Source organism: Natator depressus, chromosome 4, assembly GCF_965152275.1.
Source record: "Natator depressus isolate rNatDep1 chromosome 4, rNatDep2.hap1, whole genome shotgun sequence".
NCBI lineage: Eukaryota > Metazoa > Chordata > Testudines > Cheloniidae > Natator > Natator depressus.
In genome coordinates, this window is record NC_134237.1 from 96680381 (window position 1) to 96900246 (window position 219866).

General features: G+C 42.6%; 1 protein-coding gene across 2 annotated transcripts; it reads left to right on the forward strand.

The window, feature by feature from the left end:
• The first annotated feature begins 29840 nt into the window (after window positions 1-29840).
• Window positions 29841-202732, forward strand: PDS5A (PDS5 cohesin associated factor A). 2 transcript variants are annotated; one of them, XM_074951525.1, is made up of 33 exons: window positions 29841-30028; window positions 30805-30975; window positions 98213-98416; window positions 98663-98749; window positions 99669-99766; window positions 100230-100356; window positions 105072-105152; window positions 107645-107785; window positions 114501-114616; window positions 124548-124642; window positions 127614-127759; window positions 133436-133587; window positions 136747-136860; window positions 138486-138567; window positions 139267-139315; window positions 139450-139589; window positions 149716-149831; window positions 150582-150687; window positions 158954-159114; window positions 162348-162471; window positions 163949-164107; window positions 164644-164712; window positions 168821-168957; window positions 171065-171188; window positions 171444-171648; window positions 172178-172292; window positions 183995-184127; window positions 184781-184900; window positions 186112-186174; window positions 188950-189095; window positions 190513-190618; window positions 195064-195419; window positions 200466-200730. In XM_074951525.1, the coding sequence occupies exons 1-33, from the start codon at window positions 30002-30004 to the stop codon at window positions 200713-200715; spliced, it is 4320 nt and encodes a 1439-aa protein (XP_074807626.1). In that variant the 5' UTR covers window positions 29841-30001; the 3' UTR covers window positions 200716-200730. The 2 variants fall into 2 exon arrangements, with proteins under 2 accessions (XP_074807626.1, XP_074807627.1); XM_074951526.1 differs by lacking the exon at window positions 200466-200730 and adding an exon at window positions 201208-202732 and having other exon boundaries at window positions 29842-30028.
• The last annotated feature ends 17134 nt before the right edge of the window (window positions 202733-219866 follow it).

The window sequence follows — 219866 nt, forward strand, 5'->3', positions numbered from 1 at the left end:
ACAAATGGTTGTAGCAAACAATTGGCGAGAAAAAAAGGATGAAGATAACAGTGAATGAACATGTAGTTCCATTTTTTAGCTGTGTAACAACTAGCACGTTTTGATTTTTTTTAACTATTATAACTATTATTATTATAATTATTATAATAACTATTGATATCAATAAATATGCCCAATGTATTTATTTAAAAAAGATTTTTTTTTAAATAAATACATTGGGCATATTTATTGATATCAATAGTTCCTAATGGCCAACTGCCTAGCCATTATCAGTTGGCAATAGAACGGACTTGAACAATACAGTGGCTCTGCAGATTAATTTGGGGAAGGCATTCAATGCACAAAGAGCAGCCCAGAAGTGTCTGTGAGAGAAGTAGACCCGAGTGTGAGATGGAGGCTGGGATCACTGGTAGATTGGAGGGGGAGAGGTGCAGTGCAGTGGGATAGTTAATTAGGAAAGGGATCAAATTATGAAGAGCCTGAAAGGCCCAACAAGGAGTTTGTAATTGATGCAGATGAGAAAGGGGAGGCAGTGGAAGGACTCAGAAAGGCGGGTGATCTTAGCAGCAGTGTTTTGAGTGGATCTGCAGGGAGCCAGATAGGGGGAGATTGCAGTTGTCATGAAGAGTAATAAGGGCCTGAAGGAGAGTTTTGGCTATGTGGACAAAAGAAAAGGCCAGATCTTGGAAATGTTATTGAGGTAGAAGTAGCAAGTCTTAGGGCTGGTCTACATTAAATGGCTAGGTTGACACATGGCAGGTTACATCGACCTAGCGGTGGATGTGTCTTCACTTAAATTTGGCTCCCTCTGATACAAATACCCTGCTCTGCCAACTTAATAACACCACCTCCCTGAGCAGTATAGAGTCAGGGTTGATGTAGTTAAGTCGACACAGTGATAGGGTAGATGCTCTGTTACTTACGTCAAATGTTACTGGCCTCCAGGAGCTGTCCCATAAGCTGTCCCACTGACTGCTCTGGTCACTGTTGTGAACTCCACTGTCAAGGGGTCAGGTAGACAGGAAGCCACCCTTCCCCTTTAAAGCCGTGCAAATTTTTGAAATTCTTTTTTCTGGTTGTTTGGCTTGATGAGAACACCTAGCAGTCTTCACTGTTGAGTGTAACTGCCCAGCTGACCATGCTAGCTACACGCTTCAGATGTGCTCCTGCCTGGAGTTCACAAAAGGTATTGGATCTCTTGAGCTTCTGGGGACAAGAGTCTGTGCAGGCACAGCTCTGATCCAGCCACAGAAACATGGACATCTATGAGCAGATTGCTCTGGGGTGCAGGAAAAGGGCTACAACAGGGACCAGCAGCAGTGCCATGTGAAAGCCAAGGTGCTGTGGCAAGCACACCAGAAGGCTAGAGAGACCAACAATTGATCCGGTGGAGAGCCACAGACCTATACAACTATAATAATGCCAGTGAGCTATTCCCTCCTCATTATCCTGCCTCCCCCCTGAGGACTATGCTCACTATGGCTGGTGCTGTGACTGGCGCCATGCTCTATCAATCCCAAGCAGAAGTGAGAATGTAGTGCTTACAACTTTTGGGGAGCAAGGGGAATGTATTCAGTATCTTAAGTTTCAATTTCCATCATGAATACACTGACAATGGTACTTCTGTGTGTTGTAACAGCAGCTGGTGCCAGTGTGGCCTTTAGGGTCTCCCCCTCTACATCCACAGAATGCCTGAGCCAGATAAGGAGGAGAAACGAGATGACTCAGGATGAGATTTCCATGAGATCGTGCAAGCCAGTGCTGAATCAGAGAACAAGACCAAGGTCTGGAAGATCACCCTTGCAGACAACATGGAGAAGGATAGAGTGGAGAGGAGAAAGGAAAAAGAGAAGGACATGCAGCAAGGGATACCTGAGCTTCTCAGACAGCAAATTGAGATGCTGCAGACTCTGGTAGACCCACAGGTTCAACAATCCCATGCTCGCCTCCTTCTGCAGCCCATAGAGAACTCGTTGGCCAAACCGGACAGTCTCTACGCAAAAGAATAAATGGACACGAATCTGACATCAGGAATCATAACATTCAAAAACCAGTAGGAGAACACTTCAACCTCTCTGGCCACTCAGTAAAAGATTTAAGGGTGGCAATTTTGCAACAGAAAAGCTTCAAAAACAGACTCCAACAAGAAACTGCTGAGCTTGAATTAATATGCAAACTAGATACCATTAACTTGGGTTTGAATAGGGACTGGGAGTGGCTGGGTCATTACACATATTGAATCTATTTCCTTAAGTTAAGTATCCTCACACCTTCTTGTCAACTGTCTAAATGGGCCATCTTGATTATCACTACAAAAGTTTTTTTCTTCTGCTGATAATAGCTCATCTTAACTAATTAGCCTCTCACAGTTTGTATGGTAACTTCCAACTTATCTGTATGTATATACCCATGTATATTACTATATGTTCCATTCTATGCATCTGATGAAATGGGCTGTAGCCCACGAAAGCTTATGCTCTAATAAATTTGTTAGTCTCTGAGGTGCCACAAGTATTCCTGTTCTTTTTGTAGATCCAGGAATGTGGCCTTGTGCATCCAAAAGTTCTGCAGCCGTTGCTCGTCATCCCAAACCTGTATGACAATGCGATCCCACCAGTCAGTGCTTGTTTCTTGGGACCAGAATCGGCATTCTGGCATCTCACGCTGTTCCATGAATTCCAACAACCTTGCATTGTTTCTTTCTATGTCCCACAGCAATCTTGCCTCCAAGGAATCGTCATGTTCCCCACAGCTCTTCTTGCGACTCTGCAAATACTGCTCCCTGTGCTTGCAGCAGTCACGACAGTAGTGCAAGCTCCATGCTTCTGTCAGAGATGGTAGATAGGGAGGAGGGACCCGTGGGTTTGTGTGGATTTTGAAAAGACATCACAAAATATTATCGGGTGCAGATTAAATTTATGGGATGGAGAACACTGCATTATGGGAAATTGACCACGTGCTCCCAGTTACCCCTGCGCAACTTGTTTTGGCCCCAAAAGGCACTACAAAAACTTCCCAAAACACCCTGTGCTGGGTGGTGGTGAGTTGCACAGTGGAATATCTTCCCACGATGCACTGCGCTGTGTATGCGCATTGCTGACACAAGGAGCAAAGTGTGCACATGCAACATAATAACTGTGGTAGTTGTATGCTGATGTAACTTAGCTTGGCATAATTTTATAATATAGACATGGCCTCAGAAATACCCAGACAATGATTCTCACAGCCCGCAGAGAATTTCCTAGCAACCTGTGGCCACTCAACCATCTATGTGCTTCCTTATCAGCTCAGCTGCCTATGCTAAGGAGATAAAACTGGCCCTGGGCTCCACTCCTCCCTGCTTCTCATTAGAAGGTGAGCATCTGGATTTGGGATCAAGATGGATTTTACCCCACTTCCTCCTTCCACTTTGAGCAGCTCTTCAAATAAGCTATCTTCCCCCGCTTTTGAGACATTGGTTCCTTCTGCATATATATTCAACCCTATCTCTATACACTTCCTTTTAATATCCTCTGCGGGAGAGAACTGGAGGGAGGTGGTTTACCATGGCCTTATTTTCTTTTTTCCAACTGAAGAGAAATGAGGAAATCTTAGACTGATTCTTCTTCTTCTGTTGTGAAAGGGAAAAGCAGGAAGGGGCCCACTGTCCCAAACAATGTGGCAATATCTCCCATCCCAATCAGTGTTCATGCTGTGTACTTCATACAATTAAGCAAAAGGGGTGGTCGCACCCAGCCTAAATTTCTCCTCCACTTTTCTTTAAAGAGGAGAGCAAGAGGTAGCCTTTTACAGATTCTCCCTGCACTGAAGCAGAAAGTCAGGATCTAATCTTCCTTCTATCACGGCAAGAAAGAGCTAGAGAAAGTGTCCTTCGCCTCCTCCCAACCCCACCCCCATTCAGGACCAGCTGTTGTTTCCCTCTGCTGGTAGGACTGACTTTTTTGCACGAGAGCTCTGAGGCTCATTGTTATATTTAATGTGAATAAAGACCAGGCAAGTAGGAAAAAAAACAAAAAAGTTGAGTTTTTAAAAAGATATACTACTTATAAGTAAAAAGAAAAGGAGTACTTGTGGCACCTTAGAGACTAACCAATTTATTTGAGCATAAGCTTTCGTGAGCTACAGCTCACTTCATCGATGCAGCCGATGAAGTGAGTTGTAGCTCACGAAAGCTTATGCTCAAATAAATTGGTTAGTCGCTAAGGTGCCACAAGTACTCCTTTTCTTTTTGCGAATACAGACTAACACGGCTGTTACTCTGAAACCTGTACTTATAAGTAGGTTTAAAAAAAATGACTAGAGAAGATTACTCACAGTCACATTGTGTATAACTTGTGAGTATCACAGTCTCTCTGTGCCTGCTATTGGAGAGCAGAGCAACTGAGAGGTAAATAATATGTGCATCCTTAACAGGGACGCTTATATGCCACCAAAATACAAATAATAATATTACAATTTCTGAAAATGCTCTTAAAAACAGAGACAGAATCCTGAACTAGTATGGATTGATTTAAGCAATGGTAATTTGCCTATCACTTTGGTATTTGAGCACATATATATTTTATTTATCTGCTATGTAATATACAAATGAACCATTTCTAATATTTGCACACATTCAATCCACAGGACATGTTGGCAGGGTTCAGTGATGCAATCTCTGTCATGACTCACTAAGAAAACAAAAGAAAATCTTCACCCTGTGAGACCTTAACGCCCAAAAATATGGAGAGGAAAAGCTGATCAGAACTCCATATACACATGGTGCCAAGTGATAGGAGACAGTTCCTTATAAATACATAAAAACTTCCTTATTTTTTCAATTTTGAGCAAGTAGGAAAAAGACAACCTCTTCTCTCAAAGGGTGTGATGTTGGTATTATGTTAATAATACATATGGAAAAATAGGTCATCTAAATTCCAGTTTAGTGACTGCATCTTTACTTTTCAAGGTTGCAAAAAAAAAAAAAAAAAGGAAGTGAAATAAGGTTTTAAGCATGGTTGAGTCTGATATATTGCCTACTGCCTTTATTAAACTCAAGTGCTAGTGTGATGTTGCTGCTGGCACTTTATGCCTGAAACTAAGAGGTTCTTTGCCAGTTGTACATGTTACAGTATTCGACACCATGAAAATGCAAGACTAATTTGGTGCTGGCAGCCTGCCGTCTACAACAGTTCACACTTTAAATAGGAGGGATATTGGCATCTTGATAGTTGAAAAAACCTCCATATGTTTTTTTAAAATTAGCTCAGGCCTTATTTTCTGAGTGTTGGTAAGGCTGTTTCTTAACCTCAATAAAGTAATCATCTTGTATGCATTATAAATGTTTTTCTCATTCTTTTGTCTCTGCTTTTGTCTACAGCTGGTCTGTGTTTAGCTGGAGTCTCCTGAACATATAGGATGTAATCTGTACCGGTTGTCCAAGTGTTTATTTTTCTGGTGTGCAGCAGATACCATATAGAAAATTCAAAACAGAATCTGTTCCTTAATCTAGTCTTTTCAAACTAAAAAAGCTAAAAAATTGTTGCTCCCCTTTAGCTTTTATTATAATTATATTAAAATATTAGTACCATTAAAGTTGAGCCATAAAGTCATTAATGTACAAAATACCACTTTTTCACTATGTTGTATTTTAGTATTGCCATATGCATGGCCCTCTATGGGAGCTCACAGAAATGTGTGACTTCTACTATGTGAAAAATGGCCTCTTGAAGCTCTAGAATTAAAACAGAATAGATTTTTTTATTTGCAAGAATAACCTTAACCATATTCTAGGCCTGAACTTAGATAAAATGGTGTGGTAGTAAGACAGACAAAGCCTAACCTAGGTGTCATTTTTAAAAAGATCTTTATTTTTATTCACAATGACATATTAAATATAGAATGATTAACTAGATTAAATAAACATCTGTGTGGTGGGATGAGAGTCCCCACAATAGCCCTGGAAGAGCAGAATTGGGCCAGGTGGGCCTACTCAGATAATTAGGGTGCAACGAGGGAAGCTTTTGGCTGGAGGCAGCTAATTAGAAACAGGTTCACCTCTGCAGGAAAAGGTAGACCTATAAAGCCAGTCAGCTGCCCACAGACTGGGTAGTAGTCAGTTGCTGGGAAAAGGGAGATATGTTTGTGGGTTGCTGGGAAAGACTGCAGGAAGGTGGATTCTTGGTGCTGGTACACCCAATGAGAGAAGGGGAACCAGGGAGTAGGCAGCAGTCCAGGGAAGGAGCAGAGAGAGAGAGCGCCCGCCTGCCCGCCCAGAACTGCTGAACTGAGGGTCCCTGGACTGGAACCTGGAATAGAGGTTAGACCTACATTCCCCCTACCAGCTATTGAGGGAGTGGCCCCTGGGCAGCAAATGGGAAGGCTACCTATGACTGTTGACGAATTGTACCCCAGAAGGGGGAATGCTAAGTGACCTACCTGAATAGCTAAGTCACAAAGGAGATGCTGAGGGTCCTGGAGCAAGAACAGAGCTGCAGACCAGAGGGAGAGACTGAGTAATGGCATGCAAACCATGCATGGATGTGTTGACCTTGAGAGCTAATTCCCAGAGTCCTTGGGAGGAGGCACTAGACTAGCAGTAAGTGAATATGGGCAGCTGGTCACCCTCAGTGAAGGGGACTGTGAAAGAGTACATAAGGTAGTCACCTCTGATATAAGGGACATGAAGATGAAGCTGCCTGCAGTACAGGCTTTTGTGGCTGAGAAGTTATCCCCTACCAGGATGGATACCGCTCCCACAGAGCAGAACAGGGGTGTGGCCCATATCACATGATGGCTGAAAACTAGTTAAGACTGGGGGAAACCTTGGTATACCTCCAGGACTATCTGATGATGGCTGGTCAACAGGAGCACTTGTGTAGGATCATACAGGCAGGAAGTGGGAGAAGTCATAAGGGCCAGGAATGGGCAAGGTGCTCTGGGACTTAGAGGCCAGAGGCCCAACCCCAAAGGTGCTGTGGGAGCAGGAGGCACTTGAAGAGGGAGTCCCCCTAGAGGGAAGGAAAGAGCCTTACCAGGAGGCAAGGATGGAGATAAGAGCCCAGAGAATCCCACACAATAAGCAATTGGGTCAGAGGAGGACCTGCTTTTGGTGTGGGGAAGAGGGTTATATAAACAGGCATTGCCCCCACAGGGGAAAAAAGTGAGTCAGGAAAAGGGTAAGGGACCAAAGCATGAGGGAAAAGGAGAATCAGAAGCCTGTAAGGAGCCCATAAGAATGGTGGAGAAGCGTGGGGGGAAGGAGGAGAAAGACCTTGATTTAATTACTTTCCTCCCTGAGGGGTCTAACAGTGAGATGAACCACAAAACAATAGTGACTCAGACGCTGGGTGTCAAGGTGCTGGAGGTCTTGGTGGAGATGGTCCAACAGCTGAGAGAGAAGCTCTTTACTTCAGAGCAGGTTTTGCAGGAGGCTTCACAGGACCTGGCATTCCAGTGGGAGGAATGGGACAGACTGCAGCTTGTGGTCAGGGACCTGAAACAAGAAAGGGATTACCTGAGAGCCCAGATGTGGGGTTGGTGATTTAGAGTAGGCAAATATCTGCCCATTCCTGGGTTGCAGTCTTGAGGGGGAGGGTATATGATTGGGTGAGATCCCCCACTAGACCTGGAAGAGCAGAATTGGGCCAGGTGGGCCCAATCAGCTAATTAGGTTGCAAACAGGAGAACTTTTGGGTGGAGGCAGCTAATTAGAGAAGCTCATTGGTGCAGGAACAGGTGGGGCCTATAAAGCCAGCTTCCTGGCTTTAGACTGGGGCTGTGGGGAAGGGCTGCAGTAAGCAAGCAGTCAGTCCCTGAGAAGAGGGATGAGGATTCTTGGCACTAGTACACCCAGAGAGAGAAGGGGATCAGAGTGGTAGGCTGCAATCCAAGGAAGGAGAAGTGAGGATCACCTAAACTGCTGAGCTGAGGGTCCCTGGAGAAAAGGGCAGGCCTGGGTTCCCTTACCAGCTACCAAGCGGGTGGTGTAGACGTGAGGCAGTGAATGGGAAGACTGCCTAGGACTGCTGATAGACTGTACCCTGGAAGGGGAATGCTGAGTAACCTAGCTGGAGGGATGAGTCATGAAGGAGATGCTGTGGGTCCTGGAGTGAGGAGAGCTGCAGACCAGAAGGGGCATTGGAGTGATAGTATATACATTGCGGCAGGGGCATTGGCCTCCAGTGCTAATCCCCAGAGTGACCAGGAGGAGGTGCCAACCCAGTGGTGAGTGGTGCACCCCTTGACAATTTGTGAAATGGGTGTATTAAAATATTAAGAATACCAACATTGCCCAGACAGCTGGTCACAGGCCAAATTTATGACCTGAATGATAATGAATCTAAAGCAAATTACCTTTCCAGAGACACAAGGTAGAATCTTGAAAGCCTCTTGAAAGATCTCACTTCAGTTCATTGGTGTGGACGGTCTTAAAAGTATGCTGAAATGGTCAATCCTAAACAAGACCGAAAAGAGCCCCCTCATGCAGTCCCCATCACACTTTAAATACAGCTCTTGCACAAGACTGACCGCAATCTTTTTTTGATACAGTCTTGGTTTATACTGTAATCCTGGCACTTCTTATGGCTCCTTTCATTCTGCTGCCAACTTTAGACTTCATTTACTGTGGGGGTGGGGAATCTGTTGGCTTGCTCCAGTTTTTAAAATTGGGTTTACTGTAGTACTGGTTTAAGATGTTTTGCTTGGCCGGTTTGGATCCCTTTATCTCTAGTTCATATGCCTTTTTCCAAAGTCTTCTAGTTCCTCAGAAAAATAATTCTCCTCCCTACACTTGAATTGTGTTCCTGAAGCATAGATCCACTTCTCATTTAAAGAGCCAGAATCCTAATATAAATAAATATCTGCAGAAAAAGTTGCATAGGGCTGTTTTATCTTCTCTGTGATACTGTCTTTTCCAGACTTAGGTCAATGCATGGTGCTTTTTAATATTTTCTCCAGAAGCCTTATACCTCAAAAATCTGCTGCAGACTCTCACGTTTGGCTTCCATACTTGCATAGTATTGATCACATTTCTTATCTGTGTCTAGGCTTGCCAAAAAAGACAAATGCAGGAAGGACCCCCACCCCAACTGTCTCAGCCATTGACAGCAATATAATAATGCTCTTAGTGGTTCTTGGATGCTGAGCTGGTTTCATCCTGTGTAATTTCTTTTTTACACCTATACTGACATAGCATATTATCTTGTTGACTGAGTTCTGCTGCAGCATTGAAGTGGGAGGAAGCATTGTTTAATGGTGAAAGTGGAAAACTGACAACTTCCATTGACTTGAATAGGATCAGGACTTCTGAGTTGTATTGCTGGCACTGTGACTGACCCACAGGCAAGCTACTGAACACATCTCTGCCCTAGCTTGCTCATCTGTAAAATATCTACCTTGCAGTGTGGTTTAATAGAGGATCTAAAAATATTTCCAAAAAAAAGTAAATGCAAAATGTGTTAAACTGGGTGACACCTTGTTATGGGGTAAATTAAAACCTTACTGAGATTGAGTCACCCTTCAATTAACTGTAAGGATAAGCCTCCACCTAAGACAAAAGGTGTATATGAACCTGCCCAGGAGTTTTTGCTAAGTATTGGTGGGGTTTTTTTGGAGGGGGGGGAGGTTTTGGGGTCAGTGGTGCTGGCTGAAAAGTATTCTTGGTGCTGTGAGGAAAATAAGTGGTTTCCTATTTGATTCCTTCTGCATTCAGAGACCGAGCACTTTGTACATTCTTTGTAAGTTAGCAAAATACCTGATTACTACTCTCAATTTCTACTCCCAAATTGACCATCCCCAGGTACTCAAACTTTGGCTAGCTGCTCAGGTGAAAAAGCAGCAAATATACATTTGGAATTCTGGATCTTAGGTAGAGACATTCCAGGTGTGAAATTCATGAATTTCTGTTCTTTTCCAAAAGAAGTAGAGTTTTTTCTGCAGGAGGAGAAAGATAATGTTATATGCCAGAAGAAGGCCCCATTGCCACAATTTCCTTTTTCTGAATTTAAAGTAATTGGCAATTTAGACTTGGTGGGGTTTTTTGTTTTTTTTGGTGATGAATCTGATTCAAGTATTCCATGCACTCTGCTATGTGGATTCTGGTAATCTGATGTCACATTTCATGGATGCCAACAAAATAACATAGCTTTAGGATGAATTCATCTTGACCTGTTGAAGTGAAAGAATCAGGAGCGGATAAAAGCAGCAAATCCAATTTAATGTTTCTCCCTCGCACATGAGAAACAGTTTATGCACATTGGCTGATTTTTTTTCATTATCTGTCATGACTTTATGTGGTGGACACCACTATCTTTGGAGGGTCTTAAAGCAGCTGATTATTTTTATTACAAATATTAATATTAGGAGGCAAATTGATTTAAGACCACATTTGTATTGTGGCAATTTGCATCAGTACAATAATTAGAAGCATCTTAGGATTTGGAACCAATGATAGTTTCTCCTCTATCTGTCATTTCCATAACTCATACCACCTGAAAATGCTTTATAAATGGATATACAATATCTGAAGTGATCACTTCACATATCATTCTGCTGTGGCTACCTTTGAAATTAAATGCAGCAGCTGTTTAACAGCATTCAACAATACCACACAATAGTTGAATTAAAAGTATAATCCAATTGAAATTGTAGGGGAAATGTAGGTAAGCATAATGAAATTATCCAAGCTGGAATTTACACTCCTATTCTTGCAAAAAGTTCCATCTAATGACCACAGAAGAACTTAGGTACTCTTTCAGATAAGGCATAAAACTATGCAACAACAAGAACAGGAGTACTTGTGGCACCTTAGAGACTAACAAATTTATTAGACCATAAGCTATACTTACCTACATGCTTCCATCCAGGAAACACCACACAATCCATTGTCTACAGCCAAGCTCTAAGCTGCAACTGCATTTGCTCCAATCCCTCCGACAGACAAACACCTACAAGATCTCTATCAAGCATTCTTAAAACTACAATACTCGCCTGCTGAAGTGAAAAAACAGATTGACAGAGCCAGAAGTCACCTACTACAGGACAGGCCCAACAAAGAAAATAACAGGACGCCACTAGCTGTCACCTTCAGCCCCCAACTAAAACCTCTCCAGCGCATCATCAAAGATTTATAACCTATCCTGAAAAATGATCCCTCACTCTCGCAGATCTTGGGAGACAGACCAGTCCTCGCTTACAGACAGCCCCACAACCTGAAGCAAATACTCACCAGCCACCACACAACAAAAACACTAACCCAGGAATCTATCCTTGCAACAAAGCCCAATGCCAACTCTGTCCCCATATTTATTCAAGTGACACCATCATATGACCTAATCACATTAGCCTCGCCTTTAGGGGCTTGTTCACCTGCACATCTACCAATGTGATATGCCACCATGTGCCAGCAGTGCCCCTCTGCCATGTACATTGGCCAAACCGGACATTCTCTACACAAGAATAAATGGACACAAATCTGACATCAGTTTTTGAATGTTATGATTCCTGGTAGGAGAACACTTCAACCTCTCTGGCCACTCAGTAAAGATTTAAGGGTGGCAATTTTGCAACAGAAAAGCTTCAAAAACAGACTCCAACGAGAGACTGCTGAGCTTGAATTAATATGCAAATTAGATACCATTAACTTGGGTTTGAATAGGGACTGGGAATGGCTGGGTCATTACACATATTGAATCTATTTCCTTAAGTATCCTCACACCTTCTTGTCAACTGTCTAAATGGGCCATCTTGATTATCACTAAGCTTTTTTTCTCCTGCTAATAGCTCATCTTAATTAATTAGCCTCTTACAGTTTGTATGGTAACTTCCAACTTGTGTGTGTATCTTATATGTTCCATTCTATGCATCTGATGAAGTGGGCTGTAGCCCACGAAAGCTTATGCTCTAATAAATGTTAGTCTCTAAGGTGCCACAAGTACTCGGGTTTCAGAGTAGCAGCCGTGTTAGTCTGTATCCGCAAAAACAGATTGAACAACAGTGTGACTAGCACCATGCTGTGGCTTTGGTTAACTGCTGACTCAAAAGTAACATGGAGTGAATCCCTGTCTTGAGCACTTGTCTGCACTAAGGAAAAGTTTGTTTTCTGTTTTTAACCACCTGTTAGCTAATACATGGGGAAAATCCTAGCTGTTGTTGTTTTTCCCATATGCTGAACTCTGTGCTTCCCTTTAATCTTTACATGTGTTAGCAGGTCCTGGTAAAGTACAAACTTGTCCATGCTACAATTTTTATTGTGTTTTAGTAACACCGTTAGCCAACAGATTGTGGGGCGGGGGGAAGAAACTCTATCCCTAGTGTGGAATGCATCCTTTATGGGCAAAAAGGGGTGCTTTTTAATCCTGTCAACTCAGTATGTTAGCTTAACATAACTGAAAAGCCTCACTGAGATGCAGGATAAAACAAATGAAGCTATATTAGCTGCCAGTGTTGTAGCAGTGGTTCTCAACCAGGGGTATGTACCCCTGGTTGTATGCAGAGGTCTTCCAGGGGGTACATCAACTCATCTAGATACTTGTCTAGTTTTACAACAGGCCACATAAAAAGCACTAGTGAAGTCAGTGCAAACTAAAATGTCATAAAGACAATGACTTGTTTATATTGCTCTACACTATACACTGACATGTAAGTACAATATTTATATTCAAATTGATTTACCATATAATATGGTAATGAGAAAGTTAAGCAATTTTTCAGTAATAGTGTCACTTTTTTGTATTTTTGTCTGATTTTTGGTAAGCAAAGTAGTTTTTAACTGAGATGAAACTAGGGCTGCCAACTTTCTAATGGCACAAAACAGAACGCCTGCCCTTTCTCCAAGGTCCCACTCGCTTCATTTTCCCCCCTCCCTCTTCCACATTCACTGGGCTGGGGTAGGTGGGTGGGGTGTGGGAGGGGGGTGAGGACTCTGGCTGGGGATGCAGGCTCTGGGATGGGGCTAGGGTGGGATGAGGAGTTTGGGGTGTAGGAGGGGGCTCAGGGCTAGTGCAGGGTGTAGGGGGCAGGGGGAGAGAGTGCAGGCTCTGGGATGGAGTTTGGGTGTGGGAGGGGACTCTGGGTTGGGGTGTGGGATCCAGGTGGTGGTTACCACAGCTCCCAAGAAGTGGCCACCAGGTCCCTGCAGCCCCTAGGCACATGGGTCACCAGGGAGGCACTGCCTCCTGCCCTCGCACATATAGGCGCCACCACCACAGCTCCCATTGGCCAGGAACTGCCTGCCTTAGCCCCATTGCACCCCTGACCGTGAGCTGCACAAGGTAAGTACCTCCCAGCTGGAGCCCACACCCCTTCCTGTACCCCAACCCTCTGCTCCAGGCTCAGCCTGGAGCCCTCTTCCACACTTCGAATCCCTCAACCCTACCCCCCCAGCCTGCATTTTAACCAGGCATTTCAAGCATAATGTAATTTGATCAAACATGACTGAAAAAGACCTTTTGCTCATGAGGACCTACCCTATTGGCTTGTCTACACTAGAGCTTTTTACCTCAAATCAATTATTTGCAATTAACATGAGGTTGTTACTTTGTTAATTGGTTACCTATTTCTCAAATTGGTATGTCCACACTAATCTTATTCTCTTCAGCAACAATGTGTTCTGTGCACCTCTTGTATCCATGTATCAATTGGGTCAGGCCTAGCTTAGTTTGCAAGATTTTATGGGATCACATCCCAGTGGCTGAAGGCTTAAAAATGCAACTAAACTGACAAATCAGAGCTATGTTTCCTGGTTGAGAATTCACACTAACCAGGATGCAAATATCTATACTGTATTCAAGTACGTGAAAAGCAATCTAGAAAGTGGTTACGTAAAGCAAGGCTCATTGTATTTTCTAAACATTAGAGAAACATTCCAACTGATCATAAAATGCATCCATTAGGAAGTGTTAGCATCTAAAAATACTAATATTCATGTATGCATTAGTATTTACTAACTACACTCAAGCAGTTCCCATTTTAGGAACTAATGTTTAAGGTTGTAGCAGAAAGTCAGGCAGTAGGGGAATGAGGAATAATAAATCAGACACAAATAACTTTAGGGATAATGCTGTTTTCCTTATTCTAAGGAAAGTGTTTTTTCTGCATCTGATTTGATGTCGCAAACAAGCTTAATTTAGTTAAATGAGGAACTGCCTATATGTGTAATGTGGCTGCTGATGAGTGGAGAACTGGGCCTCCCTTTACTCTCCTGTAAAGTTAAACCTCTTTTAAACGACAGGTTTTCCTTTTGGTCTTTATCCCCCCACATCACATCTAGCGTTGCCAGGCATCTGGCTTTTGACCAGAACACCCAGTTGAGAAGGGACCCTGGCGGCTCTGGTCAGCCTTTAAAAGTTGGTGGCACAGCAGGGCTAAAACGGGCTCCCTGCCTGTCCTGATTCTGTGCAGCTCCCAGAAGTGACCAGGGCCCCGTGGCTCCTAGGCAGGGGTAAAAGTAAGTCTAGGGACTTACTAGTACAGGGCTGGGCTGGGGGAGGTCAGAGCCAGCTCCAGCCCATCCTGTACCAGCAAGTGCCGCCTCCTCCCTCCCTGGGGTGGTAGCAGCAGCCAGGGCCTCTGGCAGCAGTTTAAAGGGCCCTGGGTGGTAGCAGCAGCTGGAGCCCTGGGCCCTTTAAATGATCCCTGGAGCCCCGCCACCACTTCCCTGGGCCCTTTAAATCATCCCCGGAGCCCTGGGAAAGCAGCGGCGGGGCTCCGGGGATGATTTAAAGGGTTCAACCGCCACTGCTGCCCCAGCCCCACCACCACTACCCCAGGGCTCCGGCACCAGGGCTATGGCAGCAATTTAAAGGGCTGGGGGCTCCAGCTAGTGCTGGGAGCCGCAGGCCCTTTAAATTGTGCCTGGGGAAGCCGATCCACCCCAGTATGGTGCACTGGCTCTTGCCGGTATGCTGTACCTGCATCTGCACCTAGGAGCAGAGGTGAAAGCAAGCAACTGGGGCAGGGGCAGCATGCAGAGCTTCCAAGTGCCACCCCTGCAGCTCCCATTGGCCAGGAACCACGACTGTGGAAGCTGTGGGGGCAGTGCCTGCAGGTGTGGGCAGTGTGCACTGTGAAGAACTGCCTGGCCATGCCTCCACCTAGGGGCTGAACATGGCAGCTGATTCTGTGAGTAGCACAGAGCCAGTACAGGCAGGGACCCTGCCTTAGTCCTGCTGCACCTCCAACTGGGAGCTGCCTGAGATAAGTGCTGCCTGGCTAGAGACCGCACCCTGAACCCCCTACCCCAGGTTGGAACACCCTCCTTCACTGGAACACCTCCCAGAGCCCCCTCCCACACCCTGAACCCCTCATTTCTGGCCCCATCCCAGAGCCCACACCCCCAGCTGGAGCCCTCACCCCTTCCTGCAACCCAACCTCCTGCCCGAGCCCAGTGAAAGTGAGTGAGGGTGGGGGAGAGCAAGCAATGGAGGGAGGGGGGCTGGAGTGAGTGGGGGTGGGGCCTCAGAAGTGGCAGGGCCTCAGGGAAGGGATGGGGCAAGGGTTTTCAGTTTTGGTCAATTAGAAAGTTGACAACCCTCACTGCATCTGTTTTTAAATGTTCTGTTCCATTGGCTTTCCCCTAGGGTCTGCAGACTAAGATTTCCAAAGGGGTTCCTGCACCTCCATTGAAATTTTTTAGGTGTCTGCAAATGACCAGATCAAACCACTGCTCTAAACCATCTGTCATTAGAACTAGAGCCACGTTCTTTCACGCTTAATATTAATGACCTGATCCACTAAGGAAACATTTTAGAACATTGTGTGCAGCTGAAGACTGTCCTGTAGTTTCAGATATGAACAAGAGAATAATTCATAACAAGACAGCCTTCAACTTCCATTTTATTTGGGACAACATAAAAATTATACTGGAGCTGTAAAATTGACCATTTGAATCCAAGCAGCCTGCACAGGGAGTTCCAGAACTTGATCCAAACTCAACCCAACCCATAAAATTCTGATTCATATCAGAATCCAGATCCAGCCCACCCATAAAATTTGGGATGGAGAGGAGGTGTTGTAATTTTAATCTGGACTCATTTCTAATAAAGAGATCTATTTTTTTTAAAAAAAAAAACAAAAGCTGATAAGCCTTGCATAAAAAATGCCTTAGCATGGTTCAAATAGGCCATTAAACTCTGAATTTTCTGAATTGCTTTACTTCTGGTTAAAAAACAGAACTCAAGTTTTAAGAAACAAATATGTAAGTACAATAATAGTTCCAATTGTCCATGGATGTGTTGTGGTGTTTAGATGCTGCTTGTAATTATTAGAACTGGGAGCACTGGCTGTTGGGAGTCTGAAAGGACAGGAAGGGGGGGGGGAGTTGAGGAGGTGGAGTGAGAGCTACCGAGGGTGCAGCAGCAGCTTGGTAAAGAGGTTTCCACTTTATTTTTAAAGTCCTGTTGCAGTTTTTTAGTACCTTGCCTGGTTGATACAACATGTATCAAGTGGATGGGGTAGAATGCATTAGGATTCTTTAAATATGTGGAATTTTTTTCTGGAATTGCCATTTTTGTTGAACTTTGTCATCATTCCCCAGGAGCAGAGAAATAAACTTACTGCTTGCTATACCTTTTGATCTATAGAAGAGCAGTAATTTTGAAGAGAATGACATTACATTCATGGAAACTAAACAACTTAGACATGTCACACCCTGCCCCCCATCTAGAATTCTTTTCTTAGTACCATTCTCTCTTATATGTCTAGTAATTCTAACATTTAATGGTCTTCAGGACCTTAAGTAGTCCATTGGCTAATGACTTTCTAAACTCAGAAGTAATTACGTGGATGTAAAGTAAAAATCACAAATTTCATTTGCTTTTTTAAAACATTTTAGGGACTACAAAAATAGGATTAAAACCATAATGAGAGCAACAACACTTCTATTTATTCAGGGGGCTTACTTTGTGCATTAGACAGTATTTTTTGGTTTAGGAAGTTTGACTCTTTTTGTAACTTAAAAAAAAAAATTGTCCCTTTTTAACTTTCAAACTCGCAATGCCAAAGCTAAAATGGAAGTCTAGAGCTGAACAGACAAATATGCAGTTTTAAGGCTAAACAAGTCTTGAGATACATTGACACACAAAGCATTTAGCTAGCTCTCACTTTTCAGAAACTGGCTTCTCTGATTCACCTAGAACTTGCCCAAAAAATTTGTTGTGGGCACAAATGCACAATTCTGGGCTATACCCCCTCAATCTTCCTACAATCAGTTCTGGCCCCCCTTCTCACCCTGGAGTTCACCATTCCTCTTTTATTTCAAGGCCACTAACACACAGCTCCAAATACCCCAGCTTGTTTCTGGACCCTAGATAACTGCCATCTATCCCACGTGCTCGTTTCAGGCCCTTCCTGCTGTCCCCCTCCCCCAGTTCAGCACCCCTGATATGGCCCTCTTCATCTCCCCCCCCCCCCATTCATCTCTGTTTGCATACCAGGAGAGAGCTACTTTGGGGAGCACAGTCTGCCCTGAAAACACAGGTTGGGAAGGGCAGGCTAAACTTATATAAAAGGTCAGATTTGCCCACATGGGTGCAGGAAGGGTCAAAGCCTTTATTTCTACAAAGTTAAATTATTTTTTCTTTAATTTGGATGCATGGATGACATCTGTATATTTACTTTTTTTAACATGGTATATAAGGTTGCTTGTCTAGAAGTTTTTAAATACATTAAGTAGCACCTAGCAATATATATCCCTCATCCAGAATATCAACACTTTTCTGTTCTAAATCTTGCTATGTATGTTTGGGTATGTTAGGCTCTCTTATAACACTTCACTGAGATGTTTTATTATGTAGTCTTAGTTTTGGATGCCAGAACAAAAATCTGGGAAGGAGCAAAAAGATAGTGACCTTATTTCATAATGAAATGGTGGGGAAGAATCTACCAATTCTGTGTGTTTTGGGTCTGTCATAGAGATAACATAAGGATTGATTCTGAAAATACAAATCTCATTGAAGTTTATTTTTAAGTATTTAAACATAAGCATATGAATAAGTGTGTGCAGTAGCAGACTTTGTATTTTGTGTGACCCCAAACCTTTTTTGGTTTTGTTTTAATCTTTCAATAAACAAAATACTCTGAGGTCTAGTGGTTCTCAACTACAGATACCTCAAACCTGTTACTTCTGATATGCTGACTTCTGTACTCACTCTAGCAGTGGTCTCCAACCTTTTTATGCCCAAGATCACTTTTTGAATTTAAGGGCAACCCAGGATCTACCCCGCCCCTTTCCCAAAGTCCTGCCCCCACTCACTCCATTCCCCACTCTTTCCGACACATGCTCTCCCCCACCCTCACTCACTTTCACTGGGCTGGGATAGGAGTTTGGGAGGGGGTGTGGGCTCTGGGTTGGGGCTGAGGGCTTCACAGTGTGGGAGGGGGCTCTGGGCTGATCCTGTGGCAGGAGGGGGTAAGGGGTACAAGCTCTGGGAGGGAGTTTGGGTGCAGGAGGGGGCTCTAGACTGGGGCAGAGTGTTGGGGGGGGTGGTCAGGGCAGGGGTTTTGGGTGTAAGAGGGGGTGTGGGTGCTGGCTCTGGGAGGGGGGCCAGGGCTGGAGTTCAGGGGGCTTGGAGTTGGGGTGTAGCCTCCCGCTGGGAGCATTTACCTCCAGTGGCTCCCAGTCGGCGGTGCAACATGGCTGCTACTAAGGTAGGCTCCCTGCCTACCTCAGCCCCATGCCACTCCTGGAAAGGGCCAACATGCCCCTGGTTTGGGGGGGGGGGCAAGCAAGCCAGCACGTGGCTCCATGTGCTGCCCCTCTCTGAAAGCACTGTCCCCCACAGCTTCCAATGGGAGCTGTGGGGGTGGTGCTTACAGGCAGGAGCAGTGTGCGGCGGGAGACCCCCACCTCCCCCAAACCCAGGCTGCTTCTGGGTGTGGCATGGGGCCAGTGCAGGCAGGGAGTCTGTCTTAGCAGCACCCCTGTTGCGCAGCCGGAGATTGCAATTGACCAGGAGATCCTCCAGGATTGACCAGTTGGTGACCACTGCACTGCAGTATATGAAATAAATCAAATGTTAATTATGTGAGTGGCTCTCAACTTGAAGAGAGACATATTCCATTGTATTACATTTTGTTTAATCTTTAGTTCCAGTTTGCACTGAGTCTCCTGTATGATGTCAGGGAACTACTCTGGCACTAACACATCCCCAAATGAAGCTCAAATGTGAGCTAAAAGCTACTATTTACCATATAATATGGGATAAATTTGTCCTTCAAGCTATACCATGGAAAAGTCAAAATATTATTCTACAGATCGAAAGAAACCTGATCCCCTCAAGTTTTCTGTTAAGTGCCTGCCCCTTTGCTCCAGAATAGTTTGGCATTTATTAGGCCTGTCGATTGATTAATTTTTTTAATTTAATCGCATGAGTTAACTGTGATTATATATTTTGGAGACTTTACTTTTGTCATGGCAATGTGTATTTTGTCTCTCTTCCCCTTATCTGAGTGTGACTAGCAACTGCAAAAACAGTGTGGCAGGAAGGATTACCTGGGTCCTCCCAGTCAACTTCACTCTGCCACTTGGTGCTATAGATAAAGCAGAGCATTAGTTCTACCAAGAGAGGTCTTTTGCTGGCCAACCTGATAGGGTTATTATGACTTGTTCACCCCTGCTGACATCTCACTAGGGTCAGGCCTACACTGCTACTACTACTTACATTAGTGTAACTTCTGTTGCTTAGGGGGGTGGCTTATTCACACCCCTGAACAATGTAAGTTATGCCAGAGTAAGTGCCAGTATTCTTCTCCTGCTGACATAGTGGAGGTGAGTTTATTATGCTCACTAGAGAGCTCTCTCCTGTTGGCATAGAGCACCTTCACCAGATGCACTATAGTGGTGCAGCTGTGCCAATGTAGTGCTTCTAGTGTAGGCTAGCCCTGGAACTATTTATCTCTGAATTACTCTTGTGCATGCTTACTAAAAAAAGATCCAAGAGTGATACTTCAGGCTTGTCTGCATTAGTTTTGTCAAGTCAGGTTTCATCAACAAAACAGTGGAGGTGTACACACACAAATGCTCCTTCTGCCAATAAAATAAAACCACCTCTGAGAGGCGGAGAGCTTTCTGCAACAAAAATTGGCATAGTGTCTGGTACTTGGTTTTGTTGCTGTAAATGGCACCCAGGAGGTGTCTCACAATACCCATTCTGACTCTCTGGTCAGCAGTTTAAACTCTGCTACCCTACAGCCTGGTAGACAGGCATCTGCCCCTCCCGCTTTAAAGGAATTTTTGAAATTCCACTTCCTGTTTGCTCTGTGTGGCTCCTCACATCATATCTCCCAGCTGATCATTGCAGCTCCATGCAGCAAATGCTCTTCCGCTTGGAGCAAACTGGAGTTGTTGGATCTACTGGGTCTGTGGGGAGATGAGGCTATGTAATTCCAGCTCCGCTCCAGCCATAGGAACTTCATACCTAAGGTCAGATTTCTCACAGCATCTTGGAGAAGGACCACAAATGGGACTTGTATCAGTGCTGTGCAAAGATAAAGGAGACGAGGCAGGCATGCCAGAACACAAGGGAGGGAAACCATCGCTCTGTTGCTGTGCTGAGGACCTGTTCCTGCTACAAGGAGCTGGATGCCATCCTCAGCAGTGACCCCACCTCCTCTGCCGAGAGAGAGCAGCCAGCAGACTCAACCCCAAGGATAAAGTGGTGGATGAGAAAGGTGAGTTGGAGGATGAGGTGGGACAGGCAACAGGGTCATCCTGTAGCATGGCAAGCCAAGACATCTTAACCCAGGTAGGTTCAAACCAGTCCCAACACCCTGGCTCTGCTGCACATGATGCAGGAAAGGGCAGCTCTGGTAAGTGCTCATCTTGATTTGGTACAGCTTGGTTACATGAGAGAGAGAGCTGTCCTTTGTTTCATAATATGCTAAAAGTGGGTTAAGGGACAGAAATGTACAAGACTAGCAGTGTTTGCATCTGCTTCCCATTCCCCTGTGCAGCTATGCAGTGGGGTGGAACAGTGTTAATTGATCCCAAGATTTCATGGGAATCTTCCAGAGAGATCTCTAGGAAACTTTCCTGGAGGTACTCTCCAATTCTCTGCCGAAGGTTCCTTGGCAGAGCTGCTTTGTTTCTTTCCCCACTGTAGGAAACTTTGCTGTGCCAATCAGCAAAGTGGCACACAGGCAAGAAGCATAGGGACCCAGTCTGAAGCTGCACACATGCAGAAGATAAACCCTTGCATCCTTATTTACCCTCAGAAGTGACATCAGCTCCAATGACCCCTCCCCCACCCCCACCCTCACCCCCCTGTAGAAAATGATGGCAGAATTTACAATAGTGTCCCTAGTTGCTTGCAGTGATCCCCCTTTTAAAAACACACACACACACACTTTTGCCCCATCGTGAACCTTCCCCACTGCCCCTCCAGGCCAAACTCACCAGGGTTTAGGATGCTTGCCAAGGGAGACTGAGAAAGAGGTGTCCAGGGTCAAAATTGGGATATGCATACCATCTATCGCCCCACCAGTTAGTGAATCCCATTGCTGCAAAGCCATCCACTACTTCACACACACTTTGTAGAGTCATAGTCCTTCTTAGCAGGATGTGACTAATAGCCCTGCACACTTGCATGAACACAACCCCCTCAATGGACTTCCTGACTCAAAACTGGCTCACAACTGAGTGGTGGTAGTCTGGAGTTGCCAGCTTCCACACACTTCTCCACTGAGAGGGGAGTGTTCATTTTGGTGTTCTTGTGCTGCAGGGCAGGGCAAGCTCCACATACATTTCTAGGAAGGTGGCTTTGGGCATCCAAAAGTTCTGTAGCCACTGCTCATCATCCCATACCTGCATAACAGTGCAATCCGACCACTCAGTGCTTATTTCCCAAGCTCAATAGCAATGATTCACCATGTACTGCTGCTCCATGAATGCCAAAAGTAATCGTGAAATTATTTCTTTCCATGGCACACAGCAGGGCAGGTGCCACAGATTCCTGTTGGCATTGCAGCTCATTAAATTCTACATGATCAGTGTTCCTAATGCTTACCCAAAGACTGGTGAGCAAAGCTCTTCGTAGGAAAGAGAAACCTGCTCGGAGATTAAGAACCCCCAGTCCTCCAATGCATATGCTTAACTTTACTCACACATAATCTCATTGAATAGAATGGAATTAGTGTAGTGGTTAAAATAAAACTTGTGTAATGTTTACAGGATTGGAGTCTAAAGCACTTCTACTTTTGTTTAAAATTGTGAGATTAAAAATGCTTTTTAAAGGAAAATTAAAGTGTAGTGTAAGCTATTCTAATATCTAACAAAAGAATCACTGAATGTAAACAGTCATATATAATTAAAGGAAATTACTTACAAAAAATAGGATCCTTCAAAGCTATTCAATGAAAGCGGAATGTAGATCAGACTGGACTTCAGTTACACCATGGGTCTGGCTTCACTGACCCAGAAACTGCAGCATCCATTTGACTGAGAAACCAGACATGTTCTAAGTTAATGTGCTATTTCTTTATTTTTAATTGGTTAATATTATATGCTACACCAACCAAAACATGCTAAAAACTAGGGCTATCAAGCAATTAAAAAATTGTGATTAATCACACAATTTGTGTGATTAGTGCTATTAATAGAATAACATTTAAATATTTTTGGATGTTTTCTACATTTTCAAATATGTTTTAAATTACAACAGGGAATAAGAAGTGTACAATACTCTATTTTTGACTACAAATATTTGCATTGTAAAACACAAAAGGAATAGCATTTTTCAATTTACCTAATACAAGTACTGTAATGCAAGCTCTTTATCATGAAAGTTGAACTTACAAATGTAGAATTATGCATTCAAAAATAAAAAATTTAAAACTTTAAAGCCTACAAGTCCACTCAGTCCTACTTCAGCCAATCACTCAGACCAATAAGTTTGGTTACAATTTGTAGGAGATAATGCTACCTGCTTCTTGTCTACAATATCACCTGAAAGTGAGAACAGGCGTTCACATGGCATTGTTATAGCTGGCATTGCAATTATTTGTGCCAGATGTGCTAAAGATTCATGTCCCTTCATGCTTCAACCACCAATCCAGAGGACATGCGTCCGTGCTGATGACAGATTCTTCTCAATAATGATCCAAAGCAGAGTGGACCAACGCATGTTCATTTTCATTATCTGAGTCAGATGCCACCAGCAGATGGTTGGTTTCCTTTTTTGGTGGTTCGGGTTCTGTAGTTTCCACAACTGAGTGTTGCTCTTTAAAGACTTCTGAAAACATGCTCCACACCTCGTCCCACTCAAATTTTGGATGGTACTTCAGATTCTTAAACCTTGGGTTGAGTGCTGTAACTATTTTTAGAAATCTCACATTGGTACTTTCCTTGTGTTTTTGTCAAATCTGACATGTTCTTAAAACAAACGTGCTGGGTCATCATCAGAGACGGCCATAACATGAAATATATGGCAGAATGCAGGTAAAACAGAACAGGAGACATACAATTCTTCCCTAAAGGAGTTCAGTCACAAATTTAATTAAAGCATTTTTTTTAAAGAGCATCGTTGGCATAGAAGCATGCTCTACGGAATGGTGGCCAAAGCATGAAGGGGCATACAAATGTTTAGCATATCTGGCACATAAATACCTTGCAACACCGGCTACAAAAGTGCCATGCAAATGCCTGGTCTCACTGTCAACTTTCAGGTGATGTAAATAAGAAGCAGTCGGCAGTCTCTCCCATAAATGTAAACAAATGTGTTTTGTCTTAGCAATTGGTTGAACAAGAAGTAGAACTTAGTGGCCTTGTAGGCTCTAAAGATTTGTTTTGTTTTTGAGCGCAGTTATGTAGCAAAAAATCTACTTTTGTAAGTTACACTGTCATGATAGAGATTGCACTACAGTACTTGAATGAGGTAAACTGAAAAATACTATTTCTTTATCATTAGTACAGTGCAAATATTTGTAATAAAAAATTGAGCACTGTACACTTTGTATTCTGTTGCAATAGAAATCAATATATTTGAAAAATATAGAAACATCCAAAAATATTTAAATTTCAATTGGTATTCTATTGAACTGTGATTAATTGAAATTTTTTGAGTTAATTGCATGTTAACTGACAGTCCTACTAAAAATATAACTTTCCCTAGCATCTTAAAGTCCCTAATTTCTCCTCTTCTTCCCCCCCCCCCACCCTTTCTCTAGACATGTAAGGCTGAGATACCTCCATGCTGAAATAAATGCGGGTTGGATGAGGCCCTCGGGAAAGAGTTGTAGCCTGGGACCCTGATTCAGATCTCATGCAGGTTTTACACTGCTGTATCTCTATGGATGTCAATGGAGTTACTCCTGGTTTACATTAAAGGACCTTGGGTCACTGACTTCTAAGTCCTGCTCTACATTCTCTCATCATTTTAGCAAATAGTATGCACAAGAGCATACAAATGAAGCCCATGGGGGAAGAAAGGCAAAGAGAAGAGCAGATACACAAAGACAGAAGTTGAGACAAAGGTGGATGGAAAAGGAAGAGAAACAAAGGGCAGAAATAGCCATGGTCCTAAAGGGAAGCATGTTTTCTCCACTAATTGATGCTAAATGAATCAATATTAAAGTTTTTATTTACTACAGAAAGGCCATATTATACCCTTGATCTTGGTACAAACCTCCAATTGAAAACCATGTGAATTCCTGTGGATGGAGCATGTAGTCCTGAATTTATAACCCAGCTCACATTCCATAATTAAAAATGGAGTCCAGCCATCTCCACCAAATGAGTAACACCCTAATCTAGGTACTTATTATATGGCACAAAATCAGTATTATGTCCAAGGCCTGAATCCACAAACAGACTTAGGGTGTTGCAACATCTAACTCTCTAAGTGCTTTGAAAATCACTGGAATCCACAAAGCTTGGGTTAGGTGCTAGGCTCCCTATACATGGGGAGAGAGGTGGCTTAGGATGGGATCCATGAAAGCCAGGACCCTAGGCAGGGAACTGCCTGGGTTAGCCAATGGGAGAAGGCATCAAGAGGGTTGTGTCCTCTGTGCCTAACTCTGTGAGAGGGGCAGGCCTTAAGCCCATACTGCAGGGAGGTGCCTATCTCTGCTTGGGATCCACATCTGGGAATTCTTCTCCTGGAGTTAGGTGCGTAAGCCATTCTTGCAAGAAATGCTGGAAGAGGTGGTGGTACCACTACCTCCCTTAACTTTTAGCCAGAGGTCAGAGTACTCTCAGGATGTGGGAGACATGACTTCAATTCCCACTTTGTCTGATAGGGGGAGGGAAGAATTTGCACAGTAGTCTTCTGTCTCTCCGAAGAGTCCCCTAAGTACTGGGTTATGAGATTCTGATGGGATTTCAATCTCTCCTGTTGAAGCTGTTCCACTTTGGATAATTAGTCATTGGTAGGGTTACCATATGTGTGTATTTTCCCAGACATGTCCAGCTTTTTGGTTCTTAAATCGCCATCCAGGAAGAATTTTTAAATATCTAAGAGGTCCAGGATTTTGCCATTATTATTTTTTCCCAAAGAAGAGTTGAACATTCGAGAAAGAAAGTGAATGCTGATCACTTGAGAGAGTGCCCACTTTTCCCCCCTAGCTCACAGTACTTCCACCGCGAAACGGTTGTTTCACATGGCTAGGAGGGAGGCAGGAGGAGGGGGAATGCAGCACGCTCAGGGGAGGAGGCAGGGCTGGGATTTGGCAAAGGGGTCCAATGGGTCAGGGAGGGGGCAGAGTTGGGGCAGGGATTTTAGGAAAGGGGTTGGAATGGGGTCGGGGAAAGGGTGGAGTTGGGGTGAGACCAGGGGGGGATGTGAGCAAATATCCTCCAACCTGTGGAGTGTCCCTTTTTTTTTTTTTTTGAATGTTCAAATATGGTAACCTTAGTCATTGGAGCAGGGGGATTGGACCTGGGGTCTCACTCCTCCCAGGTGAATGTTCTAACCAGAAGTCTCTAAAGATATTCACTCTTTTTCTGATCCAATAACTATTTAAGTATTCATACAAAGTGGAACTTCAGCTGGAGAGATTGAGACCCCCACCGCACAGTATTCTAAATCTCAGGGGTTAGGGTGCTCTCCTGAGAAGCAGACTCCTGTTCAAACCCTGCCTCATCAGATTGTGTCTTGGATCTGGGCCCAAAAACTTGGTTTCATTCTGCCTTCCATGCCTATAACAATCCCCTACTTAATGTTCATCACCGTGACTCTCTCCTCTTTCCAATTCCAATTTAAAACCAACTCATTCCAGAAATCCATCCTTCTGTAATGTATTTCCCACACCAATAATATCTCCTTTCTCCCCTTTACCTGCACTGTTGACTCTTATCTTTGTTTACGCTCTCTGGACATGATCCACTGAAGAGAAAACGGGAGTTGAGGCCTCACAGAAGGTGCTCAGCATCTTGAAGGATCAGACCCTAAGTTTATAAAATCTTAGGAGGGAATTTGTCTCACTCTGTTTTGTAAAGGGCCAAGTACTCTTCCATACTACATTTTAATTAAAAAAAAGGAATAAAACTAAAACAAAATCCTGAGCTATTTCAGCAAAACTTTTATGGACTTTAATGGGAGTTTCTGTAAGTAAAGACTTGATAAAATCTGAGTAAAGATCTCTGGATTTGGCCTAACAGTAAGGGAGAGGAATCCATTAAAAGCTGAGAATATGAACCTCACTGCTGCTGTAAAAGAAGCCATGTCTAAGTCAGATTCCACTTATGCTGAAATTAGAAGGGTGGCGGTCAAATAGGCTAAAACAACAAACCAGACACCAGTGGCTGCAATTAAACCTTCCAACAGGGTCCTGGACTTCTCACATCCAGAGGCACCACAAATCAGTCATCTGAAGACTTTGTGTTTTCACATTTTGAAAATTCCATGTGTATATTCCGCCAAGTTAATGGTAAGTTTAAGTTGTCATTCATGTACCTAAATGTATTTTTCAGCTATTTTAATTTTATGTATCAGAAAACAGGTTTTTAAATTAAAAAATTAGAAGTTTGTCTCTAAATTGGATGGCAGACATACTGGTGTGCAGCTTATACTCTGATGTTTGTTAGCATCTCCTTTAACTGAATCTGATATCAGAACCTCAATCACTCTGTTCTAGCCCATCAGAATTTTAGATAATGCAGAAGTATGCCCCACGCTATCGTTTTGAGGAGAGGTCGAAGATTGTTCAACTGTCCTGTGGTTAAAGAATTTGAACCTCCCACTGTCCTAGGAACTTGAATGAGCACATTTTTTCTGGGATTTATTAAAAATAACCACTATCAGACAGTATGCAGGATAGTCCACTTTCTAAAGATAGTCTATCTTTTTCTGTACTAGATCTGGGACCTTCAGTGTTCCACTCAAAACTTGAAAGCCTGAGAATAAATATCTCTCTCTCTCTCTCTCTCTCTCCAAATATTACTCCTTATCTGATTCTTGGGTTACAACTTGCTTGCTCTCATTTCACTACACATCTAAAGCCTACTGTAGGATTTGGGGGGCCTTTACATTAAGGTCAAGGGTGCCCAACCTGAGGGCTGGACTATTTGTCAAAGCTAAACCAAACTTTGATAAAATGAAGCAGAGAGTAGTTGGCTGTTTTTCCTTCATACAGATATGCAACCTTTTATTGTATATTTTAGCTTCAGAGACTACATATGTACCAGCATGCAATGCTCCATCTTGTTCTTCAGCAGAAGAGAAGGGCAGCTAGCTTGTATTAATGCCTTTTGTTCACTCTTAATTTAGACAAAACCAAGCTCTAGGAACTCTGGCCTAACTTTTGACCCTTCTCACTATCTCATGTGATCTGTCAAATCAATGTTTCTTGGTAAAGATGGGTCAGTTACTGTGGAAAAACTTATAACCACAGGCACCTGTGACTTCTTGCTTTCCTGCCATGTTGGCTCTGAAGGGATTAAACTGGAACTAGAGGCTTAGCAAAGGAATATCTTAATCACATAACTTTACTCTCAAACACCTGAGTTACAGATCTTTGAAAACAAGTCTTAGGTTGTCCCCTAGTCTGATCTCACTGCTTTTTCCAATTCAGAAATTTGTCAGCAGTTCAGATTAGACAGAGTGTTTCCTGATAGCCCTTCTTACATGGGGTGAGGGTTGTGCCCCTTTAACCCCTGCCTGCGCAGAGCAGCCTGTTCTTAAGTAGACCTCTCTTTCTCTGCCATGTATTCCATAGAGAATCTCCAGCCCTACTCCAGTTTTGCTTGCCTTGCCCCACCCCACATGTAGGACACTGAATAAAAAAAGTCCTTTATTCCATAAGGATTGCAGGGTTGTCTGCTTCTTAGTGATAGGCCTTCAACAAAATGTCAAGAACCTTTGCCTGGAAGGACAGCAGTCTGAGAACTGGGATAGTTTAGACATGTTCAGTACACAGTACAAAATGGAATTCATAATTTGACAAAGACATATCCCATTCTGTCACAGACCTAACCAACTGTGTTCAATTTCTAGGAAACAATAGATGAAAGACTATTAAACAGCTATGATTTTTGCATGTAAGGGCCTTCCTGAGCTCATTCACAACCTCTCATTCTCTCTGTATATTCAAGATCCTCCTGAAACTCTTCATTTGTGGTGTTAGCTGAGAAATTTGCTAGCTGACAATATCATGTTTGACAAATAACTTGGCTACACCATGTATTTTATTTTATACATGTGTAGCTGTTGCTCCCCTTCTCCTATCCAATCTCTGTTACTTCCCTTGTCTATCCTTAGCTTGGAAGTTACTTGGACAGGGTTCTGGCTCCTTCTCTGATTAGAAAGCAATGGGTGCCACTGGAAATAAATAAAACATGCGAAAAATCATTGCACTGATCAGAACTTAACAGTAGCAAGAAAAGTTAAAGTCAAAAGCAAACATGAATGTTCAAAAGCTAGTTGAGACCAGAAGGAAAATGCAGCTCAGCAAAATTAACTGGAGTGCACTTCTTTTTGGGGCAGCTTGCAAGGAGAACAGGATTAACTGGGCCACGCAAAGGGTTAACACACCAGGGAAGTTGCTAACCGGAGCAGGGGCTAGAATCTTGGGAACCAGACAGCTGGAATAGCGGGAAGCCGCTAGGCCCACTCCAGGAAGCCAGGTAGCACCTGCGCACGGACGAAGCTGGCAGTGAGTGGCCCAGCCCAGCGGCTCAGAGCAGAGCTAGAAGGCAAAGGGATTTTCCTGACTCGCGCGGAGGGGGCGCTCCGCTTCAGCAGGATTCCCTCGGGTTTCCTCTTCTGTTCCCAGCTCGACCTGCTGACCCGCCGCGCGGTTACCCCGTAAGCCTCGGGGGCAGCTCCGGCCCGCTGGAGCCGGAATGCCCGAGCAAGGGGTTCCCTCCCGCCCGCCTGTCACACTCGCCTAAGAGCAGCCCAGCCAGCGGGCGCGGGGGAGACACGGACAGGACCCTCGCCACACCCGGTGTGTGCCGGGTGCGTGCCCTCGTCCCGGGGCTCGAGGGGAAGGGGGGCTGGTGCCTGTGGCCCTGACACGCCGACGGTGCTCAAGCTGCTCTGCAGGGGACACGGCGGTGAGCAGCCCCTGGTTACCCCCTCACCCGGCGGGATAGGCCAGCCCCTGCCGCCAGCCGGCTCGGGACCGCTGCTGGTTTTGGCGCCAAGCGGGAGGCGGCGCTGCTGTGGCCGTGCCCGGTACTGCCTACCCCGCCGCCGCCGCCCTGCCGAGCTGGGCACAAGGCGCGAGGGAGACGAGCCGGGGCGCGGGCTCTACTGCCAGGCTGGGGCGGGGGGATCCCGGCTGGGCGGCGCTGCTGGGCCAGGCCCCGGGGGGCGGGGGAGAAGAGTAGCACGGAGCCTCCTCCTGGGCTGTTCTTCCCCGGCCGGACGGAGAGCGGCACTGTGTCCCCGCGGCGCGGCGCACGCTCCGCCTGAGCCGCCCCCTTTCACCCCCGCTCCTGCCGCCGCCGAGCAACCTCCTCCCCCCACCTCTCCCCGGGCAGGAGCCGCCGCCGCACCGCGAAGCAAGGAGGCAGCGGGAGCAGCCAGGGCGCCAGCCGGCCGGCGGTGGTGGAGCAGCAGCAGCACCCACCCGGCACGGAGGCTACTCAATGCTGCACCTTCCGGAGCTGCATGAGGTAAAGGCGGCTCCGGGTCCCGCTTCCCTCCTCCCAGCCCCGCGGCAGCACTGGGGGAGGGGGGCTCTTTGTAGGCTTCGCAGAGCTAGTTGGGTGAGGGGCTCCGGGGCGGGGTGGGGGCGCTGGGGCTGAGGACACCTGAAGTTGAAGGAACAAATGTAAAGTGGAGAGTGGCCTGGTCCCCTCCCGGGGGGGCTGCCCCCCTTTCCGGGGGGAGGTAGGGGCCAGGTGTGGGGCTCAGCACTTAGCTGCGCGGGACTGGCTGGCCGGCAGCGGGGTTTTGTTTGGGATCCCAGCCACCTCCTTCCTTTCCCCCCTCCCTCCAGTTGGTCTCTTTGCCTCCTGATAGTTTTGAGGCCTAACTGCTTAGGCCTCGTCTCCCAGCTCTGGGGCTTCTGTGACGGTCCTAGAGATCCGTTGGGGCCAGGATTTGGCCCACCCCGACCCCCCTTGGGCTATAATGGACTTTAAACTTGGGGCATCCTTTGATCTGGGTTAAAATTTCATTGTAAAATATGAGGCTGCAAACTAATAATGTTGGGCTGGAGAAGCCCCGCACTGAAAGGAGGCGCTGGAAGAGGCTGGAAAGGCAGGAGTTTGGGGGAGAGAGGTGGCTTTGTGAGGGGCGTCAGTGAAGCCCTCCCTGAGGGCTGGGGCTGCAGGATTTTTGCCCTCCTGATATTTAGTGGGGCCTTCTGTGAATTGAGGTTTAGAAATGGAAAAAGAGGGCTGAAAGTCGTCTCTGTTCCGCTGAACTTTTGTTTTCTGACCGATAGAGGCCGGTAGAGGACTGTGGAGAAGGAAAGTTTATAACCAGTGGCACCAGGATGGACTTTCCTGCTACCCAACCAAAACCTCCTGCCGATGGCAAGATCATCTACTATCCTCCCGGAGTAAAGGAGATCACAGACAAAATTACTAACGATGAGGTGGTCAAACGGTTGAAGGTAAGTGTCTCTTCTCCTCACCTCTCAGCATTTGTCCCTTTAAGCACTATCCAAACTAAACAAACATTTTCATCTCTGCCTTGGGAGTTCCAGAGTTTTTTGATGTAGTTGAGATGCATACCACTTACTTCCAGATCCTCCTGGCAAAATTTGTATTATTTCTTTTTCAAAGGTCTGTGATTTACTTTTGTCAGTTTGGTACTATATTGCCATGTCTGCTTTTATATATTCACCTAAAGTGGTGAGGGGTTGAATCATCAGTGTTCTAATTTGTGTGTTTTGTAAACTAATATTTTAATTTGGCATGAAATAAATTAAACTACCCACAAGGGGTTAGAAGTGGAATTGTAAATATTAATTACAGGAAGCTAAAATTGTTTTTAAGTATGACGATTACTGAGAGTTCCAGGGGTTTGAAAGGTTTCAGAGTAGCAGCCGTGTTAGTCTGTGTTCGCAAAAAGAAAAGGAGTACTTGTGGCACCTTAGAGACTAACATTTATTTGAGCATAAGCTTTCGTGAGCTACAGCTCACTTCATCAGATGCATTCAGTGGAAAAAAAGGGGTTTGAAAGATGTCATAGTCCAAGCATAGCATGATGGGAGTTGATTATATTATACACAAGTAATTGTAGTTTAGAAAGCGGGCTATTATTGATTATAAAGTTACTTGTTATTAATTTATAGCACATGATACAAACATAGAAGCTGCATTTCTAGAGTTTCACAACTAGACTTATTCTTCTTTGTGCACCGACTGCTGCTAAATTATATAAAGATTATAACATTTTGTGTTTAGACTATTCAGGGCTTGTCTACACTTGAGGGATAATTCAGATTAAAGTAGCATGTGGATTTAGAGTGAAATAGCTGTTCTGGAATAATTTCATGTGTAGATAAGCCCATAGTGTAAATAAAGTCACACAGTTGTTAAACTTTCATAAGTAAGAGGGATTGTCACAAGTATTTTTCTCTCCTTTTTTGGTTTGTTTTTGTTTTGTGGACTCTGACATTTACAGAAGGCTTTAAATCAATTTTTTTCCAGTGCAGAACATACAAATTTGCCTTGTTAACTTTCGTGCCATGGCATATTATTTTTAAATATATGCTGAAAATAGAGGATAAAGTCAGGTATTGATTAAATATCAGGATCACTCAATTGATAGTATTGTAGTCTTTGGGCCAGAAAATTGAAGATTCAAGTCTTAAACCAGGATTTGGGTCTATGCTCAGAATGGTATACTATGTAGTACTAGGAGGTTTCTGGCTGTCTAATCTGATTATGTGGCTCCCATCACTGTGGTAGCTGGGTGTCTCACAAGTATTGAAAAATAGAACTAACAAATTATTCTTTAATCCTGTAAAAGAAGTAACTTGATTAGTTTTATAGTTGATGTGAAAAAATGTTCCTGTGTATTTAAAAAATGTATTTAAGAAATAAGTTTTGCATTTAATTCTGGAAGTGGCAAGGCCTGTGATTATCTCTTGCATAAGTGAGTTCCATAGTGTAGTTCCATCTCATGTGAAAGCTCTATATCTTGCACTCATGAACCTTACCAAAAGTTAACTTTTTTCGTTGTTCCAATGGAACATAATTATAGTGGTCATGATTGTAGAGGAAATGTCTACGGACTGGCTCTGGCTAACTATCTCCAAAGGGCTTTGAATGTTAGGACAGAGATCTTGAACTGGAGTCTATAGAGAATGGAAAGCTAGTGTAGTGTGTGGAGAACATGGGCAAAGTGTTCATAGGTAAAGTGCCATTTCTAGATAATTGTAATATCAAGTCTGGAAGTTATGAATGTATAGAACACTGTGGCCAAGTCTATGTCTGATATGACATAATTATCTGGCCATGGATGGAAGAGGATGTCTTTCTCCCCCCTCTCCCCTTCTCTGTAAGAAAGCATGCTCTTTTAAAAACAAACATTAACTTTTAAAAACTCCACTAGAAACAAGTTTTTTTGTAGGTTTTGAAAAAGAAACCTTTACAATTGAGGCATAAATTAACCTGACAGTATACCATGAAGCTGAAGTCTCTGTCAGTCTCTGGTGGCTGCCTGTGTGTAAACTAAAGATGCCATGGCTCTCTTTGGAAAAATTAGAATATGACTTTGTGTTTTGGCCATCTTTAGGCCTGTCCACACAGTTTTTGATTCTCTACCCGGTGAAAGGCATGGTCAGCTTAACTGGTTACAAATCCGTAATTTGATTTGTGTCTGCACAGCTTTCTGCCATCAAAACTGTATTTTGTCATCCAGACCTAGTACTTGTAATAATGTGTTTATCATTGCAGCTTGGGGCATTCTGGGAACCTGTCCCATTGTGCGTCATTAGCAGCAGTCTGAGCAAGGATTTTTTTTTTTTTTTTTTTTTTTTAAGTTTTCTTCCCCCACTCCCTCTTTTTGCCTATGCTTATGGGTGGTGAATGAGGCTGATCTGCTGCTTACAGTGTTCAGAATCTGGACAATGTTGTGAGCACTATATCCAGCGAAAAAGAAAGTGATGAGAATTCTAAAATGGCTTGCATCTTCTGGATGATGAAGCGAGGAAGGCCCTCACGGATAGCATAGGCATATGGAATAGAATCAGACTCTTAATGAATTTCATTGACTTCAATGTGTATTGGAGTAGACCCATAAATTGGTACCCTTGTGACATGGATAAAGTTCATTTTGGATGTCTTAACTTCACGGTTATTGGAGAACTAGTTTTAATTACTAGTGCCATGGTTGGAGATGTGTCCATACTGCAGAACTGTGTGCCTAATTGGTTAAACTAAAGTGTGCCACACTAGATAGCTAGCAGGTGGTGGACAGTTAAGATTCATATGTTAACCATGTACTGTGTGGATGCAAACTGTTTTAAACCAGATATGCCTCTAACTGGTTAAAGACACTAAAAAGTTGCCATATGATTGCCATCTTCATCCCGTTCAGCTCTAAGAACAGGTTCCAAAGTTAAGTGAATTATCCCAAATAAAAATGTCAGTTTACCTACACTGTCATTACACGATCGGTATTTAATTCTTTACTTTATAAAGTGCTTTGGGATAACTTAAGCATGGAAGTTGTTTTATAAATTCACATTTGGCTCTGTTGTAGATTAACTTATTAAAATAGCTTTTTAAATTGTCCATAGTTAAATAAGAACATAAGAATGGTCATACTGGGTCAGACCAGTGGTCTGTCTAGTCCAGCATCCTGTCTTTTGGCAGTGGTCAGTGCCAGATTGTTCAGAGGGAATGAATAGAACAGTGCAATTATCAAGTGATCCCCTGCTGTCCAATCCCAGCTTCTCACAGGCAGCGGTTTAAGGACACCTGGAGCATAGGGTTGCATCCCTGACTATCTTGGCTGATAGCCATTGATGGATTGTCCTTCATGAATTTATCTAATTTTTTGAGCCCAGTTATAGTTTTGGCTTTCACAACATCCCCTGGTAATAAATTCACAGGTTGACTGGGTATTGTAGGAAGAAGCACTTACGTGTGCTTGTTTTAAACCTGCTGCCTGTTAATTTCATTGGGTGAACCCTGGTTCTTGTGTTATGTGAAGGGGTATATAACACTTCCTTATTCACTTTCTCCATACCATTCACGATTATAGCCCTCTATCATATCTCTCCTTAGTCTTCATTTTTCTAAATTGAACAGTCCCAGTCTTTTTAATCTCTTCTAACATGGAAGCTGCTGCATATCCCTAGTAATTTTTGTTGCCTGTCTCTGTTCCTTTTCCAATTCTAATGCATCTGTTTTGGGATGGGGTGACCAGAACTGCATGCAGTATTCAAGGTGTGGGCATACCATGGATTTATATAGTAGCATTATGATATTTACTGTTTTATCATCTATCCCTTTTTAATGGTACCTAACATTCTTGGTTCTTTTGACTGCTGTTTCTTATTGAGCAGATGTGTTCAGGGAAGTATCCACTATGGCTCCAAGATTTTTCTTGAGTGGTAACAGCTAATTTAGGTCCCATCATTTTGTACTTTTAGATTTAGGATTATTTTTTCCAGTATGCATTACTTTGCACTTATCTGCCATTTTGTTGTCTAGTCACTCCGTTTTGTGAGATTCCTTTGTAACTCCTCGCAGTCAGCTTTGGACTTAACTATATTAAGCTATTTTGTATCATCTGCAAACTTTTCCACCTCCCTGTTCACCCCCTTTTCCAGATAATTTATGAATTTGTTGAACAGCACCTGTCCCAGTAAAGTAGGGTGACCAGATAGCAAGTGTGAAAAATCGGGACCTGGGGTGGGGGAAAATAGGTGCCTATATAAGAAAAAGCCCCAACTATTGGGACTGTCCCTATAAAATCAGGCCATCTGGTTATCCTATAGTAAAGATCCCTGGGGGACACAACTATTTATCTCTCTCCATTTATTCCTACATTTTGTTTCCTATCTTTTAACCAGTTATGAGAAGACCTTCCCTCTTATGACTGCTTACTTTGCTTAAGGGCCTTTGGTGTCGGATTTTGTCAAAGGCTGTCTGAAAGTCCAAGTATGTTAGGTCAGCTTGTTCGTTTTTTTGTTGATACCCTTAAAGAATTCTAATAGATTGCTGAGGCATGATTTCCCTTTATAAAAGCCGTGTTGACTCTTCCCCAACATATCATGTTCATCTACGTGTCTGATAATTCTGTTCTGTTCTATCATTTCAAACAGTTTGCCTGGTGCTAAAGTTAGGCTTAACGGGGTGTAATTGCCAGGATCATCTCTGGAGCTTTTTCAAAAAGTTGGCATCACATTAGTTATCTGCTGGTCATCTGATACAGAGGCTGATTTAAGCAATAAGTTACATACCAGAGTTGGTGGTTCTGTAATTTCATATTTGAGTTCCTTCAGAACTTTTGGGTGCTTTATTACTGCTTAATTTATCACTTTTGTTCCAAAACCTTCTCTATTGATACCTCAATCTGGAACAGTTTCTCAGATTTGTCACATAAAAAGAATGGCTAAGGTGTGGGGATCTCTCTCATGTCCTTTGCAGTGAAGACTGGTGCAAAAAATTCATTTAGCTTCTGTGGAGCAACCTTGTCTTCCTTGAGTGCTCCTTTAGCACCGTGATCGTCCAGTGGCATCCCACTGATGGTTCATCAGGCTTTCTGCTTCTGTTTTGCTTAAAAAAAATTCTTTGCTGTTAGTTTGTGTGTCTTTTGCTTGTTGCTCTTCAAATTCTTTTTGGCTGCCTAATTATGCTTTTATACGCAACTTGCCAGAGTTTATGCATGTTTTTATTGTCCTTGGTAGGATTTGACTTCCAGTTTTTAAAGGATGCCTCTTTGCCTCTAACCACCTCTTTTACTTGGCTGTTTAGCCATAGTGGCATTTTTTTTGGTCTTCTTCCTCTTTGTTTTTTATTTTGGGTATACATTTAGTTGGAGTCTATATTATGATTTTAAATAGTTTCCATGCAGCTTGCAGGCATTTCACCTTTGTAACTGTTCCTTTTAATTTCTTTTTAACGAGCTTCCTCATTTTTTGTAGTTCCCCTTTTTGAAGTTAAGTGCTATTATGGTATTTTCCCCCCTACAAGGTTGTTAAATGTAATTATGTTATGGTCGCTGTTACCAAGTAGTTCAGCTGTATTACTTCTTGTACCAGATCTGTGCTCCACTTAGGACTAATATTGCTAAATGTCTTTTCAAAGTCCATGCTTGGTTATTCTTGGCAATGTAAACAAAAATCTCTGATATAACTTCATCAGTCACATGGAAAAACTTTAATATAGTTACATATAAATTGATGTAATTACCATCAATATTATTCACTAGTAACTTAATGATAGACTTACTTAAAATGCCATTATTAAGTCACAATTATAACAAATGTTTACATAATGAGCAGTGCAAAACTATCAGAGGTTGTCATGCTGTATGCATCTTCTGTACCACTCCTTACCATTATCTACCTGTTGAATTTTTTTAGTAAAAAGAGAGCATGAAATGTGACCAGCTGAGACAGTTTTGCACCATTCACTATGAAGTTTGGGAAGTTTACGTTTGTGACAAGGCTGGGGGGGAAAGCACTTATAGCACTTTACGATGTTTGTTTTTATATACAGTGATTAGTGTAAACAGCACTGTATATATAGTAGGTGAAATGTACCAAATGTCTAACAGGTCCATGTAACTGTGTGACAGAGATGAGATTAGAATTTTGAGGTTTTTTTCTCTCCCTTGTGATCAGTTAATTAGACATACTACTTTTCTTCACCTAAGGGAGACAGGTGCTAGCAGAGTGTTTTACTGTGATGGTTCCTTGATTTTGGAACTCGCTCTCTTCTCCTTGCCTTCTCTAGGATCTGGCCCATTAGTACCTGGATTAGTTAGCATTTGCAGCATGTTTGGAAGTTACTTTTCTCCAGGAGTTTGGTTAGGGCATGGGCTGAAGGCTGGGGGAGTTTGGTTAGACTTATTTATCCACATATTAGCTGATAGATATTTGTGTCAATGTAGGATGAGCAGTGTCTTTCCCCTTACCTGTTTGCCTGTCTTGTCTAGTTTTATATTATGAGCTCCTTGGAGCAGGGCCTTTGTTCCGTTTTCTCTGTTTGGAATCTGCTATTGGAAATAATTACTTTTAATAATAGAATATATTTTATATTATGTGTGTTAATTTATGGAATTGGTGCTTGGAGCAGAGGAAGAGGCTCTCTAAAGGTCTCCAAACATATGGAAATAGTCATGTTGAGAGTACCTAAAGAATATGAATTGGTGTGTTATCTACGCAGAGAATCTGGTAACTGGCATTGGACATGAATGTGTTTGGAGATTTTTGTGTGTGTTTGCTTTTTGAGAAAAAAGCATCTGTGTTAAATACCTTCATTGATAATTGTAGCCAACTAGTACTTAATAATGCTGTTTTTCCAATAACATATCCGAAGTTCCAGGTCTTATCAGTATTTTCATGACTTAGGGCCCCAATCCTGCAAACACTCACTTCTGTCCTTAACTTTATGCATATGAGTAGTCTTGTTGAGGTTGGTGGGATTACTCAGGTGTGTAAAAACCACATCTTTGCCACGCTCCAGGAGTTTGGGATGCCAGAGAACTTCCTTCGTGTGATCCGAGAGGTGTACAAGGGATGCAACACCACCATTCGCTCGGTCGAAGGGGAGACCGCCAAGATCCCTATCCGGAACGGAGTTAAGCAGGGCTGTCTCCTCAGCCCCATCATCTTTAACCTCGCCATGGAGCTGTTGCTGCAAGCGATCTCCAATGGCACAGATGGCTTCAACCTCCACGTGAGAGGGTGAACGTCCTGGCTTATGCGGACGACCTGGTCCTGACTGCAGACGACCCAGAGAGCCTCCAAGGTTTGCTAGATGCCATCAGTCGAGCTGCCGACTGGATGAGGCTCCACTTCAGTGCAAAGCAGTGTGCAACTCTCCACATCGACGGCAGCAAAAGGGACTCAGTGGAGAAGACGGGGTTCCGGATCCAGGGCGAGCCCGTCATCCCCCTGGCAGAGGGGCAGGCGTACCAACACCTCGGCACGCTGACGGGTTTCCGTGTTCGGGAGACACCTAAGGACACCATGCAGGAGATCTTGCAGGATGCCGTCAAGATTGACCCCTCTCTGCTAGCACCATGGCAGAAGATAAATGCCCTGAATGCCTTCCTGATCCCCTGCATCTCATTCGTCCTAAGGGGATCAGCCGTGGCGAAGGTACCCCTCAACAAGGCAGACAAGATCGTCCGGCAGCTGGTGAAGAAGTGGCTGTTCCTTCCCCAGAGAGCCAGCAACGAGCTGGTCTACATCGCCCACAGGCATGGCGGTGCCAATGTCCCCCGCATGGGCGACCTGTGACATCGCGGTGATCACCCACGCCTTCCGCCTGCTGACGTGTTCCGACGCCATGGTAAAGAACATCGCAGAAAACGCCCTCCATGACCTGACAAAGAAGCGAAGCAGAGCCCCCTCCAACCAAGACATCACCACCTTCCTGAGCGGTTCCCTGGATGGCGAATTCGGACAGGACGGGTGAGACATCGCTTCACTGTGGTCCCGCGCTCGCAATGCCACGCATCGCCTGGGGAAGCACACCGGCTGCCTCTGGGAGTGGTGCAAGGAGCGCCAGGAGCTGGGAGTCCTGGTGCCACAGATCAGGTCTGACAACAACACCATAGTCATCCTGAGCACCAGGGGCATGCTGGAGAGGACCCTGAAGACAGCCATCCACTCACTGTACATGGAAACCCTGAAGCGTAAACCGGACCAGGGTAAAGCCTTCGAACTGACCAGCAAGTGGGACGCCAGCAACCACTTCCTCGCCGGGGGCAGCTTGACCCGTTTCGCCGACTGGCAGTTCATCCACTGTGCCCGCCTCAACTGTGTCCCGCTCAACGGAGCCGTCCGCCACGGGAACCGAGACAAGCGTTGCAGGAAGTGTGGCTACTCCAACGAGACCCTGCCCCACATCCTGTGCAGCTGCAAGCCCCACTCCAGAGCCTGGCAGCTGCGTCACAATGCCATCCAGAACCGTCTGGTGAAAGCCATCGCACCGCGCCTGGGGGAGGTCGCTGTGAACTGCGCCATCCCCGGTACTGACAGCCAGTTGCGACCTGACGTGGTAGTCACCAACGAGGCCCAGAAAAAGATCATCCTCATCGACGTCATGGTCTCCTTTGAGAACAGGACCCCGGCCTTCTGTGAAGCCCGAGCTCGTAAGCTGGAAAAATACGCCCCCCTGGCTGACACCCTTAGAGTGAAGGGCTATAAGGTGCAGATGGATGCCCTGATCATCGGAGCCCTGGGCACCTGGGACCCCTGCAACGAGTGTGTGCTGCGGACCTGTGGGATCGGTTGATGCTATGCACAGCTCATGTGACGTCTCATGGTCTCGGACACCATCTGATGGTCCAGGGACATCTACATCGGACACATCACCGGCCACCAACAGTATCAGGACATGTGACCCGGAACAGCATCGTGCATCAACTATGAGAAAGGGACCGAGAGACTTTTTCCATTGGACCATATGAACTAGAACCATAAACTCACTGAACATTAAATCTCATCAAATGAGGGTAAATCCATCCTCATCATCGTATCCATTCATTATACTCCACACCTGAACAAAGCCATTATATGAACAACATACCCTCATATCTCAATGTCTGTACTTTGACCTGTTAACCTTTTACCCCCAGTCGGGGATATTGCAGATTATGTATTCCTTATGCCATCTGATTCGAAACCGAACGTTGCACCCCTCGATAATCTGTACCTTATTCCCTGATAACCAGAAACTTCTATGCTTAAACTCTGTACCATTTCTTTTATTTTAACATCATCTTAATAAAATTATTAAGCACATTGCAGGATTTGAGGCTTACAGGAAAAGAGTAGCCTGGTTATTATAGAGATCCATAGATAATTATGCTAGCACTTCTGAAACTTCCGTTAATTGTACTTATAGTTGCAGTAAAGTTGCAGGGGCAAACTGAGTTTGCAAATGTTCTTGAGCTATTGTTGGGTACACAAGCCTAGGGCCAAATTCCTATTTTTTATTTTACTCGGTCTAATTCTTTCAGTTAGTTTTATGGTTGTAACAATCAACTTTCTCATTAACTATGACAGACCACTAGTCAGTGTATAAGAAATCATGGTCTGGCTTTCTTTTTATTAAAATAACAAGAGCAAAACAGAATGCTAGTGTGTTTGTTTTGCAAGCTCTCTGACTTTACTAATCCTAAAGCATTCACCTTATGTAGGCTTCCAACTAACCCAAATATTATTGGTCCATTAGAAAATAAAGGAATAAAGTACTTCATTTTTGGCCACGGTAATTTTCTTATTCTAAGTGCAGCAGCTACTAATGGCAAACTCACATCTCCAGCATTACTGTGATAGTTTCCTGGCAATAAGAGGGTAAGTTTATTAAAACAAGAGGGTCCCCAATGATCAAATGTGTGCATCAGCCCTGGTGTAGTTTGCCTAGTTTTATGGTCAGTCTAGTCAATAACCCCTTATAGTACTTTGCCTTAGGCATTATTTAATGGACACTATTCAAGGCCTACTCTGAATAAAGAATTATTAATTTTCTCATGGACTTTCCTATGGTGGTCCCCAGTATGGAATTGGAATGGTTCACAAACACACATGAATTAATCTTCATAACACCCCCCTTCTGAGGAGATGTACTGTCCCTGTTTTACAGATGGGGAACTGAAGCACGGAGAGATTAAGGTCAAAAGTGCTAATTAATTTTGGGTGCCCGATTTGAGATGCCTAGGACTTGTTTTTTTTAAAGTACTAAGCATTGTGTATATCACTTAATATGTTCAAAGTACAGCTCCCATTGACTTCAGTTACAGCTGTGAGTGCTCAGAACTCCTGAAATCAGTCCACAGGGTCTCAAGTTGGGCACCTAGAAAATAAGGAACACACAATTAATGATCATCTGTGAAAAGCTTTTAGTTTAAGTGACTTGACTAACATTACATAGGAATTGTCACAGGGATAGAATCTGGTTCTCCAGGGCAGCATTCAACTGCCTTAACCATGAGACCATTGTTTCTCTTCCTGCCTTATTCACTGCACACCTTCAAAGGGAGAGGAAAGATGGTCCAATGATTAGGTTGCTTGGGAAACCTGGGTTAAATTCTTAAAAACCTTTAGAGGAGCATTGGGCACTTTTGAAGGTCCTCTGCTCAGTGTCCCCTTCTGACTTTTAATCTTTGACCTTCACTCCTATTCCTTTTTTCTCATTCATTGTCCCAAGAAATCATTTGTGGCTTGGGCTTAGTGGTTCTTCCCCTTTGGTTGAATGGTATAGGGAAGGTAAACTGGAAACTTTGGTTGTCTGTCTCATAAGATAAGAACAAGGGGATATTTGATAAAATTAAAACTTGGGAAATTCAGAACTGATACTTTTTCATACAGTGTGTAATTAAACTGTGGAGCTTGCTGCCACAGGAAATCATTAAGGCCAAGGTCTTAACAAGATCTAAAAGGGACAGGACTTTTATATGGAATATCAGTAGTTTTCATAATTATAACAAGTTTTGTGGAAGGGATATTAAACCTTGTGCTTCAGGGCTTAAGCCAACCACCAAACTATTTGAGATCAGGATTAGAGCTAATGTGGTGTTCGTGTGCATCTAGGGGTGAAGATATCCCACATCTGCCTACTCCTGGGTTCTTGAACTTTCGTATGAATCATTTGGACTAGATGGACCTAGGGTATGGTCTAGAATTGCAGTTCTTATGTTCCTAATGCATTTGTTCCAAACTTGTGCATAGGAAACCTTTATACTAGCACATACCAGTTTGTATTTTACTCTGTATAAGATTAAACATTTATTATTTTTTTGTATTGGGATAATGCCTAGAGCAGTGCTCTCCAACCTTTTTACTCCCAAGATCACTTTTTGAATCTAAGGGCAACCCAGGATCTACCCCACCCCTTCCCCAAAGCTCTACCCCCTCACTCCATTCCCCCCCCCCCCCGGTTGCTTGCTCTCCACCCACCCTCACTCACTTTCACCGGGGTAGAGTAGGGGTTTGGGAGGGGGGTGTGGGCTCTGGGATGGGGTCGAGGGGTTCACAGTGTGAGAGGGGGCTCTGGGCTGAACCTAGGGCGGGGGATGAGGGTGCAAGCTTTAGGAGGGAGTTTGGGTGCAGGGTGGGGGCCTCCGGGCTGGGGCAGAGTGTTGGGGTGCAGGGTGGGGGCTCTGGGAGGGAGTTTGTGTGCAGGAGGGGGTACTGGGTGCTGGCTCCAGGAGGCAGTTGGGGTGCAGCGGGGGGGGTTAGGGTCCGGGGGGAGGTTCGGGGTGCTGGCTCCGGGAGGGAGCTCAAGGTTGGGGGTTGGGGTGCGGCCTCCTGCTGGGCAGTTACCTCCAGTGGCTCCTGGTTGGCGGCAGGTGTAGCGAGGCTAAGGCAGGCTTCCTGTCTACTCTGGCCCCACACTGCTCCTGGAAAGGGCCAAGGCACCTCTGTGGCCCCTGGGAGAGGGTGGGGGGCACGTGGCTTTGCGTGCTGCCCCTCTCGGCAAGCACCGCTCCCTCAGCTTTCCCGACCAATGGGAGCTGCGGGGGTGGTGCTTGCAGAAAGGAGGAGCGGTGCTTGCAGGCAGGAGCAGGGCATGGAGGGAGACGCTTGTCTCCCCACCCCCCAGGGCCTCACTGGCCACTTCCAGGAGAAGTGTGGGGCCAAAGTAAGCAAGGAGTTTGCCTTAGCGGCAGCCACACTGCACCACCGGAAATTGCAATTGACTGGGAGATCCTTTAGATAGACCAGTTGATCGTGATTGACTGGTTGGTGACCACTGGCCTACAGGCTTCAGCTGAGATCAGATCCACGTTGTATAAAAGGGTAAAAAACAATCCCCGCCCAGAAGAGTTTACAATCTAAAAAGACAAAACAGATGAATGGTGGGAGAAGAGAAGTGTGGCATTACGCCCTGTATTCTTCATAGTAATATTATTATGATATGAGTATGACATAATCATGATGTATTTTGTATAAGATAAGGCATGTGAGATATCATTGGAAAGGTTATGATTTACTGAATAGGGTTATTCTACTTGTATGCATATATAATTTTTGTATCTGAAGTTAGGAATATTATCTATGCATCTATTACAATTGTGTTTGCATTCCGTCTAGTGGGCATTCCCCACGTGTAATCAGTTTAGATAGCTAGCAGGGAAGGGCCATTAGGAAGAACAATAGGTCTTACAAGTTACTAATCTCCCACTGGGGAGTCTTCCTGGAAAGCTTTCCTGGGGACGTCGCAAACAGCCTCTGAGTCATGGCTGCAGTAGCCCTACAGCAGTGGTCCCAGAGGATGTCCCAGTCAATCGCAATCTCCGGTGGTATAGCGGGGCTGCTGCTAAGGCAGGCTCCATGCCTGCCCCGGCCCCATGCTGCTCCTGTAGAAGCCAGCGGGGCCCTGGGGGTTGGGGAGCAGGGGTCTCCCGTTGTGAGCTCCTCCTTTCTGCAAGCACCGCCCCTGCAGCTCCCATTGGCCAGGAATGGGGAGCTGTGGCGGTGGTGCTTGCAGAGAGGGGAAGTGCATGGCACCACGTGCCCCCTGCCCCCCCCTTCCCAGGGGCTGCAGGGGCTCGTTGGCCCCTTCCAGGAGCAGTGTGGGGCCAGGGTAGGCAGGGAGCATATCTTAGCGGCAGCCATGCTACGCTGCTGACCGGGAGCTGCCGGAGGTAAATGCTGCCCAGTGGGAGGCCGCACCCCAGCCCTGATCCCCCTCCCAGAGCTAGCATCCTGTACCCGGTCTTGCACCCCAACACTGCCCCAGCCCGGAGCCCCCTCCTGCAACCAAACTCCCTCCCAGAGCTTGCACCCCTCACCCCCTCCTGCACCCCTGCCCCGGGCTCAGCTTCCCACACTGCGAACCCCTCAGCCTGAGCCACACCCCCTTCTGAACCCCAACCGCCTACCCCAGCCTGGTGAAAGTGAGTGAGGGTGGGTGAGTGTGAGTGGTGGAGGTGGGGGCTGATTTGAGTGGGGCGGGGCCTCATGGTAGGGCTAGGGTAGATCCTGGGTTGCCCTTAAATTCAAAAGGTGATCTTGGGTGTGAAAAGATTGGAGACCACTACCCTGCAGGGACATGTGACCAAGTTTCCTGGTACTGGACTCCACGATAATACTAGTGGTTTTCCACTGATCGGGCATGGGAATCAAACTGGGAGACAAAGGATTCCTGCTATATGCAAAAACTTTTTAAGGCAGGGGAGTGACCTTATCATGGTTCGTTCTTCACTGACTCCCTGTCAAAGAGAGAAGACTGCTGGAAACACCTGAAAAACAAAAAGACTGATGTAGAGGAGAAGGGCTGAACCCAGGCTAGAGGGTTGTCTAGCCTGTGAAAGGAATATTTGGAGTTTTAAGCTGCAAGCAAGTGCAGTTTGCTTTCAGAAATCTCTGCAATCTGCCTAAAACAACATTTAGGATGAGAGTTTGCTATACATATCCCATTTCTTTAGTATATTAAGCTTAGATTGCATGGTTGTTTTATTTGCTAGGTAATCTGCTTTGATCTGTTTAGTATCCCTTATCACTTAAAATCTATTTTTTGTGGTAATAAACTTGTTTTTGTTTTTGTCTAAAACAGTGTGTGTGTCTGGAAATCACAACTTGGGGCAGAAAGCTGTGTATATTCCTCTCCACATTGAGGGAGAGGGCGAATTTCATGAGCTTACGCTGCACAGTTCTCTGTGCAGCGCAAGACAATGTAATTTTGGGTTTACGCTCCAGAGTGGGGTGTGCACTTGAGTAACTGGGCGGTTCCTTAGCTGAGCCTTCCCATGCAGAGCTGATCTCAGCATCTGTGTGTATTGCTGCAGCTGGGTTTGTGTTGGTAAAGTGCATTCTGAAGCCTGGGGAAGGGCTTGACAGGCTGCATAGCAGTACAGTTTAAAGGGAATCCAAGCTGGTGGGTCATGCGAGCTCAGTGGTACCCCAGTTCCAAATGGCACCCCAGGGTGGGTGGTGGGGGAGAACTCATCACAAGAGGTATTATCCCCATTTTACAAATGGAAAAGTGGGGCACAGAGAAGTTAAGCATCACACAGGAAATCTGTGGCAGAGCAGGCATTGAACCCAGATCTCTTGAGTCTTAGTAGCATGCCTTAATCACAGGACCAATCTCCTTCAAGTCTGGAAGACTTTATCTTGTCAGATTCAAAGTATTTTAAAATAAAAATTTGGGCCTAAGTCCATGATGTAAACACTTAATTCCAAGTGTTAGAACACATGGTGGATTAAAGATCTGGAAAACATAATATACTTAAAACGTCACATGTTCCAAGTGCTATATAAACATTAATCCTCAGAACAGTCCTGTCATATGCTGTGGTGGTGTAGCATATTGGTCCCAGGATATTAGAGAGAGAAGGTGGGTGAGGTAATATCTTTTACTGGGCCAATTTCTGTTGGTGAAAGAGACACTCTTTCGAGCTTACACAGAGCTCTTCTTCAGGTCTGGAAAAAGTACTCGGAGTGTCATAGCTAAATACAAGGTGGAACAGATAGTTTAGCAAGTTCTATCTGGGTATTTGGCGAAAACTTTACAACCTTATCCTCCATGAACCTACCCTAGGGAATTTCTACATGTTTCCCAAGATAAGCAAATTAGGAAACCCAGACAGACCCATCATATTTGGCCATAGCACTCTTACTAAAGGAATTATCAGGGCTTATGGAAACTATCCTCAAATCACTTACCACGCAAAGGGCCAGCTTCCTCCATGACACAACAGATTTCCTCCAGAAACTCCACAACATTAACAACCTCCCTCAGAACACCAGCTTGAATCATTCCATGTAGTTTTATCCCCATAATGCTATGTATGCTTCTCCTTCCACCAGAAAGCAAAATCTAGTTTTTAAATGAGCAGTAGGTACAAAATAGTTAACAGACCATTAGTTCACAATGTGTACTGAAGCCTTCTTGGTATTTAAAGAAACCAAACTTTGGTCCAGACTCTAAATTATGTAAACATTCTTAGTATCTGAAAGTCTTCCAGACTGTAACTATCTTAATTACCATTGTTACCTAAGAATTTAAAACACATGCTTATTGTTAGTGTCACTCAAAACAGTGTATGATTGCTGGCTCTGCAGCTGCAGTTAACTAATGAACACTATTCCTAACGGTATGCTGATGTTAGTCATTGGCTGCTGCAAAGATGTCTAATGTTTGTTTACTGCTGCAAAGATGTCTAATGTTTATTTACTGCTGCAGGTAAACAAAGATAGTGTTGGTCCAAAATGTGTGGCTGTGTAGCCAAAAAGATTGAAAATTCTGTGTCCTTAAATGTGTCACTAAGTTTTAAATACATATTTTATTTGCGTGGGGCAGATGACATGAGTGTGCTTACCTAATACATTTCTTAGAACTGCAATGTTGGGCTGACTTTTGTGGCTATATTGCCAAATTTAAGTTACACCAATTAAAATTTAGCATGACATTTGTTATATTTTAAACAATCTTTGTCTTGATGGTCATTCACTTGGGACCAACTGTCAGTTATATAGTGTTATGTCATATCACCTAACTTTAACTGTATTCTGTCTGCTTCTCTGAATAATTTTCAGACTGACCTTTTACTCAAACTGAGCAGCTGCTCAGTGTTGTCATGTACTACTTGTATGTCACGTATGTTGCAGGGCTGCTACTAGCAGGTCAGGCTTCTGTATTAGATATAGCCTGACTGCAGAGCTTACTTCTCAGAGATACACTCCAGATGTGTTCACTTTAAGATCCTTTAATGCTCTTCCAGGTATGGCAAAGGTTAGTTTTAAATAAGGTATTTTACACACAGCGCCACTTAGTGGCTGAACAGTATAATACAGTTTAGCATTCCATTATATCTCCCCCTGTAAGTTGTACATTCCTACCATTTACAAAATATACACTATCACACTACCTTTTGAAGTTTGGTTTAGACCCGTCTGTTAAGTATGACTTGATCGTACTAGTTTTCTAATTACACAACCCAAACATGTAACAACTTGGTCATCTGGCTGTCCATTAGTTGCAACGAGTGGCTGTGGTCGGTTTAGAATCTGAGTCACCTTGTTCTGTACCCATCATCTCTAGAGTTTGCTTGGTTGATTTGTTCTTTGTGGAAAAAACTGTAGATGTCAACGGTTTCTGTTAAACTCTCCCCTGTTGGTCTCAATCACACAGGATCTTGGTGCCAAATTCCTTTTCTTTACAACAATTGGAGGTATCCATAGTTTTTCTCCATCCAATTTGACACAAACACAATCACCACATTCTAGACCCAGCCGTTCTCTGAGTGATGTCTGTGGTAAAAGTATTCATAGGATCTTCTTGCCTTTTTATACGACTGGGCTACTCTCCATGTCTCAAAAAGAAAAGGAGTACTTGTGGCACCTTAGAGACTAACCAATTTATTTGAGCATAAGCTTTCGTGAGCTACAGCTCACTTCATCGGATGTAATAAATAGACTGGTTAGTCTCTAAGGTGCCACAAGTACTCCTTTTCTTTTTGCGAATACAGACTAACACGGCTGTTACTCTGAAACCTCTCTTCATGTCTGGCCATTTTAGAAATAAATTCTTTTCCAGAGTTGGAACAGTAGTTCTGAGTTGTCCTCCCATTAGGAATTTGCTGGACTATATCCAGTAACTGCTGTTGATCTGTAACTCCGAAGAGCAGGGAATGGATGTTCATGCTGTAGGATTTTCTTGGCTGTCTGTACAGCTCTCTCAGCCTCTCCGTTCGCCTGTGGGATGCTAGTAATATGATCAAAATCATATTTTGTTCGGAATGACTTAAATTCCGCTGCAGTGAATTGTGGTCCATCGTCCGTGAGTAGTGGTTTGGAATACCAAAATTAGCAAAGATACACTTCAGTTTCTTGATTGCAACATATTATGTCATTCGAGTACATTATTTCTGTATACCTGGAAAAATTAGTCCATTATGACCAGGTAATTATGTCCTCTGAATTCACATAAATTTGCAGCTAATCTCTTCCAAGGTCTATCTGGTAGGGAGGGTGTTGGTCTGTTAGTTTTGAAGTGTTCACATGTAGTACTTTATTGTTTATGTCCATGCAGATGCTCAGCCACCATACTGACTGACAGTTCATGGCATTTAGTTAATTCTTGGTGTCCTTCGTGGATGAGGTTTAGGATTTCTCCTCTCATTTTGTTTGGAATTCTGAATGCAGTTGCCTTTTTAATCATGACTCCTTTTGACTTGCTTAATTTTCCACATATCACAAAGTAGTCTCTTGTTACTTCCTTATTGTCCTTTAGATACATTAGTGCCGGCTGGCCCAAGTAACTTAAAACTACTTGAAGTTGCGTGTCTGTCGAGGTTGCTTTTTGTAGCTGATGTAGTCTCTCTTCTGACACTAGTCTTGGGGGGAGGGATAGCTCAGTGATTTGAGCTTTGGCCTGCTAAACCCAGGGTTGTGAGTCCAATCCTTGAGGGGACCATTTGGGATCTGGGGCAAAAATTGGGGATTTGTCCTGCTTTGAGCGGGGGGTTGGACTAGATGACCTCCTGAGGTCCCTTCCAACCGTGGTATTCTATGATATGCCATTATGTCATCTTCGAGCTCACAGGTAGTTGAGTGCTGGACTCTGTGACAGTGTCTGCTACCGCTAGATTTTTTTGAGGAACATATTTAGCAATCGGGTTAAATTGCATTAACCTTAGCAATAGACATTGGCATTCCAGCAGTGTCTGATCCAGGTTTTTTTTTCCATTGATCAGGGTTACAAGAAGTTTATGGTCTGCTATCAGTGTAACCAAATCCAATCCACACAGCTACCTTTAAAATTTCTCAAATGCCCATATGCTTGCCAGGTACTCCTTGCCAGTTGGTGCATATTTTCAGCTTCTGTGAGTGTGCGAAAGCAAAATGCAGCGGGCCTGTACTCAGAGCAGGGGTGGGCAAACTATGTCCTGCGGCCCATGTCTGGGCCGTCGGACCTTTTAATCCGGCCCTTGAGCTCCCGCTGGGCAGTGGGATCGGGGGCTTGCCCTGCTCTGCGCTCCAGCCAGAGAGCAGGGTCCAGGGCTTTCTGCGCAGCTCCCGGAAGTAGAGGTATGTCCCTCCTCCAGTTCCTATGCCTAGGGGCAGCCAGGGCTAGGGGCTTCCGCACGCAGCCCCCACCCCAAGCGCCGCCCCCCACAACTCCCATTGGCCGAGAACCATGGCCAGTGGGAGCTGCGGGGGCAGTGCCTGCAGATGGGGCAGTGTGCAGAGCCGCCTGGCCGCACCTCTATTGAAGAGCTTGATGGGGGGACATGCCGCTGCTTCTGATAAGTGCCACCTGGAGCCTGCACCCCTGAGTCCCCCAAACGCCCCAGCCCTAGTCCTGATCCTCCCTCCAAACCCCTTGGTTGCAGCCTGGAGCACCCGCTTGCAACTCCGTCGGAGCCCTCAAACCCTGGCACCCAACTCACCGTCCCAGCCCTGATTCCCCTCCCACTCTCCAAACCCTTCAGTCCCAGCCTGGAGGACCCTCCTACACCCCAGAGCCCGCACCCCCAGCCAGACCTTCACCCTTCCCCTTGCACCCCAACCCCCTGCCCCAGTCCAGAGCCTCCTCCCACACCCTGAACTCCTCATTTCTGGTCCCACCCCCGAGCCCTCACTCTCTCCACACCCCAACCCCCAATTTCATGAGCATTCATGGCCCACCATACAATTTCTATACCCATATGTGGCCCTAAGGCCAAAAAGTTTGCTCACCCCTGACTCAGAGCCATGTTGTTACAACAGTATATACCATGTAGGCCATAGCTGCTTGTGTCCACACTGACCCTGAGGGTTTGTTCATACCAGAGTACTTGAGAACTAGAGCTGTTAGGATTTTTTTTACCTTTTTAAGGCAATTTCTTGATTTGATCCTATATACAATATGTGCTGGATTTTAATAATTCATTCAGTGGTTTTGTCACTGTAGAGAGGCCATGTATGTATTGTCCAAGGTAGTTTACTATGACCAGTCCATATCTCCGTTCTGATACATTATCAGGTGAGGGGGGTCTGCTGCTGTCTGAACTTACAAGACGGCATGCAGACATGCTCTCAGCCCCCCAAAAACCCACTCTCTTTCCCCCAACATACACACAACACACTCCCTGTCATACTCCACCCCTCCCAGATTGAAAAGCACGTTGCAGCCACTTGCATGCTGGGATAGCTGCCCATAATGCATCGCTCCCAATGCTGCTGCAAGTGCCGCAGATGTGGCCACGCCAGTGCGCTTGAAGCTGTCAGCATGGACAGACTGCAGTGCTTTCCCTACTGCGCTCTACGAAGGCTGGTTTAACTCAAAGTGCTCTACATCTGCAAGTGTAGCCATACCGTAAGAAGTAATGGGATAGGAATCCTGCAAGGTATATGTATGCTGTATGGCTCAGCATTGTCTTAGTTATTTATGCTGGATCTCCTTGCAAATGTCCAATATCACCAAATATTCCATCGAGTTCTTCCATCTTTCTCACTAGGCCTATCATGATTGCAGATAGAAGGTTGTTGGCCTGTGGTCCTTTGGTCACATACACTCTGAATGCCTAGCTTTTGTCTTTACAAGTTGTTTCTGTGATGAGCTGGCCCATGCAGTTCAGAATACCTTCAGGGGCTAGTCAGAGCTGTGTCAGGTGACCTTAGCTCTGGGAGGAGTTGAAGGTGATTGTAAGTCACCTTCACCTTTTGAGATGACAGTGACATCCAGCTCCTGAGTCAATTTGAAAGTCAATAGTCTTCTATGAATATTCAGTTTCACACTCCAGACAGGTTTTTGTCATCAGAAGTGGTAGATCCCAGAAACAATTGCCTTTGTCCTTAATATGAGTCAAGTCACTGACTCTTTTGGTGCAGCAAACCACTGCAGAATGTCCATATTTTGTGCATGTACTGTGCCTCTGGCTGGATATTAGTCATCTCTTGGGATATTACTTTTTCCACATTTTGTGCATGTAGGTTGGAATTTGTCCCTCTTAGCCTGGGATTTATCTCTCGTTGTCTCGGGGGGTTTAGGACTTTGACTTTTAGCACTCAAGTGTCTGTTTACAAATTCTAAGCTAGTTTCAGGCTTTTCAAGTTGCTCCAGACTTTTCTTCTGTTTGACTAGTTCAAACTGCTTTGTATATTTGTATAGCTCTGTCCAGGTTTAAGTCCGGCTTCAATTGTAGCTGCTGTTGAAAGATTTTTCTGTTAACCCAATCACCAGCCTGTCTCATACTTTTATGTTTGGCAGTTCCAAAATCATAGTTTTCAGCCAGTTCATGCAAAGCTTTTATAAAACATTTTCCCCTGGTTCTTGAATTCTCTGGTAAAAACATGCCCTTTCATAAACCACATTTCTCTGAGGTGTAAAGTATGTATCAAACGTAGCCAGAATCCTTTCATAGTCATTTGTGACAGTCTTCACTAAAGTCAAAGGATTTAAAGATATGCTCTGCCTGCTTCCCCATAGCATAAATTAAAGAAGATACCTGAATATCTCTGGTTTCCGGGTGGAGCTTTTTAGCAATTCAGAATCTTGCGAAATACTGGTTCTAGTCATCCATTGTAAAGGTTTGTCAAAACTGAAGTTTTGTGGGACATTGAGGAGTGACATGTTGATAATCCTATAACCTTTGTTGCTTTGTTCACATCTGGCAGTAGTGTACTTCTGACACCCTGTAATCTTGTACATAGTAAGATCCTTTAATATTCTGCCAGGTATGGCTAAGATTAATGTAAATAAGGCATTCTCACACAGCGCCACCTAGTGGCCGATCAGTATAATACAGTTTAATGTTCTGTTACTAGGGCCCTACCAAATTCAGGGTCCATTTTGATCAATTTCACAGCCAGAGGGTTTTTAAATTGGTCAGTTTCACATTTTCAGATGTTTACATCTGAAATTTCATGGTGGTGTAACTGTGAGGGTCCCAACCCAAAAGGTACCCGGATGTGGGTCTGATTTCCCCCCTCAGCCTCCCAGCAGCCCTGCAGGAGAAGAAGTAGTCCTGTACCTCCCCAGCCTGGCGGGGGTTTGCAGCTAGGAGCCCCCCTGCTGGGTGACTCCCAGCAGCAGGGAGAGATCAGACCCACTTCCACAAGCCTCCTTCTGCTGTAGGAACCTCTAAGGCTGCTGCCCAGCACTGGAGCTTCCTGCAGCAGGGAGAGGCACTGGGAGGTGGGTCTTATCTCCCGCCTCCCCCCGAGAGCAGCCCTGCATGGGAAGGACAAGTCCTGTCCCTCCACAACCTGATGGGGAACATGCTTAATTGTCCACATACCCAGTAGCAAGGGGGAGATCAGATTTTATGGGGAAGGACTAACTTCATGGTGCGTGATGCGTTTTTCCCAGCCATATCTATTACAGCTGATTTCAGCTACTTTAAGTGGAGTCTCCTATATTATATTGTGTTTGGGTTGTACTGTAGCATGTGGGGGCAAGATGTGTATGATGTCTGTCCCGTGGGACTCGTGTGTGTGTGTGCATATGGTTTTTTAAAATGTGATTCATGAAGCTGTTCAAGCAGGGGGAAGAGTTTGTAAATTCGTTTTCAATATGTATGAAGGTGTTCTGAAATAGTATTTGATACTTTCTTGTAAACCAATTAGTATAAATAATTTCAGAATCAGTTGATAGTCAAGAGGTTTGAAAAGAGAATGAAAATAGAGAGAAATATCTATGAGAATATTATAAACAAGGATTTGGATGAAAAATATTGAGGCTATTTTTTTTTAAAAAGCTGGCGATAGCACATGAAAAATGGCCACTCTTCCTTTTTTAGTTTGGGTTGGGTATTAGGACTTAATTGCAGTTGGCATTAATCAAATAAACCCTGTTCTTCTGAAAAGAATTTTTAAAACCTAGGTGGCTTAAATGTTTATATAGATATATCATCTATTTAAACCTGCCAAACCAAAAAAACCCACAACAATATGATATTGGTTGGTTTACTAATTATTACACACAACATTATGTTAATAATTACAAGAACTACTTTAACGTCTCAATTTTAAAAATATTGTTGCTTTCTGTTCTAATTGAACTCTTAAGATTACTAAACTGAAAGATTAGAGAAAACATTGCATTTTTAAATTTTACTTTGTAACTATAAGGTAAACTTCCTGTTTAACTAAAAATCTCTTACAAGTAGTTAAAATGTCTCAAAACATGATTACTGAGCATTTCAGTTAAGTGTTTAATCTTTTCTTTGTTTCTGTTGCTCCCCAGAGTTATTGGTGGTTGGTTGGTTGTTTTTTTTTTTTGTACTAGGATTCAGGATCATGATGATACTGTTAACATTAGAGCAGATTTTATCTGTGGGGTAAAGTAAACTAAAGTTGTATTTCTGGGAGGCACTCAGCATTGTATAAAATTGGACTTGCCACTTGCTCATGTGGAGAGAGTATTCTGTCCAGAGCATGCTAGGATGGCTTGGTGAGTGCAGGAAGTGTACAGTTACATGGAGCTCACTCTCTGTTTGTACTTTCATTTGTTTGCAGATTACCTATCCAAAAATTACCTTGCAATGCTTGCTAATTTTGGATGTGATTCTGCAGCCTTTACTTGCGTTGAGTAGTACTCTGTCAACATGAGTGAGGGGTTGCAGACTAGGCTTTGTGTTTGGGCTTTCTTCTGTTCCTTATATGAGTGGGAGGCTTTTGGGAAAATAGATTACTTAAAGAATGCTAATGAACTGATTGAGTTTTCAAGTCTTAGTGTGTTAAATTTTTTTAACTGTTTGTTTATTTAGGAAGTATTAACAGGTTTCCAAATCCTTGCCATGTAAATATCAGGAACAAAAAATAATGATTACAACAGTGAGTTTTTACTTAGAGACATTATACAGGAATATCTTTATCAGAATTCTCTATTTAACATATAAGAATATGAGTATCATTACAACACCTATTATATGTCATTTCTAGAGATTTTATTAAATTGAGTGAAATCTCTGGTTACACATTTATCAGACCAGCTATATCTATCAGAAGTTAACATTTTTCCCTCATAGAAAAGGTTCTACCTCAACACCATGGGAGGGGATTCTGCTCTCCTTACTTGTTGATCCCGAAGAAGAGCAGAGAGTGGAGGATGGAATTCTCAAAGCCATATTCAAATTATGGGAGTTCCTACCAAAGATCTATTTGCAGCAGCTCAGAATGCCAAGTGCCCACAGTATTGCTCCCAGACAGGATTGGGATACCACTCGCTAGGCTATGCTCTCCTCCTAAAATGGGAGGCACCACTGATGTATGCATTTCCCCCGACTCCACTCCTAAACCGAGTCATTCACAAGATCAGGCAGGACAAATCCAGGGTCATTCGCATTGCATGCACATGGCCCAGACAAACGTGGTTCCCATACCTGCGCCAGATGGCAGTGAAACTTCCTCAAACCCTTCCCTTAGTGACTCACCTATCACAGAATGCGTGACACATTCGTCACCCCAACTTCGCAGTACTCCACCTCAAGGCCTGGTTAGTCCATGGCTGACGGGAGTCGAGAAGGACTGTTCTGAGGAAGTGAAAGATATACTACTGAACAGTCAGAGACTAAGCACAAGAAAAACACATATCCATAAGTGGAAACGATTCTGCAGTTGCTGCTAGGACAAACCGATCTTTCCACAGTCAGCCGAGAATCCTCGACTATATACTGGGGCTTAAAAAATTGGGACTATCCACAAGCTCCATCAGAGTACACTTGGCTGCCATCACCTCCTTCCATGACAAGGTGGACCGAGTCAGTATATTTGCCCACCTGACGATTAAACACTTCCTTAAAGGCATAAAAAACACTTATCCCACACTAAGAAACCCTACACCCATGTGGGACCTCAGCTTTGTTCTGCGCGGTCTCGTGGGAAAACCGTTTGAACACTTTGCAACTGCCTCCTTGTTGCACTTATCAGTGAAGGTGGCTTTCCTCTTTGCCATCATGTCCGCAAGATGGGTGGGAGAATTAGGTTCCTTAATGGCACACCCACTTTATGCAATATTCTTTAAGGGTAAAGTAATCCTACAGCCGCACCCTAAATTCATACCCAAGGTCGTCTCCTCTTTTCATTTAAATCAACCCATTTACTTACCTGTATTTTTCCCCGAAATCACATGCTGACGGGAGGGAGGCCTCATTTCACACGCTAGATGTTTGCAGAGCATTAGTTTTCTGCATAGAAAGAACAAAAACATTCAGAAAATCACCTAGACTGTTAGTTTCCATAACAGAATGTTTGAGGGGCCAAAACAGCGACTATCCAAATGGATATCTGGATGTATCCATTTGTGCTACCAAAACAACAATCTGCAACCCTCACCAGGTGTTCTTGCACACACCACTAGAGTGTTAGCAACATCTGTGGCCTGTCACTGACATTTGCAAAGCAGCTTACCTGACCATCAGCCCATACTTTCACTAAACACTATGCTTTAGAACAATAATCAGCAGCAGATGCTCAGTTTGGACTTGCATTGTTTTCCACCATCAATAGACCAACTCCAAAGCCCCTCCTCTCCAGTGAGGGGCACCGTTCAATAATCACCTAAAGTGGAGCACCCACAGGGACACTCCTTGATGAAGAAGAAGAGAAGGTTACTCACCTTGTGTAGTAACTGATGGTTGTCCCTGTGGGAGCTTCACTACCCTCCCTCCTCCCCTCTACTTCGGAGTTTCACGCTGATTGTCTGAGGTAGAGGAGGAACTGGAGGATGGTTGGCTGCACACTGCTAAGTAACCGCTTGGAGTGGCGCGAGATGGCTTATGGCGCATGCGCGGCCTAGCCAGTCACTGATACCACAAATCTCCAATTACAAGCACAGGGTGCCAAGACACCTAAAGTGGTGCACCCACAGGGACAACCATCTCGAAAAACCTCAGTTACTGCACAAGGTGAGTAACCTTCTCAGGAGTCTTGCATTTAGTTCCCTGCGGATTCATTTGGCAGCAATCTGCGCTTTCCATCCTCCAGTGGATAACCGTATGATCTTCATGTATCCTGTCACAACTAGACTTTTGAAGGGGATTGTCAGATCCTTTCCAACAGTGGTGAAATTCACACCTCAATGGGAACTCAATTTTTGTTCTATCATCTCTCATTAAAACTGCCTTTGAGCTGCTGGCCACGTGCTCATGACCCATCTTTCCGTTAAAGTGGTCCTGTCTGATAGCTATAATGTCAGCCAGAAGAGGCAGTGAGCTGGGAGTGCTTATTGTGGGCTCGCCATATGCAAACTTCTGTAAAGAAAAGGTCTTGCTGTGCCCCCCACCCCAGATTCAAATCCAAACTATTTTCTGAATTTTATGAGTATCAGGTAATCCGCTTACCTGTATTTTTTCCAAATTGTGTGCCTTGGAAGAAAAGACTGCATTCTCTGGACATCCAGAGAGCTTTGGCCTTTTATCTGCAATGAACAAAAGATGTTAGACACCTAAACTATTTGTTTCCATAGCAGAGCGCTCAAGAGGTCAACCTATATCGAGCCAGAGACTATCAAAATGGATCTGGGTTGTATTACCCTTTGTTACTAACTAGCTGGCATATTCTGTGCCCCCCGGAAGGGATAAAGGCTCATTACACCAGGGGACAAGCCACTTCAGCTGCATCTCAGAGACGTACCCATACTATTGATATGTAGGGTAGCTAATTGGAGCTCTTTGCATACGTTCATGAGACATTATGCTGTGGCACAGTTGTCAACTGTGGATACAGCTGTGGAGACAGCAGAATATAGTCAGCTCTCTCTTCTGCATCCTTGCACCCATCTGTTTGACTACTGCTTGTTAATCTCCCACAGTGTGAGATACTCATGGGGATCATCACTTGAAGAAGAAATGGGCGTTACTTAGCTGTAACTGGAGGTTCTTTTGAGATATGAGGTTCCTGTTTGTATTCCATTACCCACCATCTGTGCCCTCTGCTCTGGATTGGTTACATTGCAGTAAGAATGGGAAATGGGAGAGTTGCTGGCTGCACTATCCTTTGTGCCCTTGGTTGGGAGCACAAGGGGAGTTACGATGCATAAGAGGGCCAACAGACACCACTTGCAAGAAATTCCTAACTCAGGCACATGGTACGCATGCATATCCCATGTGGAATACAGATAGGGACCACACATCTCAAAGAACCTCCAGTTATAGGTAAGTGTGTCCATTTCCATTTGACTTAATATGTTTTATTCTTTGCATTGACAGCATACACACAGGCTGAATTTAAATGTCCAAAATATAGTAGCACTTTTACAATAGTTCACAAATTTGCCTTGCTACTGAAATTTAATCAAATTCTAGTAATGGTTCTTGAGGAACTATTTAAATTTTTGCCAATAAATATACAAAGCAAAAATAAATTTTGATGAATAGAATTGTTATAAATTTGCCATTCATACTGTGTTGTGATCCGAAAGAGCCAATTCTAATATTAAGTCAGTTGCAAGGAAAATTTTTTTAAAAACACTTTGGAATCAGTTTAAATGAGACAGTGGAATAGAAGTTGTTCAACAGTCCGGCCCCTGCTTTGCCTGTCATACAGCACTGATGAATTTCAGGAAAGGATAAATGTATTATACCTGAAAAGCTGCAATAATTAGACAAAATGAAGTGAATTAGGAATGGACTTTCCTTACTCCTGATAGTTTAAAACAGAGCTTAGGTGTTGCTGTTGTAGGAGGGTACCCTTTTCCCCTCAAAATATTTGGTTTGGAGAGGTCACATATTCCCTAGCACTCATTTTTGTTGTTTCTGGTGCAGTAATGCTCAAAGGACCCAATCTGAATTGTTACAAGAGGAATATATGCCCTCGTTTAAAAAAAAAAAAAAAAGAGTTTTTAATGTTTTTCAGTGTAGCAACGTGCTTACAATGTTGCTAAGAAAGACATCTGAAACATAAATTATGTAATGTGTTTTTAATAGTTGCCTGAATTATGTAACATAAATGAATTTGTTACATAGTTCCTGGAGTTATGAAAAACCTGTTTTTCTTGTAGTCAAGTTCACTTTACTTTATTCCAGTGGTTCTGAAATGCTTTGGTAAGATGATCCACCAACTGTATGTTTCCTATGTTTTTTGCAACCCACCCAGGGTCTAGATTTGCACATGTGTGAGGGGAGGCAATAGGCCATCCTCCTCCTCCTTCTGCTCCTCACCCGGCCAAGGGGGCAGTGACCATCTGCAGCATCACCTTCCGCCAGTGGTGGTTCATGTATAGAGGACTTTGGTACTGCCCTACCAAAGTAGGTAGATGCACGCATTTTTACATATATATTTTTACTGACCTGTGGCTCACGTGTGGGCTGCACTGTCAGGGTCTCAGCGGAAGCGAAGCAATGGAGGTTTTTTGTGGGGTTTGCGGCACTGGATTCGCCACCCAAACCACAGGCTGTGGTGACTGACTGTAGAACACTCTAAAGTGTTGCGCTCTAACTGTCTTATGTAGACCACGCTGGCAAACTAGGTACTTTTTAGTTGGCATCAGCAGAGTCTAAATGGAGCAGTTAGAGCATAGTACTTTAGAAAATTCTGTAACTTACACTCCTTCAGTAACCAGTGTGGGCCTAGGTAGGTCCAGGGCACTAAGAAAGTGTGGGGAGCTCAGGACCCCCCCTCCTTGGCCATAGTGAGAGGGGAGGAGTGTGCATACCCTGTTTTCTCCCTCCCACACACACACTTGGGAGCTGGTGCCTTGTCCCCCACCCCATCAGTGCACATGCTCCAAGTCGTGCTCCTCCCTTGGGCTGAGTGTTTTGCACTGGGTATTTCATACCTACTGTCTGACAGCCAGCCCAATCTCAGGTGCTGTGGTGGCCCCTCCATCCCTTCTTCCAGGTCCTGTTCTTACCCCCTCCCTCCTACTCCTGGCACATGTGCATGAGAGTGGAAACCTCGTCGAGTCCCACACTCACCTCTGAGAGATGGAGTGGGATGGAAATATACATCAGCCTTCCCCAGTGTTTCCACTGCTGGGTCAGTAGTGTGCTCCCCTCCCACCCTGGTTCTGCTGCCTCTGGGAGGGGAGAGATCGTGGCCCCTCTGGTGGGAGGGAGGGGAGGAGAGGTCCCAGCATGTTCTTGCCCCTCCAGTGGAGAGCCCAGGACTGGGGGACCTTCAGCGGTGGGGTAGTACAGAGGGAACAGGGAAGTGCATGGGCTGAAACCGCTGAGCCTGGGATTTGAGAGGGAGATTGTCTTGCCCTCACCCGGCAGTGGTGGCACCTGTGTCTGCCGCTCTGGGGGATATGACCTAGTGCACCTGGTCACATTGCCAGTCAGGCTTAGCCCCATCAACCAATAGGGGCGGTTGTAGGGGAGGTCCTGCAGGAATCTATTTTTGGCTTGGAGCTGTTCAACATTTTTCTCAATGGGGAAAAAATATAAAATAACTAATGGTAAAATGTGCAAAAAAATTAGTGGAGTAGTAAAATATACAGGTCAGTTCTACAGAGATATCTGAATCACTTGAATAATGTGTTTAAATACAGGCAAATGCAAGGTCATATATCTTGGAACAAAGAGAATGTAGTTCACATTTGCAGGATGGTGGACTGTATTTTGGAAAGTTGTGCCATTAAAAGGGACTTGAGAGTTATGGTGAATAAAAAACTGAACACAAGCTCCTAGTTAATCTGGTGGCTGAGAGCTACTTTGACCCTTGGCTGTATAAGCAGGGGAATGTTGAACAGAAGTAGATTGGTAGTGTCATAAGGCCTTGATGCCTGGAGCTCCATCCCCAGGGTTTTGAATGGAGGAAGGGCTTGTGGGAATTATACCTTTTGTGTGTGGTTGTTGAAATGTGCTTTTAAACCAACCATACCTGGAAAATGTGTAGTTCTAATAATCTCTGAATGCAAAGACTATGTATACGGTACAAAGCCTATGCTGGCATAGCTATGCCAGCATAGGCCCCTAGTGTAGGTGCAGCCTGTGCAGACAGAGGTTTGTTGTTTTTTTTGCAGCTGTAGGAACACCATCTCCCAAATGACATTAGCTATGTTGACAGATGTACTCTTCCAGCAACATAGCTTCATCTACCATGGGATTTTTTCAGCATAGCTGTATTGGTCAGAGGTGTGATTATTTTTTTCGCACTCCTGACTGACATGGCTATATTGATATTCATTCTAACCATAGACAAAGCCTCAACCTCTGCTACTGCTGTGCATGTTGTTACGAAAACATCACTATTTAGACAGCGTTCACTGTTCCACTGACAGGGAGTTGGAAGCTATCCAGAAGGAGAAGTTGAAAGAAACAGAAATTGGGAAGTATGGAAAACAAATGTTTGGGGGGAATGGTGCAATGGAAGAGAAAAGGATATCACTAACCAAGCTACTAGCTAAAAAAGTATCCTGAGTCAAACCCTGATGCATGCTCTGCTGCTCGATTCTATTTTTGTTTGTTGTGGTGTGGTGTGGTAGTGTGTAGGTGCTGTGATTTGGGTCCCTTTAAGCTAAGCAGCTTACACATACATTACAAAACGATGGTTTCTGCCCCAAAGAGCTGAGAATCTAAGTATAATATAACAATGAATTGTCCTTTCTTCTTTGAAAGAGAATATAGGGGTAGAGAGACGAGTGTTCTCTGGCCAGACAAATTCAAATTAGTTATGTTTGTGTGCAAGTTAAAGTATAGGGGTCCTGTTGATGCTGGAAAAACAGTGAAGTAGAATGAATATTATACAACCCACAATGACATTTCCAATGGCTTAACTGGCAAGCAGCCATAAATTACTATTAACGGTAGTAGACATACAATATCCTGGGATCGACGTGGCTACAAAGATACTGCATATGTCAAAAATATGGCAGTTGTCAAAAATAGTTTGATTTAAGTTGGAACACAGAATTGACTTGAGCATTTTTACTTTACGTACATTTTATGCGTGATTTGGCTCTAGGAAGACTATTTTCCCTCCATTCCCAAATTTCTACAAAAGTTGGTTTAGGGAGTTGTTGTCTACAGGCCAAAAGATTAGAGCCTTGTGTCTTGGAACTTGGGGTGCATACTTCCTTGTTAGTATCTGAGAACAGTTTAGAAGTTTGAGAGATGCAGCCTTTGATGTTCAGACAGACCTTTTCCTGTTTTCCAGTCCAAACCACTCTTGTGCTACATATGATCTAAACTAGAAACTAGTGCCTATGAATAGATTTATCCCTGTGCCTGCTCTCATTCCTGTTTTTTCCTCAGACAAACTAGGTGCATTTAGTTCTTTACCATTAACAAAGTCTTAGACTGAAGACTCACTAAGCCCTGGTCTACACTGTGGGGGGTGTCGACCTAAGATACTCAACTTCAGCTACGTGAATAGCGTAGCCGAAGTTGCTTATCTTAGGTCGACTTACCTGGCCGTGAGGACGGCAGCGAGTCAACCGCTACTGCTCCCCCGTGGACTCTGCTTCTGCCTCTCGCGAGCTGGAGTTCTGGTGTCGACGGGGAGCGCGGGTAGTGAAGACCTGCCCTAAGATACGCTCTCTCTCTCTCTCGCTCTCTCCATAATATTTCTAGATAATTACACATTCAGAAGAACTTTACTACCCCATAGATAAGCTTCATTGATAGCTTTTTCCAGCCATGAGCTGATAAAATTAATATACAAGAGGCACGGTTCCTTTGTGTCATCTTAAAACCAATATTAGTAACACTTCATAGGGTTTGTAGTAGGGATAGAACAAATGAGTTTACTATTACATGTTATGTTGCTGTTCCGTAATTACTCTATGAAAAGGAAAAATTACTTCATGAATATTTTTTTAAATGAGAATATTGCGTATATAATATTTTGTATGGCCACATAAAAACCTGAGCATATGTAAAGTATATATTTTTAAGTGTCCCTGGATAATAAGAACAGGTTGCCATGGAAAATGTTCAAATGTATTTCATGTATGCTTTCCAGTGATGCCCTTACCCACCCAGAGGTCTCTTTTTATGATTATGTATTCAGATTTCATGAGCCGCTTCTGTAGAACTGAATTTTGTTTGTTCTTCCTTTAACAATGTGACCATATGTAAAATGTTAAGAAAATGGGGCTAGGTAGGGATGTTGTTCAGCAATCACTGAGTGAAGATGTGTTGGTTATTTGTAGAAAGTCTAGCTCTGAAATGCTTTCACTTGCTTTTATGTCTGGTTTTATTGGTCGATCTATGCTCTTTTTTGCTGGTATTAGTTTCTGAGCAGCCTAAAATTCCCCCAAGAAAGTATGTTAGCTCCACTTAAAAAAAAATTTTTTTTTTTAAATTCAGAATAGGTTAAGTGAAACTAACAATACTTGAGGAATGGAGCAGAAGATTACTATGCAGGAACTAAAATTTACTAGACACTTACAAGCTAGAAGTAGATAGGAAGGGTGAGAAGACCATCTCTGAGGTCCAGGTGTGATGATTTGGTGAGAAACCAACCCAGTACCATCCCCAACTTCTGGGAAGGGGTACTGTGATTTCTCAGTTTCCTGTCCTGGGACCCTGTTCGGGGACTCTTTTACTATATCAGATTTGGGCTAGTAGATGTCCGGTAAGTTTGAATCTTCACACACACCACACCAACTGTTGGAAGGGAAAGGTAGATTTCTGTCTTTCTCCCTTTCCCCTACAAACCACAAGGCTCTTTTGAGGAGGGAGTCAGAAGCAGTCTCCACTATTCTACCACTTTTCTAACCTTCCATTACCTTTTTTTGGTCATTCACTCTGGTTAATTATTGAAATTCTTGCTGCTGCTCATAACTTTTGAAGGTTGCAATGAGATATCAACATAACTTTTGATAGTTTCACTGCCCACAGGATTCTGATTGGTAGCATCAAGAAAAAAACATGATCTTGATTTGACCACGAAGATTCATGGATTTCATCACGCTCCAAAGCACGTCACAAGTTGAGGAATTGAGGACCTGGTGAATCATCATCATTATGCTAGCCTTGATCCTTGACATGCTGGCCTCCAAGTGGCCCTTCCTTTCCATTACCCATGCAGATTGCCTGGTTTTCTGACACAAGTTTGCCCCCCACCCTTCATTTGGCACCTGGAGTGCTGATAGTAGGGGGGAAGAAGCTGAGACAGGATGAAATTTAACAAATTCTCCAAGTCTGTGCAGAGCATGTATTACAGGCCAAGAGAGCCTTCCTCTCAGCCTCCACTGAATCTGCTAAATCCTGACACAAATTGCTATTCAGGGTGGGAAACCGCTTCCTCAATCCTGAGTGCCTACAGCCTGTATCAGAACAGAGTACCAAGTACTGCAGAGAACTATTATCCTACTTTGCTGAAAAGGTCACACACCACACATTTTGGGGGAAGGCTTTTCAAACAGCTTGGATCTGCTTCGCCCGTACTCACCAACAACCTGCCTGCATTCCTGGTGTTTAGTTCAGTCACTAATTTAAGAAGTTCTGGACAACCTAAAGGAGCCTTGACCCAATATCTGTGAATCCGATTCATGTCCTTCCTAGCTTGTGAAAGAGAGTCATGAGCAACTGGTGCCACTCATGACTGAAATATCCAACTGCTTTCTTCAAACACTGAATAGTCTGACCAACACTGAAGAAATCCGCCCTGGATACATTGGTTCTAGCCAACTACCACCCAGTGTAAATCCTCCCATTCCTGAGAAATCTCCTAGAGAAGCTGGAGAAAGACGAACTTGAACTTGAAATTGGCCTAATTGAAATTAATATCCTAGACCTGGCACAATCTGGATTCAGGCCAGGACATGGAACAGAAGCCACTTTCGTGGCACTGATGGATGATCATCTGCTGTCAATGGATAACAGGCAGGCATCCATTCTCATCCTCCTGGGCACCTCTGTAGCATCCAACACTGTCACCATGAGATACTGTTGGCTCATCTGAGAGAAGGGGCAAGAATCCAGGGTAATGTGCTCACATGGTTTGAGCCCTTCCTGGAGGGTGATGGAAAACCACATCTACTGCTGGATCTCCAACTTGTGCAGTCACACAAGGATCAGTTCTCACTCTAGTCCTATTTAAGATATTTGTGCAGATGCTAGGTAGAGTCTCCATTTTACAGATGGCTGTATCTAATGATACTGACCTCCTTTGTAAGGCACTTGGAGATGTACTGAGGAAAAGCACTATATAAGAGCTCGATATTATTATGTGAACTGGTCAGACAGTGTGGATTTGAGTGACAGCAATATGCAGATGACACACAGCTCTACCTATTCTTCACCATGTGTGACCATCTCACTACCACCAAGATGGCCCAGTGGTTGGATGAGATCAGCTCATGGATGAAGAATAGCTGGTTAAAGCTTAACCCTGAACCCAAGCAAGAGAGAGGTTATGATGGTAGGTAGAGGAAAGCATTTTGAAGAATTTGCATTTGTGGAGCAGTGTCCTTTAGTTCAAGGCAGACAACCACAATTGGTTAGTTCAGTGCATAGTTTTAGGAGTGCTTTTGGATTCCTCACAGACACTAAACTTTTGCATAGCAGCATCTGCAAATAGTGCTTTCTTTTCTCTCTCCCTCCCTCCCTCCCTCCCTCCCTCCTTCCTTCCCATCCTAGTGGATGATGACTTGGCCTCAGTTATTCACTCCTTCACCTCTTGCCTGGACAGCAGCAATGCAGTATACTTGAGCATGAAGCCATCACTGCTTAGGACACTCCAACTAGTACAGAACCTTGCAACGTGTCTCTGCAAACACCAGCTACTAGAGACATGTGAAACCTATCTTCTGTACTGGCTTCCTGTAGACTATTGAGTCAAATTCGTGGTCATAGTCCTTAGCTTCAAGGTACTGAATGGCCTGGGCCAGAATATCTAAAAGATTGCCTAAAGATCTGGGACAAGGACATGTCTACAATTCTGCTTCACTTGCATGATGGAACTTTCTACCATGAGGGTAAAGCTAGTCTGTGCAGGAGAGAGAACTGTCTTGGGACCAGTTTAAGACTGTACTCCCGCAGAAACTAAAGGCCATCAGAAACCTTACTACCTTCCAAACCCAGTGCATGGCTCATTTCTTTGACTTTGCCTTCTGTAAGATAAATACATAACATGTATATATTAAAATAAATAAATCTGACCAAAATCATACACACTACTTTTCACACTTCTCTGCCTGGGGAAAGGATGTGAACAAACAGATGACTGTCATGACTCTCAGGTCTCAAACCTGGGAGCACCCATGCTTCAGCCCTCCATCTGGCAGCCTTCTCATGCTTGCTTACCTGGGACCCATGAAGAACAGCCACAGTTTGAGGCTCCACCCCTGCAGTCCTATTAGCAGAGTCCCAGGGCAGCTCATTGGCATGCTAGCCTTACTTAAGCCAGCAGCAGGAACAAGAAGCTGCCCGAAAAACTGGGCTTCACCCTGTTCTGGACCATGTGCTTCTTACTCCTGCTCCCCAGGCTTGATTTCATGGAATCCTGAGCCGGTATGATTTGTGGTTCTGACTTCCAGTTTGTCTCCTGACTCATACTTCTTGATATCTTGACCTGGCCTAACTCTGGCTTTTGACTTATGGTTCTGATCTCCAGTTTGTCTCCTGACTGACCTCCTAGTATCTTAACTTGGCTGACCTTGTGACCGCAGACTCTGGCTCTATTAGGTTTGGCCACCCACAACCTGGCTGTGACAGACAGATGTTAGTCACTTAGTGGACTATTGGAAGGTGCTCAGATATTACAGTAATAAGCATGGTATAAGAACCTACATAGAATAGAATAGCAGTGAAATTCCAAATAGTTTCCTTCTGCTGTAGCTTGACAAAGCTGTAACCGATGAACGGCAGTTAAGTCACTGGAGCTAGCTGTTTGGAAGCTCAGGATAGTACTGCATTGATTTACAGTTGGTTCACTGCTTGGAAGTAATGTTTGTAGCCATGAGAGCTAATAAACTTTTGAAAATGAAAGCTGGAATTCTGTGGAAATTGATTTAGGCCCCCATGCTTGCCAGTGAAAGATTAGGGTGGTTGCAGAAATATATTTTCATGCCTGAGCTGTCCAATTAACTCTGCCTTTGTTGTTCTTTACTCTATAGATATATAGATATACTCTTTTAAAACGTCTGTGGATCATTTTTTCATGGCCATCTTCTCATGGTTTCCCTGTCCTGTCTCTCTTTTCAATTCTCAGCCTTTTTCTTATTTGTTGTTTTTGTTCTTTCTTTATTTTAAATTGACTAGTCTGCACGTTGACTGCTGTTCTGAGATCAGTGCAGCTGAATAAATGCAGTCTCTTGAGCTTTGTTTCTCCTTTGATCAGATGCATCTATTGAGGTCTTAGCATCGATCTGTAAGGCTCATATCTTCATCTTAATAGATTCTTGGATTTGTTGCATTGAAGAATGACATTCTTATAGCTGCAAATATTAAGTTTTTCATCATTTAATATAACATCAAATGGTATCATTCTTTTCTCTTTTCCAACATCTGAAAGATATTTTTTTATCCTTGTAAAACTCATATGCTGCACCTGTTTGAACTAAACTTTCCAATAAAATTCACTTTTGGGATTCAGTTTTCTATGCTTGATTTCAGGCTGAAAAGATGTCCTTTCAGGAAGTTTTAAGAACAACTGACAATGGAGATTAGAGTGAAAACATCCGCTCAGTCTTAACTAGAGAATTCACCAAACACAAGTGGTTGTACATATCCTTGTTGTTATACAACATGGGTGTTTTCCACAGACTTATTTTTTCCTTTTCCAGCTACTGACCAGGTTCAGTTTTCTTTATTGGCTAGAGATCTGACAGGATCACTGTCCATGGTGGTATGACTGCAGGGAAATGATTCTTGGGGACTTGTCTGCATGGTGCTTTGGTTTGCACCAGAAGGGTGTAAATTTTAGTCCACACTAGCATATTGTGAACTAACTGGCCTGTTTAGACCCTGCTGGTGTGCTCTAAAAGTTCTCTAGTGCACATTAATGTAGTCCTGTTTATTTTTTTCCCCCCTTAACCACTTACCCACTACCCCTCTTGGGCCACCCTCTTCCCCAACATGGAGGCTGGGGTGAAGAGTCTCTCTGGGAGCTGTTGTAAATAGATGGGAGAGAGAAGCAACCTTTCCTTGAGCCTGTAGAGCTGAGTCTTGGCGACAGCAGGGAGAGGCTGGAAAGTAGCCTTCCCCCTTAGCTGGATGTTGCAAGGCTCAGGGCAGCAATGATAAGGAAGAAGGGGAGAGGCTAGGAAGAAGCCCCCAAACTGAGTGGTTGTGTGGTGCTATTACCTGTAAAAATGGCACTGCTAAGGAGAGGAAAGGGGGATGGGGAAGAGACTCAGTAGTTCGTGCCCAGTCAGGCACAAGCACTCTCTCTGGCTGTATTCACTTGAGCTCCTGGCCCCTTTGAGCTGAAGCAGGTAGGCAGCTGTGGATTTAAATGGGTTTAAATGTAAATCGGGTTTAAATGTCTTATCCTGTCCTTTAAGACTCTACATGTCTCATCCTCTGCTTGCTTACCCATCACAGCTTCTCAGGTAGTTTCTACCAGTCCCCCATATGTTCTGCTCATGACATCAGATGTGATGCTCGCTGTTGCGCTCTACTTCCCAAGTAGCCTCCATGCATGAAACATGCATCTGGAGCTTCTTCCTGAGTCCAGACCTCTTAATAGCCATTTCCATTGTGACATCCACAAGAAATGAGGCCAGCTAAGACATTTATTTACTTATGCTCTTTAAAAAAAAAAAAAAAATTCTCGAGGATGCTATGAATATGATTTCAATGAGGAACAGCATAATTTACTGCTGGTAATTTTTGTTGTTCCCCCATTCTAATTATTACTGTATTACTGTCCACTTTATTCCTCATTGTTTGTTAGAAAATATATTGAAAACCTTTTGGCATATGGATATTTTACCTGTACTGTGAGGCTATTAGCACACTATTGGGCACTATAAAAATATATAATAATCACGTTTGAACTTCAAAGCAAGCTGTCCAATGCACTTAAAGGAAACAAGAAAATAAAAAGTAAGTGTAAATGGACTTTAGAAGAAACTTAAGGCAAAATATTCACAGTTATGTAGTCCCAAAACAGAAGATCTGCTAAAATGTTGTCCAGTTCTTCTTGGACTAACAATTCCCACACTTAGTCTCATTCCAAAGTTGCTGAATTCTTGGAACACTTACAATGGTATGAAAACTAAAATTGAATGACTCAATTAAAAAAAAATTACAGGAGATAGGAAGGATAAGCAATTTGTAGTATAATGATGCCTAGTTAACTCTGTAATCCAATATGCTTGTTACATAGAGCACTTCTCAAATATAAAACTGCCTATGGTGTTTTTAAACATATCAGACCATTCAAGCTCCCCTATGCTGTCTTTGTTTTTCATGAAGAAAATCCAACTGGTGTTGGCAGGTGCTTCAATGTTGTTCAGTAAATGTAATGTATATTTTTTATCCTAAATTAAATTTATCCTGCTTTATATAACCCCTTGTAGTAGAATAATATTTTATTCTGAAATGAGCATTCTAAGGTCTGTCTTTTAAAATAAAAAATGTGTTTCTTCTGCCTGAGAAATTCCACAAATCACTTACATTGGGTCTTTGACTTCTTTGCAACTTAGAGGGCAGTTTGGCTAATTTGAGTCCTAATTTTTTTGTATGGCCAGGCTTATGTGATACCTACATTTCTGTGGAAACTCCCCTCTCTGTGTTGCTGAGGTACAGCAATAACTGTAATTCTCATGGAGCACCAGCTTGATTGGATAAGCAGAAGATGGGAAGCAGGCCTAGAGGGTTGAATAGGAAGCTCCTGCAAAGTCCAAATTAGCTGGAAGTACTATTTATTTATTTTATTTTATTATTTATATTAACCAGATTTTTAATTTGGATGGAGACAAGAAATGTTTCTTAGCTCTGTTAGAGCAAGAATAATCCAGTGGGTCTGCCACTGTTATATGTAACCCTTTTATCCCTAGTGGAAGACAGTGCCACCGTGGAAGGAGACGGCCTAACAAAGGCTGTAGTCCTCAATGAAGAGAAATTACAAGGCTACTTTAGCAGTCTTCAGAACTTGAACAGTCTCCACATGTTTCACCTCTTTTAGCATAGGCAGATGGCTTGTCAGAATTCATTCTCTAAAGGTCAGGAAGTCATATGATTTGAGAACATCTTTAAGGAAACAGTTCCTCACAGCAATATTCATACCAGATGTGTCATATGGTACCCTTTGTTCCCCAGCAGAATCAATAGTTTGTGATGCAGTTTCTGGCAGCCTCCATCTAGTCAAGAGGCAAATGGTTCAAGGAACCAGCCGACAAAGAAGTTACAGAATTCTATGAAAATTCCAGGCAGATTCTGAAGTCCACAGAGTATAGAAGAATTCCCAGATAAAAACTTGTTAAACTGTAATTAGGAATGAATACATGTGGGTAAAAACATTACACACATGGTGTAATTATCCCCAAAAATAAGCATTACAAACACAGAAAATTCACAGTTAAGGTTAAACTTAGAAGAAATCCAGACATCCTAAGATATGGAAATACATGCATGGTCTAGATAATACTTAGTCCTGCCTTGAGTGCAGGGGACAGGACTAGGTGACCTCTCGAGGTCCCTTCCAGTTCTATGATTCTGTGATAGTTATAGCACCAGAACAAATGTAACTGTGCCCTGTAGTGACATCATGGGGTGGGGGGGAACACCTAAAAAGGTAATGTCTCTAAAAATCAGTTTCCTCTAATCTGGGACTAAAGCACTATTTATACATTAACCATATTTGTATGGTTATTACACAATGTCTGCATTATTCAGTTGTTCAGATCTCACACACACAAAGAGGTCCGACATAAGAAATTGTATTTCTTAAAGGGCTCTCCCATTTTCACTCCCAGTCCAGTTCAGCCCCCATCCAGATCTTATCATAGAATATCAGGGTTGGAAGGGACCTCAGGTGGTCATCTAGTCCAACACCCTACTCAAAGCAGGGCCAATCCCCAACTAAATCATCCCGGCCAGGGCTTTGTCAAGCCTGACCTTAAAAACCTCTAAGGAAGGAGATTCTACCACCTCCCTAGATAACCCATCCCAGTGCTTCCTCACCCTCAGAGTGAAAAAGTTTTTCCTAATATCCAACCTAAACCTCCTGCATTGCAACTTGAGACCATTACTCCTTGTTTTATCATCTGATGCCACTGAGAACAGTCTAGATCCATCCTCTTTGGAACCCCCTTTCAGGTAGTTGAAAGCAGCTATTAAATCTCCCTTCATTCTTCTCTTCTGCAGACTAAATAATCCCAGTTCCCTCAGCCTTGCCTCATAAATCATGTGCTCCAGCCCCCTAATCATTTTTGTTGCCCTTTGCTGGACTCTTTCCAATTTTTTCCACATCCTTCTTCACCTGATATATCCCACTGGGCCTCCAGTTGCTGTCTGCCTACATTCTACTCCTCATTGATTCCAAGTCCCTATCTCCATCCTTGGTCACCTTGTCCAATATCAGTGGCTGGTCCGTCTTGCTCCACTTGCCCTGTCTCCTTGTCCCAATCTTTGTCTATACCAGGTGGTGTTACCAGCCTCCCCTATGATAAAGCAATCCCATAGCTATTCTTTGTCTTCAGTCCTTTCCTTTCACCATATCTTTGGGTCTAGCAATTGCACAAAGAGCATTTATGAAAATGTTGGTTGCAGTTCTCAGAAACAGGGATTCATATTTATCCTTTTCTAGATGACGCCCTATTAAGATCATAGTCCTGGGACAGAGCTGTAGTGGACATCCAATAAGCAATCCACATCATTACTTCTGGGAGAATTCTGCACCAAAACTTTAAAAATTCTGTGCACAATATTTTAAAATTCTGCATTTTTTTGTTAAAATAGTGCAATATAATCTAGCTAGTTTCAGTTATTTTGGTAATTTGTTTAATGGAGAATGGGAGTGGGGAGCACTTGAGGAAATCATCCAACCCCCTCTGTCTCATAGTAATGTAGCTAGTATTGACCCTTTACTTCTAATTATTAACAAATATATGCAGCCATAAGCTCAGTTTTACATCATAGGCCACCAAAGAGCAAGTGATGGCTGGGGACTCAAACTCACAGTTTATACTGGCTACTGACCATCTCCAAAAAGGTCAGTAACAAACTGTTCATGGAGCACATTTTGCTAGGAATTTTTTTCAGTCTAAAAATTTAGACCCATTCTAATCACTACAGCACCATAAGCATTTATAAAGCCCTGCTGGCCTTTATAATAAGCCTCCTTTCCACCACTCTGGCAGTGTAAGGATCCTTAAAATTTTACACCTATTTTATACTCCTGTGGGAATTCACTAAGAACAATGGGAACAATTCACTAAGCAGGCAGGCTGCTACATTCTCCTCTGTCAGAGGGAAGAGAGCCTGCCCTACGCCTACCTCTTCAGAAATACCCCAAAGCCCTGCACCTCCATGTCGAGCATGCTGCAGTAGTGAACGAGAGGGACAGAATGTCTTTGTCTGTCTATCTCTCTGTCTCTCTCTCTCTCTCTCCGTCTCACACACGACTACCCAGCTGCGCGCCCCCCACTCCTCCTCTCCCCTGACGGTGATTTACGCCTCTACTGGCCTCTCTCGGTGCCCAGACCAACCTGTCTGCACTGCCAGGGTGTGCGCGCATGACTGCTCTTACGACTTCCCCGTCAGAAATAATTTTTTTGCAGGTAAGCAGAGAAATTGGGAACCATGAATTCTGCGTACACGCAGTGAAGCAGAATTCCCCCAGGAGTAAATCATGGGAAGCTAGATGATACCCTACATTGGATCATGCACCTAGAGTCTGAATAAATATTCAGAAATAATGTGGTCTTCCTCTTAATGGACAAAGAAAATGAAGGTCGCAGCTCAAGAGTTCATGAATTCCAGAAAACCTTTGGTTCAACTTTGAATGCCACTTCTGGGAATGCTGGTATTGTGTATAAAGGTATATCTGCACTGCAGCTGTACCACTGTAGAGCAGAAGTATAGACACTTCCTACATTGATAGAAGGGGTTTTTCTGTCAATATAGCTAATGCACCTCTCTAAGAGGCGGTAGTTTGTCAACGGAAGAATTCTTCCATCAACCTAGCTGCATCTACACTAGGGATTAGGTCAATTTAACTACCTCACACAGTGCCTGAGTGGTGTAGCTACGGTTGATCTAATTTTTAAGTGTAGACCAGCTCTCACAATCTTTCCATGGGGCAGACTTCATATAGGAACTCTTCATTTTCCTCCTTATGTTACCATCACAAACACTATGCAGTGCAAATGTCAAGATTGAGGTAGCACAGGGGAAGCTATTTTGCATTGTTTTGCTCTCCAGCCAGTTTATGCTGTGACAGGTTGGGTCACAGAAACTCCCTTGGATCTGCCAACTGATTTGCTGAGACTACCCATAAGCCTGTTTCCCCGGGCAGCTTAGGACTTCAGTGCTTTGCCTGGTTTGAGCCAGACACTCTAGCCTGCTACAAACACAGATCCAGGTCTGAACTACATCCCACAAACTGCAGGCTTAACTGAAAATAGTTTAAGAAATGTTCCTGTCTCTAACACTCAGATGCCCAGCTCCCAATGGGGTCCAAACCCCAAATAAATCCGTTTTACCCTGTATAAAGCTTATACAGGATAAACTCATAAATTGTTTGCCCTCTTATAACACTGATAGAGAGATATGCACAGCTGTTTGTCCCCCCCCCCCCCAGTTATTAATACGTACTCTGGGTTAATTAATAAGTAAACAGTGATTTCATTAAAAAGAAAAGGAGGACTTGTGGCACCTTAGAGACTAACAAATTTACTTGAGCATAAGCTTTCGTGAGCTACAGCTCACTTCATCAGATGCATTCAGTGGAAAATACAGTGGGGAGATTTATATACACAGAGAACATGAAACCATGGGTGCTACCATACACACTGTAACGAGAATGATCAGGTAAGGTGAGCTATTACCAGCAGGAGAGCGGGGCGTTACAGTGTGTATGGTAACACCCATTGTTTCATGTTCTCTGTGTGTGTAAATCTCCCCACTGTATTTTCCACTGAATGCATCCGATGAAGTGAGCTGTAGCTCACGAAAGCTTATGCTCAAATAATTTGTTAATCTCTAAGGTGCCACAAGTCCTCCTTTTCTTTTTGCGGATACAGACTAACACGGCTGCTACTCTGAAACCAGTGATTTCATTAAATACAAAAAGTAGGATTTAAGTGGTCCCAAGTAGTAACAGACAGATTAAAGTGAATTACCAAGTAAAATAAAATAAAACTCGCAAGTCTAAACCTAATACAGTAAGAAAGTGATTACAGATGAAATCTCACCCTCAGAGATGTTCCTGTAAGCTTCTTTTACAGACTAGGCTCCTTCTAGTCTGGGTCCAGCAAACACTGACACCCCCGTGGTTACTGTTCTTTGTTCCAGTTTCTTTCAGGTAGCCTCTCCACCCCCAAAGGATATCTCTTGAGCCAGCTGAAGACAAAATGGAGGGGCCTCCCAGGGGTTTAAATAGACTTTCACTTGTGGGTGGACACCCCTCCCTCCCCCTGTGTAGAATCATAGAATATCAGGGTTGGAAGGGACCTCAGGAGGTCATCTAGTCCAACTCCCTGCTCAAAGCAGGACCAATCCCCAATTTTTGCCCCAATCCCTAAATGGTCCCCTCAAGGATTGAACTCACAACCCTGGGTTTAGCAGGCTAATGCTCAAACCAGCGACAAAATGGAGTTTTGGAGTCACGTGGGCAAGTCACATGTCCATGCATGACTCAGAACTTGCAAGTAGCAGCCATTGTTCACATGCTACCTTGAACGTCCTCAGGTAGACTTCTTATGTGGATTGGAGTCTTCCAAGATCCATTGTCTGTTAAGTGTTTCTTGATTGAGCACTTAGTTTGCACATTCCTTTCTAAAGAAGCTGACCAAATGCCTTACTAAGGCTACTTAAAATCAAACAAGTACACAGCCAATATTCATATCTTCGAGTACAAAAATGACACATGCAGACAAATAGGATGAATATATTCAGTAGATCATAACCTTTACAGCAGGGGTTCTCAAACTAGGGGTCGGGACCCCTCAGGGGGTCACAAGGTTATTATATGGGGGGGTCGCGAACCGTCAACCTCCATCCCAAATCCCGCTTTGCCTCCAGCATTTATAAAGGTTTTAAATATATAAAAAAGTGTTTTTAATTTATAAGGGGGCTCGCACGCAGAGGTTTGCTATGTGAAAGGGGTCACCAGTAAAAAAAAATTGAGAGCCACTGCTTTACAAAGATATGTTACATGGCATATGTAGCATAAAACATATTCCAGTTATGTCATATATACATTCATAAGCATATTTCCATAAATAATTATGGGGTGTAATGTCACATATGCCTTCTGCCTCTGATATTAACAAGTTAGTTTGTCCCCTAAGTGCAAACATTGAAATCTCTCATAGTAAAGGATATGTGAATGCTGTTACCTGAAATTTTCTTTTTTCCATTAAGAACAGATAACTGCTCGCTCGCTCTCTCTCCCCCCCCCCCCCTCCATACTTCTATCCAACGGATCTGTTGTTTCCTCCTCTACTTACCTAGGAGGGTCAGGAGATTTTTTTTTTTTTTTTACCCTCACCTCAGAGAGGTATCTGTTTGGCTTATTGTCCTCTCTAAGACATAGCAGCTTATCCAAGTGTGATGGTTCTTGCTCAGTTAAGCAGAAATTCCAGGAATGTTTCCTTTGCAGTAAAACAGAACCAGCAGAGCAAGATTAGTGCATTCCACCTGTCCTGCCCGGTAGCCAGAGATCTTCATGCCATTGGCTGAGCATGGAAGCCGCATAGGGAAGACTTTGTGACCAAAGTAAATTCTTCCCAGTGACTAGGGGCCTTGAAGACAGTATAAGCAGAATGGAAAAACCTTAAGGTCAATCTCAAAATATGGAGAGACACCTGTGTATTGCTATGTTTTTTCCCATATTAAAATACTTGAATATAAGTTAATTCCACCTGTCTGTCACAGCACAGATAGTACTACAGGTTGAACCTCTCTAGTCCAGTACTCTCTGGTCCAGCAACATCCGTAGTCCGGCATGATTTTATTTTGTTTTTTATGCCTTATCTACTTATTTCCTTGTGCCAATACAGTAAAATTGTGTAATAACACTAACACTTTGTTATGAAGAGAACCAGTAAGCCTTGGCTAGGCAGCGTTGCAAGCGTTATTCAGTTTATTCACCTCGGCGAGATAAAAATAAAGAGAGACCTGCTCGCTACAATATTGACCTTCTGTGGTTCACCAAATTCTCTGGTTCAGCACCGGTCAGGTCCTGAGGGGGCCAGACTAGAGAGGTTCAACCTGTACAATAAAAAGGGGACGGGGAGTGGACTAGAGTTGTCATAGAAATGTAGGGCAGGAAGGGAACACGAGATGTCATCAAGTCCAGACCCTTGCGCTGATGCAGACTCAAGTACATCTAGCCCATCCTTGACTAATGTTTGTCTATTCTGTTTTTAAAAACCTCCCGTGACAGGAATTCCACAATCTCCCTTGGAAGCCTATTCCAATATTTAAATATCCTTATCGTTAGAAAGTTGTTTCCTAATAGCTAACCTAAATCTGACTTGTTGCAGATGAAGCCTGTTAGTTCTTGTCCTACCTTCAGTGAACATGGAAGAATGATTGATCACTATCCTCTTTATAACTGCCCTTAACATATTTGAAGGCTGTTGTCAGCTGTCCCCCTCAGACGTCTTTCTTCAAGACTAAACATGCCCAGTTTTTTAAACCTTTCCTCATAGGTCAGGTTTTCCAAAACTCTTACTGTTTTTGTTGCTCTCCTCTGGACTGTCTCTGATTTGTCCATATATGTCTTAAAGTGTGCTGGCCAGAATTGGGCACAGTATTCCAGCTGAGGCCTCACCAATGCCAAGTAGAGCAGGATAGTTACCTCCTGTGTCTGATATATAGCACTCCTATTAATACGTTCCAGAATGATATTAGCCATTTTTGCACCTGCGTTACATTGTTGATTTCATATTCAATTTGTATTCCATTATAAATCCCAGATCCTTTTCAGCAGTACTACTACCTAGGCAGTTACTCCCCATTTTTTATTTGTCCATCTGATTTTTCCTTCCTAAGTGTAGTACTTCACATTTGTCTTTTATTGAATTTCATCCTGTTGAATTCAGATCAGTTCTCCAATTTGTCAAGGTCATTAAGAATTCAAATCCTGTCTTTCAAAGTGCTAGCAGTCTCTCCCACTTTGGTGTCATCCATATGTTTTATAAGCCTCCACTCCATTATCCAAATCATTATATATATCATCATATATATCATTGAATATATTGAATAGCACTTGATCCAGGACAGACTCCTGTGGGACCCCCACTAGATATGTCCTTCCAAATTAACAGCAAACTATTGATAACTGCTCTTTGAGTACAGTCAACCAGTTGTGTATTCCCCTACCTTATTGTAGTTTCAGATTCTAGACCACATTTCCCTGGTTGGCTTATGAGAATGTCATGTGGGACGGTGTCAAAAGCCTTACTAAACTCAAGATATATTACATCTGTAGCTTCCCTCTATTCACTAGGCCGGTAGTCCCATCACAGAAGGAAATTAGGTTGGTTTGGCATGATTTGTTCTTGACAAATCTATGGTGGCTTTTACTTACAACACTAATATCCTCTAGGTGCTTACAAATTGATCCCTTAATAATTTGTTCCAGTGTCTTTCCAGGTAATGAAGTTAAGCTGTCTAGCGTATAATTCCCCTGGTCCTCTTTGTTCCCCTTTAAAAGATGGGTATTATGCTTGCCCTTCTCCAGTTGTCTGAGACCTCATCCATCCTCCGTGAGGTCTTGACGATGATTAACAGTTCTGTGATTGCTTCAGCTAGTTCCTTAAGTGTCCTAGGGTGGATTTCATCAAGCTTTGCTGACTTTAATACTTCTAACCTGTCTAAATATTATTTAGCCTGTTCTTTCCCTATTATTTTGCATTCCTTCCCCTTTGTTAACATTAATTCTGCTGAGTATCTGGTCACCATTAACCTTTTTAGTGAAGACTGAATTAAAAGAGGTATTAAACACCTCAGCCTTCTTGATATCATCAGTTACCTCTCCTCCCCTGCTAAGAAGACAACTTACTCTTTCCTTCATCTTTCTCTTTTAATGCATTTAAAGGACCTCTTATTGCCTTTTATGTCCCTTTCTAGGTGAACTCATTTTATGCTTTAACCTTTCTGATTTTGTTCCTACATTCTTGTGCTATTACTTTGAATTCATTCTTAGGGATTTGTTCATGTTTGCACTTTTTGTAGGATTCTTTTTTGTTTTTTGGGGGGGGGTGGGGTGGGGGGAGGGGTGTCATAAAGAACTCCTGTTGGGGTTTGTATTGGACTCTTACTATTTTTTCTATCTTTTCTTTGTCTTGGGATAGTTTGCTGTTGTGCTTTTTATATTGTCTCTCTGAGAAACTGCCAGCTCTCCTGAACTCATTTATCCCTTAAATTTTCTTCCCATGGCATCTTACCTACCAGTTCTCTGAGTATGTTGCATTCTGTTTTTTTGAAGTCCATTGTCTTTATTCTGCTGCTTTCATTCCTTAGAATCATGAAATCTATCATTTCATGATCATTTTCAGCCAAATTGACTTCCGTCTTCAGATTCTCAACCAGTTCTACCCTATTAGTCAGAACTAAGTCTAAAATGGCTGGCCTCCTTTACTTCTCCAACTTCTGAAACAAGAAGTTGTCCCCAGTACATTCCAAGAATTAAGACATTTATGTTTTACCATATTACTTTTTTAACAGGTATCTGGGTAGTTAGTTTCCCATTACTACCAGGTCTTTTTTGTTTTGGATATATCTATTATTTGTTCTAAAAATGCCTCATCCACGTCGTCTTCCTGATTTGGTGGTCTATATTAGACGCCTACAGTGACATTGTCCCTGTTTTTCTCCCCTTTTGTCTTCATCCAGAGACTTTCAACTGGTGTGTCTCTCATAGATACACAGATACTAAGGTCAGAAGGGACCATTATGATCATCTAGTCCGACCTCCTGCACAGCGCAGGCCACAGAATCTCACCCACCCACTCCTCAGAACAGATGTGTCTATATTCTTGATGTATAATTCAACACCTCTTCCCTTTTTCCCCTTCCGTTTCCTTCCTGAACAGTCTATACCCACGTATACCAGTATTCCAGTCATGAGATTTATCCCACCAAGTCTCACTGATGTCAGTTAAGTCATCATTTAGCTTACGTATTAATATTCCAGTTCTTCCTATTTATATGCAAATGCAAGGAGTATGGGGAATATACATCTAAGATGTGGAGAACAGATGCATCCGATGAAGTGAGCTGTAGCTCACGAAAGCTTATGCTCAAATAAATTGGTTAGTCTCTAAGGTGCCACAAGTACTCCTTTTCTTTTTGTGAATACAGACTAACACGGCTGTTACTCTGAAACCTCTCCTTTTATACCCGTCTCTAGGCCTTTATTACCTGCTCCCTTTGAACCTAGTTTAAAGCCCTTCTCACTAGGTTGGCGAGTTGGTATCCAGAGATGCTCTTCCTCTTCTTAATCAGATGGATCCCTCCTCCCCATCTCTTTCTAGTATGCGCCTTTTGAGAACACCATGATCAAGGAACCCAAAGCCCTAATATTGTCATCAGTACTATGTAATATCTGACAACAGCCTGCAGTGAGTGACTAGATCTAAACTGAGCTGGTTGTAGGTATAAATCATTAAGTAGTGATGCTACTATTGCAGAGTAAGATTAAGATTTTCTTTAAAAGACTTTTAAATAAAATCCGTTGTTTTCGTTAAGCACTTTTCTACATAAACTAAACGCTTTATTGCAAGATCTTTCTCAGTGTCTTTCTCCATACGTTTGACATATGGGCCAGATTTTTTCAAAAGTATATATATACATTTACTGTTAATACAGTTTTTCCTGTGGTTGCATGTACATAATGAGTATTTGCATACTCATGAATACCTGTGTGTCTAAACCTAAGCTAGACCCTGGCCCCTCCCCTGCTGTTCCCCAGTCCCCCGCAGCCTCAGTTCACTGCGCCACCGATGCAATGCTCTGGGCAACGGGGCTGCGAGCTCTTGCAGGGTAGCGCAAGAGCTTGCAGAGTCGTGGCCTGACCCGGTGCTCTGTGCTGCGTGGTGGTGTGGCTGGCTGCAGCCGGGCAGCACAGCTACCTGTCCTGGTGCTCCAGGCGGCACGGCTGTAGCGCCACCAGCCACCGGTGCTCCAGGCAGCGCGATAAGGGGGCAGGGAGCAGGGTGGAGTTGAATAGAGGGCAGGGGAGTTCGGGGTGGTGGTCAGGGGGCGGGGGGTGTGGACAGGGGTCAGGGTGGTCAGGGCGGGGAACAGGGGGGTTGAATGGGGACGGGGTCTTGGGTGGGCAGTCAGGAAGGGCGACGGCAGGCAGTCAGGGGCAGGAGTTACGGGGGCAGTCAGGGAGAAGGGGGGGCAGTCAGGAATGAGAGGGGTTGGATGGGGCAAGGGGTCTGGGGGGGGGGGAAGATGGGGCAGGGGCGGTCAGGGGACAGGGAAAAAGGGGGTTGGATGGGGCAGGAGTCCCGGGGGGGGCATTGGGGGCAAGAAGCAGGCGGGGTCGGATAGGCAGCGGGGGCTGGCCGACGCCTGGCTGTTTGGGGAGGCACAGCCTCCCCTAACCGGCCCTCCATACAATTTCTGAAACCTGATGTGGCCCTCAGGCCAAAAGGTTTTCCCGTTCCGGTCTAAACCAAAGAAAACTACCATCTTTTAGGATGTTAACGGATGACTGAAATGCCTTAGTTTGACGGAAATATACTATATACAATGTAAATTATTTCAACAATATATGGTTAAGACTAAGATTTTTGTTATAGATATTTTTAGTAAAAGTCACAGATGTGTCACAGGCAATAAAGAAAAATTCAGGGAAGCCCGTGACCTGTCCCTGACTTCTTTACTAAAAATATCCCTGACAAAATGGGGAGCCCAACTGCGGGGTTGGGCAGCTGTGGGGGCCACTCTGAGCTCTGGGGACCCCCACAGCCTGTGGGGGCTGGGAGCTCCAGGGGTCCCGCTGCCCTCGGTGTCTCAGAGCTCCCAGGTCCCCCTTTGGCCGGGAGCTGCGGGTGAGGGGGGGCCCGCCAAGCTCCCAGCTGACAGGGCTGAATTCATGGAGGTCACTGTGGTGTTTAATATATTTGTTAATTATCTGGAAAGGATGGTGAATTGTGAGGCAGCAAAACTTGCAGATGACACAGAGTTATTTAGTTTAGTCAGGGCCAGAGAAGACTGTGAGGAACTCTAGAGAGAGCTAAATAAGCTAGGATGAATGGGCAACACAATGGCAAATTAAAGTCAGTTTCAATAAATGCAAACTAACACATGGTGGAGGGAAAAATGTAAACAACCTGTAGACTTTACAAGGTTCTAAATTAACTGTATCAACTCAAGGGAGGGACCTGGGCACCGCTGTAGGCAGTTCAGTGAGAAACTCTGCTCAGTACAGCTACAGTCAATAAAATGAACACAAAGTTAGGTTGCATAAGGAATGATATGGTAAATAATATAGTGTATATTATGCTGCCTGTATATAAATCAATGGTTTGGCCCCATCTGAATATTATGTAATAATACTTGGGGGCCCATTTAAAAAGGATATTACAGAAGTAGAGATGGTTCAGAGACAAGGATATGGGAAAAACTCATGTGGAGAGAGATTGAAAAGGTAGGGATTGGTTAGCTTAGAAAGGATATGAATAATGGGGGGACATACTGACAGTGTATAAAATAGTGATGGTATAGAGAAGGTGAATCAGGAACTTCTGTTCTCACTGTATCATAACACAGGAACAAGGGGAAGTTAATGAAATTAAAAGGTGGAAAGGTCAAAGCAGATGAAGATAAGTTTTCACACGAGTAATTAAATTGTGGAACTCACCACCATAGGAAATTATTGGAGCCGGGAACTTAAAATTGAAAAAGTGATTGAATATTCATATGGATATCAGGAATATCCGGAGTTGACCTAATGGCGACAAACATTTTGGAGTGTATATTAAACCTTACACTTTGGAACTATACCAACGTCTAATTATTAGAGAGCAGGATGAGACCTAATTGGGGTGGGAGAGATCGGTTCTGGGTGTCCGTAAACTTCCAACTGTTAGAAACTGGGACTGGGCGATGGGTTGGATCATTCAAAATTGCCATCTTACTGTTCTTTCCCTCTGAAACATCTGGCACTGGCCACTGTTAGAAAGAACAGCATAATGGAGCATTGGTCGGACTTGGAATGGCTATTCTTATGTTCTTATTCCACAGCTGCTTATTGCAGAGTTCTTGCACTTGCCTCTAAATAATCTCATGCTGGCCACTGTCAGAGGGACTTCAGGTCTGATCCAGTTCTGTGCCGTCTCCTGCTAGAGTTTGATTGGTCAACGTCTAACTTTCTTTACGCTACGGTGAGATACAGACCTAAATTTAGGCTGGCAGGAAAATGAGGGCACAACTGGGTGCTCCCATCACAGAACTGGCTCTCGTTGAATTCAAACTTAAATATAAATCTTGGTTCTGATAGTCATAGTCTTCAGTGGACTTGAGTCTAAAGCTCTAAAGCTGCCTCACTCACCATGATCAAGACTGTCTGTCTGCAACTGCTGTGATTCTCAAGAAAGAAGAAACTTTCATTTGACAAGAGAGAGACTTGAGAGCAAGAGTCAGAATCTTCTCTGCAGCTGGCCCACTGATGCTGAACTCCATTCGACAAGAACTGATTATGACCTATGTATCTTTAAGCACAAATCCTGTTGCCTTCAGAACAAAATATAACCACCATCTATCTCTTTGGCAGAGTTTTCCTATTTTGATGATGATGATGATGATAAAATTCTCCTTCCTGTCCTCTAAAACAGAGTACTAATCAGATGTCGTATTTATACTGCCTGTTGCAGTAATAACTTTGGTGCTTGGATAGTACAGTAATACCTGCTTAGAAACAAAACAGATAGTGTTGGTTTTAAAGTATCACTTTGGGCTTTATGAAAAAAGCCATGGCATTATCAAACTCTTGTTTAATAGTGAAGGAGTTACGGTCATACAAAACTTTTCCCTAGAATTTTAAACTTCTCATTACAGTACACTATCAATGTTCATTACATTAGTCAAAATAGAATAAAATCATACATACTGTCTGAAATTTTGGGGCTGAGTGTGTTTTCCGTGAACTCTAGGATTTCTCCATGATTGTGTTCATGACCTTCCTCTGCTGCAGTGCCTGTGAATTGTTGTCATCTGGTATTGATTAGATTGGGCCCATCTGTGACTGCTGTTCCCACCAATACTAATTTATGCAAATCTATCAGTCCCTACTGTTGTGCCCCTCTCCCATTTTCTGCTTATCCACTTGCATCTTCTAATAATCCTAGATTGTGAGGTTTCTTGATAGTCTGTTTTACACATTTGTACAGTACATACCTAGCATGATGGCTCCAGAACCTTGATATGAGATCCTGGTCACTACAACAAAGAAATAATAAAAACAGTAACTAAAGGTGTACTTTTATTCCAGAAATTGTAGTTTTGTTTTTGTGTTTTCAGAAAACAGATCTATATGGTACATTTAAAAAAAAATTCTATGAAATGTACACTTTTTAAAATATTCCATATCTTTAGATGGGAGGGATGCAGTTCTGTTTCAGAAATCACCATTAAATTCAGTGACATTCAGAAAGTCTAGAATGTAATGTTTTTCAGTTTGATCACTGAGATTCTTGGTCAGATTCAAACTTGCGATTTAGATAAGTTTATAAGGTTTATAAAGTTTACTGACTTTGTAGCCCCTTAACTGTGACACTCATTCAAACGACTTGGCAATTCCTATATTTTAACATGGGCCTCTGTCTAACATATTAAAAAAATTGTGACAGTGCTGGCCTTGTAGAGAAGGTGCATCAAAACTTTAGATGACAAATATTTCCTTCATTTTGTTTTAGGTTCTGATATGAGACAATTTGGGTCAAAGCATATGTTCATTAGTTTATCCTTCTAACCTGTTCTTACTTGAGAGTGTGCAGATCTACAATAGAAAAAATGGTCATTCTGCTGATTTTCTTATGAAAATCCAACCTGGAGATTAGTTATGTCCCTCTTCTTCCCCCCCTCCCGCTTTTTGTGTAATAGTGAAATCTTTTTATCAATTCCATTTGACACGCTGTGTATGTGTGGTGTGTGAAGTTCTAATTGTGCATAATGTAATGATAGTATTAAGATTGTACATTCCATTTTCAGTTATTTCAGGTATGTCTGTAATTGCTTTTCTTTTAAAAAAGTTAAACACGAGCTTAAAACATCAAGAATTAACATCTCAAGAAAAGTCCTCATACATAATTCTTGAATCATTCATTCACTTGTATGCTGGTTCAACATAAGAAATAGTCATGTACTCTAATGTGTTTATCACAGCAAGGTTTCTAGGTAAAGGAGAGATTCTCATTGGAGTAGGTCAATGCAAGTAAAACAATCAAAGATTTCAACTAAAAATATGCTTTTAATAAAGTGAAGCTAATAAAGCAGTGTAAATTACTAATGCTAAGACTTGTTTGGTTCTGATCTACTCAGCAGTTAAGTCTCCAAAGAAAAGCTCTTTATGTAGATTAGACCAAAGGGAAAGTAGTATAGCCAATTAGATGCTGTGGTCTGTAAGACGAATATTGTTGTTGAAAGCTCAAAGTAGATCAGTAATTCAGACAGGTGCTGTTTCCTCAGAGGGTTTACTATTATTATTTGTATTACAGTAGTGCCTAGGAGCCCTAGTCATGGACCAGGTATGCTAGGTATTGTACAAGCACAGAACAAAAACGCTCCTAGAACTTACAATCAATGATTATAGCTTTATTCTGCAATTTCTTGTTCAAACCTTTCTCTATGTATTTAGGGGATAACACAGGTACCTTTTGAGTTTTCTCAGAACCAGAGAAAGTTATATTACCATGTCAGATCTCTGAGACTATAGCGCTCTCTGTCTTACAGTAGAAACAGGCACAAAAGTAGTCGTCTGCTTCGGTAGCTAACGGTATCAGAAAGGGAAGGCTACCTTTTGTTTTAACAACAAGGAAACTTCATGAGGGTAGGTTAGCTTCTCACCAGTTTATTGCTTTTTGCACTTCAGAGGTGCTAATTGTCCCCTCATTTTTCATGTCAGCTTCTGGCTAGTAGGCCTCTGGTAAGACAATGAATCCATTCCTAAAAAAAGATTTATCTTGGAGAATAGCTTGCATGTACCAGTTTTAAAAACAATCTCCCTATGCATTTGTGTTTTAGGTCAGCTCCTTTTGATGAGTGGGTGCTGTATCTGAGGTACCCCTGGAGTATCTGACCTCAAGTGTGCACCACTGATTGTACCCCAGCCCCTAACGAAGCATAGCAGATTGCTTGGAAAATTAAGTATGCATGTGGATTTTACAGCAGTTTGATTATTTAACAGAGAGCTCAACTTTATCTTAACAATGTTTTGGCAAAGATTACCTTATAATATTGCCTGCACTGGGTGGAAAAACTTCCAAAAGCAGCCCCTCAGCCCAAGCAGACTACAGGCTGAGGGTAATAATGTGAAATGACCCAAAGCCTGCACTTGAACTCACACCCAGCCCTGTATCAAAGGATGCATCAATGTAGGACTAGTCTTTGACCGTCTGGCACTACGAACATCAACATTATTTTGTTGTCCTGAGCCACCTAAGTGAGTGTGTGAGATAAGCTGTGCTCCTGCACAGCTGGTTCCCATAGTACAGTGAAGCAGTCTTGCAGTGCATGTGCAAATCCACTGTCTGTAATATGGATCCCAGGTTCAAGCTGGTTTGTAAAAATCCATCCTAGCTAACTTTTAAAAGCTTGCTTCCACGATGTGGAACTTGATGCTGGACACTAACTTAGATCAAATGCAATCTGATTATATCATTTTTGGGGGGAAGGGGTGTGACATAATTTGAGCCCCAGGTGTGCATAGAGAGGTTATAAAAACCAGAAAATGTTACTGACAGATCTTTCTCCCCCTTGCTACGTCTCAGGAACCCCTTGAACAAATTATTCCAAATTTGCACCACTCAATGTACCTCAGAGCCTAATAATGATCTGAATATGCATTTGGATGTTAGAGCTCTTAGAAATATCTGCTGTTGAACAGTAAGTTCATCTCAACTTTAGCTGCTACCCTATGGTAATAAAACTACTCTGAAATTTTTCTGCCTTTTTCATGATTTCAGGAACTGCATCTGATTCTCTCATCATCCTTGGCAACTACTGCAAATTATTGGTAAAATGGTAACTCTTATTGAGAGATATTGAGTCATCAGAACTTTGCAATAGTCAACAGTAGGTATCTGTCCAGTGTATCTGCTCACTGAATGCTTGTGTTGAATGTGCCAGAGAATCTAAGGCAGTCATAAATTCTTGGCTGTAAGAGACTATCGTAGAGGCCCTCCATCACACAGCCAGATATATTCAGAGCATCTCAGTGGTTCCTAATTCATAAATATTTAAATAAAGTTTGCTAATATTTTCCCGTTACAACTGTGAGCTATTATTATTATTATTATTATTATTATGTAGGCTAAAATATATATACATCAGTTGTGTTGGGACTTATAAGTATTTGTCAAAGTATGAGTGGGTCCCCTAGTATAGCAAGTAGAGGAAAGCAAAATAAATGTTGATGTTCGTAGTGTCAGAGGGTCAAAGACTAGTCCTACATTGATGCATCCTTTGATACAGGGCTGCCAGCTGTCCCTTCTGTTCCCAAGGTATTCACCCTCGCAGCTGATATGTCAGGAATAGTTGGATCTCCCCCCCTCTGGCTTGGCGTCAAGCCCCTTTCGTGCCAAAGCATGACTGTGGTCCTTGCTGAGACCCCAGCAATAGATAAAAGTGTAGACATGACAGAAGGAAGTTCTGGCAGTGAATGAGCTGCTGAATGCAGAACCCTGAGAGAGAGAGAGAATTTCAACAGATAGGAGTTTGTTGTATCCTGTCAGTAGGGCCCTACCAAATTCATGTCTGTGAAAAACGTGTCATTGACTGTGAAATGTGATTTCCCCCCCACCTGTGAAATCTGGCTGTTGTAGGGGAGGGGCAGGATTGGGTGCTCTCCAGCCAGGGGCTCCTATCATGCTCTGGGCTCCAGCTGCTAGTCCTGGCCTGGGCTGGGGAGGGATGGGATTTCCTTTTCCCCTATGGGAGCTGCTCCCAGAGCTGGGTCAGACCCAGCTGCAGGAAGCTCTGCTCCGGGTGCTGGCTGGGGGCAGAGCTCTGAAGGGCAGCACAGAGGTGAGGGTGGCTGTCAGAGGTGGGAGACCAGGACATGTGGTAACCCACTCCCCATACCTTGCAATCCTCACTTCTGTGCTGCTGCTGACAGTGGCATTGGTTTTAGAACTGGGCACCCAGCCAGCAGTAACTGCTCTCTGGCTGTCCAGCTCTGAAGGCAGCACCCCTACCATCAGCAGCATAGAAATAAGGGTGGCAATCCTACAACCCCCTTACAATAGCTTTGCAACCCCTCTCCCCAATCCCCTTTTGGGTCAGGACCCTCACGGTTGCAACACAGTGAAATTTCAGATATAAACATCTGAAACCATGAAACTGATCGTTTTTTAAAATCCTCTGACCCTGAAATTGACCAAAATGGGCAATGAATTTGGTAGGGCCAATGGTCTACAGAAGACTTATCGGCGATCCCTCGATTCGAGGATGGTCTCTGCCATGGATTTACATATGGGTCCGGAGATGACTCAGGAGTCCAATCCTGGAACCACAGATCTGCCCGCAGTAGGTACAGGCATTTCCTGGCGGGCCAGCTGCCTGCTGGGAGCTTTCTCTGTCTTCAGCATCAAGAGCAAGGCACTTCTCCTCGAAGCAGGCCCCTGGCTGATGGAGGATGTGGCGCCATTGCGGTCGGTAGTTGCTTGCTCCTCTCAGCTTGTGATGTCCACATTAGTTTTCTTGAGATACACTTTGTGTGTCTGGTTATAGGTAGTGGGTTGGGAGAGTGGGATTCTGCAGCAACTCTGTGCTCCAGGGTTATTTCTTCTACAAAAGCAAAAATACCTTTGATATAGTTTCTCTATAGCAGCTATCCCTTAGACTGTAAATTTTTGGGGATGGGGACTTTTAATACCTTGACATACTGGGAAAATTATACTGGGATTTACATTTATCACAGTGGTTCTCAACCTGTTTACTATTGTGGGCCACATCCAATACTATTTGTGTGGCCCTGAGGATGTCACATAGGCTGCAGATGTGTGCTGATTGGGTTGCGGATTGAGAACCTCTAGTCTAAACTATCCCTGCATTACCAAGGTCAAGCATAGATAATCAGAGCTTCTTTCCCAAAGGAACCTGTCCTAAGCAGTTACACCTGATTGGGATGCAGGCCTAAAGCAAAATGTTTTAAAAGTACATTTAATCCAGTGGTAATAAATAGAGCTCAGTGCGGATTAAAATTTTGTTATCCTCATCTGATCTGCAATTCCCAAACATGGTCTGCAGATATCTGCAGATTTGCAGGGCTTTAGTAATAAAGAGTCTCCTAATAAAGAAGACATCTTTGAGGAATTTTGTATATGGTATTAAAGTCAGAGGTCTAATTGCTATGAGGAGGATGCTTGGACTGCTCCTGGGGGAATTCTTCGCCACGGTGTGGGTGCAGAATTCATATCCCCAGCAGATTTCTTTACTTCCCTGCAGAAGAATGACTTCTGAAGGGGAAGCAAAGGGAAGCTGCCAGAGCGGTCATGCAGGCCTCCCCAGCAGCATGGGTGCATTGTTTTAGGTGCCCAGAGCAGCTGGTGAAGAGGTAAATCACTGCAGAGGAGTGGGGGAGGAGCTGGGGATGCCCTAGCTGGTGGTCGTGGCTGGGCTGGGGGCAGGGGATGATGGGACTTCCTTGTCCCCCGCTAGGAGGATCTGGGTCAAACCTGCCCCCAGAAACCTCTCTTCCCCCCCCCCCCGCACATACCCTTCCCCCCCTGCTTCCTGTCCCCATTGCTCCTTAGACGCGGGAAGAGGGGTCACTGTACAGGGAGCTGCTCTCCATTGGCCGCGCCCCCGTGAATCCAGACTCCCCCGCTGAGCCTCACCCCTCTGCACCTGAATGCTCCATGGAGCCCCTCCCCCCTGAATCTGGACCCACCTCTGCACCTGGACCACCCAGGCTTCCACCCCACTGAGCCCCAACCAGCTGCACCTGGAGCCCCCTACAGAGGCCCTTTCCCCCTGCGCCCGGAACCCCCCCAATGATACCCTGTGCATCCAGATCCACCTCGCACCTGGACCTATACTTTCGTGACAGCACCCAGATTGGTGCACAGGGCTGGGCGTGCATGCAAGACTGTCGCTCTTGCTTGCTATCTTGCAATGCCTCGTGCGGAAGGCAGGGCCCCAGGGTGTTTTTGGGGCCGGCTCAGCTCTTGGACTGTGTCAGGGTTTGGTGTAGCCTCACAGCCAAGTCTATGTCTTGGAAGGGGATGGGGGGATTGCTAGGTGATCTCCCACCTCTGTGCAGCCAGTGGCCTGTGCTCCCCACTGCCATGCAGGAGCCTCCACGTTTATTTATTGACAAATAAAATACGGGATTTTACAGAATTTTTATTCTTCGAGTGCTTGTTTATGTCCATTCCAATCAGGTGTGTGCGCATGCACAGTAGCCGGAAGATTTTCCCATAGCAGAATCCGTCAGGACGGTCTGGGCATCCCCTGAAGTCACGCCTTTATGGCGCTCAATATAGAGCCCTGCCAACCTGCCGCCCTCTCAGTTCCTTCTTACCGCCAGTGAGGGTTAGCTGGAACTTCCCTGTGGTCTTGTCTCAGCAAGCATATTTAGCAGTCTATATACATAGTTTTCATTAGCTCTGTAGTGTTAATTAAATAGTTAGTAGTTTAAGTTTTCTGGGTGAGGGGGGCGTGGTGTGTTTTCCCTCCTACGCTCTCTCGATGCTGGGGTCTCTGGGCTTCGAAGCCTGTGGCAAGTGTATGCCTCGAAGCGATCCTCACACTTCATGTTGGAAGCGTTTGGGATAGAGCCATCAGAAGGATCGTTGTGCCATCTGCAAGACCTTTTGGCCCAGGACATTAAAGGACAGAGATCAGTGCCTCAACGTCCTGTTAATGGAGGCTGAACTCCACCCCCAGTCTGACCCTGGGTTGACAGACCCTGTGCCCGTGCAGAGCAGTGCAGAGCGCTCTGGCACCATCAGCACGAGTTCTGGTGCTGAGTAATGACAAGGACTCACAGCACCGTCCTGGATCCACTCGTGACTCACATGCCACACGCAGTCACCATTCTCAATCGCCGGGTGCTGCAGAAGAAGAAGACGCCGGAGAGGGGTCATTCTCCCCCTGCTAGGCCTAAGGAGCCAGCCATTGTAAGACCCAAGTTGAGTTACACTATTTCCACTTCACCACCGGTGATGGTCACTTCGACTCCTGCCCGCGAGGAAGGGCGGTTGAGTTTGGACCCTCCTTGTTCGCTGAGGCCAAGCCAGGAGCTGCACCTCCCTTAGACTCTGGAGGCATTCGAGGAAGCCCAAGAACTGCTCCACCTCATGGCACCATCCCCTCCTAGACAGGGCTGGTCACCCGCACCGGTCACTCCCCGTGCACCTTCAAGGGGAAAGCCCACCATGATGCCTCACTGATCTCCAACCCTGGCTCGCCACTGGAACAGACCCAGCAACCATGCCTGTCCCGAAGCCCTCGGTGCGAACAGTTGGCGCCTAGAAATACCACTCCTCTGTGGTCCTCTTTTTCAGATACTTCGGAGTCAGAATCGGACTCCTATTGGTCCTGTAGGAGTAGGAGCAGATGGTTTGCATCAACACGGGATTGGCCCCCTAACCCGGCACCATGGCCCACGCAATGGCAGCCCTTGGCACAATAGCCCTTTTGGACTCCCAGGGCTTTTCATCAAAGCCACGTTCGGAGCCAAGGGTCACATTCCAGGGCGACATCAGTGGCTTCAGCCACATTCATACCCCCTCCAACACCGTTGGCATTGGCAGGATTGGGGGTAGCCCCATTGCCACCCGGCACCTCCATCCCGACGCCTCCAGCACTGGCATAGCCTGCACTGGCCCCAGGTGTTTGAGCTCCGGCATCTCCAACACCGATGATGGCTCCAGCGTCAATGATGGCCTTTGCACCGAAGACACTTGCGGCACTGGCGTCGGTGTATGCATTTCCAACACTGAGGGGTGCAACACCATCCACGTCAGCACCGGCCTAAGAAATCCAGGTGCCGGGGAACCCCTTAGTGCAGAAGGAAGGGAACAGTCACCCCTTATGGGAGTCTCTTCCTCATCCTGACTGGACGAGGCGCATGGAGAACAGCAGGGTGCTACAGCAATTGCTGCGACAGGTTGCCCAGGGCCTGGGCATTCAGGAGGAGGAGGTAGTGAAGGACGTAGATCAATGGTAGACATCCTTGCTCCCTCCGGACCTGCACATATTGCCCTGCCTCTTATAAAGACCATCTCTGACACCACAAAAACTTTGAGACAGACCCTAGCACAGTGGTTCTCAAAGCCAGTCCGCCGCTTGTTCAGGGAAAGCCCCTGGCGGGCCGGGCCAGTTTGTTTACCTGCCGCGTCCGCAGGTTTGGCCAATCGCGGCTCCCACTGGCCGCGGTTTGCCGCTCCAGGCCAATGGGGGCTGCAGAAAGCAGCGCGGGCCAGGGGATGTGCTGGCCGCCCTTCCTGCAGCCCCCATTGGCCTGGAGCGGCAAACTGCGGCCAGTGGGAGCCACGATTGGCCAAACCTGCGGACGCGGCAGGTAAACAAACTGGCCCGGCCCGCCAGGGGCTTTCCCTGAACAAGCGGCGGACCGGCTTTGAGAACCACTGCCCTAGACTCATAGACATCCTATGACTAAGCGCAACGAAAGGTGCTACTTCATGGCGTTGAGGGGCTACGAGCATTTGTATGCCCATCCCCTACCTAATTCTCTCATGGTTCATGCTGCCAACCAGCTTGAACGCCAGGGCTTCCAGGAACCCTCCCCGAAGAATCGGGAGGCAAAACGACTCGACCTTTACGGGAGAAAGGTCTATTCCATTGGCTAATTGCAGCTCCACATCTCTAATCAGCAGGCCATTATCAGCAGGTACTGCTACAACATATGCAGGGCAGTGGTGAAGTTTGCGGAGCTGATGCCACAGGACTCCCGCACTGAGTTTTCGGCTCTGTTGGAGGAGGAGAAGCTCATTTTGTGAGCTTCGCTATGAGCCGCACTGGACTGAGTGGATGCGGCTACCTGTGAGATGGCTACCAGCATAGCCATGAGAAGGGGCTCCTGGCTCCAGGTCTCAGGCCTGCCATATGAGGTCCAACAGACAATTTAGGACCTCCCATTCGAGGGTTCGGTTCTCTTTTCTTTTGAGAGCCACTCTCAAATCATTGGGCCTCCATACTTCCGTTAACCAGCAGAAGCATTTTAGACTGCAACCTCCTCCACGTTTGTACTAGCAGAACCATCAGGACAGTTCCCAGAGGAGGGACCGGAGTGGCAGGAAAAGGCCGCACCCATCCTCAGGCAAGGGCTCTGGCTAACCCAAACCACCTTCCCGCCCCAAACCAGCCTTTTGAATGTGCGGTCGAGGACGGCACACCAGAACAAAAACTGGATCTACCCTGCCTTACCTTTTCCTCCCGACTGTCCCCTTCCTACCGTGCATGGTCCCATATCACTTTGGACTGCTGGGTGCTCCACACGGTAGAGAGGGGATACTCCATCCAATTCTATGCCCTCCTGCCCTTCCACCCCACCCCACTTCCCTGTCCCTAATGAGCAACTTCTTATAAAGGAGGTGCACTCACTCCTTTTGCCAGGAACAGTGAAAGAGGTTCCTCAAGAACAGAAGGGAAGGGGTTTCTATTATTGGTATTTCCTAATACTGAAAGCCAAGGGGTCAGGCCGCTAGACTTGCAAGAACTCAACAAATTCGTGAAGAAGCTCAAGTTCTGCATGGTCTCTTCGGCCCCCATCATCCCTTCACTGGATCCAGGAGACTGGTATGCCGCCCTCAACTTGACGGATGCGTGCTTTCACATAACAATAATTCAGTCCCACAGAAAATACCTCAGGTTTGTGGTGAACAAGACCCACTACCAGTTCACAGTCCTCCTTTCAGCCTGTCAGTGGCACTTCGCGTATTCCACAAGTGCATGGCAGTCGTGGCCGTGTTCCTCCACAGGCGACAGGTACAAGTGTTCCCATACCTCGACGACAGGCTGATCAAGGGCCGATCTAGGACACAAGTAGAGATGCAGGTTGCCTTCATAAGAGCTTCTTCTGACGAACCGGGCCTGCTACTGAACGAGGGGAAATCAACGCTGTCCCCAGTTCAGAGAATAGAATTTGTAGGGTTGGTACTGGATTCGACACAGGGCAGGACATTCTTCCAGAAGCGAGATTTCGCGCCCTGGGCGTCATTATTTGAGGTCTCAGACAATTCCCCACCACCACACCATGGAACTGCCTGAAACTTCTAGGACACATGGCGGCTTGTATCTACGTAGTACAGCATGCCAGACTCAGACTTCGACCTCTTCAGTCATGGCTGGCATCAGTGTATTGGCCAGACCAGGACAGTTTGGACAGGATTGTAACCCTGCCTCGCCCTGTACTCGACTCCCACCTGTGGTGGCTCAACCCACAGGTAGTATGTGCAGTGGTCCCTTTCACCAGCCGTCAGCCATCCCTCTCGCTAGTGATGGACGCGTCAGACTTGGGCTGGTGGAGCACGTTTGGGAGACCTCCAAACACAAGGCCTCTGGTCTCAGGTGGATCTCGCTCTCCACACCAACATCAGAGAGCTGAGAGCGGTACGCCTGGCATGCCAGACTTTCCGAGCACAGCTAGCAGGCAGATATGTATCAGCCATGACAAACAACATCATGGCGATGTTTTATATCAACAAACGGGGTGCACGCTCATCTCCCCTGTGCCAGGAAGCCCTCATGCTGTGGGACTTCTGTGTAGAATACTTGATATACCTGCAAACATCTTACCTCCCTGGAGTACAGAATGAGTTGCAGACCATCTCAGCAGGTCGTTCCACGGCCACGAGTGGGTCCTTCGCCCGGATGTCGTGAACTCAATCTTCCATCAGTGGGGTTTTCCCCAGATAGACTTGTTCGCCATGTGATGCCACAGGAAACGTCAGCAGTTCTGCTCCTTCCTGAATCACAGCCCGGGCTCCATTGCGTTCCTCCTCCTATGGGAAAGCCATCTCCTATATGCATTCCTGCCCATCCCTCTCGTTCACAAGGTGCTCCTCAAGATACGGAGGGAAGAAGATTCGATGATTCTGATAGCGCCAGCCTGGTCCTGCCAACAGTGGTACACATCACTCCTGCAAACGTCTGTGGAAGCTTCAGTCACCTTGCCGCTCTTCCCAGACTTACTAACTCAGGATCACGGCCGTCTCAACATCCGAACATCCATGCACCTCACGGCATGGAAGCTCCATGGCTGAACCCTGCGGAGCTCTCCTGCTCAGACTCGATTAGACAGTCCTCTGGGCAGTAGAAAGCCCTCCACCAGGGCTACCTACCTTGTTAAGTGGAAGAGATTTTCAATCTGGTTGGCACAGCATCATCCATCCCTGACACTCGCCTCTGTGCCGCTTATATTAGACTATCTCCTCCACCTCAAGCAGCAGGGGCTGTTCATGTTATCAGTAAGGGTTCACTTGGATGCCATCTCTGCCTTTCATCCAGGTGCAGTGTGCTGCTCAGTCTTTGCCAACCCTATGATCAGCTGTTTCCTTAAAGGGCTTGACAGGCTATACCCGCATGTCCGGCAGCCTGTCCCGACATGGGACCTCAATCTGATCCTTTCCACTCATGGGACCGCCCTTTGAACCTTTGGCAAAATGCTCCCTGCTCCATCTCTCATACGAAGTAACATTTCTGGTAGTGATAACCTCAGCCAGGAGGGTATCTGAGCTCAAGGCCCTGACTTCAGAGCCCCCTTACACTGTGTTCCCACTGTGTTCCATAAGAACAAGGTCCAGCTCAGACCTCACCCGGCTTTCCTCCCGAAGGTTGTCTCCCAGTTTCACATCAACCAGGACATCTTTCTCCTGGTATTCTATCCTAAACTGCACTTGAGCGGCAGGGAGCAAAGACTTCATTCATTGGATGTCCACAGAGCGCTAGCCTTCTACATTGAGAGAACGAAACCTTTCTGAAACTCGGTGCAGTTATTTGTGACAGAATGAAAGGTCATCCTGTTCCTCTTCTCAACAGATTTCATCGTGGATCACATACTGCATCCGAGAGCGCTACAACCAGAGGTGCCTGCTCCCTCGATCACTGCACACTCCACCAGGGCTCAGGCCTCTTCGGTTGTGGTCTGGTTCCCACCCAGGAATTCAGCAGAACGGCGACGTGGTTCTCACATTCACACTTGCACCATGCACTATGCAATCAGCCAGCAGGCCAGAGACAATGCTTTGGAAGAGCGGTGTTCCAATCAGTGGACGCCTCCGACCCCACCTCCTGAGCTTGGGCTTGTGAGTCACCTAATTGGAGTGGACATGAACAAGCACTCAAAGAAGAAAAAACAGTTACTCACCTTCTAGTAACTGTTGTTCTTTGAGATGTGATTGTCCATTCCAGTACCCACCCTTCTACCCCTCTGTCAGAGTAGCCGGCAAGAAGGAACTAAGGGAGTGGTGGTTTGGCAGGGGTCTATATTGAGCGCCATAAAGGTGTGACTCTAGGGCCCAGACTGACCTGATGGATGCTGCTATGGGAAAATCTTCTGGCTACCATGCATGTGCGTGTGCACACACCTGATTGGAATGGACAGGAACAACACATCTTGAAGAACAACAGTTATGAGAAGGTAAGTAATGGTGGGGGGGTTTTTTTGTTTTTGGGTTTTTTGTTGTTGTTTGGGTGTGGGGGGAGGCAGGGGGGGCTGTATGCAGAATTTCCCCAGGAGTATTGGACAGAGACAAATGGACACATTGTGAACTTCTCACGTCCAAGCTTGGCATTCCAACTATAGGTTTTCTCCTGCTTCTGAAGTTTAGAGGGCATCTTGGTGGACTAAATTCCCTTTCCAACATTTCTGGGGTCTGACTGTTTCCCCATCTGTCTGAAGGTTTTATACTGCAAGTTATAACCATAGTATCTGAGCAACTTCCATGTAAAATCAGTAGCAAGAGTGAAGTCTCTAGTGGACTTCATGATGTGTTTGCCTTTTTAGGGTCAAAACACTGCATGGGGTAGATATTTTGTTGGGTGGGGGAGCTAGGAGGGGTTTGAGAATAAAAAAGGGTGTTTGTGTATCCCCTGCCTTCCTTGAAGAGGAGAATGCAGTTAAAGGTTAGAGAGAGGCAAAAGTTTGCTTCTCCACTCCTCCCAGCCCACCATGTACCTTCATCCAACAGCTGGAGGATCTGGTCTCTTAGGATTCTTTGCTACATTGCATTCATTTACTAAGAATGTTCAACCTGTTTTCTATCTGTCTATCCAGGCACTGGACGATAGCTAATGTGACGCCAATTTTTTAAAAGGGCTACAGAGGTGATTCTGGCAATGACAGGCCGGTAAGCCTGACTTCAGTACTGGGCAAACTGGTTGAAACTATCGTAAAGAACAAAATTGTCAGAGACATAGATAAACATAATCTGTTGAGGGAAAAGTCAACATGGTTTTTGTAAAGGGAATCTACTAGAATTTTTTAAGGGGGTCAAGCATGTGGACAAGGGGTATCGAGTGGATATAGTATATTTAGATTTTCAGAAAGCCTTTGACAAGGTCCCTCACCAAAGGCTCCTTTAGCAAAGTAAGTTGTCATGGGATAAAAAGGAAGGTCCTCTCATGGAGTGATAACTGGTTAAAAGATAGGAAACAAAGAGTAGGAATAAATGGTCAGTTTTTAGAATGGAGAGAGGTAAATAGTGGTGTCCCCCAGGGGTCTGTACTGGGACCAGTCCTATTCAACATATTCATAAATGATCGGAAATACTGTCAGTATAGGACGTGAGGAGGGCTTTTTTGTTGGGAGTTTTGCTTGTCTTCTCAATGATGGTTCTGAAGGTAGTTATGGAGTATATTTATGGAAACAGGCAAAGAGACATAAGCTTTCATCAACTGGAGGTGATGAATAGAATTTGGGCTCTCATGGAGGTCAACCATAAAGCTCTTTTTGACTAATTTTGGGTTGCGTTTTAGATTTGATAACTTGCAAAAGGCCCTCCAGTAGTGGGCTGGATGTTGGGGAAGTTAGCTGGTAGTTCTGTGAAGATTAGAGGAGGCTTAATCATTATAATACCGGGAGGTTTGGTAGCCAAACTGATTTTTTTTTTTTTTAATTTGTTTTATCTGCTATACTTAAAGCTGGGTTCCACAATTCCAGGAAAAAGAAACAGCAATATTTTCATATCACCTCTTTAAGCAATGGCACATTTAATAACTGAGGAGCCACTTCATTATCATTCAAAATGGCATAGTCGCAAAAGAATGATGTATAGTTAAATACAAAAATGTATTTCTAATTGTCAGCTCTGTAAACTCAGTCTGGGCTTTGAAAGTCAAGTGGGGTTCTTTCCTTCTTGTGCATTACTAGTAATAAAGTTCCTGTAGTCTAAATTAGATCCTCAGGATCTATGGTTCTGTCTTTCTATCTTTATTTCTCTGTTATATTTATATGCCCTTTATTACCATGGTATCTGAGTGCTTCACACTCTAATATACTTATCCTCACAATACCACTGTGAAGTGGGGAAAAACTGTTATCCCCATTTTACAGATCGTGAATTAAGGCACAGAGTAACTGTAACTTGCCCATGGTCACACTGGACATCTGTGGCAGAGTGGCAATGAGTCCGTGTCTTAGACTAACGTCATAGCCACTGGATCATCCTTCCTCAAAGGTTACACCTTTTGCAACATCTTTGTCTCCAAACTGTGCCTTTATTTAAAATGTACAACCCAGTTGCATTCAGTAGGATTGCACAGGCATAATTAATTGGAATTTAGTAAACAATTTTCTTGACAATGCACAAGAGTGAATGGTGTCTAGCTCAGTTTCTGCTCGTTGTGCTAAAAGGAATAAAAAGCAATGCACATTTGTCACTTATGTAAACAGATACGAGTCTGAATACACACTAGTTACAGATCTGTTGAGTAAGTAGTCTTGGATACAAAGCTGAGACCCTCACCCCCTCTCTGGCCCATTTACATTAAGTAAAAAGACCAGAGTGGCATAAAGGAACCCTAAAAGCCTTGTGTCTGGCTGGGGAAGGATTCTGCTATGGGTGTTGCAGAAGTCAAACATAAGGTTGCCCTCTTGGGCCTTCTTTATTAACCCTTGCATAGGGGGTGGCGCAGAGGTGGAGCCACAGCACTTCAACCTATAGGGCAACCCCAGGCAACTGGCATGACTTAAAATAGTGCTGCCTAAATTACATTGGAGCAGGATTGGGAGAGCGAAAAAGTGGCTTAGAGCTACTATAGCCACACCTCTTCTCTGCCTAGGCCACACATTTTTTGCTGAGCCTAAGGTTTATTCTGTGCTTTTGCCCATATTTGTGAGGACTTTTAATTTAAGAGTTGACTTAACAGTATCAAGTTCAACATACCTTTAAAAGTCGTACGTCTATTCTGCAGCATGTCCTAACCAGGAAGTTATGTTAATGCTAATAATTAGGCAGTGAAATAACTGTGGATGGTGTTGCATCCTTTTAGAAAGCATTATTTAGTAATTATGAATGAAAGTAGAAAGTGGATTAAGTCTTTTTTTCCTTTTCTTTAATTCTTAGATGGTAGTAAAAACCTTCATGGACATGGACCAGGACTCAGAAGATGAGAAACAGCAGTATCTCCCTTTAGCCTTGCATCTTGCATCTGAATTCTTCCTCAGGAATCCCAACAAAGATGTGCGTCTCCTTGTAGCATGTTGCTTGGCTGATATATTCCGAATCTATGCTCCAGAAGCGCCATATACATCCCATGATAAACTTAAGGTAAAATATCCTTTTAAAAGAAGCCCTTTTCTCCGTCTAATTCTCTTGCAGTTGAACATACAATCAAAGGATCCAACACACACTTTATTATATTATCAGGTTTTTGAATATACTGACATTTAGGTTTATTAAAGAGACATTAATTAAGTACATACAATGAAATTAATTTGAATGAACTCATAATAGCAATGTCAGAGATTTATTATGTAAGTTTTTATATTTTATTCTACCCTTTTTGTTTTACAGGACATATTCTTGTTTATTACAAGACAGTTAAAAGGCTTGGAGGACACTAAGAGCCCCCAATTTAACCGATACTTTTACTTATTAGAGGTAATATAATTATTGGAACTTTTAATAGACCATATTTTCCTCATAATCCTATGACGTGTAATCAGACTTTCCCTGTATGTGACAGCCTGTTTGGGAATTCTTTGACATGCTGTAGAAATTATGATATCATGAATCAGGTAAAAGTTTGATTATTGCTTCTCTTATGTTATGGCTCAGTTTGACTTATTAACTATGTGCTGAGCACAGAGTTGCCCATAGTTTGAGGAACGGGATAATATTAATATGTTTAAAATTTTGACTTGTAGTCATGATTAGCCATGTCCCTAGGATTTTATATAAAAAATTACCAAGGGTCTCATTCTTTCAGGTGTGGCATTTGCGAGGCTTCATTCGTACTGCAGTTTTTCCCATGTTAGGAAATATTTGCAGTTCAACCTGTGTTTGAAAAAATGATTGTGCTGGTCATTGGGAAATGAATAAAAATTTTGGCTAAGCTGATTTAAAAATCTATTTGCAAGACAAAAATGACTTTAAAATGGTTATGCCTTGTACATACCGTCAGGCCATGACTCTGTGTAGAAACCATCTTGTAAAGTTTAAATTAAAAATTGCTTCATACCATGAGAGAGAAGATAGCATAGATGGATAGCCTACAAGCATGGCTATACTAGCTGAATTTACAAGTTGTATCAATCTGCTTTTGCATATATGAAATTGGGTGAGTCCCTTAATTAGTTTTCATCGTGATTTGTTATTTTTATTTGTATTATAGGGTCCCATTGTGCTAGGCATTAATACAAACATAGAGGCAGTCCCTGTCCCAAAGAGCTTGCAGTCTAAGTTGTATAGTGTGACTTTTCTTTTATATTTTAGCTAGCAAAATTTAGTCTTATGTGACTTAGTTAAAGGTTGTAATTCTGTTATTGTGAGTGTTTTATTATTTTGTTTGTTTTTATAGAATTTAGCATGGGTTAAATCTTACAACATCTGCTTTGAGTTGGAAGATTGCAATGAAATTTTTATTCAGCTTTTTAGGACTCTCTTTTCAGTCATCAAGTAAGTTGAATTATTTTAATATATATTATCAAAATATCCTTTGTCTTTGAACCTTTGTCTGTGTAGACTGAGTTCTTCATTCAGTATGCAAAAACTCATAGACTATAATAGAACTAGTTTTCAAAAGGACATTTTGTGGACAGCAAATAGCAAAACAGTATCTATAATATTTCATTATACATGTGCTCTGTCTAAAAATTGCTTGGTGACACTAGAAATAATAATATCCTGCTCAGATTCAGATTATTTTTATTTTGTATGTGTCCTGAGATTTATATAACTGAGGCAGACCAATTGAAGTAATATATTCAGAGGTCATAAATGTGGAAAATATGGGTCAGTGAAAGGTGAACAATCTTACTTGTTCATCCATTTATTCTTTAAAATACTGCTAGGATGTGAATTTTCGTGGCCACTTGAGTGTCTGGAAGTTTAATTTTAATCACCTTTTTTATCTTTTTAGCAATAGCCACAACCAGAAGGTACAAATGCACATGCTGGATTTGATGAGTTCTATCATCATGGAGGGTGATGGAGTAACTCAAGAGCTTCTGGACTCCATTCTCATTAACCTCATTCCTGCACACAAGGTCTGCAAAGTAAAAGACAATGACAATATATAAAAATGTGTTTCAGCACAACCATGGTATTTGTTTTGTTTCCTTTATCATGTTACATTTCCCTGTCTTTGGATATTCTGTACCATCCATCACAGCCGTCATTTTTCCAGCCTTGCAGCAATGGATTGAAAACTCCCTTTTGGGAACCCATTAATGTCATTCCTAAACTATATGTAAAGTTTTCACCACTGACTGACTTAGGGTATGTCTTCACTACCCACCGGATCGGTGGGCAGCGATCAATCCAGCGGGGGTCAATTTATCGCATCTAGTCTAGACGTGATAAGTCAACCCCCGAGCGCTCTCCGATCGACTCCTGTACTCCAGCGCCACAAGAGGCGAAGTCGACAGGGAAGTGGCACCAGTCGACTCACTGCGGTGAAGACACCACGGTAAGTCGATCTAAGGACGTCGACGTCAGCTACATTATTCACATAGCTGAAGTTGCATAACTTAGATCGATTTCCCCCCCACCCACCCCAGTGTAGACCAGGGCTTAGTCTACATCCTACTCCAAGAGTTGCTCACTGGAAGAGCAAGACTAAGACAAGTCTCTTGCAGGCTAGTTTAGTACACAGCTGAACTATCATTTTAAAACTTACATTTTAATATTTTATTTTTTATTGAAAAGATGTGGCATATTTTGATTGTTATGCAAGTGAATGATGGTAGCAGGGCTTACCTTATTAGGCATCAGGACCTGCTGTTTGCCCTAGTTTACATTGTCAGTCAAACTCTCCTCAGCGGATGATTTTCCATTAACTCTTCCCTTCTGGAGATTGGTTTATTAACAGAACATTTAACTCACAGCAGGACTTCCAACCTTCTTCCATGGGTTCAGTAGTTCTTTCCAGCCTGCTCTAGGCTCAGTAGTCTTTCAGTCCTTCAATGTCCATGTAGCCCTCCCTCTGATGCTTCAGAATCTTTTATATAAGCCCTTCCCGGCTGAGGGTTCTTCCCCTCTTAGCCTACTTTCCTACAGGTGTCTTAGATAAGGCTTTTTTAAGATTGGTAATTTTTTGCTGCTGTTCTTCATAATTGCCTGTGTGTTCTTCAGCAACAAATTGAAGAAAAATTCTCTTCAAAGAAATCCAGAAAAAATTACCTTATTCTAAAATGGCTGCCATCTGTTGTTCTCAATGGGACTGTGGCTCTAGAGTAAACTTACCAAAGATGGCCACTACCATTCATCTGTTCTTCACAGTGCTCCTTTACACCTCATGACTGCACAAGGGGCTACCATGTTCTGTGAGGGCAGTTTGGCTTCACTCCTGTGGGCATAATGAGAAGTGCCCATCATGTGGGCTCATCCTTATGGAGAATGATGAGATGATGGCCTGTGGCCTCAGTCTTATTCAGAACAATAAGAGTTAGCCATTTTGAAAGTGGGCATGCCTTTATAAGTTTGTCTGAAGACTTTGTTTTCCATCCTCTCTTGACAGATTAACTTTCAGTTATGAAAAATAACAGCAAAAATGGCAATCCTAAATATATAACTTTAAAAACCACCTTGTACCAGATTGACTATTGAAGGAGAGCTGGGAGAAAGGTGCAGGGGGATGTGGGGAACAGGATATGGAAAGCAGGAGGTAGGGGGAAATTGGGGTGTATGCTTTGCCTGATCACTGCTGGTTTGCATCAAGAGAGCAGTACAAAACCTTACTTGAGAGGCTAGTATGGTTGGAATGCTTGTGCAGAGTTGTATAATGTAGACAGAGTATACTGGTGAATCTGATCCTAAAAGATAAAATATTTTATTTCAAGTTGATGATATATACCTTCAGATCATTAGTAGTAGTACATGATAGCAGTCTCATTGGGTTTCTTGTTTACTGTTCATGTATGAAATTATTGATTTTTAGAAAGCCAGGAAATTACCAGGTAAAAATTACATTAGTATGGAGTTAAAGCTAAGAGTAGCGTGAGTAATGTAGGATAAAAATAATTACTGGAATGTTCTAATTATTCCCAAATTAAGCATTACAAATCCAGGAAACTTAGAATTAATTTTAAATTTTAAATTAAAATATGTTTAGACATACAAATGTACAGTTAGGGCACCTAAACAACTATAACTCTGTCCTGTAGTGACATCAGATTCTTTTATTTTTCTCCCCCTAATGATTTTAAAAGTAATTTCAATCTAATCTGGGACTACAAACATGGTTATGCATTAATCATAACTGCATGCTTATTGCATGTTGTCAAAAGAAATGGAACCTTAAGGCATTAAGACAAATTGGAAAATAGAATTGGGATCAATGCCACACATTAATATTCTGTAGAAGATATTTGAATGTTTTCTTTTTATTTATAAAATTGTCTATGGGCAATAGACCTACCTATTGAGCAATGCAAGGAAACCAACTTTATTTTTGTCCATGATTTATTCTGTGAAAAAAAATTCTACAATACTTTTAGCTTTTGATACTCCTGAGTCACATGGCAGCTTTTCCAAACCTTGTATAAATGTTGCTACAAGATACATTCTGTGTGTCAGAAAGTTTGCATATTTTAGGCAGTAGTGCAACTTTCCTCACAGGAAACATCATCAAAGACCTTATGAAGATAGGGGATGCTTATCCAGTAGTTTAAAAATATACTGCAAAATTCTTCTCTCTGATCTAGATCTTCACTGAAGTAATTATGTTCTGCCTTCAGAGAATTCCCTAATTCTGTGCATGATTATATTAATTGTCTGACCATAGGTATGTAAATTAGAGGCAAACTAGCACAAAAAGTGTAGTTTATTCTCTTGCACAGAACATTTTATAATACTTCAAAATATATGCAAAGCAATTGAACAATAATAATTCTGTTTCTGCAGAGTAAGGGTACTGAATAGGGTCGTCTTATTATTATTTTAATGGAAGTTCTGCTCATGTGCGGAGAGCAGAAATTTTGTATTTCTTTGTGTTATGTCCCATTGTGGTATATGTTACAGGCTTGTTCACATGGTATAAGATTCTACTTGCAGATCAGTTCTTTGTTTCAAAACTTTAGTATTCACATACTTACAAAGCAAATAATTTAAATAGGACAGCACTGCAGGAAAATTGGGATAAAATATATTTATTTATTCCTAAGCATGAAGTATAGTGTTATTCCTACATTGCGTCCAGCTTTATTCTTCCTTAATCTGTAAAGTAGGCTTAATAAATATAAATGTGATAAATCATTTCAAGAGTGCAAAGTAGTTAATCTTTTTTTTTATTGAGCTCTTATATCAAGCTGCTCGTTAATGGTGATTCACTAACTATCAAGGTGGTGTATGCCAGGCCCAAATACATTCAGTTGCTCTGAAAATAGGAGAAAGCACACTATGGTTTTAACTGTATAATGTGTAGCAGATCAATATATTTTTAAGTTTATAATGTAACAATATAGTAGAAATTTGTTTTTTGATAAAGTAAGGTTTTTTTAGTAATAAATTTTATATTGCTTTTCCTCTCTCTAGTGTATAATCTCTAGGGATGCTAAGATTGTCACTAAACTATGAAATAATGAGACATTGCAAGGTTTGCATTGGAGTGTGTCTCCTCCCCCCTTCTCTCCTCCCTCCCTCCCCCACCCCCCCCAGTTCTTAGAGTTGAAGGGATGCCCACATGGTAGCCACTTGTGCAGTCATGAGGTGTAAAGGAGCACTGTGAAGAATAGATTTTACAGATTGTTTCATCTCTCCTGTTGATTTTTAGGGTTTCTTGAGTTAGGGAGGGACTGACTTCATTGGGGAACAGTGAAACTGAATAGACACAAGTGCTGTCAAATGTTCAGTAAACAAATGTAAAAGAATAGGGGTAAAATAGAGTGTTTTGCTAAGTCTTTCAGTTACACATGTTTTTTGTAACAGGTCACAATTTTCAGACTAATGATTTTCAAAGAGACGGTATCCCTTTAACGTCTAAGTTAACAAAACTCTTTGTATGGGGTCTAGGTGGGTTAAAAGCTTTTACTCACTTCTTAAAATTTTGCAAGGTAGCCTCCTTTGGGCCTGAAATTTTTCATGCCTAAACTCAGCTCAAAGGTGAACTTTGAAAATTCCAGCTTATCATGGAAACTGAGGGGTATAGTGCCTTTGCTAGGTTTGAAAATATTTTGAGTATAGAATTATAATAGTTTGGAAAATGCCCCATAGAAAAATCCTTTCAGGTTTACAAGGTTGAAAATTATCCCTCTGTGGAAGACTTGCACAAGGCTGATCCTCTTCACAAGGGTAAATTTTACCACAAGTGTGCACTTGAAAATTAAGTGCTCAAACACAGCCTTAAGATTTTATGCTAGAACAGTTTTCCACCATATGGCTAATTTGGTGTTTGTTAGTTACCAAAGTGGGAAGAACATGAAATGGAAAAAAAAGTTAATTCAATATTAAGCATGGCAACTACACTCAATTACAAGTATGTTGAGTTCTTAGTAGAGGAATGAGGAGTGTTTAGCTTCTGGTTAAGTTCTATTTTGAAGTGTCTTTGAAATGTTTTTAGCATATTCTAAATCTGGAGCTGTGTAATTAAATTAACATTATGGAGCTTTGGTAGTTTTGAGAATAAGTAGACTGGTTTTATAAGATCCCTTTCTAAAAACATGTTAGTTCATGGTTTTGTTTAAAAGAAAAAAAAATTAAAAGATGCCTTTTAAAGTAAACTGTATCCCTTTTAAGTTTGATTTTTCTCCTTTCTTTATTCCAGAACCTTAATAAACAAGCATTTGATCTTGCAAAAGTCTTGTTGAAAAGGACTGTCCAGACTATTGAACCATGTATCGCCAATGTATGTAACATTAATATGCATTAATATACTCTCTGTATAACTCCAGTTACCTACTAATTGTTTGTTTGAAGTAGTCAATACTATAATAGGTACATTTTGTAACACAATCACAAAATATTATCCTTATTTTCAAATTAAGGTAAATGTTTTTAAAAAAAAAAAAAGTTGGTATCTATTAATTTCCATGTTAAAGAAATAGGTCAGGAGTTTGAAGCTTTTAGAGGCCTAATAAGTGAAGAAATCACTTAACTTTATCCAGGTAGGTCTAAAGTTAAGCATCTAACTCCACATTGTAAAAAATAAGTGGCCTGACTTTCAAATGTACCAAGCACCCAAGACTTCTGTTTAAATCAAGGGAGTTGTGAATGCTCCATACCTTTTGAAAATCTGAATTTTTCTTATATATTTTGCCTAGTTTTAGGCTTAAATGTATAAAACTATGCGACTTCTTTACTTATTTTAATATGCTGTACATGGTTAAGATACTGATGCTTCAAAAAAGTCTGGGAAAAATGTAACACAGTTTAGGCAGTCTTTTTTTATTCTTAGTAGTAGTACTCTATTAGCACTTGCAGCATTTTCCCTAGGGTTGCTGACTTTCTGATTTGCAGAAAACTGAGCACCCTTGCCCCACCTCTTCCCCAAGGCCCTTTCCCTGCTCCCTCCATTCCCCCCCTCCCTCTGTCACTCGCTCTCCCCCACCTTGGCTCACTTGCTCATTTTCACTGGGCTGGGACAGGGGGTTGGGGGTCAGGAGGAGGTGAGGGCTATAGCTGGGGGTGTGGGCTCTGGGGTGGGGCTGGGGATGAGGGGTTTGGGGATGGTAGGGGGCTCAGGGCTGGGGCATGGGGTTGGAGTGTGTGGGGGGTGAGGGCTCCGGCTGGGGCTGCAGGCTCTGGGGTGGGGCTGAGGGGCTTAGGGTGCCAGAGGGGGCTCCAGGCTGGGGCCAAGGGGTTCAGAGTGCAGGATGGGGTGTGGGATACAGGCTCTGGGAGGGAGTTTGGGTACAGGAGGGGGCTCAGGGCCGGGGCATGGGGTTGGGGTGCAGGAGGGGGCTCAGGGCTGGGGCAGGTGGTTGGGGCATGGGCTCCGGGCAGCGTTTACCTCAGGCAGCTCCTGAAGCGGCCGGCATGTCCCTGTGATCCCTCGGTGCAGGGGCGGCCAGGGAGGCTCCGCATACTGCCCCTGTCCCGAGCGCTGGCTCTGCAGCTCCCACTGGCCAGGAATTGCGGAGTTGGTGCTCGGGGCAGAGGCAGCATGTGGAGCCTCTCTGGGCACCCTGTATCTAGGGACTCCAGGGAAGTGCCGGCTGCTTCCAGGAACCGCGTGGAACCAGGGCAGGCAGGGGAGCCTGCCTTAGCCCCGCTGCACCACTGACTGGACTTTTAACTGCCCGGTCAACAGTGCTGACTGGACTGCCAGAATCCCTTTTCGACTGGGCATTCTGGTCGAAAACCAGATGCCTGGCAACCCTAATTTTCCCCCTTCTGGGTGTTTTACAAATATTGACTAATCCTGTAGCAGCACTGTGAGGTATGTATTTATTAGCTCCATTTTACAGATGAACAGTAAAACCCATGGCAGAGAAATGAAATGATTTAGATCTATTTTTTTTCTGGTTAGTTATGGTTTAATCTAAAATAGTTAATTCTGTTTAGTATGTATATCATAAGGTTATGTAATCAGTATTGCCAACCCCAAACATTTTGAAAAATATATTTTAAAAAAATAATAAAATTTGGGTTCTTTTTATTTGCCTCTCAGTTTTTGAGCACTTAGGGTTCAAGTTTCCTTCCCCTCCCCAAGCAATCATGAGGGCTGGAAATTTAAAAACAAAATTCTTATATAACCTGACTCCAGGAGATGGGGTTTAAGAAAAACACCAGATATCACAGGACCCATGATAAAATCATGAGTGTTGACAACACTATAACACCATGCAATTCTTTAAGAATGAGTAGAGGTTGATAAAATCCTTTGGCTTGTTTCAGTAAGTTAGAGTACTTTTGCATGCTTGTCGATGAAAATTAGGAAGAAAAAAAAGTGACTACACCAGGTTTCCTTAACCTTTTTAAATGAAATTTTGATGGATGATCATGAATTTTAAGTTAACAATTATTTTGCTGCATATTGATTTTTAGTTTTATTAGGTTATGGAATGTTATGCTTGTTTTATCATAGGTATTTGCTTTTTAATGTACCAGATTCTCATGAATGAATTAATTAATTATGAAAGTCAGATAAATTGAATAATAATAAAAATACTGATTTTCAGACTTTCTGGGCCCAAAACCATACCACTGCAGGCAAACTCCTATTTATTTAATAATGGGTGTATTTTTGGTCCCATTTTGTTAGAATTAGTGTGTGTAGTACATGATCAGTAGAATACTTTTAAAAACCATAAAACTTCAATACTTGCATAAACAAGAAAAGTCTGCAAAGAATAACAGAATTTTTGTTTGTTTGTTTTGTGGCTGTATGTGTTTTAGTTTTTTAACCAGGTTCTGGTACTGGGAAAGTCTTCAGTAAGTGACTTGTCAGAACATGTGTTTGATCTGATACAAGAGCTCTTTGCCATAGATCCTCACTTATTGCTGTCCGTCATGCCACAGCTTGAGTTCAAACTGAAGGTAGGATACAGTGAAGTTCTTGAATTTAATACAAGTAAATGAGGAGTATGAAGTTGGGAGCCACAAACTTAAGAACTATTTCATTATTTCAGTTGATAACTTGAACACCAGCACTTTTACACTTTGCGTTATATGGCTGTTATTTTAATTTGATCAGATAGAGGGGATAGACTGGTTAAAATGGAAAACCTGAAGGTCTGTTTTAAACACCCCCTCCTCCAAAAAAAAAAAACAACCCCACACATTATTTTCTTCTGTAATAACAATAATGATGAACTCACTTGGTATTGATGTGAATGTTATAAGTACTTGTGTTTGGGATTCTTTTTTAAGTGTTGGTCCCATGTGTCTTTCACTGTGGATATGCATACGCTCATTGCACCTCAGACCAGAAGATTCTTGCTAATGGTGTCTGTTGGTCCACACCTGTGCTCTTGCTCTCCTCATGCTCTGATTAGAGAGTATAAGGGGTGGAACAGACCTTGAGGAAACTTCCTCCAGTTCTGAGGCTCCTGGGAGTTGGAGAGTCATGGATATAGAGGCTCATGGTGGGGAGGTGGCAGGCAGAAGACAGGCACTCCTGTGTCTAGGTGACTTCAAGGGGGCTATCTCTCACTCAAGAAGGCCCCTGGAAGGAAGTGGGTGTAGGGGCTCATGGGTTGGGGGGCATGCAGTTGGTGGGTGGGAGGCTCCTGAGAAGGAAAGAGGAGGGTCAGGTGGGGGTAGCAGGGCATGACCAGTGGCCAGTTTTTCTGTGCCTTGGAGGTGGCAACCCTATTTATAACTTTTAATATAAATTGAGGATCATGTTATTGTCTTGTGTGGAGTAGTGGGATGATCTAAAAATGGTTATTTGTGTTGTTGATTTTCAAATCTGCCACCTCTCAGAGCCTGGGTGGTTCCGTTAACAGAGGTGAGCCCAAAGGGGATTATGGCATGAAAAAGTTTGGGAACCACTGAGTTAGATTTTGGGCAGCCCTCTTCCCCACCTTGAGGGATCCCTCCCTTCCCAGTATGAGACTCCAGTTATGCCCGGGATTCTGGGCTTCAAGAATTGTGTCTTGCCCCCGGTTAGTGATGTCCACCAAAGGTGCCTCTAGTGCCTTGAAATAGCTCGTATGTCCTCTAAATGCAGTATCTGTTGCTCCTTCCTGCCCTGAACCTATCAAGCATGGGAGTTTAGAGTTAGGAAACATCACCTGGAGCATGCAGACCCCTTAGACATAGTCTGCAGACCCCCTGGGGTTGGTGGACCCCCCCCAGTTGAAAACCACTGCCCTCCACCCTTGAGATCAGATGACTCTTAGCACCCAATGCTGGGAAGCTTGAAAGCCCATTGAGGTCATGGTACCAACCCACAGGCTTCAAAGACTGAGATCATTTCCACTTCAGCACAATTGGCAGAAGCAGGCCCATTGGTAACGAGGAAAGAGAGGCATGAGCCTAGACCAATACGACCTCCCTTACTGGCAAAGGACGGATGACGGTCCCATACACCATCAGCATCGACGAGAGAGAGGGCTCCACATGGTACCACTGTGGAGGACATCACCATCCTGCCAGATCTGGAATCTCCCATCTTATCAGAACCAGTCTTTACAGGGGAAATCCAGACACTGTCAGTCCACAAAGGTTATGAAAGAAGCCGGTCTCCTACTCCCTCTATCAGTCTAGGTATTTCCTCATTGATGATTCCAACGGTACCACCTTTGGAGATGGAGCCCACATTTTGTTCATCGGGCAATTCTGATATGAAAGGAGGACTGTCATCACCTTCTCCCACTGGAGGTTCATACATTGGACTTCATCGTCTTCTTCGTCTTCTTCATTATTTATTATTATTAATACAGGGTATCACCACAACATCAATTTAACCATAAATTCCTCTATTATATTCAAAGGCTGAATGGTATTTATACAGCTGCTCCAAACTTGCCTTAAATGCCTAAGCAATTATAAGTAGTATCAAACACTTACAACAGGACTAGACCTATGAGCTCAAATCCACGTTGGCTGGTTCCAGCTTGGATAAGCAGACCCTAGCAGTGAACCATCTAAGAACTTGCTCTCTTATATCTTATCTATTGGACCCTACATGGCTATAGTCACTGCTTTGTGAATTCCTTTCTTTGCTAAAACCATTTATAACCACCCATATAATTGGGGCCTCTTCCCAAAGATTTTTCTCCTATCTCATCAATTACCTTGCAGGTCCAGTTTTTCAATTAAGCCACATTCCAAATCCAGTGTTTTCAGTTTAGCATGCCATATTTCAAGGCCTTTCAATGACTGCTAAACACATTTTACACAAACTGCAAAGCATATATTTTCTTTAGCCAGACTAATTTAACTCTTCGTATGATCCTACACCATGATAGGTGCAAACCTCTATCCGTACAAAGTGCTTCCCTTTGATCTGGCAGCAGCACCTAGAATGTTTACAAAAGTGCTTTCAGTAACGGCAGCACACTTCTGGCGTGACAGTTCTATTGTCTGTCCATACCTCGATTATTGACATCGGATAGGAAAGTCTCATTGGGAGGTGCATGAACCTCATCTCTGATCAATCTTTGAACATCACTGTGAATCTGCGTGAATGTAGAGAAGTCCATTTTAGCTCCAGTACAGACTATTAGACTTCATTAAAGATACTGTAGATGTGATCATGGGCAAAACTTACCTCCCCATGGACAGGTTTCAATCTGTGAACATTCTGATCAACTGGTTCAGAAAGAGCTCCCAAACAAGGGTTCGATCATGCCTTGTCCTCCAGGTCGCATAACTTCTTGCATCTATATGACACTATTGAGGAGGCTCTGACTTCACGGTCCACAAGAAAATGCTGTATGTGCCAAGCAGGCACAGTATGGACAAATTATTTATGCTTCCTCCCAGAGTATGGGACTGTCTAGCTTAGTGGCAGGACAGGTAACAGGTATGTGTAGTTTCTTTTGCTCCACCACCTCCTGAGAAGACGTGAATTATGGATATTTCCTTTGTAGGCTAGGGTGCTCATCTGGATGAACACACAGCTCAGGGAACATGCAAATCCAGGATGCATAAATCTTCTGGAACTGAGAGCAGTCTGAAAGGCCTGCAAGCAATGCAATATTATTCATTCATACCCATGTATTCAGGTGCTGTCAGACAATATGACAAATGTGTTTTATGTAAACAAGCAAGGGGGAGCAAGATCTACGCCCCTTGGCATAGTGACCTGTGGAACTGGTGTGTATGTCATCAGATTACCTTATTAGCAGTTCATCTTCTGGGAATACAGAATACCCTAGTGGACAGTCTCAACGGATAATTCTCAATGGAACATGAACAGGAGATCTACAACTCAGTAGTGAAAGACATATTCCTGCAATGGGGATATCTCCATCTTTGAATCTGCTTGCATTACAGAACAAGAAATGCACAATGTTCTGCTCCAGGGGAGCACACAATCAGAACTCCAAGGGTGCCCAAGACCATTCTGGTTCCCCCTCCTCCTCTGTCTTTCATCCTGTCCACCACTCTTTCTCAGACCACCTCACACAGGACAAGGGCAAGATCAGGCATCCAAATCTGAAGCTACTCACCTCATGGCTTAGTTGATGGGTGTCAAACTTAGAACAGAAATATCCAATAGCTGTTAAAGTCATGCTTAACAACAGCAGAAAGGAATCCACCAGAAGGTATTACTTAGCTGAGTGGTAAAGATTCTCTATTTGGGCTCAGTGTCACCAAATATCTTCAGAGGAGATGGACATTCCCACTATTTTAGACTGACCATTCACCTGGAAAACCTCTGTTTTTTCCCTTAGCTTCCTGAAAGGCTTGCTCAGAACCTTCCCTCCAATAACTAGACCTGCTCTGACATGGGATTTCAACTTGTTCCTTTCAGCTCTAGCTAAGCTACCATTTGAAGCATTAGCAACATGTTTACTTTCTCATTTATCTTCTCGATGGCCATCACTTCGGCTAGAAGGCTTGGTGAACCTGTGGCCCTTGTGGCCTATGCACTAAGTACCATTTTCCATATGGATAACGTTTCATGGAGACTGCACCTTAAGTTCATCACCAGTGTTATCTTGGACTTCTGTATGAATCAGACTGTATGCTTGCTTGTGTTTTTTCCTGAGCTGCAGACCACGAATGAGAAGCAGATATTCCATTCCCTGGACATGCGTCGGGCGTTTGGCTTTCTGTCTTCAGAGAACAAAACCCTTTAGGAGATCACCTAGGCTATTTGTGGTTCTGGCAGAATGTATGAAAGGAGAAGAGGTATCCGAGTGGATTTTGGACTGCATCTTGCTCTGTTACCAGTTATTTGATACACTCTGTACAGTGGAGGAACAAGTCACTCCGCCAGAGCAAAAGCCACTTTGGTAGCTTTGCTTCAGGAGGTGCCTCTCCTTGACATATGTAAAGCAGCCATGCGGAGTTCTATTCAGACTTTCACGAGACAGTGCCCTGGTGCAAGACTCCTCAGTTGACGCATCCTTTGGGTCCTGCAGTCATCCATCCTCCATCTTGAGTATTGCTTGTCAGTCACCGAGTGGAATACACATAGGGACCAGTACTAGAAGAAGAAAGAAAAGTTACTTACCTTGTAGTAACTGGAGTTGTTAGAGAGGCGTGTTTCCTATCTGTATTCCACTACCTGCTCTTCTTTCCCTCTGCTTCGGATCATAGACTTGATTCGCAGTACAGAAGGAACTGGAGAGGTGGTTGGTCCACACCACCCCTTCTGCCTTTGGATCGGAGCACGAGGAGAGGAAGAGCATGGGTGCAGACCAAAGGATATTGCTAGTAAGAATCTTCCTGCCTTAGGGGCATAGAACGCATATGTACCCAGAGTGGAATACAGATAGGGACCGCACATCTTAAACAACTCATTACTGTAAGGTAAGTAACCTTGCTTTTCAACTGTAATAGTCTAGCTAGTTAATACTAATTTATTTTTGTTTTATCTAACTGAGCATAAGATGACTTTTTCAAGAGCAGTATACAAAATTTTCCGTGGAACTGGATAGGTAGAGAATTTGCTCTTTGTGAGCAAGGACTTTTCATTTAGCGTAGTCAGTAAGAGATTGCAATTTAACTTTACTATGTGGAGGAAAAGAGTGTGGAGAAAGTGGGCTGATAAGTAGACAAAGGGTAGGGAAAACCGATACAAAGTATATAGTATGTTAACAAAATTTTTGTAGCACGATAAGTATTTCTAAGTTATTTATCAGTCTTATAACCAGTTAGAAAGTTACCTGACTTATCATGAAAATCCTGAGTATCAGCTGGGGAATAGCTTATTCATCCTATTTTTTTAATTGTTAACATAAAATCTGTGTGTGTTGAAATTGTGAGCACCTTAGGGCAGGTGGTGTGCCTTCTTTTATGTGTTTGGAAAGCACCTACCCCATTGTGGATACAACTGGAAATAAATATTAAATTGTGATTGTCAGAGAATAAGCACCGAGCTGCTAATGATTTTCAATAGGATTTTGGTACCTAACTTCCCTTTGAAAATTGCAGCCTAAATATTTCCTGCTTTGATAATAAACATCTGTTTCACGTCAACATTTAATTTAATAAATGTCTCAAACTTTTCCACACTCTATTTGTTAAAATACATTTTAAAATAAAAATAAACTACATCATTGACTATAAAAAGGACGTTTAAAATTACTGGAGTTATGTAGTACATAAACTACTGCATGTGTATTTTTCTTTCTAAATGAAAGAATATTTTTTTGGAAGTGGACAGCTATCCATCCAGTGACTTTTGTATGTTGGTTTAGTAGGTAACAATATGTTTGCTGTCATTTTTGTCTGATGGTCCTAATGTTATGTGACTAGAGTTAAAGAAAATCTGAGTATCATTATGGAACAATGATACAATCTTATTTTTTGCTTGAAAAACAAATTTCAATTTCATATAATTGAAAACCACCTTTCTTGCTTTATGGCTACCATCTGTATGGCTGAAGCTGACTGGATGAGACTCTCCAGAGTGTTCGTGGAGCTGTGTAATGTGTTAAATTTTGCTATTGAGCAATAGAGGTCTAAAAGTGCAGTTTTTAAAAAAAAATTGCTTAAAAATGTAATATACTACTGTTAGAAAAAAATTACGGATTTGTTGAATTTTTTTTAATGTTCTCTATCAGTTAGTCTGTTTACCGTTTTTTTGTCCCTGATTCAGGAAGGTACTTAAGCACATATGTAATTTTATCCATGTAAGGCAGTCCATTTGAAGTAATTAGGACTACTCATTCTTAAAGTTAGGCATATGCTGAAGTACCTTATAGAAGTGTGATCCTTCTGCGTATATTATATACTTATATAAATAGTCATTGGTAGGACATATTCAGAGATGTCTAGACTCCGCTATATGATAAACCTATACCAGTAATTCATTACTATAATCTATATTATTAAAATCTTCATAAAGTACAAAATAACCAAGTTATAGTAACAATGAAAAACAGATTCATGTCCAATTTTAACTGTGTTAAATGAAATTTAAAGAGTTGGAGGTTATCAGAAATTTTATTTAATTAAATTAAAATAAATATTTTAACATGGTAACTCATTGTTGGGGGATGGAGGGGTGAGGGAGTAGAGAGGAATTCTGTATTGTAACCAGTACACATATGAGAAGTCATAACTTCCTTTATAGCTGCATTTGGACAGTTAATGATTTAACGGTTTATCTATTTCTTTTTGGTTTTAGAGTAATGATGGAGAAGAGCGTTTGGCTGTTGTTCGACTTCTAGCTAAACTATTTGGCTCTAAAGATTCTGATCTGGCAACACAAAATCGTCCTCTTTGGCAATGCTTTCTTGGACGGTGAGAAAACATACAGACCAACTTCAGAATTTTTATTTTTTACAATTGCTAAGTATTCCTAATAGTGCTGTTATTAAGAAACACTTTTTTCCAGCATTTCTCTATGTTTTCAAAAGCTATAGTTAATTTGTTTTTTATTTGGGCAGGAAGATTTGTTACGCATTGTATTTGAACTTTCAGAAAGCCTTTGACAAAGTACCTAACTAAAGGCTCTTAAGCATACCAAGCTGTCATGGGATAACAGGGAAGGTTGTCTCTTGGATCAGTAACTGGTTAAAAGACAGGTTTCAGAGTAACAGCCGTGTTAGTCCGTATTCGCAAAAAGAAAAGGAGTACTTGTGGCACCTTAGAGACTAACCAATTTATTTGAGCATGAGCTTTCATGAGCTACAGCTCACTTCATCGGATGCATAAAGTGGAAAATACAGTGAGGAGATCTATATACACACAGACCATGCAAAAATGGATGTTTACCATACACATTGCAAGGAGAGCGACCACTTAAGACGAGCCACCACCAGCAGGAGAGTGGGGTGGGGGGAGAGAAAACCTTTTGAAGTGATAATCAAGGTGGGCCATTTCCAGCACATTTCCAGGAGTTAACAAGAACGTCTGATTTCAGAGTAACAGCTGTGTTAGTCTGTATTCGCAAAAAGAAAAGGAGTACTTGTGGCACCTTAGAGACTAACCAATTTATTTGAGCATAAGCTTTCGTGAGCTACAGCTCACTTCATCGGATGCATACTGTGGAAAGTGTAGAAGATCTTTTTATACACACAAAGCATGAAAAAATACCTCCTCCCACCCCACTCTCCTGCTGGCAATAGCCCATCCAAAGTGATCACTCTCCTCACAATGTGCATGATAATCAAGGTGGGCCATTTCCAGCACAAATCCAGGGTTTAACAAGAACGTCGGGGGGGGGGGGGAGTAGGAAAAAACAAGGGGAAATAGGTTACCTTGCATAATGACTTAGCCACTCCCAGTGTCTATTCAAGCCTAAGTTAATTGTATCCAATTTGCAAATGAATTCCAATTCAACAGTTTCTCGCTGGAGTCTGGATTTGAAGTTTTTTTGTTGTAATATAGCAACTTTCATGTCTGTAATCGCGTGACCAGAGAGATTGAAGTGTTCTCCGACTGGTTTATGAATGTTATAATTCTTGACATCTGATTTGTGTCCATTTATTCTTTTACGTAGAGACTGTCCAGTTTGACCAATGTACATGGCAGAGGGGCATTGCTGGCACATGTTGGCATATATCACATTGGTAGATGTGCAGGTGAACAAGCCTCTGATAGTGTGGCTGATGTTATTAGGCCCTGTGATGGTGTCCCCTGAATAGATATGTGGGCACAGTTGGCAACGGGCTTTGTTGCAAGGATAGGTTCCTGGGTTAGTGGTTCTGTTGTGTGGTATGTGGTTGCTGGTGAGTATTTGCTTCAGGTTGGGGGGCTGTCTGTAGGCAAGGACTGGCCTGTCTCCCAAGATTTGTGCGAATGTTGGGTCATCCTTCAGGATAGGTTGTAGATCCTTAATAATGCGTTGGAGAGGTTTCACCCTGACCACACCACACGATCCATCGTCTACAGCCAAGCTCTGCGATACAACCGCATTTGCTCCAACCCCTCAGACAGAGACAAACACCTACAAGATCTCTATCAAGCATTCTTACAACTACAATACCCACCTGCGGAAGTGAAGAAACAGACTGATAGAGCCAGAAGAGTTGCCAGAAGTCACCTACTACAGGACAGGCCTAACAAAGAAAATAACAGAACGCCACTAGCCATCACCTTCAGCCCCTAACTAAAACCCCTCCAACGCATTAATAGGGGATGGGATATTGCCAGCAGGAGAGTGGGGTGGGAGGAGATATTTTTTCATGCTTTGTGTGTATAAAAAGATCTTCTACACTTTCCACAGTATGCATCCGATGAAGTGAGCTGTAGCTCACGAAAGCTTATGCTCAAATAAATTGGTTAGTCTCTAAGGTGCCACAAGTACTCCTTTTCTTTTTGCGAATACAGACTAACACAGCTGTTACTCTGAAATCAGACGTTCTTGTTAACTCCTGGAAATGTGCTGGAAATGGCCCACCTTGATTATCACTTCAAAAGGTTTTCTCTCCCCCCACCCCACTCTCCTGCTGGTGGTGGCTCGTCTTAAGTGGTCGCTCTCCTTGCAATGTGTATGGTAAACATCCATTTTTGCATGGTCTGTGTGTATATAAATCTCCTCACTGTATTTTCCACTTTATGCATCCGATGAAGTGAGCTGTAGCTCACGAAAGCTCATGCTCAAATAAATTGGTTAAGTCTCTAAGGTGCCACAAGTACTCCTTTTCTTTTTTGGTTAAAAGACAGGAAACAAAGGATAGGAATAAATGGTCAGTTTTCAGAATGGAGAGAAGTAAATAGCCTTGTCCTCCAGGGAGCAGTACTGGGACCATGCTGTTCAACATATAGTCATAGATGATCTGGAAAAAGGGGTAAATAGTGAGGTGGCAAATTTTGCAGACATTACAAAATGACTTAACATCGTTAAGTCCAAAGCAGACTGTGAAAAGGTACAAAGGGATTTCACAAAACTGGGTGACTGGATAACAAAAGGGCAGATGAAATTCAGTGTTGATCAATGCAAAGTAATGCATATTGGAAAACATAATCCCAACTATACGTACAAAATGATGGGGTCTAAATTAGCTGTTAACTCCAAGGTCTCTTTCTTGAGTGGTATTGTGGATAGTTCTCTGAAAACATCTGTTCTTCTTTGAGTGCTTGCTCATGACGATTCCTTCTAGGTGTGTGCGCACCCATGTGCACAGTTGTCGGAGACCTTTGCTGTTTGAAGAGCCTGGGAAAATCTGACATAAAAGAGAAGTGTTGCATCTGTAAGAACTTTCGTCCCAGGACGCAGAAAGAACGCAAAACTCACTTGATGGCCGTCCTCATGGAGACCGCTCTATGTCCGGCCTCGGAGCCGGCCCAGCCAGATACAATACCCAATACTTCAGCCTCGGTGTGCAGTGCACCCCTGGCACTGGGCTTGTCCCACCACTGGTTCCCTTTGCTGGTACCTAAGAAGAAGGCTAAGAAGAGGGACCCGACGCCAAGCAAGCCGGATCAAGGAGCGTTGGGCAAAGCACCCTGCTCGGGCTGCCCGCCCACACCAGAGCTGCAAGGGGGATCTGCCCCAGGGAGTACCACCCCCCCTCAGGGACCCGCCACCCACTGTGGGGAGTGGTAGGGGACCCAGGCTGATGGCACAGGTGACGCTCTCTCAACTCCCGGTGCCCGGAGAGCAGGAAGCGCTCCCGCCGCAACTGGTACTGCGTGCAGTGATGGACCTGCTAAGGCTCCCCGCGAGGGCAAGCCCACTATGAGGGTCTTGCACAAGACAAGCGAGCGCCATTGGTCTCCGGAACCAAAGCAGAGCCCTGTGTTGCCATGCCCTTGGTCTCCGCATCAGCCCAGGTCACCAGTTCGCCTTTACGGGTCGTAGACACTGTGCTCCTGGTCTCCACCCTTGCACCGGGACTCACCTAGAGAGAGACGCTGCTTGTCCCACAGTCAGCACCAGTTGTATTTGTGCCAATGGTCAACGTGACCAAGACCTCAGGGATGCTCCCCAGCTCAGCGTCGCTCTCCCTGCTCCTGGAACTGGTCGGACCGTTCCCAGCACGAGTCACCTGCCGCAACAGTTAGCCGCCAGATCCAGCTCTCGATGACCCCACCCTGGTCATCAGAGGAGGAGGACTTCTCCAGCACAGAGAGGGAGTTTAGCGCACCCCCCCGCCTAGGCAGCAGCATGACTGGGCTCCGGAAGGTACATTCGCTGTGGTGATGCCAACTTGGCAGCAGGGCCAGTGGCCGACACGATGGCCCTATTGGAGTGCCTGGGGCGTGCCTGTCATGCTGTTGCCGCAATCCTGCCAGTCCTCGATCGCCACATTGGACAAAGCAAGGTTGGTATTGGTGGCACCAGGCTCGATGCAGGACGTGCCAGTGGACACGGTGGAGGAACCGGTGCCCACCCTGAGACCTCCCTGCCCAGTGGGTGACGATGCCCCAGGCCCTCCCCCGATGCCTCCAGTCATTCTCCTCCTCTCCGGACGAGGCAGTGGCGGGGCCCTCCAAGGCTAGTCCACTGGATGACTTCAAGGAGTATCATGCACTGCTCTGTCAGGTGGCCACTAACTTGGGCTCAAAGCGGAGGAAATGGCGGAGCTGGTGAACACATTGTTCAACCTGCTTTCCGTGTCCACCCCAGCATGGGTCACACTCCCGGTGCACAAAGGGGTCCTGAATATTGCCCCGTCTCCATCCCGCCCACTTCTAAGAGGGCGGAAAAGAAGTATTTTGTCCTTGCTAAGAGATTTGAATACTTGCACACCCACCTGCCCCCGTGGTCATCGATCATATCGGCAGCCATTTAAAAGGGCCAACAGGGATCAGCCAGTTCCATCCCTAAGAATAAAGAGGCCAAGAGACTGGACCTGTTTGGATGCAAGATTTATTCCACGGCCAGTCTCCAGTTTCGGGTGGCGAACCATCAGGCCCTCTTGGGGCGTTGTTATTGTAACTTGTGGGATTCTCTCCTTAAGGTTATGGACACTGTGTTCCAGGAGGCGGCCCAGGAATTTGGGGCTCTGGTGGAGGAAGGTACCGTGGTAGCTTGGTGCTCCCTCCAGATGGCCTGGGTAGCCAATTCAGCTACCCGAGTGGTCGCCTCGGCAGTGATCATGTGGCGCAGTTCGAGGCTTCAGACTGCCGGCCTGTCCCAGAAGATGCAGGCCTCCATTCAGGACCTCCCGTTGGATAGTTGGGCTGTTTTCCAACCAAATGGATGCAAGACTGCATGGCCTAAAGGACACCTGAGCAACACTCTGTTCATTGGGGATGCATACTCCTCGGCCTGCACGGCAGCTGTTCCGGCCTCCCCCGCCACCAAGGCACTGGCAGCCTCGGTAGGGGCCTGCGAGGAGAAGGGATGCAGGGTTTAACTGCCGACTCCCTTCATCCACCCACTCACTGGCGTAGTCTATCCCAGTAAAACACCCTGGGGACCAGAAGCGTTCATTTTGAGGGTGCGCTTGGGAATGATGCATCTGTCACCTCCCTGGATCTGTCCTGCTTTTTCCTGAACCACCACCACCTCTTCCGTTAGGCCTGATCAAGGGTCACCTCGTACCATTGGGTGTTAGATGTAGTGTCATCAGGCTACATCCTCCACTTTACGGCCGCCCTTCCCTCCCACCTCACCTCTTCCCTGTCCTCTTCGGGGACCATTCTCACGAGCAACTTCTCGTTCAGGAGGTGGACAACCTACCGCAGCTGTAAGTGGCTGAGGAAGGAAGGTTCCTCAGGAAATGAGGGGGAAAGGGGTCTACTCCCACTATTTCCTAATCCAGAAGACGAAAGGGGGCCTACGTGTCATTCTGGACCTGCAATGACTCAACAAATACCTCAAGAAGTCAAAGTTTCTCAAGATATCCCTGGCCTCCATCATTCCCTCCCTAGATCCTGGCGACTGGTACGCCGAAAGATGCTTGTTTCCATACCTCTGTCTTCCGAGGACACAAGCGTTCCTGTGCTTCATGGTGGGCCAGCACCATTTCCAGTTTATGGCACTCCCCTTTGGCCTATCCTCAGCTCCCAGGGTCTTTACAAAATGCATGGCCGCTATAGCCACTTACCTGAGATGCCCGGCGGTCCAGGTCTATCCTTATCTCGATGATTGGCTCATCAAGTGCAGATCGTGGGATCATGTGCAGAGCAGCCTCGATCTAAGCCTGTTAGTAAAGGAGAAGTCAACCCTTGTATTGATGCAAAGCATAGAATTCATCAGGGCAGTTCTCGACTCCATATGGGCAAGGGCGTTCTTCCCGGAGCCCCGTTTCTGAGCCATGTCGGAAGTTATCTCCCGTGTGAGGGATCATCTGCTCACCACTGCCTGTATCTGCCTAAAGTTGTTAGGTCATGTGGAGGCCTGCACATATGTGGTCTGCCATGCCCAGCTTCACCTCCGCACGTTGCAGGGATGGTTGGCATTGGTCTGCATCCCCACCAGACACGACCTGGACCTGGTAGTCAAGGTGCCGGACTCTGTCTGAGTATCCCTGGCATGGTGGCTGGATCCTGCACCTATCCTTCAGGGAATTCCCTTCATGGCCCTGTCCCTGTCGCTGACTCTGGTGTCTGATGCCTCAGACCTTGGATGGGGAGCCCACCTGGGAGAGCTCAGTAGTCAAGGCCGCTGGCCAGCGGTCGACTGCTCCCTCCATTTAATTGTCAAGGAGCTCAGGGTGATTTGCCAGGCCTGCCAGGCTTTTCGATCCCAGTTGCAGGGCAAGGTGGTTCATTTCCTGACAGACACCACCACTGCGATGTTTTATGTCAACAAGTAAGGCAGAGCCAGATCCTCAGCCCTTTGCCAAGTAGCCCTCCAACTCTGGGACTTCTGTGTGCAACATGCCATTCATCTTGTGGCAACGCACCTCCCTGGAGCCAGGAATGTTCTGGTGGATCACCTTAGCAGGACCTTCTCGTCTCACCACAAGTGGTCTCTCCACCCTGAGGTGGTCAACAAGATTTTTCGAAAGTGGGGGTCTCCCCGGGTGGACCTGTTTGTGACTTGCCAGAACACAAAGTGCCACCAGTTCTGCTCATTCTGGGGGCATGACAGGTACTCCCGGCCTTTCTGCTTCCATAGTCGGGGGCTCTGATGTACGCTTTCCCGCTGGTGCCGTTGCTCCACAGGGTCCTCATGAAAGTCAAGCAGGACAGGGCCAAGGTTGTACTCATCGCCCCAGCTTGGCCTCGCCAGCACTGGTTCAGTAGGCTTTTGGACCTGTCAGTGTCGGCCCTGATGCCACTGCTCCATTGGCCGGATCTCCTGTTGCAGAATCACAGCAGGCTCTTGCACCCAAACCTGGTGGTGCTGCACCTGACAGCTTGGTTGCTCCCTGGCTGAGTTCTGAGGAGCAGGAGTGCACGACCTGAGTCCAGCAGGTCCTTCTGGGAAGCAGAAATCCCTCCACTAGGGCCACTTATATGGCCAAATGGAAACGTTTTATATGCTGGGCTTTGACCCGGGGGATTAGGCTTGCACAGGCCTCGCTGCAGCTGATCCTGTACTGCCTTGCGCATCTTAAATTTCAGGGTTGTCCCTTTCATCTGTTAAGGTCCACTTGGTTGCTGTAATCGCCTTTCAACCTCCATTGCAGGGAAGGTCGGTCTTCATGCATGGCATGACGGTCTGGTTCCTGCAGATTCTGGAGTGACAACCCTCGAGCCTGGGATCCTTTCCCTCTGTGGGACCTTAACCTGGTGGTCACGCAGCTCATGCAAGTCCCCTTCGAGCTCTTGGCGTCCTGTTCTCTTTTCCTACTATCCTGGAAGAAGTTGTTCCTGGTGGCAATAACTTCTGCATGGAGGGTTTCCGAGATTAGGACGCTCACCTCAGAACCACTGTATACCATGTTCTTCAAGGACACGGTCCACCTGCGGCCACACCCGGCTTTCCTGCCCAAGGTGGTTTCACATGAGCCAGGACATATTCTTGCCAGTCTCCTGTCTAAAACCTTATAAGTCTGAGGAGGAGCATAGATTGCATTCACTGGACATCAGGAGACTGCTGGCCTTCTACATCAAGAGGACCAGTCCATTTCGTAAATTGACTCAGTTGTTCGTCGCTCTGGCAGATAGGATAAAGGGTTGTCTGGTGTCTATCCAGAGAATTTCATCTTGGATCACCTCCTGCATCCATTTCTGCTATGATTCCGCTGGCAATTGTCACTGTTCACTCAGCTAGAGCACAAGCCTCTTTGTCGGCCTTCCTGGCCCAAGTGCCCTTTCAGGACATCTGCAAGGCCACTACCTGGCCGTCCATTCACACGTTCACTACCCCTTACCTAACAAGCTTGAGACGATGCTGGCTTCGGTAGAGCAGTGCTGCAAGCCGCACAACCGTGAACTCTGAGCCCACCAGCAGGGATACTACTTGTTAGTCACCTAGAGTGGAATTGACGTGAAGAAGTACTCGAAGAAAAAAAAACGGTTACCCACCTTTTCGTAAGTGTTGTTCTTTGAGATGTGTTGTTCATGTCCATTCCATTACCCGCCCTACTACCCCTCTGTCAGAGTTGCCAGCAAGAAGGAACTGAGAGGGCGTAGGGCTAGCGGCACCTGATATACCGCCGCATGAGCATGGCACTCTAGAGGGCGCCACAGCTGTCCCTACAGATACCGCTAAGGCAGAAGTCTCCGACTGTGCATGTGGGCACACGCACACCTAGAATAGAATGGACATGAGCAACATATCTTGAAGAATAACAGTTACAAAAAGGTGGGTAACCATTTTTTCAATGTGCAGCGGCAGACAAAAAAGCTAACAATATTAGAAACCATTAGGAAAGGGTTAGATAAGACAGTAAATATCATAATGACACTATGTAAATCCATCCACACCTTGAAAACACCATGCAGTTCTGGTTGCCCCATCTCAGAAAAGATATATTAGAACTGGAAAAGGTACAGTGAAGGTCAACAAAAATAATAAGGGGAATGAAACAGCTTCCATATGAGGAGAGATTAAAAAGACTGAGAAAAGAGATAACAAAACGGGGTATGATAGAGGTCTATATAAAATCATGAATGGTGTGGAGAAAGTGACAACACAAGAAATGGGTCACCCAATGAAATTAATAGGCAGCAGTTTAAAACAAACAAAAGGAGGTGGTACTTCACACAACGCACACTAAACCTGTGGAACTCAGTGCCGGGGATGTTGTGAAGGTCAAAACTGTACCTCGATTTAAAAAAGAATTAGAAAAGTTCCTGGAGGATAAGTCCATCAATGACTATTAGCCAAGATGGTCAGCCGCATGCTCTGAATGTCCCTAAGCCTCTGACTGCCAGATGCCAGGACTGGACAATGGGGATGAATCACCTATTCTGTTCATTCCCTTTGAAACATCTGGCATTGGATACTTTTAGAAGACAGGATATTGGGGTAGATGGACCATTGGTCTGACCCAGTATGGTCATTCTTATGTTTTTATGATTTCCATTAAATAGTTTTAAAATAGGGAATCTTTGATCCATGTTAAGTGTTTTAGAACAGAAATAATTGAAAGTTAAGTTGCAAAGAGATTGCCTTAAGACCAGGAATTGGTCTTAGATCCAAAATATAAGAGCCTTGTTTATGATGGTGCATTAAGTTATACCTAAAAGCATCTTTTCAATGTATTTATTAAATACCTCCGATACAATACTTCACTCTCCCTAGACATTTGTATATGCTTTTGTTGGTGGGTTTTTTTGTGTGTTCGCAAGTCCACATGCGCTTTTTTTTTTTTTTTTTTAAAGTAAATAGCAATTTAAAATCATAGAATCATAGAATATCAGGGTTGGAAGAGCCCTCAGGAGGTCATCTAGTCCAATACCCTGCTCAAAGCAGGACCAATCCCCAACTAAATCATCCCAGCCAAGGCTTTGTCAAGCCGGGCCTTAAAAACCTCTAAGGATGGAGATTCTACCACCTCCCTAAGTAACCCATTCCGGTGCTTCACCACCCTCCTAGTGAAATAGTATTTCCTAATATCCAAATGCAACATTATATTAGAGGATTCTTATTTTCAACACTCCAAGGGTGTAATCTTGGCCCTATTTAAGTGTATTATTGCTATCCTGATACTTTTTGCCCCCTTTTTTTCCCACAAGAAGCATTTTGAGCTTTACATTTTTGAAAACCTAATGGAGATTAAGACAAATTCTATTTTATGTATTATTTTGTACTCTAAAATTATTTTTATGCAGTTGACGTAACAATAACACGTTCTCAACATACTTATGTGACGATGTAAAGAGTAACATTAATTTTTAAAGATAATCCAAAAATTAACATGCATTATTTTCCATTCTCTAGATTTAATGATATCCATGTCCCTGTGAGATTAGAAAGTGTGAAATTTGCCAGTCATTGTTTAATGAACCATCCGGATTTAGCAAAAGACCTCACCGGTAAGATGCATAATTCAAAGTTTAAAATAATTTTTGTCTGAGGGAGGCAATTGTTTCAAGTACATAGCAATATGTTTCTGAAATATGTTAAGACCGGACTTGACCGTGCTGGATGGGGAGTACTAAGGCATTCATTTAAGGTAGATTTTCCTGTAGAAGGCAAGAGAGAGTTTTTTAAAAGTAGGCATTTTACATTGGGTATGTTTTGATGCCAGCCTTATAGAACAAAGGTGGTCCAATTAAAATTATCCTATGTAGAATTAGTTTTAACCTCATCATCTCAAATTTTGATGAAATCTTGGCCCTGACAGAGCAGGTTAACCATTGGTTTCAGAGTAGTTCAGAGCCGTGTTAGTCCGTATTCGCAAAAAGAAAAGGAGTACTTGTGGCACCTTAGAGACTAACCAATTTATTTGAGCATAAGCTTTCGTGAGCTACAGCTCACTTCATCGGATGAATCTCACGATGCTCACAAAAGCTTATGCTCAAATAAATTGGTTAGTCTCTAAGGTGCCACAAGTACTCCTTTTCTTTTTTCAGGTTAACCATTGAGCATGTGGAATGGGATTTTCAGAAGTACTCAGCATTTTCCTAACTCTGCTTCTGTTGATCCACAAAATCCCACCCATGATCTAAAGATTAAATTCCTCCTGCAGACCAGCATTATAGCCAGTTTTAAATTGTGAAAGTTGGAAAGCAGGGATGGAAGAACATAACACAAAGACCAGTTACATCCTTTGGCATATTTTCATTTTTCAGTCCCCTTTGCCCCACACTCCTTTTTTTTTTAATACCATAATCATATGGTATGTGCTCAGCATGCTTGGTCTCATTTTCAGTGGTGATGAGCACCAATAGATCCCACTGACTTCAGTAGGAACTGAATGCTCGGAACACTGAAAGTCGGGACACTTACCAGATTTTTTTCCCCTTAAACCAGATGTTTGAGTAATTGCTAAAGGTGAATGAGCAGATTTTTATAAAGTAGGCAAATAGGTCTGTATTTTCCTTTTTTTTAAATGGTTCACGTATTTTGGAAATGTGGACTAAGGCATTATTGCTGAGACTCAATTTGTGCCCACAGTATTGTGGAATCTCTGGAAAATATTAGTTTTGCTTGTCTTCACCTGCTAGTATTGATGCACCAGACTATGGGTTAGTCTACACTAACGCTGTAAATCGATCTGAGTAACACTAGTTCATTTATGCAAGTTACGTAACTGAAATCGACATAATTTAGGACGACTTCCAGTGGTGTCTACACCACGCTACATCAATGAGAGACGTTCTTTCATTGACATAGCTTCTACCAGTTGGGGAGGTGGAGTACAGATGTTGATGGGAGAGTGCTCGCCCTTTGACTTAGCATGTCTTCACCAGGCCCGCTAAATCAACTCTGCTGCTTCGATCACAGCAGTGCCGATTTAGCTGGTAGTGTAGACATGGCTTATGTTTTGCTGTTCAGACATCTGTATTCTTCGGCAGGTCTCTTCTTAGGCCATATCTATGTTATGGGAACTATAGTAGCATAGCTACAGTGCCATAGCTGTACCACTGTAATCCTGTGGTGTAGACAAAGACTATAGCAGTGAAAGGGGTATTTTCATCATTGTAGGAACTCCACCTCCCTGAGCAATGGTAGCTAGGTTGGATGGAGGAATGTTTCTGTTGTTCTAGCTTCATTTACACCAGGGACTAGATTGGCATAACTGTGGTGCTTAGATGTGGATTTTCCATAGCCCTGAGCAATGTCAATCTAAGATTTAAATGTAAACCAGACCTCAGTAGTAATCATTGGAAAGATATATTCTAAGTATTTTAGGTAAAGGAATATAAGTGGGGGTCTTAAGGTAAAATTGTTCAAGTTTATATGTGGTCTGATTAGAGAGATGTCGGTTGTGACTCCGCAGTTAAGTTTGCATTGTGATTTGCAGCTAAAGCAGGAAATAAATCCTTTAATTTCTATTCACTGTTTCTCTAGAATTTTATAAAAAAGGGATTAGTAGGTTGGCTAGTAGTTTAGAGAATACTAACTTTTCACCTTTGGAAACTCTCTGGTTCAGATATGGTTTAAGTTGTAACTGTAAATGAGTTTGATCTCATGAGGGTCTACTGGATATTGGCCAGTTCCACACATACACTACATAATTTGAGCTGTGTTGTGGCCTGTTGAGTCTATATTTGATGTACTCAAGTAGTCCATAAATACTAGATGACACAATGGCCCTGTAACAATTTTCAAGTAATCATTACAGTGAAACAGCAAAAAAAATTCTTGTTAAAAGGTATCTAACTATAAAGTCATAAAATCAATATAGTCTGTTTAAATAGACTGTTTTAAAGATTCTGATATGTATTTTGAAGAACTGGTAACTCTCAGGGAGCTGTTGCAGAATGTTGTTGCAAATCCATTTTTTCCCCAAAAAAATATACTGTAAAGGACTTTTCTACAAGATTTTTTTATATTAATGCATTAAGGCAAAGATAGGATTTTGATGATGATTTCTATATTTAGATATTAATGATGCTATTTAAATTGACAGAAGATTGCACTATGACTAAAATAAAATCCTTAATTTAGTCTGCTGTGATGGATCATGCTTCTGTGAAATAATGCTCCCTCAAGGCTTTATAGAACAGTGTGTTACAAACATCATAATCTAAAATATTGAGGAACAGTGAGCTGAGTTTCAGCCTTAACTTGGAATTTTGTCATTTTTGACTCAAACAAATCTTTAATGATTTATAACATTTTTAGTGTATTACTTATATTGTAAACACCTTGGGACTGAGAATTATTATATACAATTTTATGTACAGTAGTTGATATAGTTGTACATTTTGACTGAGGTTTGTGTAGTTGTTTTAATTTTCCTTATAAACTGTCATTTGTTGTGCATCTGCAACAAAAGCACTTGAGTATACTTTTCATGGTAATTGATTTTATTTTATTTTTTTTAAATTATAACAGAGTACTTGAAGGTTAGATCACATGACCCAGAAGAAGCTATTCGACATGATGTCATTGTTACAATTATAACTGCTGGGAAGAGAGACCTTTCTTTAGTCAATGACCAGCTACTTGGCTTTGTAAGGGAAAGAACACTAGATAAACGGGTAAGGTATAATATTTTATTTGCAGTAATTTCCACCTTTAAATCATAGAATATCAGGGTTGGAAGGGACCTCAGGAGGTCATCTAGTCCAACCCCCTGCTCAAAGCAGGACCAATCCCCAACTAAATCATCCCCGCCAGGGCTTTGTCAAGCCTGACCTTAAAAACCTCAAAGGAAGGAGATTCCACCACCTCCCTAGGTAACCTATCCCAGTGCTTCACCACCCTCCTAGTGAAAAAGTTTTTCCTAATATCCAACCTAAACCTCCCCCACTGCAACTTGAGACTATTAGTCCTTGTTCTGTCATCTGCTACCACTGAGAACAGTCTAAATCCATCCTCTTTGGAACCCCCTTTCAGGTAGTTGAAAGCAGCTATCAAATGCCCCCTCATTCTTCTCTTCTGCAGACGAAACAATCCCAGTTCCCTCAGCCTCTCCTCATAAGTCATGTGTTCCAGTCCCCTAATCATTTTTGTTGCCCTCCGCTGGATGTTTTCCAATTTTTCCACATCCTTCTTGTAGTGTGGGGCCCAAAACGGGACACAGTACTCCAGATGAGGCCTCACCAAATAGAGGGAATGATCACGTCCCTCGATCTGCTGGCAGTGCCCCTACTTATACAGCCCAAAATGCCGTTAGCCTTCTTGGCAACAAGGGCACACTGTTGGTTCCTGTCCAACCTGAATCTTCTATGCATTGAGGATATAGGTTACAGTTTTGCGCAGTTAATTAGAACAGTGGTTTCCAAACTTTTTTGATCGTGCACCCTTATCAGTAAAAATTTTTTGAGCACGCACCCCTAATATATGTATATTTATTTATGTATAAATTATATACATGTACTACTGTACTAATATATTGTGTAAATTATAAAACATACACAAAAAATAGAAATTAAAAAGCGATGAGATAAAGATGAAATAAACTATTTTTAAAATAATGTTTTTTATTTATTAACAGTACGAAAAACCTTTTTGCTCTCGCTAAAAAAAATTATTAATAATTTTAGTGAGAGCAATGTGATTGAATATGCTTTATTATTTTTGAAAATCTTGGTTTAACACTTTGTGATATAGCAGGCGCTCAGGGTGGGGTGCAGGGTCTGGGAGGGAGTTAGGGTGCGGCGGGGCGCTCAGGGTGGGGGTGTGGGGTCTGGGAGGAAGTTAGAGTGTGGGAGGGCGCTCAGGGTTGGGGTGCAGGAGGAGGCTCAGGGCTGGGGCAAGCAGGAGGTACAGAGCACTTACCTGGGACAGCTCCTGTTTGGTGCAGGGTGTGTGGAGGTGGCTCTGCGCAGTACAGCATCACCCCCATGGCCATGATTCTGGCAGCCATGATTCTGGGAGCTGTCCCCCCTCCCCCCGGGGCAGGCAAGGCCACCTGGAACGCAGGGGCTAAGGGGTCCCCGGGGCCCTGGCCTGCGGCTCTAAAGCCCCTTTCAGAATGTGGCCCTGAGAGCTTGGGCTGGAGGACTCAAGAGGAGCAGGGGCAGCCATGTAGCCAGCAGCTGGAGAGAAGTGGCGCTGGAGGACTCAGGGCCGTGCCCCCCCCCCCTTTTTTTTTCCCCCTCCAGCGTTGCTCCTCCTGCCGCACTGCCCTTTTGCTCCGGCGGCGCTCCTCCTGCTGCGCCCCCCCAGTCGATCATCTTGTGCACCCCCGGGGTGCACGCACCCCACTTTGGAGACCACTGAATTAGAATGCAGTGGCTACATTAATTCTCGCTAGAAGGCAGACTGTTGAAATGCAGGCAATGTGTCTGAGCAGGGGCTATATATCAGGGAAATGAGATCATTATTCTGCCAGGAATATTGTGAATTTCACCATCAGCTCCTCACTAGCCAGAGGTCTGACAGTGTGATTGGCCTAAAGGAATCAGGCACCCTCCCAGAAACTTGTCAGTGAAGACTAACTTCAGCTCTAGATGGGGTTTCTTTATGGGAGTCATCTCTGAAAAGAGCTTAATGGACTTAAATTCTGGGAAAAATAAAAATTGACAGCTGACTGGAAATGGCTACAAAGCACACACAACTATTTGAGGTAAACAGTAGTATAACATGGTGTTTTTAAAAGGCTTTCACTCCTGTGTATTTTAGTTGTCTTTCAAAGTGAGTAGGGAGACTTATATAACTTTTGTGAGCTCTCAGCATTCATCAGTTTTTTTTTAAGCTTTTGCCTTATTCTTCTATATCTGCTTGTGACTACCTCCTCATTATGAATCTAGTAATCTTTTGAGTTCTGGACACAGGCTTTAAACCTCATTTAACTATTCTCCTCATCAGTACCTGCTAGTTCTTGTGATGACAATACTTGCTTTCCACAGTTCATATTCCCCTTGGACAAGCCCTTGTTCTTGACACACGTCCATCCATTTGTTTCCATCTGATTCTTTTTGGGCTACTCTTTTTATTCAGCTATTCAAAGATTTTGTAGACTACTGACTTAGTTCTATTTATTGGTGTAAGTTGTCTTAGTGCTTCCAGGAGAGGAGAACTGAAAGCATCTGATCCATGAGAGTCCTCCATGAGAGCTCTTTTTCTGAAGACCCAGCCTGCTTGTAGAAAGGGCACTGCAGAAATGGTTCAAACACTTTCCTCTTCTGTTGAAACAGGTCATTTTGTCTTAGAGACTCCAAGTTGAATGGTGCCGTCTCATCTCAATTCTCTAGGAAGACACTTATTGAAGGAAAGGTTTGGGACAGCCTTTGAAAGTTGGCTCAAGTTCCCATTTGCCCAAACATCCTAGACCAGCTAGGGACTTTTCCCTTCCTCAGGAAGAGACTCTTATGTCAGTCTACTTTAGTGAGTAGCTTTGGGATGAGAAACCAAAGGAACAGACTCCAAGCTCCCTTCTCTCTTTAACCACTTCCCTGAGTATCTCCCGTTTTAACTTTTCCTTCACCACTGAAGGAGGATTCAAAAGCATTTTGGGAGCTGACAACCTTCCTGGCTCCTGTTTTAGAGACCCCTTGAATTGAGAAAAAGGGGGAAGCCGGTGATTTTTCTATCCTGGATTTAATAGAAAATTGAAGAAGGGCCTTTCTGACAAATAAAGGGTTCTTTGGAACCTTATGAAACTGTTGTCTCACCCAGGTGCAGAAGAGATTAATTGTACCAGGTATCCCAGGAAGGTTTCTCCAAGGTATTTAAATCTCTTTTGAGCTAAATCAAAAGAGCGCTTTTCTATCCTTATCCTTCTTTATCATTCTGCTGCCTTTGACGCTGATGATCTCGTTCTCCAACTTTTGTTTCTCTGACTGTGATCAGTACCTTACTGACTGATCTTTCAGTTTTTCATATAATAGCTTCTTATCTTCCCTTTTCGCTATAGATTCTTTTCCACACCCATCACTGTGATGTCTGAATTTCTCCTTCATCGGATCGCATTCTCTCAGGATTCTGCCCTCCCTTGTTCTCTCTGTTAATGTCCCACTCTGTTCCCATGATTTCAACTACCAGCTTTGTGCCAGTGATTCACCAGCTTACCAATTTCACATTTCAAGCTGCTTCTGATATCTCCTTTTGATGGACGTTCTACTGCCATCTTAAGCATAACCTGTCCAAAGCTGAATTTTTCCAAAACCTTTCCTCCTAATCCTTCTCCTTCATCTTCCTTCTTTCTTCCCAATGACAACTCAGTCTTTCCTGTCTCCTGTATGATATCTAATGAACACATAGCTCAAGATGGGAACATCGACATCTAAATGTGGAAAACAGTATTTTACTACTTTTTGAAAAATAAATATTTTTGTAATACTTTTTCTTCTTAGTTTGTTTTAGTTGCTAGGTTAGTAGGCAAATACCCACAAAGATGTAAATATTTTATAACTTATATAATTGATTTTATGTGTACTTGAAAGTTTTCTGTTCTAAAATCTGCATGATATGTCATGCCACCTAGTGGAAAATTCATAGTGTCTTGCCTTTACCTACATCCAATGTTACTGATTGTGAATTGCTTTGTGATTTAAGAAATATATGGCAAAACATGGATCTGATTTTTCCCTCTTTATAGCCCCTGACTATTCAATTGATGGTGTATCAGCAGATTTCTCTGTTCATGTAGAGAGCCCCATTAACTTCAGTGGGGTTCTATGTGGATATAGCAAATTGTCCATGCACTGTCAATTTTAGAATGGGGGACTTTAGTGTGCAATGATTTGGCAAGATGAAAGTTCTCTCATCAAGTCAACAAAGGTCCTTGGGATAAATAATGGATTAATTTTGGTTATTCTATCTGAGAAAGGAGTTGGTAGAAATAGAAAGTGGTTTGAGCAAAATAGGATTTGAGACACTTCCATACAACGATGGATTGAAATCAGAATTCATTTTTTACAAGAAAAATGTAACCTCTTTGGGGTAGGACCACTAGCATAATTGGGGCCTTTGAGCATTGCCACTAATGAATAATACTGAGAGGGAGGCATAAGAGCTTTATAAAATGAGTGGACAGTATGGAGGCAAATAGTTTAGTAAAATTGGAATGAGATTAGACACGCTACATGAATGCAATTACACTAGATAGGATTAAAAAATTATGAGCACTGTCACAGTTCAGGGGAACTGCACCAATATTTCTCCTCGGCCATTGCCTTTCCGCGTGAAGACCTCTGTGTCTCTCCCTTCTGACTGGGGTATTCCCAGACTGCACAGTACTCTGTATTTCCCAGCATAGATAGGTTGCCCGAAGGACACCTGCTTTCTTTCTCTCCAGAGAGTGATTATCAACAGTTATAGCTACTGCACAGTTCTTTCTAAGCAGACCTACTTTATCCTTAAGGTAAAAAGTATTAAAGAAAAACATTAAAAACAACAAAACAGTATAAATGTATGGTAATAGGCTTACTAGAATTAACCCCGGCCCTAACATGGATTCTGGAAAGATAAGTCCTTTAACCCCAACCCTGGGGAGTCCTTGGGGTTATCAGTTTATCACAGCTTGAGCTAAGACAATCATACTCATAACCTGTTCAGTTTGCCTTTTCAGGGTCTTTGATCTGGAGTTTCCAGATGCAGGTAATTAGTACACAATGAGTCTCTCTCTCTCTCATAGGGCATATATTCAAAGGTTGCCTTCTGAGGGGAGAATTTGCATCCCTCTCAACCCAAGGTACTTACTAGGAAATCCTCATCACACCTATTTTTCCAAAAAGACCTTTGAACTTCATGATACCTTCCAGAGATTGCATTAATCTTTTCTTTCTGTTAAAGAATTTCTATACAATCTCACAATAGTACATAAACATTTGCATTTCAAATATCATATACCACCAAAGTATGAACCTTAGTTCAGTAAGGTTTAATGTAATTCAATAAAATAAATTCAGGACATTGTCAGTCTGTCACAAGCACTATGAATTCTCATACTTCAGGACTAGCTGAGATGTGGAAGAAATTCTCTCCAAAAGTACACATATCACAGTTGCAGCTTCATGAACTTCTCTGGGGTGGAGAGAGAGGAAAAGTTGGATCTTCTGAAGCTTCCAGTGTAGATCATTATGTAGGAGACAGTAATACCTAACTAAATGAATCATTGTTCTGTTCTGTTCTGGTTGCTTCCATGAATTAAAGTTAAGAGTGTTTACTGCATCTGTCTGTTAACTTTGTCTTTCTCACTTCATTGCATTTAGTATATATTGTGTGTGTTTGTGATAGATATTTAATAAACATATTTTTCTCTTAAGTGGCGAGTAAGAAAAGAAGCTATGATGGGACTTGCCCAGCTATACAAGAAGTATTGTCTTCATGCTGAGGCTGGCAAAGATGCTGCAGAGAAAGTGAGCTGGATAAAGGATAAACTTTTGCACATATATTATCAGAATAGCATTGATGACAAGTGAGTCAATTTAAGCCTTCATAAATTTAATTGTATAGCTATAAGAAATATTCTGAAGAACAAAAGTGTAGACTTATCCTGAGGAATTTGTTAGAAGATACTAATGATGTCCTCATGGCACATTTTAAACATTAGTGCTGCAAGTGTTTCATATAGATTCGGAATTAATTCAACACTCCCGCCCCACCCCCGACTAAAGGCATGGTGTTATTTGCACTAAGCTGTTTTAGGATGTTCAGGTTTTTTTTGTATCTAGCCCTAAATTGTAGACTTGGAGCTAGATCTGAGACAATGGCTAGCTTTTTCTTTCTTAAACTGACTGACTGCTGCTTAGAAAAAGACTCTACTTTTGCTTCTCCTGTACTCAGTTTTTGTTTATTGTGGAGGGTTTTTTTTTTTTTTGCTAAGGTTGCTAAGGCTGACTGCTAAAATCCATCATTCCCTGTGCAACCTTAATTCTGCTTTCATAGGTATGCATAATAATACAGTCTTTAATTACATGAGGTACTTTTTTTTTTTTTTTTAATAGGACCCATGCCTCCTTCAGTGCACAAGATGGGTAGTGTGCAGGGAATAAATCCGTGTTAGCCTAGTGAATGAGGTGGTTGTCTGTAGAACCCTTGCCTCACTTGTTACAAAAATTAGAATTGTGGAATGAAGGAGGCAGAGGACTGAAAGAAGAGAAAGTATGTGTCATGTTATGGCAACTGCACCTGTATTTTCCTGTCAGTGATTCAGCAAGGGTACCCACTCTTGGCTTTCAGTTCCACAGCAGTTCCCTCTCTTGGATGGAGAAATGCATCTCTCTGCCTATTGATCAGGGTATTCTCAGGTTGGACAGTGCCCGTGCCTTCACTTGTTGTTCCCAATGCAGACAGGTTGCCCAAAGATACCTTCTTGTCTTCTCTTCAGAGACAGATAACAGTGTAATTGCTACAGATATAAGTTACTATACAGTTCTTTCTAAGCAAGTCTACTTTATTCTTAAGGTAAAGAATAACAGAGAAAACATATTAAAAACCATAAAAGAACCTATGCTAATAAGCTTACCAGAGTTCATCCTAGGGGCTCTAGCAAGTGCAGTATTTTAATACCTCATCCTACGGATATCCTTGTGGCTTCATCTTAGAACAAGCACCCTCATAACATATTCAGTTCCCTTTTTATACAGCCCAGGGGGTTTTGAACTGGAGTTTCCAGAAGCAGGTAGGTAGTACACCCTGGGGAGAGAGACCCTTTGTATATCTTCAGAAGGTTGGCTTTGGAGGGAGAGAATTTGCATTCCCCTCACCTCATTGTGTTTCTGAAAGAAATCCACTTTATATGTATTGTTCCAAAAAGACCTTTGAACTTCCTAATTCTTTCCACTGATTTCATTAATCTTGTTTTTCTGCTAAATTCCATACACTCTCACAATAGTACATAAACATTTGCATTTGCAATACAATGAGCTCCAAAGGTGTTAACCCTAATTCAGTAAGATTAAACTTCATTCAGTAAAGTTTATCTTAATTCCATAAGGTTTATTCAGGATAATACAGGATATTATCAGTCTGTCACAGAATTTTGTCATAGTTAATGCCACTGAGGAGATTAGGTTTCTGTTCCTGCCATAGATTCCTTTTGTGATTCTGGGCAAATCATTTAGACCAGCATTTTCCCAGGTGCCCACTAGTTGTATGCTACTTATTTTCTGGGTGCCCAACTTGAAAAAAATTGGGGCTCGATTTGTAGAGGTGCTTGATGCTTACAACTGCAGCTGAAGTCAATGAGAGCTGGGAATGCTCATTCTCTCCAATAGTATGGCAGTGTGATTTGGTGGGATGAACCACTGTTGGGGCTCAAAAGCACCGAGTTCCAATCCTAGCTGACTTGCTCTGTGGTATGGTAAATGATTTTGTCTGTCTTGTTTCAGTTTCCCCATCTGTAAATGAACGTAAGAATACTTACCCACAACTCTCAAATGTAGTGTTGCAGGGGTTAACTTAATGCGTGCACAGTGCTTTGAGCTTACAGAGTACTATTAAAATGCTATGTCCTCTGAAAATCAGGCCCTATGTGTCTCAGATTAGTGTAGTCTTTTGCAAATTTTGGTCATTTCCTCTGTGACTCTGTTCCTCTTCTGTGAAAACCCTCAGGGCCACACTGAATGATGGGGATAAAAAGAGTTATTGAACAGCCGTCTCAGTCCTTGAGCACTATCCATCCTGTGCACTGAATAAAACCGGAGAGGGGGCAGGGAAATAGTATGTGATCATGTTTGTATCATCACACACACGCAGAATGAAGGTTACACAGCCTTAATTTTGTCACTGCCTAACATTTTAGAGCTTGACTTTGCAACCCTAAAAATGTTCTTTTAATGTATTTTTTGGTATGCAATTATATCACTGTATGATTAAAGCTGATCTGTTATACAGTCTGTTTTTGTATTTTATTTACATATAATCATATAAACTGCAACTACTTTATTGTGAAGTTCTTTAATCAAAGTTTCTATAAAAGAAGTTGAGAAATTTAACATTGCCCACTTCGTTTTCCCTTCACTCTTTTTTCTTAAGTATATCTTGATGTATGTTTACCTCCATCTTTTTCCGTGTTGTTTGTCCTCAGTTTTTTTTATCATAAATATCAGCAGTTTTAAATACATTGTTTCTGTTTCTCTAATACTATCCTTACCTTTTGAGACATTTTGCTAATTCTACCTTTTCTTTAGCTTCTTATTGTATTCTACTTTTGTGTTTTTTACTCTATGGGTGTGCATAGTCTTCCTGTTCCCCTTTAAATGAGAATAGCGACAAGGAGAGATCCTGAGACTAGTTATTCAAAGAATCTAGAGGGAGAGAGGAGAATATCATGGATGATTAAGGCCCATTTTTCTTGGCATCTGAAAGAATGGGGGAGAGTTCATCTGGGCATTTCTTTCACACCTTTCCAATAGCAGCAGGAAGGAAACCTGTGGAAAGCAGATAGTTATTACCTTCTTCTACCCATTAGGAGAAGGTTCCAGTGCCGGTATAGCATAAAATCATAGAAATATAGGGCTACAAGGGACCTCAAGAGGTCAGGATCTCTGTTTTACAATTAATCTGACATTATGGATGACTTTGGAAATGTACGGTATTAAAAAGTTATTTAAACTTTTTCTCTTTTCTGCAGGTTACTGGTAGAGAAAATCTTTGCTCAGTATCTTGTCCCACACAATTTGGAAACAGAAGAGAGAATGAAATGCTTGTACTATTTATATGCTAGCTTGGATCCAAATGCTGTCAAGTGAGTAGAGGTAGAAAAGTAGGCTGCTTAGATGCTTTTAAAATATATCTTTCTTTTGAGTATTTTCCAGCACATGACTTTTGATAGAAAATGATCAGTCTTTTTTGCTATCTCATAGTCAAAGTACTGGTAATGACAAGACTTGATGTTCTTGTTAGTCAAGTAATTTGAGAACTCTAACTCCTCTGGATTTAGACATTAATAGCTGGTGAAATGAACTAAACTGATTTTTATTTATGTAAGTGTTTCTTAGATTGGAAACTTCTCTGTGCAGTATCACTTCTCTGTGCGGGTCCTCCATAGTGTTTGTACAGCATCTATCATCCAGATCCCCCACTGTGCTATCACAAGATGAACAAAACAAGAATAAATAATGAATTCTCAATATTGTTTGCAATTATAGTTTCAAAGTATTTCAAGTACACATATTTTTAAATGCTGATTCCAGATGGATAACTACAATAAAAACAGGATGCCTTGATGTTAGGGGGTATTTTGATCCAATTTTAATGTTTCCAATGATTTTTACATCAAGAATAACAAACCCTGACGTCAGTTATTTTGAATAAGATTGGTTACCTGGTTGCAAGATTGGAAGTAATGTGCAAGAAAGATATAGTTGAACAAAATTCAAAACGTCAATTTAGTAATAATTTTAGGGCTGCAATATGGCTTTTAAAAGAGTTATAAGGTTTTCGGTATTGGTAGTTAGTATTATGAGACTTCTGTCTGTTCAATGTGTAAATTGAACAGAATGCAAATAAATTTGTGGCCCGTGAGAATATTATTTCCATTTTTTGTGTGTGAGAGAATGGGGCATTCTGTAATATCTTGTCCATAGCAGATTGGATATAGGTGGATGGACAGTAGGGAGATGGTGTTGTCTCTGGCTTGTATGTTGTAACTGATACAAAATGGTATAATATTGGTATATTAGTATGAGGGTGGTATAGTGGAGGATTGAGTCTCGTGAGTTTGTCTTTTGTAGACAAGTTTTGTAGTATAGAGTGACTGATTTGTCCTAGAAGGGAGGAATGTTTGGGAGGACATTGGTTAAAGGATTAATTCAGGTAGAGGGACAGAGCTAGGGTTGGGCTTAGGAGGAACCTTAGCTTCAAATTTTCTACTTTAGAGATCTTAATATTTTTTAACTAAAATATTCTCTTTGTTTCTTATATGAGAAATTCTTTTCAATTTTCATTCTATTTTAGTTTTTGAGGGGGGGTTATGTTTGTTTTTGGGGTTGGGAAGTTTCCTTGGTGTGTAGTGGCTTTTTTTTTAAGGCTTCATGCAAGTTGAAAGCTCTGACAAAGATAATGGACCAGGTTCTGGTTTCAATTTCACCAGTATAAATCTTGAGCAGCTCCACTGAAATCAATGGAGATGTTCTGGATTACATTGTTATATATGAGACAAAATCTTGTCCACTATGCTTGAAACTTGTAACCCCTGTTAGTGTAACATTTGATAGAACACCTTTCTAGTGTCTTACAAATGTTGTACATGTGAAAAATATAAGCTCAGCTAATAATAATAGCATATGCTTTACTAGCTCCATAAAACTAGCACATTCTTACAGCATTTGAACGAATGTGATTGTCATTCTTTTTCCCTCCCCTTTACAGAGCACTGAATGAGATGTGGAAGTGCCAGAATATGCTTAGGAGTCATGTACGGGAATTACTGGACTTGCATAAGCAGCCCACTGTACGGTTTTTAAAAACGTATTGCTTTATCATTAGAGCTAATTTACATAGAGCTAATTTTTTTGCTTAATGTGATTATTTTGCTGTTTTGGTTTACATTCACAAAATGTTGATCTTTCATTAAGTAGAAATAAACAGATATTTTAAAAATCACTTTCTGTAGGTAATTGTTTCACAGTTACAGGATTTATCGTGAGTTTCTGTTTCCAACTAACAACTTCTAAAGGAGTCAAAAAGTCATATGTAACATTTTATTGTCCGTTTCTCACTTTCGCTTAATTCACTGTAGTGTTTTAAGATTCTTAAATGGAAAATGCTGTAACATCAAAATAATGATGATCATTTGTTCGTGTTAAAGCAGAGTTCAAATGATATTTTAGTAAGATAGGATGTTGCTTGAATTCTCCGTATAGGCTGTATCCTGAAACTGTAGATGAAAATTCATGTTTGGTTTATCATGTTTCAGTGGCTTGTTGCAGTTCTGTCTTATTATAAAAGGCAGAATGTATGCTACATATTAGTTTTGCAGGTTTTTTTAGTGTAACACTTGTTATTAATACCATTGTACTTTCTTTTTTGTCTGTTGTTCCAAAAAATTAAAATGGAGAGGGCTGCAACAAAAGTAGTGACAGATCAAATGAAGTGTGTAATATAGCATATTAGGCAATATCACTGATGCTTTTTTTCCTCCCCCCCCCAGTCGGAAGCAAATAGTAGTGCCATGTTTGGAAAGCTGATGACCATAGCAAGTGAGTGTGTTAATTTGTTCTGTAAATAGTTATTACAGTGTATCTGAAGATTGCATGATTACAAATATTGAAATAGCTAAATTGTTGAGTTACAAGTTGTAGGTTTATCTTATGTTTCAATTTTATTAATATAGAAAACCTTCCAGATCCCGGAAAAGCACAAGATTTTGTGAAGAAATTCAATCAGGTTCTTGGGGATGATGAGAAACTTCGATCTCAGCTCGAGTTGTTAATCAGCCCTACATGTTCATGTAAACAGGCAGATGTCTGTGTGGTAAGGATATGGAACAAATGAACTTTATATGTAACATATTTGGGCTTAACTAGCCATTCAGAGGTGATGGCCTCTCAAAGTAACTTAATGTAGTTTTATGTGACCACTTTAATTTCATATTGCATAAAATGTCTTTTTAGCTAACCTGCATAGAGAGCTCTCAGATACAATTTAGAATTTACAACTCAGTTACTAAGAGTACATTTATTCACTTAATGTTGTTTCTTTTTTGGGTGATGGCAGTCAAAACACGATCTCTGTAATAGTCATTTTGTGAAATTCTTTCAAGTCTTATTGAATATAGAGCGCCTGTACTTTGTCTTCCAACTCTACTGAAGCGTTTTATGAATGACATAAAACATTACCTACCTTATAGATATTTTTTGCTTCCAAGAACATTCCTTTGAAGACTGTATGTGTATTCTTCAATTGTGTTTTTGTAAATGTGTCTACTCTTTGTCATCATTTCATGTAAAATAATTGTCAGAGTATAAATTAGATGTCAGATGCTATTTCTTGGGTCTGCCGGTTTGGCCATTAGTTTTTACCACAGGCATTTGTAGTCAAGAACATGTGCCTGGACCTCTTGTGAGAGGTTTGCAGTGTTGGATTTGTCACTCAGCGGTCCTGATTTGTTCTGTAGAAAGACAGGTGATGCCCTGTATAAACAGTTTCTCTCAACTGTTATTTAAAAGGCAGGCCTTCTTTTTTTTTTTTTTGCTGTCAGTGGCAGTACCAGCATTCACAGAAAAACTTTCAGTATGCACGTCAGTCCCAGCATACTCGCAGACAGTCTGAAGGCTTAGTCGTTATAAAGGACGACAGAGTATCAAGAGAGGAAAGCTTCCTCAGTCCCTCTGGTTCCTTTGACATCTGCTCTGAAGCAGCAATTTTTTTTACACTTTTAGGAAGCTTGGATACCGTCCTTCTATAATTTTAAGGAGCGAGGTGCATAGGACCAAGAAGTAGATCAGGTGGAAGTTTTCCATATTTAAATTTTGACTCACCAAATTTTGTCCACCTGAGGGCCAAGTTGGCAACTTGTCTAGAGCCAGATGGCCTATGCTGATTTTTTAAAAAAAAATGCAGCAAACTGCAGCTGTGTATTTTCAATATAGAAATGCCATTGCTCAGAACAGTCATGTGTTGAGACCTGTAGTATCTGTATGCCATACATATATATTAAAGATGGGGGAACTTTTAAACCACATTTTAAAACTGTAGACCACACTTTGGCCAATTCTGTTTCAAGTGTACATTTCATTTATTTTGATTTAAAGTATAAGATAATGCCTACATGCTCACAAGCTCTAGGCTCCCTGACAGTAATTAAACTTACAATCCTAACAGTAATTTAAATTTAGTCACAGAAATATCACCTAGCAGCCCCAAAAAGTTAATATACTGTCCAGTAGCACCATACCACTGCAGCAAAAAAAAAAAAAATCCTACTCAACCAAAAAAACAATTCCCTCATAAAATCACCATTTCCACCCCACCCCACCCCCCAATAAAGCGTCGGACTTTACAGTGAAATATGAAGATCAACAAATTCAGGCTATTTCATACAAGGTGGGGATCAAGTTCCAGAGCGTAGGGCCCTCAAAAGAACATCCTATTCTCTGTCCCCTATCTCTTGTTGCAAGAAGGGAATCAAACTTAAGTGTCTCCACTGGACTCGGCTGTGGTAGTATTCCATCAGGAGAGTATATGTCTGTGTGGATCTCACTCCAGGTGCTCATTCAGTTTGTGTGCAAGATCAGACTCTTTGAATAGCATTGTTTGTTGGGCCTCCCATGCACCAAGTATGTCCTTGTGCCCTTCCCCTACCTGAGAGCATAAAAAGCAGAATGGCTACAACCAACCCTCAGTTCCTTCTTACAGCCATCAGTTAAATTTTTCTTTTTGCATTTTCCTCCTCTAATTAGGCAGTTAAGGTTAATTTCCTAACAAATTTCCCTTTTCCTTTAATTTTTTAATAACATTTTAAAAAAACTTAATTTCTTAAATTGTCTGTAGCATTCTGTGCCGCTCTCTTAATCTAAAATGGTGTATTTGAAGCCCTTAGGCTTCAAACTCTGTCCATCATCTAACAAACTCATTCCTCTGACAGACTATCATAAAAGCTTCATAAAGGTGAGAGCCACGTGCTGGACTGCTGCTTGGTTTCCTGTACTTTTTCTACAAGAACAAGTAAATCCAGGGACCCTTAGCAGAAGTTTTACCTTCTTGAGCAATCAGTGGGAGGAACTTCAGACCCTAGAGAATGGGCATCAGTCTCCAAAATGGAGCTAGTCACTTCTAAGTTCCAATCAGCCAGTGACCCTGTTAGCCAGCATGCAACACCTAAGGGCAGTACCAGCAAAGGAACTGTGGCACTGTTGGGCAAGGATTTGAGACCAGCAAAAACTATCTTGGTACTGGCTACAACGCCAGCACTGAAAACTGATGCTGCTCCTCACCAGGACAAGGGATATCAGAACACCAAGATAAACATTGTTCTTGATACTCGTATCTCTTTCCGTAAAGAGAGGCTTAAACCTTCACTCTCATCCCAGGAACAGAGCACTGAGCCCACTCCTATGATGGGGCAAATGACACTGGCACAGCTTCCGGCTTGGTAACAAAGAGACTGAGTGCCTATATCTAACACTGTTAGCTACTGACAAGCACCAGGATTGGTGTTGGTACTAGCATTAGTTGCTATGTCTTTGGCACCAGTCTTGGCCCTGATGGCACTACACTGAGCACTGGTACACATCCCAGACCTCACATTACTTGTGCCACCTCAAAGATCCAGCATCACCATTGAAGGATTCTATTCATCTTTCCCCTCCTCGGGACACCCCTTCTCCCCTCCATTTACACAGATCAGGAGAGGGGTTTCTCTCTTCAAATCGGGAATATTCACTTCAGAACTTCGATCATCCCTTCTTGAAGCTGTTAACCCAGCTCTGCTCTTTTTCTGAACTCTCTCTCAACCTTGGGTTCTAAACTGTCCCTTGCCTTTGATCTGTCTTGCATTTATAACTCCCAGGGTTACACCAAATTCGTGACACCAAACTAAGGTGCACCTGGACTGGAACAGCAGAACTGGCTCCTGTTTCATCTAAGGGGCCAAGTACCCCATTACACACAGTAAAAACTCGCTTCAGACTTCTAAGCCACTTATCGGTATGCACATACATGATACCACTTGCCAGGCTTCACCTATGTCCTTTACAAGGCTGGCTAAGGTCGATGTATCATCACAGGAGACATCAAATGAACATGCATATCGTGGTTCCAGCTCACATTCTGAGCTAGTGGTCAGATCCCAAGAATGTTCGTAAGCCCTTCTCTACATTTCTTCCTACAAAAGACACTAATCACAGATGCATCAGGAACAGGGATTGGGGTGCACAACTAGACCATCTCCAGATACAAGGAATGTGGTCTCAAAAGGACATGACTCTACACATAAATGATCTAGAATTATGAGTGATCAGATTAGCTTGCATAACATTCCTTCCTGTTTTAAAGAATCCCATCATGCATATTCTCATGGATGACACATCTGCTATGTACTATGTAAACAAGCCAGGAGATGCCTGCTCATTACACCTATGCCAGGAGGCAATCAAGTTATGGACAAGTTGACACCATGAGATAACCCCAACAGCTCTCCCAGGAGCCATCAGCAATTGAGCAGACTTCCTAGGCTTCAACTTCCAGCCACTGGATCTTGTTATACCTTTATCTGCCAGAATAAAGAGGAGACCTTTATTATAAAATTTCTGTTATCCGTTTAGGTACTTGTCTTTGATAAGCTAAATAGAGTGAGCTCCTTGAATGTCTCATTATAAGGCATGTTGTCTAATCCTTTAATCATTCTCACAGCTGTTCTCTGAACCTTCTACAATTTATCAACTTCCTTCTTGAATTGTAGACACCAGAACTGGATGCTGTATTACAGTAGTGGTTGTACCAGTGCCAAATACAGAGGTAATGTAACCTCTCCGTTCCTACTAGATATTTCCCTTTTTATACATCCAAAGATCAGAGTAGCCCTTCTGACCACACATGTCGCACTGGGAGCACATGTTCAACTGACTACCCACCATGATGCTCAAGCCTTTTTCAGATTCACTGCTTTCCAGGATGGAGCAATCCCCCTCCCCCCATCCTGTAAGCATGGCCTGTATCCTCCTCCTTAGCTGTATGCATATACATTTAGCCATATTAAAATGGATATTGTTTGCTTGCACCAAGCTTACCAAGTGATCCAGATCACTCTGTATCAGTGACCTCTCATCCTCATTATTTACCACTCCTCCAATCTTTGTGCCATCTTCAAAATTTATCAGTATTTTATGTTTTCTTCCAAGTCATTGATTAAAATGTTGACTAGCATAGATAGGGCCAAGAACCAATCCCTGTGGGACCCCACTGAAGTGTATCCGCTTGATGATGATGATGTCCTGTTTAGTTACATTTTGAGCCCTATAATTTAGCTACATCATTTTTTAATAAGTCATTTAATGTTTGTCATGTTGATTTTTGTATAGTTCTGGTTTCTAGTCAAAATATCATGCAGTCAAATGCCATACAGAAGTCTAAGTAATTAGTACTGTTACATTTGTCCACCAAATTTTAACCATGTCATAAAAAAATAAAATTAATTTGACTAAACTCATTTTGATTGGCATGAATTATATTACTCACCTTTAATTCTTCATTAATAGAGTTCTATAACATATGTTCTGTTTATTTTGCCTGGGATCAAAGTTAGGCTGACAGGCCTGTAATCACCCCGGTCATCCTATTTGCCCTTTTAAAATTTGTTTGCAGTGTTGCTATAGCCATGTTGGTCCCAGGATATTAGAGAGACAAGGTGGGTGTGGCAGTATCTTTCATTGGACAGTGTTCTGTTGGTGTTGGAGACAAAGCTGTTGAGCAACACAGAGCTCTTCTTCAGGTCTGGGAAAAGTACACAGAGCATCATAGCTAAATACAAGGTGAAATGGATGTTCAGCATAAGTAGTTTATACATATTCCAAGAATTCATTCAAGGTAATGTGGCCCATTAGAATCTCTGCAGCCACAGGACAAAATAGGCCGGGTTTTAGTGGGTTACAGATTGGTCTTTATTAAGACCATGATTTTTAGTGCCTATTATAGTTCTCAATTTAAGCTCCCAGGCTTGTCTTTTGAAGGTGTTGTGCAGATTATCTTGGAGGAGGAGGACTGAGGTCAGATATGGAGTGATTGTTTTGTGAAAAGTATTAGCCCACAGATGATGTGCTTTTGTCTTGTATTGTTTTTCTGTATGAGTTCATTTGAGAGCGTATGGAGTGTTGTTTTACCTATGTAGTTGTTATTGGGGTATTTAGTGCACTGAATAAGGGAAATCACATTGTGATAGGTATATGTAAGACCCTTGGATCTTAAAGGGGGTGTTGTGTGGGGTGTTGATCATCATAGCAATGGAGATATGTCTACAGGTTTTACATCTGTTGTTCTGGCAGGGTCTGGTGCCACTTCGAGTTGGTGTATCCTGCTGTGGGGAGCTCGCTTTTGATGATGAGCTTGGCAAGTTTGGGGGGTTGTTTGAAGGCCAGAAGTGGGGGTTTGGGAAAGATTTCTTTCAGGATGTGGTCCCCATCAAGTATGGGTTGTAATTGTTTAACTATACCCCATCTGGGTTCCAGAGAAGGGTGCTAGGTGACAACTAGGCAGTGTCATCAGATGTTTGGCTGCATGTGTGTTTTCCCTGTGTGCTGTCCCAGCTCTGCGCAGATAGCTGGCACAGTAGATCTCAAGTGAACTGCCCAATGACCACAAAATCTCTTAAGGTGTGAAAGCACTTGGTCAGGTTTATTGTCAGCAAAGCACAGTCCCAGCTCCCCAGATCAATGTCTACAGTTACACTAGCCATGTATGCCCGTGACAATGGACGCAGCTCAGTCAGTGGTGGGACTTTCCACTGCCCCCTCGGCTGGACAAAGACTCTCCCTCTGAGAGACATCTTTATACACCAATACAAACAAGTTACGTATCACCCTTGACGTATCAGGGTGCCACCCTCTGATGTATTAGGGTGCCACCCATTGGCTTGTACCTGTAGTTTCGATCAAAACATCTCTCTTCATCATGTTGTCACCCTGACCTTATCCTTAAGAGGGTCAGCATGTTCCTGTTATCTTTGGGGAATGTGCTGCTATCGAGGTGCTATGGTACCACCCTTCTGGAATGTGCTTGTGTCATAAATGTAAAGGGAAGGGTAAACACCTTTAAATCTCTCCTGGCCAGAGGAAAAACCCTTTCACCTGTAAAGGGTTAAGAAGCTAGGATAACCTCGCTGGCACCTGACCAAAATGACCAATGAGGAGACAAGATACTTTCAAAGCTGGAGGGGGGGAAGAAACAAAGGTTCTCTCTGTGTGATGCTTTTGCCGGGAACAGAAAAGGAATGGAGTCTTAGAACTTAGTAAGTAATCTACCTAGATATGCGTTAGATTCTGTTTTGTTTAAATGGCTGATAAAATAAGCTGCGCTGAATGGAATGTATATTCCTGTTTTTGTGTCTTTTTGTAACTTAAGGTTTTGCCTAGAGGGATTCTCTATGTTTTGAATCTGATTACCCTGTGAGGTATTTACCATCCTGATTTTACAGAGGTGATTCTTTTACTCTTTTTCTTCAATTAAAATTCTTCTTTTAAGAACCTGATTGCTTTTTCATTGTTCTTAAGATCCAAGGGTTTGGGTCTGTGTTCACCGATGCAAATTGGTGAGGATTTTTATCAAGCCTTCCCCAGGAAAGGGGGTGTAGGGTTTGGGAGGATTTTGGGGGGAAAGACGTTTCCAAGCGGGCTCTTGCCTGTTATATATTTGTTAGACGCTTGGTGGTGGCAGCAATAAAGTCCAAGGGCAAAAGGTAAAATAGTTTGTACCTTGGGGAAGTTTTAACCTAAGCTGGTAAAAATAAGCTTAGGGGGTTTTCATGCAGGTCCCCACATCTGTACCCTAGAGTTCAGAGTGGGGAAGGAAGAAAGCTTGCATGAATGCTTTGTGCCTCATATCTCTTAGGAATATGTGTTTTTGTATTATCAGCCCTATGCTTGCCAAATTCGGTGAGCAGGGTCTGCCTCTTGCTCACGACATGACTGTGCTTTTATATCAGCAAAGTTTTGATCAAAGTTTTCCTTCAAGCCTCAGGCCTCATACCAAGCCTCTGATACAAGGGCTTTTGACTTAAGCTCTCTTCTTACTACAGGGATATGTGGCCGGAGAGTTCATTTTTTCTCTATTGAAGCAAGTTGTCTCGGGGTATTTGTGTGGCTCATTTCATGATGCCATTTATTTCTCTGATGGAGTGTCATTGTTTGGAGAAGGCAGTTCTGAGTGTGCTAAGATCTGTATCCCAGACTTTCTCCTAAGAGCATATTATGTGGTATATGAGTGTGTGGTTGTAGATAAGATTTCTTGCTGTATTTAGGGTGGTTACTGGATCTGCGAAGGGAAGTGTGGTGATCCATGGGCTTCTTGTCTATAGTGGTCTGTAAGGTTCCATTGTTAAAGCTGATTATGATGTGCAGGAAGTTGATGCTGGTGCAAGAGTGTTGGAGAGAGAGTTTGATAGAATTCTTAAATTCACAATCTTGACCCATTGGAGGCCCCTATGCCTAAAATCCTTGATTATATTTTGTTCAGTTCCATTGAAATCCACCTCACGTCAATTTCAACATGCCACTCTTCTCCCCCCATGCAATCCTGTTAAGTTTTCTCTGACCCCACTATATCCAGATTTTTAAAGAGGTTACTCAGTACTTACCTCACCAGTTAGAGAACCCCCTCCAAAGTGGGATCCTTGTGTCCCTCTACTGGCTCCTCATCTCTATCACATCAAATGTAAGCTGTTCGTCTTCACTTTTAGTGCCTTTCATGGCCTGTGCTCACCCTATCTATCTTCTCATTCGCTGTCAAGATGTCAACTTCCTCTTCCAGTTGGCCCAAGATGCCAGCCTACATGTCCCACTAATTAAATGTTCAAACAAGCACGTTTGTTTTTTCTCCCATGCTGCCCCTTACACTTTACAGGAATTCTCCATCAGCATCTGCAAAACTAACTCATTATCTTCCTTCAAATTCCTCCTTAAAATTCTTCTTTGCTGTGATGCTTACAAAAAAGTTTACAGCAGTTAGGCTACGGGTGTGCTGAGACCACTGCTAGTCATACTGAGCAATACTGTCTCATTGGGTATGTCTACACTGCAATTAAACAGCTGCAGCTGGCCTAGGTCAGCTTGTATGGGTTCTTGGGGCTGTAAAATTGCAGTGTAGACTATTGGGCTCAGGCTGAAGCCTGAGCTCTGGGACACAATGATGGAGGAGGGTCCCTGAGTCCAAACTTCTATACTACAATTTTACAGCCATGCAGCCTGAGCTCCATGAGCCCAAGTCAGCTAATATGGGACAGCTTCTGGTGTTAAATTGCCGTGTGGATATATGCACTGTTTTCTTGTACTTCCATCTATCTGTGCTCCCTTAACTCTCCAGCCTGGGCTGTGTCTCACAATGCTTTGCTTGTGACAAGCAGGAAACCCCTGCAGGCACTGTTATCACTTAGCACAACAGCATGTGGAGCCCCACACCCAGCTAACTTACGTGAATGCTCCCGGAGCTACTCATGAATCTCACAGAGAAAGGCACCAGTGAATCTCCCAAGCTCCCAGCTTTGCACCTCCGGAATATACCATCTTGCCCTGGACAGAAGCCTGACCAGTGTAAGTTTATTGCCCAGTCTGCCCCTCCCTCAGTGTGGAGACAATGCACACTAGCCTTTGTAAACTGAGCTGAGATTTCCGAAGCACTTCAAGCAAAACACACTGTTTTCGGTAAACTATAAAACAGAGTTATTAACTACAGAAAGATAGATTTTAAGTGATTATAAGTGGTAGGCACAAAAGGTCAGAGATAGTTACCAAGGACAATAAAAGGTAAGCACACTCTCTAAATCTTAAACCTTATTAGATTAGGCAGTATTTGGATCAAGCAGTTTTCCTCATCCCACTGGATATTGCAGGTAGGTTACAGTTCTCAGTACACAGGCTTCCCCTTTGAGCTTGGGACCAGTCTTCTCAGTCCAAGTCTTTGTCTTCCCAGCGTCCCATCTTATGTAGGGGAGGAGAAGGGCAAAAGCGTGATGCCACTGTCCCCTATTTTATATCCTCAGTTCATGTGCCTGGAAACATAAGCCCCAACATGTCCTGGTGGGCTTTAGGGAGTTAGGGTGTCCAGATAGCAAGTGTGAAAAATCGGGATGGGGGTGGGAGGTAATAGGCACCTATATAATAAAAAGCCCTGAATTTTGGACTGCCCCAATAAAATCCATACATCTGGTCACCCTACACGGAGTTGAGCAATCTCCCATTGTGTAAGGCTTATGAAGCTCTCTTACAGCATTGTAAATCTCTTGCTTACAACTCCCCCTGCTGATTCAGGGTTGTTTAATGCCCTCCTGGGAATGTATCACCTCCTTTGTTGTCGCTGGAGAACTAGCACTGGAAGACTCTCAAACTTACAATATATTTCAGTAACAATCATAAAACATAATCTCCTAATTTCATATACACAAAGGATATACATATTTTGACACAACGATGGGTTTCAGAAGATTGTGACTTTTTGTATGATATCTTATCTGGCAGACTTTGCATGAAATATATCATAATTATATGACGGGGTGAATATGGGGTTCCAGGGTATTTCTTTGAGGTACAGAATGCCACAGTAAGTAACTGTTTTTTCTTAAGTAGTTGGATGAAGTGCTTAAGCCATTGGTTATTTGCATAAAAGATACTGGGTCAGATTTATAAAGGTATTTAGACACCTATGGGTGCAGATAGGAATCTACGTGGCGTTATGAAAGTGCATAGATGCCTAACTCACATCACTCCCATTAAAAGTCCATGGTAGCCACAGCCCATCCTTTTCAGTGATTATATGGACTGTGAAGCTAGTTTGTGAAGAATTGACTTTTGTTCAGCATTATTTCTGCAAATGCAAAATGTATAACACTTAAGAAATAATTAAAATTAATGTAATGATTTTTGCTTGTAATATAACACTTTTTTTCTTTTTGTAGCGGGAGATAGCCCGAAAGCTTGCAAATCCAAAGCAGCCAACAAATCCTTTCCTGGAGATGGTCAAATTTCTTTTGGAAAGAATTGCCCCAGTGCACATTGACTCAGAAGCCATTAGGTAGGCTCGGAGATCATATTGACCCATTACTGACTTTAAAGTGGATGTTAATACCAGGATTATCTTTCATATTAATTTACATCTGGTACAGAAGTATCTATCTGCATTTTTAAAATATTGTTTATATAGTTGTCTTCATTTCCATCAGTCTAGAAAACTTGACTTAATTTCTGCTATTTTTTTCAAGGCTTAGTGGTGCAAATTGTAGAAACATGAATATAAAAGATGGTATTGGTAACTTGACTATTTGGAGGTCTTATATGAGGATAACAGGCATATATAGCTTCCATATAGCTAACACTGGACACAGAATGCTATCTAATAATTGAATCAACTACTTTATCTTTGTGGGTTTGAGGAGGAGAATTTTGGGGTTCCTTCTGTGACTTACCTTATACTGCCAGCTCAGTTTGTCACCACAATAAAGGCTTTGGGGAAAAGGTGTGTTGAGGGGAGGTGGGCTCATTTACCAAACTACTATATATGTGTTCTAATATTACTTTGATTTAACTGAAATGGCTTTTAAATTAAATATTCCACAGCAATGTCAGGAATCTATAAGCATAACATGTTTTTACTAGTCCATGAGAACCAGAAAGTGAAAGTATTTTAAAACTGACCAATGTAGTTCGTTGCCAAAACTAAATGAAGCTAATGTGAAAATTCTTTGTTATAATAATCTATGGTGTCACTGTTAATGCAGATAATCAAGTTTAATAATATATCTTTATTTTACATTTCTTATTTTAGCGCACTAGTAAAGCTGATGAATAAATCAATAGAGGGGACAGCTGATGATGAAGAGGAGGGTGTAAGTCCTGATACTGCTATTCGTGCAGGACTTGAACTTCTCAAGGTATTCTACAGCAATGTAGATTAGTTTTCTTTCACTGTATGGTAATGGAGTCCCCAAAGAGCTTCAACAAATTACCCACTTCTTGTAAACTGTCAAAAAGTCACCACATCCTGGAATTTGGTTTTATTAAGAAAAAGAGTAATACAAAAACACCATTACATAATCTCTTCTCTAGATGTGGCCTGTCTGTTTCAGACCTTAGCTTCCTCACCACAGAGGGAAGCTCACATTTACTTCATATTTAGAGCAGAATCTAATAAGCTACATCTGGTATGTTAGCAACTGGCAACAGCCTGCAGAGATCCAACGCATGCAAGAAAATCCTGCCCCTCTGTTACATACTTTTCCCCTTCCACACCTTTCTCCCCAAAAGCTGTTTTCAGTCTTCATAATGCAAATGCTAAATATTGCAGCAAAATTTTTTTAATATCAAGATTATATGTGATTGCTCTCTGAATTTTCCCGTGTCAGTAAAAAGAGTTGCATCCTTCAGTGACTTCTAGAGATGCTAAAGGAATTAGTCACTGTGTTGTCATCAGCACTTTCTAGTCTAATCCATGAGACCATCCCCTAATGTCTACGAGACACTGAACAGTCTTCCAGTTGCACCCCACATTAAGGTAGTAAATAGTGTACCAGTCACTTGTAGTGTGGTCTCAGATTTTCCACCTGCGGAGGAACTGCAGCTGATGGCTGTGACCAGGAACCCCTATGGATCGAGTTGATGCAAACAGACTCTATATCTACAGTAGCTCAAGTCAGACAAGTCTTTCTGCATCCTTCCTGGTTACCATTCCTCTTGTTACCTACACAGGCCCAGTACATCCCCTTGACCCTGTGTAAGACCTGACTTCCCCCAGGATCTCAGGTGTCATAGTTCCATATAGAAGCTTAGGCAGGAGGGGCTGCTGGAACTAGTGGTGGCATACCTATACAATGGTGATGAACAGGATACCAGTGCCTAAATAGAACGATGGAAAATCCTGCTGGAGGAGACAATCTTGGGACCAGCAGCTGGGCCCTTCTGGAGCCTCTTGCTGGAACTACAGTTTCCTTGATCTCTTCTGGAGCCCTTGTGCTGCTGGGACTGCTTGCCAGATGGAAGATCTCACTGGGAAGAAATTATCCAGAGAGCAGAAAAAGCAAAATTTCCCCTCTAAGCATGGCCAAAGGGGAGTAAAGCAGAAGAGAGGAACTGAGTAGAGGAGGCACATTCTGGTTTCCCCCTTGCATTAGGGAGCCAAGCACCCCAAAAGATCTTAAACCTCAAAAAAAAAAGCCTTTAAAGGGGGGGAGGGAAAGGCTTAAGAAAAAGGAATTTTGAATATCAATACTACTTTATAAGCACAAACCTAATTCTACACTCAAAAGGTTGCTGCTGAATTTTCTTGGATGGTGTGTTAGAAGATCTGTAAGTTATACAAATTGGCTCTATATTTAGCATTCATGAGTTATGATGATGTAATGTAGAATTTTGCTCCTCATTAAACTCATACATTTCATTTTTGAAGGAGTCTTTTGAATTTCAGAGGTTTAGACCTGAAAAGTGATTTTGAGAGGAAGGATTTTGCATTGCGTTTAGTAAGATAGCAATATTTACCAACTTTTTCCAACTTCAGCTATTATAAAACATTATGGCATACAATATTTTGTAATAATACATTAGTTATTTATATAGTACTAACAGAGTTGTAGGCACTTTGTAAGGCAGGTAAGAACCTGTCTCATACCCTTCACTGAAAAGTTTACTGTATTCATCTGGTTTGGGGGCAGGGGAACAAATATTTTATTTATTCATATTTTGGGTCATTTACAATAAGACTTTACAATTACATTGTCTTTACATATGTAGGTACATTTCTTAATACAGAATTAACAATATTAACCAACATGCTGTATATTGACCATATATTGTTATATAATTAACTACTATTTAGATTGTACAATGTCTGTTAACATTATCTAACACAAGATGGGGAATGGTAGGTGACAATAGCACTGTGACTGAACAGAGAATTTTAGCATGCACCTGTACAGTTATGTTTTTGGTTTATTTCTTAATAACATAAAGTTTTTTAGTTGTCGGGTGTTAACATTCCTCTGAGAAGGGGACTAAGGAGGGAAAGGTCTTTCAGAAGAAGAAAGTGTTGAGGAAGGACTTGAAGAAGAGTGTGGTAGCATGGCAGACAAACACATATGGGAGCCATCTGGAAGGAATCCCAGGGAGATAGACACTAATGGGGAAATTAGTCATGCAGCTTAAGTGGAGTGAGGGGTACATGGTGTATAGCTGAAGTAAGACTAGAGAAATAAGCTGGTGCCAAGGTGTGTAAGGCAAGAACAGAAAGTTTCTTTTCGAGTCGTATTCCTTTGGCTGCTCCACCTCAGGACAAGAAGCAATGGGCATATATTACAGCCAGGGAGGTTTAGGTTGGACATCAGGAAAAACTTCCTAACTCTCAGGGTAGTTAAGCACTGGAACATATTGCCATGTGAGGTTGTGGCATCTGAGGTTGTGGAATCTCTGTCATTGGAGGTATTTAAGAACAGGTCAGACAAGCACGTGTCAGGAATGGTCTAGTTATTACTTAGTCCTGCCTTCAGTGCAGAGGACTGGACTAGATGACTATTGAAGTTCCTTCCACTTCTACACTTCTCTGTGTCTATATACGTGAACCCATGTACTCTTGATCAGAGATTTTTGTCTCCCGTGTCCACAGATCTGTGCTTGTGCCCTGGATATTCCTGTGCTCTGGTATGAGGGGGGTGGGGAAAGAGGGTGGCAGACTCACTGCCACTCCACTTCCTTCTCAGCCAACTGTGGCTTAAGATGGTGCATCACATTATCTGTTAGCTAGCTATCTGTCTTGCTCAATATTTTTTTATTCCTTTGCAGTGGATATCTGAATTCCCTCTTCTTTATTCCCTTCTTCCATTTGGGTGATTTGGGCCTTTGATTTTTCTCTGGGCTCGAGTTATGGGTTACATCCAAGACCCCAAGCTTCCTATCCCCTCCAAATGTAAGATCCAAATGTTTAAACAGGGTTTAAAAGTAGATCTAAAAATCTGAGGGAGGACAGGCTAAAACTCCTGTTGATGTGGAACATTCTCTGAGATCTCTGGGGTCTGAGTCACTCCCTCCTCCCCCGCCCCTGCATCAGATTTGGTTACTCATAGAACCCTTGGGGACTGTCACTGCTGCTGACCCCTTAGAACTTCCCAGACCATCAATAAAGAAGAGATCCCATTCCCTGGAACAGGATAAGAGAAGGGGAAAGTCACCCTTTTGGTCTGGATCTCAGGAGACATCACATCCCTACGCAGGTTATTGCTAAGATCCCCATCTCTTTCAGTACAGAGACCCTGGTACCGGCTAGGGAAACTACACCCCATATCAAGAAGCTGACTGTTAACCTACGGAGGCACCAAAGCCGGCACCAGACCAAGTGCCTCCGAAGCACAAGGACTTTAAGGTTAAACTGAAATAGTCATCAGTACCACCTTCCTCTGCCAGCGGAGATGGGCACATATATCGCACTTCCAGTACTGTCTCCAGTACCACTCAACATACTAACTCCTGAGGGTCAGTGTTCGGAATTCCTAGTACCATCTAGTCGTCCTTGCTATAAGGATCTTCAGATCCTTGAAAAACCTGAGTCACCATTTCTCCGAGTTACTGAGAGATACTCCCCACCAGTACAGACTTACCTTCCAGAATTGATATACTGTCTGGTACCAACACTGTCACTGGTTCCTCACAAATCCATTGAGGGTACCAAGAGGAACTTCCAACATATCCTCTGATACCATCTAATCAAGACTTGACCTCCGGTACCCACTCAACCACTGGGACTGCACTGCTTGCCCCTTGGATGGATGTGAGAGTGACACCTCATCTGATTGAGATGTCCATACAAGGCTCCCTTACTTTACTATTCCAGCCTCCTTCCCTTGCAGTGCACCCTGAGGAAGCCCCTGCAGGACACACACCCAGCAAATCTGGTAAGGACAACCCTGTGGTACTGCCCCCTTCCTCTTTCCATCTCAGCGGGTTTATTGGAGCCCATGGCCCCTTGTGGCAACCTGCTATACAGGATTCCATCTCTTAAGAGGATGTGTCAAAAGCAATAGCCACAATCGACCCAGCTTCACAGGGGTAACTTGCAGAGGAACAAGAGCAAGCAGAGGAAGAAGAAACACCACCTTACCGCAAATCTTCCTCCTTGCCAGATGCAGGTGTTATGCTTCCTCCACCATCGTACACTGACAATTTCAAGACCTTACAAAACAGATAGCAGAGACCTTGCAAATTCTGTTAGAGTTGATACAGGAACCCCAACATGCCTTGTTGGACATCCTCCGTATATCACCTCAGGGCAAAATTGCCTTGCCTGTCAATGATGCACTACTGGCCCCAGCCTGTATGGTATCAGCCTGTATCAGTCCTCAACCACTGTACTACCTATGTGTAAACGGACTGATGAAAAAAATACTTTATTCTGCTTGGAGTATTTTTTCTGCTACCCAACACCTAAATCCCAGTGGTTAAAGCTGTCAATGAGCAAAACAGACAGCATTGGTCCCATTCAGTGCCATCAGACATGGAGCTGAAATAGCTAGACCACCTGAGATGCAAGAGGTGCTACTCGGCATCCTTGTAATTTATAGTAACCAATTGCCGTGATGGCAAAATATTATTTTACAAACAATTTGAAGTTCTCATTTTTTTCTCATCTGCTACAGGACCGGAGGGAACAGTTTCAAGCTCTCATAACAGACGGCCGGACAATTGCCAAAGCATCTCTCCAGGCCTCACTTGATGCAGCCTGTACAGCTGCATGTTTCATGGCTGTTGCAGTGGTAATGTGCCAAGCTTTTTGGCTGCAGTCTTCTGGCCTCCAGGGGGAGGCATAAAACTGTTTGGGACCTCCCTTTTGGGGGACCCAAATTGTTCAGTGTTGCTACAGACTGATACCTTCATTCACTTAGGACTCCTGGGCGACACTACACTCTTTGCATCTATGCACCTACATCAAAGAGAAAATACAGTAGATCACGGTCAGTGCAATGGTCTCACCCAGTCCTCTACCAGCCCACCTGATTGGCTGAACTTCCCCAAAAGAAGCTCAAGTATGCTAAGAAAGGGCCATACTCTACAGTGACTTCCAAGTCACCAACAGCTCAAGGCAAATGGACCCCTCAGGAGGTGATCCTCCACATCAACATACTAGAGCTAAGAGTGGTTCTTTCTGCTTGTAGAAGGGTTTGGCCAAAGCTCGTCCCTCTCCGGGGTGGCAGGGAACCACACCGCCTCGCCTACGTCCTTCTGGTTCTGTCGGGGAACTAATCTGTCCCCTGGGTCTCACACCACGGCAGTGGTAGAGGCAAAACAAGGACTATGCACACCCGGTTTGCAGGCAGTAGCGAGCTCCACGCTCCGGTCCTTGGCCTGGGACGGAGCAAACCATTAAGCAATAAGCCGAGGCCCTGGGCTAGGGTGGGTGGCAAAGAGTCCATGGCTCATGCCTTCCGGCAGGGGCCGAACAAGCAAGCAAGTTCGAAAGGCCCAGGCCCTGGGTCAGGGTGGGCTGTACAAAGTCTGTGGCTCAGGCCCTTAGGCAGGAGCTGAGCAAACAAATGAGTTCAGGAGGCCCTGGGTCAGGGCGGGGCCATACAGAGGCAATGGCTCAGGCCCTCGGACAGGGGCTGAGCAAACAGTTAAGTTCAATAAGCCCCAGTCCTGGCTCCAGAGGGCCACGCTGGGTGGCAGTGGGGACTCAGGCCCACCCACTCCACTGCGTCCCAGCCCGGGGCCCTAGCAGCAGCAGAAGGCCTGCTGCTTTGTCAGTGGGGATCCTGGCCGCAACACACTGACATGGGCTCTGGGTGTGCTCCAGCTAGACTAGGGTCGGCTGCCCCTGGGTTACTTGCTACCTCCCCCTCTAGAGGTACCAGCGGCAGGACGGTGTCCTCCAAGGAATCAAGCACCATGGGCTCCTCAGGGTACCCGGCGAGTGGTAGGCTTGGCAGCTCCTCTGGGTAACTTGCCACGGGCAGGTTTAACAGCTTCTCTGGGGTCTGGTCGGCATCAGGCCTCGGCTGGTCTGGCCAGTCCTCAGGTCGGTCGCTAGTTGCAGGAGTCTCCCAACTGGGAGCTAGGCCCCAGGCATCTGGCTTCTCCGGAGGCTGGGGCTCTAGTGAGCTCTGCGGTGGGGCTTTTGTACTTCCTATCCTGCGCCTTGACCTTGGGGGGCAGGCGCAGGCTCCACTGGCTCCGCCCACTTTGGCGTCCAGAGGGGCTCATCCCTCTCCGGGGCGGCAGGGAACCACACCGCATCACTACACTGCTTATCAGCACTTTCTACCCCACATCAGAGGCCACCCAATCAGAATAATGCCGGACAGCAGAGCAGCAATATATTATATCAATCAACAAGGAGGAGCAAGATCCTAGTCCTTATCTTCAACACTGTAGATCTGGTACATATCACGCCCCATACAGGTCTCGGCGGTTTATTTCAAGGACTTTGGAACACAATGGCAGACTCGCTCAGCAGACGTTTCCACCTACAGGAGCTGAACAATGAGGAATTCTGAAGGATATGTCTGTCTTTGGGTAATCTGGAGATAGATTTCGTTGCAACACCATACAATACAAAGTGCAAACAATTCTTTTCAAGGGGAAGAGTACGGCTGCAACTCAACTGGTAAGGCCCTAGTCTTCCCTTGGCCTCATGTATTGCTACATGCTGATCCCTGGATGTCTTCACTGCCTAAAGTCCTAAACAAATTGAAACGAGAGATATAAGTAGCCATCCTCATAACACTGTAGTGGCTGAGATAGGCATTGTTCCCAGAGCTGGTGCCCATGTCTTGATAACCTCCTTTCTCCCTTGCCCTGATAGTGGATATCCTTACTCAGGAGTTGGAATCCATCACCCACCCTAACCTCTGGGGACTTCACCTCAAGGCCTAGCTACTAGTTGGCTCTCTGGTGTAGAACAAGATTGCTCCACAGAGGCACAAACAGGACAGCTTAATAGTAGGAAATCCTTGACAAGCAAATCTTACGTACAGAGATGGAAACACTTCCAGGCTTGGCACAGCCATTGATCTATGCCTCCTCTCAAGTCCTGCCTGTTGCACACATTCTCAATTACTCACTACATTTTAAAAACTGCAGGATTATCAATGAGCTCAATCAAGGTTCAACTAGCTGCCCTAACAGCCATTCATCCCTCCATCAAGGGGTTTTCAGACTTGACTCACTCGACCACTGCAAGGTTTATTAAAGGTCTGTTCAACCTTTTTCCTCCTGTCAAGGAACCTACTCCACCATGAGATCTCAACTTAGTGCTTAGTGCTCTGAGGAAACCCCTGTTTGAACCTATGGTAAATTTCCCGCCTTCATTTGTGCCTTTGAGGAATTGAAACTAGACAGTGGAGGCTGTGTCCGCCCAGAGCGTAAACAGACTGTAGCCACACTTGCAAGTATCTGAGGTGGAGCCTTGTAAATGGGGTCCCATGATTACTTGGGAGCATATGACCCAATAGGGCCAGGCAAGGCCACATGGACATCCTGGGGCTGCTGTATAAGCCTGTTGATGGCTAAGAAACCGTTGTCTGGTAGGTACACCCTTGGTGACACCACATCCAGCCTTTCTCCAATAAATTCTATAGTTTGTTTAAATACCAGGGTGGACTGGTCCTGTTTCACTCTGAGCCATTGCCTCCTGTTTCAACAGTCTCTCATACAGGTCCAGAAGTTTTAGTTAGGAAGTGAGGGTGTGTCTTCTCATGACAGAACACTGCGTAAAGTAGGTCAACCATCAGGGCACCATAAGTCTTCTAGTTGTACATTTTATTTTTATATACGTATATCTCAAACCTGGTCATTCTTTTTCTACCCAATTATCTAAGATTCTGGAGAAATTAAGCTTTTGAGATTTCTCAGAATGAGGGAAAGTGTTGTTTACATAGGTTGAGCTATAAAACAAGTTCTGAATATGATGATAATGTCTTGAATAAATATGTTCAAATATTTAAAAATCCAATTTTTTAGAAAAAGTAATGGATAGGGAGCCCTGAAAAACAAAATGTTAGTGAAAGTATTTTAAGATGTGTTACAAGAAGCACCTTATATGAAATGGCATAAACATGCTACTGTTATTTCTCATAAAGAAACATAAGTGGAAATCATTTTGTTTGTTGGTAATCCATTATGCATGTGCAAAAAACATTTTTTGGTTTTGCTATGTATCTACAGGTTTTGTCTTTCACACATCCTACCTCGTTCCACTCTGCAGAGACATATGAGTCTCTCCTGCAGTGCCTCAGGATGGAAGATGATAAGGTAGCTGAGGCAGCTATTCAGATTTTCAGAAACACAGGCCACAAAATAGAAACAGACCTGCCGCAGATAAGATCGTGAGTGTATTTCTTCACATACTGGTAGTGCCTTTAACACTTAAAAGTCTGTCCCCTCCTTTAACCTGTTCACCATGTTGCTACTAAAATAATCTTCCTTTCCTGTTGCTGTGAACGTGTATGCCTTTTACCCCACCACCTTGATCCCTTCACTGGTTCCCTGTCTCTTTTCACATTTAAACTCCTTGTCCTCACTTTATTTTTATGTATTTGTTGTAGGTTTAGTATAAATACATTATTAAAAAATCTCCTTAAAATATACACTTAAAAAGCAGGATCTAGTCTACCTCCTATTTTAAAATACCAACAATAACAAAGATGATATAAAGATTTAATTTAATCCCCCAACATTATTTCTACCCAGTGCTTTCCTTCATGCAGCCTCTCCCATTTTTTTGAGAAATGGAGAAAAGATAACAACCGAAGGTTAAAAACTAGCTATTATGGACCAAGGTGGAAACCACTTCCAAAGATATGGGGCTCTAACAAAAACAATGAGGAGGCCAGTGGCACCTTAAAGACTAACGAATTTATTTGAGCATAAGCGTTCGTGGGTAAAAAAACCATTTCTTCAACAAAGAACTCCTGCTATCTGTCAGTCGTGGGTTCCGTCTCAGGTGCTTCTGCCAACTATAACTGCCTCGAGACATGAGGGGAAAGAGAGGCAATTTCTTCTGCAGTTTTCAAGCTGTTTAGGGCTCTGTAAGTCAAAACCAACACCTTAAATCAATCTGGAAATCGGTAGGCAGCCAGTGCAGATCATAATGCACAGGTTTCATGTGCTTGTGGAAGAAAACACAGTCTCACAATCTAGCCACCAAATTCTGCAGTGGAGAGAGCGGGGCGGGGCTGAAATAGGGTATGCCAGCAGTTTTGCCAGTGTAAGCTGCATCCACACTAGGAGTGTTTTGCCAGTATATTATACCAGTATAGCTATACTGACAAAGTGCTCTTAGTATAGACCTGGCCTTAGGGTTTGACACTTCCAGAACATGCTGTGCTCCCATTGAGGCAGATAGCTATGACTTGAATTTGAGCAATTTTATCAGACATGAAGAAATTCCCTCAATTGGAGATACTTGATTCATGAACTGAGCAAAAATTTCCTCAGATTAACCAAGCAAACTAAACAAGATTTTGCAGATATGATGGTAGAAGCAAAGAACCATTTCTTTGCCTCTCTCGCAATCACGAGATAGGAGTTGCAATTTGTCAGATTTGAGTCTAGATTTGCACCACCGACATTGTGGCCATCTTCTCTTTTGCTTTGGTTGTTGCAGGCCCTCTATAACTAAAGGTGACCTGGGAGGCAGAAACTGTGGAAAAGAGTCCCAGAGGGCACTTCATTGGTGATTGAGGAACAGAGTATTACAATAGTTCACCAGTCCATCAGTAGTAGTCTGTCTGAGGAAAGGAGTTCTCCCTCAGACCCTTTTGGAACTCCTCAGGTCCCTCTAGTTTCTGAGAGAAGACTATCAAAACAGCTCCCTAGCCCAGACAAGGGAGGTGAGCCCCAACTCGAAATCAAATGAGCCAATGGTCAGTCTGTGACATGGGGATAACGTCAAGAATCTCCACCTCCACTGGAATCCCAAACACCAAACTAAGTTATGTGCCTAACTACGATTTGTGCCCATAACCATCTGGGATAGCTCCTTGGTGACCATGAAATCCTGGGTTTTTCAGATGACTCATTGTCTATGTGGATGTTAAAGTTACCAAGCACTATTGGCCTTGACCACTCCAGTGCCACCATAGTGAGGAACCTCAGCAGATCCCAAAAGGACTTCATTGTACAGTGGAGTGATTGATACGCAAGGGTCAGTTCCAACTTAACTGTATCTCTGACTCACATATAAGGTGGAGCTAATTTACCCCCTGCCAAGTCCCTCACTCTCATCAGAGAGGGTAGAATCCTATTTCTCATGTGGCTACAGAAAAAGGCAAAGGACTCTTTACTCTCCTCCACAGCACTGTCACCCTTGCCACATACCAGACACACAATACGCACACATTTTCAATTCACCTCATCAGCAAATAGCATGCGCCCTGACCCCAGAGTCTCTTCTGAGCTGGGCGGGGTCCCTAGGGTTTCTCCTAGAGCTCCTGCTTGTGAAGATTGGGTTGGGGCCACAATGGCAAGTCATTTTCAAGGCACTGCATGACCCTTTTCTGGATTCAGCCTTACTTCTCGTATTGTGCTTTATGCCCTGCCCACTCTTCCCACCTTGATGTTCTCTTTGTTTCCTTCTCCCACTCATTTTTGTGCCCTGTTTCATGCTGCTCTTTATGTGGAATGACCTCCCTTTTACAGCGCATGTTGTCCTCAGTCTCAGCCTTAAAATCTTTACTCAGAGGCCACTACTTTTATATAGCTGTACACAATCACCCTCTAATCAACATGTATTTCAAAACTTCATTTGTTGCAATACTAGTCTGTCCCTTTTTTCATCTATTCACTGTTGTTTCCAAAGGTTATATGATTTCTATTGTAATTTTTTTGTGGCAGAGATAGGGTCTCTATTTTCTGTAAAGCACAATACAAAGTTATGACAATATATCAATATTTAAATAACATGATTTTTCTAAGACCACTGATAATTTCAGTAGCATCACAAGAGAGTGCAGCCATTTGATACATCCTTCTTGGAAATCTGGTGTAATCCCCATTTATATTGGCGAGCTCACAATTATTTTGAATCCCGCACTATCTTGTTTCCTTATTCACTTAATTAAACCTACCATGGAAGACTTAGCTAGTTAAGAGGGAGTCATTCAGGCAGACATCTGTAAATCACCAGCTTGGAATACTCTGCTCACATTGTTAACATACTTCAGCATTTTTCCAGTTTTCCTACTTTAAGGAAAAAAACAAATCTGAGACTTCATTGTTCCAACTTTGTGAACACTGCTTCAATCTGTTCTTGCTACCTCTGCTTCTGTAAACGTGAATGGCAAATAATCTATTTACTGGTGAAGTATATTGTGCTTTACAATAGACTTTCTTTTCTTAACATACAATTCAATTTCTTGATGAGGGTCAGTTGCTTACTTGCATTTGTCTCATTATTATCCTTCCTGAACAGCTTTCAAAGACAGCTTGAAGCTGAAGATTTTCATTCTGTGATCAGGGACCTGCATTGGTGAAGAGTTCAACCAGCAGATATTAGTGGAATTAATTTTTTGTTCATTATAAATATTTTATTTTGAAATATTATGTTTAATTTTTGCAGGACATTAATTCCTATTTTGCATCAGAAAGCAAAGAGAGGTACTCCTCACCAAGCAAAACAGGCTGTCCACTGTATACATGCCATATTCTCAAATAAAGAAGTGCAACTTGCACAGATCTTTGAGGTATGTTTGCCAAATTTGGTATAATGTGTTTATTGAATTTTGTTCAAATAATTTGGATCTCTTTCACTTTTAAAGTTGCAATTAAGAAAACTAACTTCATCTTGATTACCGTAGAATCCATGCATAATTCAGGAGCTGGGAGACTGAATTGAACTCTTAGTGCCTGAACTCTGTGCTTAAGCTATGTTTCCAGTAAAACTTAGGAAAGAGTGCAAATACATGCTCTTCCCCTACCCCCAGTGACACTGTCTGGACACTGATGAATACTTCTAGCATACACAGAGAAAATATCCCTTCTCAGTGTTCTGGCAACTATTATGATGAAAGGGAAATACACATCACTTATGCTTTGATAGAAGGCTCTGTTCACAGTTGTTTTCTAGCTTTGCCTTCTAGTGCTCTCCACCTAATTGTGGTTAGGCTAGTTATTTCTGTTCACAGTGTAACTGGGTTCATTTTAAAATATTAAATTTCCATGTAGCTGTGTTATCTGATTTTTTGGTCTTTAGCCACTGCACAAGGCCACCCATCCTAAAAATAGCTAATATGTTCAATGTCTGAGAAATTCTTCTCCTGAATAGGTTAGAATAGAATGGAACCATTTTAGGTCTTCTGTAGTCCAGCATGCTAACAAGGTGTATTCTATATGAACTTTAACATCTAAACAAGTGGACTAATTTACAGAAGTGCTGAGCTCCTATTTATTACTTTGAAATCTTAGCTCCTCTAGAAAATGAAGCTACTTAATTAGACACACAACTTCTGGTACCAATATTTGAAAATTTGGGCCTAAAAGAATGATACTGAGACATTTCACTTGGGATGCTATGAAAAATTCTGTGGCTGATCTGATATTCCTAGTAATGCACAAAACTTCTGTCGGGTTGCAAGAAATGCAGAATCAGGTCAGGTCTATACAGGGACACTCAGCAAAGTTAACCTGAATTAGCTAATGGCTATTTAAGCTGCGTTAAACCCATGTGGACACTCTCTCATTCAGAATTGAAATGTGCTTAATTTGGTTTAACTTAACTCACCAAAGATAAATTGAAATAAGGACATTTTAATTCTGAATGAGAGTGTCCACATGGTTTTACAGTGGTTTAACTACTGCACATTCAGTTCACATCTAGAGTTAATTCAGATTAATTTTCCTGAGTGCCCCTGTGTATACAAGCCCTCAGGTCCCTAGTTAGTAAAAAAATAAAAAATAAAAAGGCTAATCTTTTATCACTGATATAATTTCACACACTATAATTCTGTAATTAATATAGCTATTTTCACCAATCTGTAAATACAGCGTGAAATGTTTCATAGACAAAAGGTTTTCTTGGTTTCATGAAATGATGTTATTTGGGAGGCAAGTGCAGTTAATCAGCAGTCCAGTAATGAAATAAGTTAGTTCATTAGGCTGTTCAGGCATGCACACTCAGCAATTTATATAATTCATTTTAAATGGAAATTTTTCTTCCCCTAGCCTCTTAGTAGAAGTTTGAATGCTGATGTTCCAGAGCAACTTATAACTCCATTAGTCTCTTTGGGCCATATTTCTATGTTAGCTCCAGACCAGTTTGCTTCTCCAATGAAATCTGTGGTTGCAAATTTCATCGTGAAAGATCTCCTCATGAATGATAGGGTAAGATTTAAGTCCTTCCTTTTCTTTGTTTATGATTGAATCTCTGTAAGCTATACAGCTGTTAAGTTTGTGTGATTAGGCCAGTGAACCCTTAGTGTTCACTAAGAATATGTCTACACTGCAAAAAAAAAAAAATAAAATAACCCGCCACACCAAGTCTCGGAGTCACGGGGTCCAGGCTGTGGTCTAAAAATAGTAATGTAGACATTTCCACTCAGGCTAGAGCCTGGACTCTGAAACCCAGCAAGGGAGGAGGATCTTGGAGCCTGGGCTCCAGCCTGGACAGGAACGTCCACACTGCTTTTTTTAGCCCTGCAGTTCAAGCCCCATGACCCCGAGTCAGTGGACTTGGGCTCTTTCACTTGGGCTCTGAGTTTTTCTTTGCAGTATAGTCATACCCTAAATGTTTAATATGTTGATATCATATGTAAAAGATTATACATATGGGAGTTAATCTAATCTTTAAAATCTTTGTTTTAATTTTTTACATGTTTTTGTTTGTGAATCCATCTTTAAACTTGTATAAATATCTGTAGTCAACAGGTGAGAAAAATGGGAAATTGTGGTCCCCAGATGAAGAGGTTTCCCCAGAAGTTCTAGCAAAGGTGAATTTTTTTTTTTTTGTATTAAGATGTGCACAATATTTGAAATAAGAGTTTAGTTACTTGATAGCATATCACTGACATCTCTAAACACTACCAATAGAGAATATTAAAAGAAATATTAGCAATTAATTTTGGTTACATTTGTCTTTTAGAATAACCTAAAAACTTATTAAATAGCTTAATTTCTGCTAAACTAGCATTTGAGAGAGACAAGGTGGGGGAGGTCATATCTTTTATTGGACCAACTTTTGTTGGTCAGAGAGAGACAAGCTTTCAAGCTCCACAGAGCTCTTCTTCAGGTTTGGGAAAGGTACCATGATTGTCACAGCTAAATACAAGGTCAAACAGATAATTTAGCATAAGTAGTTAGTACATATTCTAAGGCAGGGATAGTCAATAGATAGACCGTGGTCCAAATCCGGACTGCCAGACTTTTTTCATTGGACCTGGGGGGCAGAGGCTGTGCGTGGTCACTTCCCCTCCCCCCATATCTCCAGATGCCTCTGGAGGGTATGCCTAGAAGCGAGGAGGCAGCACCTGCTCCTGGCAGCAGTGCTCTCCAGCAGCAGGGAAGGCGAAACAGCCTCATGTTGGGAGGAGGAGGAAGAGCTTAGACAGCGCTGCTGCTTCTTCCCTCCCTGCGCTGCAGGGACACATGGGGAGTGCTACTGCCAGGGGGAATGCTGCTTCATCACAGTCCCTGGAGCCTCCCACCCAGGCTTAGTGGTCCTCGGAGCCTTCTCCAGCCCCTCAATCCACCCACTTCCCCACTCTAACCGGCCTCTTTCCCTACCCAGTCCACCTCCAGTCACCCATTGCTGCCACATCCCGGCTTCCCCCCATCTCCCCAGGGCTGTTATTTGGAGTCTCCTTGGTCCCTCCTGCTACCTGGAGCCTCCTTCCTGCCACGCTGCTATCCCAGCCCCCAAAGGGGTATCGCACCACTAGCTGGATCATAGTCCAAGAGCTTCACCTCCTGGCACTCAGCTCAAAAGTACTCACACACACCCTGCTTTGCTGCCCAGATCCCATTCCTCTTCCCCCTGTCCCATCTCTGCTAGTTGGCTCAAATGGGGACAAAGAGAAACGTTTGGAGGGGGCAAATAGCAATGCCAGGTGGCTCCGGCCAGCCCCATGCATACCAGTTTCAGTTTAAGGAAATAAGGTCACCTAACTCTCAGCACAGGGTGGGCGGGAGCTTGGGGAGACAACTGGGGGGTTAGGGGAGGGAAGCTGGGGGTGGTGAGCTCTGGCCTTGATTATACGTTGACCAAGAAATTTGGACCTTGACAAAAAATAATTTACTACCCCTGTTCTAAGGGACCATTCAAAGTGAAGTGGCCCATTAACACCTCTGTAGTCATAAGGCATAAAGGGGGGTTAGTGGGTTATAGGTTGTTGTAATAAGCCATAAATCCAGTGTCTTTATTAAGACCATGATTTTTAATATCTAGCAAAGTTATGAATGTAAGCTCATTTAAGATTCATGACTTTGCTAGACACTAAAAATCATGATCTTAAGTGTCTTTATTATTACAAGAATCTGTAACTCACTAACCCCCGTTTTTGTCCTGTGACTGCAGGGGTGTTAATGGGCCACTTCACCTTGAATAGTCCCTTAAAACAGGAGTTTTCAACCTTTTTCTTTGAGCCCTCCCAACACGGTATAAAAACTCCAGGCCCCAGGGTGCGGGGAAGAGACGCTCTGGGCTCCTGGCTTCAGTCACCAGGTGCAGGGGCCTCAAGACTTTAGCCCTATGGGGTGCAGGTCTTCAGCCATGGGCGGGGGGGCGCCCTTGGGGCTCTGAACTTTAGCCATCAGGTGGGGCTTGGGGCTTCAGCCACGGGGGCGGTGAGGGGGGTGCTTGGTGATCCAGCTTCAGCCGGGGGGGGGGGGGGGCTTGGTGCTCCAGGCTTCAGCCCTTCAGGGTGCACCAGGGCTCAAAGCTTTAGCCCTGGGGGTAGTGCTGGGGCTTGGGGTTCACCGTGACTCTACTCCTGGATTCAACCCCTTAGGGAGCGCCATGGCTCGGGGCTCCAGGCTTTAGCTCCGCAGTGAGCACCGGTGCTCTGGGCTTCAGCCCCACTGCTCTGGTTTCAGCCTCGCAGGGGGTGCCAGGACTCAGGGCATTAGCCCTGGGGGGAGCACTGGGGTTCTGGGCTCTCTACGGCTCTGCTCCTAGTTTCAGCCCTGAGGGGGCGCCAGTGCTTGGGGTGCTGGCTTCAGCCCCACAGGGAGCACTGGGACTTGGGGCTCTGGACTTCAGCCTTGCAGAGAGCGCTGGGGCTTGTGGCTCCAGGCTTCAGCCCCTCAGGATGAGCGGGGGCTTGGTTGTCTGGGCTTCAACCAGCAGGGAGCACTGAGGCTCTGGCTTCAGCTCCACAGGGGGTGCTGGGACTCAGGGCTTTAGCTCTGTGGGGAACGCTGGGGAGTGGGGCTCCCCACGGCTCCACTCCCAGTTTAAGCCCCGTGGGGGCACCGGGGCTCAGGGCACCAAGCTTCAGCTGTGGGGCCCTGTGGCCCCCTGAAACTGGCTCATGGACCCCTGGTTAAGAACTGCTGCCTTGGAATATGTGGTAGCTACTTCGGCTAAACTATCTGTTTTATCTTGTATTTAACTATGACACTCTGAGTACTGTTCTCAGTCCAGAAGAAGAGCTTTGTGTAGCTGGAAGCTTGTCTCTCTCACCAACAGAAGTTGGTCCAATAAAAAGAGATTTCCTCACCCACCTTGTCACTCTAATATCCTGGGACCGACATGGCTAGAAAAATTTTGTAACTGCTTATAGTATTGTAGTTTATGTGGTCATACAAATACACACTGTTGCAAAGTCAATGGAAATTGTGCAGTTAGGTGTCCTGTCCTATCTTCTTGGGTATTCAGTATTCTGAATGTTAAGCTTTACTTTGTTTAATGCAGAGATTCAAATTACTAGTTCTTCTGGTTATAAAGGTATCCTGTAAACTATAGACAGACCAAGCTGAAATAACAACAGAGAGTGATGAACTCCTTTCACCCATCTTTACAGGATATTTAGTGTGAACCCTAATTATGACTAAGGTTAAGATTCTGTCAAGGGAATTTTTAATAAAAGTCAGGGACATGTTGTGGGTAATAAAAAATGCAAGGAAGCCCACGACCAGTCCCTGACTTTTACTAAAAATACCCAGGAGGGAGGAGAGAGACTAACAGTCGGAGTGCTGCCAGGAGCTGACCTCTGGCAGCTGCTCCTGTGGCAGGGGCTGACTGCTGCTGCTCCAACCCAGGCCGCTGTTTCAACCCTGGGATTGACCACTGCTCCGGTGGCCCTGGGCCTGACAGCTGCTCCAGCCCTGCCATTGTGGAAGAAGTCCCAGAAGGTCATATAATCTGTGACCTCCATTACAGAATCGTAGTTTTAATTATGACCATTTCAGAGGTGAATGTCTGGTTAATGGATAGCAATTTTTTTTATTGGTAGACTTTTTTATGAGGTATAGGAAGTCCCCTACATCTAACCCCACCTCTGTGTCTATGATATTTTCCGTTTTCATGCAGTAAAATATAATCTATATTCCTCTGATTTCTTCTACTCTTTGATAGGATTGTCTTCTTTTTGCTGTTGTTATCAAATGTTCAGTAGAATCATCCAGAAACCATTTTGCACCTCTTCATTTGTTTCCACTCAATTTCTGTATCAAGTTCAACCTTTTAATCTTCACCTCCAAGGCTCTCGATATTTCTCCCGATATCTACAGAACATCTCTCCTTTCTTACTATTCCACTTCAAAGTCTCTTTGCTTTATCCCAATCCCCTGTCTACTCCCTCTGTATCCTTCTCTCAGCTCATTTTTTCTTTCATGCTGCTTCCCCATCCCAATATGCCATGCGTTTATCCATTCTTTGCTTAAATACCTGCTTCTAAAACCCTTTTTCAAGTAAGGAACCACATCCTCTTTTCCAGATGAATAAAAAGTTTGCTACTTAATTCTTTGCCATTTTAAAGTCTGCATTTTATTGAGCAGTAGCCTACACAGATTATATTGATTACAGTAGATTTTGGTGTTTTACTTACCTTAGTTGCTATTAAAATGATCTATTTGTTTTTATGTGTTCATCTTTAATAGGTGCAAGCAATTAAACTTTTGGTACGCTGGCTCTTGGGTATGAAAAACAACCAGTCTAAATCTGCAAATTCAACACTCCGGTTATTATCAGCTATGTTGGTCAGTGAAGGAGACTTAACAGAACAGAAGAGAATCAGGTCAAATTACGTCCTTTTCTTTTTCAGACTCTTCCATCTGTTTTGTTGTAGAATTTCAGTGAATATTATGAATTTAGGGTTTTTTCAATAGCCGAGGAAGGATTTTTTGCAGGATTTTACAACGTGTGCAGAGAACAGGATAATGAGGCAATGTAAAACAGCTGGTCAGGGAGTATAATTATAGTTGCTGAATGGCATATATATAAAAAGTATGTGTGTTGCTACCCCCAATCTAAATTTAATAGCAATCTAATCCAAACCCTGTAGACATCTTGATACTTATTAGAAAAAAGAGTAAAAGACATCTGGGAACATCTTTCCATTATTAGGATAGATTGATCAGATTTAATATGTTTAAGATCCTGGCAGCTTCTGTTGAAGCTCCCAAGGATGGGATCACTTCATACCTCCAAACAAATAGACCATAAATGGGGAAACGGAGGAAAGGGAAGGAAATTACTGGAACAAAAATATTACAGATTCCACTCTTCCAGAATATTTTTTTGATTTTGTTTTTTTGTAATAACTAAGCTCTCATTTTGTTTTTTAAAAAATTAGCCCTTTTGATTGTGAAGAAACACTGATTGAAGAATACTGTGCACTTCTATAAAGCCTTTCTTCCAAAGATCTCAAAGACCTTTGCAAATATTAATTAATCCTGACAACATCTGTGTGAGATAGGATTCCCGTTTTATAGATGTGTTGTCTGGTTCCTTGTTTACTCAGCTAGTCATTAGCAGAGATAGGAAATGGTGTTGGTGCATGGGTTCTATCTTAATTATGATGCATTACTTCTCCATTAAGCCAGCCTTGCAGAAATATATATTCAGACAGACAACAACAACAAAATGCTAGTTCCACTCCCTCAGTTAACTTCAAAGCCTAAATATACATTTCTGTGTACATGGTAATTCTGAGGGGCTCTCTGATACCATGATTATTGGCCCTATATAAAAATCTAGATGGTATAAAACCATTTAAATTAATAAATTTGGAAATCTAAGTAACAAACTACAAATGTGGTACCTTTCCTCCAGCCTTGAGGATAGCCATATGTGTACTTTTTACTGTTGCTAGAGGTTTCTGTTACAGAAGGTCCCATCTTGCTAGGAGATCCACATTAACAGATCCCCATTGACTTCAGTAGATTGGAATCCACCTTCATGATTTTTTTTTTTTTTTTTTTTGGCAAGATCAGGACCTAAGTCATTGTCAGGAGCTTGTAAAGTCATAGGTTTGCCATGGATCATTGCAGTCCCCAGTCTTTTACAGAACTGAAGTGGAAACCAAAGACTTACAATTTGAGCATTTGGAATACTGTATGCTTAGACATTTATAACTTTTTAATGTAGAATTTAATGTTAGATGAGAAAAAGTTGTATGTTATAGAAAACCTTTATCTGATAATTTGGTTCTGGGATTCTGAGCCACCAGTCCAGACTAACCTCTTTGTTTTTTACTGAGCCCATCAATCATTCTGCCACTGACCAGATAATTTTGTTGGGAACTCCTTCCCTTTTATGGTAGTACAAGTCTCCACTTTCTGTTGAGAGCTTCCTCCTCTTATTCAAGGGAAGAAAAAAATAGAAGTGAAAGTTGCCAGCAGGTGTGAGCAAGAACTGTTAAACTTTATAATCGACTAATATTGTTCTAGGATGAAAAGAAGAATATTTTACTTACGAGTATATAATCTTCTGGCAAGTTACAGAAACAAGTAACTAAAAAAATAAACCCTGGAAAATATCAACAATAAACTTGAAATACTAGATATTACATGGTGGAAAAAATAATTTTAAAATGAAATCTGTAGTGTCAGCCTTTTGGAGTCAGTATAGCAGATGATGCCATGAAAACCAAAGAAACTTAAACTAATTGATTCTGTGAACTTCTTATCAAGTTGAAATAATATTTTAAGGAGAAAAGAGTCATCTTCATATGATTTCTTCCTAGCAAGGTTAGTTTAGATTAAGAGCCTAAAACCATATTGCTGACAGCTGGTTTACAAAGGTTCTTATTCACAATTTTTAATTGAGTGGTCTTGTAAAAGAAGGAAAAAATTATACACAAAAAATTTGAGTACAATGATTTTTCTTTTATGTTTTTATAGTAAATCAGATATGTCTCGTCTCCGACTGGCTGCTGGTAGTGCCATAATGAAGCTTGCACAGGAACCTTGTTACCATGAAATAATTACCCCAGAGCAGTTCCAGCTCTGTGCACTTGTCATTAATGTAAGTAACTGCTCTTGAATTATGAAGTGACTGTTAACAAGACTATATTGCAGTCCTCACCACAGAGCTCTTGTTGATGCTACCCTTTCTGCAGTGCAGCTTTAAAAAAAAAAGTTCTGAACACTTCAAATATCATATTATGTCTATTCATCTTTTTAAAGTATGTCCCCTTACTACCCAGTTTGAGAGTTTTCTGTTATGTTTAAGGGACTAAGATTTTTATAGTGGCACTGTTTTGTGTTTTTGCTACTACAGGATGAGTGTTATCAAGTGAGGCAGATATTTGCTCAGAAGCTGCACAAGGCACTTGTGAAGTTACTGCTCCCATTGGAATACATGGCAATCTTTGCCTTGTGTGCCAAAGACCCTGTGAAAGAGAGAAGAGCACATGCCAGACAGTGTTTGCTCAAAAATATCAGTATACGAAGAGAGTATATTAAGCAGAACCCTATGGCTAATGGTGAGTACTGTTGTAAAATGTATTCAAAGTATAAACTTTGAAGACTAAACTTAATGAGAAGCTTTTAAAGAATTAAGTAAATGATCTTGTCTAGCATTTTTCACAGAAGTATGTTTTCATAGTGATTTTTTTTCTGGTTCTTACGGAGCTAGTGCAACAAATGTAATTAACTTATTTTATCTAGCAGTTCCCTTTTCCTCTTTATAAAGTATTTTTCTGTACTCTACCAATAATTATATTTTAGAATACAAGTTGTTACCTTTTTAGTTATTAAGCTATCTTTTCATATCAGTTTTTTTTCCTACAAAAATAAAACCTTCAAGTTCTGACTTGTTTGGGTTTTCTTTTTGTAATAAGATGAAACAGCTTTACAGTATTCTTGATGCGTTAAAATATGCAAGCTAATATGTGGATGTATCAAAACTTAGCATTGCATATTCATATAAAAATAAATTGACTGGTATTCTGGGGTTCTTATTCTTTCTGCATGTATATTTAAGTTGCTTATGTGTTTGTTTTATTGTTACAGAAAAGCTGTTATCTCTGCTGCCTGAATATGTGGTACCGTATATGATTCATTTACTGGCACACGATCCAGATTTCACAAAACCTCAGGATGTTGATCAACTTCGTGATATCAAAGAGTAAGTATCAAGTCAGTCCAGAATAGTTGGGACTAGAATAATTTTTCTCTGTTTGAAAATTTGAAGATGAAGCCATCACTCTTATTATGAAGAACTATCATTAAACGCATTCTATAGATCCGTTTTCTTAGAAGTGAATAAAGGATCTTGGAATGAAAGCAACAGCTATCTGTTCTGCACTGTGTTCTGAAAGCTGAAATGGCAAAAGACGTTTCTTCACAAGTATAATAATTTAATAAATGTTTTGGGTTTTTTAAATTAAATTGATCATTTTAGATCCACTCACTCAGGCACATCTAATCCCTGGAAAATGATACAAGGACAGCCATCTTAAGTGCACAGTGTTACAAACTGTAGATAACTTTTTATGCTGCTTGAAGAACTCTGCTTTGTAGAAACTGAATGTTTTGTAATAGGACATTGTTTGTTCTGATTCTCAGTTCAATTTTTGTTCTGTTTCCCGGAAGTATTTGTAGTATTCCCCCAAAAGTTGACACCATTAGAGTTACTATGTAATGTGCATGAAAACATTTATAATTTTTGAAATACCAATTTTTTAAATTATACATACAAAATTATTATTAATTTTACTAAGTGTCTGACACTTAAATTGAGAAAAATAATGATACTGGAATCATGATAGTGCTTCATCCTTAACTTACACAGTTGTGTGTGTCTATGTGTAACTTACTAGCATGTTATGGTGGGATCACCCATTGCCCTGAGATTCCTGCTGTACTTAAGTAAGGCAGGCTGACTGCATCTTAGTATTGTTAGCATCATTTGTTATACATCATTACCCCATTTATCATCTTCACTGGTTCCTACTCTGTACCTTCTGCATCATCCCATATATCTGAAATAGCCTTTCTGTTTCTTTTGAAATATATCCTGTATCTTTGAAATACACCATGCTTCCTCTGTCTCTCTTCAAGGAACTTTTCAAAACACACGCATTCCATTTAGCATTCCAGCTCTAATGGCTGCTCCCTCCACCCCCACACTCCTGTGGGTGTGTGTTGCTTTTCCCTCGTGTTTTCATTTAAGCCTTGAGACTTTAGGACAAAGACCTGTTATCTTTTTGGCACTGAGCTTCTACTGTAAAGCATGGTATAACTATGTGGTGCTATAGAAATAATAAAAAGCAATAAATGACTGGTATAAATAGCCCAATCCACCCATTTCCTCTTCAGTCTTTTTTGCATCTTTCACCTAGACATGTGTAGGGTTCCTCAGTCTAATCCTGACTTCTGAGTTGCCTGACTCCCCTCTGTGCAGAAAACGGAGGCAGATGAAGATTCTTTGTCCTACCATGAGCTCTGCTTTTTACCCAAGACTTGCCTGTCTCCGGCAGCATCTGAAAGCACTCCCACTTGCTGGAATGTACTTTCTCACCACAGATCCTGAATAATAGTGAAGGTTTTAATTATTGGCTGTTAAATTAATACTCCCTTGGAGGAGTACTTTTAGTGCACAAAGCTTTTGTAGGACTCCCTCTTGGAGCACTTTTATGTGAATTCTCTTCCCACACAGAGTGGCTGAACAAAAAAGTGACCACTCCAGAAAAAGAAAAACTCCGTTCTTCTTTGAGTACCTATGGGTACTCCACTTAAGGTGGGAATGTGCCCCACCTGCCTTTGATTGGACACTTTTGGTACCAGTGCCCATTCAGTTTGCACATGCGTCCTAGCTATATACCTGTACGGAGGGTATAAAGGACTGTGACAGACAAATCACCCTCAGTTCCTTCTCAACCACTTCAGCCTGAAATAGAGTGTCTAGCATTGCCTGGTTCTTCAGCTAGCTTACTCTTTCTTAGTTTTAGTTAATTAATTAGGTTAGCAAACTAGGTTTTGTTTTATTTTTTTAGTTGTCTTGTTTTTCCCCTCAGAAACTCCTAATCTCTTCTTTTCTCCTCCTCATCACCACCCAGGCTGTCTCCTTCCCTCTAAAGGTACATTTTCTTCCTTGGGACCTGCTTAAATCCTGAGGGTGTAAACGTTGCCTCACTTGATTGGAGTCTTTCCCAGTTAGTGACAGCCACTCTCACTGTATTGCTGCTTAGAGAATACTTACATTCCATCTATATGCAAGATCTGCTCAATGTTCAAGAGTAGGTCTAGGAAGAATAGGGAGATGAAGTTTCATCTCTTCATGATGGAGCTCTCCCTTTGACCTGCATCAGATCTAGGCCTCGATGACCTCCTGTACATCAAGTCTTCCAGTGACCCCAGTGCCCTGTCAACCTCTGCAGCTCAGTTACCCACCAGACCTACTGAAGGAGACCTGGGGAGAGAATGCCAAATCTTCTACTTAGAGGAGCTCCAAATCACCTCAAAAAGATAACCCGTAAAGACCTCCCACAGAGACCTCCCATCCCAAGAAGGGTACTGCTGAGGTTTCAGGTGTTCTCAGTATTGAGGGTCTCCCCACATCCAAATCCTTGAGTACTTCTTACTTTTATGGTACCTATCGGTTGGTACCAAAGCCTGCCTCAGTATCCCCTAAGCATGATCAAAGGGCTAGGGCATTGGTTTTTAACCTATGGCCCGTGGGCCACTTGTGACTCAATCAGCACAGAGCTGTGGCCCATGTGATATCCTCAAGCCCATACAGGTAGTATATATATTGTGTGGATGTGGCCCACATAACACATAGAGAGCTGCATATATGGCTCACAATGGTAAATAGGCTGAGAACGACTGTGCTAGGGACTCTGCAGCAAGGAAGACACTACCAACTACAGCCTCTACTTCCTCCTCACTGTATATGGTACCAGAATTGACCAGTTGGCTAGTACTGACGCACCCTATACCATCCTCAATACTGCAGGGATTCAGATGCTCCAGGGACTTGTTCCTCTCCAATTAACCCAAGTCTTCCTTGTTGAGTGTGGAAAGACTTGTGGTACTGCTGTTTTATGTATCCCTGGTACTACACCACTCACTGGTACCTACTGGCTTCCTGGTAATTATTGGAATAGACAGATAACCTGTTTCCTCTCCACCATTGTTTGCACCCCCACTACGACCATGAAGATGATAGCTCCTCTGACTATGAAAATTTGGTCCAAGGTTCATTTCATTATTAACCCAGACCTGACTCCTCTGGAGGCTTTTCTTCAAGGGATACCCCAATGCACAGACAGCCTCAAGTCACTCCACATCCATCCTGGTATGACTGAGCTTTGATACTTTCCCCCTTCCCTTATGGCCCCCCTCAGTGGCCATATTGGGATCCTTGGGCTGCTTATCATCATCAGTTTTCCAGGGCACCTAGCTCGTGGATTGAGTGGCCAGAGACAGCACTTTGTTCCCTTACATCCCTCCACATCAGTCCACAGCACAGGAGGAATCATTTGAAGAACAAAAGAAAAGAGCTGATGAGGCTCTCTCAAATATATTTTCATCCTCCCCGATGAGGCATTCATGCCCCTGCACACCCTATCACGTGTGGATGATTTCAAACAGTTTCAGGACTTGACGAAGAGAGTCTGCTGGGATCCCTTTCACACACACCCCTACCTGCCCCCCCACCCCCCATCACTATAGTTCTGGCTGTAGCTGACGTTCAAGAGCATACCATTCAGCATAGGTGGGCTTCCCAGGAATCTATACTCCGTGTCAACTTCCTGGAGCTCAGAGCAATCAGATATGCCTGCCAATACTTCTTGTGATTAACGGGGGACAATCCTTCAGGATAATGACAGAAACAGGGCTAGTATATACAACAAAAATTGATGGGGGGAGCAACATCCCCTTCCCTTTGTGCAGGAGCAATGAAGCTATGGCACTGGTGTGTAGTCTACTGCATCCTCATCGCTGCTGTATACCTGCCCAGCCTCCAGACCACCACAGCACCTGATCTGAGCAGACACTTCTGTTGGGATCATGAGAGGGAACTCAACAACTATACTCAAACAGATATTTCACACCTGGAGCTTACCAGAAGTAAATCATCTTGCCACCACCACCAACAGGAAGCATAAAAGTTGTTTGAGAGGTTATCTAGGTTGTCACTTCCTGTTGTATACCTATCCTCCGACACATCTCATCCACAGAGTCTTAAACAATATCAAGCAGGACAAAGCCAAAGTCATTTTATTTACACCAACTTGGCCAAGACAGGTATGATTCCCAAATCTAATTTGTCTCTCATCTCACCCTACCATCAGTCTTCCATTAACACCTGACCTTCTCACTCAAGACTCTGGAAATGTTCTTCACTCTAGTCTCAGCATTCTGTGACTCAAGGCTTTGTTCCTGGTTGGCTCTCAAGGTACAGCATCTGTTGCTGTAGAGAGATTCAGAAGGTACTGTTGAATAGCACAAAAGAATCAAGTAGGAAGACTTAGCTACAAAATGGAAGAGATTCTACGACTAGGGTACCCAGCAACACCTGTTTCTTGTCGACTCTCCCCTCTTTGAGATTCTAGAGTATCTTTTCAGTTTGAAGATCACAGGTCTCTCTGAACTCTATTAAAGTTCACCTGACAGCTGTCATGGTGTTCCATTCCCCCTGTGGAAGGGTTCTTGGGCTTAGCTTATCCTACAACTTCTACGTTCATCAAAGGATTATCTAACCTTTTTCTGCCTATCAGGGAGCCCACCCCAGCATGGGATTTGAACTTGGCCTCAACTTTCTGAGGACACCTCCCTTTAAGCTGTTGGTCAGGCGCACTGTTTTACAATTATGCCTGACAATTGCTCTCACCTCCACTTATAGAATCTTTGAGGTAGGGGCTTTGAAGGCTGATCCTTCTCGGTTTTTTAAAGATAAGGGCATCTCTCTGACCACACCCCCAATTTTTACCAAAGTTGACCTCAGATTTTCCTATCAATTAGATACTTCATCTGCTAGTCCTACATCCTAAACCATCTGTCTAGGTAGGAAGCTGCTCTTCATATCTTGGATGTTAGGAGATTGTTAGGAGACCTTTGAGTTGGTCAGAATTTTAGGGCCTCTCCCAGATTCTGTTTCTTTCACAGACAGAGATAAAGGGGTTCTGGTGTCCACCCAAAGACTCTCCAAATGGATTTCAGGTTGTATTCTCTCCTGCTACAAAGCTGCTGATGGTCAGCATTGTCTTAAAGGTATATCCTGTTCCACCAGATCTGTCTACCTCTGTGGCCCTACTGAAAGATGTACCTGATGCAGAAATCTGCAAAGCTGCCACTTGTGCTTCCATCCATACTTACTCAAAGCACTGTGCCTTAGTGCAGGCATCTCAGGCAGATGCTGCCTTTGGGACTGCTGTCCTGCTGATGGTCTTAGACCGGGGTAGTAATTATTTTTTGTCAAGGTATAATCAAGGTCCAGACCCACACCCAGCTGTCCTTCCCTAACCCCTCAATTGTCCCCCAAGCTCCCCAATTGCCTGCCAGTTCCCTACCTGGAGAGTAGAGTGAACTTATTTCCCTAAATTGAAAACAGGCCATACGGAGCTGGCCTGAGCCACCTGGTGTTACCACTCTCTCTCCACTCCCAAACATTTCTCTGTGCCCCTAATTGAGCCAGGTAGCAGAGATGGGGTGGGGGAGAAGAGGAGTGGGTATGGGCTGGGATCTGGGCACCAAAGCACAGTGTGAGTGTGTGTGAGTACTTTAGAGCTCGGAGCCAGGAGGTGAAGCTATTGAATTATGATCCAGCTAGCGGTGCAATGCCCCTTTGGGGGCTGGGAAAGGAGAGTGGCAGGAAGGAGGCTCCAGGTAGGGGGAGGGGCCAAGGATACTCTAGTTAGCATCCCTGGGGAGATGGGAGAAGGCCGTGCTTGGGCAGCTGGGCAGGAGAGATTTAAGTGCCCATGAGCATAGCGGGCAGCATGTGGTCAGGTGCCCCTCCCCCCATGTTGCTCCTTCCTGCAGCTGCTCCCAGGACCCTCCTGCTGGCTGTGCAGAGCAGGGGGGTAGTGGGCGCTGGCGGGGGAGGGAGGAGATGTCAGGGTGTCCCCCTGCCCCCATACCTGATCTCCGCAGAGCAGGGCAGAGGGGACAGCCTGGCTCAGGAGGACTTGGAGCTTCTGAATGGTGAGTGTCTGTGTGCCTTACTTAAAGAGACAGTGCACTGTTTATGAGATTTCCCCAGCAGCTAGCTCACACAGTGTCTCTCTCTCTCTCTCTCTCTCTCTCTGCCCGCCCATGTACCCTGTCTCCACAAAACAGGGGAGGGGAGACAACAGGGCTCAGGACAGAGCAGGAGAGCTTTTAGTGAATGTCTTAAAGAGACAGCGCACAGCTTTCCCCAGCAGCCAGCACTCTGTCACACATACTCTGTGTCACACACACACACAGAGTCTAAGAGTGTCTCTCTCACTCACACACACACACTCTGTCTCTTTCCCACTCACCTCCCACTTGTATTGTTGTTGTTGGTACTTCCTGGTACTTCCTGCAATGCACATATATTCTCTATAATTTTATTCTTTCAAAGTGTTATTTTACTGTTTTGACTGGTCTATGCATTTCATAACGTTTATTTCTCTTACACTTACATTTAATTCTTTGAGTAGTGAGTTCTAAAATACCAAACCTGTCCTGGCTGGAGTAATTATTCCTATGGTAACTTTTAAAAAAAAAAATATTATATCTAAGCTTTTTGTTTCTATTGGTGGTGCACATAGGTACATACCTTGGTGCACATAACAAAATTTATTCCACACATGGATGGAAAAAATTAGAGGGAATATTAGCCGGGATGTGTTAGAAGTCACTAGGAGGGTGGTGAAGCACTGGAATGCGTTACCTAGGGAGGTAGTGGAATCTCCTTCCTTTGAAGTTTTTAAGGTCAGGCTTGACAAAGCCCTGGCTGGGATGATTTAGTTGGGGATTGGTCCTGCTTTGAGCAGGGGGTTGGACTAGATGACCTCCTGAGGTCCCTTCCAACCCTGATATTCTATGAAGTAGGTGGCTGGAGGCGGAGTGGGGAGGGAGAAATAGGCTGGTTTGGGGGGCAGCTGGAAAGGGCTCTGGGGTTTGGCCCAAAGGACATCGGGTGGGGAGGACACAAGGCCAGGGGAGAGGCTCCAGGGACAGCTTGGGTGGGGGGCACAAGGCCAGGGGGAGGGGGCAGGGCATGCTGTGCTTGGTGCCCTGGCACAAGCAGATTCTGCAGAACCTCATCAGGCTCTTGCCAGCCGGGTTCCCCAGTAGGGCCCGGGGCCCACAAGTTGCAGCTCCATGACCCTGCCAGCCCCTCTGTCTCCAGGGAAGGCACAGAAGAATTTGAATTAGGGCCCAGACAGCACTGCCCTCTGATTGGGCTGCAGCATGAGCACGTGACACCTCATTGCTGCCTGATTGGAGGGCCAGGGCGTAGTGAAGACACATTAGGCTGCCTGCGGGGGGGGGGGGGGGGGAGAGATCCCCCCGCGCCCCGACATCGCTGCTTGCCCCCTCTCCATCCCTGCACTGATCCCAATGCGGCTGCAACTGCATGAGCAGCCACCTGGGGACACGACTGCACCTCGCAGCCCAGCCCACTGCTGGGGGGGGGGGCCCTGTGCTGTGGAACAGGCACAGCTCCAGCCCCAACTTAGCTTCAGCCCATGCGGTCCACTGAAAAGCGTCTGATGGTCTGGATTTGGCCTGCAGTCCGCCTGTTGACTACCACTGGTCTTAGACCATGCTCCAAAGCATCCATTTCCTTCTAAAAGAACTGCTGAGGACTCACCTGAAGTGGAGCATTCATAAGGACATTATTTAAAGGAGGAGCAGAGGTTACTCATCTTGTACAGTAATTGGAGTTCTTCAGTATGTTTGTCCCTATGGGTGCATCGCTACATGCTCTCCTTTCCTACTTCTTCTTTGTGGTAGGGAAGGAAGTGAGGGCAATTCGCTTGTCACAGCCCTATAGGCCCTTGGGTGCATATATAAACCGAACAGAGACTTCTATCAAAAGTCTCCAATCAAAGGCCCCTGGGACACTCACTCACCTGAAGTGGAGCACCCATAGGGACAAACATGTTTAAGAACTCCAGTTACTTTACATAGTAAGTAAGCTCTCCTTGTATGGAGCAAGGAATGTTCCATTCAGGCATCTGACAGGAATATATTGCTGAAAAGTCTCCTGAGATAAATCCAAAAACCCTTTTCTCTAAAAATAAAAATCAACAATACTCCTAGGAAACTCTGCTTAGAGTCCATCCTAAGGTATTCTCATAGATTTCTGCTAACTTACAGAAGCAGGCTGGCATTCTTTTCAATTGATTGACTCCAACCTGGTTGCAAGTGCCCTAAATACAACAGTGTAAAGAAAATCTGTGATTAGCTAGATATTCAACTATATTGAGTTGACATACATTCTGATAGATAGACTCTAGGATGCTCCTCAGAGATATGCAGTGATGGTGTAGCCATGTTGGTCGCAGGATATTAGAGACACAAGATGGGTGAGGTAATATGGTACTCTGACATCTGAGACAGTTGTCTTTTCCCTTTGAGCACATATTTTCCAAGGAATCTAAAGGCATTAAGGTAGGAAAGGGATAAACCACATTCATTCCACTCTGACCCACATAACCATAATTTGCAGACCTGAGATCCTGCTAAAAATCTGTTTTTTTTTTTCAAGGAAGAGCACATTTTGTGTTTATATATTTGACTTAGTTTGAAGTTTGACTATTTGTGCATGATCACCTATTTACGAAGTTGTAGACGAGGGCCTGCATACACCATAAGTTGATGATAGAGGAAGCAATCAAAATCAAATGTGTTCTTAATAGCTGTGCACTCTTTTGAGAATCTTTAACTGACAATACTGTGTTTCAGAGGTACTTGATAAGAGCAGTTTAAGGATCCAGCCTTCATCCATTTTAGTCTTTGTGAATAATGGAAGGATGTGAGATAGGCTAGCACGTCTATTTAATTGAATCTGCCAAACATAACAGATATTTTATCTCAATTGAGTGGCAGTTTATTATTTAAATGTTCTTATGGGATACTCATTTCTCTTCCTTTGAACTTCTGAAGGAAGCATTCTTCACGTTCGGCACTTTGCAGTTTTCAATATTTATATCCTCAACCAGGAAGATTAGGGTTCCTAAGAATTTGGAAATCCGACATTCAGGCAGACTGTTTGTCTAGTCGCGGTGTTAGTTTTTCTACAAGAGTAAACCTCCTTTCCCAGTTTTATGGGATTAAAGCAGCAGCTAGCAAATGTTGCCCTTCTTGGTCTCCCTCATATTTCTTTCCCAGAGAAGTAATATTGAGCCTTATTACAACTGCATCCAGTTTTCTTGGTCAGATCTCGCAACTTTCAGAGCTGCCAGTGTGTGACAAATGACAGCATCCAGCTCCTATGTTTTGTTGCCCTTTGTGCCATAATTGACAAATTATGTGTGTTAACTATAAAACCTGGTTTTAAGGCTGTTTTCTCACTGTGTGAATTAAATAAACCAGTTTTTAAAAAAGAAAACAAAAAAAATAAATTCCATCATGTGCAACCATAAAATAGAGCCCTGCACAGGACTATTTTTTTAATCCCGCTCCTGTCCTGCCCTGCAATACCCACTTCCACTGCCACCTGCTCCTGCATTGTTTCTTGCATTTTTATGCCGCTCCCACCTGCAAAAACCTTAGAACCCGCAAGAGAGACACATTCTCCCGTGCTACAAAAAAATTGTTGATTAATTTATTATAAATGGAATTCAGACAAAATGTTTACCACTGAAAGAATAAAACAAATCTTGCTTAAACCATGTAAAAAATACTTTAATTCCTGTTATAATAGACATCAAATCTCTTTATATCCCTCACTTAAATTTAAATATTAAAACCTTTAAAGATTTAAATAATTTTAAGACCTTTAAATATTAAAACCTTTAAAGATTATGTTTTCCTGCAGATTATTGCAGTCTGGTTTTTTTGCCCACCAAACTCTCCTGCAACAAAGTACATTTGATCCGGTCCCGCTGTTGTCTCAGCGGGTCCTGCGGGACCCATGGGATCCCAGTGCCGCTGCATGGCACTCTCTCCCCTCCTGTCTGAGTCGTGACCAAGATTTGAACCATGGACCTTCAGACTTCTACTATTTGAGCTACAGAAGTAATCCTGATATTTTCTGTGGACGAAGTGCTAAAGGGGGATGCCACACACATTTATTCAGTGATTACACAACTATTTGGTAGACAGCAACAGAATGCTGGGATCAGGAATTCTGGGTTCTAGTCATGGCTGTGGGAGAGGAGTGTTGGATAGTGGCTAATGCAGAGGTTACCAGCTAGATAGGCAAACACTCTAATTTGGGTTGTTTATTCTGAAAGGCAAAGTGGCTGAGACTTGGGTCTACCATATTGTAAACCTAGGTTCTATTTTCATCCTTTCCGGATGTTACCTTGTGCAGCCCCTCAGTTAACTTGTTTTTAAATTGCTGAGAGAGGCATTGATACTCGCCTGCCTTCTAGTGTAGGAGTAAGAAGCATTGTTCAATAATAAGGCTTGTGAAAGGCTTCTTGGCTATCAGATCAGTGCGCTTTGCCCTAGGGTACTTTGTGGGGGAGTGTCTCTCTCTCACATTTGTGGAATATTGCCTATGTTTGTGGTACAATGGAACAGGCAGCTGGATTCAACCAAAATGTGAGACATCTGTCTTGGTATCTGTCTCCATTATGGGAAGCTTCTTCAGGAGTGGTAGAACAATTTTTAGAGTCAGAGTGCTGAAAAACATGACTGAATGCATCCAGTGAAGTGAGCTGTAGCTCACGAAAGCTTATGCTCAAATAAATTGGTTAGTCTCTAAGGTGCCACAAGTACTCCTTTTCTCTTTGCGAATACAGACTAACACGGCTGCTACTCTGAAACCATTGAATAGAACTGTAAACCCTGAATATGATGGAAACCATATATTTGATTGCTATTACTACTTCAAGCCAAGTTGCTGCCAGACCTTCAGCACCGCTAGTTCCAGTGCCCCTGGTTTGCTTGTTACGTCACCTCTCTGTTAAATATCCTTTCTTTTCCTGATACTGATAAAAGGATATATACAACAAGGAGAAATTGTCAGTGTTCCATCTTCTTTCTTCCCTTCATTTCCTCTGATATTTTTTTATTTTGTGAGGTTAGCTCATGGAAGTGAACTAAGAGAGGAGAAAGTGAATGAGTTGGACTTTTTATACAGACCTTGATTGAGTCTTTTCCACCCAAACAATTACCATAAAATTAAATTTTCGTTCTTGTTTAATATAGAGGTCACTCAGGGCTTGATCCTAAGCCCATTAAAATCAATCCAGAATAGTTAGTTAATTGTGTGGCACAGGTATTTCAGTGTAGTTTCAAGTTAACTTGACATATTAAGACCTGTAAATTGCATATAATATATATATATACACACACACACATATATATATATGTGTGTGTGTATATATATATATGTATATATATATATATATATATATGTATGTTCTAAACTGGGTTGGTGGTGTTAAAAGACCTGTAAATTCAAGCATGAACCACACAGAGAATTTAAAACATATATGCAATTTACAGATTTTAAAATGTCAAGTTTACTTGAAACTATACTGAAATACCCCTGTGCTACACACACACATAAGATTTGACTTATATATACGATTTGACCACAGTCTCTCAAGACTGCTGTTATAGCTGATAGAGCTAATAGAATAACGTTTTTAAAGATGTTGCTATTCCTGCTCCACACATGGAGATCACAATATCAAACATGATATTTAGTTACTTGTGTTTCATTAGGTGCCTGTGGTTCATGCTTGAAGTTTTAATGACAAAGAATGAGAACAACAGCCATGCCTTCATGAAAAAGATGGCAGAAAGCATCAAGCTTACCCGGGATGCTCAGTCTCCTGATGAGCCTAAGGCCAATGAAGTAAGAAATATGATTCACTTGAGGAGTGGTGGTTGAGAACAGAAGGGTTTTGCAATCAGATGTACAACAAGATACATAAGATGTTAGAAAGCACAAAACCAGAAATGTTTACTGTCCTCTAGAGAGAACATTAGTTGTAAACAATGTACACGTTACTTATCTCCAGCTTTAAAAAAAAAAACTGTTGCTTTTAGCAGCTAGGTTGAATAAATTGCATTTGTTAAATATTGTCTGCTATTTAGTGTTAATTTTCACTGCAGCCCTGAACTTTTAGTTGCATGTAGATGTTAGACAGTTTCTTCTCTTTGGGAAAATAATGTAATATGTATAACTACTATGATGTCTACTGTTGGAGTAAGAAACTGGTTGGTGTGTTCGAGTGAGCAACAGCCATCAGATGTGCATTTATACATCTAAGGTATTTTTCATTATTCAGGAGTATTGTATAGAAAATAAACTGGGAACTACAGAGAGGGGCAAGGTGTGATGAGGAGCAAAGTATGCTGTTAATTCTTTAAGTGTAAAATATGTTCTTAATAGTTGATACAGAATTATTTTTGCTCATTGATTATACATTTTAAGAGTACATTCTTGCTACTGTTATGAAAATTATAAATAATATCTAAAGCACTGTTTCCCTTTTTTTCCCTCAGAAACTCTATACAGTATGTGATGTAGCACTGTGTGTAATCAACAGCAAGAGTGCTTTATGTAATGCAGATTCACCAAAGGACCCTGTATTGCCCACCAAATTTTTTACGCAACCTGAAAAGGTAATTTTGTTAATTCATTTTCCGGGAGGAGTAATACAAATACTTTGTGACTTAACTTTCAAGGCTATATCATAATTTAAAATACGGAGTTGGGAGAAAACTTGTATTTATTATAAGAAGTATCCAGTTATATAGCACAAATTGTATGCTAAGCCATCTGTGCATCTTGAGCAGATGCAGCTAAAGTTGTTTGTTAGCAGGTGATAGTTATTTAAAATACTGATGCTTTAACTGACATTGACAGGACATTGCATTAAGGAGTTGTGCACCTGCTGGGAGGGAGAAATGAAAAAGCCAAAACACAAAGAGAAAGAAATGGAATGCAAAGTTGGCAGAAAAGTATAGAGAGGAAACAGATAGATTGGTGATTAAATTTTAAAACATCTTACATATATTTAATTCTGATAATTGTTTGGCGTAGTGCATTTACTTTTTTTTTTTTTAAAAGTCCTTTTAATATAATCTTTAGCCTCTTGGGATTTAAGATTTCCTTGGGCAACCTCATTGTCACCAGTAGAACCCTGTATCACACTACCATAATCAGGACATAAATTGCTAAAGTAGAGCCAAATGAATTCTACAGGATAGATTTTAATTTCTGGTTGTGCAAGAGAATACATCTCAAAATTTCCAGTATCATAAACAGAGAACCCTTCCAGAGGCTGATATTTCAAGGGTTAAATGATGTAACTTGGTAGTTTACTTGCATCATTATGCAGTATCAAATACTATAGTGATGCAGGCCAAGTGAGCATGTAGACAGATTGATTTGCATTATGATTGACTAGGTTGATACCTATATATTAAAAATCAAAATGAAATAAGATTACAACTTTCAGTTTATAAAAACCACTTCTCTTTGGTCTTCCAAAACAAATAATACAGCTAGACACAACAAATACAACAGGGAAATCACTTTTGCTTACCTTCAAGTTAATAGAAAAAATTGGAAATCTGGAATTGAAGTGCGTGACTGCTGAATACAAACTGTGCAGTTCTGAATAAAATTTTGTTGTGCTTTATTAGATTAAATTTGTCACTAGGAAGCTATATAAACTCTTAAGTGTAGTTTCTGAAAATTGGAAAGGCCTCAAGACGGTTTGATGATAACAGCTTACGTGACAAAATAAATCTTTCACACTGACATAAAAATAAAACATTAAAATAGAGAAGACAAATGCAGATCTAATTACTTTCCTTTTTTCACGCAGGACTTCTGTAATGACAGGAATTATATTACAGAAGAGACAAGGGTTCTTCTTTTAACAGGAAAGGTACTGTATGTTAATTAATTGTAATGACTTTGCACATGATATATAGCGATTAATAGGCATTCTAGTTTTTCATTTTCAGAGAAATCACTATAAGACTCAGTACAGCAGTTCAAAAAGTGTATTACCAAGTTTGTTTGCTACTTTAATTATTAATAGTTATACATAGGTGCGAGAATTGTAAATTGCTTTTACTAGAAGGCTCAACAAATGCCTTTAATTTGACACTATTTTCAGAGGGGAGCAGGGGACAGTGCTTACTGTCCTTGCATTGTCCATCCTGTGCACTGACAAAAATCTGTGAAGGGAAAAATAGTAATTTATCATATAATTACAGGATGCCTCATAATTTGTACGTACAAAGGTGCAGAAGCAAGGTTGAAAATGCTTAATTCTGGCATTTACTAGTTTTGGAGGCCTTGATTTTGTCACCTTGTAAAATGTAAAGATCTTAAGAACAGCATAGTTCACACATTTCTCATTTACGCTTCATTTGCATTTGCTCCTTTACATACTCTCTTCCATGTAACTAAATAGTACTACATAATTTACTGTAAATTTTGCTTAGAGTCAGAAGCAATAGTTTTATAGTATTTGTGTACATGATGGAGTTATGAAATACTGCTTACATTTATAGCTTAAATAGTTTTCAAATTTGATTACTGAAATGTTAATATTTGAAACACATTTTCACTGATTGTTTAAACTGAGCCCTTCGATTCTTTGATAGTAGTCATTCATCTAATTGAATCTTCTGGAAACATTATTGTAGCTAGCAACTCTTGCTAAATACGGGACATATTTTTCTCACTAATGCAGCTCTAAACACAATAGCAGGCCTGGTTTATTTTCTGTTGCTTAAGTTATTTAACTATTACTATTGTACCAAACATCTGAAAAAATTAACATTTATTCAGTGCCCTAACGTTTTAATGTTTAAGTAAACATTTATTTCACTTTCTCTCAGTTCAAATTTCAGACAGTACATAAGTGGTATATTGTTTTTATGATAAAACACATAACTCTAACTTTCAAGTAAACTTAGTGCACTACTTGTTCCAGGGCAGTGTAACTACCGGTCCATGTGCTTAGTAACAGGCTATTTTTATGCAGGACATTAGCATGTTATCATGCCATTATACCAGAGGTTGGCAAACTACGGCCCGCGGGCCACGTTCGGCCCGCGGAACCGTCCTGCCCGGCCCCTGAGCTCCTGGCCTGGGAGGCTAGCCCCTCCCCTGCTATTCCCCCTCCTCCACCTGCCTGGGCGGCGGGGCTGTGCACTCATGCAGCGCAGCAGCGTGTCTGGCTCCGGGCGGCGCAGCTCCCAGACATGCTGCTCTGAGCGGCATGTTAAGGGGGCCAGGGCCGGGGGGTTGGATAAGGAGTAGGGAGTCCCGGGGGGCAGTCAGGGGACAGGGGGCGGTTGGATGGGGTGGAGGTTCTGGGGGGGTAGGGGGTGGTGGTCAGGGGACGGGGAACAGGGGGTGGTTGGATAGGGCAGAGGTTCTGTGGGGGGCAGTCAGGGGGTGGGGAGGGAGGTGGGGTTAGATGGGGGGTGGATAGGGATGGGGGTACCGGGAGGGGGTGGCCGGCGACAAGGAGCGGGGGGGGGGGGGTTGGGTGGGGGGAGATTTGGAGGGGGGTGGTCAGGGGGTGGGAAGTGGGAGGGGGCCAGGCTGTTCGGGGAGGCACAGCCTTCCCTACCCGGCCCTCCGTACAGTTTCACACCCCGATGTGGCCCTCTGGCCAAAAAGTTTGCCCACCCCTGCATTATACCCTATCTCCTGGTCTCAGCCACCGGCCATGTATGCACGCAGTATAAAAATAAACATCCTGTCTTTTGGCTTTGCCCTGCTTGCCTCCTAATAGTTTACTTGCCTCCCTGCCACAAGAGGCTACAGTTCTGCTGGCCAGATGGCTGCTCAGCATCTGTGACATGGTTTTCCTGCTTGGCTTCATGTTAAATGAACCCCCAGCTCCACAGCAGTATGGAGAGAATATTTTTATTTAACGTGGTCTAGAAGGAAACCTGAAAACTCACTGGAGAAGCAGCTTTGTGCCAACCATGCTATAAAGAAAATGCCCTAGCTTCCCACAGAGTGTATAGTGCAGAGAAAAGTACCACCTCCTTTTCCTGTCTAGGCACCCCGAACAAATAGATTACCATCCGGTCCATCGAAACCAAAAATACCAGCCATGCACCCAGAAGTCCCTAAAAGACGTGATGTACAGCAACTGGCATTTTACATTAGCTTTCCTTATGCTGAATTAAGAGTGTTCAGATTTCACATTTTCTTGGACAGCGAACCTAATCCTACCCTTCTGTTGGGAAAGTTTGTATTTATTTGCCCACAACTAGTCTTCTACAGATTGCAAGTTTCTTCTGCTTTATTTGGGTAGTTGTTGCAGAATGCTGCCACCTTCATAAGGTTTTTTGGGGCCCCCCAGTATGATATTAGCAGTCATTGGCCATTTGCATGCCTGATATGCAAAGTTCCCTGAATAATAATTTTTTTATAAAATCAAGCAGAATGGTCCATAGCAATTGACAGCAGCCATTGTGTTAGGAAAGACCTCCCATAAATGCCTTTTATCGCATGTTGCTAGTTAAGATGGGAATTATTGCTGCGAGTGGAAGAGATTATTTAGTATAATAGTTGTGCAGTTAATCCTCACTGTACCATAGACAATATTTTAAAAAAATTTTAGTGTGTTTTTAAAATTCCTGTTTGTATACCTTTAATAAAAGCTTGAATAAATCTCTCTGCATTTTAGCCAAAACCAACTGGTGTATTAGGTGCAGTAAACAAACCATTATCTGCAACTGGAAGGAGACCTTATATTAGAAGCACAGGATCAGAGACTGGAAGCAATATTAGTGTAAACTCAGAGTTGAGCTCTCCTGCAGGAAACAGATCAAGGTACATGGTGTTTATTTGTTTGCAGCTATTTACTTCATTTAACACTATACACTCCTGTGTTTTGGAAATAAGTGTTTTGTTTGTATGCCATTGTACTTTGCTGAATTTGAACAATCAGGAAATGATACTTTGCATTTTTTTATTCCTATAGCCTAGGGTTCTTTATAGGCACCTTTGTGATCCTTTTTTTTTTTAAATAGCCAGGATAATTGACACATTTAGAGGTTGTGAACTGTGCAGGATCATACAGCAAGTCAGTGGCATAGACAGGAATAGAATCTAACTCTCCTAACTCCCTGCCCTGTTTTCAATCAACTAAACCATAGGGGCATCTCTATATAATTGATCTAGTTACAGTGTACATCACCATGGAATCTGAGCACCTTGAGACAACACTTATCAAGCTCACTAAATTAAGAGAATTTTCTTTCTTGTGTACACTGTGTGCATTAGCTATAATAAAGACAATTCAGATCCAGATGGATTGCAAATGTATTCTGATGCCATGTGATTCAACACTCTAGCTACTTGTTTTTAATATTTTTCCATCTGAAAATATATTAATAAACAACTAACAAGAATATTGTTGTGTAATTAGATTCTACAGCCCACATGTTTCTAATATGAAAGAATTAAGATTAATCATGTTGCTTAATAAACAATAATTATAATTTCTCTTCACTTTTTAATGACTGTAGTGTCCCAGTTAAAACAAAGAGTTTTGCTGATTAAGTACATTTAAGTTGATATGTAGTTTAATAGAAGGCTAAAATGAAAAGGTAGGAATAAATGTTGCTTATAATATGTGACAGGAAAATGCTTTATTTTCTAAAGTACATAGGGACAAATTTTGAAAGGTATTGAAGTGCCTAACTCCCATTGATTTTTTTAAAAATCTACTGCAGAGAGAGAGAGAGCGAGCTTGCACTTTGAAATTTTAAGGCTGAGTTTAGCTTGTTTCATAGTTGATGAACTTGATAGGCTAAATGGTTAAAGAAAGAAAGTTGAGTACAACCAAAGGTTCAGTTGTTTCATAAAATTGAAGGGTAGTACCACTTCTATATCCGTTTGGAATATGTCCCTCAATTGGGGCAAAGCTTGGATGGTCCCGGGGTACACACAGTAATGGCTCTGAATAGTCTTAATATGGTATGTTTTGTGAAAAATCTCCCCTCCTGGAACAGCTGTGTGCAAGTTCCTTGTCCTGATTAATAGATTTGTTCTTATCCTGCAAACTGGTGATATCACAGTTGAATGAAAGTTAATACTTGCCTGTATGGTAAACATTCTGATAAGGGGAATATAAAAGTGAAGGCAGGTGATTTTTTTTCTACTTTAGTCTGCGCTCCTGTCTGTCTGCGTTGTTTAAGAAGAAAAAAATAGTTGCATACATGATTGTTTTTAATTCGTCTAACAGGGAACAGAGTTCAGATATATCAGAAACTGGGGTCAGCGAAAATGATGAAAATCCAGTGAGGATTATTTCAGTCACGCCAGCAAAGACAGAACCTGTGAAAAACAAGGTAGATTTCATATTTTTAAAAGTGAACACTATTTTTATAGCTAATCTGGCATAGAAATTCATTTAGTACATACTAGCATTTCCTAGATGGTCTCTGAAAGAATTGATGCCTCATCTCATTCAATGTAATTATCTCATTTCTTTTGTCAGCCCATAAAAAGACAGCTCATTTTCAGAACAACTAACGATTTTTTCAGACAAATGGATAGATGGCATGTATTGACAAACAGTATGGACTAGTTAAGAGAGTTCATCCTATATTATGAAATACCAAAGGGAGTACAATGGAACCTTCACGTTTCCCATCTTTTTTTCAGTTTGTTCACAGTTTTAATGTTGTTTTAAGTTAAGGTTATATCCAGTTTGTTTGACTATTTACATTTGATAGACCTGCCTGGTCTGTTCAGTATGTGGTCAGAGATTGCACTCAGTTTAATAAAATCACTAGAAATGATGTGTCATGGGTGTTAAAAAGATGCTTAATCTATAACACCCAATTAGCGATTGCTGAGGGGAGAGAGGAATATGCACAACAGCACAAGAGTTAAGTAAAGAGTATTCCTCCCAGCATTACGTTTCTTTGTATCTACTAGATTGTGCCACAACCAAAATAGTATTTAAACTTTGATTTTTTTAATATTTTATTTCCTTGAGCTTTTTTAAAGAAAAAAAACCTCTCTCATAGAACACAATTTAAAAAAAAAAAATCTAAGTTCAGTACTACATTTTTGTAATTATGGAGAAGGGAATGGATAGTGCTAATTTTATGATTTAATACATATATTCATCTAGTCTCTTAAGTAAATATTTAGGTAAAGATGTAAGCAGGCATTTCAAGTGCAGATTGTGGAAAGAGGCTAATTGTTATGTAGACAAGGTTGAAGATGCTATCATGTAAGATCATTTATGACAGGGGTGGCCAACCTGAGCCCGAGAAGGAGTCAGAATTTAACGATGTAAAGAGCCACAATAATACATCAGCAGCCCCTCATTAGCTCCCCGCCTCCCGCCCACCGGCAGCCCCGCCGATCAGCGCCTCCCCCTCCCTTCCCACACCTCCCAATCAGCTGTTTCATGGCATGCAGGAGGCTCTGGGGGGAGGGGGAGGAGCGAGGACATGGCAGGCTCAGGGGCGGGGGCAGGGCCTGTAGCAGAGCCAGGGGTTGAGCAGTGAACACCCCCCGGCACACTAGAAAGTTGGCGCCTGTAGCTCCAACCGCGGAGTCGGTGCCTATACAAGGAGCCACATATTAACTTCTGAAGAGCCGCATGTCACTCCAGAGCCACAGGTTGGCCACCCCTGATTTATTACATCCTACCCGCACCTTCTCCAAAACTGAAACAATCTTTCTGAAATTTCACAATCATGAGTTTTTGCCAGGGTGGAATTTTTCTGTAAAGTTTGAGACAAATTGGACAAGGCATATGGGAGATATGACAGTTCAAAAAAGTAAATGTTCCCACTTTTTGAGATTTTGGTTGAGATTTTCAGAGCTATAGGGTATTTAGGTACACTGCTCCCATTGATATCACAGGGTGTTGTGTAGCTAAATTACCTACCAGGATTTGGAAATCTCAACCCTTATTCATTTGCTTCATAGTGATTCCAAGATATCTTGCTCAAGGGAACAGCAAATTTATTCTAAGCTGTTGGCCCTGGTGAGAACTTGTTTCTTCAAGATAATTTAGTTATTAAAGGTTTCAGAGTAGCAGCCGTGTTAGTCTGTATTCGCAAAAAGGAAAGGAGTACTTGTGGCACGAAAGCTTATGCTCAAATAAATTTGTTAGTCTCTAAGGTGCCACAAGTACTCCTTTTCTTTTTAGCTATTAAAGACACTTGTGATCCTGTGTCCACATGTCTGTTTTTTTAATTGAGGTGATCTACGCCAATTGAAAGCTTCCTAACCTGTAAGAAATGTATTTTACAGAAACATATACTAGGAAGCCTGTATCCACACACAAGTGTGAGGAGGGAAGAGTAGGTTTATAACCAAGAGTACCTGAATTCCATTCCCAGCGCTCCCATTGCTTGACCTTAAAATGTTCGTTAAGTTGCTCTTGACTGCTAAGGAAAACTAACTAGGATTACACAAAATTATACAAATAGTGACTAGCTCGACGGTCACTATGAATAAAATATTGCCTAAGGGGAAAAATAGCTCCCGAGATGTATATGTTTTTTCCATGCATGTATTTTATAGAATCTGTTTAATCTCTACCCTTTCTTTCTGATACTACATTTTGAATCATTTGTAATCATGCTGAATTATTTCCCTATATGATATAAATTGTATATAATTATTGTTACTTAGAAATTTTTAGGGAGCTTTCAAGAACAACTTGTGTTTAACCATTATGACCAAAATGTAGAAAATTAAAATTCTTCCCAGGCACTACCAAAATGCCTCATATGAGACTATTTAAAAAAAAAAAAAACCAGGAAAAAATAGAAAAAAACTCTTACCATGAAGTTTGTTTAGCCATTTTTAAAATAACAATGGAACTTCTAATGAGAGAAATCCTAGTTTCAGACACCGCATCTAATTTATGGTGAATGGTTTTAATGGATGTGTTTTAAATTACATGAGATGATCAGGTGCCACATTAACAAATTTATATATGGCATTTATCAAATAGCTAAACAAAAACCTTTAAATTTTTCACTCTTTAAAAAAAGGAGGCAGGGGAATTAGCACTGTTTTCATGTGTCTGAAAAACCCTTGGAAATATTTGGGTTTATGAGTTTTATTACTCTATAGCAATGGTTTTCAACCTGGGGTCCACAGACTAAGATTTGCAAAGGGATCCGCACCTCCTTTCAAAATTTTTTAGGGCATCTGCAAATGAAAAAAGGTCAAAAACCACTGCTCTATAGCAAAGTAAAGACTAACAGATATTTCATGATGCCAAATGAATATCAAATGGAAGCCATGTCAGCCAGATGGTTGGTCTGATTTAAAAATAATTAAATGGCTGATTTCTGATGGGCTGAACCATAGACCAAGTCTGTTTCCTAAGACCGCAATAGTTCAGCCTTTTAATAATGGTCATTTCACAGGCACCTAAGGTACATTCCTGATGAGCAACCTTTTTTTTTTAACCAATGGCACGTTTACAGCTTTTGTAGATTAAATAGTGTATACAACCCTTGGCAAACTCAAAATGCTATATTAATATGTGACAGGTTCACAAAAACATTATATAATGTTCTGTATTACTTAGTGGAAAGTAAAGAGACGGTGGCAGAATTATGAACTTGGCGATGAAGTTCTTTTATGTTATAGGTGCCATTTTAAGTTCTGGTGGCATCAGAGTAATTTTTCTTTTTGTCTCTGGTATTGAGTAATGAATTGCACTGTAATTGTACTTGTACTGCATAAATAAGGAGATGCAAAACCATCACAATATTTTTGCTAATCTGAAGTTCAGACTTGTGTGTTCTATTCATAAGCTGTCTGATAAAAATGGCCTCAGCTACCGGGACCATTCAGCTCTACTTGTATTTTTACCCATATGAATAATTACAGGTTTTCAAGGTACACAGGAAATAATGTAAATAATTTCACTCTGTCTGTTGCCATGGTAGAGCCATGATGTTAACAGTCATCATCTTAGGTATGCTCCTTGAATACCCCTCTCTCCTCCTCCATGTGAGATGTGCTGGCAACTGTTCCAGGGGCACTGATTAGATGGCCACTTACCACCTCTCCCCTTTGCCCATGGGTCCATTGCGCAGCCCTGCCCTATGTAAGAGGAAAAACACCCCCTATCCCCACATACACACACGCATTGCTCCCTGTACCTAGTGAACGTGGCAAAACACGTGCGGATGGGAGATTCCCCCCATACCCCAGTTTCCATCTTCCTCACTTCCCCAAAACCTTTTTTTTTGTCATGGAGTGTGTTCTGGAAGGGGTTTTATTTATTTTATTTTATTACTACTACTACCACCACAGCTTTACTGGAGATTGGTCTCAGAAATCCATCTACTAAAGTAAACCCCCTTTTTGCTGCACTAAAGTCTTGTTTCACCAGAGACATTGCTTACTGCCCCTCTAGTAGATCTCCCAGTGATGGGCAAAGAGACTGTGAAGGAGCATGCCTCGTAGGACCATGGTGGGAAGTGAGAGTGTTATAGTCCTACCATAATCTTAGTTACTTTCAAAATACAAATAAATTACTTTGAGACTGAAAGAGAGTGCACTGTATCATACATTATAGGTTTCATATATTAAATTTATTGCAAGCAAACTATGCCAAAAAGTTCCATTTTGGTATGTTTTTTCACTAGAACCAAGCCTTACATGTTGGGTGGGTGTTTGTATGATTTGTTGCATATCTGCTTCAGAAATTCATGCTTTTGTCTGATAACAGTTACAGCTTGGCCTTTGGGGATCTTGTTTTTGCTAAATAGGAATTTTTCTTTTCTTTTCTTTTCTTTTCTAGGAGATTCATTCTGATCAGGCTACACAAGGAAACATTAGCACTGAACGTGGAAAAAAAAGAACGGCAGCAGCAGCTGGATCAGAAAACATTCATCAAAAAACAGAAGAAAAAAAAGCAGATGAATCAGGACCACCAGCCCCTCCCAAACCTAGGAGAGGGCGTCCACCAAAGTCTGAATCTCAGGGCACCACAGTAAAAAATGATGAAACAAATAAACCATCTGGCAGGGGAAGGAAAAGGGCAGCAGTCAGTCAAGAGAGTTCAGGGGGTTTAGAGGCAGGTAATGCCAAAGCACCAAAACAGCAAGACATAGCAAAAAAAGCAGCACCAGCACAGAGACAAATTGATCTACAAAGGTAAAAATAGCATCTTTCCTACCTCCAAGATATATCCTGAGCTTTAGAAGTAATGTATTCAACAAATGGTTAAACACTCTAACCAAAACATTTACTAATAACCAGCATCATGGCTCAGCGCATTGCATTGTGAAATATATTTTTTCTTGGGGTATCTCAAGATTAAACCAATGTATATGCTATGAGAACAAGGTTCAGAGCACTGAATATAGTATATGAGACCAGAAACCATATCCTCTTTTTGTACAATATTATTTCTTGAATGTGGTGCTTCCATTGGCATCATCTGCATCACTATGTCAAAGAGCTAAGAGTGTTGGAGTTGGGATTTTTCACTCCATTTACTAATGCAAATATACATGTGCTCTAACTCAGGACCTTGGTCTGGTCAATCAACTAACAAAGTTAAAAGCACTATATCTTTGATGAATGAAATAATTTTTTTAAAAACATTTGGGTTTTGCTGCTTGTTTAATCCATGTCGTTTCTTGAAACAATCACTTGTCTAAAATATAAAAAAGCAAATGGATAACAGAAATTGAAACTGTGCCTTCACCAAGCAGCTATTTGACTTTGGTACAGCCCTTTTTCATTCTCTGTACACATGCTTTGATTTATGCATTCACTGAGTGGTCTTTACATTTGAAACACAACTTCATACACCAGAACTAAAAATTCAAAAAATTTGAAGAATTGGCTTAGCACAACCTTGGATGCCTATGTTTTCCAAACATGTTTTAAATGTAAGAACCTTTAAAATGCAAAAACATGCTAAGTAAGTTATGTGCTCAAAAAACCCTCAACTTAACCTGAAATAAGTATTTGAGTAGGTCTGTTAGTAATTTACACAGCAAGCTCTTTTTAAAGAGCTTGCAGAGATCATAGATTAAAAATAATTTAAAAGTGAAAAAATACAGCAAGAAATTAATTTTTAATAAGGAAGAGGCTGCATCTTGAAAGGAGTCCAAAAATCACAGGGGCATGATTGTAATCATTATTGATATGAGATGTCATATCACAATAGAGAAAATCATGTCTGTGACAGCATCAACCTAGGAAGTGAGGGGATTGCCCACAGAGACTGTGGTTTCTAGTTTTCAACTAAATTCAGTCTGTATGGGACAGAATGAGATGTTCCCCAGCCTTCCCATCTCACATCAAGACTGAGGGTATGTCTACACTACGAAATTAGGTCGAATTTATAGAAGTTGATTTTTTTAGGAAGCGCTTTTATACAGTCGATTGTGTGCGTCCCCACTAAGCGCAATAAGTCGGCGGAGTGAGTCCACAGTACTGTGGCTAGCATCAACTTTTGGAGCGTTGCACTGTGGGTAGCTTTTCTGCAGTCTCTGCCGCCCATTGGAATTCTGGGTTAAGTTCCCAATGCCTGATGGGGCAAAAACATTGTGGCGGGTGGTTTTGGGTACATGTCATCAGTCGCCCCTCCCTCCATGAAAGCAACGGCAGACAATCGTTTTGCGCCTTTTTTCTGTGTGGACACCATACTGCTTTCAGCAGATGGTGCAGTAGGACTGCTAACCTTCGTCATCAAACCACCGCTTCCGCTGCAACTCTGGTCTCCTGCTCTTGTCTCGATAGCGAATTTCTCCATGTTGGCTGTCATGGGCTCCCACTTCCGCTGCAACTCTGCTCTCATGAATCCACCTCGCAGGTCCTCTCATCGTTCTCTATAAATATCTACTCTCCTGGCATCCATCGTCAGCGACCGCTTCCGCTGCAACTCTGCTCTCCTGTAGACGCCATACCACGGCAAGCATGGAGCCCACTCAGATCACCGCAGCAATTATGAGCATTGTAAACACCTCACGCATTATCCTGCAGTATGTTCAGAACCAGAACCTGCAAAAGCAGGCGAGGAGGCGACGGCAGCGCAGTGACGAGAGTGATGAGGACATGGACACAGACTTCTCTCAAAGTACAGGCCCTGGCAATTTGGACATCCTGGTGGCAATGGGGCTGGCTCGTGCCGTGGAATGCCAATTCTGGGCCCAGGAAACAAGCACAGAATGGTGGGACCGCATAGTGTTGCAGGTCTGGGATGATTCCCTTGGCTGCGAAACTTTTGCATGCATAAGGGCACTTTCATGGAACTTTGTGACTTGCTTTCCCCTGCCCTGAAGCGCAGGAATACCAAGATGAGAGCAGCCCTCACAGTTCACAAGCAAGTGGCGTTAGCCCTCTGGAAGCTTGCAACTCCAGACAGCTACCGGTCAGTCGGGAATCAATTTGGAGTGGGCAAATCTACCTTGGACAGTAGTCAGGAGCTGTTCAACTATAGGCTGAGCAAGTGCAGAATGGTGGTAGAATGTGCATTTGGATGTTTAAAAGCACGCTGGCGCAGTTTACTGACTCAGTTAGACCTCAGTGAAACCAATATTCCCATTGTTATTACTGCTTGCTGTGTGCTCCACAATATCTGTAAGAGTAAGGGGGAGATGTTTATGGCGGGGTGGGAGGTTGAGGCAAATCGTCTGGCTGCTGATTATGCGCAGCCAGACACCAGGGCGGTTAGAAGAGCACAGCAGGGCGCGCTGCGCATCAGAGAAGCTTTGAAAACCAGTTTCATGACTGGCCAGGCTATGGTGTGGCAGTTCTGTTTGTTTCTCCTTGGTTCACTCTACTTCCCTGTAAGCCAACCGACCTCTCCCCTTCAATCACCGCTTGCAGAGGCAATAAAGTTGTTGTTTCAAATTCATGCATTCTTTATTAATTTGTCACACAAATAGGGGAATAACTGCCAGGGGAGGAGGGAAAGTCAAGGCCACACTGCACTTCAAAACTTATTGAATGCCAGCCTTCTGTTGCTTGGGCAGTCCTCTGGGGTGAAGTGGTTGGGGGCCCGGAGGGCCGCGCCGCCCCCCCCCCATGTTCTTGGGTGTCTGGGTGAGGAGGCTATGGAACTTGCGGAGGAGGGTGGTTGGTTACACAGGGGCTGCAGCGGCAGTCTGTGCTCCTGCTGCCTTTCCTGCAGCTCAACCATACGCCGGAGCATATTAGTTTGATCCTCCAGTAGCCTCAGCATTGCATCCTGCCACCACCTCATCACGCTGCCACCACCTCTGCACTTGATTCTGCCACCTTTCCTCTTGCGTGTCCCTCCTGTCCTCACGTTCATTTTGTTCTTTCCTGGACTCTGACATTGCTTGCCTCAACACATTCTGCTGAGCTCTTTCAGTGTGGGAGGAGTGCATGAGCTCAGAGAACATTTCATCGCTAGTGCATGTTTTTTTCGCCTTCTGATCTACGCTAGCCTCTGGGACGGAGATGAGAGGGGGAGCGTTGAAACATTTGCAGCTGTGGGAGGAAAAAAAGGGAGAGTAGTATTTAAAAAGACACATTTTAGAGAACAATGGGTAGACTCTTTCGTGGTGAACCAAGCTGTTAACATTACATAGCACATGTGCTTTCGGTACAAGGTCGCCCCCCCTCCCTCCCCAATTCTCTGGGATGATCATTTCACCCCTTCCCCCACCGTGTGGTTAACAGCGGGGATGATTTCCACAGGCAAACAGCCCAGTAGGAACAGCCACCTCTGAATGTCCCCTTAATAAAATTCCCCTGTTTCAACCAGGTGACCATGAATGATATTACTCTCCTGAGGATAACACAGAGAGATAAAGAACGGATGTTGCTTGAATGCCAGCAAGCACGGACCATACACTGCCATGCTTTGTTATGCAGTGATTCCAGACTACGTGCTACTGGCCTGGCGTGGTAAAATGTCCTACCATGGAGGACAGAATAAGTCTGCCCTCCCCAGAAACCTTTTGCAAAGGCTTTGGGAGTACCTCCAGGAGAGCTTAATTGAGATGTCCCTGGAAGATTTCTGCTCCATCCCCAGACACGTTAACAGACTTTTCCAGTAGCTGTACTGGCTGTGAATGCATCTCACGTCTTCAGGGCAAATTAATCATTAAATACGCTTGCTTTTAAACCATGTATTATATTTACAAAGGTACACTCACCAGAGGTGCCTTCTCTGCCTTCAAGGTCCGGGAGCCTGCGTTGGGAGGGTATTGGCTCCAGGGTGATAAACAGTTCCTGGCTGTCGGGGAGAATGGTTTCATCCTCATCCTCATCTTCCTCGTCCACAAAATCCTCATCCCTGTTGCGTGAGACTCCCCCCTTGCAGGAGTCCACGTACAGGGGTGGGGTAGTGGTAGGAGCACCACATAGAATTGCATGCAGCTCATCATAGAAGCGGGTTGTCTGGGGGTCTGACCCAGAGCGGCTGTTTGCCTCTGTTTTTTTTGGTAGGCTTGCCTGAGCTCCTTAAGTTTCACTTGGCACTGCTGTGGGTCCCTGTTATAGCCTCTGTCCTTCATGCCCTTGGAGATTTTTTCAAATATTTTGGCATTTCATCTTTTGGAACCGAGTTCTGATAGCACGGATTCCTCTCCCCACACAGCGATCAGATCCAGTACTTCCCGTTCGGTCCATGCTGGAGTTCTTTTGCGATTCTGGGACTTCATGGTCACCTGTGCTGATGAGCTCGGGACGCTGGTCAAACAGGAAATGAAATTCAAAAGTTCCCAGTGCTTTTCCTCTGTACCTGGCTAGTGCATCTGAGTTGAAAGTGCTGACCAGAGTGGTCACAATGGATAGCTCCCGGAGACCAGTATTGTCGAATTGCATCCACACTACCCCAAATTCAACCCAGCGATGTCGATTTCAGCACTAATCCCCTCGTGGGGTAGGAGTACAGAAATCAATTTTAAGAGCCCTTTAAGTCGACAAAAATGGCTTTGTCATGTGAACAGGTGCAGGGTTAAATGGATCTAACGCTGCTAAATTCGACCTAAACTCGTAGTATAGACCAGGGCTGAGACACCTGCTTGAAGTGACAGATAATAGCCCCAAAACCACAAAGGGTCATATTAGCATACAGTCAAAAAGAATCTGTATTTTACACTTTTCCTTGAAATTCTGTAGTATTTAATTTTTTACATACTTAAACAAGCCATGCAGTATGTATTAATTCAATGATTCCTAAAGGAATGTCAAAACAGTGTTAACATTTTTCAGAAGCCAGGTGCTGGGAAGTGATGGAGATTCGCTGTTGGAGATAGACTCAAGTCCAGGATATTCATCAAATGATACGGATCATTTTAAAGCCTGTGAGAGCAGCCAGGAAGACAATGAGGATACAGAGCTAGCAGAGGGAGGCTTCCTAAAGGTGCAGCAGGGACATACAGGGCTATTTTATAATTTTATTGTAGTTTGTGCAGTAGGGAAGCAAGGAATCCCATTTTCCTTCTATAAAAATCACCTTTGAGTGTGAGACATATCACAAAATCTTAGCTTTTTAGACTATTATTTGTGGATATCAGAAAAAGTATTTGCTGGGTTACTTGCTTTTAGATAAGAGTTCAGTGATAGTCTTTTGTAGGCTTGAATTCTTAAGGCAGTTGTTTTAAGTTACTCTCCCCATTCTACTGCATTAATTCAGTCTGATTCAACAAGAGAAAATGCTAGTCGGTTATGGAAATTAAAGCATATATCTGTCTTCATTCAGGTTTCTGTATCACCACTTTTGGTTAAAACATGAAAATACACAGTAGGGAAATGTGGACTTATTGAACCAGTGCTGAGCTAGTCCAGAAGAAGATACAATATAACGCTGGAAGATTAAAAGCACAAATGAAGAGTCAAGCGTATTGTAGGAACTTAAATGTACACATTGGTGAGGGTGGCTTTAATGGTTCAGAAGTAACTGAATTTTCTTTACCCAAATATTTAACTCTTATTTTCTTTTCTCCCCTATAAGGTAAAAAGAAAGCTTACACGAAAAGGGAGGAAATGAAGGCCAAATAAAGGCAAGCTCCAAGCTTCTGCAAAAACTAAGATTCTGAAATTTCCTATACAGGAACTGAAATTACTTCAAAACACACAGCTTTCAGCTCTGAAAACAGAAGGAAAACTATGCTTCCCTTTTACATGAAATTAATCCTTCTCAATGGAAATGTAAAGCAGAAACTCTTGAGAAAGAGGCTAAAAGCATCTGTACTTATTTCCCCAGAGACTTTTTTTTATGAAAAGTCAATAATTAAGCAAATTGCTTAACACTTGGTTCCAGTTTCTGCATATCTGGAGTTTAAAAGTATTTTACTCCATTAATTTTCATGCTGCATTTTTTTTTTTTAAAAGAAAGTCAAAGGAGAGGTTCTTTTACTGACATTGAAAATTTGTGATCTGAGAGCCAGGTTATTCCCATGTTTCACAAGAAAAAGTAGATGTCTACTGAATGGAAACGAGTAGAGGAAAATCACAAGAAATATTTCTTTGCTTTACTTTTGGAGACTGTTTTATGTATAATTCTTTCCGCCTGCCTACTTTTCTGCAAAAATAAGATGTACAGATTTCAGTTCCCTGCTATGAAAAGTCATGTGGTGGCAATTTTATAAATGTTGCTTTCTGATTTTTATCAGAATGGGAAAATAATCACTTAAAATTATTATTGATTTGCAAGTAGACATTTCATTTTTTAATTTTTCCTCCATTTTAGTTTAATATAATTTGCAATAAATGTACATATTGATGTTTGTTTTATAAAAACATATATCACTTTTAAGTGTTTTTACTCCAGCAGTTCTGTTGGAATATTCAAAATTTTAAAGGAGTAAAGACAGTCCAGCATTTGATTTTATAATGTTTGTCACCAGATTTTTATTATTGATGTAAAAAAGTCAATTTTTAAAAATAGTTGGACTTCGGCAGCTTTGTAAGGAAAGTTGGAAATGGTTAGGGTTGCTCTCAATTTTGAGCATTGTGCTGATTGGAAGTAAGGTCTGTTTTGCATTTTGTCTTCCTGTCCAGGCTCATTTTTAATGTTTGTTTTAGAAGACTGTTGCATCAATATTATGTTTCCTGGCATCGTTCAGCATAGATACAGTGTACACTTTTATGTACACATGATCATATTTAAGTTTGTTGCATAAAATAAACGCTTCTAGGTGTCATATGGTGGTCCTTTTTTCATTCCCCCTAAATCTAATTATTGTGTATCTGTACGCAGGAACATTGCAGTTGAGTAAATAGGCTTTGTGCTGGCAAGTATGTAGTCAAAGGGGAAAATTTGCATCTGAAAAGACTGATCTGTTTTTTGTAAATTCATTTTTCCTGCCTAGAGGATAAGCAGTGGACTGCAACTCAGGAGAACTGGGCTCTATTCCTCGTTCTGCCATTGGCCTGCTGGGTGACCTCAAGCAAGTCGCCTCACACCTCTGTGCCTCGGTTTCCCCATTTGTAAAATGAGGATAGTGTTACTTCTTTTGTAAAGTGTTTTGAGATTGATGAAAAAACACTGTATAAGAGCTAGGTATACAATATATTCTTTGCTATTGATGCGGTGGTTAAGGAATGCTTTCTGTCCTAAATTGGTAAAGTGTTGCTGTATGTTGTTAAACTATTATCTTTTTCTAGTCCCAGAGTGGCCGTGCTTCACTGATGGATAAAATTTTGTGTTTGTGTTCACACAGAGCAATAGCTACATCTTAGGGTTTCTAGAGCAATATGAGAACCTCTGGCATTAAAGGATTTTTATAAACATATTATATTAAAGGGACATTGTCAAGTTAAAAGTCATATAATAGTTAAACATTTATTTATCCTGTATCAACAGATTTTAGATTTCTAAAACTGAAAGAATTTTAGAAATCTGTTCTACTCTTCAGCATATATACTGTTTACTTTTGACACATTAGTCAGTTTTACCCTGGTTCTCATTCTAAAGTTCAAATAAATAAATAAAACATTTCTATAACTAGTAGGTTTTGGACACTTTTTTTTTTTAAATTACAAAACCTATATTTTGGTTATAAACTACAGTCTTGGCTAGTGTCCCTTTTACAGTTATTTGTAATCAGAACTTTATGTACTTTTACAAATGTGTAATTCAAAAGGATTAGTCTGAAAAGTTTAGAAAATGGATAAGTATTCTTTTTGCTCAGTGTAAATGTATACAGCCACTCGCAAACACAGTGTCCTGGAATAATACATCAAAGGTTTACAAAAACATTTTGTAAATTAACTTTGAGTTTACTGTTGTACACAGTAAGCTAAAAGAACAGGAGTACTTGTGGCACCTTAGAGACTAACAAATTTATTAGAGCATAAGCTTTCGTGGGCTACAGCCTACTTCATCGGATGCATAGAATGGGACATATAGTAAGAAGATATATATACACATACAGAGAATATGGAAGTTTCCATACAAACTGTAAGAGGCTAATTAGTTAAGTTGAGCTATTATCAGCAGGAGAAAAAAACTTTGGTAGTGATAATCAAGATGGCTAATAGATTGATCTATTTCCCTAAGTTAAGTATCCTCCCACCTTCTTGTCAACTATCTAAATGGGCCATCTTGATTATCACTACAAAAGTTTTTTTCTCCTGCTGATAATAGCTCATCTTAACTACTTAGCCTCTTACAGTTTGTATGGAAACTTCCATCTTCTCTGTATGTGTATATATATCTTCTTACTATATGTCCCATTCTATGCATCCGATGAAGTAGGCTGTAGCCACGAAAGCTTATGCTCTAATAAATTTGTTAGTCTCTAAGGTGCCACAAGTACTCCTGTTCTTTTTGTGGATACAGACTAACACAGCTGCTACTCTGAAACCTGACAGTAAGCTAAATTTTACTTGATTGTTGCTCTAGCAGTTGCAGTTTTGTTCCTGATTTTCTCTAATCTTGAACTTTTGTCAAGTATTTATTGAAGATAACTTAACTGTTATAGTCTAGGATTTATTGAGGGTAGCCTCATTGTTATGTGTGTTTTCGTTGGGATACATCAGCAATTTTTTTTTTCCTGAAAAGCCTGTAGAAATTTATTTTAAAACGTAAAAAATCCCATGTTATATTCTCTGGGACCAAATGTGACTGGACTTGGTCTTCCACTTCTTTGCTGCAGCCAGGAATACTTTCATAGCAGAATCATTGAAGCTCCAACATCTTCCTCTTTCAAACCTAGTATTGTCACCCACGCTGGTGAAGGATGATTGTCTTCTACACAAAGTGAGCCACAAAAACAATTTATTTTCTATTTGGGCTCCGACCACTGGTACTGACAGAGAGACAGCTAGAAACAGAGGTCAGCTCTTTACTTCAGAGTACAACGATGACATGAAAGCATAATTGGGGGAGTTTTGACTTACCCCTATATCTCTAAAGAATAAAAAGCTTACTTTCTCTTCTGTGTTCAAATGGTTCATGACTGCCTTAGAGGAGAAAGCTAGAATCCTGTCTTTTTCTTTCCAGTCTCCCTGGCCAACAGTAGGTCATACCTCAGCTCCAGTTCAAGAAGCGCACTTGTCAGCCTCCCTCCCCATCCAGTATGGATGATGCAAACCTGGACAACAGGAGGCTAATCTTGGAAAATTGGGAGTAGATATCCAAGTCAAAAGTTTCAAAGATAGAGGACGAAGGGACCTCTCCCTCCCACAAAAGGAAATTCAGATATCTTTGAAAAGCTTAAGTACAAAAGGAAAACTACTTCTCATTCCTTCACACTCACCTTTTTTAGGAGAAGGGGCGGGTGGGAGGGAGTGGTAGTTCACCAGTGTGTATATATCATTTTCTAAGGGGACTGGAAAATTCCTGTGTCCGACTTCCCACCCAGCAGACTCAATGTTTTTTTCCCACGAACGCAGGTAGAATCATAGTTCTTTAGAATTCCTGTGGGAAGTGAGGAGGTCAAACTCTGTAAGTGGTACGTATTGACCACAACTTCCACCAAGGAATTGAAGGGTACACCCTTTTGTGGGATTTGTCCTCTTCTTTCATACAGCAACTTGAAAGGCAGTATTAAAGGTTGATGTCCACTCTGTGGCTTCCAGTGACATAAAATGAATCAAGGCTGTCCTTCTGGAGAAGGATCTTAGAGGGCAGCAGTTCTCTAGGTGTTCCATGGTTTCGATGTCTTCTCCACATTCGCATATCTAGCTGTCCTTCATTTTCCTTTTATGCAGTAATTGCAACACCTGTGAAGTTCAAATGCAGTTCGTTGTGATCCGTAGCTTACATGGCATGGTAAATCCCGGTGATTGGCCTGTAGCATCCGTAATCAGGTCTTGATTCTTGACCCTGTTGTTTTCCTCTGCAATATGTCTTTGGGTGACAGGCCTGAGGTTTTAAGTGCTTTGTAAAGCATTCACCTCAACAGGCGATATGTTAAGTTTTATACCTTTCAAAGGAACAAAGCTGTCTGTCTTGGTATTGAAGGAGGATGCTACCACAGCAACCTGTATTAAAGACACTTCCATAGCTGAGGAGAGGAAATTTTCTCCTAAAGATATGGCCAATAAAGGTCCAAAGCATTTTTATGGCAGAAGTGAGAGGTATCCCTCCTGGTCTCACCTGCTTCTCGAGCACAACCATCACAAGAATCCACCCAAGATACTGATGGCATGCCACGAGACAAGGGAGACTTGGCTGTTTCTAATACCAAATGACATCCTGAGAAGGCAAGTTCAATGAGGAACTAGCCTGCACACTATCAAATCACAGCTTCATAGTAAGTCACAAAACAAGCAGCTTCATACCTGTTTAGTCCCCATAACACCTGGGAGCAGTAAAAATAATCTACAAAGGCAGGCTTCCTCTCCCAAGAGAGTTCACCAGAGTCAGGACTTGATGGTTTATTCATTATTATATGGGTGCCCCTCAGGATGTGATTGCTGTGCAAATACCCCCTGCAAGCCTATACAAAAATTCCTGATCTCTTAATGGGAACTGCCACAGAGGAATCTAGAGACATTACTGCTCTCTAACAAGAAAAGTTTGGAAAAAATCTGGCATGGTGGAACTGGAAGTCATCCCTGATAAGCTCCTTTTTGTAACATCATCATGAAGAGATTTTAGTACATCTTTACGGGGCCCGTGGTCATCACAAAAATTCCCCTACAGCAGCAACAGATTGGAGCTCAGGGCAATTGTTCTAGCAATGCTACATTTAATCCACTGTTCAGAGATAAAATATGTTAACATTGAACTGTCGCATCAGAATTATGTGAACAAGCCAGGAGGATCTAGGAGTAAAACCTCCTGAATGAGAGGGGAAGGAGAAGGCCCCAATGTAACCTGTTCCCTATACCACGTATCAATGAAGACTGCCTTTGTAGTAACTGTTACATCAGTCCCTCATGGCAGGTTCCCCTTAAACAGTGTTTCATAAGGACACTTATGCACAAGTCTTATCCCAATACCCAGAATTGTTTCAGAGTTCCATATGAACCAATTCATTCAACTACCATTTTTTTCCCAAGCCTCACTGACCCCAGAGGGAAGCTAAATTTTAAACACACTCAGTGCAGTCAGAGCATTATTAAATTACCTTAATAGTACAAAAATGGAGGAACGCACCTATACTGTTTGTGGCCTTTGCTGAAAGGGTTAAAGGTCAGTCAATATCCTCACAGAGGTTGACAGCTGTGTAAGGAGGAGTTTGCCAGGTTAGTTCTGTGTAGTCACATTAGAGTTCATTCCACTAGAGCTCAAGCAGCCTCTGCTGCCTGATTGAAGAATGTCCCTATTCCTGAAATACAGCTGTCCTGCAATCATTGTTTAGGTAGGACTCAGTGGGGTTGTTTTTTTTTCCAGCGTGGAATGGATATTCAGCACAAGTTCCTCCTGATACTACTGAACATGTCTATGCTTTAGAAGGGGCAATTTGATAGGCATACCTGATAATAGATTTTGTAACTTTTGTACAAAGCTATAGCTCTTTCCATCTGAGGGGACGGTTGAGACCATGGGGTATAGAAGGCTTTTTAATGTCATTCCACTGCTTCCCTCAAGATCTTCTGCAATTAAAACTGACCTTTCAAAAGCCTTGCCGGTGGGGAGTGAGGGACTTTAGGGCTCTAATTCTGTGGGGATTCAGGGGCCTTAGTCTGTATATACCTGTAGACTTAACTCTTGCCTATGAAAGATCTATTTGATTATCTTATTCTTGGTCAATAAAACCTCTAATATTTCCCAGATTAGATTCCCAAATGTATGCTGCATCTTCTAAACAAGTGATCCTCAGATTGAGGCTTGAGAGTCAAAAGTGGCTCTTTAATGTGTCTCCTGTGGCTCTTTGCAGCACATGGTACTAAAACACTGTGTGATTTAATTAACTAGTCTAAGTTATTAACCATTCATTATATTATTCACCAATTGTAGTTGATAAAATAATATTTGGTCAGTCATTTTGCTGTGAGAATAATGTGTGTGTGAATGAAACAATGAATTCACAGTACCATGGCTCTTTTGGGTAATGTTGATTGCTAATTTGGCTCCTGAGGTCTGAGTATCACTGTCCCAAAGGAAACCATGTAATGTATCTATGCGCACACTTCCATCTCACACCTTTTGCCACAGGCATCAAAAACCACTTCCACTTTATGCCAGATTGTTGCTAATTCACCTCATTAGTAATGTTAATACTTCATTAGATGACTGGACAGTGTTGATGTGCACTAAGTGGTGTTTGAAATGCTTTGTGTATCTTGAGTTGGATAAAAACCACTGTAGTGACACCTGAGTTACGATTGAAAGTCAAAGCCCATCATAAACCCTATTTTATTTCCCCCCCGCACACACGTAATCTTTTTGAAAGTAAATTTTCCTCTTTCTTGACCAAAGGCTAAAGCAGATGTTACAATGCAAAGCTGATTTGGGGTTTATTTGGGTTTTTTTGTCTTGTTTGTACATGTGCAGATTCCTGAACGTTTGAAAGGTCTTATTTCTTTTGGCAGTGTCAGTACAGATTTTAGCCCTTTGTAGATTTATGTTTTGTTTTTCTAAACGTTGAATTTGTCATGTGCATGTTCCCCTCTATGCCCTCTACTGAATGTTTGAACAGACTAACTTAAGAATGCAAAAATTGTTAAGTTGTTTTGAGCCAGTGTCTGTGGTTAAAGTCACAAGTAGTAATTTCCCTTCATACGGTAGTGTTGCTTTAGATTTCAGTGGTGGTTTTCAGGAATCCTAAGGTAAGGCAACTAAGTGTTTACATTTGACTAATGTATTGAGTCTTAGGAAACTGGCTAAACCCCAAATGTGTGATATCTGCTAATGGGCTGATTCTTTAGGGTTTGTGGGTGGCTAGGAAACATTCCCTCGTTTGTTCCTTTCAATCAGCTGGAGCCTTAAAAGTTATCCTTAGTCATGCAGCACAAACAGATCAATTTAAATTTTCATCTGGCAACACTAACTCATTTGAAAATGTGGTGGTCTAGGAGCTTTTTTACCTGGTGGGAAGACTTTATAGTCAGCTGCTGGGCTGGTCAAGTTAGTCTAATAATACAGGAGGTGGTTCCAAATTATCTTTTTTCTCTGAAGAACATGCCGCCATGTCCAATTTGTCTTTGGTTTGCAGTAGGTCAAAAGCATATTCAGTTCATAGCAACATCATGCAGCACCAGAAGGAGTGTGCTAAGGGAGTGGGAGAGAGGTAGGGCAGCAGCCTTCATGATGGTGAGAAATACACACCCCCTTGCAAGGCAGGGACAGAGATTCTGCTCAGTTTACAGAAACCCACGCTGGGGAAGCATGGCGCTTCCAAAAACAAAAGATGGGAAGTACGTAGAGCAGGGCTTGGTTTTCTTTTGTGGTTGTGTAGCCTGGTACTGTGTCACTCAAATCAGATTCCAGAAGGATCTGTTAAGGTGAGGGGCTCTCAGACAGGCTATGCAGGGAGCTACACCACCGTCCCTCTGGTTCTAGAACAATTCCTCTCTCCACCTCCTCTCGCACTCTGTCTGACCTAATTCTGCAGGTACACATTATCTCTGGTGCTGCTGTGCCATGACTCTAATTGCAAGGATTCTATCTGGGGAATGGAGTCCCTAACCTCAAAACAATGAACGAGGAATTTGATTTGAATAAGGAAACCAGTATTATCCCTGAAGGTACTCTGTCTCTTTGCTTCACTGCACAACTTCTGACTACTGTCTTCCGCAGCTTCTCCTGCCTAGTTTCCTGCTATACATTTAGAAGAACAGTGTGTGTGTCTTTCTGGCTCTTCTGCAAGTTTTTAACTATTCTAACTTGCATTTTATGTCCTTGTGTCTCCCATGTTTCCTTTCCACTTGTTACCAAAGTGCTTAATAAAACAAAACACTTTACTCCCTGCCACAAACAGTTACACACACCTGTCCGATGAGCAGTGCTCAGTCTCTTGGTCATGGGGAGTTAAGTTCTTGGGGATAGCTGCTTTCTCCTTTGTCTTTTTCCTCAGCTTTAGTTTGGCCTCTTGAGTAAGATGGAGGAAGGGGAGGATTCCAACCTTGGGCCTCATTTTACCCCCTCCCTTCTGCTTGAGGAGGGAGTCTGCCCTTTGCAGTAGCTGGACCCTGCATTTCTAACGGATTTCAATTTTGGACTTCTCACAAGGGCACTTCAGGGTGAGACATCTTATTCTCGTTTCTATTTCTGCCTCCTCATTCAAGTCAGTCTGGACTTTGTAGCTTCTGGAACCTATTCCCTACTTCAAGTCTTCCATGGAAAGGGAGTCCTCCATCTCAGTTACAGGGCCTAACAGTGTAGATTTGGATTTTGCCCATCCATGCATTATGTCAGAGTTGTCTAGTCTATTGGTTAGGATTACAGTCCTACAGCGTATAGCCTGGTTGAAGACTGCCTAAGAACTATACAAGCATGAACAGCAGAGTTTTTAAGTACTTCAGGGAAACTGGTAATTTGTAAGATGACCCAATGGCAAGCCAGTTTGCAAGGCCAAAGACACTCTTCTAAAATTTGCTACACAGTCTTACAAATTATTTTATCATTTCAGTGAATTAGCTTTGCCTTAAGATGAAGATGGTAGCCTGCTGTATCCCCAAAGGAAGGCCAAAGTCTGCAATAATTTCTTTCAGCCTCTCAGAGGAACCTGAGCATTGTAATGGCAAGTACATAATCAAAGTGTTCTCCAAGATGATTGCTGGCTGTCACAGCAGGATGCAGCCAGGTTTTTTTTTGCTATTCCCATACCTGAGATACTTTTTCCATTGCCATTCCAAAGAGGGCCCATGTGCCTTCTTGCTTCTTCAGGCTTGTTCTTATTTTTCTTCTTGTCTGATTCAAGAAAGGTGTATCAGTCAATCATCGCCAAGTCTGTGTTTCAGCTCTGCTATTTCTCAAGGAGACAAAGGCACAACTGCAAACAAGCCCAGTGAGAAGGAAATCCAGGAAGAAAAATAAGACGCCGATATGTCTCCATCAGGAGCTCTTTAATAACCTGAAAATCAAAAAAGAATCCTACAAAAAGTGGAAACTTGGATGCATTGCTAAAGAGGAGTACAAAAGATTAGCCAAGCATGTAGGGACAAAGTCAGAAAGGCTAAGGCACAAAATGAGTTACAGCTATCAAGGGCCATAAAAGGCAACAACAAGAGGTCCTTTAAATACATTGGGAGCAAGAGAAAGATAAAGGAAAGTATAGGTCCACTACTTAACGGGGAAGAGAGCTAATAAATGGATGACATCAAGAAGGCTGAGGTATTCAATGCCTATTTTGCTTCAGCCATCACTAAAAAGGTTAATGGTGACCAGATAGTCAACACAATTAATGTTAACTAGGGGGGTCAAGTGATTAAAAATTAATTGTGATTAATCACACTGTTAAATAATAGAATACCATTTATTTAAATTTTTGGATGTTTTCTACATTTTCAAATATATTGATTTCAATTACAACACAGAATACAAATATTTATGTGCCAGATGCGCTAAAGATTCATATGTCTCTTCATGTTTCAGTCTTCGTTCCAGAGGACATGTATCCATGCTGATGATGCTCGTTAAAAAAATAATGCATTAATTAAATTTGTGACTGAACTCCTTGGGAGAGAATTGTATGTCTCCTGCTTGGTTTTAGCCGCATTCTGCTATATATTTCATGTTACAGCAGTCTCAGATGATGACCCCGCACACTTTCATTTTAAGAACACTTTCACTGCAATTTTTGACAAAATACAAAGAAGATACCAATGTGAAATGTCTAAAGATGGCTACAGCACTCGCCCTAAGATTTAAGAATCTGAAGTGCCTTCCAAAATCTGAGAGGGACGAGGTGTGGAGCATGCTTTCAGAAGTCTTAAAGAGCACACTCTGATGCAGAAACTACAGAATCCAAACCACCAAAAAAGAAAATCAATCTTCTGCTGGTGGCATCTGACTCAGATGATGAAAGTGAACATGTGTTGGTCCACACTGCTTTGGATAGTTATTGAGCAGAACCAGTCATCAGCATGAACGCATGTCCTCTGGAATGGTGGTTGAAGCATCAAGGGACATCTGAATCCTTAGCACATCTGGCATGTAAATATCTTGCGATGCCGGCTACAACAGTGCCATGCGAATGCCTGTTCTCACTTTCAGGTGACATTGTAAACAAGTAGTAGGCCGTATTATCTTCTGCAAATGTAAAACAGCTTGTTTGTCTGAGCGACTGGCTGAACAAGAAATAAGACTGATTGGACTTGTAGGCTCAAAAATTTTACATTGTTTCACTTTTGAATGTAGGGGTTTTTTTGTACATAATTCTACATTTGTAAGTTGCACTTTTATGATAAAGAGATTGCACTACAGTACTTGTATGAGGTGAATTGAAAACACTATTTTATCATTTTTACAGTGCAAATATTTCTAATAAAATAATATAAAGTGAGCACTGTACACTTTGTATTCTGTGTTGTAATTGAAATCGATATATTTGAAAATGTAGAAAAACATCCAAAAAATTTTCATAAATTTCAATTGGTATTCTATTGTTTAACAGTGCAATTAATCACGATTAATTTTTTTGAGTTAATCGCATGAGTTAACTGCGATTTATTGACAGCCCTAATGTTAACAACAAGGGGGAAGGAATGCAAGACAAAATAGGGAAAGAAGAGGTTAAAAGTATTCAGATAAACTGGTTTTATCAAGTTGGCAGGGCCTGTTGAAATTTATCTTAGGATACTTACGGGACTAGCTGAAGCAGTCTTGGAACTGATAGTTACCTTCAGGAACTCATGGAGGACTGGAAATGGGCAAACATAGTATCTATCTTTAAAAGCGGACGGGGAGGGGGAGGGAAAGAGGACTGGGGAATTATAGACCAGTCAGGCTACCTTCAATACCTGGAAAGATACTGAAACAAATTATTAAACAATCTGTAAGAATCTACAGGGTAACAAGGTAATAAGTAATAGCCAGCATGGACTTGCAAGAACAAATCATGCCAAACCAACCTAATTTACTTCTTTGACAGGATTACTGGCCAAGTGGATGGGAAGAAGCAGTAACCGTAATATATCTTGATTTTTAGTAAGGCTTTTGACACAGTCCCACAAGCAAATGGAAAATGTGGTCTAGATTTTATAGTTAAATTACTATAAAATGGATGCAAACTGGTTGAAAGAACATACTCAAAGAGTAATCAATGGTTTGCTGTAAAACTGGTGTGGATGCATGTAGTGGGCCTGGATCCAGTACTATTCAATATTTTCATTAATGTCTTGAATAATGGAGTCAAGAGGTTGCAAGCACTTTGGAGGGGACAGGTTTAGAATTCAAAATGACCTTGACAAATTAGAGAATTGGTCTGAAAGGGACGAGATGATATTCAGTAATTGTAAGTGTAGTACTTTGCATGGAGGCAGGAAAACTCAAATGCACAACAACAAAATCAGGAATAACTGGCTAGGTGGTAGTACTGCTAAAAGGATATGGGAGTTATAACAGATCACAAATTGAACGTGAATCAACAGAGTGATGCAGCTGCAAAAAAGGCTAGTAGAATTCTGGGGTGTATTAGCAGGAGTGTCACATGTAAGATATGGGAGGTAATTGTCCTCCTTTATTGGGCCCTGGCAATTCTGGAATATTTTGTCTAATTTTGTGCACCACACATGAGGAAAGATGTGAATAAATTGGAGAGTCCAGAGGAAAGCAGTAAAAATGATAAAAGGTTTAGAAAACCTGACTTATGAGGAAAGGTTAAAACAAACTGGGCATGTTTAGTCTTGAGAAAATAAGACTTAGGGAGGACTTGATAAGTCTTCAAATATGTTAAGGGCTGTTATAAAGAGGACTGTGATCAGTTGTTCTCCATGTCCACTGAAGGTCTGACAAGAAGTAATGGGCTTAATCTGCAGCAAGGGAGATTTAGGTTAGATACTAGAAAAACTTTCTAACTATAAGGGTAGTTAACTTCTAGAATAGGCTTCTAAGGGAGGTTGTAGCATTCCTATCATTGGAGGTTTTTAAGAATAGATTAGACAAACACCTGTCTGGGATGGTCTAGGTTTACTTTGCCCTGCCTCAGTGCAGTGGTAGAGGTCCTTTCCAGCCCTACATTGTTATGAGTCAAAAGTAAAGAAATAGGACTGGAAACCAATGTCCAAGTAATTATTTGTTCCCTTCTTTTGCAGAGACCTGAACATCAAGCAAAGATGCTTCAAGTTGGAACTATCCTTTGTTTCCAAGGACTGCATCCGATGAAGTGAGCTGTAGCTCACGAAAGCTTATGCTCAAATAAATTGGTTAGTCTCTAAGGTGCCACAAGTACTCCTTTTCTTTTTGCGAATACAGACTAACACGGCTGTTACTCTGAAACTAGAGGTTGGATTGTTTGGACTCCCAGGTCATGGAGCATTCATCTGTATATTTAGATATTGGACACTGGGTACACTGTACTATGGTATGTATAACTACCATTGGGGCTGTCCTCCTGGAATCAGCCCACATACTGACTCAGGTCTTGCCTCTACTCTGATAAAGGTGTTGCTTTGTTTTTGATGGCAGTGTCCATTCCAGGGGTTAACTCATGCCTCTCCACCAGGCAGGGGGAGGGGGTTGGGTTTAGTCAGGGACAAAGGCGTTGTCCCAAGAATGTAGTCTAGAATCTGGGAACCACCCTACCCACCTCTAGGTGCCCTCACTTAGCAAGAGACAGTAATTTATTATATAATTTTTCCAAAAGCAGGTACAATAGCTTGTAGAGTACAGGAACTTACCTCTGGGAGTTTTGGTTTTGGGTTTTTTTTCAAGACAAAGTTGGTTAGTTGATGCCTCCTTGAGTATTATTCTAGCGATGCAATGGGAGTTTCATATTTATTTAACCTGTTGTTTCATTCACTCTCTATTACAGCACAGGAACTGTCTCTGCCTGGATTCAGTTGAGTTCTGAAATTTTCTCTCGCAGATTTGGGAGTTTTCAAAAAGTTAAGTTTGTTTGCTTCAAAGTGTGTAACAAAGACCACCATGACCACAGAAGTTTAGATTAGTGCCCCATTAGCCTACATCAGGCCAAACCACTACCTCCAAAATTGCTAGATGCCATTTTCTGTGGGGCAGGCCAACTTCTGGGCACAGAACACAGAAACTTACTTTGATAGCGCCCCCCCCCCCCCCCCCCGGTTATCTTTTCAATATGGAATTACCAGTTGGATCCATCCTGATCTGTTGACGTTATTTGGCTGATAAGTGTTCCCAGTGCCAATGTAAGGTAAGCCCATCTTGTTTGGCCCATGCCCCATTCACAACCTGTAATTACTGCTGTTGGGAAGGATGTATCACAATGGAAGATTACTCACTGGTAATGATTGTCTCATAGTCCTCATCCATCCTCCACTTCAGGCTTGTGGCTTGACATTTGTTCTCTTATCTATTATTCTGTATTTGAATGGACAGATCAGTGTTTATATGGTAAACGTTTATTTGCCTCTTTGCTTCTGGTCAATGAAGCCATACTGCTGGAAGAAGAGAGGACTCTGGCAAATAAAATTATTGGTGAGTAATTTTCCCTTAGTAATCTTTGGGTATATTTTGAAGTGCTTTGATAGAGTAGACACTAATTTTTATAATAGGATGTGATCCTTTTCAAAATTTGACTTTTGTTTCCATATGATATTTGGCATTATCCTTTCTATTGTTTGCTATATTCTGTAGTTATCAACAGCTTAACCTCCAGTAGGTGTTTGTAATTTTTTTCTGCATTTCTACTTTATAAAGAGCCATCATTTTGCCATGACTATTGTATAGGTAGAAAGTTCAACATTTCTATCTTTTCCAATTTACATTCAAAAGCACTAAGCATAACTTATGGGGATAATATTAGTGTATGATCTCATCTATAAACCTCCATACCCAGTTTATTTGAACATACTGATGTTCACACAGCAGCAGTGTATTGAGAACCTTTCTAGCTAGGACAATGAGGGTGTAGCTGTGGCCTACTTCAGTAAATTAAATACAGCTTTGTTCTTGTAATTCTCATTGGGGATGGACATAACCTTCCTGAGGACCAAAGAGCAGCCACTGTGGAGCAGATCAGCAGCAGAGGCAAATGACCATAGCAGGTTGTTGACCATATTTGCTGTGGAACAACCAGTATATGTATATAGACAGGGATGGTGTCCCTAGCCTCCCTTGCCAGAAGCTGGGAATGAATGACAGGGGACAGATTACTTGATGATTACCTGTTCATCCCCTCTGGGGCATCTGGCATTGGCCACTGTCAGAAGACAGGATACTGGGCTAGATGGACCTTTGGTCTGACCCAGTATGGCCACTCTTATGTACTATAGCATCCATGTGCTCTGACAGAGCCAATTTCCAGTATGGTGCACAATAAAAAAGACAGGCAGAAAGAATATCTTTCTCCCATCTCCAGCAAACTTTGGGTCTAAGCACTCACTCAGACTTCAAAGGGCTTCCTTACATAATGCCTGGACCAGTACTTGGTTTGGAAATGTCCTAAATGGAAATTATCGGTCTACGTGGAAGTGATTTTAAGGTCAGGCTTGACAAAGCCCTGGCTGGGATGATTTAGTTGGGGATTGGTCCTGCTTTGAGCAGGGGGTTGGACTGGATGACCTCCTGAGGTCCCTTCCAACCCTGATATTCTATGATGGGAGAGAGATGCTTTTGCACTATGAGCGGGGCTTGAGATAAGTTCCCAGGTCCCATTGCCTTTCTGACGTGCTTTTAAACATGTTACACTTGTTCTTCCTCCAACATGGCTGGGATGGGTTCTGTTTGCTCCTTCAAGGGGGAAGAAGTTGAATAGTTGTCATGGTAAAAGGGTAGAAGGATAAAAGGGTCCTTTTATCCTTCTACCTCTCTGCATGACTTATACCATTCCAATGCCATCATCCTCTATAGTCACAACCAGTAGATGAAAGGTGACTTAATTCAGATCCTTGCATTAGCAGTGACCCTGGAAGTGTGCTTCACAGCACATTTAGCAAGAGCCATGGCTAAATACCAGCAACTCATAAAACATTTACCTCTGTGATTGGATGTGTAACATATGAACATTAAACACTTCACACAAAAGGGAACAAAACTCTTCCCTACCCTGTTCACACACCCAAATATGACAGTATAGCCACCTTGTTTGCACTAAATACCTGAATTAGACTCCTAGAATATTACTTTACCAATCCAGCACTACAGGAATTCAAGCCCTTGTTGCAGAATCTTGTAAATTCTTTCAAGACCAAACCCATTCCATCTCTGCATGTTTATCTTAACCTTTATGACAGAGTTGGCGCTATGCTATAACGAAAACAAAGGAACAGTCAGTGGGACCTATGTGAACAATCAAGAGTTCATAAGTACTAGGTTAGCCCTTGAATACCAGTGATGAAGAACTGACTGAGTGGGAGGGAAAGAGCTCGATTTTATTTTAATGTGACTGGCTGGCTGGCTGATGTAACTGGTAATAGTTTTATCGGAAAGTTAGCCTCTATCAGATCTTTCATACAGCTGGAAGATGAAGCAGCCAGCCATTCATCTCCAACATCCACAGGGAGAGGATGGCCTGTCACATTTTTCCATATAAAGAAATGAATACAGCTTACCCAAACTGAACAATCCACCTATAAGATGATGTGCAACTAGAGCATGGATTAGTAGTAGTCTATTGAAAAAAGCCTAGAAAAGTTTTTTCGACAAGTTAGCTATATCGTTCCTCCAGAAAGATGTGCCATCGCTGTTTTTAACGGAATGGTGGCAGGAAAGTCAAAAACTTAGTTACCATAGCTATAGTAGTCTAGGGCTTCATCAGGTCCTATCTGCAATGTACATGCTTTTTTCTGACCTTGGTTTCACCTCATTACACTGACTTATCTTACTTGAACAAGAAATGTGATGTCAAAAAAAGGCTTACAAAGTTACCTTGAACTTCATTCCCCCTTTTTACATGGTGCACTGCCTCCCAGTCCATCTCAGATTGAGGAAGAAGTGTTACCAGAAATCAGATGAAAACTGTTTTCAGGGAAACGTGCATTTATTGTTAAGCATTCCCAGTGAAAATCAACATCTTTTAAAATGTGTATTTATTTAAAAAATCATTTGTGTACAAAAGTGTTGTGTAGTTTTTATTCTCAAGACAAAAAACACTGATGCTTCGTTCCAGCCCACTCCCACTCACCCTTTACAGGAAATTAAATGCTCAGTAACAAACCTTCTCCAGTATTCTTTATTGTTAACTTTTAAAAAAATCAAAATTTGAGATGGAAAAGGTATCTCACAAGTGGGATTCTTCAACAGTTGAAATCAGCATTCCTATGATAGCAGCATCCTTCAGCACGAGCAGTTGTTGCAAATTGTAAAACGGATAATACAGCACTTTCATAGTACATTTCCTCATCTGAGAGTTAGGTATTTCAACTTACGTTTTCAGTGAATGGTTCAGCCTCATAAGCAATTGGCTAGCTATTTTTTATGCTGCCCACAAGCAGGTAACATCACAGTACAGTGCAAATTATTTGCAACAATTGGTCCATGGGTAACAAATCTGAAAAGTAAACTTGCTGAGGTTGCCTACAGAGCATTATAGTTGAAATAACCAAATGAGAAGCAACACATACCTTGCATGTCTAATGATGTATCAGCTAATGAAGCTGTAACAGTAAAAGTGGGAAGGTCACAGTATATGTTTTTACTGAAATATGTTTAATATGGATCAGCAGTCTAATTGAAGACAAATGATAAACCCTTTTCTGTCGCCAAAGCAACATTTGGAAAATTAGGCTATTAACAGTGAAAACATCTACATGCTCTTCCCAGAAAAGCTTTACTTCATGTTTTACTATTGTGTGTAGTAAAAAGCATGGGAAAATGAACATTTTTAACTGTCCTCTGCTTAGCCAATTGCTGTCACATGTTCTACAAAACAATCCATGATCACATCCACTAAGAGTCTTTGGTTTCTCTACACAAACATTTAGTTCTCAGCAAGCTGGGGCATAAATCTATCCTGTACTAACAGTTCCTTACAGTACTTGGAGCTATGCTGCTTTGAAACTGGAGTAGCTCAAAGCACAGTAAGGAACTGTTAGTACAGAATAGGTTTATACCCCAGCTTGCTGAGAACTAAATGTGTGTGTAGAGAAGCCCTTCCTCTCTAACTTCCACTCCAACATCACAATCACCTAGCCCCATTTGAACACGTGTTCAAAATATTTTAGCCGTGTAAATAAGTTTTAGTTAACATTGGCCCTTCCTGGGCTTGTCTCTAACAATAAGCTAGGCTCTGTTTGTTGCTTCCATAGGAAGCAAGCAATGGGCATGCACACAGTTAAGCCGCCCCTGGCTCTGAAAGCTGACCTCTTCATATTAATGGTATACAGCCACCACAGTAAACAAGAGCTCTTACTTGAAATCGTATTTTGTTTTCCATTAAATAAGTGATCTGTACTCTCTCACCTGCCAGGTCTGACTTCCAGCTGTTTTATGAAGGTTAATTTTGCATAGTTTAAGTGTTTCCATTATCCACATCACAGAATGTAGATCTGCTGTTTCAAGATAAGTCTCTTTTTGGCTAATGAATTTCTCCTTTCAGACACCAGATGCAAACATCAGTGTTCCCAATCCTAATTTACTTGAAAGAAAAAAGTTAAATACAATGAAAATCAAGAACAAACTTAAGTTCAACAAAATTTGTAGTACCTAATTCCGTAAATAAATACTGCCTGACTGATTACAGTCAAGGCCCCATGTACTCTGTGGCAAGCTGGACCTAAATTCTGCTATAAGGCCCCTAGTTTAGGCAGTAATCTGGGACTGGAAACTTGTGGCAAATTCAGGTAAATCAGAAAATGGAGCCTTTTACTTAAATGTGGCGTTACATCAGTAGTGTCCTTTTTATATTGTCCGTAAGTTTTAATTTCCCTATATGAGTTTCTCATATTGAGAACTTAGAAGTTGTGGGGTTTTTGGCAACTAGATGGGGTATAAATGGACCTTTCGGCACCCGTGAGGGAGTTGAAGCTATTGGCAATAGGAAAGGCAACTTTTCTTTGCCTCTGAATAAGGTCAGAAGCTACTTCAAAATTTGTGAGGGGCAAGAAAAGACTGGAATTTCTTGTTCACCAACAACACTATCCAAAAACAACTGATAAACTACATTAACTAGATGTTGGTGCTAAAATGTTCAGCAG

What these genes read in the sequence shown, in the direction of transcription:
- PDS5A (XM_074951525.1), top strand. Translation starts at nt 30,002, where the DNA reads ATGCTGCACCTTCCGGAGCTGCATGAG. An exon ending in TTGGATCCAAATGCTGTCAA is followed by an intron (nt 136,861 to 138,485) that starts GTGAGTAGAGGT and finishes TCCCCTTTACAG; the next exon opens with AGCACTGAATGAGATGTGGA. An exon ending in CCTGCAGGAAACAGATCAAG is followed by an intron (nt 189,096 to 190,512) that starts GTACATGGTGTT and finishes TTCGTCTAACAG; the next exon opens with GGAACAGAGTTCAGATATAT.